This window comes from Rhinatrema bivittatum, chromosome 5 (genome assembly GCF_901001135.1).
Source record: "Rhinatrema bivittatum chromosome 5, aRhiBiv1.1, whole genome shotgun sequence".
Lineage (NCBI taxonomy): Eukaryota > Metazoa > Chordata > Amphibia > Gymnophiona > Rhinatrematidae > Rhinatrema > Rhinatrema bivittatum.
The window spans coordinates 69,441,501-69,729,858 of record NC_042619.1 but is presented as its reverse complement, the minus strand read 5'-3'; positions in this window follow the sequence as shown (position 1 = coordinate 69,729,858).

The following is a 288,358-nucleotide window of genomic DNA, read 5'->3' as shown; positions in this document are numbered from 1 at the left end:
CCCTAGTGTGTAATCATGCACGTTTCCTCTTCCTAGATACAGCCTGAGCCCTAATGTCTGGTAATGGGCAGCATGCAAGGCACAGATAGCTGGGACCAGCTTTAATTAGCTCACATAGCACTTCCTTATCGTCCACATCTGTAAGTCCTTCAAGCCTCTGTCTTATCCCCAGAGTGAGTGAGATGGGGAGAGCATGTATTGATCATGGGATGGGACTCTCTTTGTGTGATGGCAGTAGCAACAGCAGTGAAGAAGCCCTGGCCAGCTGCAAGTGACAACCAAGATAGATAACTGATCTGGCTGCACCACACTGACTTCTCCCTTCTCCTGCAGTTGCATATAGAGGGAACTTGTGCATTGTGATGAGTTCAGGTATCTCTTTTCCACTTCTTCCTTGGTTTTAAAATTTGGAAGTCCTTTCCTAGCTCTTCTTTTGGCATATCAGGTCTCTCCATGTCCACATCACCTGGTCCGTGGAGGTTATTATGTATTTATTATTTTTTTTTTTATATACCAACATTTGATCTGAGATATCACATCAGTTTACATTCAGGTACTGAGGTATTTCCCTATCCCCAAAGGGCTTACAATCTAAGTTTTGTACCTGAGGCAATGGAGGGTAAAGTGACTTGCCCAAGGTCACAAGGAGAGACAGCGGATTCAAACACTACTCTAACCACTAGGCTATTCCTCCTCCCTTACATGTAGGTGTATTTTTGTTAATGTAGGTGTGCCTTGGAAATGAAAAGGTTGGGAAATACTGTGTTAAGAAATGCCATGTTGGGTCAAAACAAGATCCATCAAGCCCAGCATACTTTCTTTGATGGTGACAAGTCTGGAATACAAGTACCCAGCAGATATGAAAAAGTAGGATCAATTTCTTGGTACTCACTCCCAGGGATAGCAACGGCTTTTCCTAGACTACCTGGCAAAGAATGTTTTATGGATTTTTCCTCCAGGAACTTGTCCAGACCTCTTTTAAACTATTCTATGCTTGTCACCTTCATCATGTCCTCTGGAAACAGATTCCACAGTTTGAATATGCGTTGAGTAAATGTATACTTTCTACGATTTGTTTTAAATCTGCTGATTGTTAGTTTCTTGGAGTGTCCCCTTGCTTTAGTAACATTTTAAAGGGCAAATTACTGTCCTTTATTTATCCACTCCACCCAATCATGATTTCGTAAACTTCTATGATGTCTCCTCTCAGCCTTCTTTTTTCAAAGATAAAGAGCCCTAACCTGTGTAGCTTCTCTTCATAGAGGAGCAATTCCATTCCCTTTATCACATTTTTTCCCTTCCTCTGTATTTTATCTAGTTATACCTTGTCTTTTTTTGTGATGTGTATTCACCAGGAATCAGTACAGAGGTAATATAATTTTTTCCATTTTATTTTCCATTCCTTTTCAGATCATTCCTCACATTCTATTTGCTTTTTTGACTGCTGTTGCACCCTCAGTTAGGACTACAATGCATTGTCCACAAAGTCTCCAATGTTCTTTCCTGGCTGATGACTCCTAGATACAGAGCCCAGCACTGTGTACCTGTAACCATGATTATTTTTCTTCTGTGCATCACTATGCGCTTTTCCACATTAGATTTCATCTGATGCCCAGTCTCCAAGTCTCGCAAGGCCCTTCTGCAGCTCCTCACAATCTGCTGCTGTTTTAACACATTTGAATAACTTTGTGTCGTCTGCAAATTTCATCACCTCACTCATTGTTTCCTTTTTCCGATCATTTATGAAAATGTTAGACAGAACAGATCCCTGTGATGCTCCACTAATGACTTTTTACCATTTACAAACCTGGCCATTTAGTCCTACCCTGTTTTCTGTCTTTCAATCAGTTACTGATTCACAATAGGATACTGCCTCCTATCACATGATTTTCAAAATTTCCTACTCCTGTAGCCTGACAACTCTCTCAAGGGGGACTTTGTCAAACACCTTAAGAAAATGCAGGTACATCATAATCAACCAGCTCACCTTTATCTACATGCTTGTTTACAGCTCAAAAAAATCGAATATTTTATTAAGGTAATGTTCCAGGCACTTTTGAGGGTGAAGAGAGGGTGGAGGAGGAGTATAGGCAGGAGTGGATTTTGAGCCCACTATTTGTCACTTTGGGATGTGGGGGGATCACCCATTCCACTGTGAATATATTATTTGAAAGATAGGAGGATCACATGCTTGGCCCCACAATTTTTTTTTCAACTTCAGGTTTGTCTGGCAAAGACAAAAACTTAGCCAGGCACACCTTTTTGATAATTGAGTTCTTTTGGAGTTGACAACAATATAAATACCACAGAAATTTAAAAAAACCCCTAATCAGCAATGTCAAAACATTTTCCTTTTCATTCTGAAAATACAATATTACTGAAAAAAAGAGATAAATAAAATTAGTAATAAACAATAAAACAAGAACTATCGGAGACAGTCAGATCATTACCCAACCTTGATATGCCAAACAAAACTTAAAAAAAATAAATCCGTGAAATCAACTTATTACAGTCTCAAACTAAAATGAATACATTTCCATAAATCATCAGATACGTCTCAGGCCACAGTGGTTATGGTTGGAGCATGGCATGCTGCAACTGGAAGTGTCAGGCCATGGTGTTTATGGCTGGAGCATTGCCATGCAGAGATTTTTTGCCTTGGTGTTCTTAACTTCTTTCTGCTACTGTTCCTTCCTGTCATATTCCAGCTCTTACACCTTAAGGTCTTCATGCAAATCTGGGATGCTGCTGTGCACCTCTCCTGTGCTTTTGAAATCTTAATACCAATCTTTCTGATTTTTGGTCCCTTTATCTGTACCTTGGGATATTCCTGTCACATTTTCTGCTTCGTTCTCCCTTCATGGTACCTTAGGACAGTGGCTCTCAACCTTTTTTCTGTCGGGACACACCTGACAGATGTTTCTCACATGCGTGACACACTGAACACATGATTGTCATGGGGCTGAATGTAAACAAATACTCTGTATTTACAGGATTTGCCCTGACACCCCCTCCATGGTGCGGGGCGGAGTCCAAGATTGCGACCGAATGAGATGCTGAAGAAAGCAGCTCTGCTGAAGCAGCATACATTTTCCTTGAATTTAGATTCCTAATTCTTGAATGCCACATACGAAACGTAAGGCCCGGCTCTGTGAGAGCCAGGCAGTTACAGAATCACTGGAACGACAAACTACTATACCTGCCTTCTTCGCAACGAGGCCGAATCAGCTGGGAGCGAGTGCCACGATGGATCAGGGAGTGGAGCGAACATTCCCCGCCCAGGCAGAAGAAATCTCGTTGAGTCCTGGCGCACCTGAGATGCCATCCCCACCTCTGCGAGAGAGCGAGTATCGGAAGTCAACACCTAGAAGTCCGCCGCCAAGCCAGGAAGGAGAAGGAGGTCAGAGTCTGGCAGAAGCGTGAGGAACAACTCAGCTTGGAGGAGATATACCTTCTATTCTGAGAGATATCCCGAAACATCGCCTCAGAGTATTTCACGGGACACTGTATTTGCAGCAGCAAGAAAGGGTGAGTCAAGTTTAGAATTAACCCCTTTCCTAGTGAAACCCGGAGTAATAACAATGGAGATCCTGTGGGAAGCAATGGCTGCTATTGAGTTAGCCATTGTGAATTTGTCAAAAGTATGTACAGACTCTAATAAAAGAAGTGTTGAGAATGAGAAAACACTGGAAACTCAAGATAATAAACTAAGAGATATTTATTTTTATTTTATTTAAAAACTTTTCTATACCGTTGCTAAGTTAAATACCATCGCAACGGTTTACATGTAGGCACATATTTAATGTAGGTAAAAATGTACTATAGTACATTCTAACAGGTGCCGTCAAAGGTTCGGTTACAATATATCACTAAACATAGACATTTAGTGAAGTAGTTCATGACCAATTGTACCAAGGTACTTACACCGGTAGTTTTGTCACATATAGTATTATCGTTATGCTTTATTGTGGTGTGGAGTTCGTAGACTAATCTAATGTACAGTCCTCGGACTGTGTGTCGGTGCCTTTCTGTCTTTTCCTGAATAATTTCTCTCTATTTTCCTGTCTCTTTATAAAATGCTTGTTTAAAAAGCCATGTTTTTAAACTTTTCTTAAATGTCTTGAGATCACTTTGTAGTCTGATCTCTGGAGGCATTGTGTTCCAGATTATGGGTTCTGCTAGTGATAGGGCTCTTTCTCTCACTTGGGTTAGTTTTGCTGTTTTAACTGATGGAATGGTTAGGAGTGCTTTATTTGCTGATTGGAGGTTCCTGTGTGGAATGTGTACCCGTAATGTTGTGTTCAACCAGTCTGATTTCTCATCATAAATTAGTTTGTGAATGATACATAGGCTTTTATATTTAATTCTGTGTTCAATTGGTAGCCAATGTAACTCTGCTAGGGTTTCAGTTATATGGTCCCTCCTTCTTTTTCCGGTTAGTATTCTAGCTGCTGTGTTTTGAAGTATTTGCAGTGGTCTTAATGTTGTATTAGGTAGTCCTAACATTAGGGCATTGCAGTAATCTGTGCTGGAGAAAATTAGTGCCTGTAGTATTGTTCGGAAGTCATTTTGAGTTAGTAGTGGTTTAAGTTTTCTGAGTACCATGAGTTTTGCATAACCTTCCTTTACTTTTAGTGATATGTGTTGTTTCAGATTGATTTCAGGGTCCATTATTATTCCCAGGTTACGTACTTTTCCCGCTAATTCAATTTTCTGGTTGTCTTTGAGTATTGAGCTTTGACCGATTTCAGAATTTTTTCGTTCTAAGTGTAGAAATTCTGTCTTATCAATATTAATTACAAGTTCCATTTGTGTCAGTAGTTGTTTTATAATGCTTAGGTACATGTTGGCTAGGTTTAATGTTTTCTCTAGGGGTAGAATTAGTTGAATATCGTTGGCATAAATGTAGTGTATAATTCCTAGCCCTGCAAGTAAGTGGCATAATGGCAGCATGTATATGTTAAAAAGGGTCGCAAATAGGGCTGATCCCTGTGGAACTCCTGTTTTGAGATTAATTTTTTCTGACAATGTATTGGATAATAAGATCAAGAATATTGAGAAGCAACAACTAAATATGATTCAGTATGAGACTGTGATTAATAAAAAAGTTGAAAATATTGAGAACTCTCTTCGAACTTTAAATGTGAGGGCCCTTAACTTCCCGGTCATACCTCAATTGACCCCACTTGATTTGTTCAAGAAATATTTAATGGAAGTGCTGAAAATACCAACGGAGGCATTGCCATTAATTCTAAAGGCCTACTATTTACCTCAAAAGAGGCAGCCTGACCAGGAGAAGGAAGAGTCTCAAGCGCAAATTAATATTTCTGATTTGTTAGAATTATCAATAGAGGATTCAGTCACTACTAGAGCTGTGTTATTTGTGACGTTTGCGTTTTCCACAGAAAAAAACAATGTGATGAAGATGTTCTTTCGTAAAAGATCTGAAAAATCTTTTGGTCAAAAAATCTGGCTATTCCCTGATATTGCTCGGCCGACACAGAAGAGGAGGAAAATGTTTATTGAATTAAGGATGGAAGCTTTAATGATCTGTTCTAAATTTGTTATTCGCTATCCATGTAAATGTGTAGTAAAATTTCAAAATTCAAATTATGTATTCTTTGAACCTTCCCAATTGTGTTTCTTTATTGACTCACATAAGGTAGCTGCTTGACAATACAGTAGGCAAAAAGTAGGCATCCTCTCGATCATCATAATTTCTTTTTTCCTATTGCTTAGATTCGTTTGCTCAGAGAAGTATGTATTGTATCTTCCCCCTAATTTCTTATTAGTAGGATGATATTAACATAGTACCATTATTCCTTATATAAAGTTTGCCTAATTATTTTTTGCCAGTTGTTAAAATTATCATCTGATTTTTCCAATCACAATGTTATTTTGTGTAAAAAACTTAAAATGCAATAAAGATAAAATTGAAAAAAAAAAACCAAAAAGAAAAGGCCATGGTGCTGCTGCTGACTTCCACGGACACTGCTACCGTTCCTCTCTGTGCTTGAATGTGCTGATAGCCTGGGCAGAAATGGCAGCAGTGTTTGTTGAAGAATTGTGTGCATCTCGCTGGAGTGAAGAGAGGGAGGGAAGAGCAGCGGGAGACCAGGAAGTGCACAACACACCTGCCAGTGCTTGGCGACACAGCCGTGTGCTATGACACACTGGTTTGAAACCACTGCTTTAGGTGATGCTACTTTCATTGCCACTTTGTCTTTCTTGATGCCATCAACTGTTCATGATACTATTGCTGGGCTGCCATCCTCTTTTTGTACTTTGAAGTTTTCTTCCTCCTCTTGCTGCTTCTTTGCTCTTCTCACATTGAGTTCGCTAACTCCTGCCAATAGCCTTAGGCTATTATGCCACTTTTGATGCCACTTTGCCACACTATAAATACATTGCAGTTCTTTCCCTCTTCTGATGATTTCTTTTCACAAGTTTCATTAGAATTGATAATCAAATCATTATTCTGGAGCCCAGAATAGACTGCAATGCTTCCCCCATAGCTTTTAATGGAAAGCAAATAAAATAGATGAAACAAATAAACTATTTTTTTGTATTGAAACTAATGAAACAAATATGGTTACCAATAAAATGAATGAATGAACTGAAATAATTTTTTTTCTTCTGCGCATCCCTATTTAAGAAGAGCCAGAGGCAAGAAGTGATCATATATTATTTAAAATTTTTGTTTGAATATTAGATGTGTCCTGATGTAGCTTATTATCAAAACATTGGCTATATTAACATTCTTTTGAGCATCAGGATGTATGGCTTTTCTTTTTTTAAAGATGTCATTTTCAAAAATATTTTTCAAAAATTGGGAACATTGTTATTGAATAAAAAATGAGGTTTTTAGATCAATGACTAAAGGCCTCATATACTAAGCTGATGGTAGAACATTATTGTTTGAAAATAGCCTTTTCGTGCATAGGGACAGTAACTTTAAAATGTGCACACTCTTGTCCATATAAATGTGTATATGGGCCCACAGCCATATATGCTGGAATTTTATATCCTGCACGCAGGTAAGTGCATATGTTATAAAACTGACCTGGTGCATGCATGTTTGCTCCTAATTTTAAGCGGGTATGGAAACAAGAGGGAAATAGCATGCACACACACAAGAGAGGGAATTTTATAACATGCATGTGTCCAGTAAATGACTAGTTTTAGCAGTTTGTCCCTCAGTTTGCCAATCTATAGCTATGTCCTCAATTCCCCCCTGGTGCTTTAGCCTGCAGCCCCCCTGATAACCTAGACCCCTTCGGAGTTCATATATTAAGGATGCGCACCCATTTAATTCATTTTGGAGGTGGGAGGCACCAGATTCTAGATAGTATCTGTGCTTCCTAACTTGATTTGGGTTGTTTGCTATCTTCAACACCATTACTGACATTTTCTTTTTTGATCTATGTTTCTCTCTTACTGCAGTTTGAAGGCTTCCCCCTCCACCTTCCTTCCTTTAAAATATTTTGGTTTCATGCTAGTAGAAGTAGTTTTAAAATTGTCTTTATTTTATTTTATTTTTATTTTTTATTTCTTATTTATTTATTTATATACTGTCACTCTGTATACAATCATGGTGGTTTACAGCAAAGTGAAAACATAGTTATGTTGCACAGCTTTTAAATAATATAAAATACAAGCAATTATGAATTATTTTCATCAGTGCCTCAGATATCACACAGCTCTTTACCGAATAGTACTCTCTCAGGAGCCTATGACTGCACTACTTCAATTCATTTCTCCCTTATTTCTGCTTTCAAAGGCTAATTTAAATAACCACATCTTAAGGTCTCTTTTAAATAGTTTCAGGTCTTTTCTAATCTAAGTTCTGCCAGTATCAAGTTCCACAATTTCGGCCCTGCAATGGAAATAACTTTCTTGCACACCTGGCTAAAGTGTACGGTGCGAATTGATGGGACGATTAAAAAAAAATGTTATTTATTAAGTACAAATTTCTTTGCGGAATATACAGGTATAAGGATGCACCTAACCAGTGCGAAATATTTGAATTAATAAGTTTGTATATTGTATATAATATTTTCTATTGAATTCTGAATTTGATAGGCAACCAATGTAGATAAATCTGTATTGGAGTGATATGATCATACTTTTTATTACCTGTTAAAACTCGAGCAGTTTCATTTTGTAACAGCTGTAATGGTCTGATTGTATTGGCCAGTAAACTCAGTAACAGAGTGTTACAGTAGTCTTTATTGGTAAATATTAAACTCTGCAGTACTGTGCAGAAGTCTTCATGTTGTAACAGTGGTTTTAATCGCCATAGTATATGTAGTTTATTATATCCATCCTTCAATATCTTATGAATATGCTTCTTCATAGTGAGGTTAGTGTCAATTATAACTCCTAAATTGTGAGCTTTATCAGTTAGCTCTATTTGTATAGAGTCTATCGTAAAATGGTTTGAAGTATTACTAGGAGTTTTCCTATTTAACAATATTATTTCTAGTTTTTGTTTATTGAGCCTCAATTTCATATGGACTAGTTGTCACTGTATTGCTTTAAAGAATACTTCTAATAGCTTTAATGAGTGATCAATTGATATTTCAATGGGTACCAATAACTGTACATCATCAGCGTAAATGAATTAAGTTAAACCAAGCCCAGAAATTAGGGATGTGAATCGTTTTTCTGACAATTGAAAATATCGTACAATATTTTCAAAGTCATCAGAAATCGGGGGCTCCCCAAAACTGATAGGAAAACCCCACGAAATTGTTCGTGGGGTTCTCTTATCATTTTGGGGGAGGGCGGGAAAAACGGCACACAGAAACAACCCCTAAACCCACCCCAACTCTTTAAAACAGATCCCTTAGCTTCCCCCACTCTCCCGATTCCCCCTACCATGTGACAGGGGCCAGCCAATGGCACGGATACCCTGTCACATTGTAAGGGCAAAGGGCCATCGGCGCCATTTTGATTAGTGGCAGCCGACAGCCCAAGAGTGGGAGATCGCTCCCGGGACCCCCACTGGACCACCAGGTACTTTAAAACGTTTTGGGGGGTCAGGAGGAGGGGGAAGCTAATGTATCAGTTTTAAAGGGTCAGGATGGTTTTTTCTTTTAATCGGCTTGGGCGCAGCCGATAAAAAAAACCGATTGGACCGCACGAAAAAAATTTCACGATGTGAATCGGAACCGATTCTGGTTCCAATTCACATCTCTAGTCTGCATAAAGGGAGCATGCCCTTTCTTCTTACATATATAACAAATCATATATCATGTTTCTGCTTTAAAAATATTCTGAGCTTTTTCTGACCTTTTCTGCTTTTGTAGCTGATTGCGTGTTTCAAAATGGGCTACTACCTGTCTCAAACAAATTGTACTCTAAGTAATCCAATCGGGCTTGCATAGTTCTGAGATAGTGAATTGAGCATAAAATCCTGTATGAGCCCATCTGGCAAAGTGACATCATTATTTTTAAGAGTCTTTTGCATTGATATGAACTCTGATACATGTGTAATCAGGTTTCTACTTCTGTTAGCTTTGTGCTTAACAGAATTTAGAAAAATAAATGTATAAATCGTAGATCCTGTGCAAATGTCTCTGAGTTTACCATATCTCTTTCCCTGTAGGCAGATCTGCAATAAGCTTTCAGATGTCATCACCTACATGCAGCATAATTTCTGCATTAAGATTGGCTTCATGCCTTTCCCACTGCTGCTTGGTTTCTCTCTCAGCTGGGCAGCATTTTTTAAGTGCATGCATAATGTCCATTTTGCTGAAGAAGCCTCACATCTTGGTTGACAATACAGGATAGGAATTTCCATCTTCTAGCATCACAAGGTCTTCTACTTTAGCTTGAGCTATGTTGCACCATAAAAAAAATGTTATTGACCTTTCTGGCATGGCTAAAAATGTTCTGTGTTTAAGACCTATTACAGTGCAAAAAAGGTTGTGGTTCAAACTTTGTTTTCAAAGTAAATAGTCCAGCAGAAAGAATGCACATGCCACTTGAAAAGTTCCAAAATACAGTTTAGTGTTTATTTGAGAAACGAAACATCAATGCAAAACAAAAATGCCAGCTCTCTTTAGAGACTGCAGCAGAGTTGCAGGGCAGATCAGAAGTTAAAACCTGAAAATAGAAAACAATGAGAAAGTGTGTCTTATGATATCAGCTCAAGCCTCTTGTCCAACCACAAGCAGGAAGTGCTACACAGAGAAAGAGGGAAAACATATTAACATTATCTTATTTTACATAACTGTGCATTAGTTCAATACACACAAACATGCATAAGAACTTTCCATTTCTCTTATACTATTAGGAGCTGAAGTTCCCAAAAGAGACCCAATAACAGCTCTGTTTGCCTCACACATTGCCTGACTCTAATTTGGTTTTACATCTCTCTTTGTCCTCTCACCCTTCTCCAAATCCCTCGCATAAGAATGTTATGAGATACCTGAATGTAATCCACTTTGAAGTGCTGAAAAAAGTACGAAAAGTGGAATATAAATCTAAATAAATAAATAAATACATGAGATCTGGTTTCATTTTCCTAACCCCTATCATTTAACTAAATCCATTTTCAAGTTGAAAGAGAAACAATGGTATGTGCTCCAACAACTGATGTCTCTATTCAGGAATCTAAAAGTACAACACTTACTTGCAACTGCAAACATATAAATGAATAAAAACTGTCCATAATCTAATTAAACAGACAACTTTAGGAAAAGTTTGCATTGTAAATTCTGTTATGCTATGAAACAGACTCATTTTCAGATGTTGACAAAATACTGCTGATAATTACATTGTTTCTCTTCTTACTGTTCCTATGTCACCAGCATGTTAATTCCACAGTTCACACAATAGCAAATGTACTGTATAATCTTTGCACCATTTGTTTTTACAATTAGTGGCAGATTGCCTTGGCACAGTAATTTTTATTTAGTATTACTTTCCATCTTGCATATAATTAGGCAAACCACATGAAGCCATATTTAGACTTCTCTCAGATTTGTTTTTTCATCATATTTTGATTTGTTTTAAAGATTAAGAAGTGTATTTACTAAAATGTGAAGCCTGCATTACTTAACATGTTAACTTGCTCTTACCACACTTGCTTTAACATTAATGTGCTTGCTTAAACTTTAACAGAAAACAACCAGGTGAGAGGAAGGAGCACTGGGGCTGTGACCATCTGTGATGTCAGCTGTTTCCACTCTTCTTTCTTTCATTCTCTCACTAATTATGAGAGTCCAGACTCTGGATCTTTTTTTATGTTTACAATAATTACATTTATGTCACATATTTAACATTTGATTTTGGTATACTTTTTTCTGTCCTCTGCATGTTTATTTTTTAAATTATAGATGAAAACTAGAAGAGGTCTTTTTCTGCAGAGGGAAATATAATCATCTATGGGACAGTGATACTTCTTGATGTCAGTGCTTCTCCACTATGACATTTATAATAAAGCAACCACTAGCTATGGGCTAGAATTTCCACTTTGCACGCGCTCGTCCATGAGCGCACGCTTCCCGACGCGCACACATGGATGCGCCGATTTTCTGCCATGCGCGCGCCGGCACGCACATGGTGGAAAATACATGGGCCACGTGCACATGCGCGCCAGCTTTTATAATACGCGCGCGTGTGTGCGGGCGGCGTGTGCAAGGGGAGTGGACTTCTGCAGTTTCTGCGTGGCGATGCACTTCGGCCTTCCCCAGTTCCCTCCCAGTCCGCTCCAATTAAGGAGCGGACTGGGAGGGAATTTCCCTACCTCCCTACCCAACCTCCCTTCCCCTTTCGCTCCCCTCCCCTCCCCTCCCCTCCCCACTCCCTAAACCCTACCTTTTTCCCGGCCCGCTCCCCACCCCACCCCTCCCTGCCCCCCAACCCGCCCCTTCGAAGAAGCCTGGAACTTATTCGCATACCGGCATTTACGCACATGGCCAGGCCTCTTCGAAAATGAGCCCAGCGCGTGCAAGGCCCGGCCAAAAGTGTAAAAGCCGGGATTTGCTCACATGGGTGGTTTAACATCTACCCATATATATATATATATATATATATATATATATAGTAGAGATGTGCTTTCATTTGAAATGACATAGATAATTTAACCAATGTATTCTACATCTTTTCATGTCAATTTTTAAACAAAACAAGTAAAAATCATGAAATTTTGCTTTTTTTCTTCTTTTGTTTTTAGCGTGCACTATTTTTGAATAGTGGGCTCTATTTGCAAATAGTGTGCACCATTCAGAAATAGTGCAACAGTTTGCTAATACAAAATAAAAAGACCCAACAAAATGGAATTTTAATAAGAACCTTGCCCTCCAACAAGACAAAACAAAACAAAATGACATGTTTGGCTTACACACCCCTAATATACAGTGGACTTATCCTCCTGCTTTCCTCCTTTGGAAGAAAGTCTGTGACTGTACTTATTTTGCAGAAGACAAACTAAAATCACTTTTCATAAACTCAGCAAGCATTATAAAAATATCCATGCATATTATCTATTATCCTATCTTGCATCTAGTCTATTTATGCATTTTCTATTTTCCACGGTGTCTAAGGATTTCATGATACTGGTAGTGGTTGAGGGAAGGAGGAGTTCAAGAAAAATCAATTACATTATCTATAACAAGATTAAAATTGAAAGTAAGCATGACTCTGACCCCTATTTTTGAAGTACTATTTTCAGAAATCATCATCCTTCAAAATCTTGATATATAATTTTATCCAATTTGGTTAGAAAAGCTTTTTTTTTTTTTTTTTTAATATTAAAGACTCATTTTACCTTTTTTAAGAAAGCACATGCCTACCACAAGAGAGAGACTAGTAGATTTGCACAGGGCCAGAGAAAAACAATCAAAAGGAGATTGGCGGAAGTAGCAGAAGCATGAAAGAGAAAGCCCTGGGCAGAGCATTGGGTGAGGGAGGGACCAAGCTCTGAGCCCTCCTCACACTGGAGTTTTGTAAAGGAAGGTTGAGAAGAAGGGGAAGGAGAAGAAACAGATGGCAAGTTGGTGACTGGAGAAAAAGAGACTAAGAAAACCCAGTGGAGGAGAGATGCTGGGAACAAAGCACATAGTGGCAAATGGTAATCAAGGAGGGAAGCTAGGTAAGAACTGGAAGCATGAACCCAGCAGATGGAGATCCGAGGAACTTGGAAACAGTGAGGTATTAGCGATAGAACTAGTGGCTGCCAAGGATATGCCCTGCCCAAAACAGTGGATGATGAAGAAGGGTCCTTGACACTCTGTCCATTACCTCTCTAGGCAAAGAGCTACCCATCGCATTTCCTTATAATTAAAAAAACTGTATTTTTTTTCCTTTGCTTCCTGTCCCTTCTCTCTTCTCTGTCCTTCCATTGATCTTTCTTCCTTTGCATTAACCCATTGATCCTTGTAGGGTGAATTTTCAAAATGTTATGTGCATAAATTTATCATATATGCACATGAGTAGTCTCTACTCACGTACTTTGTATTTTATAAATATATAGCATCTGGGGTATATATTTCCCAGGAGCATGCTCAGAACTTCAATGGGAAGGAGGTGCTTGTTACGATCCCCCCTGTTGCTGCGCTACAGGAGGTCTCTTACCTTCCTCCAGAGGCCGCTCTGAAGCCTGGGCCTCGCCTGTGTTCCATCCGGGACTTGCTCCAGGGCCTGAGAGGCCTAGCTGTGCCTGTGGCTTGCTTGCCTCTGCGTTTGGACTTCCTGGTTTCCAGCCACGCCCGTTTCCCTAGGGGCTGGCCCGCAGCTCTCTACCCCAGTTATAGGACCAGCGGTGGGCGGTCCTGGCAAGCTCCTCCAAGGGAGTTGCCTTCTACCTCCAGTATTTAAGGACTTTCTGTTCACTTGCAAAGGGCCTTGGATCTGAGCATTACAGTCGCCTGTAACCTAGCTGATCCAGGTCCTCCATGTCTTGATGGCGCCTTGTCCTGTCTCTGCCTGATGTTCCTGATGTCTTCGTGTCTCTGCCTTGACCTTCGTCCCCGTCTGGTTCCTGAGCCTTCTGTCCTGTTGGGCCCTGGAGTGGCCAACAGGAGGGATTCGTCCCACGGGCTCTTGAGCTTCTGCCAGCCGAAGGGGCTTCGGATGTGAGTATCCCAGCATCGGAGTTCCCGCTCGCCTGGACCTTTCCTTCTTGCTTCAGCCCTTGCCCTGATGTCTTCAGTGTCTTGCTTCAGCCTGTCTTGGATGTCTGCTTCAGCCCTCGTCTGACGTCTTCTGTATAAGGACTCTGTCTGCCCTCGCCTCTGTCCGGCCTGCTGCCCATTGCCGTTCCCTGCGGTGGGTCTGAAAGGGCGGGGAACAGTCGGAGGACCGTTCATTAGTCAACTTCCCCGTGTTGGCTACCATGGGCGTGCAGGTCCGGCTGAGGGTCGGACTCCCTGCTTCTGTTCCTGCCTGCCTGGCTCACCATGCCTGCTCAGCTCACCTCCCACGGTGTGGCTTGGGGCTCCTCCTTGAGTCCTGCCGTGGCCCAAGGGCTCACCACCCGCCCGAGACGACCGCGCCCGCGCGCGCTCGTAACAGTGCTGAGAGAGGGTAGAGGGCTGGAGATAGAGATTTCCACAGAATCTCAAGGAAGCAGTGGATAGAAGGTGGTAGTGGAAAGGAGAGTAAGTGATCCCTTCAGGATTTCTACTATCTTGCAGAGCTTTGGATCCCCTCAAGATCTATAAGGAGGAGAGAGGAGATTGGGGATATCTAAAGGGTCTCAAAGGACAATGGCTGAGTACATTTTGGATGGGTCTTTGCTCATCACTTTTTAATTTTGATATTGAAAGACTTTTGGATAAAAGACATTTTGGACTTTGACTTGACAATTTTGAAGGGAAGGGCATAAGCCAGTATCCCAGAGGATTGGGGCAAGTATTTGGTTGCCTGAATGTTCTGAAAAAGCGAGGGTAAGAAGATCTTGATACTTTTAATACATGGATTTAAAGGGCTATTACCCATTGAGACGGTATGATACACTTTTTTTCCAGTTTGAAGAAAAGTTAAAACTTGGACCAATTGAAGTTGGATGTTTTTGTATGTGGGGACAATTGTCCTGCAGTTTTTATGCTTGGGTATTTTCTTCTATTTGGTGATTGATTTTATGCTGGAACCCCATTACAGTTTTTCCACATTGCAAGGGGAGTAGCTTTTTTCCATGGATAATAATGCAAGAGAAGTGAGAAGGGAGGTGACACCTAAGATGGAAAAATTGACAATAATCTTCATTGCTATTACATTTTTTATGCTATTCTTAATTTTTGATATTGAGGCCTAGATTATCCTTTTTAAGTTACAGTAAAAGCAAGTTTGCTTACCGTAAACGGTGTTTCCGTAGATAGCAGGATGAATTAGCCATGCTGTATGGGAACTGTCCATCAGGGCCCAGGAGGCGGAGCTTTGTAGCAGAGTGTAGATCTTTGATCCTCTGCGGCTGCGCGTGGGTTCCCGCGCAGTATCAACGGTTCTCCTCAGTCTGTATTTAAGCTAGCGCGTATCGCGGACCTATCGACTGCCAGGGAGGCGGGTGGGTCAGCATGGCTAATTCATCCTGCTATCTACGGAAACACCGTTTACGGTAAGCAAACTTGCTTTTTCCCGTCGATAGCAGGGCTGAATTAGCCATGCTGTATGGGAGTCCCAAGCCTCCGTACACGCTGTTTCCCTCCGGTAGCGTGAGTTGTTGTGGCAGTCGTAGATCACTTAGTGACTGCTTGTAAAATTGTGTGTCCCAGAATTGCATCTCCTGCTGATTGTTTATCTATGCAGTAGTGAGATGTGAAGGTGTGCAGGGAAGACCACGTGGCTGCTTTGCATATATCTACTGGCTGAACGTTGCGGAGATGTGCTATCGATGTCGCCACGGCTCTTAATTGATGAGCTTTTGGTTGTGCAAGCAGCGGGGTTCCTTTTTTGGAATAGCAAAACTTGATGCATTGTACTATCCAGCTGGCTATGGTGCGTTTAGTTACTGCTAAGCCTGGAGCATTTGGATTAAATGACACAAACAGTTGTGATGTCCTGTTCGTGGAATGTGTCCTCCTTTTATAGTATGCCAATGCTCTTTTACAATCTAAGGTGTGTAACAAGCGTTCCCTGTCGTTAGCGTGTGGTTTTGGAAAAAATATCGGCAAATCTATAGTTTGATTGAGATGGAATGTGGAAATAACCTTTGGTAGGAACGAAGGGTGAGTTCGTAGGACAACTTTGTCATGATGAAATTGTAAATACGGTTCATAGTGTACCAGTGCTTGTAGCTCACTGACCCGTCGTGCTGACGTGATGGCTACCAGAAACACTACCTTCCAGGTGAGAAACTTCAGGTGTGCCGACTCCAAGGGTTCGAATGGCGGCAGGGTTAGTTGTTCCAGGAGTACATTAAGATTCCACGGTATCGGTGGTTTCACGACCGGAGGACGTAAACGTAAAAGACCTTTAAAGAATCTAGATAGTAGCGGGTGTTCCGCCACCGAGTGGTTATTCATTGGTTTATGATATGCCGCTATTGCACTGAGATGTACTCTGATCGACGAGGTTGCCAGTCCAGAGTCATAGAGAGACTGCAGGTAATCCAGTAACGATGCTGGGGAACAGTCCGTAGGTGAAATACTCCTTTCGCTGCACCAGTTGTAGTAGCGTTTCCATTTGAACGAGTAACACCTCCTTGTGGACGGTTTCCGAGATTCGAGAAGAATGGTTTGCACCGTCTGAGATATCCCTTGCTCCGTTAAAGATGCCCGCTCAATCTCCATGCAGTTAGATGGAGGGAGGATAGGAGTGGGTGAATGAGCACTCCGTTGTCTTGCAGGAGAAGGTCTGGCCTGTCCGGAAAGCGGATTGGGGTCGCCACTGAGAGCCGTAACAGATAGCTGTACCACGGTTGTCGAGGCCACGCTGGTGCGATGAGTATGAGTTGACTGTGATCTGCCATACATTTTTGTATGGTTCTCGTTATTAATGGGATTGGCGGAAAGGCGTATAGGAGACTTGCCGACCAAGGAATTAGGAAGGCGTCCTGCGTGAAGCGGGACGGGCTGGGTCGGACTGAGCAGAATTGCGGTAGTTGGGCATTTTCTTCCGTGGCAAAGAGGTCTATGGCTGGTGTTCCCCAGCTGCTGAAGATCCCTTGTAGTACTTCGGGATTCAATTGCCATTCGTGTGGGTAGAAGATGCGGCTCAATCTGTCCGCTCTGGTGTTTACTATCCCCGGAAGATAGGTCGCTTGAAGATGAATGGAATGTCTGTGAGCATGAGAAAAAATCTGAAGCGTCTCCCTGCAAAGGGGCCATGATCCCGACCCCCCTTGTTTGTTTATGTAGAACATCGCCACCTGGTTGTCTGTGTAGACCATCACTCTTCGTCCCCGCAGATAGTTTTGGAACGTGAGTAGGGCATTCCGGATTGCCCGGAGTTCTAGGAGGTTTATCTGCAGCTCCTGTTCTGACGGGGACCAGAGGCCTTGCGTCTCCAGGTGGTCTAAATGCGCCCCCCATCCCTTCCGCGAAGCGTCCGTCGTGAGGACTGCATTGTGAGGTGGGGGGTTGAGCGGTGCTCCTTTCTCGAGAGTGGGTTTCCTGAGCCACCAATCGATATCTTGTCGCATCGGGTTGGTTACCTGAACTCGTTTGTGTAATGGTTGGGAGTGCTGTGTCCATTGCCTCTTGAGACCCCACTGCAGGAGCCGCATGTGGAGTCTGGTATTCGGGACTGTAAATATCGCTGCTGCCATATGCCCTAGAATTTTCAAGATGGACCGGGCTGTGGTACATCCTGTGTGTTGCAGAACCCTGAGTAGTGAGCACATCTGGAATTTCCTGTCCTCTGGTAGGAAAGCCCTGACTCGAATTGTGTCCAGTCGAGCTCCTATGAATTGCAGGATCTGCGAGGGTTGTAAATGTGACTTTGGAAAATTGATCATTAATCCTAGGCGTTGTAAGCATGTTATCGTTATGTTGAGATGCGACTTCAGGACGTCCGGGTCCGATGCTATTATTAACCAGTCGTCGAGGTAAGGAAATATGGTCAGACCTTGTAGACGAAGGTGGGCCACCACCACTACCATGCACTTGGTAAATACCCTGGGGGCTGCTGACAGTCCAAACGGCAGGACCTTGTATTGGTAATGTTTGTTGCGATACTGGAAACATAGGTACTGCCAACAGGATCTGTGGATAGGAATGTGCGTGTACGCATCCTTGAGGTCTATAGAGCACATCCAATCCCTGGGTTGAATTAAAGGTAGGATGGATTTCAGAGATACCATCTTGAACTTCTCTCGTACCAAGCACTTGTTGAGCTCTCTGAGGTCGAGGATGGGTCGATCGCCCCCCGTTTTCTTTGGAATGAGGAAGTATGGAGAATAGAAACCCTGGCCTTTCAGCGCCCGCGGGACTATGCGGATCGCGTTCTGATGGAGAAGATTGATTAACTCCTGGGCCAGTTGTGGATGTGTTAGGTGTCTCTGATTCAGGGGGCAATGAGGTATGACCGGTTGGGATTGGAAATGTAACCGATATCCCTCCTTTACGATGTCGAGTACCCACTGATCTGTCGTGATGGCCTGCCAGTTGGTCAGGGAAGCCGTTAACCTGCCCGGGGGATATTCCGGTAAAGTGGGTGTTGGTGGTGGCCGGGAGTTCAAAAAGACTGTGTGGTCTTTGCCGGAACTGCTGACTGTTGTGGCTGTTGTTGGCGTTGAGCGCGAGGTCGCCCCCTCCTCTGCTGTTGCTGCTGCGGAGGGTTGTTGTTTGGCTGCCGGTTATACGGTAGGTAGTTCTGCTGTCTGAAATTTTGATAGCTCCTGTACTGTTTCCTGGGAAACTGTGGTCGACGCGTCGAGGAGAAATATCGTTTCGCTGGCACTGGGGCAGCGAGGGACTGGACCGCCATCGCTTGATCTTTTAGCTTACTCACGGTATCTTGGAGGCGATCTCCAAAAAGGTTCTCCCCCGTGCATGGCAAATTTGCGAGCTTCTCATGAAGGTCCTCTCTAATAGCACTAGCTTTGAGCCAGGCCAGACGTCTAGCTGCGATCGCCATGGCGGAAGCCCTGGATGAGTTTTCGAATCCCTCGTATACCGCCCTTAGCATATGTCGAGTGCACTCCTCCATGTCCGAAATCACTGCCGGAGTTGACTCCCCTAAGGACGTGAACAGACCCTTAGTGGCTTGCAGGCACTCATACATATATTGGACCATATAAAAATTATGGTGTTGAATTCTCGCTGTCAGCATAGCGTTTTGGTAGACGCGCTTGGCAAAATCGTCCAAGGACTTATTGTCCTTCCCTGGTGGGGCGGATGCATGCGTCTTCGCTTTTTTAGATTTTTGTAAGGCGGATTCCACCACTATGGAGTCATGTGGTAGTTGTGGAGTTGCATACATTGAAGGCTTTTGGAGCTTAAATTTTAAATCAGTCTTTCTGGATACCGACTGTAAATTAAAGGGGGTCTCCCATGATTTTTGCAGGACACCATGGAGTATTGCATGAGGTGGGAGAGCAGCCGGCTCTCCCGGCGCATCAAAAATTTTTAGCAATCCCAAGGTTTCTGCCCTTGGTTCCGGTAGTTTTTGAACCTCTAACTTTAGGATATTTCCCATCTTTGCAATGAACTTGGGATATGTAAGATCCTCCGGAGGGGAATAAGGTTCCGCTGGCTGCTCTGGAGGATCCGACGGGTATCCCGTTGAAGATAGAGGCGAGGAATGCATAGATTCAATAGTCCTCGTCGGAGACGGTGAGTGGGCAGCCGATCCCTGTGGAGAAGGGGATCGGGAAGATGGTAGATCTCTTTGCGCACTCTGTGTGGCCGGGCTAGTAGTGTTTGCCGGGCTCGTAGCCTCCGGTGGTAGGGTGTATGTCGACTGCAATGTCTCAAAAAATCCGGCTAGGGATTGTGTCAAGTCCCAAAAAGCTTTCGATGTGTGGGGCGGCATCGATGGTGGTTTTTCCCCTTGTGTGGAGTGATAGGGTACTTCTACTGGTGGAGGACCATAAGTACCTTCCCTCTCCGAATCTTCACTCCATCCCATTCCTTCTCGAGGAGTGGACTTTATACTCCTCGATTTTCTGGATGATGAGGATGAAATTGGGATAATCCCTTGAGAAATCGAGCCCGATCTCTCAGATGTACTCTTATGTCGTGACGACGAAGAAGAAGAGGATCTCCTTTCTTTACAATGAGAGGCATGATGCCTTTTTGCATGACCCGGCTCCCTAGTGGTGGATCTGGACGAGCCCGAATGATGCCGATGCCTTTTTTGAGTTGAAGGTCGTGTATTGTCTCGGGATTTCCTGTCTGACTGTGTTTGTAAACGCTGTTGACAACCCGGACCTTTTTCCCTATGCGAGTCCGCACTCCGTTGAGGAGGGGATCCCCCTATTAACTGCTTTGAAGTGTGACCTGAGTGTTCATGGTGAGTATGTGTGGTACTCCGCGAGTTCCCCTCTGGATCTGTAAACCGTCGATCTCTCTGGGAATTTTTAACCTTTGTCAGGGATTCTGACCAGGGCTCCCTTTGTTCGGGTGCAAGTGATGATTCGCTGTCTGCTGCAGCGGTGTGTGTAGGCCTTGGTGCAGCCTTTGATTTGGAGCGCGATGTTTTCGGCTCTCCTTGTTGTTGAGGTTGAGGCCCCGATTGAATTGCCGGCGCCGACTTAGGTTCCCGCGCCGACTGAGACTCCGGCGCCGACTGAGATTCCGGCGCCGACTGAGATTTCGGCGCCGACTGAGATTTCGGAGCCGGGTGAGGTTTCAGCGCCGAGTGGGTCTTCGGCGCCGAGTGGGTCTTCGGCGCCGAGTGGGTCTTCGGAGCCGAGAGAGGTTTCGGCGCCGAGAGAGGTTTGGGCTCCGACTGGGTTTTGGAACGCTTCGGCGCCGCCTGTGACGTCTCCGGCATCCTTTCAACCCTCTTTTGAACCTTTCCCGGAGGTTCTGTGCCTCTATTTGGGTCCTCCTTCCGTGATAATAGTAAGGATCGGACCGGGTTGTCTTTAGTATGCGTTAGGGTACTAGGCTCAGTCAACCTGAAAGGCCTCTGTGTCCCTACGTGCAGCGGTTCGGAATTTAGACCAGGGCCCTGGTCTCCCTTGTCCTTGGGCTTCCGCTTTGCGTCTCGGATTTTTGGCGATTGAGGGTCCCACGAAGTTGCTCTCTTACCCGCTTTCGCCGTTTTTGATTTTGGGGCCGGAGAGGAGTGAGTTGTGGACGCCTTGTCCTCCGCAGAGAGCGCCAGCCAACGGTAGCTCCTGTGTCGACGGGCCCTCGGGGACATCTTCGCGCAATGTTCGCAGTCGGACTGGTCATGGTCGCGTCCTAAGCAGCGGTAGCAGCGATCATGTCCGTCCGTGACGGACATGATCTTACCGCACGGACACGGCTTGAACCCCGACTTCTGCGCTGACATTCTTTTATTTATTTATTTATTTTTTTTTTTGAGGAGAAAAGGCTCCGCGTGCGCTCCCGCGCGCGGAAAAAAACAGACTGAGGAGAACCGTTGATACTGCGCGGGAACCCACGCGCAGCCGCAGAGGATCAAAGATCTACACTCTGCTACAAAGCTCCGCCTCCTGGGCCCTGATGGACAGTTCCCATACAGCATGGCTAATTCAGCCCTGCTATCGACGGGAAAAGACTATTTTATTTGAACACCAATCTATTTTTCCTGCTTTTCCTACCCTTTTTAGTGGTTGAAGTGCATAGCTGGACATTGGTTTGAATACCCTTGTTGCTGTTATTGCCTTTATTGCTCCTTCTATGGGCTATTTGGCACCTGTTGGAGGTCCTCTGCCTCCAGTGTGAGCATTGAGAGTGAAGAGTGGATGGACATGCCAGGGGCCCCAGAAGATTATTCGTCCTCTCCATCCAGACTGAACCTGGCCCTGTATCACCCTTTAGTGATGGATAAAGCCAGGACTGGATTTGTCAATAGGCACACTAGGCCTGTGCCTAGGGTGGCAAAAATCGGGGGGGAAGCAGGCTGGCTGAAGACTTATTGCCTTCCATCTGTACTGAATCTTACTCAGCCGAGAATAACCCAGTGCTTCCTGATCCAGTCCCTCCCTTCCCAGGCAGCATGCAGGGAACAAAATGGGAGGGAATGAGCCTGGCACACAGAGAGCAAAGGAGGATCACTTTGGTAAGATTAGGAGGGGCTGAATGGAGATCATTGGTGGTGAGAAGACAGGCTGAGGAATGAGAGTGGATCAAATGGAGGTGTTGCACCCGTCGGTCGCAGACGGCTGCGACCTCTCATGCTCACCTCTTTTTTCCCTGCACCATCAATCATTGGGAGAATGGTGACCTCCATCAACCAACGCCGACTTCCCCGGTGTCCCCGGGACAGTGTGGGCACTGCCGACCACCATCTAACTTCCAGCATCACCTAGGCACACAGGGCCTTCCTTATGTATACGTCATGGCGGGAACCTCTGAGGCATCCCCTCCGATGACATCAGCACCACTAGTGTACTTATACTGACTGGCCCATTGTTAAGACGAGTTAGCAAGGAATTCTTTCGCTTGTTAAATCCACTCTAACTTGGATCTTCTGTTCCAGACTCTCCTCCTGGCATTCGGATGCTCTGAGTACCCGCTCCTCGGGGGCTCTTCCGCGCCTTGGCTATCCACTCCTCACAGGGCCCTCCTGCCTGGGACTTCCTGACCTGCTCCTCGGGTATCTCTGCTGGAACTTCCTTGTGTGAGTACATTCTCCAACTTCTTTCAACTTTGCTGAAGATTCCATAGTATACCCTGTCCCTCGGGCCACTACCGTTCTTCAGTCTGTCTACGCTACTCATCCTGTGCTTCAGGATATTGCTCCAGCTACACAAGGTCTACGGCCTGGTTCCTATATCACAGACCTCTGCCTCTTTGGCATCTATAGTACAGTTTCCTCGGCATACCCCATGCTGCGGGCCACTACCAGATCTGCACTCAGAGGTAATTCCATCAGCCTGCAGGAATCTCCTGGTGTACCCCACGCTGTGGGCCACTAGTGGATCTTCATCTTGACTACTGCATTTGCTCAAGGACTGTGTTTATTACATTTCCCGCTCCTCAGGTTATGTATTATCTTTTCCCCCTAATAAAGTCTCTCTCACAGCTGTGTTCTACGTCGCTGAGACCACGCCCACTGATGGTGAGGCCCAAGGGGCTCCTCCCTGTGGGCGGAGACACCTCTCACTTCAGCCCAGGGGTCACAACTTCATCAAAACCATAACAGTGTTGTGCTCCGGTGGCTGGTAGCGCTAGGGGTGAGATGTGTACCCCTTGCGGTAAGACGGACCTCATCTAGGGTTGAAGTTGACCAGGCCCCTGCCGACCTGCATGTCTGGATGAGGCCAACCACGCAAGGTTGGTCTCTGAGTGGTCCTCCCACTACTCTCAGACCTTTTGGACCTCTGCAGGGAGCAGCACAGGCAGCAGGCCGGACAAGAGACGAGGGCGGACAAGGGCTGAAGCTTGAAGGCTGAGACGAAGGCTTCACAGATGAGGGCTGATGCAAAGACATCACAGATGAGGGGAGAAGCTGGGAAGGTAGACATTGGCACTGTCTCTCAGGGTGCCCTACACAGCCCACCTTCATGGGCGGACCCAATGGGCTGGTTGCAGACCACCCTGTCCCACTGAGCGCCCTACACAGCCTAAGGAGACTGGTCACAGACCACGTGGAGAGCGGGACGAGCGCAGGAAAGGAATCCAGCTGGCAGAGGCTCCAGTGACCGGAAACAGGAACCGGACGGAACGGATTTACCCTCAAGGTGGTCACCTGGAGGACTCGAGGAGCTGGAACATTGCAAGGACAGACATCAGGAAGATCAGGAACAAAAGGACCTCTAGCCATCAAGGACATCAGGCCTTCAGGAACATCCGGAGGGCAGAGACGGAGGACGTCAGGAACATCAGGACATCAGAGACTGGAATCAGGAACAGCAGAAACAAAACAAAGAGGAATCCCTTGGAATAATGGAACACCAAGCAAGAGCAGGAACATGGAGTCCAAAAGGAGGGAAAAGCTCCTCAGACGACTGGCTCAGACTACTGGCTCAGGCTCATTGCAAAAGCAAAGCTGGCTGGAAGTTGAAGTCCATTTATAGGGCTTAAGACAGGCAACTCCCTGGGAGGAGTTTGAATGGGCCACACCTAGCTGGCCCTATAACTGAGGAGAAGTGCTGCGGGCCAGCCCCTAGGAAGAAGGGCGTGGCCCAAACCAGGAAGCCCATGCAGATGCAAGCAAGCCTCAGGCAGGCCCCCAAGGGCATTGAGGCCTCCCAGGCTCTGGAGCAAATCCTGGATAGTTCGTAGGCAAGACCCCGGCTTCGGAGTGGCCTCCAGGAAGAGGTGAGGAGCCTCCCGTAGCAAAGCTACAGGAGGATTCATAACAAACAGGAAGGAAGATGGAAGTATTTATGTGTGTGTGAGAGAGAGATGGGATTGATGCTGGTATGTGTGCACCAGATTAAGAGGTTAGAGAAGAGTTGTAAGAGGGAGCAGGACCAGAGCACAGTAGCTATATTACTTCTTTTCCGTCCCCCTCCCCTACCCACTGAGATTCAGGTTCTCTCTCTCTTGATCTCAGATTCTATCCTCCAGATCCTAGAACCCACCCCCCATCATGTCCTACACCTTTCCCTCTTTCTCAGTCCCAGAGCATTAATCTCCTCTCAGATTCATGATTTCACCCTTTCCTCTACCTTCCCCATCTCCCATCCTACCTATCCCTTTCTACCTCTTCTTCCCTATCCTCAGTCTTTGCTCCTTCACATACTCCTCCCCATTTCTATCCTCTTTCCTTCTAATACTCCTCCCCACCCCTATCCTCTTTCCTTCTCATACTTCTCCCTCCTATCTCCAGTCCTCTCTCCATCTCATACTCCTCCCCCATCCCCAGTCCTCTTTCTTCTCATACTCCTTCCTCCTATTCTCAGTCCTTTCACCTACTCCTTACCCCATTCCTAATCCTCCTCCTTTCCTCTGCCCATCCCCGAGATCTCATCCTTGTACTGATACTCAAGATCCCCTTTCCTCCCCAATAAAAAAATAAAGTATACAGATACAAGAAAGGTTGGAAAATTACTTAATTTTTATAATATGAAAAATGGAAATGTTTGCCAGTGTGGTTCAGATTTTTCCAGTTTTTGCCATAGAACCTATGCCTGAGCTGCTGCAGCAGACTGTGGGACTGTGCCTTCCACCTCCTGCTCACTGACCTTCCCAGGGACAGTTACAAGTAGAAAAGTGGCAGTCTAAGGGCATTCCAAGACAAGACCAACACTTATGCATGTAAGTTGCTATTTTAAAAGACACTCATGCAGGTACATTTTCCAGTTTAATTGTGTATTTTTTATCTGCTGATAATCTGACATAAGTGATATATATTTTTAAAACTATATTTATTCGATTGCATAAGTGATATTACATATGTTTATTGTGTAATACTGATTGGGGAAAGGTGATCTGGGGAGAGTTCAGGTTGAAGAACAAGGAAGGTATTGATGACTTGGAGAAGGACGTGGAAAATTGCTGGACTAATTGGTAAACTGATTGATAATCATTTACAGGTGCATGTTTTAAAATTGGATGACATGCGGGTAAATCAGGACTTATGTGAGAAAGTCCTGCTTTACTTTCATGTGTAAAATATATGCTCATATATTTTTTAAATAGGTAGGAAAAGTAGGTACATTCAATGCATTGATATATAGTACATGGTTTCATTGCACTGTATGTATTTTTGTGTAAACCTACATACACGCATATGTGGCAGGGAAGATATACACATATTTTACAAAATGCAGATATATTACACATATATATACACAGATTATAGAACACTATGCAAAATTATATGCGGCCATATACTCTCATATATGCCATGGCATGCAGTTGTTTGAAATTTATCTTCTCTTTGCTTTAAGCTTCCCTTTGACATTTCAATGACATTGCTTTCTTTCTGCCCTGCTGTCTAATTCAAAATGGTATTGTTGCAGTACTGCAAGAAAAACCAACAGTAGCTGGAGTAGGAAGAAATATTTCTCAGTAATCTGTTGCTTCTCCCACTTCTTGTTACTCATTGGCTCTTCTATGTGCGATACCTTTGTGGGATTTGCCTTTTTCCTGAAGACTCTGGTTGTTGCAGTGTGTTGCATTAATCTTCAGGATATGTAAGGAGAAAGATGCATGCTTGGGAATGTATAAAATTCACCATAGAAGCTCTGGTATGGTGAGCACAAAGCTCAGAGACATTCCGAACACTAATATTCGGCCAAATTTTAAATCCCCCCTGCGCACAGAAAATGGGGGCTATGCATGTGGCTGGGCCTTGCGCGTACCGCACGCATCTTCAAAGGGGCCCAGGCATATTCGTAACCCCCTTTACGCGCTGAATGCCAGACTGAGGTAACAGAGCAGTCTGGGGGGTGGGGAGGAGTGGGGATGAGGCAGCTGGTACAGAGTAGAGATGTGAATCGTGTCCTCGATCGTCTTAACGATCGATTTCGGCTGGGAGGGGGAGGGAATCGTATTGTTGCCGTTTGGGTGTGTAAACTATCGTGAAAAATCGTTAAAATCGTGAGCCGGCACACTAAACCCCCCTAAAACCCACCCCGACCCTTTAAATTAAATCCCCCACCCTCCCGAACCCCCCCCCCCAAATGCTTTAAATTACCTGGGGATCCGGCGGTGGTCCAGAACGGCGGCAGTCCGGAACGGTCCCCTCAATAGAATCGTGTTGTCTTCAGCCAGCGCCATTTTTCAAAATGGCCGCCGCAAAATGGCGGCGGCCATAGACAAAAACGATTCGACGGAGGAGGTCGTTCCGGACCCCCGCTGGACTTTTGGCAAGTCTTGTGGGGGTCAGGAGGCCCCCCCAAGCTGGCCAAAAGTTTCCTGGGAGTCCAGCGGGGTTCCTGGAGCGATTTCTTGCCGCGAATCGTTTTCATACGGAAAATGGCGCCGGCAGGAGATCGACTGCAGGAGGTCGTTCAGCGGGGGTTCCGGACCGCCGCTAAACGACCTCCTGCACTCGATCTCCTGCCGGCGCCATTTTCCGTACGAAAACGATTCGCGGCAAGAAATCGCTCCCGGAACCCCGCTGGACTCCCAGGAAACTTTTGGCCAGCTTGGGGGGGCCTCCTGACCCCCACAAGACTTGCCAAAAGTCCAGCGGGGGTCCGGAACGACCTCCTCCGTCGAATCGTTTTTGTCTATGGCCGCCGCCATTTTGCGGCGGCCATTTTGAAAAATGGCGCCGGCTGAAGACAACACGATTCTATTGAGGGGGCCGTTCCGGACCGCCGCCGTTCTGGACCACCGCCGGATCCCCAGGTAATTTAAAGCATTGGGGGGGGGGGGGTTCGGGAGGGTGGGGGATTTAATTTAAAGGGTCGGGGTGGGTTTTAGGGGGTTTTAGTGTGCCGGTTTTCCTGCCCTCCCCCTTCCCCCGATTTACGATTTTTTAACGATAAATCGGGGGAATTGGTATTGTATCGTGGCCCTAACGATTTTTTGATGATTTAAAATATATCGGACGATATTTTAAATCGTCAAAAAACGATTCACATCCCTAGTACAGAGGCCATTTGCCGCTGTACCGGGGAAGGGCATCCCGGTGCACATAAGTTGTGACCTCTCCGTTGGAGCAGTAAGCAACAAAACAATAAAAGAGAGAGGGTTTAGGAGGTAGGGTGGAGAGGGGAAGAGGAAGGGAGGTTAGGGTAGGGGGTAGGAAAGTTCCTTCCCATTACGCTCCTTAATTGGACTTAATTAGGAGGGAACTGGGGAAGACATGATGTCGCGGCATGGAGATTGCAATTATCTACCCCACTTGTTCGCGCTGCATGCGTGCATAGATTACAAAATCTGCCATGCATGTGCGCACACCGCTCGTATTTTATAATATGCGCACAGCCATGCACAAATGTTGTAAAATACGAGCGTCCATGTGTGCGCGTCGGGTCCCGCGCGCACATGGTCGCACGTGCTTGTTTTTAAAAATCGACCCCATAATTTAGTAAGAAAATCCATTTCTGGTATACCAGTTAGAATATCTTAACTGTGCATACAGTCCCAAAGGCCTGATAACTGATTTACACAAAGAATAAAGAGAAGCCAGTGATCCTTTCTGATTGACAGGGAGGCAAATGTCATGACTGCAATTTGGCATCCAATGGGAAGACTGTTCTGTGCTGTTGAGCTTGGCCATTGTGCTGACATTGGAAAAAAATATTTTCCTGAGAGGACAGTGAGGACAGTGAGTGGTCAGCATCACAGATTGTAGCACTTCTGTGTCTGTACCTTTGATCTACTTCTTCTGGATGTGTAATAATGTGTAATGGTAGCAGTCTTAAAAAATGGCACGGGCCATCCATAGCTCCTACCATGTGATAGGGGCCGGCCAATGGCTCTGATAGCCCCTGTCACATGATAAGGGCAAAGGGCCATCGGCGCCATTTTGATTAGTGGCAGCCGATGGCCTGAAAGCGGGACATCACTCCCGGGACTCCCGCTGGACCACAAGGTACTTTAGGAAAGTTTTGGGGGGTCCAAGTACAGATCACTGAGGCACTCCACTGTTTACCTTTTTCCACTATTAAAACAGACCATTTAATCCTTCTATCTGGTTCCAATCTTTTAACCAGATTGCAATCCACAAAAGGACATTGCCTCCTATCCATTGACTTTTTAGTTTTCTTAGAAGCCTCTCATGTAGGACTTTGTGGAACACCTTCTAAAAATCCAAATACACAACATCTACCAATTCATCTTTGTCCACATGTTTATTCACCCCTTCAAAAAAATGTAGATTTGTAAAGCAAGACTTTCCTTGGGTAAATCCATGTTGGCTGTGTTCCATCAAACCATGCCTACCTAAACGTTTTGTGATTTTATTCTTTATAACAGTTTCCATGATTTTTTTTCTGGCACTGAAGTCAGTATCACCGGTTTATAGTTTTGCAGATCACCCCTGGATCCCTTTTTAAATATAGGGGTTACATTGCCATCTTCCAATCACAGGTACATCAGATGATGTTAATGATAGGTTACAAATTAATTGAAATAGGTCTGAAATTTCATTTTTCAGTTCTTTCAGAACAATGGGGTGTATACCATATGGTCCAGGTGATTTACTACTCTTCAGTTTGTCAATCAGACCTATCACATCTTCCAGGTTCACCATGATTTGGTTCAGTTGATCTGAATTATCACCCATGAAAACCTTCTCTGGAAGAGGTATCTCTCCAACATCCTCTTCAGTAAACACACCAAAGCAAAAAAATCATTAATCTTTCTGCAATGGCCTTATCTTCTCTAAGTGCCCCTTTAACCCCATGAACATCCAGTGGTCCAACCAACTCTTTCACAAGCTTTCTGATTCAGATATATTTTAAAAGGTTTTTACTGTGAGCTTTTGCCTCTATGGCCAACTTCTTTTCAAATTTTCTCTTAGCCTGTCTTATCAATGTCTAACATTTAACTTGCTAACTCTTATGCTTTATTCTATTTTCTTCACAGGTATATAATATATTTTTGAAAGTGGAGGTAGAATTTCTTGTGCTATATTTAAATTTTCTATCTCCCTTTTAAAGGGTAACGCCAGCAGCCCGGTTCCACCCTTGTTAAGGCAGAACCCTATCTCTTCGGAAAAGACTACCCCTTCCCCAAAAGATTCCCCCAATTCCTTACAAATTGAATCCCTCTTCTTTCCACCATCGTCTCATCCACTCATTGAGACTCCGTAGCTCTGCCTAACTTTGGGAACCTGCACGAGGAACAGGGAGCATTTCAGAGAATGCTTCCCTGGAGATTCAGGATTTCAATTTTCTACCTAAGAGCCAAAATTTGGCTTCCAGAACCTCCCTCCCAAACTTTCCTATGTCATTATTGCCCACATGTACCAGGACAGCCGGATCCTCCTGAGCACTCTCTAAAATCCTATGAAGGTGATGCATGAGGTTTGCCACCTTCGCAACAGGTAGGCATGTTACCAGGCGATCCTCATGCCTACCAGCCACCCAGCTGTCTACATTCCTAATAATCGAATCACCAACTTTGACAGCTGACCTATCCCTTCCCTCCTGGGCAGTAGTCCTGGAAGACACATCCTCAGTGGGAGAGGACAATGCACCACCTGGAGAGAGGGCCATGCTACAGGATCAGTTCCTGCTGCTCCAGGTTGATGCTCTCCAATCATGAGACCTTCTTCTTCCAAGGCAGCACCAGGGCTGCCAGACTGGAGTTGGGACTTGTCTACTATGTCCCTGAAGGTCTCATCTATAAATCTCTCTGTCTTCCTCAGCTTCTCTTGGTCTGCCACTCTAGCCTCCAGAGATCGACTTGCTCTCTGATAGCCAAGAACTCTTTGCATTGAATGTACAATTTCTCACCAGCGGGTAAAAAATCATACATGTGACACTCGATTCAAAAAAATGGTAGGCTGGCTCCCCTCTTGATGCTGGACTGCTGCCTTCATCTTAAATTTGTTCAGTTCCTAGTTAAGTTTTAGGTTGCTATGGGAGTAGGAATTAAAGTCCTTTAAATGTATTAGTGTATTCACTATATAACTGGTAGTAACCTACAAGGGAATGATCAAACTCTTGATAAGGTGTGGGGAATTTCTGAGTTTACGTTAAAAGACTGATTTTTAAAAGTTTTTTTTTTAAGTGTGAAAGTAACACTTGCATATAAATTAAATTAAAGGATGAGCTAAGGGTGGGTGGGAAGGTTGGGAAATACAAACACTCAAACTTCTGTTTGTTGCCTGCTTTTCTGACTACCTATTTAAAACAAAAACACAAAACTTTTCTTTGTTGCATGCCTTTCTGACTACCTATTTAAAACAAAGCACATGAACACACTAATAATATGCCCCAATAGTTTACTTTTCCCCAATACTTTTACATTTTAAAAATGTCTCCAAGCAGTACTTACTGATTCTTTCCAGCCACTAACAAGATGATCCTTTCCTCTCAGTGCTCCCACTTTTTTGCAAATTGGAAATAGATATGGTGGAGTGTGGAACTGAGTTGAAGATACCACGTATACACATGCATTTGTATTTTTGAAAGTATGTATGTACATTACCATGTGCAAGACCTTGCTTGGAGCAGGTGTAACTTTATGCATGGACAATTCCACACATACCTGGCTAATTAAAGAAGGATTTTCAAAGTAAACTTATACACATAAGTTTGCTTTGAAAATCCTTAGTAAAGTCTGCAGGTACATTTACTGCTATGTGTGGAGTAATAAAATTACCCTCCCTATATTCAAAATGTACATTGTGCCTCTGCTGTTGCTAGAATACTTTGCCCTCTAGTGTGCAAGAAGTAAAACGTGTCTCTTCTATTGCTATCATGCATTGCCATGTATTGTCCAAGATGTTTATTGCACTATTTGCTATTGCTAGCAAACATGCCATCTACTGTTGAATATATATAACATAACTTGCTATTATTAGCATACATAAGATGTTATGGAGTCTCAGTTTAGTGGACCCTTAGGCCAACCTGCAGGAGACTGGGAAAGGTGGTCAATGTCTCTAGAATGTGGCAGGCCGGGAGGCAGATGTTCAGGCAGGACGTAGAGGTGCTCTTCACCCTGGAAGCTGGTACTCCCCTGGGAGGAACCCGTAGGAGCCCAACCGCTGGGACTTAGGCGGCTTCACCCTTGGAAGACGAAGCCCCCCCCGGGAGGAGCCCATAGGGGCCCGGCCGCTGGAACTTAGGCGGGTAGTAGATCAGGACTGGAAACTGGAACCAGACTAGGACAGTAGATCAGTACTGTAATGGGGCTCAGGTTCTGGAACCAGGCAGGAACTGTAGCAGGACTCAGGTTCTGGAACCAGGCAGGAACTGTAGCAAGACTCGGGTACTGGAACCAGAGAGCGGGGCCCGTCCCAGCTGCATGGGTTCGCAGTTGGGACGGGAAATCTTAGAAGAAGACACAGGTCTCGCAGGCCCGAGAGCAGGACTGTGGCGAGAGGAGCGCTGCTCCTTGGCCCGTTGTAGGCGGCAGTCAATGCGGGCAGCCAACTCTATCAAGGCGTTGAGTTCCTCCAGCAGATCTCGAGCAGCAATCTCATCCTTTATGCATCCGGAGAGACCCTCCAAGAAGATGGCCTTAAGACTACCATTCTGCCAACCTACTTCTTTGGCTAAAGTCTGGAACTCCATAGCATAATCTGCCAAGGAGCAAGCCCCCTGACATGGCTACTTGGGCGGGCTCATCAAAGGCCTGACGGAAGTTCGCGATGAACTGTTGTAAATTCGTTAGCGAAGGATCATTGTTTTCCCAAAGGGGAGAAGCCCATATTAAGGCTTTCCCATCAAGCAGGGACAGAATATACACCACTTTCACCGCATCCGAGAGGAACTGCAGAGATAATTGAGAGAACCATACAAAACATTGGTTCAGAAAGCTGTGGCAGGTCCTTAAATCTCCAGCGTAGCGAGAGGGTGCTGGTAGCTGAGTCACTGAAGAATCTTGACCCTCGGGTACTGGTTCTGGGGCAGACGAGGCCCTGGCATCCAATCGGGCAAATAACTCCCCTACAGAACCAGTAAGGACCTCGAGGTATTGTTGTTGATACTGCAGCTGCTGGGCCAACCCTGGGAGGTCCAAGGGGACAGGCGCATCCGCCAAGTCCATAGCCTTGCAATCTATTATGGAGTCTCAGTTTATTGGACCCTTAGGCCGACCTGCAGGAGACTGAGAAAGGTGGTCAATGTCTCTAGAAGTGGCAGGCCGGGAGGCAGATGTTCAGGCAGGATGTAGAGGTGCTCTTCACCCTGGAAGCTGGTACTCCCCTGGGAGGAGCCCGTAGGAGCCCAACCGCTGGGACTTAGGCAGCTTTACCCTTGGAAGCCGAAGCCCCCCAAGGAGGAACCCGTAGGGGCCCGGCCGCTGGGACTTAGGCGGGTAGTAGATCAGGACTGGAAACTGGAACCAGACTAGGACAGTAGATCAGTACTGTAATGGGGCTCAGGTTCTGGAACCAGGCAGGAACTGTAGCAGGACTCAGGTACTGGAACCAGGCAGGAACTGTAGCAAGACTCGGGTACTGGAACCAGGCAGAAACTGTAGCAAGACTCGGGTAATGGAACCAGGCAGGAACTGTAGCAGGCAAGCAGGAACCAAGCAGGTACTGTAGCAGGCAAGCAGGAACGGAGCAAATAGCAAGGCAGGTCACTCCGGGGCACAACGCAACAGGGAACCGGGAGGTAAACCAGTTGCAAGGCAAAGACTGAATGTCCACGGCCGGCTTATCAAGGCCTCGCCGTCTGATGTCAGGAACTGGGCGGAGTCACCGCTGGCGGGAAATGGCCTAGAAAAGTGTCCAAGTGGCACGCATGCGCACCTAGAAGCAGGGCGTCCATGGGAAGCTTCCCGGCGGCGCAGCCTCCGCAGGGACACTGCCGAACAGGGCACAAACCAGGCCTCCAGAAGCGGGAGTAGGTCCAGGAACACGAAGGTAAGGGTCTGGTTGCGGCACTCGTGTGCAGAACCGCAACATAAGAATATTGGAATTAATTGTCAGTATCTTGAGAGGTTGATATTTGATGAAATTACATTTTTACTTTTTATATAATTTTGTTAATGCTTATTTTTATTTTTACTTAGTTTAATTTTTAGTATATTCATTTTACCATTTAAGTGTTGGTGTTCTAATTTGTCTAATGTTTTGCCCTCACTATGTCGACATAGTGAGGGCAAAAGTAGCGCCGGCCGTATTGTCAATATTCAAAATGGCGCCGGCGCTACTTTTGCCCTCATTATGTCGACATAGTGAGGGCAAAAGTAGCGCCGGCGCCATTTTGAATATTGGTAATACGGCCCGTGTGCAGGAGGTCACTCCCAGACCCCCGCTGGACTTTTGGCAAGTCTTGTGGGGGTCAGGAGGCCCCCCCAAGCTGGCCAAAAGTCCCTGGGGGTCCAGCGGGGGTCCGGGAGCGATCTCCTGCACTCGTGACGTCGGGTGACAGGAACCAAAATGGTGCCGGCGCTACCTTTGCCCTGTCATATGGTAAGGGCAAAGGGCCACCGGCGCCATTTCTTTTAATGCAGCCGTGGCCCGAGAGCAGGAGATCGCGCCGGGACCCCAGGTAATTTAAAACATTTTGGGGGGCTTCGGAAGGGTGGGGGATTTATTTTAAAGGGTCGGGGTGGGTTTTAGGGTGCCGGTTTTCCCGCCCTCCCCCGATTTACGATTTTTTACGATTTAAAAAAAACAAAAACCATGACGATCAGATTTCCCTCCCCCCAGCCAAAATCAATCGTTAAGACGATTGATCACCCGATTCACATCCCTAGAAATTACAGTTCTGAGTCAGTTTCAGGTGATAAACAATCTCTGAAGGCTTGTTGCATCAGAGTTTTTCCTGATCATTGGTAGTATAGGGAGTGAGGGGGGAATCATGGAAACATCAAGGAGTGCCAGATACCTGGGAGTTGTTGGATGAGAATCCTCAAATATGAAAATGATGTCTCAAATGTCTGGGTGGGCGCTTACCTTGGCACCAGTGATCACAAATCAGTATGGTTTGATATCGCAAACAAAACATGGAGAAATCACTCAAAGACCAGAGTGCTAAATTTCAAAATTATGGACTTTGTTGAAATGGGGAACTACCTGGAGATACAAAAAAAGAACTGGGAGGAAAAGGAGGGGTAGAACAACTGTGGGCCAATCTAAAAGGAATAATCAAAAAGAGAACAAATGTATTTGTTAAACAAGTAAGCAAGAGCAAAAGAAGAAAAAACCCAATCTGGTGTACAAAGAAAGTGGCTGATATTGTAAGAGCAAAAAAAAAGCATTCAGGAAATATAAAGGATCCCAAAAAGTGGAACACAGGGAAGAATATTGGAGGAAACTGAGAGAAACAGAAAAGTAATTAGGAAAGCAAAAAAAGTAATTAGGAAAAAATTGCCAAAGAGGTTAAGAGAGATAACAAAACATTTTTCAGATACATCAGTGAAAATAGAAAAGTCCAAAGAGGCATACGGCAACTAAAAGATGACACAGATCATTGTGCAAGGGGAACAAAGAGATGGCATAAATATTAAGCAAATACTTCAGCTCAGTGTTCACCAGGAGAAGGACCTCTGTTGCTTAAAAAGACTGTAGATGGGGGCAAAATAAAAGATATACCTTTCACGGAAGAGAATGTATGGAAAGAGCTATGTAAAATGAAAGTAGACAAAGTCATGGGGCCAGACGAGATTCACCCCAGCATACTGAAAGAACTCAGGGATGTGATGGCAGGTCTGTATGCATCCTGTTCAATAGATCACAAGATACGGGAGTGGTGCCTCGAGATTGGAGATATACAATGGTGGTACTGCTACACAAGAGTGGTAGTAGGGAGGAGGCTGGAAATTACAGGCTGGTTAGCCTCACCTCAGTGGTAGACATACTAATGGAGACACTGTTGTAAGAAAGGATAGCAAACTACCTACAATCTGGAGGGTTGCTTGATCCAAGACAGCATGGATTCAGCAAGGGAAGGCGTGTCAAATGAACTAGAATTGGATCAGGGAAAAGCAGTAGACGTGATCTAATTGGAGTTTAGTAAAGCTTTTGATATGGTCCCGCACAGAAGACTCGGAAACAAAATGAGAAGTTTAAGACTGAGTGACATAAGAAGATAAGAACATGGCATACTGGGTCAGACCAAGGGTCCATCAAGCCCAGCATCCTGTTTCCAACAGTGGCCAATCCAGGCCATAAGAACCTGGCAAGTACCCAAAATCTAAGTCTATTCCATGTTACTGTTGCTAGTAATTGCAACAACTATTTTCAAGTCAACTTAATTAATAACGGGTAATGGACTTCTCCTCCAAGAACTTATCCAATCCTTTTTTAAACACAGCTATACTAACTGCACTAACCACATCCTCTGGCAACAAATTCCAGAGTTTAATTGTGCATTGAGTGAAAAAGAATGTTCTACGATTAGTTTTAAATGTGCCACATGCTAACTTTCTATTATCTGAAAGAGTAAATAACTGATTCACATTTACCCATTCTAGACCTCTCATGATTTAAAACACCTTTACCATATTTCCCTTCAGCCGTCTCTTCTCGAAGCTGAAAAGTACTAACCTCTTTAGTCTTTCCTCATATGGGATCTGTTCCATTCCCTTTATCATTTTGGTCGCCCTTCTCTGTACCTTCCCCATCACAACTATATCTTTTTTGAGATAAGGCGACCAGAATTGTACACAATATTCAAGGTAAGGTCTCACCATGGAGTGATACAGAGGCATTATGACATTTTCCGTTTTATTCACCATTCCCTTTCTAATAATTCCCAACATTCTGTTTGCTTTTTTGACTGCCGCAGCACACTGAATTGATGATTTGAATGTGTTATCCACTATGATACCTAGATCTCTTTCTTGGGTGGTAGCTCCTAATATGGAACCTAACAATGTGTAACTATAGCATGTAGGGATGTGAATCGTTTTAGGACGATTAAAATTATCGTCCGATAATTTTAATATCGTCTTAAACCGTTATGGAACACAATACAATAGAGATTCTAACGATTTATCGTTATAAATCGTTAGAATCGTGAGCCGGCACACTAAAACCCCCTAAAACCCACCCCCGACCCTTTAAATTAAATCCCCCACCCTCCCGAACCCCCCCCCCCAAATGACTTAAATAACCTGCGGGTCCAGCGGCGGTCCGGAACGGCAGCGGTCCGGAACGGGCTCCTGCTACTGAATCTTGTTGTCTTCGGCCGGCGCCATTTTCCAAAATGGCGCCGAAAAATGGCGGCGGCCATAGACGAACAGGATTGGACGGCAGGAGGTCCTTCCGGACCCCTGCTGGACTTTTGGCAAGTCTTGTGGGGGTCAGGAGGCCCCCCCCAAGCTGGCCAAAAGTTCCTGGAGGTCCAGCGGGGGTCAGGGAGCGATTTCCCGCCGCGAATCATTTTCGTACGGAAAATGGCGCTGGCAGGAGATCGACTGCAGGAGGTTGTTCAGCGAGGGTTCCGGCGCCTCGCTGAATGACCTCCTGCAGTCGATCTCCTGCCGGCGCCATTTTCCGTACGAAAACGATTCGCGGCGGGAAATCGCTCCCTGACCCCCGCTGGACCTCCAGGAACTTTTGGCCAGCTTGGGGGGGGCCTCCTGACCCCCACAAGACTTGCCAAAAGTCCAGCGGGTGTCCGGAAGGACCTCCTGCCGTCCAATCGTGTTCGTCTATGGCCGCTGCCATTTTTCGGCGCCATTTTGGAAAATGGCGCCGGCCGAAGACAACAAGATTCAGTAGCAGGAGCCCGTTCCGGACCGCTGCCGTTCCGGACCGCCGCTGGACCCGCAGGTTATTTAAGTCATTTGGGGGGGGGGTTCGGGAGGGTGGGGGATTTAATTTAAAGGGTCGGGGGTGGGTTTTAGGGGGTTTTAATGTGCCGGTTTTGCGATTTTACGTTTTTTTGATTTTTTACGATTTTTCACGATTTTTCACGATATTTTACCCCCCCAAACGGCAACAATACGATTCCCTCCCCCTCCCAGCCGAAATCGATCGTTAAGACGATCGAGGACACGATTCACATCTCTAATAGCATGGGTTATTTTTCCCTATATGCATCACTTTGCACTTATCCACATTAAATTTCATCTGCCATTTCGATGCCCAATTTTCCAGTCTCACAAGGTCTTCCTGCAATTTATCACAATCTGCTTGTGATTTAACTACTCTGAACAATTATCATCTACAAATTTGCTTACTTCACTCGTCGTATTTCTTTCCAGATCATTTATAAATATATTGAAAAGTAAGGGTCTCAATACAGATCCCTGAGGCACTCCACTGCCCACTCCCTTCCACTGAGAAAATTATCCATTTAATCCTACTCTCTGTTTCCTGTCTTTTATTGATTATTTTATTTATTTATTTATTAAACATTTTTTATATACCGAAGTACGTTGTGGACATCACATTGGTAAACCTTTAGCCAGTTTGTAATCCACGAAAGGACATCGCCACCTATCCCATGACTTTTTACTTTTCCTAGAAGCCTCTCATTAGGAACTTTATCAAATGCCTTCTGAAAATTCAAAAATACTACATCTACCGGTTCACCTTTATCCACATGTTTATTAACTCCTTCAAAAAAGTGAAGCAGATTTGTGAGGCAAGACTTGCCTTGGGTAAAGCCATGCTGACTTTGTTCCATTAAACCATGTCTTTCTATATGTTCTGTGATTTAGATATTTAGAACATTTTCTACTATTTTTCCTGGTACTGAAGTCAGGCTAACTGGTCTGTAGTTTCCAGGACTGCCCCTGGAGCCCTTTTTAAATATTGGGGTTACATTAGCCACCGTCCAGTCTTCAGGTACAATGGATGACTTTAATGATAGGTTACAAATTTTTACTAATAGGTCTGAAATTTCATTTTTGAGTTCCTTCAGAACCCTGGGGTGCATACCATCCGGTCCAGGTGATTTGCCACTCTTCAGTTTGTCAATCAGGCCTACCACATCTTCTAGGTTCACCGTGATTTGGTTCAGTCCATCTGAATCATTACTCAAGAAAACCTTCTCTGGGTATGTGTATCTCCCCAACATCCTCTTCAGTAATCACAGAAGCACATAAATCATTTAATCTTTTCGTGATGGCCTAATCTTCTCCAAGTGCCTCTTTAACCCCTCGATCATCTAACGGTCCAACTGACTCCCTCACAGGCTTTCTGCTTCGGATATATTTTTAAAAGTTTTTACTGTGAGTTTTTGCCTCTACGGCTAACTTCTTTTCAAATTCTCTCTTAGCCTGTCTTATCAATGTCTTATCAATTTAACTTGCCAACGCTTATGCATTATCCTATTTTCTTCTTTTGGATCCTTCTTCTAATTTTTAAATGAAGATCTTTTGGCTAACATGGCTTCTTTCACCTCCCCTTTTAACCATGGCGGTAATCATTTTGCCTTCCTTCCACCTTTCTTAATGCATGGAATACATCTGGACTGTGCGTCTAAGATATATTACTTTGATTTGCAAATAAAAATAAAGTCAGTCCCATTTGCTGCTGGTTCTGAAATAGATATGGGACAAAGCAAATATGTTTTCATCTTGTTAATTTAAAGTTTTTTGGTTTTCTTTTTATTTGGCCCAGCTCAATTGGATCTAGTCTTTATTGGGCTGCAGTATATTGAACCTTTATTTTCAAGCTACCTGGATATTCAAATTAGATTGTACTTTATTATAGATTATCTGATCATTTTATTCGATATGTTCCATGTAAACCGCCTCCCCGGCGACAGTTATCTCTGTTATTTGTGAACCGGAGTGATATGTATTGTATACAGGAACTTCCGGTATATAAAAACCAAAAATAAATAAATAAATAAATATGTCTATTTTATGTTTATATCCTCCACACTAGCACAGTCAATATAGCTGCTGCTTTTGTGAAGGGGCAGCAAATCACAGCTCTCTTTAAAAGTCAGTAATACAGACCGCTGTCTGTCCTTTTTAGCAATGACCATGCCTCTTGCACTCTTTTTACCTTTGTAGCTGATCCTTTCAGTTTTTTTCTAACTATTTTTCTCATTTTATCAAAGTTTCCCTTTTGAAAGTTTAGCACGAGAGCCATGGATTTACTTACTGTCCCCCTTCCAGTCATTAATTCAAATTTTATCATATTATGATCACTATTGCCAAGCAGCCCCACGACCATTACCTTTCTCACCAAATCCTGTGATCCACTGAGAATTAGATATAAAATTACTCCCTCTCTTATCGGTTCCTGAACCAATTGCTCCATAAAACTGTCATTTATTCCATCCAGGAATGTGGTGTGGATTACAAACTGGTTGTTGCTTTGTGAGCGACATTGCTGAGGGAATAGAGAGTAAAGTCTGTCTATTTGCAGATGACATTAAGATTTGCAACAGAGTGGACACTCAGGAAAGTGTGTACAGAATGAAAAGAGATTTATGGAAACTCAAAGAGTGGTCTGAAACATGGCAGCTAAAGTTTAATGCCAAGAAGTGCAGAGTCATGCATCTGTGAAGTGGTAACCCAAATGAGCTATACAAGCTGGGGAGAGAAGGGCTGATGTGTATGGAGTAAGAAAGAGACCTAGGGGTGATAGTGCCTGGTGATCTGAAAATGAAAAATTTATGTGACATAGCGATAGCCAAGGCCGGAAGAATGCTGGGCTGTATAGGAAGAGGAGTATCTAGCAAGAAAAAGGAAGTGATAATTCCCTTGTACAGGTCCTTGGTGAGGTCTCACCTGCAGTACTGTGTACAGTTCTGGAGACCGTATCTCAAAGGGGACAGAGATAGAATAGAGGCGGACAAGAGAAAGGCCACCAGAATGGTGGGGGTTCTCCACCAAAAGTCTTATGTGGAGAGGTTGAATGTCCTAACTATGTATACCCTGGAGGAAAGAAGGAATAGGGGATAGAGGTGTGCATCCATTTTCCATGTATTTGTAATCCGCAACTTATTTTTTGCTATCTGTTAAATACGTGGGGAGGCGAAACGCATCGCGACTCCCCACGTATTAAACAGATTTCTGTTTTATTCGGCCTAAATAAAAATTTAAACCCCCCCACCCTCCTGACCCCCCCAAGACTTACCAAAACTCCCTGGTGGTCCAGCGGTGGGGTCCAGGAACTCACTCAGACCCTCGGCGCTAGTTTCATAATGGCGCCGATAGCCTTTGTCACAGGGGCTTTGGTGCCATTGGTCAGCCCCTGTCACATGGCCATCGGCGCCATCTTGTGCTCCTACCAAGGGTCTGAGTGAGTTCCCGGACCCCACCGCTGGACCACCAGGGAGTTTTGGTAAGTCTTGGGGGGGTCAGGAGGGTGGGGGGTTGTAGTTAATTTAGTGGTAACGTATTTACAGATCGACAACTTATTGAATTCTCCATACTTCCGCATGAAACGGAATTGACCCCCCACGAATACGGATCGCGTACGCAACGAAAACTTTTTGCCTGCACATCCCTAATAGGGGAGGCATGATACAGACCTTCAGATACTTAAAAGGCATCATTGTCACAATTTTAATAACAAACCTCTTCTGTTTGCAAGAAATCAGAAGAACTAGAGATCACAAAATGAAGATCCAGGGAGGACATTTCAGATTGAATGTCAGGAAATATTTCTTCACAGAGAGGGTGGTGGACACTTGGAATGCCCTACCAGAGGAAGTGGTGAGGACCAGGACAGTGAAGGAATTCAGAAGGGAATGGGATAAACACTGTGGATCCCTAGAGGCGAGAGAAGTGAAATGAGGAAAGAGGCATGTTAGAGGTAGGATCCTTCATACAATTAAAAATCTGACAGCAGAAAACTAAGACATGAACTATATAATCTGGGGAAAAAAAAGGGGGGGGGGGACAGTCTGGGTAAACAAGCAAACAAAGGGGTGACATACCAGTGTAAATCAGATAGCACAAGAGAAAGTATAGGTATAAAAATAATCAAGGGGGGGGTGACTTACAGATTTTACACATATTACCCTTAAACAATTAACCATGGCACATCTCAAACAAGTACTCTACAAGGACTGGACCCCAACAGTCTGTGTATCATATAAGATGTGAGCTTGCTGGGTAGATGAGATGGGCAATTGTGTCATTTTCTTCTGTAATTTTCTATGTCTATGTCATTTTATCCTATATATTTTGTATAACAAAGGTAAACCAGTCTTCTGGAAGTCATATCTCCATTGAAAGGTGGGTCTTTCTGAGATAAAAGTGTCATATAAAGGGATTTGCAGATGGAAGCTGCGAGCCTTGTGGAAGCAAGCTGGGCCCTACCAGGGAGGTTAGCTAGTGTGAGCAGAGAGAAGTTTAGCTTGGTGCAATAGTAACATTAGACATCTGTATTACTCCAGGTAGGCCTTAATCACTGTGGGCTAAGAATTATTTTGTTACCTTTTTTCTTTCATTGACATCACCAGCATTTGGGAGATAGAAGTGAATGATTAGAACTCACTGCAGACAGTGTCAGTTGATGCTCCTACCTTAACATCTATATGACATCTCTTCTCTGCTGGATGTTATGCTGTTTTTGAAAGGGCTACTTAATGTATGCTCCTTGTCCTCTTGCAGTGTTTTTAGAAGTTTCCCTTTATAGACTATACCTGTGCTTGTGTCTTGGCCTGCACTCACATCTCAGGCACTTTGAGAAGGTAAGAGATAAATGTTGTCTTAAAGCTCTAAAGTGTTGTGTTCATTATAGGAAGGTCATTCAGGGATGATAAATATAGACTGCACTTCTCAAATAATTAGGGGTTACACTTAGTAGCTGTAAGGTTGTAGATGAGTGGAAGAAAGAGATTAGATGACACAGCTCAATGGAAAGCTACATGTATGGCAGTCTGTGAGTGAGAGAGTGATTTCAGTAGACTGTCATGAAAGGGGCTTAACTTGGGGTAGACAAAAAAAGACATTCATAGAATTGAAAATATAAAAAAAACTTTTATAAAAATATGTTAAAGCTGTATAATATTTACAAATAAATAAAACAAAAGAGAAATGGGTGGGAAAAACAGTGACTAAACTATTTAGATAAAAGAATTGGTCCAAGAACCTTGAGATGCAAAGTCATAATTGGTCTAGGGGGCTGGAGGCTGTGGTGATTGCTTCATGCTCATCATCTCAAGAGCTCCTGTAAAAGTCTGTTGAGCTTGGGCGAAGCACTCCAACACCTCCACCAGCCTGCTGAGAGTGGCCCACACCCCTCTCATTTCCTCCTCCATTCTTTGCAGTTATGGTCAATAGCTGGTAGAGACTAGGCCTTTGGGCCTTGAATGGGTGCTCCAGCCATTGAGGCAGCCTCTGCAGCTAAGGGGAGCAATGAAGATTCTAGTAGAAGGTCACCAGTGAACTGGTCTTCTCCCTCAACCAGCAATGGCTGGGCAGTCTCAGGACCTGCATCTAGAGGTCCCAGGGTAGAATGGGGAGGAGACCTTACTGGGAAGGGAAGAGGGATTTCTGGCTCAGTTGGCTCAAGTCTTGCCATGGAGGCGGGGGGCAGGAGTGGCTGCTGTGCTGTTGCAGGGTCAACCAGTAGTAGTATTGGTGGTGCTGGCTGCTGCTCTCCTGTGATGAGCATAGCTGCTGCAGCAGAAGGAGGGGCTGGAATCTCTTCATCCTCCTCCTTCCTCTATGTGTCAAGTCATCAGCTGATATGCCCCAAGGTATTATGTGCAGCATCATACAAACTGTTAGAAGGCATAGCATTTATGGGAGGGGTGGAGGCAATGGGAAGTGCTCCTAGCAGGATGAAACCCCTGTGCTATAGGGGGTGGTAAGGACATAGATGAGTTCCCAGAGATATATATGCTTCTGTACAGCTGACCTTTACAGCATGGTTCCTAGCTAATGATAGGAGCTCGGAGGTAGGCTCAGTGTCTAGGTTTTGTGTTGGAGTGTGACCTAGATTGCAAACAATTAAGGGCCATGATGCAGGCACAAGTACAATGGTCTCTGTTGGATGTGAGGCCTTGACATTTCCAAGTAACAGTTTTAAGAATGGGTTAAAATATTCAAATTCAATAGTTGATCTGTTGAGTACATTACAAGTGGTGATTCATTACAATGCTGTCCATTATCCAGGGAACTGGCAAGGTTGAAGTTAATGTGCTTGAGTGTTTCTTGCAGCTCTAGGTAGAGATAGGTTCTTGTAGAGTGGTAGGGCAATAGTGGAGCCTGTGATGGAAGCAGGAAATAGACAGATGTTGACATCTCTCTGATGAGTATTTCATGATCTTACCTCTGGCCTTTTCCTGACCTAGCAACTCGCCTTCCTTTCTGTGCAACTCCTGGGCCTTCTTCTTGAGGTCTTCAAGCAATACAGAGAAATAGGAATACAAAGCTCTTAGTTAAAGGCTTCCCAAACCTATTCTGGGGACCCCAGAGTCAGTCAGGTTTTCAGGATATCAACAATGAATATGTATGAGATAAGTTTGCATATCATGGAGACTCAGTATATGCAAATTCATGTCATGTATATCCTGAAAACTCAACCGGCTATGGGGGGCTCTGGACAGGTTTGTAAGCCCTGTCGTACTTCAATGTTGCAGGTTCTGTCTCCTCCAGAATAGAATGTTTCCTTGTTTTTATCTAAAGAATTGACTTTGTTTCTTGGCTCCTTACTCTCCCTCTGTGGTGTCCTGACTCCTGACCAGAAAATAAGAGAAGGGAAAATCCTAGAATAGCCAAAATACCCATTTTTGAAAGGGAGATAGCAGGCCAGTCCAGGCTTTTGGACAACCCCATTCTGATGGATTATGGGACCAAAAGCAATGATTTCAAAGAGAGAAATCAGGAACAATAGATAACATACAGCTTTGAATTATAATTTTACAACTAAGACTGGCCCAATTTTCTCCCTCCTTGAACTGGGACCCTGGTCAGTTCTGAAATAGATGCCAGCAACCAAACCAGAATCATGTCCCTGAGGATGTTCTTCCCATTATCTGGAACTTGACTTTACTTATGGCTTTTATTCAGATAAGTCCCTTACAAATACATGTACATAGGTCATGCCAATAATGTATTATGAATCAATATATGCCTATTGCCCTTACCTTAAGCCTCACAACCCTCCCCCACCACAAAATTCCCAACAAAACCACTCTAACACCCCCTACACCCACCCCTACATCAAATGACCCCAAACTTGCCTCTAACAGCATCTACTCCCACCCTACTCTTAATTTCCCCATGTCCCCATACCTAACTCTAACACCCTCTATACCCACACCCCATATATCCCCCCATATCCAACCTAGCCCCTCCTACTCTCACCCATTCTCCTTCTTCCCACAATGTACTTACTCCATGGGAATAGGAAGCTCCTCAATTAAAATTGGCATGCCTCAGTTGCCCCACAGATGGGGGAACAGGAAGAATTAATGCCTCACTACCAGTGCCAGTGGTCTATCTGTGAATGGTCCATCTGTGAATAAACCCACCCAGCAAAAATGGAAATGCCCATGTATGTGCATTTTCAGGTACATGTGAACATTTCATGATACGTTTGTATATAAAAAGTATGCACGTTCGTTTGAAACCATAAATATGCGTACTTTAGAAGCTCTGCAGATGCAACTGTGCAGATTTTAAAATACAATAGTAAATGTGGATGGACCATATAAGCACGTACATGAGGCCATCCGGAGTTGTTTGAATGTATATATCACCAGTACTACTGAAGACAACAACAGTTCCAGCACTTATTCAAAAGAACTCCATTTCCTAGATCCTGAGCACACACGTAGTCATAGACGGCATTTTATCTTAATATAGCAGCATCATGTCAGAAAGTAGAAAACTTGTTTAAATGAATATTCTTGAAATATATAAAACTTGGAACATGATTTATAAAGCATTTTCTTCTATTTGTGACTTTGGGGGGGGGGAAACATTTATAAACAGGCTCTGGGCATGCAACAGTCACCAGAGGTGCCATTGCTTTTTGGCAGCTCCACTTCCTTGTTTATTTTGAATGAATGCTGTCAAAGGCACAAGGCAGACAGATTCAAACTATTTGCACAGCAGATACATGGTCATGCTTTTTAGCCTTTGTTGGAAGTGGCAAAATTGGCCAATTAGATTGGCCAATTTGTCCTTTTCCTGTGCATTAAGTCAGAATGCATGGGCCACATATGAGCTGGACAAATGCTTTGAATTGACCCCAAAGTGAGCAAATTATTTTTTCCTTCATCTCCACTATTATATGCGCAGTTGAAAATTTTGAATGGGGTACCCAAGTTCTATAATTTCTTTATCCACAATGTTAATTGCCTTCAAATCCATCTAACTCTGAGTTTCCCAACTCAGTTAAGAGTCATAAGCAGAATAACCAAAATATGCAAATTATCCTAGTTATTGAACCAAGTATATGCAAATATATCCAATATTCATGTATGCATTCATTGTGGACACCCTGAAAAACCAGGCCTGTTTGCAGCCCTCAAAGATGGAAGTTGTGAAACCTTAGTCCCATGTTACTACTTTTACATGTATTGTCACGTTTCTAAACAATATTCTGAAATTATTTGCTTGATAATGCTATCTGAAGTTGTACCTAAAATCATTCACATTGTCTTCTATTAATTATTTTGAACACAAGTTTACTTATGACATTTGTCATTACTCCACATGGAAAGCATTTTGTTTACTTTGACATAAATATTCAGTAAGCTGGTGAGCAGAGAAGTTATCCGGATAACTTTGCAGCTCAATGGCTTATCTGAATATTAGAAAACAAAACAAAACAGAAAATAAAATTGCGGACATAAAGCATCCCAGTCTTTACTCACTCTCACTCAGCCCCAGGATAAAATATGTAGCATGGGCCAAGTGACTCCCAGCTGCTATCCACCCCACCAAACAAAAATAAATAAAAACAAAGCAGCCAAAGGTGACTGATACTCTCCCCCTACCCACCCCCAAGATAAAATAAAATGTAGTGGCTGAGCAGTGCCAATCCCCTCCATCAACTAGCTTAAAAGCATTTCTGAATGGGGATTAGTTCCTTCATTGACAGCTGTCAGTGAAGGGAACAACCAGTGGTCTATCCATCTGAATGAAGCAAATACATGAATTTTAATTGCTGGGACAGCTAACAGCTGTACTAGAATGCAGTATTCAGCCCTGATGGAGGAGATGAGAATCTCTCCTTTCACTGGGCTTCCTGGGCACTTTGAGGGATCTGGAGGTGGGGTGGGGGTTTGGCAACAATTCATTTTAAGTTAGGGGATGCAGGGGATCAGCACATCTTGGCCATTATAGTTTCTTTTATTTTGGAGGAGGAGATTGAGCACCCTTGGCTAACTACTAATTATTTAATCTTAGAAGGCAGTTGTGGGTTATCAGCTGCTGCTGGGCATGCTAGGTTTCTTTTGTTTTTTGCTTTTTAAATTTTAGCTATTCAGTTAACTTTAGGACAGCAAATTTTCCAATCAGAGTTGGCCAGATAATTTTGTCCAACTAGTGCTGAATATCACTTCTAGCTGGCTAACCTGTAACCATGCCCTGGGAATGTCTCCAGCACTGCATCTTTATATCCAGTCAAATTTTGTGTGGGCATTGCAATGAGTTATCCAGAAAAAATGAAAATGGGAACCGGCAGGATATTTTCAAATCATGGTTTTTGTGTGAGTATCTCAAAAAGTTACTCAAAGTCTTTCAGCATCAACCGCCTTAATCTGTGTAAATGCTCACTATCGACTTCCTTCACCTGGCATTATCTCTCTAGACCTGAGCAAAAAGAAATGTATATGTTGTTTTTTTCCTAAAACACATATAAAAAAATAAATTACTTACATTATGATAAATATTTGCTTTGAACACTTTAACTCATTTTACTTAGTCAAATGGAATTCCATAGACAAGGATACATTTAATGATCTAGTGGATATTAATTTAATCAAAACTTTATGGATTTTTATACAAATTGTGACTGCTGGGCAGAAAACCAAGGATGATAATTTCTTATCAAATAAGGGAAAGATTGAATAAAAGTTATTAACAGTCATCATTCATGCCAAACCAATTTCACATATGCGATAAATAGCATCCTGTTTACTAAAAATTTGGACTCTAAGGGCCTGAATCACTAAGAAATTTCCCCCATTCTGTGTCTATGGGAACATGCCTTGATGAATCAGGCCCTAAGAATGGTAATTCATAATGTCTAGACACATGCTAATGCGCATAGTGAGAAGCCTATGAAAGCATAATAGACTTGCACAAATTAGTAGGGATAGAAACATAGAAATGACGGCAGAAAAAGACCAATCGGCCCATCCAGTCTGCCCAGCAAGCTCCCACACTTATTTTCCCATACGTATCTGTTTCACTGACCATCAAGTTCAGGGCCCTTGTTCGTAACTGTTTGATTCAAATTTCCTGCCATCCCCTGCCATTGATGCAGAGAGTAATGTTGGAGTTGCATCAAAGGTGAAGCATAAGGCTTAATGGTTACGGGTGGTAACCGCCGCATCAAGCAAGTTACCCTGATGCTTGTTTATCCAGACTGCACAGAGCAATACCTTGTTGGATGTTGTCCGAATGTAAATCCTCTTTTCCACATTTCCCCCTGCCGTTGAAGCAGAGAGCAATGCTGTATATGCATTCAAAGTGAAGTATCAGGCTTAATTGGTTTAGGGTAATAACTGTTGCAATAAGCAAGCTACCCCCACGCTTATTTGTTTACCCACTTGGCAACAGTGATCATAACATGATCAAATTTAAACTAATAACTGGAAGGGGGACAATAAGTAAATCTGCAGCTCTAACACTAAATTTTAAAAAGGGAAACTTTGATAAAATGAGAAAAATAGAAAAAACTGAAAGGTGCAGCTGCAAAGGTTAAAAGTGTTCAACAGGCATGGACTTTGTTTAAAAATACAATCCTAGAGGCGCAGTCCATATGTATTCCGTGCATTAAGAAAGGTGGAAGGAAGGTAAAACGATTACCGTCATGGTTAAAAGGTGAGGTGAAAGAGGCTATTATAGCCAAAAAAACATCCTTCAAAAATTGGAAGAAGGATCCATCTGAAGAAAATAGGATAAAACATAAGCATTGTCAAGCTAAGTGTAAAACATTGATAAGACAGGCGAAGAGAGAATTTGAAATGAAATTGGCCATAGAGGCAAAAACTCATAATAAAAACTTTTAAAAATATATCCAAAGCAAGAAACCTGTGAGGGAGTCGGTTGGACCATTAGATGACAGAAGGGTTAAAGGGGCTCTTAGGGAAGATAAGGCCATTGCAGAAAGACTAAATGAATTCTTTGCCTCCGTGTTTACTAATGAGGATGTTGGGGAGATACCAGTTCTGGAGATGGTTTTCAGGGGTGATGAGTCAGACGAACTGAACGAAATTACTGTGAACCTGGAAGATGTAGTAGGCCAGATTGACAAACTAAAGAGTAGCAAATCACCTGGACAGGATGGTATGCATCCTAGGGTTCTGAAGGAACTCAAAAATGAAATTTCTGATCTATTAGTTAAAATTTGTAACCTATCATTAAAATCATCCATTGTACCTGAAGACTGGAGGGTGGCCACTCTTCGCTCCCGGATGACGTAAGGAGTTTCGGCAGCAGGAACTGTGGAGGAAATAGATGGTATATTAGAGTACTCATTCGTGTAGCTTTAATGATGCGATTCCACCAGAATGTAGATATTGGTACAGGCAGTGAGTCAGGGAGAGCAGGCCTTCGAGGAGTGAGTACCTGATCCCTGAAAGGAACCTGTAAGGTAGAAGAGGGCCCCTGAGGAGCGAGTACCCAAGTTAGTAGCAAACCCCGAAGAGTAGAGGTAGAGCTTCCGCAGGCCATGGAAGCTGCAGAGTAGCGCTGACAGGAACAGAAGAAATCCAAGTTCGAGTCTTTGCCAACTCAATGAGCTAGCAATCTAGAGAACAAGATATACCCGGATGGCATGATGTCAGGATGAGGGAACGTCCTCGAGGTTCATGCCGCTGGGCGTATATAGATGCGGGATGCACGCACGCGCCCTAGCAGGACCTGGGAGGAGCAATGGCATATGGCTGCACCATGGCCATTCTGGGGATGCCAGAGAGGTCGGCTGGACAATGCTGTGGTAGCCATCTTGCCCAGGTAAGCGGGAGGAGGCAAGATAGGGGTGCAACAAGTGGGGTGAAGCCGTCAAAGATCGACTGTCACAACAGTTTTTATTTTTATAAAAACATTTTAAAGAAAGAAAAAATGACAATCTAGGGATGGACCTGAAATGACCCACCCCCAATCCGAAAATGAAAACTGTATGAAAAAAACTGTATGAAAAAAACACTATGAAAAACTCTACACATTATCACCTTATTCACTAAACCAGAGGTTTCCAAACCTGTCCTAGAGGATGCTCAGCCAGTCAGGTTTTCAGGATATCCACAATGAATATACATGAAATAAAATATGCATACTATGGAAATAGTGCATTCAAATTTATCTCATGCATATTCATTGTGGATATCCTGAAAACTTGACAGGTTGGCAGCCCCCCAGGATACGTTTGGGAACCTCTGCACTAAACCTAAACCATGCACTAATTAGTGAATGCTTGCTATGGTCAAAATGCATTAACCACTCAAGATCACACATTAAGCACTGATTGCACACACAATAAAAGTCACCTGTTGGCTGGAGACAGTTTGTTTTGAAAAATAAAAAAACCTTGGCTTCTGTAGCTGGAAATGCTGCAGCAAAGAAGGAGACTAAACCATATAGCAACACATTTTATACACATTTAAAACAAATTGGAGAAAGTAATTTTCAACTCAATGCATAATTAAACTTTGGAATTTGTTGTCAGAGGATGTGGTGAAAGCAGTTAGTGTACCTGGGTTTAAAATGAGTCTAGACTCTAGACAATTTCCTGGAGGAAATGTCCATAAACCATTATTAGCCATGTAGGCTTGAGAAAGCAACTTCTTATCCTTGGTTATGAATAAAAATAATTGGATCTATTCTTTGGGATCCTACTGGATACTTGTGACCTGGACAGGCCACTGCCAGTGACAGGATGCTGGGCTTGATGAACCTAGTGTGGCATTTCTTATGTTCTTATTTTTTCACAAGATGAATGATATGGAACTGAGGTGTGGGATGGAGCAATCTAAATATGATGCTATTTGTAATACTTTTGATTATGTCAAGTTCACAGAAGACAGGAGTAAAAGTATAGAGGGGCAAAAATTATATTCCAGCCATATAACCTCTAGTTTAGGTTAGTTTTAGGAAATACATCTTGTGGCTAGATTCTTCATTATTCTACTATTGTTGATGCAGGAGAAAAAGACAGTAGGTTTTATAGAATCATAAAGGAACCTGAGATCTAATCTCTCTCGTATTTAAAATCCTTGATTAAATCCTAAGGCATTCAGCCACAACTTATAGTCTTCCCTTTTTCTATAGACAAATTTTGGGAAAAAAGCCATAATGAATCTCTCCCATAATAAAATGGTATATAAATAGCCACAGCTTTATCACACAAGACAGAATTCACCATAACCCTCCTTCAACTAAAGCAAATATATTCCAATTTAATATCCTAAAAATGTTCCCATTGAAAAGGAGTTATGGGAAATATTGCTTTGTGCAAGTAAATTATACTCATCTATACTGCATGCATCAGAGTTATCCCTGTATATAGCTCAAATGCAGATGTCATCATGCAAAAATTATTGCATATTTGACAATAAAAATATCCCATAATTTTTAGTGGGTAAACTAACAGTTCAAAACTGCAGCAATATTTGCACTGGAATGGAATTAGAATGAAATTTGGACAGATCTTCCACTTTACCCCCTATACATAAGAGCACAAGATTCTCAAACAAGCAGCTCGATCTGCATCTATGTGTAATATACCACAACCTTTCTGCTGCTTGTGTTTATGGAGCACTTACGGGGGCCTCTTTGTCCTAAATCTAGGTCTCTCACGCAGAAGCAGATATCTAACATACCATTAACCCCAAAACCATTAAGCTGCTTTCTTGCATTGTAGAGGACACTAAAAAGGTGGAAGAAACATTCAGGCAAGCCAAACTCAGGTAGCTGAATATTTTTATTCCAGGGTTCAGCAAAACAAAACATCACAGCTTGTCTTAATACGGCAGCATGCGGTCAGCAAACACAAAATTTGCTATCTTCAGCAGTGCAATAATTGGCAGCAAACAGAAATAACACATTGGAAATCCTTGAAGCAGCAACTTAAAAGAGGATGGAGACCATCTCCTTTGGCTTTTCTTCAAGCAGCCATCCAGAAATAAATTCATGGATTCTGACTGCAGTTGAGCTGAAAGTGAGTGTTTTACCTTTCTAAATATAGAGAAGCTACTTTAGGACAGCATGGACTCAGCTTAACCACTTTTTTTTTTTTAGCATAGTACAGGCATGGCCAAGTCTGATCCTCGAGAGCTAAAACAGGCCAGGTTTTCAGGATATCCACAATCAATATGCACGAGATAGAACTGCATGCACCTCCTCTATTGTTTGCAAATCTATCTCATGACTATTCATTATGGATATCCTGAAAACCTGGCCTGTTTGTGGTCCTTGAGGACCAGAGTTAGCCACTAGGGATGTGAATCGGGCTTCTGACAATTGAAAATATCATACGATATTTTCAAAATCGTCAGACATCGGGGGCTCCCCCAAAACGATAGGAAAACCCCACAAAATTGTTCGTGGGGGTTCTCTTATCGTTTTGGGGGAGGGCAGGAAAAATGGCACACAAAAATAACCCCTAAACCCACCCCGCCCCTTTAAAACTAATCCCTTAGCTTCCCCCACCCTCCCAACCCCCAAAAAACTTTTTACAGGTACCTGGTGGTCCAGTGGGGGTCCCGGGAGCGATCTCCCGCTCCCGGGCCGTCAGCTGCCACCAATTAAAATGGCACTGATGGCCCTTTGCCCTTACCATGTGACAGGGTATCCGTGCCATTGGCCGGCCCCTGTCACATGGTAGGAGCACTGGATGGCCCGCGCCATTTTTAAAGATGGCGCCGGCCATCCAGTGCTCCCTCCATGTGACAGGGGCCGGTCAATGGCATGGATACCCTGTCACATGGTAAGGGCAAAGGCCATCGGCACTATTTTTATTTGTGGCAGCCTACGGCCCGAGAGCGGGAGATCGCTCCCGGGACCCCCAATGGACCACCAGGTACCTGTAAAAAATTTTGGGGGGGGGGGGGGTCGGGAGGGTGGGGGAAGCTAAGGGATTAGTTTTAAAAGGTCAGGGTGGGTTTTTTGTTTATCGGCTCGGGTGCAGCCGATAAAAAAAAAACCTGATCGGGCCGGACTAAAAAGAAATCACGATGTGAATCGGAACCGGAATCGGAACCAATTCCGGTTCCGATTCACATCTCTAGAGAGCAATGTTGGAGTTGTATCAAGAGTTTCAGGCATATTGGTTAAGGGTGGTAGCAGCCACATCAGAAGTTACCCCTATGCTTATTTGTTTTCCCAGATCGCAAAATTCATTGTCCTTGTTTATTACTGTCTGAATCTAATTTCCTTTCCCCCCTGCTGTTGAAGCAGAGAGCAATGATGGAGTTGCATCAACAGTATGAAGGCTTATTAGTTAAGATTAGTAACTACCACACCAGCAAGTTACCCCATGCACTTATTTCTTCATTTCAGTTCTCTAGGCTTTAGAGCTCCAGTGTTTATCCTGTGCCCTGCTGAAATCTTTCACTGCTTTTATCTTCACCACCTCCTCCAGAAGGGTATTCCAGATATCTACCATGAAGAAATATTTCCTGATGTTGGTTTTCAGTCACCCTTCCTGGAGTTTCATTATGTGACCGTTAGTTTTACTGATTTCTTTCCAATGGAAAAGGTTTGTTGTTGATTGTGCATCATTAAAACCTTACAGGTATCTGAAGGTCTGTATCATATCTCCCCAGCACCTCCTCTCCTCCAGGGAATACATATTTACCTCCTTCAACCTCGCCTCATAAGTCATTTGATGGAGTCCACCCACCATTTTGGTCCCCCTTCTCTAGACTGCCTCCATTTTGTCTCTGTTCCTTTTGAGATACGGTCTCAAGAACTGAACACAGTATTCCAGGTGAGGCCTTACCAAGTACCAGTACAAGGGGATTATCATCTCTTTTTTTTCTTACTAGTGATTCCTCTCTCTATGCGGCCCAGAATTCTTCTGGCTTTAGCTATCTCCTTGTCAACCAGTTTGTAATCCATGCCACCGCCTTAGTGCTCACTCCCAAGCTTCTCATTTTATCACAAGCCTCCTATGCAGGACCATATCAAAAGATTTGCTGAAATGTAAATAGATCCATCAAGCGCTCTTCCTCGATACAATTCTTTATACACCCAATTAAAAAAAAAACAATCAGCTTTATCTGACAGATCCTTCCCTAGTGAATCCATATTGCCTTGTGTCCAGCAATCCTCCTGACTGTAGATTTCTCACTATCCTTTCCTTCAACAGAGTCTCCATTAATTGTCCCACCACTGAAGTGAGGCTAACTGGCTTGTAGTTTCCAGCTTCCTCTCTCCTACCACTTTTGTGAAGCGGGACCACCACCGCTCTTCTCCAATCACTCGGCACCATTCCCGTTTCCAGGGATCTATTGAACAGATCATGCAGCGGACCCGCCAGCACATCTCTGAGCTCTCAGTATCCTGGGATGAACCTTATCCGGCCCTATGGCCTTGTCCACTTTCAATTTTCCTAGCTCTTCCCAAAGATTCTCTTCTGTAAACAGTTTCTCCTACCCCATCTCCATCTATGGTCTTGTCAACCAGCAATGGTCCTTCTCCAGAGTCTTCTTTAGTGAACACCAAACTGAAGAATTTGTTTAATATTTCTGTCATTTCTTCATCTCTCTCCACACATTGATCAATGTCACCATTCAGTTCATCTATACCACTCCGGACCTTTCTCTTTCTCTGATATACCTGAAAAATGTTTTGTCACCTCTCTATTTACAATGGAATTGTTGAATATGAATTACAGAAAAGCAAAAACATAAATCAGACAAACAGATGATGAACAACAGGGGTCATCATTACAATGAAATTTCAGTTAAAAGTAGCAAAAGCCTAGATGAATAAATCCTTTAAACACTTTCTAAATATTAATAAGTACATTTCCTGTCTAAACGTCAGTAGAATAGAGTTCCATAACAATAAAACAAGGTCCTGGATGACAAAGTAAAAATCATCTTTTTTAAAATAAACTTAAATTATCTAACTAGTTGGATATTATAAAAGTCTCGTTTTAATATTGCTTTAATCTGCAGTTTAAATGAAAGGTTTGAGTCAATAATTACGCTGAGATCACACGTCTCATTCTAGAAAGGGATCATATAATACTTAACACATAAGTGTAAGGAAAGTGGACACTTGTGCTATGGTGTGATTGGTGCAGCCTAGTGGGAGAACCCCCTAGGCCCATACCAATAGCTGGCAAACATGCCATGGGATGGGACTGTGCTGGAGCTTAACCTTTACAACCCCTTTCCCTGCAGATTGAGCCCTTAGGTTCTGGGGTGATGGTCACATAGGACAAAGAGTAAGAGAGAGTCTGGGGCTCAGCTGAGGTCAGAGGAGGCTGCAATCAGAGAGTCACAGGGTTTAGGCAAAAGGGTAAGAACAGGCAGCAAGGAAAGCATAGTCTGAGTCCGAAGCAAGGGTCAGTGGCAGGGAGCAGGCAAGTGAGTAGTCCTGGTTCGGGACAAAGGTCAATCCATGAACTCAGGATGATATAAGGAAAGGAGCAAGGCAAATAGGTCTGGACAAGGCAAGGCAGGATGGATAAGGCAAGGATGAAGCGGGGCAGGTGAGACTGGATGAAGCATGGATGAGGCTGGGCAAGGCAAAGGCGAGACAAGCTGGACAAGGCAGGAAGCAAGAACACTGCACCAATGTGTAGTGCATGAGAAGGCAGGAGATCCATTGCTGAGGTAAGGACTGAGAGCGCAGCTGGGGTTTAAATGCCTAGCTCATGGTGACGTCATTCTACTGCGCCGATGCTGGTTTCCCAATCATGGAGCCTATTAAGGCTGGACAGTGGCATGTGCACCTACCCTAGGAACTGGCACGATGAATGGCAGGAGGCAGAGGCAGCAGAGTCCTTGCCGTGGGAAGGTTGGGTTGGCACCGGGCAGGCAGTGTCCAGAGTATGTGCTTGTTACAATACGTTTCCTTGATTGGAAGGGACTGGAGTTTGACATACCCAATAATACCTCAGTTTTGGATAAATTAAGAACAAGCTTGTTAGTAGACATCAGCTTCAACAGTGTGTATATATTTAGTCAAAGAGCTAAGTGAGACTTGAGGAGAAAAACAGCTGCAAGGTAAACAGCTGCAAGGTAAATTTAAACATTATCCATATAGAACACGTAACAAACACCATAGGAGGTGATATATTTTCCAATTGGAGTCAAATAAGGTTAAAAAGCATAGCAGGCAATGCTGAGTCCTGAGGAACTCCAGGGCAATATGTAATAATTAATGGCAGAATAAGTACCTCTAGACTTAGCCTATGTACATGAAATTAAAAATGATTAAAACAGAATAACAGTGCCACTCACTTCCAGACTCTGCTAGTCTACTCAGTAGGATAGAATGACAAAGGGTTTTGAAGGCAGAGGAAATGTTTAAATGTGCCTGTTTAAATATCACTGAAGCCCCTCTCCCTCATCCATTTCATGAAGAAAGAGGTCAGCCATTGAGGTTAAAAGGATCTTGGTGCCATAACTTGGCTGAAAACCACTTTGATGGGGATCTAAACATTAAATTAATCAATAAAACTTTCTGTTTTAATGCACATTGTTATATAAGCTTTCCAAGTATTGGGAGGTTTGAAATTGAATGAAAGTTACTAGGTTTAATGCTTGGCCGATGGCGGTAGCCGTACCATGGCTGGCCTGCACTTACCCCTGGACACCATCGTTCCACCAGCCTGTTCTCCTTAGGTGTTCGCATGCACACATTCTATAATTATGGGCTTCACACGTAGGAAACCTTCTCCAAAACTCGATGATGCCGTGTGGCCTGCCAGGGGATTTAAACACCAGTGCCACTCCACTCAGACACCTCACCAAAAGGTCATTGTGCATTCGGCTACTGTTCATTACTAGTTCCAGTCTCTGCCTTGCCTTCATTCCTGCCTTGTTCCAGCTTCTTGTCTTATTCCAATTCCTGCCTTGCTTTGTTCCAGTTCTACCTTGTCTTATTCCTCTCCCTGCCTCTCAATCCTGCTTGTCCTCCTCTCTATCCTTGCCTTCCAGTTCCTTGCCTCCTGCTTCTTCCTTGTTGCCGACTTGAACCTCCTGACTAGATATTGACCTTGCCTGACCACCAGCTGCCTTTACCGCTTTGCCTTGATACCAACACTGCATGACTGCCACCTGCATTGACCCTCTACCTGGATACTGACCGTTGCCAGTCCTGACCCTTGGACTGCTCTTCTAGTGCTGGACGTTCTCCTAAGTCCTGCCGGCCTCAGAGCCCAAACTGCAACCTGTGGGGAAGAGGTTGTTATAGGCAAAGCCTCCTTCACCATCCCAGCTAGGGGCATACCCTGCCTGCTGCCAGTGTGGACCCAGGCTGTACCTCATAAGCTGAACAGTAACATCTTTGCCACAGCCCAAGGACTCACACTCCATGATACCAGAGTCAGAAGGCATCAACAAGGGATTTCTTAAAATAAGTGTAGACAGCATTTGGCTTCCTGCATTACAAAAATGTACATGGACTGATAAATATGCCCATAATTTCAGTGCAGAGATATGCAATATTTTACAAACTATGCAGCTCCCAAAACACCGTTCATAAAATACATAACTTTAGACATCCCAACTTATCTGCATATCTCCTGAATTACACACATTATTGTAAATTACTCTTAAAATGTATTGGTGTTTCAAAAATTAACAATGAGGCTATTCCGGACATTTAGCACCCTCTTGTTAAATAATTCTCTCCATTTAATATCGTAATATTTGTTTTCTTGATTGATTTATGGAATGTACCCGCTTCTTGTATTTGATTAAAGTCTGTTAGATATTTGTCTGCTCCTATCAAATCACCTTCAAAAATTATAATAATGAAGAGTCCAGGCCTGGATTCCTTTTGTCAAATGAGGTACATATTTTTGCTTTCCAATGTGGCAATAATTTAGAATTGTCTATAATAAAAGTAATTTTGTTTTGCTTTTTGTGCATATTTCTTACTTTGGATTTTATATTTGCGGGATATAGGGAAGTTGGAGGGGCCCAGGGAGACCTTGGCTAGACTTGACTCAACCCAGTGGTAGGCCCCAGCCCCAGATTATTTGCAGGAGGGCTTGGGGAGGCCAAGGAAGTCCCTAAGATAGTGGTCAGGGCCTAGGGAAGCCCCTTCATTTTTGTAAATTTTGTTTTTAAAATGACCTGATATTTTGGGAATGTCTATTTCTGGTTCATTCTATTCTGAACAAACAAAAAAAACGACCTTTTCATTGCAAAATGAATGCATATCCCTATCTGCCAATGAGCCCTGGATTTGTCAATAGGCACTCATTATGTCTGTGCCTAGGGTGGCAAACATTTAAGGGCTGCAGGCTGACTGAGATTTGCTGCCTTCCAGTTCTTCTGAGTTTCATTCAGTAGAGAACAGTCCTCTGCTACCCTGTTACAGAACCATATGGAAGATGGGGGGGGGGGGGGGGGGGAGGGGGAGGGGGAAGGGGGAGGGATGTGTGAAAACTTTAAAAGTGCCTAGGGGGTAGCAAAATCCTAAATCCATCCCTGCTGCAATAAATGACATCAGACATTCAGCCTCTGAGACTGATGTACTAATCACAATCAGCGATATTTACTATGGGTTAGCAGACATTTGAGAAATTTTGCTGCATCCATGACATAACTTTGCACAGAATGTTCTACTCATTGCTATGATAATAGAAAAAACGCCTTAATGGGTAATACGAATAAACAATTGCACACAAAAAACGTATCCACCACAATTTATAATAATATTTTAAGGGACCTTCATATCATCCCTTCACTTTGACATCTTTTAGAGCCTTACGTAATGCTCTATCGATGAAACAAAGGGGTATTCCTTTTAATCGTTGGTCCAACATTTTAAACAATTTTTTAAAATTATTTTTGCAAAAACTTTTAAATATTTAAAAAGTGCACTATTTCCCCGTTTCGTTGAAATTAATTCATGCCCAACACGGTACCATGTTTCACAATCTGCTGCTTCAGGGGCTAGAATCAGCGTGTACTTGAAAAATTTAAAGAGTTCATTTTGGCGCCATAGTTGAAGACGCCGAACCTGTGGCGGGTGAAAATGAGAGAAAAAGAGACGATCAGCTTTTTCAGTCAATAAGAGTAAATTGGGACTGAATACGGAGAAGTATCCTGGATTGAGTACACGCTGATTCTAGCCCCTGAAGCAGCAGATTGTGAAACATGGTACCGTGTTGGGCATGAATTAATTTCAACGAAACGGAGAAGTAGTGCACTTTTTAAATATTTAAAAGTTTTTTGCAAAAATAATTCAAAAAAATTGTTAAAAATGTTGGACCAATGATTTAAAGGAATACCCCTTTGATTCATCGATAGAGCATTACGTAAGGCTCTAAAAGATGTCAAAGTGAGGGGATGATATGAAGGTCCCTTAAAATATTATTATAAACTGTGGTGGATACGTTTTTTGTGTGCTGCTCATTGCTATGGCCAGGAGCTTTGCTCTTTCCCACTGTGACAACATGTGGTACATTTGCCTACAAATGCCCCCATTAAAGGAAGATTAAAGGGGCTGCAGAGCCTTAAAGCAAGGCTTACACAAAGGATAGAGCTGTTTGTTCAGAAGCATTTGTTTACCTGTGTTCAGCATTTCACATTATGCTTTAAATATCAAGGCAGTACTGCTCATTCTTCTAAATAAAACATCCTGCCATTTTTTATGAGGCCTCAATAATGTTTGCAAATTATTGTGAGTCAGCGTCTTACTTTCTTCCAGGCCATTATATCACGAGAGACAGTATGTGTGTTTGTATGTTAGATATTTCTTCAGATAAATCGACTGGGATCATTCCCTTGAAAGCTTTGTTTCTTTTATGGGTACCTGTACCTGTAGGTCAATTATCACAGCTGCAGTATCCCTATAATTCAACCAGCACATAAAGTGATACTTTAAATCAATTTTTTGTGTAACATCATGTTCTTGTTTCTTTTTCTTCTTTTCCCGTTTTAGGCTAATATGCTTTGAATTCACTGCTATTCATCTATTGCGCAATGTGTACTTCAGAATATGTTATTCAGTACTTAGGGATGAATTGTCTGAACCAAAGCATTGTTTTGCTATTTGTTTTACCTGTGTATGGTGTTTCCTATCATGCATTAAAATTCATGGCAGCGCTGCTCATTCCTCTAAAACATTCTGACATTTTTTATGAGGTTCCATCAATGACAGCAAATTAGAATCATGAGCCAGTGCTGATTTCATGGGAAACAGTATCTGTGTTTGTGCATTATATATTACATTAGATAGATCTACAGGGATCATTCAGAGTAAATCTTCATTTTCTTTTACGGGTATGAATAACTGGTAACTGCAGGATGATAATCACAGCTGCATTATCACTGTAAAGCAGCCAGCAGTGAGCAGAGAGGCTACCAGTGACTGAAAGCTCTTCAGGGTATAGCATGCCTTAGCGCAATGAAAGGTCACAGCAGCCAGAAGCAAGCAGCGCTGGAACCATCTGCAGTGACAGTGTAATATTACCAAAGCTTATTATTGTCCCATTTGTTTTAAACTGCCCCATTTTGCAATGGAAGACTTGAATGGCCCCATTGTCAGTCACCTCATCTGCCAGAAGAAAAAAGAAAAGAAAGATAACACATAAATAGCGCATCACAGCTTCAGTTTAAACCACTTAATATATTCTATTATAGGAATTCATATAATGCAGGGTAGAAAAAATTATTCACAATCAATACAAAAACTGATTTTTTAAGTCACCTTGAGCTGGTTTTCAGTCACAATTGATTCAATGGATTGGAAGGTGAAAAATATTAGGCTGCATGTTATGGACAGGGCTGCCATTTGTAGATGATTATAATGCATAAATGTAAGTGTTTATTTTTTTTAACTAGTTTAGAATTTTACGTAGATATATTACATCAGTGTTTTCCCAAGTTTTCACTCTCATCAGCCCATCCCCATCACATACTCCAATCACTAAATTCCCCCCCTACCCCACCACCACACAACATACCCTTGCTTATTCTGTCCTCTCACTCCCAGCTGCAACACTGGGGCCTGGAACAGCTGTGTATCAGAGTTGGGAGGAGGAATAGATTGGAGGTCAGTCAGCTGAAAAGAACTTGTGCATCTGAGGAGCTGTGAGCACTTAAAATGTGCAAACCCAGATCAGGAGGCAAAGAAGCAGATTAAAAGCACTTGAGTGGCGGGGGGGGGGGGGGGAGTGAACAGCCACAAATGTTATTTTATTTTTCACCAGAGGTGTTTTATCAGTGTTTTTTGATTAATTTAAGAGGACAATATTCAAAGGGATTTCTACCAGTATAAAGTATTTTTCTTGAGTAAATCAATCGTCTGAAAATTGTCCGCACCGCATGTGGGTAAAAGTAGGCTCATGGTCCCATAAGGGGCATACTTTTACCTGCACTATAGTGGAGGCATTCCCAAGGCAGAGTTAGGTTTGGGAAGAGAGTATATGTGACTTGTTTTAGTCAGAAAAAATATTCATAGGAAAAGGAGGTGCACATTTTTGCAGGTCCTTTTTCCTTGGGTGGCTTTCAAAGGAAAATTACATACACAGCATTCCTTTGAAAACTGTATAAAGAGTATGGGTAAAAGAAAAGTACTCACAGACTGCGCATGTTGCGATCCTGCTCACGGGCCAAGCCATGAGTAGTCTCACCTTTGCAGCCCAGAGGCCACCAATGCCATTGCCCTGTGAGGCCAAGCATTGATGCCGTCCTTGCTCTGCGGAAGGCAGAGCCGCTGCTGCTGCCGTGCTTCCTTGCGGCAGGAAGCCGCCACTGACCTGCTTCTGTTTCATAGCTTAATGCCGCCTCCAGCCGTGATCTTCACAGCATGGACACCATTGCCGCTGTCCCCGGTCCTGGCCTCTCTCTAGGCATGTGGCTGTGCCTCTCCCGATTATTTAAAGGGCCCACGGTGGGAAAAGCCCCATGGCCCCACCTGATGCCCTCCTCTGGGTGTCTCCTCTTCAGCCCTATAAAAGGGCTCCTCGCCAGTCTCTCATTGCCTTTGCAAGGAGCCAGTCCACTCCTGGATTCCTCATCTGTTCCAGTTCTTCACTCCAGGAGGCTCCGAGGTCCATCTTTACTTCTTCAAGGCCCTCTGTTCGTGGGAGCTCCATGGTTTCTGGTCTCTTGTCAGATCCTGCATCCTCATCCGTCCTTGTCTTCAGATGTTCCTGTCTTCAGATATTCCTCTCTCCAGATGTTCCCATCTCCAGATGTCCTAGTTCTCTCCAGTTCCTCTCTTCAGATGTGTTTGTCCTCGGATGTTCCAGCCCTTCAGTTCCTGTCTTCAGTTATTCCAGTACTTCTGTTCCTGGGTCCAGTGGTCCCTGATCATTTAATTCTTGTCTCTAGGTTTTAAACCTAGCCTCTCTCGCTGGACTCTGCCTCCAGATGACCATTCTATGAGTAAATCTGTATCTGATCCAGTGTCCATTCCCGGTCATTGGAGCCCTATTCCGGCTGGATCCTTCTTTGAGTGCTGCCCGGATCCCTCCTTCATTCTGAGCTTCAGTCCTGCGCATGTTCCACTTTCCACATGGTCCATGAGCAGCCTCGCCAGGTTGTGTAGGGCATGCAGTGTCCAGCCCAAGAGGGGCTGTGTAGGGCACCCTGAGGGGCACTGCCATCCAAGTCTCCAAGTGTCTTCTCCCATCCAAGTCTCCAAGTGCCTACGTCTCATCCAAGTCTCCAGGTGCCTACATCTCGTCTAAATCTTCAAGTGCCTTTGTCTCATCCAAGTCTCCTAGTGCCTATGTTTCATCCTTGTTCCAGTGGCATCGCCTGTCCTTGACCACTGTTTATCCTGTCGCACCTGCCGTTCCCAGGCAGCAGGTCTGAAAGGGCTGTCAAGTGTCTGGAGGGCTACCCCAGAGACCAGCATTGCATTGCTGGGTCTCTTCTGGTGCGTTTGTGTTCGGCAGAGGTCAGGGTTTTGTTTGATATGTTTTCCAAACTCCAGTGAATAAATTAGGGTTGCATAGTGAGTCTCTTTGAATAAAACCAGCAGATGAATGAAATTATTGAGTAGGGATGTGAATCGTGTGATCGATCATCTTAACGATCGATTTTGGCTGGGGGGGGGGGAATCTGATCGTCTTAGTTTTTTAGGTTAAAAAATCGTTTTATCAGGGGAGGGGGAGGGCGGGAAAACCGGCACACCAAAACAACCCTAAAACCCACCCCGACCCTATTAAATAAATCCTCCACCCTCCCGAACCCCCCCAAAATGTTTTAAATTACCTAGGGTCCAGTGGGGGGGGGGAGGGCCCGGCATGATCTCCCACTCTCTGGCCATGGCTGCGTTAAGAGAAATGGCACCGGCGCCATTTTGCCCTCACTATGTCGACATAGTGAGGGCAAAGGTAGCGCCGGCGCCATTTTGAAAATTGGCAAATCGGACCGAGTGCAGAAGGTCGCTCCCGGACCCCCGCTGGACTTTTGGCAAGTCTTGTGAGTGTCAGGAGGCCCCCCCCCCCCCAAGCTGGCCAAAAGTCCCTGGGGGTCCAACGGGGATCCGGGAGCGATTTCTTTCACTCGTGACGTTGGGTCACAGGAACCAAAATGGCGCCAGCGCTACCTTTGCCCTGTCATATGGTAAGGGCAAAGGGCCACTGGCGGCATTTCTCTTAATGCAGCCATGGCCGAGAGCGGGAGATCATGCCGGGACCCACCCACTGGACCCCAGGTAATTTAAAACATTTTGGGGGGCTTCGGGAGGGAGGGGGATTTCTTTTAAAGGGTCGGGGTGGGTTTTAGGGTTGTTTTGATGTGCCGGTTTCCCGCCCTCCCCCCCCCCCCCAACTTATGATTTTTGACGATAAATCGGGGGAATTGTTATTATATCGCGGCTCTAACTATTTTTGACGATTTAAAATATATCTGACGATTGTTTTAAATTGTCAAAAAATGATTCACATCCCTATTATTGAGTGCATGATATCTGACACTGTTTGCAGTCCATTGCATGGCAAGAGATGGTAGATTGAACTTTGGCACTAGTGAATGATTTTATGCTGTGTTTCATGAGGTATTGATAACAATTAATGCTTTTATTTTAATTAAAGATGGAGGATATAGTATTCTGAACCTGTTATTCCTCTGAGTAATTTCAAAATGAAGCACATCACTAAAAATCAGAAACCCTTATTACAGAATGATATGTATCTTACCTACATTTTTTCATTCATTTTCAAATAATAAAAAATGTGTATATATTTGTTTTTTGATGAGGTGTCTAAACAAATAAGGGTTGCTTTTTTTAGTCTTTCCCCTACTAGTAGATGTAGTGTCACGGCAGCTGCAGGAACCTTCACTGACCTGAGGGCTGCAGGGGTACATCCTCTGAGGCATGACCTTGACACCACTTACTGCCTGGTAAGGACTATCACTGTAGCAGCAGTTGACCTAAGTCCTTTCATACTGTGCATCCAGACTTGACTGGTCCTAACAGATGAGAGATCTAAACCTGAATCTTCCATACCACAGCTCTCATTCCTGCAGCAAAAGCAATGTGACTGGCCACTTGGCCAGCCCTATGCAATTTGTTTAATGTCTTAATCAAAAGGTGGCAGGTTTGGCAAAATAGTGTCCTTAAGCGTGGCAGATGTAGTTGTCTGAAGCAGGCAATCATGCTGAGTATCTCATTTCAGTGATTCAGCACTGCTGGCTGGACAGCAAACTTATCACATGCAGTTTCACAAGGCTGTGTGATCCCTGGGAGTCTCGTTTGAATATAAGAATTATTTTGTGCAAAGCTCTCTAGTGAGCAAAGCATTTTGGCGAAAGGATGGATGCCTATTCTTGCCACCACCAGTTCGGGATGGTAGGATGCTAATGTTAAGTTGATGTACATACTGTTACAGTAAATAAACAATTATTAAAGGGACTCTGCATTCAATGTAAGTCTGCTCAGTAAGATAGCTATGAGACCCTTGTTCTCCACATTAAGGAAGCAATTTTTATACTGTCTGCACTGGGAAAAAGTCTGCAGATACTTTTTATCTAAGGACTTTGCACAAATTCTCAAAGAGACTGGGCACATGTTCTTTCGTTTTGAAAACTGCTGTGAGTCACAAATTCATGCACCAACTTTTTGTATGAAAAGATTTTCTTCAAAAAATAATGCACATATAATTAAAAGTACAAGCTGTGAATTTCAAAAGAGGTTTCATGTGTAAAAATGTCTTGTAAGCACATATCTTCAACATACACATGTACAAACAATACTCAGAGCAAGGTAAGTATGCTCGTATTCAAGCAATCACGCAAAACAGTGAGCATGTACAAAGTGCGTATGTTTTTCAACAGATGGTACAAAACGCCGCAGCCAGAATCCTAACTAACACTAATAAGAGAGACCATATTACCCCCATCTTGAGCTACCTCCACTGGCTACCCATCAAACAGAGAATCATATACAAAACCTTAACCATTATCCATAAAACAATTCATAACGTCGCACCTATATCTCTACAAACCCAACTTCGCCTACAATCATCGGCCAGACCCATCAGAAGTGCCTACAAAGGCACATTAGTCGCAGTTCCCGCCAAATCAACGTTAAGAAAAAGAGCACTATCCACTGCGGGACCACATCAATGGAATGCGCTCCCACCAGACATAAGACTCGAACCCAATCTACCAGAGTTCAAAAAAAGGTTAAAAACCTGGCTCTTCAGGCAAGCATTCCAACTCCCAGAGTGAAACTAGGCACCTCCTCCTGTCTTTCAGATCCAACCATTGCAAGGTGTCACAAACACATTGACACTCAATTTCATACACGGACTTGATTATTCACAATATCTATTTATTTAAGTCATACTTTTCATATTATATTATTTAACCGATTACTTGCAGACTATTTACGCTACCAAAGTTCCTTGTAAAATGTGAACACGAATAATGTTATAATATTATTATATGTTTGTTAAATACTATTGTTACTTTCACTGTTCCTTGTAATAATGTTCAATAGTTGATTGTTATTGTTCTATGTTCTATGTAAAAAACCCCAGTCTAATCTACCAGACCAGGGCAACCTTTTCGTTACTTGTAAACCGGACTGATTTGTATTGCATACAGGAATTCCGGTATATAAAAATTAAAAATAAATAAAATAAATGTTTGGAGCATTTTAGATTGTGGTTTAGATGTTTGAGCATTCTTCATATTTTACAACAAATGTACATGTTTATGTCATCCAGGTGTTTTATGCACCAAATCCAAGCCATCATTGTCTTTTTGGACCTGGTGTTTGGTATTCTGGCTTCCGGTGCTGAGTAGAAAGAACAGTTTGGTAGGAGTGTAGGGATATTGTGAGGGGTGCTAAATGTGAAATCATTGTCCTTGCCCATTGTTTTTTTGGTGTGTCATGTTATTTTATGTTTGGGTCTGTCCTTGTGTCTAATCCAAGGTTTGCTTCCATTGTGTAATGATTGTGAGCCCTTGTGCTGTGGCAAGGTTGATGCAGCCAAGTAGGCATACCTACTAGGATCTTGCTGAAAGCTGGCAAATATGTCCTAGTCTGAGACAAGCTGGCGCTTTGTCTAAACCAGCCCCATTGAGTCCTTGGATTTCAGAGGCAGGCAGGAATTATGTGGGTCCTGAAGTCAAACCTAAAAGAGAGTCCAGGGATGGGCCAAGAATCAGGGCCGGCAGCAGACAGGGTGTAGATAGATACAAGGCAAGGACAGGTCCAGGTGGCAAGCAAGGAAGTAGTCCAAGTCCAAGGCATAATCAGTGAATCAGGTCAAATCAGACAAGACACAGAGGGACAAAACGGGACAAGACAAAACAAGACTCTGAGGACAGGGACAAGGCAGGCAGACAGGAAGAGGTATCAGAGTGGGTAAAGACAGGAGCAGGGCAAGGCTGGACAAGGTAAGGTTTGGATGATGTGAGGCTGCATGAGGCAAGGCTGATTGAAAGAGGGACTGACTGGGAATGATTGGGGTAGGTGGGTATGTCACTGGGACTGACTGGAGCTGATTGTGGTGGTGAGTGTTGGTGATGAACCAAGAGACAAAATGAGTAGTGTAGATACTCAGAGGAGGGAAAGAGAACAAAGGAGGAGGAGGAAGAGAAGTTAATCCTTAGAGAGATTATACAGGACCAGGACACAGTTGTTGGATCTGTCTGGAGAGCAAGTATTGCATGGATTCAGGTTCAATAAGGAAACTATACTATATCTATGTCAGCAGTTAGAGGAGGGCCTGTACCCTTCCATGCCTTGCCAGTACACCTCAAGGCAACTGGAAGCAGAGAGTAGAATTAAATGGCCAGTTTCTCAGTTGAAAAAGGTAAACAGTGGATGCCTCAAAGATCTGTACTTAGACCGGTGCTTTTCAATATATTTATAAATGATCTTTAAAGGGATACAAAAAGTGAGGTGATCAAATTAGCAGTTGATACAAAATTATTCAGATTAGTTAAATCACATGCAGATTGTAATAAAATTGCAGGAGGAACTTGCAAAACTAGAAACTGGACATCCAACTGGCAGATTAAATTTAATGTGGTCAATTGCAAGGTGATACATAGAGGGAAAAATAACTCATGCTGTAGTTACACGATATTAGGTTCCATATTAGGAGTTACCATTCAGGAAAAAGATTTAGGCATCATAGTGGATAATACATTGAAATTGTCAACTCAGTGTACTGTGATGGATGTTAAATAGCGCCAGAACACCAGGCGTCGCGCGCTGAAGGGGCGCAACAAAGGGGCACTCCCTTTGTGCACCCCTTCGTGCATCCCGTAGTGTTAGCCATTCCCCATGTTCTTTTATATCCCTTATTAACAATCCCCATATTTAAATGTTTAATGTATTTGACAAAGGTAACGCATGAGTTCCTGCAAATTTTGTTTAAATGTAAACCGATGTGATATGTAAAATCAAACACCGGTATATAAAATAAATAAATAAATAGGGGTCAAAAAAGCAAATGGAACATTAGGAATTATTAGGATGGGAATAGTGAATAAAACAGAGAATGTCATAATCCCTCTGTATTGCTCTGAATCAATCCTAGATAATGCACCGGATCTAAAAAAAGATATAGTTGCATTGGAAAAGGTACAGAGAAGATGCACCAAAATGATAAAGGGGATGGAACAGCTCCCCTATGAGGAAAGACTAAAGAGGTTAGGGCTGGAGCTAGAGCTTGGAGAAGAGATGGCTAAGAGGGGATAAGATAGAGGTCTATAAAATCATGAGAGGACTAGAACAGGTAAATGTGAATCAGTTATTTACTCTTTCAGATAATAGAAGGACTAGGGGACACTCCATGAAGTTAGCAAATAGCATATTTAAAACAAATTGGATAACATTCTTTTTCACTCTGCGCACAATTAAGCTCTGGAATTTGTTGCCGAAGGATGTGGTTAGGGCAGTTAGTGTAGCTAGGTTTAAAAAAGGTTTGAATATATTTCTGGAGAAGTCCATAAACTTCAATTAATCAAGTTGACTTAGGATATAGCCACTGTTATTACTGGCATTAGTAGCATGGGATGCATTTTATGTTTTGGTACTTTCCAGGTACTTGTAACCTGGATTGGCCAGTGGCCACTGTTAGCAATAGGATGCTGGGCTTGATAGATCCTTGGACTGAACCAGTATGGCAATTTCTTATGTTATGTTCTTAATTATTCTGGCCTTTATTGCCTCTGGCACCTTTCAGACACCTTTAAGGATCATAGCTGGAATAAGCCTGTCTGCCACCTCCCTAGATCTGTTGCTGGCAGCATTTCTCAGTAAAATTTACCAGTGTATATATTTCTCACCTAGTAGACAGCAATACTAACAAGTTATGACTGATTTCTATAAAATTGCACATTTCTCCTCAGTTTTGGGGGGCTATCAATTGCATACAAGTGGTTATAGGGCTACCTTCTGGCAACAAGGCCACATTCTACAGCTGCAAGTGTTTCTGCTCCCTCAATATGCAGGTGGTCTGCAATGCCAGAGGGATCATCATGGATATAGTGCCCAGGTTTCCATAGTCCTGTCACAATACCTGCATTATTTCACAGTCAGTGTTTCATGACCACTTGCAAGCTGGCCACATCACTGGGGTATGTTGCTTCCACAAGAATGACTCTGCAAATTAACTATGCCCTTTTTTCTCCCTCTGTCTCAAGGTGGCCTTACTGCTTTGCCCCAGGACGCCCTCTCCAGCCTCTGCCATGAGCCTGCCACACAGCAAACCAACTTGGACTAACTCACTCTCCATTTTTCTGTCTTTCCCCTCATGTCATAGAGATCAGGATATACACTCAAACCCTGGCTCATGAACCCCCTTCATCACTGAGAGACTGCAGCAGACGAATGCTACAACTGGGCCCACAGGCAGATCAAAGCAGTCATAGAGAGAATTTTTGGCCTATTCAAAACACGTTTCCGCTGTCTGGACAGATCAGAAGGATGTCATCAATGTCACAATATGGCACCGGTCTTAGGGCTGACAGAAGCACCAGTGTCATATTGTGATGTACAATGGTGCTTTCTCAGGGCCGGCCAGGACCATTTTCTTGTATGGCCACATCTTTATACAGCCATACAAGAAAATGTGCTGGCCAACTCTGGGAATGCACCATTTTGCATCACAAAATGAGAATGGTCTTGAGGGCCAACCAGCATTATTGAAATTTAGAAGATCCAGGGGCGGGAAGTAAGTGGGCATCCCTCCTGCCTCTCTGAAACAGTAGTCTCCTACAGATGAGATAAATGGGGGCTGGGGTGGTTCCTGGCCCTGAAACGTTTTGTGGGAAGGGGAGACCTTGTTTGGGTTTTATTGTGGCTTTTACATTTTTAATATTTATTTCAGTTCTGTAAGAGACAGAAAAAAATAAACATTAAACAAAACAATAATTGTAGAAAAAATCCCCAAAACAATAGAACTAAAATACAAAACAAAATTATCCCATACAGTATATATCTATATCTATATTTATGTCCATAGATATAGATTTATATGTTGGGTTTGATCAAACATATGACTGTACAAGGAAATGGCACTGACTGGCCCCGAGACCAGTGCCATTTTGAAAGTACTATGACAATGGGCTTAGGACCGACTGGCACCAATATGAAGACTACACAGATGGGGCAGGAAGCAAATGGGTATCACTCCTGTCCCTTTTAATTTGCAAATGACCTCAGGGGTGGAGGGGCTGGGGTGGCTTTCAGGTACCGGATCATTTTGGAAAGGGGGAAGGGAGGGCTCAGAGGGCCATAAGTTAGTCTGGGAGTCAGCAGAGCAGGCTGCAGGATAGGCCATGGGTTAAGCCATGGGCCTACGGGGTAGATTATGGGTCTGCGAGCATGGAGGTTTTTTAATTTTGTTTTATTTTTTCTAAAAAAAAATGAAGAAAATGAACAAAATTTTCATTTTTTTTGTTCTGTTTTGAAAACATAATGAAATCAAATAGGAAATGTCATTGATATTTCTTGTTTTGTTTCAAATGAAAGTACATCAATAGTTTATGATCAATGCTGACAGTGCCCTCGGAGGGCATGGAAACTTGAAGCATTGGCAAGGATTGATAGCAGCTGGAGGGGCATGGAGGGCTGCATTACTATACAGTGAAGGGATGTTAGGCTGCAAAGACTGGGAGTAGTGGTGGGCCTCTCCTCTTTAGCAAGTACACTAGGTAAGGCCATCCCCCTCACAGCAGGTGGTGAGGATCCCATCTGTGCTCTTGGAGAGGGAGTGGCTTCTCTATGCAATGGTAGTGGTGTTGCTGGAAGTAGCATTGGTGCAGGTGCTGTTTGCAGGCGTGGAAGCAGAACCATCATGAGTGGCAGTGGAACAAGAGGGGGAGCTTCCAACAGAGAAGGTGGAACTCTGTCATGGGAAAGCCTCATTCAGGGTTGTGGTACAGCAAAGGCTGGTAGGGGCTGCATCTAGGGAGCCATCAGATACTAAGGAGCATTCCAGGATGGTAGCGGCTGGCAAGGTAGCATCTGATGCAGCATTTTTCTCAACACTGAAGTTTGGGCTTGCATTTCTTCATGCATGCCCCTCAGCTCCTGCTGCCAACTCTGCATCTTCTCCTAGACCACATTATTCAGTAGAGATGTGAATCGGAATGGGAATCGGTTTGGATTCCAGTTCTGATTCACATGTGGGTTTTTTTCCATCGGGCCCGATCACGGTTTTGTTTATCGGCTGTGCCCGAGCCGATAAACAAAAAACCCACCCGACCCTTTAAAACTAATCCCTTTGCTTCCCCCACCCTCCCGACCCCCCAAAAAACATTTTACAGGTACCTGGTGGTCCAGTGGGGTCCCGGGAGCGATCTCCCACTCTCGGGCTGTTGGCTGCCACTAATCAAAATGGCGCCAATGGCCTTTGCCCTTACCATGTGACAGGGTATCCATGCCATTGGCCGGCCCCTGTCACATGGAGGAAGCACTGGATGGCCGGCACCATCTTTAAAAATGGCGCGGGCCATCCCTATTCTTCAGGCCCTGAATGTTCTGCCTGAGGCCAGCTATCTCTTCCATCACTCTCTCATTGAGTTGCAGCATGCAGTTCTCTACTGATGGAATGGACTGCATCTCCTTTTCTCTACCTGTGAAGATGTCTTCCTCCTCTTGGCATTCTTCCCCCTTGTCAATTGTATGTCACCAAATGTCCAGTGTGCATGACAGGATATGAATTGGCTGGGTCTCCTCCTTTTTTTCCTTCTCCTCCTCCTCTTCTTCCTCCATAAGAGAGTGGCAATCCTCTGCAGATATGACTCAAATTTTGCTCCCCTCTTCCTCTTCACTGTCCTTTTCAGAGCTTGTAAGCAGCACCTGTGAACACAGCTTTACTTGCTGGAGGCCACTGGGTCCTGTAGCATCAGAATCCTTGCCCGTCTCCTCCCCTGCCAAAAGGAAAGGTGTACATACTTTCAATGTACATGCTTTGTGGACTTTTCTCTTCACATTCACTGGACTTTCCTTTTTGGATAACAGAACAGCTCCATAAGTCCTTTTTCAGCATTTCCCTGCTACTCCACAAAATGTTTGTCAAGCATTTTCGTGAATAAAAAAGTTACCGTGAAGCACTAGTAAAGCACCAGCAGGCATAGACAGAGTGTGTGTTTCTAGTGCTGGCCCTATCAGTCTCGTGTTCCATTTCATATTTCAAAAAGGTACATATCTCTTAGGGATGTGCATCATTTTTTTATGGATGAAAATATCGTATGATATTTTCTAATCCGTCAAGTAATGGGGGTCCACAAAACGATAGGAAAACCCCATGAAAATTGTGTGGTTTTATTATCATTTTGGGGGGGGAGGGGGGAAGAAAGGGCACACAGAAAAAAACCCCTCAAACTCACCCCGACCCTTTAGATCTAACTATTTACAATCCCCCACCCTCCCGACCCCCCCCCCCCCCCAAACTTTCCTAAAGTACCTGGTGGTCCAGCGGGGATCCCGGGAGCGATCTCCCACTCTCGGGCTGTCAGCTGCCACTAATCAAAATGGTGCCGATGGCCCTTTGCCCTTACCATGTGACAGGGGCTATCAGTGCCATTGGCCGGATTAAGTCCAGGCAGCCTCCCTTCTGCCTAGATATGTATTTATTTATTTTTAATTTTTATATACCGACATTCTTGTATAATATACAAATCATACTGGTTTACATTAAAACAGGAGATGCAGGAAAAAAAGTTACCTTTGTCAAATACATTTAACATTAATAACAATGAAAATTGTTAACAAGGGATAACAACTATGAAAAAAGAGAAAGGTAAACAAAAGTGGAAGAAACATAGAAGTTAAAAAGAAAAAAAACGAAAAAAGGTAGCACCAAGGGTTGCACAAAGGGGTGCACAAAGGGGAGTGCCCTTTTGTCGCGCCCCTTTGGCGCGCGACGCCAGGTGGAATGGCTCCATTTACCGGCTCGACGCTGGGCTGGATGACATCACAGGGGGCGGGTCTCATGCTCACTGTTTTTCTTCATAGCGATCTCCATTCACATTTTAAAGCTGATTTTTTTCATTTTTTTTTTAGCTTTTCTCTTCAGTGAAGCATCTCAAAAGTACCCGGTCCTGGTGGGCAGCCCTCTCCGCCTCGGTATATCAATATCTCCTGTTATTTCTTGGAACAGATTCAATAAAATCAGAAAAAAAGTTCAGTTTTGTAACCCTTTCTCACCTCTTTTAAGGAGGCAATACCATGCTCTTATATTAAACCACATTGTGTGATCTAGCTATCTATCTAATAAAATTAACTGTATATTTTGTCTTCCCCTGTAGTAGACACAAAAGGGTTCAAAAAAGGTAAAATTACATATACAATATCAATTACAATAATACTATATACAGCTATAATACAGATAAAATCCAATACGAAAAAATGCAACAACAGATCCTATCGCATCCCACTTTCACTAAGAAGGAGCTGAATTGCCTCACAAAACTCAAACAAGAAACCTCCTTTCCAAATATTCTATATAATCTCATTCACTCATAATCCGAATACTGCTTCCATTTGCTGGAGCTTAGATGACCACCTACTTAGATGCTGGAAACATTTTCTCTGTTTCTTAATGCCCTACCCTTCCAATTGGAATCTGATGCAGCACTTATGTCCCTCGTCAAGCGGTCTGTGCAATGAAAATAAATTGTTCTGATTTATTTTTGTTTAGCTAAACACCTGATTCCTTGCTGACTCAGGTGGTTTATGTAAGCTGCAGACTCCAGGCTTAACATGGTGCAATAGCTGTGTATACCATTATTGAATAGAGATTTATGGACTAATCTCAGCTGTGTAGAGTTCCTCAGCTAAATCTAAAATAGTATAAATGAAAATTGTTCAGAGAATACATATATTCTTTACAGAACATAAGCAGACCCAGCAATGGTACTTTGTTTCTTGTTAGAAGCCTAACATTATAAAACATCTTAAAATAATCATCTATAATTGTGTTCCTAGAGTACAAACAGTAGGAATGTACAGTAGGAATGTGTCTTTTATTTTGATGTAAATTTAATAAATAATGAATCTTTTCATACACTAATTTATCACAACTATTTAAATGAAATAAATAGTAAACATAATTCACAATACATAACCTTTTCAATTCTTACTCAAATGTTATTACACTTACCACATAATGCATATGTCCTGATCAAATGGGATAATTTGCACACTAACAGGTGAATTTTCAAAGAAGTAACCCACGTAAATGTAACATACTACCATAGCAATTTTCAAAAGCCAATTATGTGCGTAAAGTGCATTTACCCAGGTAAATCCTATGGACAATTCAAAGGCATATATTGTAGCAATTTTCAAAAGCCTACTTACTCGAGTAGGGTGCATTAACATGCGTAAAACCAAATTTTAAGCATGCAAATGCTTCTTAAAATCAGGCCCTGTGGGGGCAATTTTTAAATGTCTATGGGTAGTTGTATAGTCTGCAGGTGCATGTACCCCATGACTTTTTGCCAGTTCCACAAAGGGAAAGTATGAACACAGTTTCAACTTAAAAACTGCTAGGGTGAAAAGCACCTGCAGACATTTGCACCTACTTTTTCTGCAGGCACATTTTTTCTTCAAAGCAATGAGTGCAGTTTTGAAAACAGAAAATGATCTGCATTGTTGCCTCCCTTCACCATACTCTACTGTGGGCCTAACCCCTCCAAACAATGCAAGCAAAACTGTGTTCATTGTAGAACATTATGCATAAATTTACCCACACTGAGGGTGTGCAATTTTCAAAAAAACAATGTATCCAGGTAAATACATTTTGCAAGTGGAAATTGGCTTTGGAAATGTTCCTCTTTTGCCCGCTTTTACATGTACTACAAGTCATTGGATATAATCCCCCCAGTTTACTTGACCCAAGTTTAATCTCCTGTTCGATGTAATTGCACTGCTTTTGGTCATGCCTGTTTAATGTTATAATGTAAACCGAATTGATATGTAACTTTGCTACATGAATTCCGGTATATAAAAATGTTAAATAAATAAATAAATAAATAAATAATGGCCATAAGCCAAAATGATTCTTATTTTACTCAGGCTGTTGCACATATTAGCCCCCCCAAAAATCATTCTTTTTTTCTTGAAGGGTGGGGAGGGCAGGATTCTGGCAGTTTCCTCTTGCTTCCTTGGAATTCCAGTTCAATGAGAACAAGGGCTAGGACCCGGCACCAGGAGCCTCATTTCCAACTAACTTGGGTTTCCCCCCCTATTTTATATTCTTCCCATTGCACATTTCCTGGTCAATAAAGTGATGGATCTTGGCTGGTGGTTCCTTCTGGAATGTTGTGATCATGGTCCCTTCAGTCTGGTCACTAATAGTTGCAAAGAGTAGTGGACCCCCCCCCCCCCTCCTCCCAAGGAGCTGTGAATACTGTCTTTGCAGGATCCCCAGCCCTGGCTAGCCTAGGATGTGGCAAAGCTGACCTTGGACCAGTCTGGTGGCTCAGTAGTAGTGCTGCATGCTGCTAAGTGGAGAACCAGGACTTGATTCCATAGTTGCTCTGGAATAAGGATGTGCAAAGGAAAAACATTGTTTTCATTTTCGGTTCATTTTTGGGAGATTTTTTTCCCACAAAGTTTGGTTTGCAGATTTCTTGATTCGTTTCATTCATTAAAAAAAATGAATCAAACAATAAAAAAAAATGGCCAAAAAAGCAAAAACAAGGCCTCCCACAATCCCACTGGCCCCCACTTACCTGGTCTGTTGGGGATCCACCAGCAAGGCATAGGCCTTGGCCTAATCCAGAGCTCAGTCATTGGCCCAGGCCTGATGCTGTGACCCAACCGAAAGGCCTGGTCCTGATTCTGGGGCCTTGGCCCGGATGCAGGTCAGACATTGCAACCCAACTTGCCTCAACCCCGGCCCTAAGCTGCGACCCAACACGAGGCCAGATCCAGATGCCGGGGCCTCAGGCCCAACACTGGGTCCAAAGAGTTTATTAATGGCACCATCTTCTGGAGTGAAAGCACTGGAGTTAATTAACTCTGGCATGATCTCAGCAGACAGCGTCATTTGGCTTTCAAGCACTGAAGAAAGTAGATGATAAAAAGAGGAGCTCCCAGGCCTGAGCTCTGAGGTCTGGGCTTGATTCTGGGCTGAGACCCAGGCATTAGGACTCGACCTCCAGGCCAAGTCCCTGGCATAGGTACCTGACCTTCAGGTCAGGTCACGGTGTCAGGCCTGGGTCTGGGCTGAGGCCCCAGAGATGGAATCTGACTTCCAGATTGGGTCATGGTGTCTGGCCAAGGCCCCAGCATCAGGACCCGACATCTGGGTGGGTCACAGTATTAGGTCTGGTACTAGGTCGAGTCCCTGCATCAGGACCCAGCCTTTGAATTGAGTCGTGGTATTGGTCCTGGGCCCAGGATCTGGTCTAGACTGAGGCCCAAGCTTCGGTACCTAACCTCCAGGTTGGGTCACAGTGTCAGGCTTGCATCTGGGCTGAAGCCCCAACATCAGGACCCAGCCTTCAGATAAGGGTGAGGTGTCAGGCCTGGGCCCAAGCTCCAGCCTAGGTTGAGGTCCAGGTGTTGAGACCCAGCCTTCATCGGATACCTGACGGATCTGGTAAGTTTTGTTTAAACTTTTCAGGGGTCTCGGCCAAGGCCACCACATTGGACCATGCCTACGCTGAGCCCTGGTGTCATGCTCAGAGCTATGCCATGGCCTAGTGCTTTGGGCCTCAGCTTATAGCTTAGGCGAGGCCCCAGCTTTGGGCCTAGACCTAGGCCAGATGCATTATGTTTTGCATTTTAATTTGAAAAGAATGTACATCCCTACTATGGAATAAAACTCGTGACTTTGTGGCTCCATGGTAGTGCTGGGCCAATCAGCACTACCATGGAGCCACCAACCTGACCTCCAAAAAAAGTAAATCTTTGCTGAAATTGTATCTTAGGCCACTTTGTTATGAAACTGGAATTAGTAAAAAAAAAAATGTTATATTATAGTAAGTGAGCATTTATCCAAGTCCTTTGAGTAATTCTAGTATATACTGCTAGAATTCAATTAATTCAATAGCTATGTCATTTCACTTATTAAAGCTTGCTTGGAAAATGTTTTCACTTCAATGTAATGTCACATTATCAATGCCCCATACTTACTTCAAGATGTCCCTGCTAATATACAATTTATCATACCACAAAAAGGGTAATTTTCAAAGTGATTTAACTGCGTGAGTAGTGACTTGCCTGGGTAAATGGGCCTGTCTGAAAATGTCCCTCTTTTGCCCATCTGAAAGTACGAGTGGCCTTCCACAATAGGTGCACTTTTAGGTGGGTTAAAAATGGTGCTCCTATGAGTATGTTTAGAACAAGGGAGTAAAAACAGGATGAATACATTTGATTTTCAAATATACAGTACATGCACTATTTTACCCTAAACAACTACCCGTACAAATGGCAGGTGCAAAGTATGTGGGTACTGTTGGTGTGTGTACTTTGCAGCTACTTATATTCAAAGACAAACAATGTGGGAGGTATCCCTTTAAACACTGATTGCAATCTACATGAGGTAAAAATGCATGCATACTTTGCAAACAATACAAGGTATTCAATGTTGCCCCCTAAGCCCAAGAGAGTTGGAAAATGCTTTAAATTCACAGTATTTTTTATCTTCACTTATCTAATTCCCAGACTTGACTATACTCCAAATTATCTGGATAACATTTGAATTTTTCTTTTTACTTTTGATGCCTTTCAGATATTATTCAAATGCTTAGGATATTGAAGGAATACTTCATTATTGTGCAGACTGACCACCCAGCTGATGTTTGTGCACTGTATATTAATGAGCATTAAAGGTCTCTCCCACTGTCTATGAAGGATTCATCAATTAAGTGATTTTAAATTTGTAAGAAATTTTTGTAGAGATGCAAGAGGAAATGTTCAAATATCCTGCATACTTATAAAGTATGCACATGCATTTATCACATGTACTTCATGCTAATTTTAAAACGGAAATAATGTGGGTGCAATTTTTTTTTTAATTAATATGAAAAATGCTGTCTAAAATCACCTGTGTTCAGATCTGATTAGAGAGCTAAGCCCACAGTGTCATCTCCTTCTTCCCACTTGCATGGGTATGGGCAAGGCAGTGGTTTTGCATAGGTCCATGTAAGCAAAAAGAAGGAGAAGTAATTGCTGTGACCAGAAGAATCAAGAGCAAGGTGCAGCACTGGCTTGAGTGGCCAGAAGACAGACGAGTAGGCCCACATGACTGAAGAAAGGAGCGGGAGTAGTGATAGCCTGCTCAGCCTGAAGAAAGAGGAGCTAATTGGCTACATAAGCAGAAGGAGGAAAATGCTGCAGCTGCTGCCATTTGAGTGTTCCAGAGGGGGATAAGAGGGAATGAGAGAGAGAGAGCGAGAGAGAGAGAGAGAGAGAGAGAGAGGGTACATGAGAAAGACAGCATATATGTACATGAGAGAGAGCATGTATGTGTGTGCGAGATGGCAACTGTGTGTGTAAGTGAGAGAGGGAGTATGTTTGTGAATGTGACAATGTATGAGAGTGAGAGGGAGTATGTGAATGAGAAAGCATGTATGTGAGCAAGGCAGAATGAGTGTGTGATTGACTACATGTGTTATTGAGAGGGAAAGAGAGCATGTCCGTGAGAGAGAACATGTGTGTGTGTGTGTGTGTGTATGTGTGTGTGTGTGCGCGTATTTATTATTATTATTTAACATTTTTCTATACCGACCTTCATGGTTAAATACCATATCAGGACGGTTTACATCGAACGGGGTAAAAAATAACTAGGTAAAGGAAGAAACAAAGTTACATTAAACGAGGACCGTGAACTTGGAAGCTTAGGTAGCTGGAAGAAAAAGATAAAGTTAAGTTAAAAGGAGAAATAACAAATTCCGGACTAGAGATAGTTCGGATTAGAGTTAGTCGACATGTTGGAGTTGGTATCCATGCTGTCCAGGTAATCAGAGGAGTAGATAACGTCTAATGTGTATCCCAGGGTTCTGGGAAGGCTAGGCGAAACAGCCACGTTTTGAGTTTTGTATGGGTGTGTAAGTGTGTGTAAGTGTATAAGTGTATAAGTGTATAAGTGTGTAAGTGCAAGGGCAAGTATGTTGAGTGAGAGGTGGTGTGTGATTGAGAGAAAGTGTGAGTGACAGATGGAGTGTGAGTGACCATGAGTTAGTGAGAGAGAAAGGGACTGTGTCTGTATGAGAGAGTACATATGTAAGATATCTTACAATTTCAATGTATTATCCACTATGTTGCCTAGATCTCTTTCCTGGGTGGTAACTCCTAAAATAAAACCTAACATTGTGTAACTACAGAAAGAGTTATTTTTGCCTATATGTATCTCCTTGCACTGCCACTTATCTACATTAAATTTCATCTGCCATTTGGAAGCCTAAACTTCCAGTCTCACAAGGTCCTATTGCAATATATCACAATCTGCTTGAGATTTAACTACTCTGAACAATTTTGTATCATCTGCAAATTTGATTACCAACTCATCGTATTTCTTTCCAGATTATTTATAAATATATTGAAAAGTAAGAGTCCCAATACAGATCCCTAAGGCACTCCACTGCCCACTCCCTTCCACTCTGCATAATTTTGTGTCATCCACAAATCTGATCATCTCACTTGTATCTCTTTCCAGTTCATTTATAAATATATTAAAGAGCACCGGTCCAACTACAGAACACTGAGGCACTCGACTGTTAACCTTTTTCCATAGTGAAAACAGACCATTTCATCCTACTCTCTGTTTCCTGTCTTTTAACCAACTTGCAATCCACAAACGGACATTACCTACTATCCCATGACTTTTTAGCTTTCTTAGAAGCCACTCATGAGGGACTTTGTCGAACACCTTCTGAGAATCCAAATACACCACATCTACTGGTACACCTTTGTCCACATGTTTATTTACCCCTTCAAAAAAAAGTAGAAAATGTGTGAAGCAAGACTTTTCTTGGGTAAATCCATGCTGGCTGTGTCCCATTAAACCATGCCTATCTAAATGTTTTGTGATTGTATTCTTTATAACAGTTTGTATGATGTTTCCCAGCACTGAAGTCAGGCTCATTGGTCTATAGTTTTTGGATCACTCCTGGAGCCCTCTTTAAATATCGGGCTTACATTGGCCACCTTCCAGTCTTCAGGTACAATGCATTATTTTAATGATTGTTTACAAATTAATTGAAATAGGTCTGAAATTTCATTTGTTAGTTCTTTCAGAACTCTGGAATGTATACCATCCAGTCCAGGTGATTTACCACTCTTCAGTTTGTCAATCTAACTTATTACATCGTCCAGGTTCACCGCGATTTGGTTCAGTTCATCTGAATCACCACCCTTGAAAACCATTTCCAGAATGCAAATCTCCCCAACACCCTCTTCAGTAAAAACCGAAGAAAATAATTTGTTTATTCTTTCCACGATGGCCTTATCTTCTCTAAGTACCCCTTTAACCCCTCAATCATCTAATGGTCCAACCGACTCCATCGCAAGCTTTCTGCTTTAGATATATTTTTAAAAGTTTTTATTATGAGCTTTGCCTCTACGGCCAACTTCTTTTCAAATTTTCTCTTAGCCTGTCTTATCAATGACTTACATTTAATTTGCCAATGCTTATACTTTATCCTAATTTCTTCTGATGGAGCCTTCTTCCAATTTTTGAATGAAGATCTTTTGGTTAAATAGCCTCTTTCACCTCACTTTTTAGACATGCTGGCAATTGTTTGACCTTCCTTCCACCTTTCTTAGTACATGGATTAAATCTGAACTGCACTTATAAGATGGTTTTTTTTTTTAACAATGTCCATGCCTGTTGCACACTCTTAACCTTTGTAATTGCACCTTTCAGTTCATGTTAACTATTTTTTCTCATTTTCTCAAAGTTTTCCTTTTGAAAGTTTAGCTCTAGAGTCGTGGATTTACTTACTGTCCCCCTTCTAGTCATTAATTCAAATATAATCATATTATGATTACTATTTCCAAGCAGCCCCAACACCATTACCTCTCTCACCAAATCCTGTACTCTACTGAGCATTAGATCTAAAATTGTTCCCTCTCTCTTTGGTTCCTGAACGAATTGCTCCATAAAACTGTCATAAAACTTTATCTCTCTAGCATGCCCTGATGTTTCACTTACCCAGTCAATATTGGGGTAATTGTAATCTCCCGTTACTACTGACTACTAGTTTGGTTAGCTTCCCTAATTTCTCTTAACATTTCATTGTCCATCTCACCATTTTGGTAAGGTGGATGGTAGTATACGATGGCCTGAGTGCAGGAGATCGCTCCCGGACCCCCGCTGGACCACCAGGGACTTTTGGCAAGTCTTGGGGGACCCTCCTGACCCCCACAAGACTTGCCAAAAGTCCAGCGGGGGTCCGGGAGTGACCTCCTGCACTCGGAACGTCGGCTGCCAGTATTCAAAATGGCGCCGATAGCCTTTACTATGTCACGGGGCTACCGTTGCCATTGGTCAGACCCTGTCACATGGTAGGAGCACAAGATGACGCCGACCATCCAGTGCTCCTACCATGTGTCAGGGTCCGGCCAATGGCACGGATACCCTGTCATATGGTAAGGGCAAAGGGCCATCGGTGCCATTTTGATTAGTGGCAGCCAATGGCCCGGGAGCGGGAGATCGCTCCAGGGACCCCCACTGGACCACCAGGTACCTGTAAAAAGTTTTTTTGGGGGGGTCAGGAAGCTAAGGGATTAGTTTTAAAGGGTCGGGATGGGTTTAGGGGTTATTTTTGTGTGCCGTTTTTCCCGCCCTCCCCCAAAACAATGAGAACCCCCCACGATCAATATCGTGGGGTTTTCCTATCGTTTTGGGGGAGCCCCCGATTTCTGACGATTTTGAAAATATCATCCGATATTTTCAATCATCCGAAGCCCGATTCACATCCCTAATGTACATACTTATGTAGAAATGTATATACTTATAGTGGAACCTGTATATATTTGTACATACTGCCAGCCTTGTTCACAGTTCCATTTGTTTTCCTTGGTGAAGGGAGGGAAATCCTACCCACTAACACCTTCTTCCCCAGGTGTAGGTACCAGGCACCAAGAACATGAGGACTGACGGAGTCTGCCCTAGGGGAGCTCCCACCAGGTTGGTCCCAGATCCAGGAATGCCCTATGAGATAAGAGGTCAAGAGGGACTTACTTAAAAGAATGTTTTTCAAAGCTCAAAGTGAATAAATTCTAAGTTATGAAAATATCCAGTTATTTTATTTATTTATTATTTATTTTTAATTTTTATATACCGAGGTTCTTATAGAGACTATAAATCACTCCGGTTTACATATAACGATAAACTGCCCAACAGAGATAAGGGGGCTTTACATAGAACAGTGGTACATATGGAACATTATAACTGGATGACAATTTAACATAATGATAATCAATAATATAGAATAGTTTTACTTGTAATTAATAAAATTATGTAATATAAACTGTATAATTTAAATATTTAACTTGGATATAGTGACATATTAACCATGCCAAATATAAATAATAAGATAAAATGAATTTTGAACTTAGAAATTGTAGTCCAGTTGCAGAGGAAAATATAAATAAGATTAATTTTTATGTTGAAAGCATGATAAATTGAATGTAAGTCTCTAGAATAATTACATTTGGCAGAAGAATACCAGCTAAAACTTCAGTTTTTCAAGCACTTAAATGTGCCAGTGTTTGTAATGCTTTTGTGTTCTCTACTTACTGCCATATTCCATAATGGATTTCTTCTACTCTAATCAGGCCAAAAAGTTATTAATCAATTCTTTTTATACAGCTCCATATCAGCTCCATAGAAAAGCTGCATGTGCCAAAAAGCTTCAGTCAAACAATTTGATGGAGAAATAGATGCTTTGTGTTAGATAATGTGTTTGTTCAATTAATACATGGTTGCTTTAAAATTTAACAATCGTATTCAAAAGATGTATTTGGATGATACTGGGTGATGGTAAACCATCTATTCAACATACCTTGAAAAATATATTAAGTGTTTTGTCCATCGGTCGCAGATGGCTGCGACCACGTGTACTTACTTCCTGTACCACTCTCCTGCCCTCCCCTGATCTGCTCGCGGCTCGGGCCAACCTCCACCGCCGCGTTCCTCGGGACTCCTCGTGGCGGCCTGGACGCCGCCGCCACCCACCTCAACTTCTGGCCTTCCTAGGCGCACATGCATGCCACCGGGCCTTCCTTTGAAGCCTCTTCTGTGGGAACCTCGGGGGCGTCCCTGTTTGATGATGTCATCAGACCTGTGTATTTAAGCTCCACCTTCACCCTCAGCTAGCCGACTTGGCAACAAGTTCCGTATGACTTCGACTACTGCCTTCGTGTTCCTGTGACTATGCTATCGGGCCTGTGGACTTGGACCCTGTCTGGTACCCGCTCCTCGGGGGCCAGTGTGCGTATCGGGGACTCGCTCTCCTAGCCTACTCCACTCCTTGGGCTGGCTCTGCGCCTCCTGGGTCCTCCAAGGCCTCCCGCTCCTCAGGACTACCTCTGGAACACCTCTGCTATCTGTGAGTTCTAAAACAGGGCTTCCCTGCTCCTTGGGGTTGTGCCTGCACCCTGTACAAGACTGTCTGCGCTTCCCCGCTCCTCGGGCCGCGCCTATGTGTTACTCAAGTGACTGCCAAGAGCTTCCCTGCTCCTCGGGGTAGTGTTCTCCTACTTCTCTGTGACTGTCTACACATCCCCGCTCCTTGGGATCGCATCTACGAACTATTTCGAGACTGCCAGCACTCTTCTGCTCTTTGGGGCTGTGCATACATCACCAGTAGAGGCTTGGCTGGGGCTTCCCTGTCCTGTCGTTTGGCCTATGGCATTACATCATCATTCTCTTTGCTGCACAGCTCCTCCCTTCATGGTTACCTCTCCAGAGTACCTCCTGCATGGCCAGTCCCGCACCTCCCACTCTATAGCCTGTCTGGCGCCTTTTCCTTCATGGTCCCTGCCCAGGTATTGCCCCTAGCCTGCCTCTCTAATGGGGTACTCTCCTGGTTCCTCGGGACCTCTCCATAGTGTCACCCAGAGCTCCCTGTTGTGTTTGACCTCACCTCCCGACGGTGCGGACCTGTGGGGTCCCTCCCCACAGGTGGTAACAACTCACATCTCGGGCCAAGGGCCCACATACCCACAAACCATACCAGATTGCCAAGTCGATGGACCCAGCAGAGATGTTGGATCTCCAGGCCATTCCTGGCCTGGCGCAAAGAATCAGTGAACAGCAAACATTCTTGGAGTCTCTGGCCGCTGCCATAGACAACCTGAGCTTTTGTATAGATGCTACTGTGACTGCCACTACCACGTCTATCAAGCTCAATACCTCTACCTCTTTGCTGGCTCCTTGGCTGACTGTGCCCTTGCTGGCACCTCCGTGCTTTTCAGGGAACCCTCTCTTGTGCCGGGGATTCCTGAACCAATGCAATATGCACTTCTGCCTACAACCCGCTTACTTCCCACATGCGATCACCAAGACCACATACATCCTGGCCCTTCTGGATGGTAAGGCCTTGGCCTGGGCGTCACCTCTCTGGGAGTGAGCAGACTTGGTCCTTCGGGATCTTCCAGGTTTCCTGGCCCTGTTTTGGTCCATCTTTGAAGACCCTGGTCGACAAGCCGTGTCCGGATCATCCCTTCTTCATATTCAGCAAGGCTCTTGCTCTTTAACGGACTATGTCATCAAATTCTGAGCTCTTGCTTCGGAATTACATTGGGACTCCGACTGCTTACGTTCCATATTTCTCGATGGGCTGAGTCCTTGGATTAAGCATGAGCTAGCAGCCTGCGAATTGCCCTCCTCCTTGGACTCTCTGATTGACCTTACTGGGCGTATCGACCATTGACTACAAGAACGTTGTCTAGAGTCCAGAGCATCCCGGAAGGTTGCACCAGGACCATCCCGAGCTTGACGTTCGTCCTCTCCTAGACCTAACCCACCTAACCCACCGCAGAATCTGGCAGAGGAGGAACCCATGCAAATGGGTAGGAGTAGATTTTCTCCAAAGGAACATCATCATCGACAGCAGTCTGGCCTCTGCCTGTATTGTGGCCATCCCGGTCATGCCATTACCTCGTGTCCAGTCTGCCCAGGAAACCTCCGGGCCTAGGATCTGATGGAGGACTTCTCCTAGGCCTAACTTCACCATCTCCTCCACTGACCGTTCCCATATCCATAAAGATGGACAATCAGGAGTTACACACCTTGGCATTGGTGGACTCTGGGGCTGGTGGGAATTAATTCTGAAGCAGCTCACAGAACATCTGCAGATTCCTACTATCCATTCTCCGGTACCTCTACTACTTTCCTCAATTCATGGGGAACCTCTTCCTGGTGGGTTACCCACACTACAGCTCCCATCCAGCTACGCACCGGAACCTTGCATGTGGAGACCATATCGTTCCATATCTTAGACAAGGCCATCCAACCTGTAGTATTGGGGCTACCCTGGCTTCAGCAGCACACTCCACATTTTGACTGGGCCACCCTACAGCTCTCTTGTTGGGGCCCTTCTTGTTACAAGAACTACCTGGAACCTGTCTCACCATTGCCTTGTATGGCAACTGCACCCTCTCTTCCCGGCCTTCCGCCGCAATATGCATCCTTCTCCGATGTGATCTCTATGAAGGCCACAATACCTTACCTCCTCATCGCTCATACGACTGCGTGATAAACTTACTACCTAATATGGAGCCCCCACGGGGCAGAATATACCCTCTCTCGCAGACGGAGACCCAAGCCAAGTCAGAATACATTCGTGAAAACCTGGCCAAGGGGTTCATCTGGCCCTCCAAGTCCCCTGCAGGAGCAGGGTTTTTCTTCATAGGGAAAAAGGATGGCTTCCTGCACACCTGCATTGACTACCTAAATGAAATTACCCTCAAGGATTGCTATGCACTGCCTCTCATCTCTGAGCTCTTCAACAGGCTCCAAGATGCAAAGATCTTTTCAAAATTAGACCTCCGCGGGGCCTATAATCTGGTCCGGATCCACGAGGGCAATGAGTGGAAGACTGCCTTTAACAAATGGCATCACTTCGAAAATCTTGTGATGCCATTTGGATTGTGCATTGCACCTATGGTATTTCAAAACTTGATGAACGAGGTTTTCAGAGATATGCTATACCAGTGCATTTGCCAAGCTTGAGAAGTGGTCTTTTGAACAGGAGACCGTCCCTTTCCTAGGCTATGTGGTATCTAGCCAGGGGTTTAGAATGGACTCTCAGAAACTGAAGAGCATCCATGATTGGCCTCAACCTACAGGTCTCAAGGCCCTCTAGAGATTCCTTGGCACCACTAGGTGTGAGTATAGAAGTATGAAGTGTCTGTAAAAATTGGTGAAGCCATGAAAACCTTGCAGTGTATGGAGCCCCAAGGGCTGGGGCCAGTCTTAAATACTGGAGCCCTTCTCCGGGTCCATATGAAAACCGTCGGTAGAGACTATGAAGCCCAGGAAGGGGAGTGATTTCTTCTCAAAGAGACACTTTTCCAATTTAGCAAAAAGTCGGTGTTCCTGTAAGCATTATAGTACATGTTGAACTTCCAGATGGTGCGAGGATAGGTCTTTCAAGTAGATGAGGATGTCATTAAGATAGACTATAACATTGGTATGGAGCATATCATGGAAGACCTCGTTCATGAGGTTTTGGAAGCCACCAGGGCGTTGCATAGGCCGAATGGCATTACTAAATATTCATAGTGCCCATGACGTGTGTTGAAGGTGGTCTTCCACTCATCTCCAGGTTTGATAAGGACCAGATTATAGGCCCCAGTTTGGTAAAAATCTTTGCCCCCTGGAGGCGATGCAGTAGCTCTGGGATGAGTGGGAGTGGATATCTGTCCCTATGGGTGATGGTGTTTAGACCCCAGTAATCTATGCAGGGTCTCAATGTGCCATCGTTATTTGTCACAAAAAAGAGCCCGACTTCAGTTGGTGAGGTTGATGGGTAGATGAAGCCCATCCAGTGGGAACACTGAGAGGAGAGGATCACCTTGCTGGTGGCTAAAATGAATCAGTAAGTGTTTGCTTGGGAAATTTTCGTTTTTTAAAGTATTGGGGTGAAGTTAACTATTTGGGAATATTATTTAGTGTGTTTATATGTTTGTGCTTTTAATAGTCAGTAAGACAGCGAATAAACAGAAGTTAGACTGTATTTTTAAATAGTCAGTAAGGCAGCTAATAAGCAGTAGTTAGTGTGTTTATTTTTAATAGTCTGTAAGGCAGCTAAGAATCAGAAGTTAAGAGTGTTTGAATATTAAAAAAAAAAAAGGGAGCCAGAAGCTAGAATTAAGCTAGGAGCAGTGTATTCCTAAGTAAAAAGGTTGAAAAGTTTAGTTCAGTTACTCACCTTGGAAAGGTGTTAAGGCAGTGTAATTTGGTTTGATTAGGTACCAACATTTGTTAATCAAGAGAGCAGTGAGTCACTCTGGCTGACTAACTGAAGTGTTAAGGTTGTGTGATTCATTTGATTAGATATCATCATTTGTTAATCAGAAAAGCAGTGAGTCACTCAGGACAACTAACTGTAGTGTAAATCTCCAAAGGGATTGCTTTGCACTAATTTACCTTAGAAGCATAATATATATTGCAAGGGAAGAGCTCAGTAACCCACAATCCAGTAGAAGCACTGAGAGGAGAGGATCACCTTGCTGGTGGCTGAAAGGAAGTTACTGTTTGTATTTCCCAACCCTCCCAATCCTCACCTACCCATCCCCTACCCACCCCTAGCTCATCCTTTAATTTATAGGCAGGTGCCACTTTCACAAAAACAAACAAAAAAAACCCCACCTTACTGAGAGTTTGATCATTCCCCTGTAGGCCACTACCAGACATATAGTAAATTCACTAATACATTTAAAGGTCAGTAATTAGACACATTCCTACTCCCATAGCAACATAAACTTAAGTAGGACCTGAAAAAATTTGAGATGAAGGCAGCAATCCAGCAGCAAGAGGGGGGCTTCCCAGTCTTTTGCGTCGAGTGTCACATGTATGATTTTTTACCCGCCGGTGAGAAATTGTACATGTGCATGCAATGCAAAGAACTCCTGGCTCTCAGAGAACAATGATCTCTGGAGGCTAAAGTGGCAGACCTGGAGGAGTTGAGACAGACAGAAAGGTATATAGATGAGACCTTCAAGGACATAGTAGCCAAGTCCCAACTTCAGACTGGCAGCCCTGGTCCTGCCTTGGAGGAAGAAGGTCTCATGATTGGAGAGCATCAACCTGGTGCAGCAGGAAAGGATCCTGAAGCAAGGACCTGCTGTACAGGTGGTGCATTATCCTTTCACACCGAGGATATCTCCCCAAGGTCTATTGCCCAGGAGGGAAGGGTTAGGTTGGCTGTCATAGTTGATGATTCAATTATTAGGAATAGACAGCCAGGTGACTGGTGGGCATAAGGATCGCCTGGTAACATGCCTACCTGGTATGAAGGTGGCGGACCTCACATGTCACCTAGAGAGGATTTTAGACAGTGCTGTCGTGGTACATGTGGGCATTAACGACATAGGAAAATGTGGGAGGGAGGTTCTGGAAGCCAAATTTAGGCTCTTAGGTAGAAAGCTTAAATTCAGAACCTCGAGGGTAGCATTCTCTGAAATGCTCCCTGTTCCATGCACAGGTCCCCAGAGGCAGGCAGTGCTCTGGAGTCTCAATGCATGGATGAGTCGATGGTGCAAGGAAGACGGATTCAGTTTTGTTAGGAACTGGGGAACCTTTTGGGGAAGGGGGAGTCTCTTCCGAAGGGATGGACTCCACCTTAACCAAGGTGGAACCAGACTGCTGGTGCTAACCTTTAAAAAGGAGATAGAGCAGCATTTAAACTAGAACAAAGGGGAAAGCCGACAGTCGCTCAGTAGCGCATGGTTCGGAGGGAGGTATCTTCAAATGCATTAGAATTAGGGCATCCAGACAGTGAGGTTCCAATAATAAGAAAAGTAGTCCAAGTGCCTGTAACTAAAAACTCACCTGAGCTAAAAAATACTAACTTATCTCTATCAATTAAAAAGCAGAATGAAAATACAAACAAAAAACAAACTTTGAAATGTTTGTATGCTAATGCCAGAAGTCTAAGAAGTAAGATGGGATAATTAGAATTGTTAGCAGTGAATGATGACATAGACTTAATTGACATCTCAGAGACATGGTGGAAGGAGGACAACCAATTGAACAGTGCTATACCGGGGTACAAATTATATTGCGATTACAGAGAGGAGCACCTGGGAGGCGGTGTAGTGCTTTATGTCTGGGATGGCATAGATTCCAACAGGATAAACATCTTGCATGAAACTAAATGCACAATTGAATCTTTATGGGTAGAAATCCCTTGAGTGTTGGGGAAGACTATAGTGATAGGAGTATACTACTGTCCACCTGGTCAAGAGGGTGAGGCGGACAGTGAAATGCTAAGAGAAATTAGGGAAGCTAACCAAATTAGTAGTGCGGTAATAATGGGAGATTTCAATTACCTAGCAATATCAAGGTGGAACAAAATGAAATTTAATAATGATAGCCTAAGAAGATGTCAGCAAGCTTGACATTGTGTGACTTATTCAAGACACCAACCGGTCTTCTCAATCATTCACCTTCTATATATTTTATTGAATTAAAAAATATTTTTTGTTAAAGTTTTCTATTTTTACTTAAAACAGTCCTCCATCAATGAAAAATAGACTCTTAACCAATTTTTGCTTTACATATGACAGTCCAACACTGCCAGTGTTTCACTCTTAAGCTTCTTCAGGGGCATGTGAAAAAACGTGCAGATAAGAGTCTTTCTCTCGTTTATCAAGACATAGTGTCTTAGCAATTGTAAGAGTCTCTCTCCTACAAGCATGAAAAATAAAATATCTTTAGAATATTATCACATAGAAGATGAATATACTTATCTTTAGAATGATCAAGCTACCCGTTTATCAGGACATAGCGTCTCAGCAATTATAACTAGAATGAAGAGGAGGGATTGAAGCCGAGTCTCGCGTCTCTTTAAATGTTCAACAGTTTTCTGACGTCATTAAATACATGAAATATTCATGTCGTATCCTCTACGTAGTCCTAGCAATCCTGATAGTCAGTGGTAATAAACAATAATGAATAAAAATTATTGTATGTTCATTCAGCCAAGAAATGAATGTAAATCTAATTCTGCATTAAGTCCCATAGGTGTAACCGTATTTAAATGAAAGATCCAACGCTGTTCAGATTGTAGCAAAAGCCGTTCTCGATCTCCACCACGCCAATGTAAGGGAACATGATCGATTGCACAGAAAGATAAATCAGAGAATGAATGTCCAAATTCTATACAATGTGTCACAAGGGGCTCATCTTCTCTTTTATTATTGATATTAGATTGATGTTCGATCATTCTTGTCTTTAATATCCGTTTGGTCTTTCCGATATAAAGAAGCTGACAAGGGCACTGTATTAGATAGACAACCATGGAAGAAATGCAAGTTGTATTGTGTCTTAAGAAAATTTTATATCCAGAGTTAACAAGCAGACAATGTTGAATGGTCATTGATGACTCACAAACTGAACAATTTATTTTTTTATTTTTATTTATTAAGGCTTTTATATACCGACTTTCTTGATACAAATCAAATCAATTCGGTTTACAATGAACTAAGCAGAATATACAATTAACCAATCAACAAGAGATATGGAGCATACAGTTACATTATAACAATTGTGACATGGTTGATGTGAACCGATAGAATTTTCAGACTGTGTAGGATCAATAGAACTATCAGACTTCACCAAAACATTCTTCAGATTGGTGGCCCGAGACAAGGTGATACGGGGTGGTATTTTAAAGACATCATGTAGCTGAAGAACATGCCAATTCTTTAAAATGGAGTGACGAATTTCCTGAGCAAATGAAGAAAAAGGAAGAACACATGTTTTCCTTGTCTCTCAGGGCACTGGGCCAACATGTGATCCTTACCAGCACAGTAGAGGCATAGGCCTAGGGTCCGACGCCGTTGTCTCTCCTCCGGAGTGAGGTGACTGCAACTGACTTACCTGGTTTCTTCTGCCCGAGTCTGAGCTGATCCTAAGGAAGGAGGTGGAGCCAGGGGTCGGGAGAAGGATGGCACAGAGGGATGGGCTTACAAACCAATTTCAGTTCCCAGAGGTGGTGCTGTAGGTGGCGGTCGATTTGCCCAGTGAGGTAAATTAGAGCATCCAAGTCCTCTGGCAGGTTCCTTGTGGCCAGTTTATCCTTGATTTTTGAGGCCATGCCCTCTAGGAAGATGTTGTGCAGATTGTCCTTGCGCCACTCAAGTTCTGACGCCAGGGTGCTGAACTCCATGGCGTAGTCCACCAGGGAGCGTGACCCCTGATGGAGATGAAGGGGGTCAGAAGCAGTCATAGACTGTCGGCCGGGTTCATCAAAGACTGTACCAAGTGAGTTCAGTGAGTAGGGAATCCCCAAGTTCCCACAAGGGCGATGCCCAAGCAAGGGCTTTGCCATCAAGCAGTGACAAAATTAAAGTAGTCTTGACCTGGTCACTGGTGAACTGTGCTGGTTGCAAAGAGAAATGCATAAAGCAGTGGTTCAGGAAGCCATGGCACTGCTTAGGGTCTCCAGCATAGGGGGAGGTGCCGGAAGGTAAAGAGGTGTGGCATAAACTGGCACTGTTGCAGGCACAGGTGGAGAAGCAGGGGGTATTGGAGCTGAGTCCAGACGATTAGCTAGATGCTCCACCATGACAGCCAAGACATCCAGGGTCTGCTGCTGTTGCCGGAGGCACTGAGCCAGCCCAGGAATGGCTTGAAGACCAGTCAGGTCCGCTGGGCCCATGGCCTTGGCAATCTGTTGCATATGTGGACCCTTGAACCAAGACAAGGATGAAACCACCACCGAGGGCAAGCCCCCAGTGGTCCTCACCATTGGGAGGCAGTACAGGTGGGGAGGACCCAACAGGATCTTTACCTATACCAGCCCACGTTCCCCTCAGGTTGATCCCTTGGGTGCTAAGGCCAGCAGGACTTAGGCATGGGTTTCTCCCGAGGAGGTATTTAGAAGAAGACAAGGTGGTGTCAGGCAGACTAGGTCGAGGCTGGCAGCAGGCAGATGTTACCAGGAATGGACCAGAGGTCAGGACAGGCAGCGATGTGGCAGAACAGAGAGGCAGGCCGAAGGTCAGGACAGGCAGTGAAGTAGTGGAGTCAAGATACCAAGCAGGAATCAAAACCAGGAATTAGTCAGATTGCGGTTGCTGGAGTGGAGCTGTGATGGGAGCACAGGATCAGGAAAACAGACTGGAACGCAGGATCAGGAGGACAAACTGGAACACAGGATCAGGAAAACAAGCTGGAACACAGGATCAGGAACAAGCAACAACGCAGGCAACAAGGAGCCAGACCTGTTGCCAAGGCGAGGTGCTGAGATCTGATCTGGGTTTAAATACCCAAGCTTAGTGATGTCATCTCCCGGGGCCGCAGAGAAGTTTCCCACCGTGTCTCATTTAAGAGGGGGAGAGAGGCACGCGCACATCTAGAGAAACGTATGCAGAGATTGAGTTGGTGGCATCCAGGGCTGCGTGGGCAGGCCGCTGTGGCAGGATTTGGGGCTGGGCCACTCCAAGCCACCAGGAAGGAGGGTTGGAGCGGGCATCTGCTGAGAGAGGTGAGGGGTCCAGCTGTGGTGACCCATGGCCAGGACTCCTAACAGTGACACATATAGTGAAAAATAATCCAAATTGCAGTTACATGATGTTAGGTTCCATAAGGAGTCACTATCCAGGATAAGGATCTAGACATCATCATGAACAATACATTGGAATCCTTGGCACAGTGTGCGGCAGTGGTCAAAAAAGCAAATAGCATATTAGGAATTATTAGGAAGAGAAAAGAGAATAAATTGGACATTATCATAATACCTCTGTATCACTTGATGGTGCAATCACACCTAGAGTATTGTTTGAAATGTTGGTTGTTGCATCTCAAAAAAGATATAATAGAACTAGAAAAGGTACAGAGAAGGGCAACCAAAACGATAAAGACGATGGAATGGCTCCCCTATGAGGAAAGGCTAAAGCGGTTAGAGTTATTCATCTTGAAGAAAAAATAACTTACAGCAGCTTTGTTAAAGGTCTATAAAATCATGAGTGGATTGGAATGATTAATGCAAATCAGTTGTTTACTCTTTCAAAAAATACAAAGATTAAGGTACACTTAATTAAGTTTTTAAGTACTACATTTGAAACAAATCAGAGAAAGTAATTTTTTTCACTCAATTAAGCTCTAGAATTCATTGCCAGAGAATGTGGTAAAGACTGTTAGAATAGTTGGGTTTAAAAAAGGTTTGGATAATGTCTATAAACCATCATTAACCAGGTAGACTTGAGAAAAGCCTCTGTTTATCCCTGGATTTAAGCAGCATGGAATCTACCTGCTATTTAGTATCTTGCCAGGTACTTGTGACCTAAATTTGTGACTATTGGAATCAGAATACTAGCCTTGATGGACCCTTTGCCTGACTCAGTATGGCAGTTCGTATAGTCTTATATTCTGGCTGCACTGAAAAAAAGAAAAGTAAATACCAATGAGAAAGAGGTATGCAGGTATATGTTATGGTGTAGGGAGGGGAGGAAGAGTAGGGGCTAGTAAAGAAGTACATTTTTGAGGTGTTTGCCCTAGGATTGAAGCTAAAATTATAAAAATATAGTAAAAATTGAATATTGCTACTGAACCTGCCATGATCTTCATCTTCTTCCTATATAACATTTCAAGCTTGTTTAATTCTGTTTAGGATTTTGAAATTTTAAATGTAATTACTCCTGAAAATTTAATTGCCAATTGGCAATCTCTTATTCAGTTTATAACAATCTTGGTAATAGATCCGGGGTGTTTGAACAGTGGATCTGCTGGCTGGTAATTTCCCTTTTCAGTTTGTTCTGAGGAATCTTCATATAAAAATCTGGCCATTATGAAATTCTTATCAGGCCCAAACTCATAGTTTTGTATTACACTGTCTGAATTTGTACAAAAATATTTTTCAAAAACAAGAACAGGAAACATATTGCAATCCTACTTCCTTTATTTCTTATCAGATGCATGCACTCTGATAAAAGAGAGGTTATCATCAAAATCAGGAACCTGTTCTGTGCCAGTGTCACAGTTTTAATTCTTACATATGCTGAACAGACCTTGATAATAAGCAATCAAGATCATGATAATAAGTAATCAACAAATCAGCTGGCAGTATTTAATACTCTATTTTAATTTTCATTTTAACTTCCTGTAACTAATATGCATAAGCTTACGTGATGCGGTCAACTTTAAGTATTGCTATATAATGGTAATACCTTGGATACCAAAGACTATATATTTATCCTAGCATGCTCTAGCTATACATCATCTGTGGTTTACTTGCCTTATGTGAGTAAATGAGGAAGTTTCTTTTTCTAACTGCACATCCAGGGCCTTGTCAACCCCAATGCATTAATATAGGCAGGATTCTAACCAGGTAATCCCTCTAGATTACTGGTGTATGATAGCTTGCACTTTAGCCTACTTTGACACATGTCCTGCTTTAAGCTATATTGCCCAGCCAAATGATGCAGTCTCAAACCTAATGACAACTGTTTGCACAACTAATAAATCAATTCAAAACTGGAATTCCTGAAATTTACAACAGTGCCAGTTTGCTAGCCGAAGACCCATTTTTTCAATTGGCACTGTAAGTCTAAATAATTGTTAATATCTTGCAGAAAAGGGGGACCAGACTGGGGAGATGTAGAGAGCTCCAGCGATCTGGTGCGACTCCCCTGAAGGCTATAGGATTGCAAACTGGTTGACAGACAGACTGGATTGCAAACTGGTTGACGGACAGACGACAATCTGTGATGATAAATGGAACTTACTCTGAAGAGAGAGCGGTGTTAAGCAGAGTGCCGCAAGGATCGGTGTTGGGACCGGTCCTGTTCAATATCTATGTGAGCGACATAGCGGATGAGATAGAAGGCAAGGTTTGTCTGTTTGCGGATAACACTAAGAACTGCATCAGAGTGGACACGCCGGAAGGAATGGAGAGAATGAGATGAGATTTAAGGAAGCTGGAAGAGTGGTCGAAGATATGGCAGCTGAGATTCAATGAAAAGAAGTGCAAAGTCGTGCATATGGGGTGTGGAAATCCAAAAGAACTGTATTCGATGGGGGGTGAAGGGCTGATGTGCATGGAGCAGGAGAGAGACCTAGGGGTGATAGTGTCTAATGATCTGAAGTCGGCGAAACAATGTGACAAGGCGTTAGCTAAAGCCAGAAGAATGCTGGGCTGCATAGAGAGAGGAATATCAAGTAAGAAAAGGGAAGTGATTATCCCTTGTACAGGTACTTGGTGAGGCCTCACCTGGAGTACTGTGCTCAGTTTTGGAGACCGAATCTACAAAGGGACAGAGACAGGATGGAGGCGGTCCAGAGAAGGGCGACCAAAAAGGTGGAGGGTCTTCATCAAATGCCTTATGAGGAGAGATTGAAGAATCTAATTTTGTTCACCCTGGAGGAAAGGAGGAGCAGAGGTGATATGATACAGACTTTCAGATACTTGAAAGATTTTAATGACCCAAAGATAATGACAAACCTTTTCCGTCGGAAAGAAATCAGCAGAACCAGGGGTCAAGATTTAAAGCTCTAGGGAGGTAGATTCAGAACCAATATCAGGAAGTATTTCTTCATGGAGAGGGTAGTGGATGCCTGGAATGCCCTTCCGAAGGAAGTGGTGAAGACCAGAACTGTGAAGGACTTCAAAGGGGCGTGGGATAAACACTGTGGATCTATAAAGTCTAGAGGATGTGTATGTGAAGTGTGGGTGGCTCGCGGTAATGATGGCTATTACCTGGAGATAATACCCTTATTCAATAAATATACACACATTTAATGTGACTCCAACATTACTCTAAGCTTCAATGGCAAGAGGTAATGTGGAAAAAAAAAAAAGGATTTCCAGTCACAAAAAATGTGGGGAGTAGCTTGCTGGTTACGGCAGTTAGTTACTACTCCTAACCAAATAAGCCTGATACTCACTTTCAATACCTATCCAGCATAGCTCTCTGCTTCAACGGCAAGGGAGAAAGTCTGATACTTCACGCATATCCAGCACAGCTCTCTGCTTCAACGGCAGGGGACGGCAGGGGAGAAAGTCTGATACTTCACTTTCAATGCAAGTTAGCTCTCTGCTTCAACAGCAAGGGAGGAAGACCGATACTTCACACATATCCAGCATAGCTCTCTGCTTCAATGGCAGGGGGGAAATGAAGTAAAGTCTTGAGAATGTGAATGAAATGAAGAGAAGAGGCATGGGGGTGGCTTGCGGGAAAGATGGCTACTACCCTTATTCAATAAACATACACACGGTTAATGAGACTCCAACATTGCTCTATGCTTCAACGGCAAGAGGAAATGTGGGGAAAAGGATCTGCATTCACAAATAAGCGTGGGAATAGCTTGCTTGTTGCGGCGGTTACTACCCCAACCCAAATTAGCCTGATACTTCACTTTCAATGCATATCCAAGCAGCTCTCTGCTTCAATGTCAGGGGGAATGAAGAAAAGAGGATTTATATTCAAACAACCAACAAGGGCTAAACTGCACAGGCTGGAAAAACAAATAAGCGTGGGAGTAGCTTGCTTGTTGCGGCGGCTACTACACTAAACCAGTCATGCCTGATACTTCACTTTGAATACATATACTGCACAGCTCACTGCTTCAATGGCAGGAGGGAATGAAGAAAAGAGGATGTATATTCAGACAACAACCAACAAGGACTAAATTGCAAAGGATGGGTAAACAAATAAGCGTGGAAGTAGCTTGCTTATTGCGGCGGTTACTACTACTACTACTCCCCCTAACCAATTAGGCTTAATACTTCACATTGATGCAGCTCCAGCACCGCTCTCTACATCAATGGTGGGGGTGGAAGGAAATTAGAACCTAAAAGTTACCAATAAGGGCCCTGACCTCAGTGGTCAGAGTAACAGATAAGTATGAGAAAAATAAGTATGAAGCTTGCTGGGCAGACTGGATGGGCCATTGGTCTTCTTCTGCCGTCATTTCTATGTTTCTATATAGATCTTGTTTCCTTTAATTGTAGTGTTTTAAGAGTTAAGAGCAGTCAGATATTGTTTTTGACTTGATCAAGGATTTCAGGGAGGTGATGAACAGTCATCTTCTGATTGAGGCAAAAGGAATGAGTACCTTTCAGTGCTCTGAAAGTGAGCAACAGGATTTAAAATGTAATGCAAAGAGAGACTGCATTAGAAAAGGCTTGGCATTCTGGCTGCAATTCTTGCAAATATTAGCATAGCAAACTGGGAAGAAGTTACCAGCAATAGATGTAAATGAAGATCTGTGGTGAATGAATTTATTCTGATAGTTGTTGCACAGGGAAGCAGATTATCAACAGCACCATTTTCAGCAGCACAATATCAAGCAATCCAGCAATTTATTTTTCCTAAATTGTCATAGAAACTTTATTTCAAATAGTGAACTTGCTTCTCATTGCTAAGCTAACAAATGTTACATTTCCCTCCCACATAGTCATTGTAATATGTGATGGACAGATGAATATCCATAGCAGAGTATGACATGAATAACCAGGAAGACTGGATCTGCCATTCCTATTTTCTTGTCATTATCTTCATGTATTGTGTTAACTTGAATCTGGATAACAGTCAATCTGGATATCAATCATGAATCTGGATAACAGTCAATCCTACCTTCTTGTTCTATTAGACCTATCCGCAGCTTTTGATACGGTAAAACACATTATTCTTTTAGAACGTCTTGCAAACATTGGCATCAAGGGAGCTGCCCTCAGCTGGTTTAAGTCCTTCTTAGGCAACAGGTTCTTTAAAGTTAAGATAAACAATAAAGACTCTCCTCCCATCCATTCAGACCAAGGAGTCCTCCAAGGATCTTCCCTCTCTCCCACTCTTTTCAATATATACCTTCTCCCACTCTGCCAGTTACTCACTAATCTTAAGCTAACTCACTACCTCTACGCGGACGATGTTCAAATTCTCATCCCAATCACAGATTCCCTTCACAAAACCTTGGCCCATTGAAATGTCTATATGAAATCAATCAAGGACTTACTCGCCAGTCTCAACCTAGTTCTCAATTCCAATAAAACCAAGATGCCCATCATCTCTCATGATGACACTTACATCCAGCTCAACCCTCCAAGCTCCTCCCAACCCACAACCCCTAACCCAATCCTTCCATCCACTGTCAAGGACCTAGGAACCTGGCTAGACAACCAGCTAAACCTAAAAAAATTTATAAATAACACCACTAAGGAATGCTTTTACAAATTGCAAGTCCTCAGAAAGCTTAAACTACTCCTTCACTTCAACGATTTCCGTCTTGTGCTACAATCCATCATCTTATCCAAGATTGATTATTGTAACTCCCTCTTGCTCGGCATCCCTACCAACTCCATCAAACCACTACAGATGGTACAGAACGTCGCTGCCAGAATCCTCACTAACTCCAATAAAAGAGATCACATCACCCCTATCTTACGTACTCTTCACTGGCTGCCCGTCAAATACAGGATTCTATTCAAAGTGCTCACAATCATACATAAAGCAATGCACAACCTCTCACCACTCATTTTAAGCACCCAACTGAGACCTCACATGTCATCCAGACCCGTCAGACGTGCATACAAAGGCACACTTTATGCCCCACCAGCAAAAACCTCAAGAAAAAAGCGGGCTCTATCTACAGCTAGCCGTCACCAATGGAATGCTCTCCCTCCTGACCTACGACTCGAACCATGCCACTTGACATTCAAAAAAAATCTTAAGACTTGGCTCTTCCTCCAAGCTTTCCCTGACACTTAATCTTTGCCCTGGTTTTTAATAACAGTCTCGCCCTTCCCATTTCTTCCCTCCCTTTCCCTTATGTTCTCGATGCTAATCCCTTCCTATTCCATGAAGCATATTTATTTTTCCTGCACTTGTCTCCTGTTTCTTGTTGATTGTACATCAATATATGAGGCGGTCATCCAGACCGGTTTCACAGTCTCATCCTGTACATTACCTCAAACTCCACTGCCTGCTCCCAGCTCCTTTTCCACAAGTTTTATATACCTATTGTATCAGCTCTAGTTTTCTATGTACTATATGCTTGTGATTTAACTACTCTGAACAATTTTGTATCATCTGCAGATTTGATTATCTCACTCGTCGTATTTCTTTCCAGATCATTTATAAATATATTGAAAAGTAAGGGTCACAATACAGATTCCTGAGCACTCCACTGCCCACTCCCCTTCCACTGAGAAAATTGTCCATTTAATCCTACTCTCTGTTTCCTGTCTTTTAGCCAGTTTGCAATCCACGAAAGGACATCACCACCTATCCCATGACTTTTTACTTTTCCTAGAAGCCTCTCATGAGGAACTTTGTCAAATGCCTTCTGAAAATCCAAGTATACTACATCTACCGGTTCACCTTTATCCACATGTTTATTAACTCCTTTAAAAAAGTGAAGCAGATTTGTGAGCCAAGACTTGCCTTGGGTAAAGTCATGCTGACTTTGTTCCATTAAACCATGTCTTTCTATATGTTCTGTGATTTTGATATTTACAACACTTTCCACTATTTTTCCTGGCACTGAAGTCAGGCTAACTGATCTGTAGTTTCCCTTATCATCCCTGGAGCCTTTTTAAATATTGGGGTTACATTATCCACCCTCAAGTCTTTATGTACAATGGATGATTTTAATGATAGGTTACAAATTTTTACTAATAGTTCTGAAATTTCATTTTTTAGTTCCTTCAGAACTCTGGGGTGTATACCATCTGGTCCAGGTGATTTTCTACTCTTCAGTTTGTCAATCAGGTCTACCACATTGTATAGGTTCACCATGATTTGATTCAGTCCATCTGAATCATTACCCATGAAAATCTTCTCTGGTACGGGTACCTCCCCAAATCTTCTTCAGTAAACACCGAAGCAAAGAAATCATTTAATCTTTCCGCGATGGCCTTATCTTCTCTAAGTGCCCCTTTAACCCCTCGATCATCTAACGGTCCAACTGACTCCCTCACAGGCTTTCTGCTTCGGATATATTTAAAAAGGTTTTTACTATGAGTTTTTGCCTCTACGGCCAACTTCTTTTCAAATTCTCTTTTAGCCTGTTGTTACGAATGGGCTCCGGTCAGGAGTCGTGAACACCACCCAGAAGGGTGGCTCCAGGTGGAGAGAGGCAGGAATGGCTAGAAACAGTGTCTGGGTCCAGGCTGGGTCAGGGCAGGCGGCAAGTAGCAGTGTCTGGGTCCAGGCTGGGTCAGGGCAGGCGGCAAGTAGCAGTGTCTGGGTCCAGGCTGGGTCAGGGCAGGCGGCAAGTAGCAGTGTCTGGGTCCAGGCTGGGTCAGGGCAGGCGGCAGATAGCAGTGTCTGGGTTCAGGCTGGGTCAGGGCAAGGCAGGTCAGAAGGCCCGTAGGCCACACACAGACAGAAGGCCCGTAGGCCACACACAGTAAGCAGGGCAAGGCAGGTCAGAAGGCCCGTAGGCCACACACACACAGAAGGCCCGTAGGCCACACACCATAAGCAGGGCAAGGCAGGTCAGAAGGCCCGTAGGCCACACACACACAGAAGGCCCGTAGGCCACACACCGTAAGCAGGGCAAGGCAGGTCAAAAGGCCCATAGGCCACACACACACAGAAGGCCCGTAGGCCACACACCGTAAGCAGGGCAAGGCAGGTCAGAAGGCCCGTAGGCCACACACACACAGAAGGCCCGTAGGCCACACACAGTACAAAGTAGCAGGCCCAAAGGTACACCCAGAGCAAGGCAAGGTAGAAGGCCCGAAGGCCGCGCAAGGCAAGGCAAAGCAAGGAATGAATAAGGCGCGAAGGCCGTGCAAGGCAAGGCAAGGAATAAGGCCCGAAGGCCGCGCAAGGCAAGGCAAGGAATAAGGCCCGAAGGCCACGCAAGGCAAGGCAAGGAATAAGGCCCGAAGGCCACGCAAGGCAAGGCAAGGCAAGGAATAAGGCCCGAAGGCCGCGCAAGGCAAGGCCCTGGGACCAAACGCACAGCAAGCAGGGAAGGAAGGCTAGAGCAGGGAGCCCAGGCGAGCTCGATGCCGAAGCACCGAAGGAACTGTCAGGCAGGGTTATAAGGGACAGCCCAGAACATAGAGTGGACAGGGGAGATGGACTGGGCCTGTGAGGAGAGCCAGCACTAGAGGGACCCCTGGTGGTGAGGTGGTTGCACTGCAGCCATAGCCGTAACACCTGTCTTATCAGTTTCTTACATTTAATTTGCCAACATTTATGTATTATCCTATTTTCTTCTGTTGGATCCTTCTTCCAATTTTTGAATGAAGATCTTTTGGCTAAAATAGCTTCTTTCACCTCCCCTTTTAACCATGCCGGTAATCATTTTGCCTTCTTTCCACCTTTCTTAATGTGTGGAATACATCTGGACTGTGCTTCTAGAATAGAATACATCTGGACTGTGCTTCTAGAATGGTCATTGTTAAAAAATACCATCCTAGAAAAATAGTGGAAGTGCTCTAAATATCAAAATCACAGAACATATAGAAAGACATGGTTTAAAGGAATAAAGTCAGCATGGCTTTATCCAAGGCAAGTCTTGCCTCACAAATCTATATTTTTTTGAAGGAGTTAATAAACATGTAGATAAATGTGAACCGACAGATGTAGTATATTTGGATTTTCAGAAGGCGTTTGACAAAGGTCCTCATGAGAAGCTTCTAGGAAAAGTAAAAAATCATGGGACAGGTGGTGATGTCCTTTTGTGGATTACAAACTGGCTAAAAGACAGGAAACAGAGTAGGATTAAATGGACAACTTTCATAGTGGAAGGGAGTGGGCAGTGGAGTGCCTCAGGGATGTATATTGGGACCCATACTTTTCAATATATTTATAAATGATCTGGAAAGTAATATGACAAGTGAGGTAATCAAATTTGCAGATGATACAACATTGTTCAGAGTAGTTAAATCACAAGCAGATTGTGATAAATTGCAGGAAGACCTTATGAGACTGGAAAATTGGGCATCGAAATGGCAGATGAAATTTAATGTGGAGAAGTGCAAGGTGATGCATATAGGGAAAAATAACTCATGCTCTATTTACACAATGGGCTGGATTTTCCAACAGCGCAAGCCTCTCTGAATTCGACAGTAATGGGGGGTGAAGTGGGGGGGGCGGGCCTGCGAAAGCCGGCAGTGATCGCACCACCTTTGTGGTATCACTACCGGCTTTTGCACCCAACAGCGCTATTGTAAAAGGTGGTGATATTGGGCGTGCTACTAGCGGCGATAAGGGTCCTTACCTTTTCGCTGACAGTGAAGTTTCCACAACATCCGACCCGACGCCACCCTGAATCCTCCTCTTCTGGTGCTGATGCCGCCCTGACTCTGCCCCGATCTAGGATTTGCATGCGATAAGTCCCTTTTCATGTGCGATAGGGTTAGAAAATAGCCCTCAATGTTAGGTTCCATATTAGGAGCTACCACTCAAGAAAGAGATCTAGACATCATAGTGGATAACACATTGAAATCATCGGTTCAGTGTGCTGTGGCAGTCAAAAAAGCAAACATAATGTTAAAAGTTTTCAACAGGCATGGACATTGTTTAAAAATACAATCCTAGAGGAGCAGTTCAGATGCATGCCATGCATTAAGAAAGGTGGAAGGAAGGCAAAACGATTACCGTCATGGTTAAAAGGTGAGGTGAAAAAAACATCCTTCAAAAATTGGAAGAAGAATCCTTCTAAAGAAAATAGGATAAAACATTGTCAAGTTAAGTGTAAAACATTGATAAGACAGGCGAAGAGAGAATTTGAAATGAAGATGGCCATAGCGGCAAAAGCTCATAATAAAAACTTTCTTAAATATATCCGAAGCAAGAAACCTGTGAGGGAGTTGTTTGGACCATTAGATGACCGAGGGGTTAAAGGGGCTCTTAGGGAAGATAAGGCCATTGCAGAAAGATTAAATGAATTCTTTTCTTCCGTGTTTACTAATGAGGATGTTGCGGAGATACCAGTTCCGGAGATGGATTTCAAGTGTGATGAGTCAAACAAACTAAACAAATCACTGTGAACTGGGAAGATGTAGTAGGCCAGACAGACAAACTAAAGAGTAGCAAATCACCTGCACTGGATGGTATGCATCCTAGGATAATAAAGGAACTCAAAAATGAAATTTCTGATCTATTAGTTAATATTTGTAACCTATCATTAAAATCATCCATTGTACCTAACGATTGGAGGGTGGCCAATGTAACCCCAATATTTATAAAGGGCTCCAGGTGTGATACGGGTAACTATAGACCAGTGAGCCTGACTTCAGTGCTGGGAAAACTAGTGGAAACTATTCTAAAGATCAAAATCGTAGAGCATATAGAAAGACATGGTTTAATGGACGCAGTCAACATGGATTTACCCAAGGGAAGTCTTGCCTAACAAATCTGCTTCATTTTTTTGAAGGGGTTAATAAACATGTGGATAAAGGTGAACTGGTAGATGTAGTGTATTTGGATTTTCAGAAGGTGTTTGACAAAGTCCCTCATGAGAGGCTTCTAAGAAAACTAAAAAGTCATGGGATAGGAGGCAATATCCTTTCGTGGATTACAAACTGGTTAAAAGACAGGAAACAGAGAGTAGGATTAAATGGTCAATTTTCTCAGTGGATAAGGGTAAACAGTGGAGTGCCTCAGGGATCTGTACTTGAACCGGTGCTTTTCAAAATATATATAAATGATCTGGAAAGGAATACGACGAGTGAGGTTATCAAATTTGCGGATGATACAAAATTATTCAGAGTAGTTAAATCACAAGCAGACTGTGATACATTACAAGAGGACCTTGCAAGACTGGAAGATTGGGCATACAAATGGCAGATGAAGTTTAATGTGGACAAGTGCAAGGTGTTGCATATAGGGAAAAATAACCCTTGCTGTAGTTACAGGATGTTAGGTTCCATATTATCCATATATCCATATATTATTAGGTTCGATATTTATCGCGAATGCCGGTATAGAAAAACTTAAAATAATAATAATAATAATAATATTAGGAGCTACCACCCAGGAAAAAGATCTAGGCATCATAGTGGATAATACTTTAAAATCGTCGGCTCAGTGTGCTGCAGCAGTCAAAAAAGCAAATAGAATGTTAGTAATTATTAGGAAGGGAATGTTTAATAGAATGGAAAATGTCATAATGCCTCTGTATCGCTCCATGGTGAGACCACACCTTGAATACTGTGTACAATTCTGGTCGCTGCATCTCAAAAAAGATATAATTGCGATGGAGAAGGTATAGAGAATGGCAACCAAAATGATAAAGGGGATGGAATAGCTCCCCTACGAGGAAAGGCTGAAGAGGTTAGGGCTGTTCAGCTTGGAGAAGAGACGGCTGAGGGGGGATATGATAGAGGTCTTTAAGATCATGAGAGGTCTTGAACGAGTAGATGTGACTCGGTTATTTACACTTTCAAATAATAGAAGGACTAGGGGCATTCCATGAAGTTAGCAAGTAGCACATTTAAGACTAATCGGAGAAAATTATTTTTCACTCAATGCACAATAAAGCTCTGGAATTTGTTGCCAGAGGATGTGGTTAGAGCAGTTAGTGTAGCTGGGTTCAAAAAAGGTTTGGATAAGTTCTTGGAGGAGAAGTCCATTAATGGCTATTAATCAATTATACTTAGGGAATAGCCACTGCTATTAATTGCATCAGTAGCATGGGTTCTTCTTAGTGTTTGGGTAATTGCCAGGTTCTTGTGGCCTGGTTTTGGCCTCTGTTGGAAACAGGATGCTGGGCTTGATAGACCCTTGGTCTGACACAGCATGGCAATTTCTTATGTTCTTATGTTCTTAGAAAATAGCCACTGCTATTACTAGCCACATTAACATGGAATAGACTTAGTTTTTGGGTACTTGCCTGGTTCTTATGGCCTGGATTGGCCACTGTTGGAAACAGGATGCTGGGCTTGATGGACCCTTGGTCAGACCCAGCATGGCATGTTCTTATGTTCTTATGGTATTACATTTTCACCGTTTCTACTTATTTCCTTGGTCAAAATATTGAGGAAATGAAAGGGAATGGTTTAGGCTATGAGTTCTGCCCTTACTATGAACACTCCTACGATGTGTATGTCCATTATCTCTAGCACTATTCACACTGCTTCTCAACTGGAGTCTGGTGTAGCACAGAAGGCAGAGGTTTTATCTTCTGGCTCAGGAACAGATCTCTCTCAATCTGTTAGCAATAGGCAGCTGGACCTTTTCAGGTGCTGTTTGCTCTCAGTGCTGTGGCTCTGGTGCCATAGCCAGTTATTCTGGTGCAAGGAACTAGAAGCCTCAGTCCATGAAAGAGGTGGACAACATGGTATCTCAGGGGAGAAGATGCCACAGGAGCTGTGAAGGGAGGGAGAGGAGACTGATAACAATGTTGAGGGAGCTACTGCTGCATAATATCTCACTCTCCTTCCTCTCCCCCAGGACATATATATTTAGGTCCTTCAGTTTCATCTCATAAGTCTTTTGGTACAAACCCCACACCATTTTGTTCGCAGTTCTCTGGACTGCTTCCATCTAGTCTCTATTCTTTTAGAGATACGTTATCTAGAGCTGATCACAGTATTTCAGATGAGGCCTCACCAGGAACCTGTACAGGGGCATTACCAGTGGTAATTTACCACCTCCTTTTCCCTGCTGGTTATGCATCTCTGTATGCAGCTCAGCATCCCTCTGGCCTTAGCCAATGCCTTGTCACATTGCTTCGCTGCCTTCAGGTCATCAGACACTATCACCCCAAGGTCTCTTTCCTGGTCCATGTACATCAATCTTACACCCCCTATTACATCGTGTTCCTTTGGATTTCTGAACCTCAAATGCATGACTCTGCACTTCTTGGCATTGAATCCCAGCTGCTAAACCTTTGACATTCCTCTAGCATTCTTAGATCATTTTTCATTCTCTCTACTCCTTCAGGCTTGTCCACTCTGTTGTAGAGATGTGGTTCGTTTATCATGAATTAGGCAATTTCAATAAAATTGCCTAATTCTTCATGGGTCGGGGGCCCCGAATCCCGACACTGATTTTCCCTGAACTCGAAGAAAATTAGTTTTTTGGGTTTGTACGGGGGGAGGGGCACATTTTATTTTTTTAAATAAAAAACCACCCCAAGCCTTAAAATTTACTGTAATACACACCCCCTCCACCATCCTGATCCTTCCTCAAGACTTATTAACATCCCTGGTGGTCCAGCGGGGTCCCGCGAGGGATTTCTCCCTCCATGCCGTTGGGCTGTCTGGCCTGCCTCGATCAAAATGGCGCCGATAGCCTTTGACCTACTATGTCACAGGGGCTACCGGTGCCATTGGTCAGCCCCTGTCACATGGCCATCGGCACCATCTTGTGCTCCTACCATGTGACAGGGGCTGTCCAATGGCACCGGTAGCCTCTGTGACATAGCAAGGGCAAAGGCTATCGGCACCATTTTGATTACTGGCAGCCGATGGTCTGAGTGCAGGAGGTCGCTCCCGGACCCCCGCTGGACCACCAGGGACTTTTGGCAAGTTTTGGGGGACCCTCCTGACCCCCACAAGACTTGCCAAAAGTCCAGCGGGGGTCCAGGAGTGACCTCCTGCACTCGGACCATCGGCTGCCAGTAATCAAAATGGCGCAGATAGCCTTTGCCTTACTATGTCACAGGGGCTACAGGTGCCATTGGTCAGCCCGTCACATGGTAGGAGCAATGGATGGCCGGCTCCATCTTGGTCTCCTTTTGGCAAGTCTCGTGGGGCTCACCCCGTCAGCTCTACCCTGGGAGTCCCCCAAGTATCATCTCTCTCTCCAACTCTCTTCAACATTTACCTTCTCCCGCTCTGCCATCTTCTCGCAAATTTAAAACTAACTCATTACATCTATGCTGACGACGTGCAGGTACTCATCCCAATCAAGGACTCCCTCCCCAAAACCCTCAGCTTCTGGAACAGTTGCCTTCAGTCAATCAACCACCTTCTTACCAGCCTCAACTTAGTCCTTAACACTAATAAGACAGAGATCGTTATCATCTCCCAAGATGACAATAATGGGTCAACCAACATACCAATCACCTCTCAATTAAATGTCTCCTCCCATGTGAGAGACCTTGGCGTTATTTTGGATAACCATCTAAACCTAAAAAAATTTGTCAATACCACCACAAAGGACTGTTTCTTCAAATTACAAGTCCTCAAAAAGCTGAGACCCCTCCTCCACTTTCATGACTACCGCACGGTGCTTCAATCCATCATTTTTTCAAAACTCGACTACTGCAATTCACTCCTTCTAGGACTCCCAGCAAACCCTTCAGATGGTACCGAACTCTGCCACAAGGATTCTGACCAACACCAACAGAAGAGAGCACATTATGCCCATCCTTCATAACCTGCATTGGCTACCCATCAAATTCAGAATTCTCTTCAAAGTCCTCACGATAATTCACAAAGCCACGCACAATCTAACACCTCTTGATCTTAACATCCCTCTTCGTCTCCACGAGTCTTCCAGACCTGTTGGATCTGCTTACAAAGGCATTCTTTATGCCCCCCCCCCCCCAGCAAAGACTGCTTTAAGGAAACGTGCCCTATCCACTGCTGGTCCCTCACAATGGAATGCTCTCCCCCCGGATCTCCGGCAAGAACCATGCCCATTAACTTTCAAAAAAAAAACCTCAAAGCATGGCTATTCAAACAAGCATTTCCCTAATCGGATGAACGTTTCTCTCACTCAGGAATGATCTATCCTGGCTCTCCAAATGAATCTTTACCCACTAATGGAAGTACGATCTCCCGCCTTAAAGGTCAAACGTTCTTCTCTCTTGACAGGACTGGACGTACTATCTTATATTGGCTTATTATTTTTATATTGGCTTATTATTTTATATTTATTCGCAAATAATTTATTGTGTTTGATATGTTCAATCTAATTTATTGTGTTTGATTTGTTCAATCTAGGTTCCGCTCCTTACGTGATTCACATTTTGAACAGCTTTTAGTTATATTTTTCCTAGATTTATCCTCTGGTTCCCAGTTCAATGTAACCCCTGTTCTATGTAATGCTTTTTGCAATAGACGTTTCATTGTAAACCGATATGATATGTAATTTTCCACATGAATGTTGGTATATAAAAGTTCAAAATAAATCAATAAATGTCAGCAGTGTTTTATGGGTCAGGAAAAGAGGGGAAAAGGAAGGCTATTTAAATAGGGGAATTAGAAAGTCCTATTCCTTACTTGGGTGAACTGGAAACAAAGTGGTTTAACTGATAATTGCATCAGTGTTTTTAATGATCTGTTAAGAAAGCTGGGAGTTAGGAATCTGTTGTTAATCTGATGCTTGATGGGAGGAGCAATCAGATAGGAGTTAGCACTCTGTAGGTATTTGAGGTAGTTGTGGGTGGATATTTGGGCCTGTGGCAGATGACCATGCCACCGGGGTAAGATCCCGAGAGGACCACCGGTCAGGCTTAGAGTATGGAGACAAACACACACTAGTTCTTTTATTAGACAGTTTACTGAACCACCAGAGATGGCAGTAGAGCTGATAAGCCCGGCTGGGCTGTAGTTCCTCAGAGACTGGAACAGCGATCCCTGGAGGCTGAGCTGAGGAGATACTGAGAAGTAGTGAGTAGGCAGGGTATGCAGATGGTAACATTCACACAATGTCCCAATAAAGCCTAGGAGCTGGCAAGTATAGGCCCTTGAGGAGCGAGAACCTGGTTCCAGGGAAAGCTCAGAGAGAACGATGTTAACTCACTGATGTAGCTGATATAGTTGGTAGTGAAGACTTCCAGGCGAAGAGTATACGGAGCAAGTCTGGGAACGAGGGCCCTCGAGGAGCGAGTACCGGTTCCAGACTGTCACCTGAAAAACAAAGGAGAGAGAGTGAGGTCCCCGAGGAGCGGGTACCTCTGGTAAGTCTGAAGGCAGAGTAGCTTAGGTAGCGAAACCCCTGCTAACTCAATCTGTTAGCAATTACTGAGACCTTAAATATCCGTCGCGGGTGACGTCATCTTCGGGGGACACCCCCGAGGTTCACGCCATTGCCGGTACTTCAATCGGGGCCGCGCCGTGCGTGCGCCCCTAGGCCTCCAGGAAACATGGCGGTTACAGCGTCGAGCCGGTCCGGGAACACCCGAGGACTTGCGTCAGGAGAATGCTGCGGCAGTCAATCTTCCCGCGGTCAGAGAGGGAGGCGCCAGAGAGGTAAGGAGGGCAGAGAGAGGGCGTCGGGCAACGACAGACACAACAATCAGTGCACATTTGTATTATAGTTCCCTCACTTATGCAGTAGAAGTGGAATTTGCGCACATATGTGCATGTCCTTATAAAATTGTGTGCATATATACATACGTTCAGCCTATTTTATGTCAAATGTGCGTATGTTATAAAATGGCTATATATCTGAACTTGAGCTGGCATACGCATATACATGTGACATTGCACCAAAATTAAATTTACCGTCAAAGAGGATAACTTTCAAAGAACTCCACATGACCCCATATGCATACATATATAGCTGCATGGAGATCTACTACAGTATTTTATAACCTGGGCATATAAGGTATGCGTAGATGATAAAGTACCCATATGTCTACCCCAACATAAGTTTAAAATATGATACAATGAAAATGAAGTTATTGTAATCTGACATATGCAAAGCATTATAATTTGTTATATTGACTGTTAAAAATTTAATAAGAATTTCTTGCAATCACTATGTTCTGGAGATGTTTTTAATATGTTTTTAGGTGAGTGTGAATGGGTTTGAATGTGGTAGTGAGCATTTTATTGTCTAGATAGAGTAATAAATTAATAAAGTTTGCACATTATTCTAAAAGTGTAGTATTCTTTGTTGAATATAATTGTATACCCCAACATAAGCACATGTGTTTGGTTATGTGTGAATACCTGCAATGCATTGAAAGTGTATACATTCCTACCTATTTTATAAATATATGCATGCATATTTTCGCAAGAAAAAAGATATAACTTGCTCATGTAAAACCTTGATTTATATGCGGAAGTGGGTATATTTTAAAACATGTACATAATTGGAATTACAAGTTTGCTGATACCTTCAGTAAGTCATCTAGGCTTTCTCCAGGACATTAAGAATCTCTTAGTTCTTCACCTTGAATATCTCCAAGTTCACCCAGACTTTCTACCCAACATATCTGGTATCAATTGTGCTAGACAATTAGCAAGTATAAAATTGTGCTAATAAGTTGCCTATTGTATTTGCATAAATCTCTTATAAAATAGCAATTTACACATATACCTTTACCTTTTGGCTCCACCCTGGAACATCCCCATTTTTGTGTAGGTGTGCGTGAAACCAAAAGTAGACACATGGGGGTAGATTTTTAAAAAATGCGCGTTCGCGTACTTTTGTTGGCACACCAGGCGCAAACAAAAGTACGCTGGATTTTATAAGATACGCGCGTAGCCACGCGTATCTTATAAAATCCTGGATCGGCGCGCGCAAGGCTGCCGATTTTGGGCAGCCAGTGCGCGCCGAGCCGCGCAGCCTGCCTCTGTTCCCTCCGAGGCCACTCCGAAATCGGAGCGGCCTCGGAGGGAACTCTCTTTCGCCCTCCCCTCACCTTCCCCTCCCTTCCTCTATCTAACCCACCCCCCCCCGGCCCTATCTAAACCCCCCCTACCTTTGTCCAGGGATTTACGCCTCCCGGAGGGAGAAGTAAATCCACACGCGCCAGCGGGCCGCTGGCGCGCCGAGACGCAACCCGGGGGAGGTTCCGGAGGGCGCGGCCACGCCCCCAGACCACACCGGGCCGAAACCACGCCCCCGGGCCCGCCCCCGAAACGCCACGTCCCGCCCCCAAAACGCCGCGTCGATCGGCCCCGCCCCCGACACGCCCCCGACAAAAAACCCCAGGACTTACGCGAGTCCCGGGGCTCTGCGCGCGCCGGCAGGACTATGGAAAATAGGCGCGCCGGCGCGCAAGGCCCTGCTCGCGTAAATCTGGGCGGATTTACGCGAGCAGGGCTTTTAAAATCCGCCCCATGGGGTAGATTTTATAATGTGCGTGTGCATGTCCATGTGAGCATGTTTCCTGGTGCGCACACATGGACACACCGATTTTTTAACTAGCGCGCACCAATGCACACGTTATAAAATCCGAGGGCCATGCGCACATGCATGCCGGATTTTATAATCCGCACGTGTATGTGCGGACAGAGTGCGCTAGGTTGGTAGAATTAATGCAAACTCTGCACTGTGACACATTCAAGCATTCCCCAGTTCCCTCCCAGTCCTCCCAGTCCGCTTCCTCCCTCTTTCTCTCTCCTCTCCTCCCCACCCTCTAAACCCTATCTATCTTTTGTTTTTGTTTTTTGTTTTATAACTTACTTCAGGTCTCCAGGCTGAAGTAAGTTGTGAGCTCCAACCAGCTGCCAGCCTGCGAGTCTTCAGGACAGCGATCAATGGCGCTGTCCCAGCCTGCCCCCGCCCTGCCCCTCCCTGCCCAGACCCTGCCCCCCCAGCCTGCCCCTTTGAAGAGGCTCAGCAGTTGTGCGCGTACCATGGTTTACGTGCCTGGCCGGGCCACTTTGAAAATTCACCCGGCGTGTGCAAGGCCCGGCCATGCGCGTAAACCCCAGGATTTACGTGCGTAGGCCTCTGAAAATCTACCCGATACTTTTGATGTTTATAAAATAGCATGAGCATGCATAAAAGCTACTTACATATGAATATGCAAATTTTATGCACATAACTCTTCTGAAAATTCACCCCTAAGTAAAAGAAGAAAAATCAAATTAGACAACCATCAATTAACAAATCAGCATATTAAGTGCACAATACTGCAGGATGGAAGGATAATTCAATTAGGAAAAGAAAAACATAGAACCAACTCCCCTAAACAGGATAGTAAAATAATAGTCAAGATGGGCATGCAGTTAATATAGAGAGCAAGGTCTTAAACAAATCCTGAATATTAAAATTGAATGAAGCAAGTTAAGAAAAGAGAAATCCAGAGAGAGTCTAGAAGTCAGTTGCGTGTTTTAAACCATTTTATTTACCTAAATTAAAGCCACATGGTCACCTGATGCCATTATTGCAATCTGTAATTGGTTTATGTAAATCATCAAGCAAACATACATTTTCTCTTTATGAAGACATGCTGCTTATTTTAAATATACATAGTATTATTTTGTATTTCCAATTCTTCTGGGAAAGCAGCACTGTTATCATCTTGTCAGAACTAGATATGAAAAAATCCCCAATGTATCCCTCAGCTCTGCAATCTGCAGATGGAAAGCTTAATTAATGTTCACCTGACTGAACATCTGAATATAGATAGTTTTTCCATAAAACACAAACTATACACCTCTTCTGCACTCTATTCACTGTGCCCAAGCTATCTCTGCTTTATTAGTTAGGGTTTCTATGTGTGACAATTGGCTTATAGCATCCCTTTTTTCCAAATTTGTAGTAGTTCAGCTTTCATCTCAGGGATTTGTTGCAGCATGACATATTGTTTTCTATACAAAGAACATGCTAATAGATAAATCAACAGCAAGATCAGAAAAGCATGCTTCATGACATGTTCCTCTTTTATTTGTGATACTGCAAGGCATATGACAAGATAATATTACCAGCTATCAAATCTAACAGAATTCCAGAACTGAACATACGCCAATGGAGAAAAACAGATTTATCCCAAAGACAAATCTAGGTACAATAGAAATCTTGCATTCATTCATACTATGCCTCTGCTATAATTGTACCCACTTTGCATGTGGAATTATATCAAAGGCTCCAGGATAAAGAGGTCATGGTTATGTATGGGCACAGTATTCAAAAGAGTTTTCATAGTTTTAGTATTTTTGTTTTTGACAAAACAGCTTCCTTTAGCTTTTTTGGTGCTCCAACTCAATCAGAACTAGGGCTTGGATCTGGCGCCAAGAGCCTTTATTTGTAACTACCCACGGATTTTTTGTTCTAATTTATATCTCCTTCCTTTAGACTAGTCCTTGATCTGGGACCAAGCATCAGGGATCTGTTTGTAATAATGGACTCTAAATCCAGCCACTAGATGATGCCATTGCACAATGACTATGACTCCCTCTCTGGCCATGGACAAACCAGGGAGAAGAAGATCTGAGCTGGGAATTGAAGCCAGGTCTCTACACATGGCAATAAGCCACTGAGCCTGTTCACCCTTAATCAAACTTTTCACCAAAGAATTCCCTACTCCAGAGACAACAATAATCTTAGGTGATTTTAATCTTCATGTAAATGAGACCCCAAGATCCATCTCCAGTGACATGTTCCTTGATGCAATGGAAGCTCTAGGATGGACTCAACACATATCTGAAGCCACCCATAAAGCTGGTAATACTCTCTATCTCATCTTTGCCAATCCCAATTATTATAGTATTAAAACTAAACATACAATAATCCCATGATCTGACCACCACATAATTAAGGCTGATCTAATATACAAAAAGGAAATAGCAAAAATATCTGAACAAATATCTACCCATACATTCAGAAGGAAAATAAAAATCAAAACACTAATAATGCATTAGAGACCAAAATATGCAACCTAAATCTTAACAGTTGTAATGAGGCATTTGATTCGTGGGAAAAAAATGATCAAAGAAATTGCAGACAAATATAGCCTATTCCAAACCAATAACACAAACAAAAATAATAATAATCACAGAAAACAAAACCCATGGTATAACACCTAAGAAAACTTGAGAAATATTGGCGAAAAAACCCTTCAGACGAATCACTCAGAAGATACAAATTACAACTATCTTAACACCGAACCCTAACCAATAAATAAAAAAAAAAGACTATTATGCAAAACAGATTCATGGAGTAATTTTCAACTCAAAACTTCTATTCGGGACAGTCAAGAGCCTTATCAAAAACCCCTCTTCACTCCAAACATCGAACAATATATTCACAAAAGCTTCTTGTAATAACTACGCAACAGCTTAAATTGAAAAAATCCAGAGGTTGAAACAACTAATCACCTTCACCTTCTCTCTCTATGCTTCTAAAGACTTATCTACAAATGATAAATGGTCATCCTTTGACACAGTCTTGAAACTGGAAATAAGCAAAATCATAATAAAACTAAAACCAGCTTCTCACCCCCTTGACCATATGCCAGCCTCCTCGCTGAAATAAGTCAAACAAACAATAACCCCTACAATCACAACTCTTGTCAACTTTGCCCTCATAGAAGGATATATGCCCCTAAGTCTAAAACAGGCAGTTATAAAACCAGTTTTGAAGAATAAAGAAGGAAGTTCTGGTGACTGGAATAACTACTGACCAATCTTGAACCTAACCTTCCTTGCAGAAATTCTCAAAAAAGCTGTTCTTTCCCAATAAGAGTTGCATCTTGAAAACAAAAAGACCCTATATCCTAACCAATTTGGATTCTGGAAAAATCACTCAATAGAAACTCTTCTACAGTCCATAATAGACCCTATATATGAGGCTTTGACTCTAATGAATCATACTGCCTAGTGCTGATTGACTTAACTGCAGCCTTTTGACACGGTTGGCCATGATCTACTGTACCACCATCTGAGAAACATAAGGATTGATAAAAATGTACTAAGTTGGTTCATCTCATTCCTTACAGATAGATCTTTCCAGGTAAATTTTGACAATCACATATCTGACACATTCCAATGCACAACAGGTGTTCCGCAGGGTTCAGTGCTATCAGCAACCATATTTAATATTTACATGCTGCCGTTGTGCAAACTACTAACAGACCATAGATTAAACTTTTTCCTATATGCGGTTGATCTGCAATTTTATATCCCTCTATCATTAGCATTACTAATCTCTGAATATATGAACACAATAAAAGAAAAACTTGCACAACTGAAACTCTTGTTGAACCTGAAAAAAACCGAGCAAATTTTGTTAAATCAAAATCCACCAAAATCTATTCCTCCAGGCATTGATCTTGAAAATCACCAATTAATCCCAGCAACTCAAGTAAGAGATCTAGGAGTCCTAATCAATGAAAATTTAACCATGAAAGCCCACATTTGCAAACTGATCAAATCTGGTTTCTTCAAATTGTGAATCCTGAGCCAACTGAAATGTCTACTAAGCACTGTAGATTTCAGAATGGTACTGTAGTCTCTAATATTCTAAAACCTAGATTATTGTAATTCCCTCCTTCTAGGACTTCCAGCTAGCCACCTAAAACCACTACAACTACTGCAAAATGCCACAGCCAGACTACTGACTGGAACAAGGAAATATGACCACATCACACCAACTAGCACTGCACTGGCTCCCTGTTCAGTCAAGAATATTAAAGAAAGTCCTAAAAATAATATTCAGCAGCACTGGTACGAGCAACGACCTGATGGGAATAACATTTAATCCATATATTCCCAAACGAAAGCTTAGATCTCAGAATAAAGGCATACTTGAAATCCCGACCATAAGAGAATCTCATCTCTCTCAAATTAGAGACAGAGCGAAATCAATTGCTGGCCCAAAGCTTTGGAACTCCATGCCAGTTTCCTCGAGCAGACATTAAGAAATTTTAAAAAGACCTGAAAACTTGGCTATTCGAACGTGCCTACTCTCTGACTGGTACATCAAACTTGCCCTGACTTTGATAACCAAAATATGTCCTGAACTTTACCCCCTTCCTCTCATCCCTCCATATAATCTGTTTCACCCATTCCCCTAGAATCCAATGACCAAATATTTCCTGAATCTTAACCCCCTACTCTCAATCCTTCCCATATTCTGGTTAAGCTTGCACAGTATGTTTCTATCTCTAGAGTAATCCCCTATTTCTAGATTGTTTCCCCGGGTTTATCACCAGTGTGTATGCCAACCTCTGTAGTTTTAGATTGTTTTCCCTGCTTACCACCGGTGTGTTTGCCTATCTCTGTAACTCACTTTCTGTGAGTGTCAAACATGTACACTGTTGTGAAGCAGTGATTCTCACATATAATGACAGTACATAAAACACTCATAATAATAACATTTTTACAATGGTAGCACAGTCATACAGTAATATAGTAAATAATAGCAAATAAACCCCCAAATGGCCCATCCAGTTTACAAAGGTATTTCTGTGCACACTGCTAAGAATGTCACAGTTGTCAATCATAGAAGCTTAAGTGCTTTTAGGATATCATTCTTTATCTAAGTCAGTTTTTGAGGCCATAGGCAAGATTTACCAGTATCCCCTCACCTGCAAGTAAAGTGTGATATTCATAGTTATTGTAGACTTTAAATCTCGGGATAAAAGTTTTTCTTGAGCAGCCAAGAATGTCAAAGAATGTGTTTCCAGGATTCAAGAATTAATATTTTTTTCATTCCAATTCCAAGAAAGGTTCTTATTTCTAAAGTTGAATAAAAATGATAAATAAATACTAGCAACTGTGCCCATTCTACGCCCGGGCGGCGAGCCTTTTTATTGGCACATATGCTCTTGTATGGAAGCATTAGCTGAAAAGGAAAAACTAAATTGTTTTCACCCAGGGGTGGAGGGACGTGGAGGCACATTTACTAAAGCCAGGGCTGGCAAAGTTTATTTACCAAGCTGTCTCTCGCACTCCCCCACACCCTCTCTCCTCTCTCACACACACATTCTCTCTCATCGGCATCCCCTCCCCTCATATAGGCTCCCTCTCTCTGAAACCCACACTCAAGCATCCCCCCACCCACCCTCTCTTACCTCCCATGCTCTCTCTCACACCCTCCCCACCCTCCTCTTACCAACCATGCTCTCTGTCACCCCGCTGTCTCACACAGACATTCTCTCTCACCGGCATATCCCCCCCCCCCCAATGCTCTCTCTCACACCCTCCTGCTCTCTCTCACCCTCCCCTCCCCGACACACATTCTCTCTCACCGGCATGCCGCGGGACCCGCACCATTTGTGGCGAAGATGAAGGCCCAGCGCGCGCCGTTCGCGACACATGGGGGCCTTCCATTTTTGCCTTGAGCAGAAAATAGCAGCGGAGACGCTGGCAAGCCGTGAACGGAGCGCGTCCCGCTGCACACGCTTTGTTCACGGTGAAGATGAAGGCCTGGGAGCGCCGATCGCGGCACATGGGGGCCTTCCCTTTTTGCCACAAACGGTGCGCCGGGCCTTCATCTTCGCTGCGAACGGAGCGTGTGCCGCGGGACGCCCTCCATTCGCGGCATGCCAGGGTCTCCTCTGCTATTTTCTGCCTGTCCCGCGATGGCCGCTGTCCTTCCGGTTTCAAATAGTCTTCCGGCATGGGAGGAAATCAGCGAGGTGAGGGAGGAAATCTTTGGGAAGGAGGAATTCTGCGCAAAATCTGCATTCCGCAGTAGCACTGAATTCCCCCAGGAGTACCTCTTGTAGCTGGTGTGACATGGCCGGTGTATGGCGTGTTTGAGCCTCCAAGGCGGCCAGGGAGCGGCCTGCGCCATCTATCGGCGGGCTGGGGAACATGCGCGAGCACTGACAGACACACTACCAAGCCCGAAATATTATGGATATTTTCATCCTTAATGTGCATATTATGATTTATTAACTCTCTTTTGAAGAGATTCACCCAAGGGAATCTACAGCAAGTTAAAATGGTAGTAAGGAAATCAATAGCATTCAGAAAATGCAGTGTCACATTAAGGCTTGCATACACATATAGTCATTGATATCAGTACAGACAAAGCAAACCATAAGTAGATAAAGCAAACAATAGGCAGGCAAATTATAACATATGACAAACAGTACACATTGATATCAATACAACAGTAGCAAATAATAAACAGATATATGAAAGTAATACATTGGAGCATAATATATGAAAATAATACACTACAGTAGATATTGGCATCAATTCCTAACATAAGTGGACACTAAGCAAACTCAAGAGAAATTGTAAGGATGCTGTTTGGAGATAGACCAGCTGGTGGTGCATGCTCCACAAGAATGTACACTGTTGCTTTGAAGCAGGCTCTAACCCTGAGCCTAGTATGTGGAAATTACTGGAAGCTGACTGGAGCTAAGCTTAAATAAGTGTAAAAGGTTGTTTGAGGTAGGAATGAAAGAGGTCTTATTGCATTGGTAAATAAAATAGTAGGTATTGTGAAAAGGAAGGGGAAAGGGGCATATAAAAACTGTTACAGAAGTGGCTCCTAGATGAGCTGTAGACCTCTGCAGTACTGTACACTGCTCCCTATGGGAATTCTCACAGAATTAAAAATGCCCTCTTTCCAACCGCCAGTGCTCAAAATGTATTTAATTAATGAAATAACAGGTGGCAGTGGCAGGGCTCTGGGTGGTGATCCTTGATTGCTAAGTCTGGGATTTTTCCATTCCCTTTGGCAGGGTGATCTTCCATTGCGCTGCCCACACCGAAAGTTAACACATTCAATTTGGGTGTTGCCCTGAGTATGCTGGCAGTGGGTAAGACACATTTTATTTGTTAAATGATTTACCTTGGCTGGGCTAAGAGGAAAGGCAAATCACAGGTACATAGGGCAGGTGGTTGGTTTCCTGAGCAGCGCATGGCTAGTGAACTTCTCCCCCCCCACCGGGTGCTGGGCAGATTCTCCGGGTTGAGCTCAACTAAATAGAAATGGGAATCCTCAGAGTTAGAGCCCCTGGGAAGGAGCACAGCAGGTCCAATTTAAATAGTTAATTCTAATTCATAAACTCAAGTATTTAGATGAGTTCCATTTAAAAGACAGAAAGTGCTATACTCCAATTCATTCTCTCCATTTCGAATTATAAGATTTGGTAATAGTTCCTTGCTTCTATATCTACTGCAAAGCTGACTACACCTGGAGCAAAAGCGTTGTCAATTTTAGGGTTCATTAATGGAATTCTTTGCCATGGGAGTTGCACACTAAAGCAAGTATGATTTAAAGTTCAGAAAAAAGCTGAAAACTATGCGATATTCCGATTCCGATTTTATATCATAATGTGGAATTGTTTGCTGTAATTGTATCAACAATTGATATAGTATCCCCATTTTGGTTTTTGTTTGTACATTTTTAGGGGGGTTCTTTTTGAAGCTATGTTTATTTTTAACTGTATCTACCACCTAAGAACATAAGAACATAAGAAATTGCCATGCTGGGTCAGACCAAGGGTCCATCCAGCCCAGCATCCTGTTTCCAACAAAGGCCAAACCAGGTCACAAGAACCTGGCAAGTACACAAACACCAGGAAGATCCTGTTATGCTTCCCAGCCATGCCAGCACCGCGGCCTGTCCGCTCACCTCGTGCTTCCATCTACCAGCTCCAGCTCCCCCTCATTGGCGTCCGCGGCCAGCTCCCATCGCCCGTGGAGCTCCGAGGAATCCCCAGATCCGTCAGGGCCTTCCAGCTCTCAGCGCTCCTCATGCCGGGGCTCGGCGTCCTCAATGGTGTCGGTCCTGCCCCTAGGCGCGCACGCGCGGGCCACGCTTTCCTTTAAAGGGCCCAGCGCGGGAACTCTGTCCGCTGCACCTAGAGATGACATCACATAGCCCTGTTTTATAAGGCGAGTCTCTTCCCCCAGAGCCTCGCCTTGGCAATCGGGTCAACACCATTGGTGTGATAGTTTGCCTCCATGTTTCCAGTGTCTCCTGTTCCAGTATCTCCTGTTCCAGCATCTCCAGTCCCAGTGACTCCTGTTCCAGTATCTCCTGTTCCAGCATCTCCAGTCCCAGTGTCTTCATGTTCCTGTGTCCTTCCCAGGTAGTACCTATCCGGACTGACCTTTGGTACTGACTTCTGTCTGCCTGACCATTCTCTACTTGCTGCCTGGAACTGACCACTGCCTGCCTGACCATTCTCTTGCCTGCCACCTGGAACTGACCACTGCCTTCCTGACCACTCTATTGTCTGCTGCCTGGAACCGACCCTCGCTTGCCTCAATTTCACATGGACTGATCCTGGTATTGACCCCTGCTTTGGCTGACCTTTCTTGGACTGATACTCTGGATCTGACCCTTGCTCTTCACTCAGACACTCTCTTCTATATTAAATATAGCCCCAGTCCAAGTAGAGATCCCTGAGGCACTCCATTGTTTACTTTTTTCCACTGTGAAAACTTGCCATTTAATCCTACTCTCTGTTTCCTGTCTTTTAACCAACTTGCAATCCACAAAAGGACATCACCTTGTTATGCTTGGCGGTGCACAGGCTATTCCTGTGGACCATCGCTCTCACACCAGCCTGGCTCCATCAAATACACCATATCCCAGCAAGAGGAGGCCCTTCTGCATGACCATGCCGCTGTCCATGGCAGGAACGTGGTCTTTCTGTCCAGCCTCAGCCCACCAGGACTCGCAGCCGAGATGCCGCCGACAGGCTCCAAGCCAGTGCACCCTCCTTAGGTGTGCGAACGTTTGGGCTGGATTTAAAGGGGCTGCAATGGGAAAAATCCCCGTGGCTCCTTCTGATGAGGTCACTGTCCTGGACCTGTTAAAGGCCTCTTAAAACCTTTCACCAATTCCTCGGTAAAGGGTCGACTTCTCAGGAGTGTGCTTTGCCTCAGCATCTTCTTGTGCTCCTGGTTCCTGGCTCCTCCATTGCTGTTGTGCCCTGTGCTTCAGTCTTGTCTTCTTCGTGGTCGGTCTTTGTCCCTTATTCATCTGTCTTCAGTGTTTTCACTCCTGCCTGTGTGGTTCCTTGTCCTCCGTTCTCCACTTTAATCCTTGTTGCCCTCGGATGGATTTCTGACTGGCCACTGACCTTCGTTGAACTTTGCCTGCACCTGACTACTGCTTGGTGGTTGAACTCTACCTGCCACTGACCTTTGCCTACTTTGACTCCACTAGCATTCCTCTGGTACTAGATTTGGGTCTGTGACTCTAACTACTCAACTGATCCTCACTCTTCCAGCAGAGGCCATGCCTAAGTCCAGCCAGCTCCAGCATCCAAGGGATTCACCTAAGGGGAAGGTTGGCTAATAGTGGTGAAACTCCAGTTGGGCCTCTGTTACAGCCAGCTGTACCCGCTGATTGTTGCGTCAACTGCATCTCATCCTAAGGGTCCACTTCTGCAACAATTTTACCTTGAAAATTGGTAGAAAGACCACAGGTACAATATACCTTCAGAATTTACAACTGTAAGGGCAGTATGAAAATTCCCTCAAAAAGTTGTAAAGCCCTAGGGACAATTTTTTAACTGTTGACATTGGGACAAAGGCTACATATATATTTTACATCTGGGATTAGCACCAATTCACAAGATCAGACTGCATGTATTTTTTTTTTCTCTTTGAAAATTGTTATGGATACAAAGTACATGAAGTAACTTACTTTTTATACAGGTAGGGTTTTGCTTAAAAAAGTCTGCATATATATTTAAAATACAATCTATGTGCATTATTTGCTAGGGATACACAGGCCAAAGATTTCATGTTTCTTTTTTGTGTCATGTGGGGGTAAATTTCAATGTGTTTCAGGTTTATTCCCCCAATTTTATTCATTTTTGTAGGTTTCTGGAATAGTGCGTGCTATTCCAAATAGTGCACACTAAAAACACTAGAAGGAAAAACACAAAATGTCATGTTTTTTTCTTTTGTTTTGATTTGAAGATGTTATAAAATGGCATAGGCAATGTCATTGACATTCTCTGGGTCATTTCAAATGAATGCACATCTCTATTTTTTCCTGCCCCTACCTATAGATGCCCTCTGGAACAACCTCCTCTGAAAGAATCTAAAAGTATGGGTGTTGTAGAACAACACACAAACTTTTAGCTGCATTGAGGTTGGGCAATTTTCAGACAGCCTGTTTATATGTTTTTATTTTCCCAAGAAATGGCTTTGAAAATTGGTCTCTCATTTAATGTTTTAAATGCACATCAATAACACAAATTAAAAGCACAAGTAGTGTTTTTTAAGACTTATCTGGCTATCTGAGATGGCCAGATGAGTAGCGTTTTAAGAATTCACCAGCTAAGCAGTGATTAGCTGCATAACTTGGAATTTATCCAGCTAAGGGCCTCATTTTCCAAGCACTTTACCACGTGTGATAAATTCGCAAATTGCATTAACAGCTGTTAACGTGAATGCAAATTAGTCATTTGGTATTCAGGGGGCAGAGCATATGTAAAGTGGGAACCTGTGTATCGTGTGCAGCTGATAATTCCAACTCCAACCTCACGTTATGGACTGTGTTACAGGCAGCCTGTTTCAGGAGGGAGAGAGAGAGAGAGAGAGAGAGAGAGAGAGAGAGAGAGAGAGAGAGAGAGAGAGAGAGAGAGCGAGAGAGAGAGAGAGAGAGAGAGAGAGAGAGAGAGAGAGAGAGAGAGAGAGAGAGAGCACACCTTACTATAGTGCCTATGCCCTACATAGGTATTTTAACCCCTATAGGAGGGCCACCTATTAACTCGGGGTGGGGATTAGGTATGAGCGTCGGGGGTTGGGGGCCACTTTCGCATTCCACATGAGACCTACGGACTGAACAGTGGTCTCTAGTGCAGATTTGCTGGCCGTCGGAGTGAGGACGCTCACTCCAAGCGGAGATTTGGCCAACATTCTCTCCACCTAGCATGTTGTTGCCCAGGGTAGAGTGTCCATCAAGCTAGGTAGAGAGAACGTTGCCCAAACCCACTTCTTGGAGTGAGCGTCCTCACTCCGACAGCCAGCAAATCTGCACTAGAGACCACTGTTCTGTCCGTAGGTCTCATGTGGAATGCGAAAGTGGCCCCCAACCCCCGACGCTCATACCTAATCCCCACCCCGAGTTAATAGGTGGCCCTCCTATAGGGGTTAAAATACCTATGTAGGGCATAGGCACTATAGTAAGGTGTGCTCTCTCTCCTCTCTCTCTTCTCTCTCTCTCTCTCTCCTCTCTCTCTCTCTCTCTCTCTCTCTCTCTCTCCTCTCTCTCTCTCTCTCTCTCTCTCCTCTCTCCTCTCTCTCTCTCTCCCCCTCCTGAAACAGGCTGTCTGGGACTATCGACATATCGTGCACCGCAATAAAAGACTGAATGAATCATTGTGCAGTGGGAAAACATCACGTGCGGCGCTAATGTTTTCGCGAATGGCGAAAACATCGCCGCACACGATGTTTCCCCACTGCACGAAAGAAGCCTCATTTGCATTGGTAACGCCCCCTAATGCGTTACCAATGCGATATTGGAAAATAAGGCCCTAAGTGCAGCAAAGCTGCTACTTAGCATGATAAGTCAGAATTTAGCCAGATAAGTGTGTACAACTGGTAAACCTGCACGTTTTTACTATTAAATTTTAAAGTAATATGTGAGTAGATTTAACATACATAATTTAGAAGCATTTGCCTCCTATAAGTTAACTTTTACATGTGTAAGTCGGGAGGTTTTCTAACATGTGCAGAGCAACAAAATTACAGGTTTTACTTATTAGTCTACCAGTTTGTCCAGTCCATCTTCAGGCCATCGAGACCCTAATGGCTTTTCAGCCTGAAGTACCGCAATTTCACCCAGACCCTCTACCCAGTAACTATTTCACTTTTAAGATGTTTATGATCACGTGCTCCAAATATTGTGCAGGAGTAAATATACACAACTTACTAAAGTACACTGATTTATGTGCCGAAATGGCCTTTTATAAAATTGCCTGCCAGATATGTGGGTAAATTTAAGCACATATATGTCATGTGTAAGTTTACCTGGACTGAGCAAAGGTAATCCTAGGAGTGGAGTTGGGGAAGGATTTGAAATTGCATGCATACTTTTGAATTTTGAAGAGTGTGCATACATTTTACATACATTTCTGAGGGCATTTTATCAAGTGTAACTGGTATAGATAGATTTGTCTGGATGATTTTCAGAGTGGACTTGACTTATACGTGTAAGTCCACTTTCAAAATTTGTGTAACTTAGGAAGATATTTGCCTACTTTTTATGTGTAATGTTAAAAAATTACCCCCAGATTGACTTCAAAATAAAATTTGTATATTTATTAGTAATATGCATTCATTTGAAATGAAATCAGGAATTTTAACAACATTTTCCGCTTCATTTCAATTTGTTTTTAAAGTAAAATGAAAAAAAAAACAAACCAACAAAATTAATAAACCTTTGTTACTTTCAATCTTAGAACCAAAGCTACCAAAATAAAACCACTTCCCAGGCCCTCCTTCTGATTCCTCTATCCTAGAAAACCTAATTTAAAATGTTGCCAGAAGACTGAGGCTGGCACCAGATTTTTTTTTTCAGCAAAAATTAGCAACGGCACTGGCCATGGTCTGCTGGCGCCACTATTAATTTTGCCATTCAAAATTCCAGCAGCCAGGTCCAGGTCCATACTCTATACAGCACCACTTTGAAAAGAGGAAAAAAAAATGTCACCAGCTTCAGTCCACCAGTGTCATTTTAAATCATAGTGCCGTTAGGGCAGGAATGACCCGGGAACATTCCTCTCCCATGAAGATCATCATAAGAATTAGAACATACGAATTGCCATACTGGGTCAAACCAAGGGTCTGTCAAGCCCACTATCCTGTTTTCAACAGTGGCCAAACCAAGTCACAGGTATCTGTCAAAATCCCAAAAAGTAAATAGATCACATGCTACTAACAAGCACGCACATTAATAAGAAATGGCTATTCCCCAAGGGGCGGATTTTAAAAGGACCGCACGCATCCTTCCGGATTTATGCTCGCAGGGCCCTCGCGCGCCGGCGTGCCTATTTTGCATAGGCCGCCAGTGCGCGTAAAGCCCGGGACGCGCGTAAGTCCCGGGGCTTTCGAAAAGGGGCGGGAGGGGGCGTGTCCGGGGCGTTCCCGAAACGACATGGCATTTTGGGGGCGGGCCCGGGGGCGTGGCACTGGCCGGGGGCGTGGTCGAGGCCTCCGGACCAGCCCCCGGGACTGGAGGACGGAGCGGGGCTGCCGGCGATGCGCGCAAAGTTAAGGGGGGGTTTAGATAGGGCCGGGGGTGTGGGTTAGGTAGGGGAAGGGAGGGGAAGGTGGGGGGAGGGCGAAGAAAAGTTCCCTCCAAGGCCGCTCCGAAATCGGAGCGGCCTCGGAGGGAACATGCAGCTCGCGCTGGGCTCGGCACGCGCAGGTTGCACAAATATGCACCCCCTTGCGCGCGCCGACCCTGGATTTTATAAGATAAAATACAGCGTACTTTTGTTCGCGCCTGGTGCACGAACAAAAGTACGCACTCGCGTATTTTTTAAAAATCTGCCCCCAAGTCTACTTGGTTAGTAATAATTTATGGACTTCTCTACCATTAACTTGTGTAAACCCTTTTTAATCCCAGCTACATAAACTGGCTTAGCATATCCTCCAGCAATGAATTCCAGAGCTTAATTGTGCTTTCAGTGAAAAAGAATTGTCTTCAATTTGTTTTAAATGTGTTACCTAATAACTTCATGGAGTGGAGCGTGTAGATCAACCAGTGAAGGTCTCAGCGATTTACTTGGAAGCATGCTTACAAGTATTTTCATAAGTGAGATATGCACATATATCAGTCAACTTTATAAAAATACCTGCCTCTGTGTGTGAAGGCTTTATGTAAACATATTACAATTATTTAATGCATTAAATATATGCACTTTTTTTTTTTATAAAATATTTGTAAAATCTATACCCACTTGTGTGTGTACTGACAATATAATAATATAATAACACATAAGCATACACTTCCAGGGTGAAGGTATTTTATAAACTGTGTGGCTCCTGCTGCACAGTTTATAAACTACAAGCATAACTTTAGGTGCACTTACTTAAGTGTGCATGTGCTGAGTTATACACACTATTGAAAATTACCTTCTTAAATTACTACTGTATGCCACATTTCCCTGCATTATAATGTCATAAAATCCTTCTGAGTTATTTAGGCAATAAAAAATGTTCTCAGAAGATTGTGGATACAAAGCAATTTGTGTAGACGTTTGTCTAAATGTATGGCATCAACTTCTCCATTTCTTGTCCTTAATACAGCAACAAATTAATAAACTGTTCCTTTTTTTCTACTCTAGAAGGCGTGATGCATTGCTGTAAATGTTTTGAATTCCATAACCATTTTTATAGCCTTGTTGTACTACTTACTGTCACATTTTTTCTTTTCAGATTCAGACATTTTAAAAGCAATTCTCAGAGGGGTCATCTACACCCCCATCTCCTTCTTACACTTGAACGACATTGCTTCTACTACAGAAAGTTTGATGAAGGGGACCCATTCTCAGGATTCTCTTGTTACATTATTTTATAGAAATAAAGTGAAGCAGGGCTAGTGAAAGTTTCATGATAAGACATGCACAAATGTAAGCAATTCATGATAAAAGGAGAAGTTGGAATGGGTCACCTTCTTCTCCTCTCCAACTTTCCACCCATAAATATACAGGCAGCAAGCTATTGAAAAGATATAGGCTGTAGCTTTATTAACAAACATAATGTAAATGTAGTCCCTAAAATTAGTACCTGAGCCAATTTCAACCAAACAACCACTCACCATATTACTTGCTGAGGTGCTCCTTACAAGTCTAGCCCAGTGTTGGTATTTTAAATCCCTGCCCTGCTCAGTGGGTTGGTATTTTAAAACAGCGCTGACCAACACATATGATAAGCCAGTTCCTCACAGATCACCCTGCCTTCCTCTTTGAAGCCTCCATGTCTCTTTTATTCCACTTGCCCTCACTAGGAATCCTCCCAAACAATCCATCTCTATCTTCTCCCCTGCCCAACCAATTGCTCTCCCATTGTTCCCTTTTCACTCCTGCCGTCCATTCATCCCCATGTCAGTATTTCCCACCCAGAGTGCTGTAGCACATTTGTGTGCCATAGCTATGTCTCTGGTGTACCATGGAAATATTCAGTTTTTCTTTCCCCTACAGCAGCTGGCCTGCAGGATATCCTCCCACCAGCAGGGGGAATCAGAGAACAGTGCTTATCTGCAGCTGCCTCTGCTTTCCCCTCTGCTGGCTCTCCTCTACAATTAAAACTGCTCTGGAAGGGGCAGCCGTATTTGCTAAGAAGTTTGGGGTGATTGGGGATAGGAAAGGGAAGGTGATGGGGTGGGGAGGTGGAGGTGGAGAGAGGGAAGGAAAGAGAACGTGTTGATGCCAAGGAGGGGAGAGGGAAAGAAAACAGAAGGTGATGGAAGGAAGTGGTGGAATGAAAGGGTGGGAGAGAGAAGGTGATAGAGATGATATCAGGGGTGGAGGGAGAGACTAGATAGCTGATGATGCCAGGAGGGTGAAGGGAAAGAGCAGGGAGGGGAAGGTGAGGGTGATGATGCAGGGGGGGGGGGGAGAGTATAGAGAGACATGGGAAGGGAAGGTGATGATGAAAGAGGGTAGGGGATAGAAAAGGGAAGAAAAGGTAATGATGCATGGGATAGAAGGGAGAGTAAAGGGAAGAGAAGGGAGAGTAAAGGGAAGAGAAGGTGATGATGCCATGGTGTAGATAGAAGAGAAGATGATGCTGGGGGATAGGGGAAAGGGATGGGAGGAGAAGGTGATGATACCAGGGGTGGTGGGGGGGGGGAGAGGGAAGGGAAGAGAAAGTAATGATGCCAAGGGTGCTGGAGAGAAGATGAGGATTATAGTGGAGTGAAAGGAGAGGGAAGAGAGGGGGAAAAGATGGTGATGATATGAAGGGTGGGAGATGGGGGGAGAGGGAAGGGGGAAGATTGAAGGGAAGGTGATAATGCCCAGAGGTTTGGGGAAGGAGAAGAAAGAAAAGAGAGATGATGATGGCAGGGAACCGAGGGGTAGAAAAGATGATGTTTGTGACATGATGAAGTGAGCCTAGTGCTACCGTGTGCCACTGATACATAAAGGTTGGAAGCAGTGTGTCCTTTACTAAAGCCTCCTATTGACACCAGGGCCCCGAGGCCCCTCAGGATTCAGCATCTGCATAGCCCCCTCCTCCAATTGTCACTTCCTCTCAGGCTTCTGTGGAGGATCTGTGGCCACTCCCCAAAACTGTGTACTCACACTGAGGCTTCTGCATTTCCAGGCCCCCCTACTCTTCACTTCTGTTGATGGACTCATCATGATCCTCGGCCCAGCATCTCGTTGACAATTCTCCAGCGAGGACAACAAGCCCATTGCCCTGCAGCCCAATGCTCATCCATTCACCCCTGCTGCCTTCCCATTATGGCAATGGGTAGCATAGCCACTGTTAGTACTGATGATTACCTGTGACTTTTTTAATTGTATCTCAGAATAAGATCTTAGTGTCCAATCTAATAAGTATCTTTAGAGTTCTGTTCTTATTTGTTTTTTTTTTTTAATTCTAAAGAAGATGTCCTGTATTAGCTGAACTATGTAAATAATTCTAACAGGTTTCAAAATTATAAAGATATTAATGAGAATAATGATATAGTTTTTACTATCAATAAGATTAATTGAAAGAGGGATTTTATTTGAGGCTGAATAGGAATTGTTTTGTCACAGTTGTAGAATGGATTTTAGATACACATGACTGCAAACCACGCCCTTTCGGCCATTTCACCCACCTCTGAGCTTATCCCATACTTTTCTCCCTTCCCCTTTCCCCTTTCCCCTTTCCTCTCCCCACCCAACTACCAGAATATGCTGCACTGCGTACACAGCAAATGCTATCTACAGCCTCTTACCACATTTTTTTTCCAGGGGACAAGTGGGCAGTGCCAACTAAATTTTCTGATTGGCTGCTGTCACCTTGCTGCCTTTATCTTCCAAGGTTGTTGTGGGCAGCACCATTTGAAATCTCTGACTGAATCTGAACAGCATAGGCAGATTTTGTTATGCCTGGGCTTTTTTCTGCTGCGGTGATTATGGAAAACTGCTTTCTTCCACTTTCCTTTTTTTTTTTCTTTCTTTTTTTAAAGCCTTCAGGTTAGTTAGAGCTCTATACATTGTGTTCTGGCTTTTTTCTCAGACGTTCAGAAGAACAGAATTAAAATGCAATTTAAAAATTATATTAAATTTTGTCCATGGGGAGAGGACAATTTTCCAAGCCATTTATGTGAGCCATTTAGTTGTTTAAAATTGGCCATTTGAAAACCGCTCTTCCTCCATGCAGCCAAAAACATGTTTCTTATTCCACAACACAAGCACGTTTTTGCCGCTTTGAGGTGTTTCTAGGGAGGGAAACAACACGAGGTGATTGCACTTGTCAAACTCTGCGTGGCTTATTTTACATGCAAAAAGTAGTTGCATGAAAAGGAAGTGCAAAACTCTGTGGATACTTTCCATTAGCAGCCAAACTTTTATAGCGCTCACACTTTCTCCCTTTGAAACTTGGTATACTTTCTCCAAATATTGACAATTTGAAAACTGGCTGCCCCCTAAAAGGAGATACAAAGCAATGAACGCATTATAAGGCTGATTTTCAAAATTATTTAGCTGGCCGAAAATGGCCCTTCTCTATCCTCTAAAAGAATGTGGTGTGAACTTCCCCATTATGCACACTGTTAGGAGGGTTCAAAAATGGCACCCCTGTGGGCAAGCTTAGGTCAGGGAAGGAAAAGCAGCATGTTGTGGGCCCCCCTTCGCCAGTCTCAACCACCTGAACATATAGCAAGTTCAAAGTGCATGGGTGATTTTCGAGTGCATACTCTGCACAAGCTAATTTTCAAAGGGAAACCATGCAGGTGGTTTTCTTTTGAAAATTGACTGCAATATACAGTACCTAGGCTAAAACTGCCCACATGCACCTCATCAATGTAAGATATTTAGCATTGCCCCTATACAAACTATGGAGATATGTAACGGATAGGACACAGTGCTAAATGTTCAGGGGGGTAAAGCTTTCTTTATCTTTATCTTTATATGCCATATGTTAAAAATAGTCTGAGGTACATTCCAAAAAATGCAATACAATCCATCATACGTCATAAAGCTCATGCAATAATAACCAGCCAAAGCCCCCTTAACCTCGCTTCCCCACTAACCCCCCCCCCCCAACAAATCTTTCAAGCCTACTTGAAACATATGTGTGTATATGTTGAGCCCATGGTAAGAGACAGTGGAGCACTAGCCTGGTGGTTAGAGCAATGGCCTATGGCCATTTAAACTAGGGTTTAAATTATGCTGCTGCTCCTTATGACCCTGGGCAAGTCACTTTTTCCTCCATTGCCTCAGGCACAAACTTACAGACCAATGCAGGAGCCTGTGTGCTGAAATTCAACCCAGTGCAGTAAGCTAATGCATCAGGAGTTAAAATGTGCAATTAGCACAGACTAAATGCATATTTTAACTTGGGAGGACTGAATGGGACAGAGCCTATAGGAGCATATATTTGGGTGTGCTCCTAATTTAGATGCTTATCTTTTCTTGTGCTCCTAAGGTAGGAGCATAACTCTTGTTGTACGTCTAATTTAGGAACATATTTTTTGTTGTGCATGTCTAATATAGGAGCATATCTCTTGTTGTGCTCCTAATTTAGGAGCTTATCTCTTTTTGCATGTCTAATTTAGGAGCATAACTTGGCCATGGTTAGACTTAAAAAATAAATGCACCATCGAGCCTCTGTCAAGTATGGGGAAACCCCGACAGCAGATCCAGCATTAGAAACTTTACTCCACCTTTGACCAGGAGTAAACAGCCAAATTTTAAATTGGCCACGTGCATACAAATCAGTACTTATGTGCGTGGTCAGGGCCTGCGCGCGTTGCGCGGATTTTCAAAAGGGCCCAGCCATGCATGTAAGTGCCGATATGCACACAAGTGCAGGGCTCTGAGATAGGGGCGGGCCAGGAGGCATGTTCTGGGCGGGAAGGGGCGGGGCGGAAAGGGGCAGGGCGGACAGGACAGAGGCCAACCGGGACAGCAGCCATTAGCTATTGTCTCAGGGAAGCATGCGCCAGTAGTTGGCCAGTGCGCGCAAACTACTTCTGCTCCAGGGGAGCAGTAAGTAGTAAAACAAAAAAAAAATGTAAGTTGCTAGGACGGGTTTTAAGGGGTGGGGGAATGAGAGGGGAAGAGGGAGGGGGGTTTCGGTAGGGGGGTAGGGAAGTAAATTTTACTCCTACATTGGGAGTAAAATTTACCTACACAAAATGTACATGTAAGTGTGGGTAAAACTGTGCGTTCAGCTGAACTCACTTTATTGCAAGGGCCTGTCAGATTGTGAGCCCTCAGGGGACAGGGCAATAGCTACAATACCTGAAAGTAATCTGCTTTGAAGTACCTTAAAATGAGGAATATAAATAAAATAAATGAAAACAAAGAAAAGGGATTAAATTAGCACAAGTTTGAAACTTGTAAGCCATGGTGCCAGTCTTCAAGGGCTTAATTTGCACTTAAATAGAAACATAGAAATGATGGCAGAAAAGGACCAAATGGTCCATCCAGTCTGCCCAGCAAGCTTATGGTAGTATCTGCTGCACCATGCAGGTTACTCCCATGCTTATTAGTTTCCTAGACCGTCAAAGTCAGGGTACTTGTTGGTTGCTGTTTGAGTCCAGTTCCCTGTTACCTCTTGCTGTTGAAGCAGAGAGTAATGAGCAATGTTGGAGTTGCATCAAAAGTATCAGGCTTATTGGTTAAGGGTAGTAAGTATCAGGCTTATTGGTTAAGGGTAGTAAGAGCCATATCAGCAAGTTACCTTCATGCTTATTTGTTTTCCCAAACTGTAAAATTCAATGTCCTTGTTGGTTGCTGTCTGAATCTAATTCCCCTTTTCCTCTTTCCCCCCTGCTTTGAAGCAGAGAGGCAATGATGGAGTTGCATCAACAGCATGAAGGCTTATTGGGTTAAGAGTAGTAACTACCAAACCAGCAAGTTACCCCCATACAAACGTTTTCTTCATTTCCATCCTCTAGTCTTTAGGAATCCACAGTGTTTATCTCATGCACCTTTGAAATCTTTCACTGTTTTTGTCTTCACTACCTCCTCCAGAAAGGCATTACAGGCATCCATCATCCTCCCTGTGAAGAAATATTTCCTGATATTGGTTCTGAGTCATATCTTTGAAGTTTCATTTGTGATCCCTAGTTCTACTGATTTCTTTCCAGTGGAAAGGTTTTTGTTGATGATTGTGCATCATTAAAAACTTTCAGGTTTCTGAAGGTCTGTATCATATCTCCCCTGCAACTCTTCTCTTCCAGGGTATACATATTTAGGTCCTTCAACCTCTCCTCATAAGTGATTTTATGGAGACCCCCCCATCATTTTGGTCGCCCTTCTCTGGATTACCTCCATCCTGTCTCTGTCCCTTTTGAGATATGGTCTCCAGAACTGAACACAATATTCCAGATGAGGCTTCCCCAAGGACCTGTACAAGGGGAATATCATCTCCTTTTTCTTACTGATTATTCATCTCTCTATGGAGCCCAGCATTCTTTTGGCTTTAACTATCATTTAGTCACATTGCCTCACTGACTTCAGATCGCTAGATAGATACTATCACCCCAAGGTCCTTCTCTTGCTTTATGCACAACAGCCTTTCACCCCCATCACATACAGCTCTTTTTGATTACCACGCTCCAGATGCATGACTCTGCACTTCTTGGCATTGAATCCCAGCTGCCATATCTTCGACCACTGTTCAAGCTTCCTTAAATCACGTCTCATTCTCTCTATTCCTTCAGGAGTGTCCACTCTGTTGCAGCTCCTGCAGATAGCAAGCACCCCCTTTGTTCTGTAAATTACATACCCAGTTATTTCAATACACTAGCCAGGAGTCTAAAACACTAGTTAGCATCAATAGAGATTTCAAAACATGCACCTATAGGAAATATAGAAGAAAAGAGAACAATGTCAGCAATAAATTAGTCTTTATTTTGGCTACAAAATTAAAAATTACCGTAAACTTCTCTGGTCACAAGCACAGTTATGTGTGTTTTTGGAAAGGCACCTGAAAAATTCCTTCTCTTCTATTTAAATTGCTTCTTAATCAACCCCTGCATAGCCCTGTGAGTCACAAGACCCAAGGTTAATACTCCTTTTTTCTTAAAACTTTAATGACAGGTATTTCAATACACTAGCCTGGAGTCCTAAAACACTAGCTAGAATCAATAGATAGAGATTTCAAAACATGCAACCACAAGAAATATAGGAGAAAGAGAATTATGTCAGCAAAAAATCTGTCTATATTATGGCTAACAAATTAAAAATTAAACTTCTCTGGTCACAAGCATGCTAACTTCAGACTGCTCGAGTATCATTTCGCATCATGCTATTTATGACACTCAAGAATTTTTCAGAACAGATGCCTATTGAAACCAATGTATAAAAATGATACTGAGTTCCTTTCTGAAGGCAGTCTTCCTAGGACTTAACTACTTTATTTAGGAAGGCCCATCTTTCAATATTTGAATGATTTAAAGCACTATACAAAATTTCTATAATTATGTAATTGAACGGGACAAACAAGAATAGCCATAATATAGAAATTCTGTCCACTAAATTATGTGATTATTTTAATTAAGCTGTTACTATAAGTGAGAACATCTATGAGGAATTCCCTGCTTAAGTATTTAACCACTTTCTTGTTTTAGCTCATACTGAAATTATTTTAAGTAAAAGTGACTGGTGAATATTTTGAATATATATATTATCTCTGAAGGGTCTATCTACCAAAGCATGTTACTGTTAGTTTTCATTAAAACACATTTAATATTCATGTTCCTTAACAGACATCTGCTAATGCAGCTTTAGTATTCCTAACATGGCCTCATTTAAACTAAATTTGAATGCAGCCAGTAATTTAAATATGCAAATACCACGGTAATGAACTAATCATTGAGATATATTTAAAGGTTCCATAAATGTACTTCGGTTGTGTTACTGAGGAAAATGTAACTGTAGCTTTGGATGTGTAGTTATTAGTTAAACTGCTAGCATGCTCACCGAGTCACCATGGTAGCAGTTAACTAGTTGGGGAAGGCAATGTACTGGAGCTCCCCACAGCAGACATCTCTTCCCCTGAGTGAATTTCAACCCCCCCCCCCTCCCTCAACTCATGAAAGTGTAGGACACTTACCCAACCCCATAGTAGTGAATACTCCATTATCTCTCTATTCACCACATCTTAAGGACCAGAAAGTGACCAGCGAAGAAGAACAACTTGTTTGATCCTGTCAGTCCTTGTGTGAATGGTGGCTTTGGCACCTCATAGTGTACCTGCATGCAAAGCCAGACAATTTTAATGCATCTCAGTAGATATTCCTGTGTTTGGGGTTGGGGTTGTGGAAACTTGGGCAGTCATGGCTTGGGAAACAGCCAGTGTGATAACAGAGGCAGACTACGGCTAGTTCTTTATATACTATTTTGTTTTCAAAAACAGAAAAATAAACCAGCTTCCCAAAACTGCTTACCTCAGCAGTTCTTACTTGCAGTTGCAAAAGCATCAAACATAAGTTATCTGGTGATCACTGACTTCCTACCTGTTCCCTGGGGCCTTTCTAATCCTTCTGGGCCTTCATCCTTCACCCAGAATCCCTTGAGGAGTTGATCCTTAAAGAGGACCGGGCTAGATAGATATGGCTGGTCCCTTAAGGTGGTTGGAGAGAGTTTCCTGTACACACGATCACAGGGGGACAATAATGAAAAGGGCAGTGGGACTTTAGTACTGCAAGTACAAAAGTCCCAAGGACTGTAAGCTCATTTTCAGTAGGAAACTCCTGAAGGGTTTCCCTGTAAATATATGGCTAGAACATACAACACAACTTTAGAGTATCTATGCACTTTGAATCTGAACTGAAGCAAGTACAAAGTATGTTATACATTTTCAGACAAAAGTTTATTTATACAATTTCATGCATAATTTTCCTCCCCTGTCCCGTCTATGGGTGTGTTCACTGGGAATGTGCTGCATATTTTGATGCTCAGACAATGGGGGAGAAGGCAATAATCTGCCTGTGATTTTACATGGGTAAATATGTTTACCCGCATAGATTTTTTTTGATTATGTTCACCTAAATCAGATCATTATCAACTCTCCATGAAAATAGCACATAGGCATCCAGTATCCCAATGTAGTAGATGCTAAAGTCTTGAATTCGATCACATAGTCTGTGAGCGGCTTATTACCTTGCTGGAGATTAAGCAAAGCAGATCCAGTGATGGTCTGGCGAGCCGGGTCATCAAAGACAGACTTGAAAAGTTTTAGAAATCCTGGTAGGTCGTTCAGGATAGGATCTTCATGTTCCCATAGTGGTGAAGCCCAAGCCAAGGCTCGTCCTTCTAGAAAAGATAGGATGTAAGTGGTCTTGGATGCTTCTGTGGGAAAGAGGGTAGGCTGTAGCGAAAAATGCATGCTGCATTGATTAACAAACCCTCTACACCTCTTTGCTTCACCCGTGAAGCGGGTAGGTGTGGATAAAGGTACAGTGGTCTTGATGGTCACCATTGGAGACAGTGATTCTTTCACTGGAGTTGCTGAAATATTCAGTTGAGTATGCAACTGATTGAAGGCAGTAGCTAGACTTTCCAAAGACTTTTGTTGCTCCGTGATCCACTGAGCTAGGCCAGGAAATGGCCTGCAAGGCCGCGAGTTGAGCTGAGTCCATGGAGTTAGCAATCTGTTGGGTTTTGTGGCATAGTGTGGACTCTTAGTCGCTGTCGTGATGACTCCTCCCACGGGGAGGGGCCCCGTGGGGAAACCACAGCGATAGGCTAGACTCAGAGAGCAGACACTGGAGATGAAAAGCTTTATTGTACAGGTGTAGATAGATGGTAATTATGTAGGAAAGAATTGGCACTGAAGTCCAGCAAGGTGCCAATATGCTCAAACCAGTCTAAGATGTAGAAGTCTCACCCAAGATGTTCAAGGATGGTAGGGTTGCACAGAACGGGATAAGGTGAACCTGGTGGGGGGTAATGGAGAGCTGGATCATAAAGGTACTCACTGAAGAGTAGTGCAGGAATCCTCCTAGTTGATGGTGAAGGCAAACCTGAGGTCCTGGTGGCAGGATACGCTGAGCTGGATAGGCCCTCTTGGAGCGAGTACCTGGGAGCGCAGATAATCCTGAAAGAGAAGAGAGACCCCACCAAGGAGCGGTTGTCTTAGTTAGTAGAGGGCCCCGAAGGGTAGTTGAAAGTGAGAGGCACCCGAGGAGCGGGCGCGCCAGAGCTGTCTTCAGGAGCGTGATACCCCAGAGGTAGCAAGAGTCTAAGTGTGCAGCTTAGAAGCGGTCAGAGTAGCTAAACCGAAGACCTTGCTAACTCATTTGTTGGAAGCGGAACAGAGGCTTAAATATCCGGAAGTATTGATGTCATGTGGTGGGGACGCCCCCGAGGTTCCCTCCATGACGTGTAGATTAAGCGTAGGCAACGTGTGTGCACGTGCCCTATGAGGCCACAGGAAGAAGCATGGCAGAAGGGGATGCCCATGCTGAGTTGGAGACACCGAGGGTTACGGCACCGGAGGCAGCCATCTTACTCATGGAGGAGGAGAAAGGCAAAAAAGAGGTGAGGCAGAGCGGCCGCAGCCATCTGTGACTGACAGACGCAACACCAGCCTCCTTAAAGTGGCCTCCACTCAGTGTCCAGCTGCTGCCTCTTGTCATGACATCTCATCTCCTAGTCAATGCTGGTGTTTCATCTCATCTCAGCTGTTGCAATTGCTGCCTCCATGATGCTGGGACTCCGCCTGGTCCTCCTCCCTCCATCCTGCTGGGTCTCCTCCTGGATCTACTGCCTCCATGCTGCTGGATCTCTTCCTAGGCCTCCTGCCTCCATGCTCTTGGGTCTTCTGCTACTCCTGCTGCATAGATGCTGCACTCTCTAGTCCTGGTCCTGCTGCCTTCATGGTGAACTTTGCTGTCGTGGCTCTCAGGCTGTCCCCTTGAGTGCACTCTTTCAACATGGAGTATCTGAGGCCTTTACTTGAACAATGAGCAAACAGCCAGTAGCATGAAGGCAGAACTCGGAGCTATTATCTACACATACTCCATTCCTTAAGATAAGTTCTTTAAGGTGAATTTTAAAAGCCTGACCCTTGCATTAATTAGGGGATGCGTGAATATGTCAGGCTGTCATGCACAGTGTATTTTAAAAACTGCCTGGATACATGCACAAGTGCCACAGCATGCACATCTTAGAATTTTTCAAAAAGGGCGTGGCATGGATGTTTCAGAGTATGAAACTGAGATGTGTGCATCAATAATTGCACGATCCGGGTGTGTGCCCGAGGCTCTCAGCCATGTTATTTACTTCTGCTATGTCTGCCCTATAAGTTGGTAAAATAAAGATAAATAGGAAGATCTGTGGGGATTTAAGGGTCAGGGATAACTGGGTGGAGTGAAGGCTATTAAACCACAGAGGGTTTGAAAAGGCCTATCTCTTAAACTGGGCCAAACTGAGGATGAACTGATTAAACTGGAAATGGTGTCAGTGTGCTCCCATTTTAAAATCCCCCAATTTATGCTGTAGATGAAGCATTTGAACACACTTGCATGTGCCCAACTTACACGTCATCTGTAGCAGAAGTTACGCGGCAGGGGACACCGGTTGTGTGTAGTCAGTGCATGTAAGTATTTATGCACAAATTTTCAGTTTGACTCCAGGAATGCCCATTCCCTGCCCAGACCACTCGCAAGCCCCACCCCTTTTTTGAACTTTTCATTAATGCACTTAGAGCAGTACACATTTGTCCAGCCAGTTTTCAAAAATCTGTTTCACATGTGCCAGCCTGACATATTTCTTGCATCCTCTAATTTTCAGCATGGCATAAGGCTTTTAAAATTCACCTTTCTGTAGGCAAAGAAGAGAGAGGGTCCTAATTCTTGATAGGGTGTGAATCGTGTCCTCGATAGCTTAACGATCGATTTCGCTGGCTGGGAGGGGAGGGAATCGTTATGTTGCCGTTGGGGGGGGGTAAAATAGCGTGAAAAATCGTGAAAAATCGAAAAAAAATCGCAAAACCGGCACTTAAACCCACCTAAACCCACCCCCCGACCCTTTAAATTAAATCCCCCACCCTCCCGAACCCCCCCCAAATGACTTAAATAACCTGCGGGTCCAGCGGCGGTCCGGAACGGCAGCGGTCCGGAACGGGCTCCTGCTCCTGAATCTTGTTGTCTTCAGCCGGCGCCATTTTCCAAAATGGTTCCAAAATGGTTCCAAAATGGTTCCGGCGCCTCGCTGAACAACCTCCTGCAGTCGATCTCCTGCCGGCGCCATTTTCCGTACGAAAACGATTCGCGGCGGGAAATCGCTCCCTGACCCCCGCTGGACCTCCAGGAACTTTTGGCCAGCTTGTGGGGGGCCTCCTGACCCCCACGAGACTTGCCAAAAGTCCAGCGGGGGTCCGGAAGGACCTCCTGCCGTCCAATCGTGTTCGTCTATGGCCGCCGCCATTTTTCGGTGCCATTTTGGAAAATGGCGCCGGCTGAAGACAACAAGATTCAGGAGCAGGAGCCCGTTCCGGACCGCTGCCGTTCCGGACCGCCGCTGGACCCGCAGGTTATTTAAGTCATTTGGGGGGGGTTCGGGAGGGTGGGGGATTTAATTTAAAGGGTCGGGGGTGGGTTTTAGGGGGTTTTAGTGTGCCGGCTCACGATTCTAACGATTTATAACGATAAATCGTTAGAATCTCTATTGTATTGTGTTCCATAACGGTTTAAGACGATATTAAAATTATCGGACGATAATTTTAATCGTCCTAAAACGATTCACATCCCTAAATCTTGATGAGACATGTGGCCAATTATATCACATATGTACAACATATGGTTATTATATCTTTTGATTGAGGACATTGGGGACACTTAGATTTAAAAATATGACACTGGATTTTTCATTGTAATCTTCTACTTTATATTAAAATGGACCTTTAAATTTTCACATGAGCCTCTAAGTATTTAACCCATAGGCTTAGTACATGATGGTCCTACAAATATTTTTTGTTGTTTATGACTAAAATTCATTAGTTTGTATTTAGGGATCTAGTTAATATTTTTCCCTAATACTTGAAATTGAGTTGGGCTAAATTCTTGTAGCTCCTTCTCTTGAGATGCCTTCTTATCCTGAGGTTGATCTCCATATTTTTAATAATACTATTCAAGGGATGTTAGCATGACTACTTACAAAGCATGATCACAGAAGTTGCTATTGCAAGAGACTCAGTTAAGTGAAGTGGGTATTCATTTAGGCTAAACAATAAGAAATGAGGCATGGATGGGTGAGGAGGGGGTCCTTATACAAACAATGTTGGCTAATGTCCTGCCTCTTTTATCACTAGAGAGTTGACAGTAAATGATAAAGGAAGAGGCAATCTGACCATTCCTTGAATTCTATGGCAGGAATGGGGCCCTTCCTTGCTGGAACTGAGGTAACAATAAGGAGGTCTAGGCAGTATTGAACTTATATGCATGGGCTGGAGCCTTCACCAAGTATGACTAAATTTCACTGAAAAGAGGGATGATGAAGGAGAAACAGAGGGGAGTAGATATGCTGAATTGTGTGACTGACTGCACATTTGATTTGCATCCTCTGATTTTTTTTATTTGAAATGATCTGATACATCAGATTACGACACTTACCTGCTTTATGAATGCCAGTATATTACTTCCACATTGTGGTGTACTCCTTGCACTTGCATTAAATCATACCTATTATATTCTTGACTATTTCTCAAGCTTTTTAGATTTTCCTCATTTGCTTGAATCTCTGTAGAGTATGCATCCCGTTGTAGATAGTAGGGTCAATGCACCAATCTTAGCAATTTCACTTATGGGATACCCAATAGGTCCAGTCCCTAGACTGATATCCATGACATTCTGGAAACAACTTCCTCTTCTTTCAGTGAATTCCACCAAAAAATCTTTAAATGAGGACTTTCTAACAATTAAAATGAACATATATAAAGCTGTGAACCAAGGAAAAGCAAGAAATTACTTCTATAAAGTATTTTGCTATTTAAAACACAGATTTATAACAATTATTGGATAAGTGAAAAAAAAATCAAATTAAGTAGCTAATTGTACTCCTTGTTTAATAGATTGCTCTTTTTACTTTTGAAAAACAATCCTGTCACTAGTCTGATGGATGAATTAATTTATTCTGAGAAAATAGCCTAGATATGTGAAAGAAATGAAGAATAACTTGATTGGAGTTTATGGTCCTTCACTGTACATTTCGCATGATATGGCAGGACCAATATTATCGTGCATTTTAAAGTCAAGGTCCTCAGAATGTGTCTGCTTCATCAAAAATTATATATGGTCAAATATTTTCAAAGCAAACACAACTTGTAAATGATTCTGTATCTGTAGATAATAGTTTTTTGTTTGTTGATGTTGCTATTTATTTCTAATTGTACTTTATGTTTTATATGTAATCCACTATGGATGATTTACCTTGGATTAGCAAACAATAAATGTGCCATATAAATATATAAACTGTAATTATTAAGTTGGTTAATGTTAGCTATTTTAAATTTAAAAAATGGCAAATATGATTCCAAGCAATCTAATTACTGTGCAGGACATTAAATTCCTATTTCACAATCTATATTACTCAGGCCAAACATGTTTTCTACTTTATTTTAAGAAGTCATGAAAAAACACTATAACATAGCTTAGCTCCAGGATCATATGACTACTAGAGATATGAATCGGAACCGGAATCTGATCGGTCCGGTTCCGATCCAAATCTTAAAATTTTTGGCGCCGGCCATTTTAAAGATGGTCAGCGCCATCTTTAAAGATGGCGCCAGCCATCCAGTGCTCCTACCATGTGACAGGGGCCGGCCAATGACACGGATACCCTGTCACATGGTAAGGGCAAAGGGCCATCAGCGCCTTTTCTATTAGTGGCAGCCGATGGCCCGAGAGCAGGAGATCGCTCCCCGCGCCCCCACTGGACCACCAGGTAATTTTAAAAGGTTTTGGGGAGGGTCACTTTAAAGAGGCGGGTGGGTTTTTTTTTTATCGGGCCATCGGCGCCATTTATATTAGTGGCAGCCAAAATGGCGCCAATGGTCCGAGAGCAGGAAATCGCGCCGGGACCCGCCCGCTGGACCACCAGGTAATTTAAATTTGGGGGGGTTCGGGAGGGTGGGGGATTCGATTTAAAGGGTCAGGGTGGGTTTAGGGGTTGTTCTGGTATGCCGGTTTTTCCGCCCTCCCCCCTCCCCCGATTTACGATTTTTCACGATAAATCAGGGGAATTTATATTGTATCGCGACTTTAATGATTTTTGACGATTTAAAAAATATCTGATGAATTTTTTGTGTTCTATTGTGTACCAAGGTTTCTTTTTTGTGTTGAAGGAGGTTTTTAGAACCTTTGTGGTTTGCGGGCAGAGGGAATCAGCTATGTTAATGGTGATCTCATGCCAAGATGATAGAGCTGTTTCAGTGTCCGTGAGATCAAGTTTTTCCAGGGTGTTGGAGAGGAGGGTGATTAGTTCATCTCTGCTGCATGGTTTTCTGAATTGTATAGTTTTTGTGTTAGTATGATGGGGAGGTGGTTTGTTTATTATAGATAGGGTAGTTGCTATAAGGGAGTGGTCAGACCAGGGGACAGGGGTGCAGGAGGGGGCATAGGTGGAGTGGATGTGTGAGTTTACAAATAATAGGTCAAGGGTATGGCCAGCTTTATGGGTGGGTTTGATTATAATTTGATTGAAATCCATGGCTTTAAGAGAAGCTAGGATGGAGTTGCATGTGGGGGTGAGGGGGATGGAATGAACGTGGAGGTTAAAGTCCCCGAGAATGATGGCAGGTCTACCCAATTCTAGGTTTTCAGCTAATAGTTCGATGAGTGGGGAGGGGTTGTTTTCAAGGAGGCCTGGGGGGCGTAGAATAAGCAGATTTGTAGATGTGTTGATTTGAAGAAGCCAAATTCAAGCTTGGGTACTGTATTAGCAGGGTGGGCTGAGAATCTGAGCTCTTTCTTGGCTGCTAGCAGGAGACCTCCTCTTCTTCTTTTTGGACGAGGTAGTAAAAATATGTCGTATCTGTGTGAGGGCAGTTGGTTCAGGAGGACAGAGTCCATGCCCTTGAGCCAGGTTTCAGTTAAGGCGCAGATGTCAGGGTTGGAGTCTAGCAGAATATCATTGAGAATGGGCATCTTTTTGGTGATAGATTGTGAGTTGAAGAGTAGGAGGGAAAAGGCAGTGAGACCAAGAAGCTGAGTGAATGGGGATATCATGATGGGTAGCAGGGATCTGGGGCTTGGGGTGGGAGTGTTTAATAAAGGCTTCCTGAGGTTGTGAGAGTGATATTTGAGGATGGGAATTGGGTGTGTCTGCATGTTGAGCAGCTGGGTGGGGGGGGGGGGATTTGAGGGGTATCTGAAAGTGTGGAAGGAGTCTTTGCTGTGTGAGGGGGGGGGAGAGATGGAGAGATAAGGGCATATAGGGCAGGGGAGGGTAAGGCGGTGAGGGCAGGCTGCATGGTAGGATAGATAGAGCAAAGAGGGGGAATAGTGTTTTCTATGGCGGTGCTTGAGTGGGGGGGACAAGGGGGTGGCAGAGAGTGGGGTAAGAGTATGGTGATGGCGATAAGGGTCGGCGCTAAGGGGCGCACGATAAGGGGCAACGATAAAGGTCACAATAAGGGGCGTGTGATGCCTGGGAGGACAGCCGGTCTCTTAAAGGGCCGTCGGATCACTGATTCATGACATCGCAGTGGGGGGCGGTGCTCGGTGGTGGTCTGACTGCGCTTATGTGTGCTCGTGCCTGTGCATGCAAATGCTGCTTTTACCTTGTAAGTGGGGGTATTTTAAAAGACATATTTGTCGACACCATTACCAGTTTTGCCAGTTCGTTCCCAGTTAGCTCAAGTAAGGACTAGGTCTTCTAACCTCCCTAGTTCAATAGCCTCTCTTCTCTTTTAGCTCCGACCCTTAAAACACCACTGATCTATTTATCTTTATTACTTACACATCCTCCATAGCAGAAGTACAGTTATGCAGCAGGGGACTCTGGCATGTGTGTGAACCCATAAATATGTATGTGCTAATTTGAAATTGAAATACAGGAACGTCCATGCTCCGCCCTGACCTTGCCCATGTACTAGCTTGATGCACTCTCTACCTGGGTGCTATCAAGCTAGGGAGAGAGTAGGGATGTGAATCGTTTTTCAACGATTAAAATTATCGTCCGATAATGTTAATATCGTCTTAAATCGTTATAGAACACGATACAATAGAAATTCTAACGATTTATCGTTAAAAATCGTTAAATCGTGTTAGTGCGCACTAACTCCCCGTTAGTGCGCACTAACACTTTCCAGGTCACTGAAGGTCAGTTAGGAATGAATATGTGTTCCTATTGGCTGGCTGCCCTCTTATCTATTGATGTTACCAAGGTTACCACTGAGGTGATGGTTGGGGGGGATAAGAAATGGAACTGGAAACTAACGAACACCAACAGAAAATGAAACAAAGTGTTCACACTTCCCAGGTCAGTAAAGGTCACTTAGGAATGAATATGTATGTATGTATTCCTATTGGCTGGCTGTGCTCTTATCTATTGATGTTACCAAGGCTAACACTGAGGTAATGGTTGGGGGGATGTGAAATGGAAACAGTTGGAAGCTTGACAAAAAAAGTAATGTAATGATCAGCACTCACGTGACTAGAACTTGTTTGTTTATTATTTTGTTAGCAGGCACCTGAAATGCTAGTGCATGTTGAATTTGCCAATCACTGTGCATTTTAGAAAGGTGGTCCTGGCTGGAACTGTACACAGTTCAAATATATGTAATTGATTGTTGGTAAGTGTATTTTTTAAGTAGCCACACTGGCACAAGTATGTTTACTTTTCCTCCTACTTAACTCACTAGCTCAGCTTTGTAAGAAGGGCTTCTCTGCTTGTGTGTTGTTTTTGTTTGGTGTGAGGAGAGCAGAAACATCAGATCTTTATTCAATCTACTACAGTCATCTCTTACAGTGCCCTATCCCTATTAATACCAGGAGTGTTGTGATCTTCCTGCACACAGTGCCCTAACCCTGATACCAGTCTGAGACAGCTCCCTCCCTGCATTACTAGTGAGAGGCTGGCTTCACAGACAGGGGGGAGCTGCCTGACCCTCACTCCTGACTTCCCCCATGTCCCAGCTAGTGAATGGTGTGTGGGTGAGGGGGGGGGAGGATGGTGAAGTCTGAGACAGCTCCCTCCCTGCATTACTAGTGAGAGGCTGGCTTCACAGACAGGGGGGAGCTGCCTGACCCTCACTCCTGACTTCCCCCATGTCCCAGCTAGTGAATGGTGTGTGGGTGAGGGGGGGGGGGGAGGAGGATGGTGAAGTCTGAGACAGCTCCCTCCCTGCATTACTAGTGAGAGGCTGGCTTCACAGACAGGGGGGAGCTGCCTGACCCTCACTCCTGACTTCCCCCATGTCCCAGCTAGTGAATGGTGTGTGGGTGAGGGGGGGGGGGGAGGATGGTGAAGTCTGAGACAGCTCCCTCCCTGCATTACTAGTGAGAGGCTGGCTTCACAGACAGGGGGGAGCTGCCTGACCCTCACTTCTGACTTCCCCCATGTCCCAGCTAGTGAATGGTGTGTGGGTGAGGGGGGGGGGGGAGGAGGATGGTGAAGTCTGAGACAGCTCCCTCCCTGCATTACTAGTGAGAGGCTGGCTTCACAGACAGGGGGAGCTGCCTGACCCTCACTCCTGACTTCCCCCATGTCCCAGCTAGTGAATGGTGTGTGGGTGAGGGGGGGGGGGGAGGATGGTGAAGTCTGAGACAGCTCCCTCCCTGCATTACTAGTGAGAGGCTGGCTTCACAGACAGGGGGGAGCTGCCTGACCCTCACTCCTGACTTCCCCCATGTCCCAGCTAGTGAATGGTGTGTGGGTGAGGGGGGGGGGGGGAGGATGGTGAAGTCTGAGACAGCTCCCTCCCTGCATTACTAGTGAGAGGCTGGCTTCACAGACAGGGGGGAGCTGCCTGACCCTCACTCCTGACTTCCCCCATGTCCCAGCTAGTGAATGGTGTGTGGGGTGAGGGGGGGGGGGGGAGGAGGATGGTGAAGTCTGAGACAGCTCCCTCCCTGCATTACTAGTGAGAGGCTGGCTTCACAGACAGGGGGGAGCTGCCTGACCCTCACTCCTGACTTCCCCCATGTCCCAGCTAGTGAATGGTGTGTGGGTGAGGGGGGGGGAGGATGGTGAAGTCTGAGACAGCTCCCTCCCTGCATTACTAGTGAGAGGCTGGCTTCACAGACAGGGGGGAGCTGCCTGACCCTCACTCCTGACTTCCCCCATGTCCCAGCTAGTGAATGGTGTGTGGGTGAGGGGGGGGGGGGGGGAGGATGGTGAAGTCTGAGACAGCTCCCTCCCTGCATTACTAGTGAGAGGCTGGCTTCACAGACAGGGGGGAGCTGCCTGACCCTCACTCCTGACTTCCCCCATGTCCCAGCTAGTGAATGGTGTGTGGGTGAGGGGGGGGGGAGGATGGTGAAGTCTGAGACAGCTCCCTCCCTGCATTACTAGTGAGAGGCTGGCTTCACAGACAGGGGGGAGCTGCCTGACCCTCACTCAAGCAGAGAAGCCCTTCTTACAAAGCTGAGCTAGTGAGTTAAGTAGGAGGAAAAGTAAACATACTTGTGCCAGTGTGGCTACTTAAAAAATACACTTACCAACAATCAATTACATATATTTGAACTGTGTACAGTTCCAGCCAGGACCATCTTTCTAAAATGCACAGTGATTGGCAAATTCAACATGCACGTGTCTGCTAACAAAAATAATAAACAAAGAAGTTCTAGTCACGTGAGTGCTGATCATCACATGTCAAGCTTCCAACTGTTTCCATTTCACATCCCCCAACCATTACCTCAGTGGTAACCTTGGTAACATCAATAGATAAGAGCACAGCCAGCCAATAGGAATACATATTCATTCCTAAGTGACCTTTACTGACCTGGGAAGTGTGAACACTTTGTTTCATTTTCTGCTGGTGTTCATGAGTTTCCAGTTCCATTTCCCATCCCCCCAACCATCACCTCAGTGGTAACCTTGGTAACATCAATAGATAAGAGGGCTGCCAGCCAATAGGAACACATATTCATTCCTAACTGACCTTCAGTGACCTGGAAAGTGTCTATTTGTATCATTTTGAGTTAGTGCGCACTAACTCGAGTTAGTGCGCACTAACGGGGAGTTAGTGCGCACTAATCGGAAAAAACGATTTTTAACGATTTTTCAACGAAATAATCGTGCCAAACACGATTTTCTTCTCCTGCCACACGATTTCTATCGTTAAGACGATATGGAAAACGATTCACATCTCTAGGAGAGAGTATATTGTAGAAATATCATCTTTGTGTATCTTTCCTCATTCCAAATCACATCAAATCTTCACTGATGAGAACTGTGCTGTTCGTACGTCTGATTGTGCATGTAAAATGCACCCAAAACCTAGACCACCACCAAATCTCACCTCGAGTTACTGGATGACCTTCCTACAGTGGTATAAATAGTTGACTAAAATGTGTGCCACCCCAGAGGCTCTCTCACTCTCTCTCTCTCTCTCTCCCCTCCACTCCACTCCATTCCACTCCCCTTTCCTCCACTGTCTGAAACAAGATTTGTGATATTTATTACAAATTCCATTTCGGACATATCATACAGCTTAATGCCAGGAAAAAAGATACAGTTATTTCCAGTGTTAAAATGTGCGATTACATGCTTTATGCTGTTGCACGCAACGTTAAACACCCCTCATTTTCATAAACCCCGCCCAAACTCCTCCCCTTTGAATAAAATTTCAAAATTTGCATTTGCATTGCGCGATGTGAAAAATAACTCATGTGTTAGGGCATTATCGTGGGCATAGGGGCTCTAAAGCACGTGATAATGCCTTAACACATTTTGATGAATGACCCTATAAAATTGTAAAATGCTGTAGAGAAGCCCCTTGCATCACAGTAACCCTTATTAAACATGCATTTATGTGGGGCTTTAGAATGTTCCCACTCTGACATGTACCACATTATCTGCATCTTTACAATGTACATGAGGCTCATCATTTATTTATTTTATTTATTTAAAAGCTTTCATATACTGGTATTTGTAGGTAGGTATATCATATCGGTTTACATGAAACATAACGTATCACATCGAATGTTGCAGTGTGAACAAGGGTAATAAAACAAAAGGGAAACAGGATAAAGGAGAGAAATTTGAATTGGGACTGAGAGGGTAAGGAATTAAATTGGGATAATTAAAGGGATTAACAGTCAACTAAAACAAATATAATGGAAAAGTACAGTGACAGTATAACTTAAGTTGGTGTGAAAGCCAACTGATACAAAATATAATGGACAGTACAATAGCAGTAAAACGTAATGTGGATTTTAGGGAGCAAGCCTAAAATCCACATTGAAAGGAAGGGTGTTAGAGAGAGGATTGCTATTTGGGGAATGCCTGTTTATCCCACCTTGGACTTGGAAAATCACTTTTTTTTTTTAAAATAATATTTTATTAATCATTTTTAAAACAAATCATAATAGGAAACAATAGCAAACAGCCACAACAATCTTTTATACTTTACTGATCTTCCCTTCCGATTCCCTGAACCCCTGAAGCAGATTTATTGAGCAAGTCCACAGCAAAACTGTAGTATACAAATAATATGTTCATAATTACAAATTGCAAATAGTAATATTCACTTTTGAACTAAATCTCAGCTATGACAGATCTTGTCTTAAGCAGATTCTATCTTATAACATCAGCATGCAAAGTATGCTCACGGAATGATGTCAGCATGATCTAAGGGCAAGAAAACAAGAATTCTTGCCTATAGAAAGGTGAATTTTAAAAGCCTAATGCATACCGATATTAGAGGATGCAAGAATATGTTAGGCCAGCACACGCCAAGCAGATTTTGAAAGCCGGCTGGATATGTGTGTACTTGCCTCTATGCGCATTAATGAAAAGTTCAAAAAAGGGGTGGGGCATGCGAGTGGTCTGGGTGGGGAATAGGCACTGACACACACCTGTGTCTCCTACTGCGTAACTTCTGCTATGGATGATGTATAAATTGTAAAAAAAAAATAATTCTATGCAGATCAGCGGGGCTAACAGAGGAAAAGGGAGGTTATTAAACTAGAGGGGGTTTAGAAGTCCTATACCTTACCTGGATGAACTGGAAAAACTGGTAATGGAGACAGCGCACATGTCTTTTAAAATTCCCCCCAGTTTTGCAGTAGAAGCAGCATTTGCGCTCATAGGTGCGCGTCCACTTAAAATTGTGTACACATGCACGTGCAGTCAAGCTATTTTATAACCTGCATACATGTACTTGAATATGTTATAAAATGGCCACGTCCCTGGGCGCAGGCCACCGAACGCACACAAATGTGTGTCCACACGCTGGTTTAAAAGTTACCGTCAGAGGTCTCAATTCACTGCCTCATTTTAATATCATCTTAAATATGTATCAGGATGATGCCATAGGAAACACTAGGGAATAAAACATCACATGAGACACATAGAAACCAAATTATTAGAGGTAAATGAAAGCCACTGGCTTAGGAAGGCATGAAGCTTTAATTGCATTCATGAAAGTCAAGCATGTTACTGAGCATCTCCTTGCTGCCTTCCCAAAAAAAACCTGTACATTTTCCATGCGTTTACTTTACTTTGTTAATGAACAGCTCTCCTGCCTTAAAGACAATGCTGAATACTCATATGTTGAAGCACACATCCTTGCTTACTCAACATTCAATAATTAGTCCTCCTTATATTGCTTGATAGCTCACAGAACCTTCAATTCATCAACATAGGATGGCTAGTGTAGAGCCTATAGAAAATGGTGCTTCACTTTTCTCACATATGTCAACTCCTCACCAGCTCTCCTGCAGGACTTTAAAGGGCATATACACCAAACCTATACTCATAAGGAGCTCCTGTTTTCTTATACCACATGTGGCAGGATGATGCTTACAAATACTTACCACATTGGGAAAGGAAACGAGAAAGCCTTTCTCACATTTGAAATCAAAAGAGTGATTGTTTTTAGTTGAGAAAACAGAGGATCTAGAAGTGAGTCTTGGGAGACCCCAGCAGACAAAGTAACTGAGCATAAGGAGGACCCAGCAAAAGATATAGTAGAGTTGCAGAAAGTTATGAAGAGAAAAAAAAAGAGTAGAGTTATGGAGCTCAAGATAGTGAAGGATATATAAAAGTAGGAAGTTGATGACAAGAAATCAAAAAAGAGGGAGGTAAATAAGTGACTTTAGTCAAAAGATGCTACTGAATACTTTAGTTAAAGATACAGCCAGATCAAAGAGAAAAAGTGAGAAAATTCCGGGAAAGCAAACAGAGAGTTTGGAGACATAAGAAGATAGATAATGGAGTGAATTTTCAAAACATTACGGGCCAGATTTTAATACCTACGCGCGGGCGTAGATTTTATAACATGCGTGCACAGCCGTGCGCATGTTATAAAATCCGGGGACAGCGCACGCAAGGGGATGCACACTTGTGCACCTTGCGTGTGCCGAGCTCTAGGGGAGCCCCGAAGGCTTTCCCTGTTCCCTCCGAGTCCGCTGTGAAATCAGGGCGGCCTTGGAGGGAACTTTCCTTCCACCCCCCACCTTCCCTCCCTTCCCCTACCTAACCCACCCCCAGCCCAACCTAAACTCCCCCCGACCTTTATTTTTCAAGTTGCACCTGCCTCTGGGCAAGCGTAGGTTGTGTGTGCCAGCCGAGTGCCGGCACACGATTCCCCGGCCCTAGAGGCCCTACGGAGGCCTTTGACCACGTCCCCGCCCAGGACCACTCCCGCCCCACCCCATTTTTCAAGCCCCGGGACATACACACGTCCCGGGGCTTGCACGCGTCGACAGGCCTATGCAAAATAGGCTCGGCACGCATAACCTCCCTGCGTGCATAAATCTAGCTGAATTTACATGCGTAGGACTTTTAAAATTTGCCCCAATGCTGACAATTTTTTAATTTTTGTTGTAGTCTCAGTCAAGATCAAATTTGATTTATGACCACACAAAAATCGTAATAGCTCAGAATATTTTTATTGTGACAATCAATGAATAAAGAGCTAGGAATCTCCACTTAAGCAATCGTAATAGCTCTGAATGTTTTTATTGTGACAATCAATGAATAAAGAGCTAGGAATCTCCACTTAAGCAATATTCACATCTATTCTGAGCTATTAGAATTTTTGAGTGGTCATAAATCAAATTTTGATCTCGACTGAGAGTACAAAAAGATAATTTACACTTGTCAACCAAAATGGAATAAGTTCCTTCATTTTATAAATTTTCCTAAATTACCACTGATTTCTTCTATTGAGATTTTTAAACATTATTTGCTGATAATACTAAAAGTGCCTGAGTAAGCTTTACCTCCAGTGTCTAAAATTTATTATGTTCCTCCCTTTAAGAAGAGGGAGTAGAAATGGGGACTCAATTATTATCTTCAGCGGAAGAGGCCAATTTAGATGTCTTAGCTTTATTTGAGATCTAGGATAGTGATATGTCCAAACCAATAACTTTGATAGTTGCACTAGTATTGGAAATGGACAGAGACTGGATACTAATACATTACTTTATACATACATTGCACCCAGATCTTTTTGAATTGTAAGGTTAAGGTGTTTCCTGATGTTGCCAGGCAAACCCAGAAGAGAAAGAAACAATTTCTACGGATGTGTCCAAGGGTTTTGCAGCTGGGGGCACTGTTGTTTTTAAAATGTCCTTATAAATGTTATATCAGATATAAAGATGTTTCCTAGATTTTTTTTGAACCTAGTTAGTTGACTAGATTTCTTGGTGATAGGTCTATGCAGGATGATTCTTTTTCAATACGCTTGCTTATTGCATTGTAATGTATACTCCAGGATAGCTAGCTTGTCCTCTAGAATAAGCTGACTTTTTCCTTTTTCTTTTTTACATTGGGTTGTGGTATTGAATCCTCTCTTTTTTGAGGATTGGAAGATATATTGAACATTTTTTATTTCTTTATATATAAATCTCCTGAATTCTTGTTATATTGTTTAATTCTAGTTTACCTGTTCAAGATTGTCTTGGATATTGTAGCTTGAAATTTATAAAGAAAAAGGTAAAAATTGGCCGACTTAAGCATGTAATTTCTATTTTACTTTTGTGTGTAACATATACACTTGTATAGTCTTAAAACAGGTAAAGAAAGTGCACACATTCAATGCATTGACATATGTGGCTTCAATGCTTGCATGCATTTGTGTACTTTATGGTAGATATGATTTTTGAGGAAAATGAATTAAAAGATGTGAAAGAATATGTAAGAGATGGACAGGAAGCAGACTACAACTTCTGTTTAAATGAGCTATTTTATCCACAGAGCCTATATGCATTGCACAGTCCCTTAATCTGCTCTATACCCTACGTGTTTGGCATCTATAATACCAATTTTTGTAATAGCTGCAGGATTACTTATGTTTCTACAGGATAAGACCTGAACACAATGTTTCCACTATAATTTGTTGATCCTGAAGGGAGGTGGCTGTCAATAACCGTTTTTCAGACAATTAACAGAAAATGCTTTTAAAGGACACCTTTAAAGCCTCCTAAGTGAACTCAAAATTAACTAAGTTAACTTGCAATTTAAAACCTATGTAGCTTTACAGATCTCTGTAATATTTGGAACAATAAACTATTTCTGTGTTATATGTCTTTGCATACATTGTCATTGAGAGGATATAAAACACTGGTAATTGTATTCAAGGAGTCAAAGTCATCAAAAAGAGAAGCAGCAAAGTTTCTTCTAACAAATTAGCAAAAGCTATCAAGCACAATGGGCCGTATCAAATCTAAGAAGCAGCAAGATAAAATAAATACTGTAATCAATATAAACTTCAAGTTAAGAATGTAATATATAAAATAGCAGAGCTCAGGCACAAGATTCTTTTCTCTTTTTTCATTCATTTATTCATTTAATGTGTTTATATGTCGCTATATAATCCAGGCCCTAAGCAGCTTACATCACTACATACATAGTAACATTTAAAGAAACACAAGAAGGTATTACAATTCAATAAAACACCTAAAAGAAAGTTAAAAAGGAACAATATTAACAAGTCTGCTAAAAAAAAAAAAAAAACCAACAAAAAACACCTCAAGAAAAAGCCTGCTTAAACAAAAATATTTTCAACAATGCCTTGACAAGGAATTCCAGAGTACCAGAGTAGCAGCTGATGATCTCTCTCATCTCAGCTAATCATGCCTGACACACTGAAGGATCAACAAGCAAGCCTCATTGAGATGACCCCAGTGGTCTAGTAAGATTGTAAACATGTAGCATAGTGTTGGCTCAAGCGAATGAGATCAAAGAAAATACATTGTGGACTAGCAAGATGGTCTTGTACTTGATTTGCCACTTGACTGGCTGCTAATGAAAATCAAACAATATTGGGATGAAGACATTGTAATGACGTAAATGTAAATTTTGGTAGTCATAAGTAGACTACTGCATTACAATAGTCAAGTAGTGGGAAAATCAGGGACTAGACTACATAATGGGGTAGATTTTCAGAGCCCTGCTCGCCTAAATCCGCCCAAAACCGGGCGGATTTAGGCGAGCAGGGCCCTGCGCGCCGGGAAGCCTATTTTACATAGGCCTCCCGGCGCGCGCAGAGCCCCGGGACTCGCGTAAGTCCCGGGGTTCTCGGAGGGGGGCGTGTCGGGGGCGTGTCGGGGGGCGGGCCCGGTCGCCGCGGCGTTCCGGGGGCGTGTCGGCAGCGTTTTGGGGGCGGGTACGGGGCGTGGCTACGGCCCGGGGGCGTGGCCGCGCCCTCCGTACCCGCCCCCAGGTCGCGGCCCGGCGCGCAGCAGGCCCGCTGGCGCGCGGGGATTTACGTCTCCCTCCGGGAGGCGTAAATCCCCCGACAAAGGTAAGGGGGGGGTGTAGACAGGGCCGGGCGGGTGGGTTAGGTAGGGGAAGGGAGGGGAAGGTGAGGGGAGGGCAAAGGAAAGTTCCCTCCAAGGCCGCTCCGATTTCGGAGCGGCCTTGGAGGGAACGGGGGGAGGCAGCGCGGCTCGGCGCGCGCAGGCTATACAAAATCGATAGCCTTGCGCGCGCCGATCCAGGATTTTAGTAGATACGCGCGACTACGCGCGTATCTACTAAAATCCAGCGTACTTTTGTTTGCGCCTGGAGCGCAAACAAAAGTAGGCTGTTCGCGCTCGTCTGAAAATCTACCCCAATATTCTTGTGTTTTGAAGCTAAAACCTTACAGATATGTCATGGTGCATATGATTTGAGTTATCAGTTCAAGAAAGTAATATTCAAGAAGAATGAATAATGAAGAGGGCAATTTTCAAAGCCAGGAGCAGTGGAACACCTTTTTGGTTGTAGGAGGCAACAAATCTCCACCTAAGGCCTCCAATTCTTCCCCAAGCTCCACCCTCACTCTCACTGCCAATTTTGTACGCTACATTTCAAATTAATGTTATTCAATTTTACATACATTCTTTGCTTAAATCATGCAATATAATTATTCATACCCAGCCAACCAATAAAATGCTTGATCTACAAAAACAGACATAGTGGTAAAGGAGAAAAATATAAAAATAGCATTATTAATAAAAGTGTCAGTACTAAGCGGCTATTCTAGACTGTTTATAGAGAGAGAGAAGGATATTGAATACCAAGAGATGTAAACAAAGACAAGGAAAATGTGGTCTAAATCTACAGAAACAGTCATAATTGTTTGGCACCACTCACCTGATTAAAAAACTTCTAACTTTCCCTCGACGTGTTGCCTGTATATATTTCAACATACAAGCTTCAGAAAGAAGCTGCTTGGCATAATGCAGTTATTAAAAAGAACACTAGCAGTAAATTTGAGAGATTAAGATCATACCCAATGTTAGGATTCGTGGATTTCGTGGACCCTTAGCCCGAGGTGAGGGTTGATACCACCTGTGGGGAGGAGCCCCACAGATCCTCACTGATGGGAGGCGAGGTCAGCTGCAGCAGGAGATGCAGTAGTGCAGGGGTCGAGAACCCATGGCTCGTGAGCCAGATATGGCTCTTTTGATGGCTGCATCTGGCTCGCAGACAAATCTACTAAATCAGTGTGTCGCCACACTTTGCAGTCCCCCGCTGACCCAGCTGCTCCCCGGTCCTCCTCCGCCCGGGCTTAAAATGCTGTCAGCCCGGGCGGAACGCGGCAGAATAGCTAGAATTGGCGGCACCGGCGTGCTCTCTTCTTCCCCCCCCCCTCCCCGGGCCCAGAAGAGGAAGTGGTGAGCATCGGGTGCGTGCGCGGGAAGAAGAGACCACGCTAGTGTGGTCAGCGTCAGTCCGACGAAAAGAAGACTGTGCAGTGCGGCTCGGAGGAAAATAAAGAAGAGCTTCAACCGCGGCCAATGGGACTCCTCCTCCGTGAGGGCTGAAAATGAAGGAGGTTAGCGTTGGGAGGAGGCTGCTGCTGCCGCGGGTTCCCGGGGTGGGGGTGGGGGTGGGGGAGAGAGAGAGTGAATGAGCGCGAGCAAGCATGTGTGTTTGAGATCCTGTGTGTGTGAGTGAGAGATTGCATGTGTGTGAATGATTGAGAGCCTGTACATGTGAAAGAGAGTATGTCTGTGATTGAGAGCCTGCCTGTGAGAGAGAGAGAGCATGAATGTAAGTTTACAATTGGGAAACCTGTATGTGTAAGTTTGTGATTGAAAACCTGTTTGTGTGAAAGAGTATGTGTGTATGATTGAGATCCTTTGTGTGTGAGAGAAATCATGTGTATGTATGATTAAGAGCCTGTGTGTATAAATAAGAGAGAGCATGTGTGTCTGTGTGTGATTGAGAGCTGGTTTAGGTGATGGAGCATGTGAGTATGTGATTGAGAGCCTGTGTGTAAATGAGAGAAAGAGAGGACATGTTTGTAAGCATGTGAATGAGAGTCTGTGTGTGAGAGAAAAAGACAGCATGTATTTATGTGATTGAAAGCCTGTGTGTGTGTGTAAGTGTGAAAAGATAGACCGCATGTGTGTAAATGTGTAATTAAGAGCCTATATAAGTGAGAGAGAAAAAGCATGTGTATATGTGAGTGACTGAGAGCATGTGTGTATAGGTATGTAATTGAGAGCCAGTGTGAGAGAGAGCGCTGGTATGTGACTGAGAGAGGAGAAAGTTCCAAGCAAACCACCCCTCCTTCTGCTAATTCAGAACAATCTCAGGACACCTGGATATCAAACATTCCCAGGTATGCAGAGCAAAAAAATTTTTGTATCCTTATTATTTTTCATTACTGGGTCTTTGTGTCTGCTATTTTGAAATATTTTGTCGGTATCTGGAAATTTTTTATATGAGTTTTTAATTATTGGATATTCCACTCATCAGCTGTTTCAAAATATGTTCTTTTTGTTAGTACAGTTTTACTGCTGATGATTTTATATTTCTTGATTTGTTTTATAAGGATGGGTGATGTTTCTTTTTTCCTTTGTTACACTGCATACAGAGACTCTGGCTTGTTGCGGTTTCCAATTCAGTTTTTTCTGCATGCTTCTAGTTATGCGTTTTGGTCTCTTTATTCTATGTTAGGTGAGGGTCAGCACGTGATTCAGGTGAGGTTTTCTGCTGGCGTGTAGTTTCTGTGTAGGGCTCTATAGCAGCCTGACTTGGTCCGTTTTCCTAATAGGAGATGTATTGGTGTCTTAAGGCCTGGTGTAATATTTTCAGAGACTTATTGTACTTTAAAAGTGTGATCTTACATAAAATACACACATTTACTTGTATTTAGTTTTAAACATATTGTATGGCTTTCATGGAATTACATTTTAAAATATGTGGCATTCATGGCTCTCTCTGCCAAAAAGGTTCCTGACCCCTGCAGTAGTGCGTAGAGGAACAGGGCGTCCTGAGTCACAATCACATGATCGCAGGAGCTAGTAGAGAAAGTATTGTGGGGGATCCCGAGGAATGGGGTAAGAGACACAGTTCAGAGAGAACCCACAGTATACAGGTGTAACTGGAGATGCAAGTACCAGATCAGGAACCTCCGAGAGAGAAGCCCTGAGGAGTGGTGAGCGCGAGTCAGGAACTTCTGGAGGTCTGCAGCAGAGACTGTCCTGAGGGGCAGGGCTGGGTAGTGAAAGAGTCTCTGAAGTGATGACGTAGGCTGTCCCACGGAGCGGGGAAGCCCAAGTCGAATCTCAGACAAAGTGACGTAAGCAACCCTGAGGAGCGGGGCTGTGCTCAATGGAATCTCTGGTAGAGAAACAAAGGCCCTACCCCGTGGGTGGGGGAAGGTGCAGATTATCGTCACTTGATGTAGAACGTAGGCCCTGCCCCGAGGAACGGGGAAGTGCCGATATAGTCACTGGTGTAGGCACAGCGCCGAGGAGCGAGGGAGCACAAAATCGAGCCTCTAAGGTAATAAGGCAGTTCCAAGGGGCAACCCCAAGGAGCAGGGAGGCCGGTAGGCAGGAAATCTGAAAAGCACAGGGTTAGACCGAGGAGCGGGGAAAACCCGAAGGTGAGGTCTCCAACTGGAGCACAAGCAGGCCCCCGAGGAGACGGTACCCGAGCCAGAGCCCAGAGTAGTTGGTAGGTTCGATACAGGAACCACGGGTCTGAGGAGACAGGAGCAAGCACCAGTAGCGAAGGAACTCATTGCCAAGTCAGCTAGCAAGGGGTGAAGGCAGTGCTTAAGAATTCCAACCTTGTGGTGTCATCAGTCGGGGATGCCCCTAAGGTTCCCGCCATTGGACCTTCAAAGGAAGGCTCGGTGGCGCGCGCGCGTGCCTAGGAAGGCCCAGAGTCAGCGTGGGTGGCGGCGGCGTCCCGTCCACCATGAGGAGCCCTGGGAACTCGGAGGAATGCGGCGGCAGCAGCTAGCCCCAGCTGTGAGTAGGCCTGGAGAGGAGAGCTGAGCAGCACATGAAATGAGTTGAATCAGTTGCAGCCTTCTGCGACCAACGGTCATAACACCCAACATATTGTACCCTGGGTTAAGAGAGATTCATTTTTGTCCTTGTATGTGCAAAAGAAACCCAATAGAAATCCTGTACCCCCAAGAAACAAATACACACACACACACACACACACACACACACACACACACATATTCTCCTCTAACAATGAGGGCAGAGTGGGATATTTTCCCATAATTTCACCTTTAAAAAGTTCTGACCTCTTTTAAGTAACAGAAACACAAATTTCCTCCACTACCATGCATAATGTAAATAATATGAAATCCTGTGAAAAAAAAGCACACTCAGCCTTTATGTAGCAAACCTGACATAAAACAGCAGCACTAACTCACTTGATGCCAAAAGTAAATCCCCAGCTATGATAAGGGGCCTAGAACATCATTACACCACCTATTGGGAAAACTCAATGAATAAAACTGCTACAGCTACCTACACTCTAGTAGAATACCTCAGCTCAGTCACACTTGCAAAACATAGACAGCATCTCACCAAATACAGAATAGTTGACTACTAATTATAAATATGTAGACAAAAATGGAATTGGAAAGCCCAAGAAGCCAAACTCTGTATGAAGTACAAAACTGGAAAAATGATTTCCTCTCTTTCCCCTGTGCATAGTAGCTTCTCCCATTGCCCATTGCCCAGTCCCCTAATCTCTCTTTCTTTCTCTCCCTCCTCCTGCCCTCACCAGAAGACCAAGTATGGGGAGAGGTCCAGGAGTGGAAAGGGCAGAGAAGAGTAGAGGGAGGGTGGGTGGGAGAATAGGGAAAATCTGGGATTGCAAGCTGGTGGGTACAGGGAAGGGGGCTGTGTGTATAAGACAGCATGTGGGATTGGGGTTGAGAGAGAAAAAGAAGTTGGAGAGAGGGTGGGAATGTGAAAGGGAGCAAGACCAGAATAGAGATAGAGACATTTCTCTCTTCCTTTTCCCCCATCCTGTAAGAATGTAAGAAATTCCAGGCTTGATCAGAATAAGGTCCAAGGAACCCAGCATCCTGTCTCTGACAATGGTCTATCCAGGTTGCAAGTATCTGGCAGTTCTCATAAGGTAGATCTATTTTCTGTTATTCACTCTCAGGGATAGCAATAGCCTTTCACAGCCAGCCAATTAGCCTCTACCACTCAGCCATTCTAAGTCATCCTCCAGCCAATCTCATACCCCTCCCTCACCAGTCTCCAATCTTCCCAACCAGTCTCCAGCTTCAGCATCCCTTCCTCCCAAGCCTGTTTCCAGACTTAGAATACCAAGCCCCCAGCCAAAAACCTCAGAGGCCACACACCCAGCAGCTTACTCCATGCAGTATCTCCTGCCCCCGAAGTGCTGGCTTCCAGCCTGACGCTGCAAGGATCTCTCCATGGTTTCATGACAGTGTGCAAGCTTTTGCACTGATCTGCATTCTCGAGAGACCAGTGCAAGCATACAGACAGCCTCATGGAGTCCAGTTGGCAGTTAGTACTTCTGGAATGGCTTGCCCGGGACAAAAAGTTGGATGGGCCAAGGACCGGGTGATCCACCCCATACTGATGTCTATGTTCAAAGCCATTTTCATGGGTAAATAGTGATTTACAGGTGTAAATTGGCTGTCTGAAAATTGCCCTGCCTTGACCCAGCATGGCATTTCTTATGTTCCTATATTCAATAAGGCTAAAAAAGTACACATGTTTTTGCACAATACATGTAGTTTTGACCACATTTGAGGCATTCCCAGGAGCATATTTAGATTGCAGAGGGAAAAGCACGTGTAGCTTGAATTTTCAAATTTGCATGTGCTACTTACCACAAAAAAGCATCTATTAAAAAAGGAAGTGTAAATGCAAGCGTCCATGGATACTTTTTACTGGCAGAAAGTTTCAACGTGAAAGCAAGTAAGTGCTTTTGCTTTGAAAATTGGTGGAAAGCATGCAGGAAAAAAGGAACTGCAGGTTTTGTCCCAAACCAGACAGTTTTAAAATTGTCCCCAGAATGCTTTCAAAGGAAATAATACATATGCAATGGTTAAGTCACCGCATAGAATGATCTTGAAAATTAGACTCTGAAAGCCTGACTACCATCAAAGGCTAATAACTCAGGCTGTGTATAAAAATTGCATGTGTTTGTATCCCTTTAGGAAAATTGTTACTTTCCTTCAACTTCATTTAACAACTAATCAGAACCTGTCAACCCAAATTGCTAACTTCTTGAAAACATGTTTAATACAATTTTTATTAAGCTAACCAATCAAGTAGTAACATTACAACATCATGCATGGCTTTTTGAAGTCTCACGGATGACTAATTTGAGTAAACAATTTATGTAGCTAAACAACAACTTGCCTATCATATCAGATTTGTTGCTTATTTCTCAGGTTTCTACAAATGCAATGTATGCCAATTTTTAGCATTAATATAGTTTTATATTTTGCATGTAGTGCAGTATTTCTTTTGTTGACAGTATGAGTACATGAGGCAGTCCTTATTATGATACTAGAAGATAGTGTGTAGTTCTTTTGAAAAAGTAATGGCAAACATGAAATTTCATAGATATTTCAGGATCCATCCATACCCATTCCAGTAATGTGGTTCAGAAGCCAATTCTGAGTTATAAATGTTTGTGTGGGGTATGTTCAGCCCTCCCCTCTGATTTCCCGTTTTGCTTTTCCTGTCCTCGCAACTTGAATCAGAGAGAAGTCAACAAAGTTTACTGTTTCTTCTGATCAGAGAAAAGGCTCTGATTTTGGTTGTTTTGCTTTGTTTTTTTTATCTGCAAGGCAGTAAAAATTTAAGATGGACAGTAAAACAACATGGAATGTACTGTGAAAAAAGTTATTCGTTATGAATGTACCAGTTAGCTTAGTGGATATCCTTCACCATCCCTGAAGGAAGCCTAAATTGCACTCCTTCCCCTTCCGCCAGGAGCAACCATAAAGGGCCACCAATGGCCCATCTGTCCTCCCCCCCTCAACCCACAGCAACAGTAGGGAGCCCAGTTCTCCCTCCCTCTGGAACCATAGTAAGGGATATCAACATTTCCTTTTAGATGGCCGCCCTCTACTCCTATGTTTGAGGTACGATACCGGATGTTTGGGATAGAAAAATAACTGGTTGCCCTCCCAACCCGCAGTGCTTTCGAAAATGGCACTGACTGACTCTCTAACCTCTCAAATGGCAAAGTACTGCAAGAGATCAGCTGTTGCCATTTTGAAAAGTTCTAGCTGGAGAGCGGTAATGTATGGCCCTTTAACATAGTGGTACCAGCTGGCCTGGAGGCAGGCACCAACATGAGGTCATTTTCACGCTGGCCTCAGGGCTGCTGTCATCATTTTGTAAAGCATCTTGTCAGGCAAAAGTGAGTTGAGAATGCTTCTGCCCTTTTCTTTCTGCTGGTACCCCACAGAAGGGGTAATTGGGGATAAAGGAGAAGCCATCCTCATCACATTTTTTCAGGGGTGGAAAGTAAGGGGGTCAGAGGGGCCTGGAGAGGTGGCAGCTGGGGCTCAGCTCAGCCCCAGCTGCTTTTCCTGAAATCCAGGAAGTTCTTTGCAGGGTGGGACATGCATTGGGGTGTCCAGTGAAGCCTTAGCTGGGCTCAGCTCAGCCCAGTTGGGTAGGACCAAGCCCCATAGTTTTTTGGTGGGACAAGAAGAGAGTTGGAATGCCTTAGGGAACCCTGTTTTCTCATTTTTTAAAAATCAGAGTTAGATAGTGAAAGATCAACATTTAAGAAATTTGGCTGGATAAGATTTATCTGGCTAAATTACAAGAAATATTCAGTAGCACACCTATGCTGCTGAATATCTCATAAAATCGTTAGCTGGATAAGTCTTATTCGCCTAACTTCTGACCTGCTATTGAGCAGGTCTAAATTATCTGGTTAAATTAGCCAGCCAGATAAGTCTGAATATCAGCACTTTTTCAGCTAAGGTAACTGGATAAGTAACTTCTCTCCAAAATGCCCATTTGCTGCCCATCAATTAGCCAGATAAGTAGTTATCTGGCTAAGTACTTATCTGGCTAAGTCAGCAGATATTCAGCTGTCCCCACTTAGCCGGATAATTCCTTACTTCGGCTAAGTGGCACTGAACCTTGATCTCAATGTTTATTTCAGTTTAGGAAAAAGATCAAACTTAAACATTAAATGATGCAAAAAATGAAAAAACAAACAAACCCTGAAATACTTTATGGCCTGTATATATATCCCTACTTTTAACCCACAGACTTTTGGTCCAAACCTTCAAAGCAAACTTCGGTTCCTAAATCTGCTTTGAAAATTCACAGACGTGCGTGGAAAAAGTGCCAGCATACATGCACAAAGTTACACCTGCTCAGGAGTAGATGTAACTTTATGTGTGTACATTTACACTCTTAAGTTTGAAAATTGAAGGCATGTGCATAAGTCATCTCCCTGCCCCAGCTCTGCCCCATGGAATACCTTTTCACAGTGTGTATCAAAGTATGCACAAAAATCACTTTGCACTTTTATACTTACAGCTATTATCTCATCTCCCTCTGGGTAATTTTTAAAAGGCCATACATGCATCCATATTGGGCTCTATGGATGTAAATCCTTCTGAAAATTATCCCCTAACAGTTTAACGCCTGACTCTTAATGCCATTACTTGCTAGCATGAATACTATCTAATATATTGTATATGTTAGTGCAGTGGCATGCATTGTCTCCATAGCATGCAAATTCCATCTCATGCATATTCATTGTGGATATTCTGAAAACCTGAGTGGCTGGGGGTTCTCCAGGACAGGTTTGGGAACCACGGTGCTAGTGAGGGCACAAGGTGATTGCAGTAGTACTTACATCACTTTACAGCTCTAGGTTACAGCTCTTTCTGGAAAGCTTGAAAGACTGCCTCCTTCTCATTCTCAGTGCTGTCAGGCTGGTGAAAGCTCTGGAGCAAAGTGGGGCGGCAATTTATTATGAGGAGAGGAGAGTTAAAGGTAATTTTGTGTGATTACTGAGTGCTGCCTTGTTTTCTGTGTATTTTCTTCCATTTTTCCCATCTTATTTTCTCTGTGAGTCTTTCAGGCTGCTTAACTGTAAGCAAGCACTTATGAGTTTGTTCATGTTGGTCTGTATTGTCCCTTCTTTGTTCTAGAGTGCATAAGAGAAGAGAAACATTGCATGAGACGAGGAAAGAAGGATGGTGTGTGCCAGGATTTTCAGAAGGCGCTTGACAAAGTCCCTCATGAGAGGTTTCTAAGAAAACTAAAAAGTCATGGGATAGGAGGCGATGTCCTTTCGTGGATAACAAACTGGTTAAAAGACAGGAAACAGAGAGTAGGATTAAATAGTCAATTTTCTCAGTGGATAAGGGTAAACAGTGGAGTGCCTCTGTACTTGGACCGGTGCTTTTCAATATATTTAAAATGATCTGGAGAGGAATACGACGAGTAAGGTTATCAGATTTGCGAATGATACAAAATTATTCAGAGTAGTTAAATCACAGGCAGATTGTGAAACATCACTGGAGGACCTTGCGAGACTGGAATATTGGGCATCCAAATGGCAGATGAAATTTAATGTGGACAAGTGCAAGGTGTTGCATGTAGGGAAAAGTAACCCTTGCTGTAGTTACACAATGTTAGGTTCCATATTAGGAGCTACCACCCAGGAAAAAGATCTAGGCATCATAGTGGATAATACTTTGAAATCGTCAGCTCAGTGTGCTGCAGCAGTCAAAAAAGCAAACAGAAAATGTCATAATGCCTCAGTATCACTCCATGGTGAGACCATACTTTGAATACTGGGTACAATTCTGGTCGCTGCATCTCAAAAAAGATATAGTTGCGATGAAGAAGGTACAGAGAAGGCCAACCAAAATGATAAAGGGGATGGAACAGCTCTCATATGAGGAAAGGCGGAAGAGGTTAGTGCTGTTTAGCTTGGAGAAGAGACAGCTGAGGGGGGATATGATAGAGGTCTTTAAGATCACGAGAGGTCTTGAATGAGAAGATGTGAATTGGTTATTTACACTTTCGGATAATAGAAGGACTAGGGGCATTCCATGAAGTTAGCAAGTAGCACATTTAAGACTAATCGAAGAAATTATTTTTCTCTCAACGTACAGTTAAGCTCTGGAATTTGTTGCCAGAGGATGTGGTTAGTGCAGTTAGTGTAGCTGGGTTCAAAAAAGGTTTGGTTAATTTATTGGAGAAGTCCATTAACTGCTATTAATCAAGTTGACTTAAGGAATAGCCACTGCTATTAATTGAATCAGTAGAATGGGATCTTCTTAGTGTTTGGGTACTTGGCAGGTTATTATGGCCTGGTTTGGCCTCTGTTGGAAACAGGATACTGGGCTTGATGTACCCTTGATCTGACCCAGCATGGCAATGCCTTATATTCTTATGTTCTTAGGATGTGGATGAAGTAAGATGAAGGGTGAGGGGCTACAAAGTGAAGATGGAGCAGAGGAGGGGGAAGATGCTGGTGTAGGAAAAGCTGGAAAGGAGTGTAAAGGTGGTGGAGGATCAGCCTAAGGGTGTCTGATATTTTTGTTGTTTAATTTTATCCATGTTGGACCATACACTACCTACAACTGCCAAAAATGTCTGTATAGGAGGTATATAAATAAATACATAAAAGGAATCGCGTGGGAGGAGCAGGAGGAAGGAGGGGCACAAACGTAGTTAGGAGGAAGAGTTGGATGAATAGATATAAATAAATAAATAAATATAGAACAACAACAAATAAAAAGAAAAAATTAAAATAGATGGAGGGCAGGAGCAAACAAGAGAAAGGATGATAGGTGGGGACTGCAAAGGGGAGGAGTCATGAGAAAAGGAGGACCCAATGAAGCTGGCAGAGGAGTCTGGATATAGCAACAGACACTTGACATAAAATTAATGCATTTGAGAATTGTTTCCAGCTCTATGAGAAAGACCTGCTAATGGAGAAGTTCATTGTTATAATGTATAATATTATACATGTAATTATAATTATAATGTATAATGTATAATATTGTTATAATGTAAAATAGGGCGGACTACACCCTATTCTCTTGGTTATCTGGAAACCGATGTGATATCTCGATTGAATGTCGGTATATAAAAGAAATAAATAATAATAATAATAATTGATAACTATAGTATCAAGCATGGGAAATCAACAACACAGAAGTCCTTGGATGCCAAGTACAAGATCTGGGAGAGTATTGTAATAGATTTAAGCAGCCTGGGGGTTTCATGGTGGTGAAACAAACAGTACTTCCTTGACGAAGACTCCTCCATTCTGCCAACTACAACCACAGTGTTGTGAAAAGAGCCAAAGACTGCAAAATATAGTAAGATGAATGTCTTGATAAGCCCAGGTATGCCATGAAACCTGGCAATCAGAGGATCAGGGTCAGCTTTAATATCTTTAAATAAGGCCACAATGACCACAAAGCTCAGGTTGTAAATGAAAAACCTCTCTTTCCAGTTCACCCAATGAAATGGTCCTGGACCAAAAAATGCAAATCTACCACTGCCCGCATGTGCTTCTGTGGGCTGCTTTGCAAGCTCACCCCATCTACAGCAACAGCACCTCTCTGATTTTCCTCTGTCTTCCCCTGCACTCACCTAGGCCTAGTATCAACCACCAGTGCTCTTCCAAGTACGTCATCTTCCATCAAAAAGCCTGCTGAGACAGTTTGCCTTTTAAGGGTACTGCAATCAACTTTTCATTAGTGGCCTACATCTAGCGTTCAAACTTCAGAATTACCACACAGTTTATTTATGTATTGATTTAAAAACTTATTTTATTTATTTATTTATTTATTTAACGAGTTTTATATACCGTCATGCGGAATCGTCAAAATAACGCCATCATAACGGTTTACAAAATACAAGGTTACAGGGATAAGGGGGGTTAAACAGGGTTTCCAAAGGTACAAACTGTTATTAAGCAGGGGATATCATATGCAAGGTTATAGTTCAGTTTTATGTTTCACTTCTTATTTATAAAACATGGTTGTGATAAATTTCATTTATTCTTAAGGATGGATTGGAGGGTGATGTTGTTGTGTTGTTCATTGAGTGAGTTGGTATGCTTTGTTAAACAACCACGTTTTTAGATCCTTTTTGAAGATTTTTAGGCTTTCTTGAGTTCTGAGCTCAGTCACATCTTCCAAATAAAACATTTGTCCAGGGTGGATTACAACAGCACAGAATAAAACAAACAAGCAATTCATACCTTAAAATTACTGATACATATCACTCTTCATTCAATGATATGCATTCTGAAAAAGATATGTTTTGAAACACCACCTAAACTCCTTTAAATCCTGCACTTTGCTCAGCTGCCCAGGTAAAGTATTCCAAACTACTGGCACTACACAAAAAACACCCTCCTGTGCATCTGAGCCATTCTACTTCTACTCAATGATAGCTCATTTAATAAGCGAACTGACTGGGACCACAGTGTCCTGTTGGGTACATAGTAAGACAATTTATGCTTTAGTGCACAAAATTCCTTAGGTACAGCAAGAGAGGTGAAAAGATGAAACTTAGTTCACCATTTCACTGGGAGCCATGATGATACATCATGAAACTTTGATAATCCCAAAAGGACTCAGACTATAGCATTCTACATTAGCTGTAGAAATCAAATTTTCCGGTAGTCCTACCAGTAATGTTGCACAATAATCTATGTGCCCCATCACTAAAGACAGTGATGGGGCACATAGGCTTCACTGATCTCATCAATTTCAATTTATAAAATACAGTGCATGCTAACTGACTAATGTGAGGTTTTAGTGTAAGAACCGAATCCAATATAACTCCAAGGCATCGTAATTCTGTGAGAAGATGGAGCTGTTTTCCTTCAATCAGTAAATCAGTTGATTGTGGCTGAAAGGTTTCTTGCCTATCCATAGAATTTTCATTTTTTTTCAATGTTCAGTAATAGGCCATTCTTAAGCATCTAATCCTTAATAAATAATCACATAATTAATAAAGGATTTTGCTGGGAGTTCTCCTATGTGATCGCTAGGCAAAGATATTTGACGTCATCCACATATATACGAAATTTTACATCCAGCTCCTCCAATGCAAAAGCCAGAGGTTCTAGGTATACTTTGAACAATGTGGATGATAGCGATGAGCCCTAGGGAACTCCACAGCTCACCAATCACCATGTGGAGTGACTAGAGCCCTTCCTGACCCTGTACTCCCTTCTATCCAAAAAAAGAACGAAACCAGAGTGATACTTTTCCAGAGATTCCGATGTTCTCTAAACAATGCAAGAGAATGCTGTGTCTGACCATATCAAATGCTAATGCCACATCAAATTGTACTAAAATCTCTGTTTTTTTCCTTTTCCAAGCCACACATCAGTGTATCCATCAGTGATAATAACAACTTTTCAGTATAGTTTCCTTTCCGGAAACCATACTGATCTTCATGTAGGATACTAACAGAAGTGATTTGCTCTTCTAGCTGATTAAGTACACAGCTTTTCAGAATCTTTGTGAGTGTCAGCAAGTTGGAAACTGGTCAGTAGTTTGTAAAATCATTTATCAGCTTACTACTATCCTTCACTATAGGTCTCACTGTTGCTCTCTTTAGTTGGTTTGGCACAAAACCTTCTTGCAATGACTTATTCACAAATGTCTGAATTATAGGGATGTGAATCGAGCTTCGGACGATTGAAAATATTGGACGATATTTTCAAAATCGTCAGAAATCAGGGGCTCCCAATAAGAGAACCCCACGATTTTGTTCCTGGGGTTCTCGTATCGTTTTGGGGGAGGGTGGGAAAAACGGCACACCAAAACAATCCCTAAACCCACCCCGACCCTTTAAAACTGTTCCCTTAGCTTCCCCCACCCTCCTGAAACCCCCCCCCCCCAAAACGTTTTACAAGTACCTGGTGGTCAAGTGGGGGTCCCGGGAGCCATCTCCCGCTCTCGGGCCGTCGGCTGCCACTAATCAAAATGGTGCCGATGGCCCTTTGCCCTTACCATGTGACAGGGTATCTGGGCCGGCCATTTTTATTAGTGGCAGCCGACGGCCCCGAGAGCGGGAGATCGCTCCCGGGACTTCCACTTGACCACCAGATACTTGTAAAAAGGTTTTGGGGGAGTTCAGGAGGGTGGGGAAAGCTAAGGGAACAGTTTTAAAGGGTCGGGTGGGTTTTTTTGTTTATTGGCTCGGGCGCAGCTGATAAAACCGCGATCGGGCCGCACAAAAAAAAATTAACGATGTGAATCGGAACCGGAATCGGAACCGATTCCGGTTCCGATTCACATCTCTACTGAATTATTTTAAAAACATGCTCCCTTGTTGCTTTAATAAAATGGACATGGGTCCAATGAAGATGAAGTTGTCTTTAATCTGTTAATCTGTCTTATCGCTAAACACACTAATGGCTACATTTTTAAAGCCCGTCGCACGCAAAAACTGGGAGGTATGCACATGGCCGGGCCGAGAACATTTTCAAAACTGCAAAGCATGCGCGTATCTCCTGGTATGTGTGGAAGTGACGGGTCTTCGAAAAGGGGCAGGCCGGAGCATGGTCTGGGAGGGGCAGGGCAGGTCAGCATGCAGGTATCGTATTTTATAACATGTGTGCAGCGATGCGCACATGTCATAAAATTGGCACGTCTTTTAAAATCTACCTCTTAGTCTCCTACAAGATAAGAAACTGGATTTACATCAAATATTATTTGAATTTTAGCAACCTTGTTCTCAAAAGCAACTGCTAAAGACTAACAGTCTGGAAACTCCTCAGTCATGACTGTTGATTCCCTCGTTAGATATCTTACTGTTGCGATCCCGGGCCGTCCCCGGGATCGCCACTCACCCCGATGCGGTCCTTCTCCTGCCCCGACCCGGTTCCAGGCTCCCCCGAGCCGCGGTCAGGCCGTGCAGGCCCCGAGAACGACGCTCCCACGCCGTGCTGGCGGTCCTTCTCCTGCCCCGACCCGGTTCCAGGCTCTTCCGAGCCGCGGTCGGGCCGTGCAGGCCCCGAGAACGGCGCTCCCACGCCGTACTGGCTGCCGGAGTTCTCTCACGGCTGGCCCCGCCCCCTAGCCGCGCGCGCGCGGCAGGTCCCGGCTCTTAAAGGGGCCAGCGTGGGAAACTGCAGCACTGCCCCAGGATGACATCAAACGCCCTCAGGGTATTTAAACCCTGCAACGAGATCTTCTCCTTGCCTTGCAACGAGGTTCCCAGATTTTCCTGACTCCAGTTGCTGCGTTCCTGTATCGTCTTGGTCTCTACCTGGCTTTTGACCCCGGACTGGCTTACGTTGATTCTTTGGCTTCTGACCCCGGACTGGCTCACGGTGATTCTCTGGCTTCTGACCCCGGACTGGCTTACGGTGATCCCTTGGTTCCTGACTCTGGCCTGGCAAGCGACGATTCTCTGGTACACGACTCTGGACTGGCGGACGACGACCCTCCGGCACTCGATCTTGGACCCCGTCTGACTCGGCCCCCGCGGGCCCTCCTAAGTTCCAGCGGCCAGGTCCCTACGGGCTCCTCCTGGGGGTACTCCGGCTTCCAGGGTGAATCTCCTAAGTCCCAGCGGCCGAACTCCTACGAGCTCCTCTCGGGGGAGGATTGGCTTCCAGGGCGAAGATCTTCTCACCTCTACGCCAGCTCCACCGTCTCCTTCTTCCTCGCCAAAGCACTTGGTCGCATAGGGCTTCCTTGGTTCTTCCTCCGGCCATCCACAACTCCGTCCTTGCCGCCTCCCGGTCGGGACCACTGCTGCCACCTCGCTCAGCAGTTCATCCTTTGGTTCCGATCGGCCCAAGGGTCCACGAAACCAACATCTTACAACAGAAAATAACTGTTGTGGCTTTTTTACTGCTGTCTCTATTCTCCTAACAGAATATGCCTGCTTTATTTTCCTTTAGCAGGTTCGATGCCCCTGCAGACAGTTCTTATAAATCACTCTGTGCTCATTATTGCTACTCTTTCACCAGCGTCACTCTGCTTTTCGAAGTTGCTGGTGATATATGACCAGCTCAAAATTAAATCATTCAACGCATGTATTCTTATCCCAAGTCCAAGCTTCACGCGTAGGAGCTAAATTTGCATACATTTTTGTAACTCATTGGACCAAGTATTAGCTAATTGCTCACTCATCATTGCATCCCAATTCTGCTCCCCAGTCACTTTTGACCCGTTTTCCTGAAATTGGTCAATTTCCATTTGGGGGAGATTAATAGATTTCGTTCTTTTTGCAGCTATACTTTCATAACTGGAGCTGGTTAAACGAAAACATATAGAGCAATGATGAGTCCATACTGCCCTCTCAACTGATGATTAATACATTCAGGATACATGTGTAGTCTGTGTAATTAACTGAACCAGCTGCGCTCTTAACAATACTGCTGCCAATTGCTGCGTTTCACATTACCACACAGTTTCAGCAGACCACAGCAAATAACTACAGCGAAGGAGGTGGACTTAAGTTTTGGGCATTAATGTACATGTGCTAACTCTTGTATATTTTGTTGGCATTTATTAGTACATGATACATAATGTGCTAATGAGCACGCTAAGTTTCATTTGTATGGACATAAATACTTTCCCAATCATGTGTGAAGTAAAAGTTAATGTATGCAGAAAAGCTCTTCATGTGCACTTTGGTGCATACTACATGCTCTGTACATTATAGGTAGGTGAGGACATTTGCTAATACTAGCACACATTTGGTGGTATATAGGACTGGTTTGATTTATTCAGCAGTACTACTATTATTTTGTTATTATTTCTACTGGGGTAGATTTTAAAAAGGTATGCGCGCTACCCAGCACGTGCACATGAACACCCGATTTTATAACATGTGCGTGCAGGCACGCGCACATGTTATAAAATCAGGGGTCGGCGCGCAATGGGGTGCACAATTGTGCACCTTGTGCGCGCTGAGCCGTGCTGCCTTCCCCCATTCCCTCCCAAGCCAAAAATGGAGCGCCCTGGAAGGGAACTTCCCTTACCCGTAACCTGACCTTCCCAGACCTTCCCCTAACCTTCCCCCCTCTAGTCCTACTCTAACCCCCCCCCCCTGTCCTTTGTCTTACCTTTTGAGCCTGCCTCCGGGCAGGCTGCCAGCATGCAATCTTCTGACACAGCGGCAATAGCCGCTGTGGTGGAGGCCTCTGGCCCCACCCTGCCCCACCCCCAGACCGCTCCACCCGCACCTGCCCCGGACCGCCCCTTTTGTAAAGCCCCGGGACTTACACGTGTCCTGGGGCTTTACGTGCGTCGCCTGGCCTTTTTAAAATAGGCCCGGCGCACATAAGACAGGTTACGTGCGAAAATCCTCCGGATTTACCCGCATAACCTTTTTAAAATCCGGCCCACTATTAGTACAACTACTACTACTACTATTTATGCATTTATTTAATGTGATTTCTTGCCCATCCTTCCCAAGGAGGTTTACAAATTCACAAAAAAATTGTTGCAATTGGGCCATAATGGAGCAGGACAAATTATTAATGGTGCAAAATAGCATGGTCAAATGACACCTGTGCACAGGGCCTTAAATTAGCTACCTATTTCAGAAAGGATAGATTTTAAAGTACTTACATTGGTACATAGATCTTTGAGAGAGGAAAAGTTTACATTATCGGTCTTGCTTAAGCCATATTTTCTGGCTCAACCTCTCCACTCTAATCAACAACACTTTTTGGCAGTTCTTCAGTTAAAGAGTTTCTGTAACCAGGAAACACGGAAAAAAAAAGCATTTTCACAAATTGCTCTGGTGCTACGAACTCACTTGACTTAGAGCTTAGAACACAAGAAGATTATACATTTTTTCATAAACTTCTCAAGTCTAAAAAGTTTAAACAGGTGTATACAGATGAAATGATGTGTTGATCTAGTTTTATTGTATTAAGAAAGGTGATGAGATAACTGTTTTAATTATGTGTTAAATGATATTACTGTTTGTATTATATGTGGTTTATTTATTGTTTTTTATTTTATGGATATTTTCTTGTACTCTGCACCGATCAATTTGTATTGTATGTAATAGAAAATAAGTGCAATAAAACATAATTAAATAAAAATGTCATCAACCACAATAATAAAAAGAATTTACGTAACCCTCTTTCCATATGCAAATAATCACTCTCCCAGAAAACAATTCACAATAACAAAAATAGCCCATACAAATATGACAGAATAAAACCAAAACAAATAAATAACAATATTAATGAATACTATAAAAATATATCTAACAAATAAAAGGCCTAATCCCAACCGAATTCTGTTGGATGTATCAAGCCTACTAAAAAAATCCAGGGGAGAGGATTTTCAATCCTCACCACCTCCCATCATAAGACTTAGTAGGAAGCAGTAAGTAACCAATTGAGATAAGTCAAATTGAGGTTTTCTGTATAATTAGGTTCCTTCGTTTTCGGTTTAAACCAATTTTCAGCCTAAATTTAGATTGATTAAAGAGTTAACGCCAGAACTTCAGGCAGATTGTCCAGCAACTGCTGGAAACCAGTGTGGGCCAAAGCACCTGCAGCACTTAAAGTCCAACCCCCCCACCAGCGGAAGCTCTCACTCTCCAGTGTCGCTGAGGTGGTACTGGAGAGGGAGCACCTGCCTCCCTCTCCCCCAAGCTGCTTGGTGCCACCAATGCAGCATTTGAAATGGGCTATGCCTGCCACAAGCACTTCCGGGCAGGGTCCCTGGCCTTGCGCAAAAGCAGATGTGCAGTGCTGCAGAGCCCAGGAGCATCAGTATGCTGCTGCTGCTGAAGGAGAGAAGAGAAGCCTGGAGTCACCACTAGTAAGGAGCAATGCTGCTGTGCATGGGTAGTGGGTGGGAGTGAAAGGGAAGAGGGAGAATCTCAGGGGTGTGTGGAGAGAAAGGGACATGCTAGGGGGATGGGAGTAGATGTAGGGATGCTGCTGAGTGGGGGAGCGGGAAAATCTGTTTAATATTGTTTCATTGTCCTGGCTTCTGTCCACCAAAAGAAACTTCGATATTTCCCCAGAAAAACGAGTCACATTTTCCCACTGATTTTCTCCTGTTTTTTGTTCTTGTCATCATAAACCCTGATAAATTCCTGTGAAAACTGAAAGAAAAACCTAAAAACCGAAAAGGAAGATTCCCTACCCATAATGTGTAACAGATCCACAATTGCATAAAATAATAGGCACGCTGCACTTTCTCAAAATGTGCTGTCAGTGTTTTGGCAGCACAATCTGTGCAAGAGCTTAGAATGTTGTGATTTCTCTCAATGAATTGTAAACACATTCCTCCATTTGTAGCCACTTGACATCTGCAGCATCGTGCATGAAAGAAAATGCCAAGGAGAATACGGTGGGGAGAAAAAAATGAATAACAAATTTGCATTAGTCATGTAAAATATTTTGCAAGTCAGGAATTTAAAGCATTTGCTGAGCCAGAGTCTTTCCTGAACTGCTTTCTCTGTGGCTGAAAACACTGCCTGGCGTTGGGAATCCGAGGGAACAATAGGTTTACCTTTTGTTCAGAGCTGAATAAAACTGTACTGGCAGCACTGAACTTTCTGTGATAACGTTTCCTTTATTCTATCTACGGGCCCTGGAAAGGGTTTTTGGCCATGTGTTCTTTTGGAGATATTATTGGGGATTTCTTTTCCATAGAGACATGCACATATCTAAATGTGTCATTCAGTGTCTACTATTAAAATTCCACCATTAATGTAGTGAGTGGAAGGCTGCAAAAGTGCTTTTCATTTATACTTATGCCCAGCTGTTTGCTGTAAAGATGATAATGAGCACTATGAGGTCAATATTCAGTAAGCCAGCAAGCACTGATATAGCCAGTTAAATAGGAACAGGGGTTTCCAAACACCCTGGAAATGAACTGGCTAAATCTAACTATCCAGGTTTATCTGGATAGAAAGGTAGAACAGAATTAACCATGCATCAAGGCACTTCTGGGTTAGAGCACCATCTATCTGCTATAATAACATTCAAATAAAAGGCACCCTGCAGCTGCAAGACAAATTTTTTCTCAGGATGAAAAGATACTCCTTGCCAAGTTGGTCTTATTGGGAAAAAGGCCAAGACCACTTCCTGGGCCAAAACTTGACAGATATTTAACAGATAAGATTCTAGTTCATTCAGGGGTACTTATATTCAGTACTGGGGGAAGACTGGGTGGTAGATGTAGGCAACAGCAGTACAGGGCTTCCTGTACTGTGGGTCTTCATCCAATAAGCTTGCAAAATCCCCAGGTGGCATTCCCTGAAAGTAGGGATATGCAGGAGAAAAAAAAATAGTTTTATTTCAAAATTCATTTCATGGGGACCCCAATTTGTTTCAAAACAAAAAAATGTGTTTTTAGTTTGATTCAATTTTCGTTTGCCATTAAAGTCAATATTGGGCTCCAAAAGTGGGGGTTTCTAATGAATTATCTTAAAGCTTGTGGGAAGAAATAAAAAGAAGGGGGAAAGAACTCCAAGGTACCTAGAAAGACTATGGATACTAGATAGTGGCACCAAAATTGGCATGAATAGCCTAAGACTCCGTAAAGGGTCAAAGGGATACCAGCAATGGCAGGAGTTCTCTAAATCATTGGGAGAGGAGCCTAAAAGCAGCAAAAGTGGGAAGAACACCTCAAGGCTCCAAAGAAGACATCAACAGCAGTGACCTAAACCCTTGATGGCAGACTGTAGAGATGCTTGCAGTACTATTACTGATTTTGTATCTGCCTGGGTCATGGGCAGTGGGCACAAGGTGAGTTCTGAGGGCAGGGCAGAGACCGAAGCATACCAGGCTATGTTATGAAACCTATCACTAAGTCTCCTAACCGTCTAAATGTCGAGAATAACTTCCAAGTATCCCAGTATCCCTTTTGAATACTCTAGGGACTAATCGGGATTCTCAGGGGCTGAGACACACACCAGCCTATCTGCACTCTAAATATCTGTACTCAGAGCCATTCTGTGGCCTGAACAGAGCCCAGTTCAAGGCCAGCTACCACAATGTTTACCCTAACACACTGGGCCATATGACTGGGGCAAGGTCAGGCCAGCACCATTTTCCAGGCCAGGTGCGAGGGTGTGCCCCGGTCCCATCGCGGGACCCACTACTTGATTTTAAGGTTTGGGGTGGGGGAAGGGGGTCAGCAGGGGGAGCCGGAACTCTGGGGCTTACTTTTTTATATTTGACCTTTCAGGGGGAGAGGAGGTGTAGGGTGTCGGGGGCCCTGGACCTTCTTTTTTTGGTAACACCTTTGGGGGGAAAAAGGTGTTGGGACCAGGGCAGGGACCTTCCACTTTATCACTGGAGTTTCGGGGATGGGGGTGGCTGGGGCTGTCACTGCATGGCCAAGTTTTCTATAGCTTTTTAGTTTGGGGGAGTTGGGGCCACTTCAAATGGCCTCCCTGGGTTGAGATGGTGATCAGCTCAACTTCCTCATTTTAGAGAGAGGCCAGCAACCCTTTAAGGTGATGGCAGTTCCTTGAGGTTGGAGCTGCCATCACATTAAAGGGCCGCTCACCATGTTCTTTTGTCCTGCGGTGTTTGGCCATGAGACAAAAGAATGCGCCACAGAGCCAGAAAGTTTTTTTGGGGGAGGGACCCCACTATCATGGTAACACTCCCCCACAATAGTGGGACCTCTGCCACGATAAAACTTTGCAGCTTAGTGGCTCTAGACCAGGGGTGGGCAAGTCCGGTCCTCGAGGGCTGCAAACCAGTTGGGTTTTCAGGATACCCCTAATGAATATGCATGAAATAGATTTGCATATAACTGAGGCAGTGTGTATGCAGGTCTCTCTCATGCATATTCATTAAGGATATCCTGAAAACCCGACTGGTTTGCAGCCCTCGAGGACCGGAATTGCCCACCCCTGCTCTAGACCTTAGTTAGACAAATATTCTAAATATACATATATATATATATATATATATATATATATATAGACCTCAATTGTGTCTACCAGCTGAAATGCAGCAGGAATCATTAAACCAGATAAAGTTGTGTGTGGAATTTGAAAGGCTAGCTGCTTCAGCCACATAAATAGCAGCCCTAAGTTTAGCTGGATATAAATTTCAGGCTGTGCACCTTGGTGGGGCTGAAAGCTTGGACATTTTTGGGTAAATGCCTGTAAATGTCTTCTTTAATAGGTTTATAAATGTCATAGCACATCAACTATAGCTGATTCACTCACTTGCTCTGAAAATCCAGATTACTAGATATGTCTGAGCTAGCCAGCTATATTCCTTTTTTAATCAAATAAATGTTGCCAAAGCCTTTGAATATTGATGTTTTGTAAGTCATGTCACCACCATAACATTGACAAAGGTCGTAACTCACTGTTTTACCTTTTTTTTTTTTCAATCCACTACAGTTCTTTCAGTCTTTATGAGAGAGTAGAAAAAAACGGTGAAGTTCTTTGTGGTTACCAATTTTTCCATCTATCTGCACAGTTTATATTTGTGGTCCTGCAATTGCTGCTCAATAAAGTGAAAAATGTAAAGTGAACAAGACCTCTCGATGGCTTTTAAAGAGTAGTTGCAGTAGCCTGCATTAGAAAATTCTGCTGCAAAGTATTCAAAATTGTCCAACATCATTCTGATGTTTTTGCATTCATTTACATACAGTTTCCAATATTTTCTTTAAAATATTATTCCAGCCTTTTTTGAATGTGTCTAGATGATCTATTTTGATTTGTTTTTTCATTCTTTGTATCTTTTCTCCATTTGTTTTACTTCTTTTCTTTTTACTTTACATTGCAACATTTCTTTACTCTTGTCTGCTTCCTTTCCACGTTCAATACCTTTTCTGCTACATCTTGTCTTTCTCCCTCCCATCTGACTCCACAGTCATCCTAGCTCTCCTTCCTTGTAGTCTGACCTCTCATCTTTCTTGTTTTCTTCCCTCTCTCAATATTTTCTCCTGCAGTCTCTCTACCCTAATTTCCTCTCCACATTTATCTCTCAGTTCTCCCTTCCCCAGTCTCACCGTTTCAAACTCCCGTCCCTTCTGCTTTTTCTCCTTTAAACTCTCATCCATTCTACCCTCTTCCCCAATTTCTATCCCTCCCTCTTTCCAAACTGCTTCATCTTCAATCTCCCCAAAAGCCTCACTCTTCATTCACTTTGTATCTAGGGCTCCCCCTTCCCCAGCCAAAACTGCTTTTGCCCACTGCTATATATCTGACTGGGAAAGTAGTCAGGAATGCAAAAACTCAAATGGAAGAAGAAATAGAAAATATGGTGTAACCCTATCCCCAGGTGTGCCGTGGGCACTGCACACCAATGAGGCCATAAAAGAATTTAATATCTCTTCGAGGCTAGAGCTACTCTTGGCTAGCTGATACAACCAATTTCTTTTCCCCAGGTTCAGGATCTTTTGTTGTTGTGAGGGGGGTGAAGACTTAATTTTCAGGGCCCAGAGTGATAGGCATGACTCTTATGTTACTGTGGGTGCTGTATGTACCAAACAACAACACTACAGACTTTGGCTGAAGTATCCAAACAATAGGTTTTACTGATGATACTTCAGATTGGTATATAGCACAACAAACTTAGGGCCAGATTTTATAACCTGCGCGTGGGCGTAGACTTGTTCGCGCAACCCGGCGCGAACAAATCTATGCCCGATTTTATAACATGCGCGCGCCACTGAGCCTATGCAAGATAGGCTCGGCGCATGCAGGGGGAAGCAGGGGTAGGTTTTCGAGGGTTGCACACGTATATTACGCACGCAACCCTTTGAAAATCTACCCCTTAGTCCTCAGCACCACAATGGCTTTTTAATTAAAGTTTATTCCCTCAATTTGCGATGGGTCTCTAATACCAAGGCAAAGGAAACTTCTAGCCTCAAGGGCTTGGATAAGTAGAGCTCCCAGGTGGGCAGGGTATTTTTAACTGGGCAGGAAAAACCCCATTGGAAGTTGCTAAAACTCTCTCTTTCCCCAGGGGATGAAAACTCTGGATGGGTGTCCTCAATGGTGTTATACTTGGTTATTACTCACAATTAGTAGATATTTCTTCTGTTATCTTACTCTGTCTGGCAAATCCCTGATGGGAGGGATCCTCTCAGGAACACTAGATGTCAATGTCCTTGGCTCCAGGCAGGAAAGGGGCAAAATTCTTCCTCTCATTGTTCCCAACTCAAATCCAAACATCAGAAGTCACTGTAGCGGGTCACCATTATTCCTCTGCTTTCTGGTCAGGTCACAGTGGGGCATGTCTTTCCTACCCAGGGCCCTCCAAAGAATGGCTTCCCAAAGTCTTCTCCCTGAGCAAACAGCCTAGGTTCTCATGGTCCTCTTACACCAAAAGGTAAAACTTTCCCCAAAACAACTCAAGAGAACCACCCTGCATCTAAGAAGTAGGCTGCAGGAGTAGAGCTCCCGACCTAACCCAAAGGTCCCGGGCTAGATGGAGCCTCAACCACCAGGTAGGCCAAAAACTCTAACGTAGAGGAAAAACTCTTCAACTTCCTTCAAAGCTCCAAACTTATACTCTGCCCTAGGGGTGTGCATCCGTTTTCCACGTATTTGTAATCCGCAACTTATTTTTTGCAATCTGAAAAATACGTGGGGAGGCGAAACGCATCGCGACTCCCCACGTATTCAACAGATTTCTGTTTAATTCGGCCTAAATAAAAGTTTTTAACCCCCCCCCCCCACCCTCCTGACCCCCCCAAGACTCACCAAAACTCCCTGGTGGTCCAGCGGTGGGGTCCGGGAACTCACTCACACCCTCGGTGCTAGTTTCATTATGGCGCCGATAGCCTTTGTCACAGGGGCTACCGGTGCCATTGGTCAGCCCCTGTCACATGGCCATCGGCGCCATCTTGTGCTCCTACCATGTGACAGGGGCTGACCAATGGCACCGGTAGCCCCTGTGACATAGTATGGGCAAAGGCTATTGGCGCCATTTTGAGTCCTGGCCTGGCGTCGGACGGCAGGTCGCTCCAGGACCCCCGTTGGACCCACAGGGACTTTTGGCCAGCTTGGGGGGGGCCTCCTGACCCCCACAAGACTTGCCAAAAGTCCAGCGGAGGTCCGGGAGCGACCTCCTTTCACGCCGGCCGCTCGATCCCAATACTCAAAATGGCGCCGATCGCCGCCATTTTGAGACTCAAAATCGCCGTCCCGCCAATACTCAAAATGGCGCCGATCGCCATCATAGTGAGGGCAAAGGCGATCGGCGCCATTTTGAGTCCTGGCCTGGCGTCGAACAGCAGGTTGCTCCGGGACCCCCGTTGGACCCACAGGGACTTTTGGCCAGCTTGGGGGGGGCCTCCTGACCCCCACAAGACTTGCCAAAGTCCAGCGGGGGTCCGGGAGCGACCTCCTTTCACGCCGTCTGCCAGATCCCTATACTCAAAATGGTGCCGATCGCCGCCATTTTGAGACTCAAAATCGCCGTCCCGCCAATACTCAAAATGGCGCCGATCGCCGTCATAGTGAGGGCAAAGGCGATCGGCGCCATTTTGAGTATTGGCGGGACGGCGCCATTTTGAAGATTGGCAATACGGCCCGCGTGCAGGAGGTCGCTCCCGGACCCCCGCTGAACTTTTGGCAAGTCTTGTGGGGGTCAGGAGGCCCCCCCCCAAACTGGCCAAAAGTCCCTGGGGGTCCAGCGGGGGTCCGGGGGCGATCTCCCGCACGCGTGATGTCGGGAGCCAGGAAACAAAATGGCGCCAGCGCTACCTTTGCCCTGTCACATGACAAGGGCAAAGGGCCACCGGCACCATTTCTCAATGCAGCGGTGACCAGAGAGTGGGAGGAGATCACGTCGGGACCCCCCCACCGGACCCCAGGTAATTTAAAACATTTTGGGGGGGTTCGGGAGGGTGGGGGATTTGTTTTAAAGGTTCGGGTGGGTTTTAGGGTTTTTTTGGTGTGCCGGTTTTCCCGCCCTCCCCGATTTACGATTTTTAACGATTTTTAGGGAAAAAAAACTCGGCGATCAGATTTCCCTCCCCCCCAGCCAAAATCGATCATTAAGACGATCGATTACACGATTCACACCTCTACTACCTACCCTCTTCACAACTTTTCATGTTCAACCGCTGTTAGGTGTGTCTCCTGCAGCAACATAATATCTACTTTATTTCTATTGGCAAATTGAAGTACACATCATTGCTTAATTGGTGAGGAGACACCCCACACATTCAGAAACAGATACCTAACCTTGGTACTCATAGTTAGTAAATACCATAGTACTGAGCACAAAATATTGACAATGCATTAAACAGTAAAGAAGCAAAATTCAATCATATACACTTCCCTCAGACCTGTAAGTATCCATTGTATGCCACTTTCTCTACTCTCTCCAAAACAACTTCAACACTACACCCCTAATCAACCACTGACCTCTCCAAACCCTACTTCATATCAAATAAGAACCATACCAACCCTCTTCCCATTTTCTCATCCCCCTAAGGATTAGGACAAACTTGAACACTCTCTTGTGGGAAAAATATTGAGATCAGATGAGTGAGCTCTTCCCCAACCCAAACCCTTTAATCCTCCATCTGCCTCCTTCTCCCTATAAACCATATACACCCCCAAATATCAACATCATTTATTGATCCCATTAAATTTTAAGCACAACTCATTATTTTTAGTATCACCTCCTGTAACCCACATCCTCTCAAACATGATCCCTGAGGGGGTCCCAAAAACTCAGTATCCACATAGGGCCTTCAACCCCCTTCAGCACCCCTTCCTCCCTACACTTTTCCCAAACACCTTCCCATTAGCATGTACTTTCATACTCAACCATGAAATCAACAAAAGGAAAAACAAACAGAAAAATAGAAGCACAGATATGAAGGTCTTGTCTGTGTAAAAACCACTGAGCCATCTAAGCCAAAAAATAGTCTGATAAATCAAAAATATACAAAAAAGGATGGCAAAATCATCCAGTCGCAGAGATCACAACTCTCAGAATTCCATCACTTGACAGTTCTCATGCAGACCAACACAAGAAGAAACAAAAGTAAAAATAATAATAAAGAAATAAAAGTGAACATGTGCTGTACCAATAGACCTCAAGTCCTCAGTCTCCATGGAAGCATCTTGCAGTCAAATGTAGTGATCACTCACCAAATTTCACCCAGACGTTAAACAAATAGGAGCACCCCTTGCCCCCATGGCTTATAAAAATCAGCTTCTGGGGACCAAAAGCATATAATACTGAACATGAGTAATGAGCAACCACATATTTGGTGACCCAGACCAAAATTTCCAAAATGTACCTGCCTCCCTTTTCTAGTTGTTGTTGAAATACAACCATGTTAGTCTGTAGTACATACGACGTGGGACCATCATATTTTAGCAGCTGGAAATGAGAGCAAAAAAGATGAAATCCCAAAATAAAAACAAAAACAAAATCCCAATACAACATTTCCGATGAGTGATTAGCCACCAGCTGGTAGCTAATTCAGGGTCCTCCTCTGGTATGTTGCCTCCTGTGTAGGCCACTCCCATCAGCACATGTAAGCCACTTTCACATTTCTTGCAGCATTACTGGGACACAGGGTCCAGAGACTGTATATTCAGGGCTCCCAGAAGTTTCTCTGCCTCATACTTTTAAACACACCGTGGGTTTGTTTTTCACTGTGTCCCGGAGCCAGGCCTCCTATGCCATCTCAAAGCACACCCCACACTTCTGCACATCCTTGAAGGCCTGCCGTTGCTTTTGTAGTTCCAGCAAAAACCTGGAAAGATCATTATCCTGTGTTCCTTGAATGAAAGAGTGGCTGCCGAACGAGCCGCAGTCAAGATCTGTTGTTTGTCCAGGAAGTGGTGAAGTCTCACTATCAGGGCACGAGGTGGACCTCCCTTTGCCGGCACTGGAGCAAGAGAACAATGGGTGTAATCAATCTTTAAGGCACCATGTTTTCAATCTAAAACCAGCAGCTTAGGGTGCTATTTAGAGAGGTACAAAACTGGGTACAAAACTGGTTCTTTCTGGTAAGCTGACAATCCTTATATTGCTTCTTCAGGACCGGTTTTCAAGGTCATCAATTTTTGCTGATCCAGTTTCTCTTATTTAGATCTCATGCCAGTCAGCACGTCCTTGAGGTCTGATACATGGGTTTCAACTTCGTCCAGCTATGCCAAATTATCTTTAACAGCATCCACCAGCTTGGCTATCTTTTTAACAACTATCCCCATTCTCGTGTTTAGCTGTTTCGTGATTTTTTTCTGCAAATATCTCCAGCAAACTAGCCATGGCAACCAATCCACCAACCACAGCAATCAATATATCTTCACCTTCATCATCAGAATTCCTGGCATCCACAATTTCTTCACGGGTCAAGGCTCGAGTTTTAAGCATTTTTCTCATCTTCAAGCTACATTGTGACCATAACTCCAGGATAGAACTCTGTCCTGATACCTTACCGATTGGCCTAATGCTAATCCATGGTTAAAATGTACTTTCCAGATATAATTCACAAGTAGGCCTGGCGGGAACTCAGCAATCTATGATCCATTGCTGATCAGAGCATAACTGGAAGTCGTAATACCATGTGTAATGTTGCATTATTTCAATTGTGAAATTTTGGCATATATTTTCAGTTTCATTTGTTATTACATTATTTTCATACTCAGGGCCACTGAAAACTATTTTTTAAGACCCTAAACTGGTCAAAAACACCCATTTCTCTGGATCCACCTCATCTTTCAGTTATAGCTAGACTCCAGTTACACCCATTGTTTGTATATACCTTTGCCTCATAAGGTACATAAAACTGAAATGTGAAAATAAAGCACTTATTGTACTGCCTCAACAGCAGTATACAGTATATTTTCTGTTAATGTGATTCAATAGGAAGATATAAAAAACAAAGAGAGTGCACTGAGTTCTCATTTATTGTTGTGAAATCTCTTAAACCATCCACTTAACAGTACAAATGATAGCCTACACTCTGCTCTCTCCTTTACTCGATACTTAGCTCTAAAAACAACTCAGGAAATCAAGGTTGTTTTTTTTGTTTTCTTTTGTATTTTTACTGAAAACATTGAACTGTGAATCAGGAGATATCCTAGGATGGAACTCTAATCCTAGGCAAGATATTTTATCACCCTATATCTCTGAAATACCCTTTTACTGATCCTATATAAGAGTTTGAACTCTTAGTGGGAGAGATCACTACAAAATCAATCAAACCTTCCCTTGCAAGTGCCCCAGTGATGCTATTATGGTAGGGGTGGCAGTGTTTTTCTTTTCATTTCATGTCATTTTTGCTTGACTTCATTTTGAAAATGGTCCATTGGGGTTTAATGGAATTTAGTGCATACTAACTTCCATTAGTGTACACTATGATCATGTACATTGATATCTATAATAAACGGTGATGTACTACTCGCTTCCCTTCAGACTTTTTTTTTTAATTGAGTAATTTGTTTTAATCACCCCAACCTATCTGTCTTTCTCTCACTAATCACCCCCAATCAGTCTCTCTCATTCTCACTAGTCACCGCACACACGTTTCTAACTCACTAGTCACCCCACTTCAGGCTCTCTCTCTCTTATAAGTCACTCTCCAACCAGTCTCTCTCACTATCACCAGCATCCCTTATACCAATCTCTCACTCTTTCTCCAGTCACCCCCATACCAGTCCCTCTCTCATTAGTCACCCCAACCAGTCTCTCTCTCTCTCTCTCTCTCATCTATCACCCCACTCACTCTCTCACCAGTCATACCCCCATACCTGTTCCTTTCTCTCAACAGTCACCCCCACTTGTCTCTTTCTCTCACCTCATACCAGTCCCTCTCATTCTAACCAGTCAACCAGTCCCTCTCATTCTAACCAGTCAATCAGTCCAGAAGAAGCAATATAAGGATTGTCAGCATATACCAGTCCTTCTCATTCTAACCAGTCAATTTCACACCAGTATCTCTTACTCTCCATTCACTCCTCACACCAGTCTCTCTCTCTCTCTTTTTTTTTTTTTTTTTTACCAGACTACATGATGGAGGACAAGCACACACCTTAACTAGCAAATATAGTGTGATACTCCCTCCAATAAGCAATCAATGACAGAAAATTATGCACCAAGAAAATTTAATATTCAGTGCTGACTGCCTGCCTGCCCAGTGCCATAAGTTCACCACTGCTACATTATCTAGTATATATAGAAGGAGTGATGCACTTAAATTTATAATTTAGAAAAGAGAACTAGCACTGTGCAGTATGTGGAAGGATGGGTGCATCCACCAGCAGATATTAATACAAACTGGAACACTCATTAAGGTCAGTGGGCCACAGACCAGAGGGTAGAAACCAGTTCACAAGATGAAGGACAAACAGAAATCTATAATATTAAAATCTCATAATAAGGGCAAACAGATAATAATACATTGCCAGATTAATAACAAAGCACTGCAGCAGTTAGTGTTAGACCATACTGCTACTATGTTGCATACTACAGAGCAAATGCACTAATACCCTCTCTTGCAGGCCTAGTGCCTCCCAAGACTGACTCTAACTAAATCAAATCAATCACCAATTAACAATACAATAATGATTAATTTGAAATCTCAAAAAAGTATTAACTACTATCTCTCTGAAAAGAACAAATAGCTATTGTGTCTCCTCAATTCACCCAAAGCAAAGTAGCAGTCAGCCACAGCCTCCCTTAATATATCTGCACTGAAGAGTCAAATTAGTAAAAAAAAAAAATAATATCGCATAACTGGCAGAATCAAAATACACTTTTACCAATTACCATGTATTTTTAAAGAAATGAAGAAGGATTGGGTGATTCAAAAGTATGCATATCCCAAAATGCCAGAGCCCTTTTCCCAAAATGAACATGAATTGGAAAATTCAAAATATGCACTTGCACTGCATGCTTATGTTAACTAGAGCTTTATGCTATTATTACTTGTTTGTTTATACTTGTAACCACCCAGGTGGCAACTTCCCCCCATACACTACTTTGTAACCTTGGCAACACACAAAAGTAACTAAAAAGACAGCTAATGCCATTTTTTTTCCAATCTTGGTAATGAACAATAATATGTTCTTCTTTATTACTAAAAATATATCTTAAGGATTATTAAGAGAAAAGTATATATTCTGATACTATCAGTTTAATAAAATGCATATTGGAGGACTATGATAATAGTAACAATTTTAAATACTAAAATTATATAACAAGAAAATATTAAAATCTATATATTGTCAATAAGATCTTTTGATAATCTTTGTGAAATTGTGTGGGAAGGAAATAGTTATGTGTGCTATAAGATAGTAAAAGTGACATTAAATAAAACAAAGAATTAATTCAAATAATAAGTAGACTTAATTTGGTCAAAATTTAGCTGAGGGAAGACATCAATAACTTTCTCTTGGATACAGCCTACAAAACATTCAGTTTTCTTTTTCTTTTCAAAATGAGCTCAGCTCTGTTAATATTCACCTTTGGCATAAACCTTTTTTTTTCAGCTCCTTAGTGGGGTTTTTTTTCTGTAACTAACTTTAGCTATCTCAACTCATGGACAGTATAGAACACACAGTTGAAGTTTCTGCTTCTTTGCTTGAAAAACTCCCTTAAAAGTATTAATGAAATAAACAAAATAAACAATGAAAGTTCAAAAATAAAGTATAAATTTATAAAAGCTATCAGTTAAACTTTGTGAGTAAAATCATTTGTTCAAAAGCTTATAAAATAATGTATGCAAGTTATCTTTCCTTCTACAGTAAAAGTAAGAAGACTAAGGGCCTCATTTTCCAATATTGCAGTGGTAATGCATGAGGGGGTGTGTCCTATGCAAATAAGGCATTTTTTGTGCAGTGGGGAAACATTGCTGCACATGATGTTTTTGCCATTTGCAGAACTGGAGTCACAAATCCATTGTCCACCACGATGATTCATTGGTTGTTTTATTGCGGTGCATGATGTTTTTGTGAAAGTGTCCAGCCCATTTCAGTATCAGAGGGGAGGGGGAGAGAGAGAGACTTCCTATAATGCCTATGCCCTAGACAGGTATTTGTATCCCTATGGGAGGGCCACCTAGTAACTCGAGGTGGGGATTAGGTATGAGCGTAGGGGGTTGTGGGCCACTTTCACATTCAACATGAGACCTACGGAAAGAACAGTGGTCTCTAGTGAAGATTTGCTGGCCGTCGGAGTGAGGAAACTCACTCCAAGAAGAGATTTGGGCAACGTTCTCTCCACCTAGCTTGTTGTTGCCCAGGTAGAGTGTCCATCAAGCTAGGTGGAGAGAACGTTGCCCAAATCTCATCTTGGAGTGAGTTTCCCCACTCCGAAGGCCATCAAATCTTCACAAGAGACCACTGCTCTGTTCGTACGTCTCACGTGGAATGTGAAAGTGGCCCCAACCCCCTACATTCTTACCTAATCCCCACCTTGAGTTACTAGGTGGGCCTCTCATAGGGATACAAATACCTGTCTAGGGCATAGACATTATAGCAAGTCTCTCTCTCTCTCTCTCTCTCTCTCTCTCTCTCTCTCTCTCTCTCTCTCTCTCTCTCTCTCTCTCTCTCTCTCTCTCTCTCTCTCTCTCTCTCTCTCTCTCTCTCTCTCTCTCTCTCTCTCTCTCCCCCCCCCCCCCCCCATATGCTGGAGCCTGAAATAGGCTGTCCGGAAATATTGTGCACTGCAATACACCTTTAGTGCAGTATGTAACATGATAACTGTTTCTCACTTTACATATGCTCCACCCCCTGAATTACAAATTTGCAATTGCGTTAATGGCTGTTAGTGTGATTTGCAAATTTATCGTGTGTGGTAACTCCCTTTGAAAATGAGGCCCTAAGTATTTCAGAGAAAGTGAAAGCTTCTTTCTCTACTACAGGTTCTGCAAGAAGTGAGGCAAGACAAATTCCTTAGGGGGGGGGGGGCATAGATTTCCTTAGGGCACCATCTTGGCTTCATTATGAAGGGATGAGCTATGAGGAAGTTTGTGACTACAGTCTCTGAAATGCTGTGACCATTACAAGAAGGTTTTTCAGGGGAGCTAAATATATATTGCATACCATCATAACCAGAAATTACATGCAGCTGTAAGGGAAGATGAGAGAAGGACAGAGATAACCATATAGTCCTGCATGGCTAGCTACATGCATGGCAATGTGTGGGTGATAGAGTGATTACAAGAGGCAGCCTTGAAAGGGACATTAGTGGGGGTGGAGGAAGACAAATGCATGCATATAGCAAATAATAGCAATTTTTTGAACTTTTAAAACTTTTAACAAAAACTTAAAAAAAATAAAAATATATTTGGTGGTGGAAAATCTAGGGATTTAACTAGCTACAAAAAAGAAAAGAAAGCCTCTCAGGCCTGATGGCTGTGGTGATTGCCTCATTCCCATCAGCTCAAGAGCTGCTATGAAGCTCTCTTGAGCTTGAGTAAAATACCCAACGACATCCACGATCTTCCTCACATCAGTTCAGAGGCCACAGAGGTCCTTCTCCAACCTCTCAACAGATTCACCTATGACATTTATAATCCACTGTTGCCCAGGAGTAGGAGCTCGTGCATCAACAACAGCATCTTCTGCTAAGGTGCATTGCAAAGGATCTTGGAAAAGGTCTTCAAGGATCTGCGTACCATCATGAGCCAGCAAGGGCTGGTAACCTCAAGACCTCCATCCTGATGTCTCAGGCCCACAGGGGAAAGAGGCCTTATGGGGAAGGGGGAGAGGGACTCAATCAAGAGAGGGCCAGGGATTCACAGTCATCTATGCCTTTTTTCTCCTCCTGCTCTTCTGAGCTGGTGACTTCTGCGAAGAGAAAAAAATGTCTGTGTCATTTCGTCTTCTCATATGCTCTAGCGTGTGATGTTCATGATCATACAAGCATTTAAATGGATTCCTTTTCTGAGAGGTGTAGGTAAAAGAAAGTGATCCTAGCTGAGAGGTGCTTCAGTACAGCAGTATTTCACTACATAGTGCCTAGCTAGTGATAGGGGGGCTCAGTTGCCTCAATGTCTGGATAGTTAGCTTTGGGGTGAGGTCTCAAGCAAGGTATCAAGGGCCAGGATGTAGCACCTAGTGAACTGGTGTTTCTAGGATAGGGAGCATAGACTATCCATGGTAATAGTTTTAGGAATGGGTGCAACACCCTCAAGAGCTTCCATAATCCCATTAGAGTCATTTTGAAAATTATTTTTCAGGCATGGAATCCTACCCCCCATAGAATAATCCTGCCAGTCATTGGTTCATTCACTCAGATCCCAGTATAACCCAGTATGTCCCAGTTAAGTGCCAGCCTAGCCAGTCTGTCTCAGGTGCATTTACTGCCACCTTCCAGTATAGCTCAGTAATACCCAGTAACACTCCAGTATAGCACAGACTTTCCCAGGGACACTCACTCCCACCCCCAGCCTGCTGCCATGTCCATGCATCTGCAGAAGCTAGCCCACTAAACACCAAGGGGGTAATTTTCAAAGGAGTTACGCATGTAAATGTGACATACTATCGTAGTAATTTTCAAAAGCTATTTACTCGAGTAAAGTGCACTTACTTGAGTAAATCCTATGGACAATTCAATGGCATATATTGTAGCAATTTTGAAAAGCCCACTTACTTGAGTAAAGTGTATTTACTCGAGCAAAAACCAGTTTTGCTCGAGTAAATGCTTTTTAAAATCAAACCCCAAGATGCAAAACAGCAAGAAAGTTTGGGGTTCTGAGATAGATTTTCAAAAGATGTGTACACATAAAAGAGCCCATGCGCACGTGACATGGCACACACATCAGTATATATGATTTTAAAAATAGCAACATACAATGGTACATCAATGACCAGGAGTAAAATTGCACTATTGAAAAAAAGGGCAGGCCAGGGGCATTCTGGGGAAGGGCCAACATGTACATGCATAAGTTGCTATTTTAAAATCAGTCAAAAGGACAATCATAAGTCTTTGTGTATATTTACTTCTGCTCAATACCATGTGTAAGTGATCATAAACATCATAAAAGTGAAAAAAAAAATGACAGGGTAGAGGGTCTGGCTGCAATGGGAGGACTTCAGACTGAGCTGGAGGGTGGCAAATGTAACCCCAATATTTAAAAAGGGCTCCAGGGGTGATCCGGGTAACTATAGACCAGTGAGCCTGACTTCATTGCCAGGAAAAACAATGGAAACAATTCTAAAGATCAAAATCGTAGATCATATAGAAAGACATGGTTTAATGGAACCCAGTCAACATGGATTTACTCATGGGAAGTCTTGACTAACAAATCTCCTTCATTTTTTTTAAGGGGTTAATAAACATGTGGATAAAAGTGAACCAGTAGATGTAGAGTATTTGGATTTTCAGAAAGCATTTGACAAAGTCCCTCATGAGAGGCTTCTAAGAAAACTAAAAAGTCAAGGGAAAGGAGGCAATGTCCTTTTGTGGATTATAAATTGGTTAAAAGACTAGAAACAGAGAGTACGATTAAATGGTCAATTTTCTTAGTGGAAAAGGGTAAACAGTGGAGTGCCTCAGGGATCTGTACTTGGCCCGGTGCTTTTCAAATTATATATAAATGATCTGGAAAGGAATACAATGTGTGAGGTTATCAAATTTGCGGATGATACAAAATTATTCAGAGTAGTTAAATCACAAGCGGATTGTGATATATTACAGGAGGACCTTGCAAGACTGAAAGATTGGGCATCCAAATGGCAGATGAAATTTAATGTGGACAAGTGCAAGGTCTTGCATATAGGGAAAAATAATCCTTGCTATAGTTCCGGCGCCTCGCTGAACAACCTCCTGCAGTCGATCTCCTGCCGGCGCCATTTTCCGTACGAAAACGATTCGCGGCGGGAAATCGCTCCCTGACCCCCGCTGGACCTCCAGGAACTTTTGGCCAGCTTGTGGGGGGCCTCCTGACCCCCACGAGACTTGCCAAAAGTCCAGCGGGGGTCCGGAAGGACCTCCTGCCGTCCAATCGTGTTCGTCTATGGCCGCCGCCATTTTTCGGCGCCATTTTGGAAAATGGCGCCGGCTGAAGACAACAAGATTCAGGAGCAGGAGCCCGTTCCGGACCGCTGCCGTTCCGGACCGCCGCTGGACCCGCAGGTTATTTAAGTCATGGGGGGGGGGGTTCGGGAGGGTGGGGGATTTAATTTAAAGGGGCGGGGGGGGGGTTTAGGGGGTTTTAGTGTGCCGGCTCACGATTCTAACGATTTATAACGATAAATCGTTAGAATCTCTATTGTATTGTGTTCCATAACGGTTTAAGACGATATTAAAATTATCGGACGATAATTTTAATCGTCCTAAAACGATTCACATCCCTACTTTATACTGTATTTTACTTAATGCCAAAGCATTCTCTGAACTTAATGCCTTGGACTGCTCTTAGATTACATTATCTTTGAACATCTTATGTAAGTATAATTTTCTTCCTGTAATTCTGTTATGTATTTCTTTTGTTTTTGAGTGAATGTCTGGCCAGACCTAGGCTGTTGTGAGAGTGAAAACTTAGCTGTAGGATGCAGGGTGCATTGTCTCTGATGCTCCAAATAGGTGCTTTTAGTACTAATTGAGAGTGAAGCACTCCTGGTTTTGTGGCTCTGGTCCTCTTCTCTTTGGTCACCTTCCAGGAACCACAGGAACAATCTATTGGCCTGACTTTAAGAAAATCAAAAAGAAAAGCTATTTGCCACTCACCATATATCTTCCGGCAATCTAACAATGTGGCCCTATTATGTATGCAGCAGGAAGCTACCATGTACTGAAATTCTAAGTAATAAAATAAAAGGATAAACAATTGTCCTTAACTACTGGTCATTTCTCTTCCTGTGGGAACAAAAAATATTTTAATTATTTTTCCAGTCACTCTTTGAAAATGTCCCACTCCTTCCTTGTGCAGAGAGGAGTTTGTCTGAATTTGGAACCTCCTTTAGAAGTCTGGCTTTTTGCCTGGATTGGTAAAAATAATCAGTTTAATTGTCCCACTTAATATCTTTTGACTGCTTACCAAACAGTAACACTGGCTCAAAACATTGATTTTTCTTCAGTGGAATTAAATCTCAGTATATAGAAGGCAAAATGGGGTAAAGTCACTTCTCACTGATTCAGTCCTGCTTTTTCCCCTTTGTCTCTTCCGGCAGAAAAGTTTCACCCTGGGACTAACTGGATTCAGCGCTATGCCACAATCATGCACTTCATTTACCTCTTCTGCTTGGAATCTTGACTTTACATTTTTCCCAGTAACATTTTAACTGGTATATCACTCCGGAATAGAACAGGTAAATTCTGTGTTCCAGTTCATTTAATTATTTTTTAACTTTGTCTGTATTTCTTCTGTACCCTCACAGTGGATTTTCTTATTTTTACAATCTCCTCCACTCTTTGACTTGCTCGGGCTTTAACAATGATAGATTTTCTCTCTGTGTTTCCAATGTTTCTGCTCAAACAAAAAGGGTTTTCTCCTTTTTCCCTGATTCCAAGGCAGAGCTCCAGCTGTAAGCCCCTGCCTCTGCACGAGATCAGTCTGTTTCTACAGGTGGCTTTTTTCTCCACAAGGAGGATTACTGCCCTGGATTAGGGCACAAACCAGAAAATAGTTCCTCACATACGGGCCGATACAGTAAAGTGCGCTCCGATGGAGCGCACAGTTAACCCGCCATTGGACGCGCGTTTTCCCTTACCCCTTATTCAGTAAGGGCCAAAAACGCGCGTCCAACCCGACGAACCTAATAGCGCCCTCAACATGCAAATGCATGTTGATGGCCCCATTAGGTATTTCCGCGCGATTCAGAAAACAAAATGTGCAGCCAAGCCGCACATTTTGCTTTCAGAAATTAGCGCATACCCAAAGGTAGGTGCTAATTTCTTCGGGCACCGGGAAAGTGCACAGAAAAGCAGTAAAAACTGCTTTTCTGTGCACCCTCTGACTTAATATCATGGTGATATTAAGTCGGAGGTCCCGAAGGGTAAAAAAAGTAAAAAAAAAAAAAAAATTTGAAGTCGGCCCGCGGCTGTCAGGTCGAAAACTGGTTGCTCAATTTTGCCGGCGTCCGGTTTCTGAGTCCATGGCTGTCAGCGGGCTCGAGAACCGATGCCGGCAAAATTGAGAGTCGGCTGTCAAACCCGCTGACAGCAGCAGCTCCGGGCCAAAAGGAGGCGCTAGGGACGCGCTAGTATCCCTAGTGCCTCCTTTTGCCTGTTTCTACCGCCGGGCCTCATTTAAATACTGAATCGCACGCACAGGCGAGTGGCATGTGCGCGCGCCGGGAGAGCGGGCGTTTGCCCACTCTCCTGCGGACTTTACTGAATCTGCCCGATAGTGCTAATATATTCTTAAATACTTCTTACTGGACTCCTTTATATCCTCCTTAAGATGGCAGATGTCTGACAATTAATATCATCCAGTTAGAACTTTGGTTAAACACAATACTAAACTTTTATGAAACATAGTCAACTCACAGCTCCTTGATTCCTCCACAGCCTTTAAAAAAAAAAAACAAAAAAAACTAGGCACGAGGCTTTCTTGCAGCTAAGGTCAGCATCCACGCAAATCAGCCTGTCACAGGTGAACTATTGACATGTGGAACTTTATGATGCCAAATGAATATTGCAGCTCCTTGACCTCCCATAGATTTCTATTGTCTTTATCTTCTAAAACTTTTTTAAAGCTTTGTTTTGACATAAAAATTATATTAAGTAACAGGTGTGGGCCAATAGTAACAGGTGGGAGAGAGAAAAAGGGAAATGGTCCTCAGAAGATTAAAACCATTACTCACACCTGCCCACTTCAGAACAGTATTGCAAACACTTATCTTTTCTAGCACTGACTACTGCAACGCACTCTTACTAGGACTCCCAAGCACATCGATAAGGCCACTCCAGATACTTCAAAATACTGCAGCCAGAATGCTAACGGGAAAAAAGAGGAGGGACCATATAACCGAAACTCTAGCAGACTTACATTGGTTACCCATCGAATACAGGATAAAATACAAAGCCTTATGCACCATACACAACTAATATATGATAAAGAAGCAGACTGGCTAAACACAGCCTTACGAGTACACGTTCCACAAAGAAACCTCCGCTCAGCAAACAAAGCACTACTAACAATCCCTTCAGTAAAGTCAGCAAAATTAACCCAAGTGAGAGAAAGGGCTTTATCATTGGCTGGGCCCATACTATGGAACACGATGCCACCCGAACTCAGATTACAGAATAATCTCAAAACTTTTAAGAAAAATCTAAAAACATGGCTCTTTAAAAAAGCTTTCACTAAAGAGTGTGGAGGGTAGAGAATGAAAGTACAAGGTAATGCAGATGAGAATGAATTTAATCAATCCTACTTTTAAGAAGTAATATTTCAAAGCGATAGTAACTCAATAATATACCTGGACTTGACCAACATTACTCAAATAATGATTTTATTTATGAAATTGTAACCGAACTTTATTGGCACCTGTTAGAATGTAAGATATCCTACATTTACTTACCTTAGTCTATGTGCCTATTTGTAAACCGTTGCGATGGTATATAACTTAGCGACGGTATAGAAAAGTTTTTAAATAAAATAAATAAATAAAAAAAATGGATAAAGTGCGTAGCTTGCTGGGCAGACTGGATGGGCCGTTTGGTCTTCTTCTGCAGTCATTTCTATGTTTCTATGTTAAGGGATTGCTCAATGCTTGCTCACATCTAGGTTGGCACTAGTTTCAATACTTCTGTTCTGGTTTTCTCAGAGTGATTTACATTACTGGAGATCTGTGCTGATGTCACTTCCTTTTTCCCTTCCCTGCAGACCCGGCTGATTCAGAAGGTACAACTGCAACTTTCTCAGTGCACTCCCTTTATTGTTGTTTGGTTTCTATGAGTCCTGCTTCCTCTGTAGTAACAGGAGCTGAATCATTTCTGTTCTGACTTCTGATGTAGCTGAAGCCTGCTTTTTGCTTTTCTTTCAGAACCATAGAAGATAATCAGGCATGGATGAGATAAAAGCACAGGCTGGCTCTCTCAGCCTGTCTTTCCCTGTTTTTAGCCACTGCAGTGTTTCTGGGATTTCTTTCAAGCAGGAATACATAATGCAAGCATTTTTTCACTTATTTACAATACTGAAACATTCTTTTTACTGAATGATTTAGTTATAAATATCTGTAGGTCACATTAGGATAAACATTCTTATCTCTCTATACTGAAAGATAATTATTTACTCTCCACACTCAGCAGAAGATGTGGCACATTTGTTAAATATTACCAGCTGGAGCAATTTTCTCATTCTGTAAGTCACTTTGAAGCACTCAATAAGCATGCAGGTGCTGTGTATCTTACATAGAAACTCATTAAAACATTACTTTAGAAAAACCCAGAGTCATATTTAGCTTCAGAACAAAAAAAATGCATTTAAAATTAAACCTCAAGGCTGTAAACTGGAAAGGGAAGCATAAATGATTTCCTGCACTGAGAGATAAACAAAAACAACTTGAGAATTGTTCATTTGATGGGTAGGACTGCATGCTCAGTATACTATACACTAGATATTTGGGAGACAATGGCTTATCTGGGTAAAATTCAGCCGAATAAGTGCCAGCAATATTCAGTCACTGGCATTTAACTGGATAACTCAAACGTTATCCAGAAACATACCTTTAAAGATCAACTGCTAAAAATGTTAGTGTGCTCAGCTCATACCAGGGGTCAACAAAGTTTGTCACTATAGTCTGTGCCATATTTATCATCATTGGACCCAAAAGTTATGATTTTTCTTTTTTCCTTTTAATATATATATTAACCATCAAAATGAAGACTCCACTGTATGGGGTGTCAGCAAAATAGAGGCATGCAGCAATTTTGTGTGATGATTTAGGGGTCCATTTTCTCTGAAGGGAAAGAAGGCTTATAATGACATCACTGTGGGGGTAATCTTCAAAAGCAGTTGCACGTGTAAATGTAATTACTATTGTAGCAATTTTCAAAAGCCCACTTACTCAAGCAACGTGCATTGCCATTTACTCGAGTAAATGCTTTTTAAAATCAGGCCCAATGTGTATATGTTTGTGCATGTGTGTGTGTGTGTGTGAGGGAGAGAGAGAAAGAGAGAGAGACACTGCATGTGTTTACTCAATAGTTTCCTTCTGATCCTTTGAGATCCTGCCTCATTCAGAACAAGCCTCTATTGGCCTTTGGCACCATGAACCTTCATTCACAGCAACCTGGGGGTTTCCCCATATTTTTATGTCACCTACCCAACTCAGTCCAGGCCTTGCAGCCACAGATTTTGGCCAGGAGCCATATGTTTTGACTTCCTCTGGAGCCCCTCTAATGTGGACACTATGCCCGACCACTAGGTTTTACCATAAAGGGGTAGCTGAGACAGACACCCCACGGGCTATGAATACTGCCTTCGCAGCATTATATGCACTAGTCAGCCCAGAGGGCAGAAATTGGGACCACAAATCAAACCTGGGTCATCTACATGGTAGTATACTGCTTTTCTCAAGAAACTATTTCACTACAGTACTTCTTTTGCTAATAAATGTCTGCTTTCTGGGTACTACTCCATGAAACTAGCTGATGCAGGATAGGAAGTTATCTAGGGCTGTAATCTTCAAGGGGAAGTAAATACACCCCGTTGATCCTCAGTTGCCATCTCTATTTCAATTTCCACTGCTCCTGGTTTCTCAGCTCCACCCCCTAGTCCCTCCCTCTCTGCCACCCACATCTATAGCACTCACCAGCTCCTCTCTGCTACTCTAGGTGTCCCTGATGAAGATGTTAGAATTCGAAATGCTGCAGCTTGGGTGTTTTCATTGTCAGTGCTACAAAAACTATTCAGCTCCTGTTGTTCCAAAGATTTATTTGTTAAGTCTGGTTACAGGTTCTATTTAACTGGAGCAGCAAGATAAGCTATACTTTATCTACTTATTTTGTTCCTAAAGACAAGATTTTATTTGCAACAAAATATAATACTTTGAAAAACATAATATATACCTGGGACTTAATAATTACTTTACCCCATGCCAATGATTATAAATATATGGGCACTCAAGCACTCTAAGTAATTGTAAAATATAAGACACCAGAGTTGATGGTACAGTCTAAGTGCCTTGTATATGACGTCCATCTTTAACTTTATATTTATATTTGAAACAATCACTGCATTGTTTCTTTGAGTGAATTTTCTATTATTGGTTTAAGCTCTTTTCACTCTCAGGATTCTTTTCTTCATACTGTATTGTCAACTCTAGGTGTCCATTGCATTGTGCTGTGCAAATGCCTGACTGTGAAAATTGTGAGCTACCATTATCTACCCACAGTCCTTGCAGCACTATACCTCTCTATACCCCTCCTCCTAAGTGCATTTTTAAAGGAGAGAGAAGAATAGAGGGCCAAGGTGGTTTTAAAGTCCTCATATTCAGGCATGCCTGATTTTCGGTCACCCCAGCATATAATGAAGAAGCTGAACAGATGTGGGGGCAAGGGGAGGGCAACACATTATTTATTTATTATTTATGTATTAAAAACATTTATAAACCATCTATAATATTGCATTAGTAGTGAGAGGCCCAGTGGGGGGAGTGGGGTGACTGTGACAGTACAAGCTCTGGGAAACAAACTTTTAAAGCCATCTACAGCAGTCAAAGACCTTGCACCAGTCCTGTCTGTGAATTATATTTCTGATAGAAGATTAATATAGTTTTGTAGACAAAACTGAAGAAATTTTCAGACAGACATCTTAATAACCTTTAAAGATCACATGGTGCACTATCCCATAGATATTACAGAAGATGAAAGGAAAAAGACAATGACAACAAAGTAATTTATTCCACCAACTTCTAGCAGACAATTTTGCACCCTCTCCACTTTGACAGTTTACTTTTGAAACTTCATATTTTTGTTTAACACTAAAGGTATTTTGCTCTTCCTCAAAAGTATAGCAACCAAACTATTTCCATTACATTTGATGGGTGTGTTTGGTATGTCAAATGATTGTTATCAGGACACTCTAGATTTCCTTGATGCAGAAAATTATGGTTCTAGATATTTCATTTAGCTCTCTTGTAAATGAAAGATAGGGAATGCTATTTATTTCTCTGACACTTGACTAAAAGAAACACTAATGAATATAGCCACTGGTATTCCGAAGCTAAAGAAGTTGCTGCATTTTCTGTTATGCTTCAGCTCAATGTCACATTTTTGCATATCTGACGATAAACAATAAATTGTGATGATAAATAAGCAGTGGTTTACTGTTTTTCTAATCTTACTTTCACAGAAAAATAGTAATAGTGAAAATACTGCTAGAATCAAAGATGTAATTATTAGAAAGTCTTGCACACTGTGGTTCAAACCAAATGTGAAACAATATCAGAAGAGAAATGATAGGGATATGATGCCAAAATATTTATTTTTTTTTCTGTTTTGTTAGTTTTTTTCGTTTTGTTTCTTTAAGTACAAACTAAATTATTTTAATATACATTAATTTCCATATAGTGTATTTCTTGTCCTGTAAACCGTTATGATGGCAAAACCGAATAAACGGTATACAAAACATGTTAAAATAAATAAATAAATAGTGCACATTAAATAAAAATGAGTGTACACTAAATCAAAATATTAGGGATGTTGTGCAGCAGGGACAGATATGTTTGATTCGGTATTCGTATTCGTTGGGACCCAAATCCGTTACATCCGTTTTCGGGGGACCCCGATTCGTCCATTAGTTACGTATGGTATTCATTTCCCATTAAAGTTAAAAAAAAAACCCCATCCCAATTTAAATTTAATTAACTACAACCCCCCACCCTCCTGACACCCCCAAGACTTGCCAAAAGTCCCTGGTGGTCCAGCGGGGGTCCTGGAGCTTTCTCCTGCACTTGGGCCGTCGGCTGCTGGTATTCAAAATGGCACCGATAGCCTTTGCCCTTACTATGTGCCATTGGTGCCATTGGTCGGCCCTGTCACATGGTAGGAGCAATGGACGGCTGGCACCATCTTGTGCTACTACCATGTGACAGGGGCCGACCAATGGCACCGGTAGCCCCTGTGACATAGTAAGGGCAAAGGTTATCTGTGCCATTTTGAATACCAGCAGCTGACGGCCCGAGTGCAAAAGATCGCTCCAGGATCCCCGCTGGACCACCAAGGACTTTTGGCAAGTCTTGGGGGAGACTCCTTGGGGTCTTTTGGCAAGTCTTGGGGGGGTCAGGAGGGTGGGGGTTTTATTCATTAATGATACGTTGCATTCGTGGGGGTTTGCCATACGTTTTGGAACCCCACGAATGCAACAAATAGGGATCTATATGTTGAAAAATGGCGCCGGCCATATGGCAATATTGCCGTACTGCAAAATGGCGCCATTTTTCATTACGGCAACACGATTCGAGTGCAGGAGGTCGTTCCCGGACCCCCGCTGGACTTTTGGCAAGTCTTGTGGGGGTCAGGAGGCCCCCCCCAAGCTGGCCAAAAGTCCCTGGGGCTCCAGCGGGGGTCCGGGAGCGATCTTCTACGCTCATGATGTCGGGGACAGGAACCAAAATGGCGCCGGCGCTACCTTTGCCCTCTCATATGACTGGGCAAAGGTAGCGCCGGCGCCATTTTCTATCAACGCACTCGTGGCCCGAGAGTGGAAGATCACAACGGGACCCCCCCCACTGAACCCCAGGTAATTTAAGACATTTTGGGGGGGTTCGGGAGGGTGGGAGATTTATTTTAAAGGTTCGGGGTGGGTTTTAGGGATGTTTTAGTGTGCCGGTTTTCCCGCCCTCCCCCTTCCCCTCCCCCTTCCCCCGATTTACGATTTTTTATGATAAATTGGGGGAATTCCTATTAAATATCGCCTCTAACAATTTTTGAAGATTTAAAATATATCGGACGATATTTTAAATCGTCAAAAAACGATTCACATCCCTAATGTCAACTTTGGTGTTCGTACTTCTGACTGTGTATGTAAAACTGCCCACCTCAAAACTTCTCCACCCCCCTAAACCTCATCCTGAGTTAAAAGTGCCCCCTCTAACAGTGGTATAAATAGTAAATTTACAGCTTGGCCTTTAAGGAGTCGGTCTCTCTCTCTCTCTCTCTCCCTTTCTTCTCTCTCTCTCCTGAACTGGCATGTGCAATAAAAACCTTTTGCATTTGACATCAGGAGCTGTTCATTACCATTAACTCTGCCCAAATTCCTCCCACTTGCATAACTAATGTAACATTTGCATATTAGTGTGCATTGTCCTATTTAATGCATGCTTTATGGTCCTAACATGAAATGAAAAATGGCTCAGTTAGTGCACTGGAGTCTTCATCCCACTGTTAGTGCCCTTTACCCCTCTTTTGGAGTCTTGGGGTGCTCTTGTCACTATTGCTGCTGCTTTACTCCTCTTGTGGTGCCTTGGGGCATGGCTGCCTCTGGGCTATTTTCCTCTGTCATGATACCTTGGGCTATTTATGTCACTTATGGTGCCACTTTCACACACTCTTCATGTCTTGGTGTGTTCTTCCCCTTCTGATGTCTACTCACAAGTTTTATCAGCATTCTTTAGAAAACCCAAATTTTGGAACACAAAATAGGATGCATTGCTTCCCCCCATGGACTTTAATTGGAAAACAAATGAAAGAATGGAATAAATAATTTTTTTAATATATTTGAAAAAATGGAACAAAGCTTTTAGGCATACAAAATACATGAATGAATAAAAATGAACATTTTTATTTACACATTTCTTATAAGCACACAAAGATTAACTAATGGAAAAATAGGCTGCAATTCAAAGGTTATTACAAACTATATACAGGAAACAAACATCAGCTCTAACATTCATCTTCAGCCTCTCAGATCAACCAGAATTCCTCTCAGGAATTTCTAGTATATTGAAAGCTATTAGCTGAATTATGCCATCTTAGAGCTACTAGCCCAAAACTAGGTACCCCTGCTGAGCTCGACCACCTCACCAGTTGGTGGTGATCTGATCATAATGAGGTGACTATACTTTGATGATCACCTCCAGTCATACCCACAAACTGTGGTCACAATACAGGTACGCAAAACTTCTGTTGAAAAGTTCTAAGGTCCAGAAAGCCCTAACTCTTCATGGCAGTATCACTCATTGAGCCTTGATTTACCTGGAGTCAGTTCTGGAATAATATGGGACTTGCCTTTAGGCCAATACCTGAGGGGCTAGAATAACATTAATCCCACCATAAGCAAAGACAGTGACTTGCTTGTCCTCACTCACAGCCCACTTACTGTGCCCTGTAAACTCTCACAACCAGCACCAAAATGTGCTGGAAGGTACTCAAAATATATCCATTTCAATGTCGACCAGATGAATTCTCTCAAACTGGTATAAACCCAGATAGTCAGCCTTGATCAATTCATATGATATAACCAACCCCCTAATAACGCCATAAATTTAGACATTTCCCAATTAAGGCTTCTATGAATCTTATCAATAGACTTAACATTCTGGGAATTATGTGTGATCATATCAATTGACTTTTACAAATCAACAAAGTATTTTTCCACATTGAAAATGAGGTCTATACATTTCTGACTGCAAATATCATTCCCTTTGAAATGAACCAACAAGAAACTGGGAGCATAGCATAAACATTTCACCTGCAAAAGCCTAGAAATCAGCTGATCCCAAAGCATACCTTTGATTCTAAGCCACCAGACCCAGAACCTTCATGCCACCAAGTCAAAATGAACACCAAGCTGGGAGTCAGCAGCTATCTTGTGAGCCAAAATCTATAGAAATGCTCAAACATCTATACACTTTTCTTCCTGGCCAACTGGGGAAAAAAAACTATAAAGTACAAAGACTGACCAGGAAACCAAATACTAAAGAATAAACCAAATTAATGCACATAGGGGTAGATTTTATAACATGCGCGCGCAGCGTACATGTGCGCACGCTAACCAGCGCGTATACATGTAAACCCGATTTTATAACTTGTGCGTGCAAGTTATAAAATCAGGGGTCAGCGCACGCAAGGGGGTGCACAATTGTGCACCTTGCATGCACCAAGCCGCGCTGCCTTCTCCCGTTCCCTTCCCCCTAACCTAACCTTCTCACCCCGTCCCCTAACGTTTCCCCCCCTAGCCCTACTCTAACCACCCTCAAAAAATTAGTTTTACCTTTTGCGCCTGCCTCTGTGCAGGCACAAGTTGCACACGCCTTCCAACTGCCAGCGCGCTATCCCCGGCACAGCAGCTAATATGGCCGCTGTGCCGGGAGCCCGGCCCGGCCCCGCCCCAACCAGCCCCCGGACCGCCCATGCACCGCCCCCCTCCCCCCCCCCTTTTTCAAACCCCGGGACTTACATGCTTCCCGGGGCTTTACGCGCGTCGCTGGGCCTTTTTAAAATAGGCTCGGTGCGTGCAAGGCCGGTTACACGCGTAAACCCTTGAAAATCTGGCCCATAACCTTTAAATCTATTAGAATGGCTAGTACCCACAAATGCTTAATAACTTCTGTGAAGAATCCTTATGATGGATTACTGATTATATTATTAGGGATCATATCACCCACAAATTGTTACAAATTGCACTGGAATCTTATAGCACAGTGAATGCATTTGAAATGTATGACTTTAGTGTAAAAAACTGTAAGAGATGAAGGCCAGCTGTGCCAATCTAACTTATTTCAGGACTATATTCCTTAGCCTTTTCTTTATTTCTTTAATACATTTATAACTTGATTTTATTGGCACTGCTATACAAACTGTCTTATAATCACTGAGCATATAACAACAGCAGACGAGACTCAAATATATATTAAAACACAACTAAAATCCATTTGTTTATTTAAACCCCATGTAAAACACAGCATTAATTAAAATAACTAAGAGAAAATGCTTCAAAAACAGTACTGCTTTTAACCTTTGCCCAAAAAATCACAATATCCTTCTCTAGGGTTGCCAACTGGCTCCAGATTTTCAGGACAGGTTGATCCAGTCCTGGTTTACTCCCCTGCACGCATATACTTATAGTCTTGATTTTCTTAGAGAATGCAATAGGTAAATCAGAATAAGCCTCAGCGCGCAATGGGTTAAAACCAGGATTGGATTAACCTGTCCTGAAAATCTGGAACCAGTTGGCAACCCTATCTTTCTCCTGTTGTAAAGTCTGAGGTAACTTATTTTATATCAGTGAGGCCAATTAATGTGAATGCATGGGTTATGTGCAGTTGATAATCTTTAAATAATGGAACAACCAATAAATTATTATCAGAGGATTATTACCTCTGAAAAGGGCATAATGAACTAGTAATTGTTTTAGATATGTGGGCCCATCTTCCTGCATAGCCTTAAAAACCAATTAAACTAATTTAAACTCTGCTCTAGCTGCAATAGACAAGCAGTGTGTTTTCTCTACACTTTTCAGAATGTCAGTTGCTATTGCTACCATTCAGCAAGACAGTCCATCTAGTACAAACCCACCGTTGTTGGTCTCCTTTGTCCCTATGTTGGTGCCTTGGGCAGTTTTATCCCTCGACTGGTACTGTGTTCCCTCTCTCATGGCATCTAGGGATATTCATGCCACTCTTGTTGATGCCCTTTGCCCTTTTTTGATGCCTAGAGCAAACTCTGTTTGGCTCTGCTTTGCCCATTCTCTCAGTGCCTTGGGGTATTCATGTCTCTGTTGGTTTTCTTCCTCCTCTTTTGGTGCTTTAGGGGTACGTTCTACTGTTTGTGCAGTTTTACCCCATTTTTTTGTGCTTTGGGGTGTTTATGCCACTGTTTGTTCCACTTTGTCTCTCTCACAGTGGTTTGGGGTGCTCTTTGTTGCTTTTTTTGTTGCCACGGGATGTTCATGCCACGCTTGGTGTTTTGGAGTGCTGTTGCCTGTGTTGCTGGTGCTTGCCAGCAAGTTTCATAATACTTGGATGGAAAACCCGAACACTGAGAGTCAAAAATAGGGTGCATTGCTTCTCCCATGGGTTTTTTTTTTTTATAATTCTTTCTTTATTGGATTTTCAAGAAAAAGCTTTACAGCAATTCTTACATTATACTTACATAAATCAGGTAAATTGAATATTACAGCAAAAACACAAAATCATATACTTCAAACATAAAAATTTTTGCTTTATTCAAGCCTTATAACTTGGAGGCCTGTTAAAAATTCAAATACATAATTCAAATAACAATTATCTAAGGAGCAGGAACACTAATTATTTGTTGTTGGCTCAACATTGGTGTTAAATTGTTCTCTAGCTTTGCTTGATTTTTATCTGCCAAAAAATTCTCTAAATGTAACGGTTGTGAAAAAATAAATTTTTTGCCCTGGTAGTTAATGCAGCATTTACTGGGGTACTTTAAATAAAAAGTAGCCCCCAGTTCCAATGCTGCATTCTTTAGGGCCAAAAACTTCCTTCTCCTAACCTGTGTTGGTTTGGAGACGTCAGGGAAAATAAAAACTTTTTGTCCACAAAACAATACATCTTTATTTTTAAAGAATTTTTCCATAATTATCTCCTTATCTCTCTCTAAGGCAAAGGAAATGAACAAGGTTGTTCTCTTTGTTATTAAATCCATTGATTCCTCCATGAAGGTGGATACACCTGGAGAATCCTCCACCTCCCTCCCAGGTGCAACATCTAATTGGCGTGGAAAATAATAGATTTTGGAAATAGCTGGGATCTCGTCACATAATAAAATTTCTTTTACATATTTTGAAAACATTTCTATAGGTGACAATAATCTGGTGATAGGGAAGTTCACAATACGTAGATTTTTTATCCTCATAAAATTTTCCAAAGTTTCCATGTTTGCATGTAAACTAACATTATCTGCTGTATGTAAATCTTCCATTTTTTTACAGTCTCTACTTCCAATGATAGATTAGACATTGTTGTTTTCAATTCCATTTAACTTCTTCTCCTGTTCCTGTATTGAAATCTTGTTACGATTTACTATTGCTCCTAAAGATACATTCATTTTTTGCATGTTAGAGTCCAGTTTAATCATCATCCTCCAAATGTCCCCCAAAGTCACATTATTTGTGTCAACGGTATCTAACCTTGCACTTTCAATGTTAAAGATTGGAGAGTCCTCACTCATACCCTGTCTGTCTAAATCAGACTGGGGAGTACCTATAGCATTCGGCAATTGAGAAAAATTTTCCAAATCACTTACTCTTGCTTGTTCTTGTATGTTGGTTTCTCCAACCGATGTTCCGGGTGGGGGCTGAAGAGGTGTTGGGCCTATGCCGGGACTCAATGAGACCTCATAAGAGTCTCTAATGCAGTCCCTTTGTGGCGAAATCCTCACTACATGGGAGTCCATTGGTCCTTGTCCTTGTAAGGCCGGAGACGACGTGGCGAATTTTGCCTTCCTCTTACGCCCCATAAACGCTTAATAATCTAGGGTTAATCCAGCCACTCCAAGCCGATCAAAGTCGATCTAAGTCGCGCACGCCCCTTAGACGTGCGCGGCTTTGACGATGCGCCGGCGGCTACGATGCGCCGCTGTCCCGCGTGCTTTTCAGCTCGCGGCTCCGGTCGATGACGTCAGGGGGCAGGAGTCCCGCAGGTGCAGGTGATCGTAATCCCTCACCGCTCCTCTGTACCGGGCAGGCTGGGTCGGCTCCCTCCTCCTCTCAGGTCAGGCCCCGAACTCCTCTCTGTCCCGCGGGCTTTTCAGCTCGCGGCTCCGGTCGATGACGTCAGGGGGCAGGAGTCCCGCAGGTGCAGGTGATCGTAATCCCTCACCGCTCCTCTGTACCGGGCAGGCTGGGTCGGCTCCCTCCTCCTCTCAGGTCAGGCCCCGCCTCCCATGGGTTTTAATGGAAACAAATGACCTTCTGATCAGAAACGAGTGAAACCGGAGACTGAACTCAGGAGCAACACCGGGAAATGCTTTTTCACAGAACGGATGATGGATACTTGGAATATCCTCCTGGATGAGGTGGTGAAGACAAGCATGGGAACTGAATTCAAAAGGGAGTGGGATAAACACAGGGTTCCTTAGTGGCTAGAGGATGGAAATGAAGAGCTGAGTTGATCTATGGCAACCACTAGTGAAACATTTCTGCATGGGGATAACCTGCACAAAACAGCAGTTACAACCAGTTAGTGGTGCATTCAAGGGATCCATCTGGGCAAATCTTACAATTAATATATGGTTTAGCTATTTGGCTTTTACATTCAACAAAGGTTGATCAAGGTCACTCGTGATAATGGTAAGGCAGGGGCAGTCCACCCTGGTACTTTTATGGTTGGTGAGGCCCTCTGCGCACTGCAAGAAAGAATGAATAGACCAAGCAGGGAGTGAGCAGTCTGGCCATCACCTTCTTTTATGATTGGGAAGGGGTTTCATTACTCTAGGGGTGTCCTGCACACAGCAGCAGTTACAGCCCTAAAAAGCCTGCTGGGCAGACTGGATGGACCATTTTTCTCTTTTTCAGCCATCATTTTACATGGTGTAACTGAAAGAAAATGAACAAAACTTAATTTTTTTTTTGTCTGTGCACACCCTTACAGAATAGCTCTGCTCACTTATTTTCAAAACAGCATTTACCCTCATGCTTTACAGCGTACAGTAGGACTGGCAATATCTTCATTACAGCATAATTTATCTGACTTTATTGGTAAATTGCCTTTGGCATCGGTGCTGGCAGAATATGCTATTTCACTTTCTGATCATACAATTAAAAAAAAAGCAGAAGAAATACAATGTAACTGGGAGTGTTGCCCCTGGAATCTACAGGGCTAAAATTGCATTCTGCTACTTTTTTTTAAACTTCTTTACTTTTCGCTTTTTCAACATTAACATTCAGCTACTTTAAGTGCATGTGGATCACAAAATCTGTTATTTAACTGCCACTCTAAATATTGCAGCTCCTTTCCTCTTCCCATCTTCTAAGATATAATGTGAAGTGACTGCCACAGCTGAACACAACGTGTCATAACTCTTAATGTGATATGTCACCCAAGAGAATGTGGAAGAAATGTGGTTCTTTGAAATTTTTATTTTTTTATTTTTAAAGAGATTAACATTTTCCAGAAGCTGAAAAAAAGAATTTCAGCACACTGAATTACTTTAGATTAGTGCTCATGATCTGAATCTTAATGGAAGTTAGATAAAATCATCAGGTCAAATGAATGCAGTGAGATCAATAACACAATAGCACTATCTAAATGCATGCTGCAGATGAGAAGTTTATTAAGATATTTCTTTGATAATATTTGCTAGTCCTTCTGATGATAAGAATTACCCATTAGGTTGTTCTTACGGCAACTCACTTTACAGTCCTAGTTTTTCATCAATAAACAGTTTCAGTATATGTTAATTCAAGATACTTAGCACAATAGTTTGGGGCATAAATGCAGATAGAAATCATGATTTACTGTTATGCTTCAGGGATTGGACTCTAGCAAATTCAGTAGTGTGCAAACCCCTCTACCCCCCCCCCACCCTTAACCTCTCAACACATGGATATTATAAAGAGGGGGGTCAGGAAATTTTTAAAAAATGCTATTCTGAGTAGAAAACAAAGGCTAAAGGAGTGCTGAGAGTGCAACTGAGGTTTATTTGGCTAGCAAACATATCTGCTCTCAACAGTGAAATATGGTATTAGGTTAATTTTATTCTCCTCCTCTCCATACTTTTCAGATGTTTCTGACCAGATAATATCATGCACAATATCGAACAAAGTGGAGGGATACTACTGAGCATGCTACAGCTGCTAATCTTACTGTAGTAGAAGGGCATGAAGGCAAATGTATCTTGGGATTTATTTTATATTTCATTTTTTCATTTTGCAACTCAGATGTGTTCTAAAGCAAGCTTCTCCAGCTTCCTACACACACACACACACACACACACACACACACGCATGCACACACACACTGTACTTAAGGTCACCAGTCATACATCTTGTTTTTTAAGACTGCTGCCAGAAATCTAACAGACTTAAAAAAAAATAAAGTCTTTTTGATTCTATTCTAGGTACAATATGCTTGTGAATTTTACAAATAACAACTCTGTTAGTTTATTTCATAATGTATTTTCCATCCTCTTTCAGGATTCCTCTCTTAATTCTTTCATCTTAAGTATATCCTTTGAATGTGTTCTATAGCAGCATTTCTGTGAAGGGCTACATTAGAAAAGCTTTTCTAGCCTACAAACACTCTTAATTGACAATAGACAAGAACAAAACTCTTACATTGCCTGTGCATACTCTGTACTCCCATCAAACAACATTATTTCCAACTCTTCTACTACAGCAGACATCTACCACATCACATATGGCACCAATTACATATGATCCTTCCATTCCAACAAAACATCAGTTTCTCTTCTTCCTTTTCTATCCTGCTAGCAGTATATATAGTCTTTTTCTGCAAATAGTTTCAGGGCCAAGACTGACAGTCAAAAGGGGAACAGGGAATCTTTTTTTCAGATTAGGAAAATATTTAGTCTGCAGTCTTTCTTCTTCTAAGCTCTTAGACAAAAGCATGACAAAGAGATAGGATCAGGATAAGGATTATAGAAGGAAGCTCCACTAGGGATGTACATTCATTTGACATGAATGGGTAAAGCACTACAAATGAGTCATTATTTGTTTCATTTGTAGACACCCCTGAAATGGATGCAGGCATCCCAGGAATGAAATGAAAAATATTTGTTTCATTCATGTTTTTCATTCAGATCTATGGCTATGCTTTGTGTAAATAAACAGGTAGAGGTAACTATAGCAAGCAACCCTTGGCTGTGAAAACTCACAGCCTTGTCAGAGCTGAGTAAGGGCAAGGTGGCAAGGAAAGAAACAGAGAGAACAAATCACAATGCAGCATCTTTTTACATAGTGTATCAATGCTATCTGGATCAAGTGATGCTGACCCACTCCCACTGAAAAGTTTGAGCTTGTGTAAATCCATCTATATTACTTCTATAGCTGTTTGCAGAGAAAGATGTGTGTATGGAAGTTCTCACAGAATTTTTTTAAAAAGCTTGTAAACTTTTGGATTTGGCACTGATAAAGAAATGCTTTTGATCTTCTTTCTTCTGCAATGGTGTTACCATACCATAAAACAAAGGTAGTGCACTGTTGCTGATTTTGATTTTTCTTTATCAATGGGGGAGGGTCAGGGTAGGAGACAGAGTGGAGATTGTAGCAGTGCTAGTGAATTTTTGTCTCTGGACAGTGAGGTGAGCACAGCAAACTGAAAATGAGTCTTAGGCTGCCAGTATTTTTGGCTCTGTTTAACTAAGAGTTTTTTCCTGGTTAGAGTCAGTCAACAGAGCACACAGTACAGCACAACACACATGCACTATATATGTAAATGTGTATGTGAGTGTGTGTGTGACAGACAATTCTCCATATAATGAGTAGTACTGTGAGTGTAGATGCAGTTACAATAATTCATATGCAATATCCAAATGCCCAGTTAGCAGTGCACTTCAACAAATCCCATCATGCCCAGAAAAGGGAGAGGAGGAAATAGATGGCTTGAAGCTTTAGGAGAGGAAGTAGTGCAGATTCAAACAAGTCTAGTAGCAGTGATAAATAAGGCATTATTCCAGCCTCCACATTGAAAAGAGACTTTATTAGCTGTAGAATGTCAGGAGTACATAGTATTAACACATCAAGGTAGGAGCAGTTGAAATTTGGAACTGTTCCTCTCCCTCTGTTATGACTGTCGCTGCCCGACGTCTCCACTCCACCCACCTTACCTTTTTTACGACTCCTCCCGTGGATGATGGACATCTGGCTGCTGCGGCATCTGCCTGCCGTCTTCTCCGGCATCCCTGGTCTGGCTTGGGCGCTGCATCCTGCCATGTTGTCCAGGTACCATAGGGCGCACGCACCGCGTGGCCCTGCTTCTTATTCTCTCTTTGGCACGAACCTTAGGGGCATTCCCCTGTGATGACGTCATGCATCCTGGATACAAAAGCCTACACCTTTTGCTAGCTAATCAAGTTAGCAAGGGATATCCTTAGGGATGGGATTCGCTCTCCGTACCTAGCTACTCTGCCTCTCCAACTTTTGGACTTTATCCTAATGGGGTACCCGCACCTCTCTCATTTCTTTCAGGTAGCTATCAGGAACAGGTACTCGCTCCTCGAGGGCCCATGTTCCCTGACTCGCTGCCTGAAATCGCTTCTGCTTGGAAGAAACTGCTGCCTATATCATCAGTGAGTTACCAACTTTATTTCCTCAGAGCCATTCCCAGGAACCAGGTACTCGCTCCTCGAGGGCCTGCCTCTATTCCAGCTTCTGTGTCACCTTCCGGGAGAAACCACTGTGTGAGTAACTTTACCAATGAGGCTCTATACCAGAACTCTGTGTATGCTCCACTGTACTCACTATCTCAGTTTTCTCTACTACAGCACAGCCATAGAGGGAATCGCTATTATAGTATCCTGAGGAATCCTAAGCCCAGCCAGGCTTCATCTCTACTCACTACTGCCACCTCTGGTGGCTTCTCAACTCTGTCTAATAAAAGATATAACTCTGTGTTGTGTGTCCCAAAGCTGAGCCTGACCTGTGGCCCCTCATGGGACTTCCGCCTGTGGGCATGGTCAGCTGCCACAGTGTCCAAGGGTCCACCCAAAACCTTACAAACAATAACAGATTGCTAACTCCATGGATCTGACACAGCTCAAATCCCTGCAGGCCATTCCGGGCCTGGCCCTGCGCATTGCGGAACAGCAAGACGCATTGGAGAAACTCACTTCAGCGTTTCATCAGCTGCATGCACAGAAGACCCAAGGCGCTACTTCCAGTAATGAAGGTCAGTTACCTGAAGTAACTTTAAATACTACTGTACCTCTGGCTGCTCCAGTTCGTTTCTCGGGAGAGATTCAGAGAACCAGGGGCTTTCTAAACCAGTGCTGCATGCATTTTGCATTACAACCTTCTCACTTCCCCACAGCTTTTGCCAAGACTACTTACATTCTATCTTATCTTGATGGAAGGGCCTTGTCTTGGGCCTCTACACTGTGGGAACGCAAGGATCCTATTTTTCAGGATATTGACGGATTTTTGGACTTTTTAAATCTGTTTTTGGCGATCCTGCCCGAGTGACCATTGCCGGTTCTTCCAGCCAAAACCTTACAAACAATAACACCCTCTTGTTTTGGAACATGGAAACAAGGTGGGAAAACCATACAAGGCAGGGCAGGGGCATGGACTGGGGAAGCAGAAGTACAACAGCCAAAACCAGCAGCACATTCCTCTACAACAAGGTTTTTCTGAGGTAAAAAGGCAGTATTTTCAACGACTGATTCTAAATAAGAATCTTGTCTGCAATTACCTGAATCAGAACTTGAAAAGCTAGTAAGTGAAGAAAATTTTGGATGATTAGTCAGTTGCATCTTAATCACCAGTGCAGTGATGTGGGAGATAAATGATGATCTTGACACCTAACTCAATATGGTTTTATGAAAGATTGATTTATTACAGATAACTCCCGCCTATTTGTGGATATACTTCACATTTCTAATAATTTGTCTTCCTCTTTAGTAGCCATATCCCTTGATGCTGAAAAAGCATTTGATCATGTTGAATGGGATTTTTTATTTGAAGTCCTTGCTGGTTTGGTTGTGCCCTTCTTTCATTTTTTATATTAATTCTCTTTATTACTCGCCTACCTCCTCTGTTTCAATTGATGGAGAATCTTCTGACTTGTTTCTATTGCACAGAGGTATGAGGCAAGGCTGCCTGCTTTCTCCTTACTTATTTAACCTTTTGTTGGAACCATTATTGCTTGCTTTGTGACAAGACCCACATGTTTTAGGCTTTACTTATAATATCATGAAGTATAAATTATTGGCTTACGCTAATGATGTACTTTTATACATTTTCAACCTGAGATGGTATTACCTCACATTATGTGGCATATTTCCTCATTTTCACTTATTTCTGGCTACCACATTAACTGGAGCAAATCTGAGATGTTGACACTTAATATCCATGTGGCTTCTTTGGCCTCTACTTTTTCTATTTTTCAGTTGGTTACTAGTGGTTTGAAGTATCTTGGAATGTATTGCTATCCTACACTTGATCAAACTATTGCTAAAGCTGCAGATAAAATATGTACAACAGTATCTGACCTGACTAATCAATGCACCCCTTACATCTTTCTTAGTAGGGCCATTTAGATACTATCAAAATAGTCATAACGCCTAAAATTCATTTTTTACTTAGTATGCTTCCTATTTGTTTTGATAAAATATTTGATATTGACTTGGATAGAACACTCTCTTAATTTTTGTGGAAGAATAATTCTCCACAGATTGCTCCATCCATGCTTAAACTACCTAGGGATAGTGGTGGTGTACATTTTCCTGATTTCAGAGTGCATCATTCAGCATTTATTTTATGCCAAGCTACTGCCTGGTTGGCCAGTCATGTTCCTTGTGTTACAAAACCGATTTCGTATGATATTGAAATGGATTTTGTATGTCCTCTCCCTCTTTTTGCACTCCTGAGCCTTCGGTCATTTTTCCATTTCTATAGTCACCCCATCATTTATGCTTCTTGCTCTACATTTCACTATCTAGAATCTACTTTGGCGCATTTTACTATTGTTGCAGTCATACTGGTTGTATGGCGATTCTAAAGCAACTCTTTCTCATATGTTATTTCATTGTTTTCATACTTGTTCTTTTTGGAGTGAGGTGTGGGGCAAGAATTCTCAGATGCTTAATTTACAAATACCCTTATCTTATAATGTTATTATTGTTAAATCCTTAAGCCCTGGTCCTCCGCTTCCCTCTCCACAGGCTAAGTTGTTTAACTTCTTTATTTCCATTGCCAAACAACAAGTCTTATTATCTTGGAAATCATCAGTTCTTCTTAATGCAAAATTTTGGTGGCATTTTGTTTGCTTGTATTACAAATATGAAAAAGTAGCTGTGGTGCGCTACAACAGGGTTTCTAGTTGGGTAACCATGTGGCAATCAGTAGATCATTGCTTTCAAGATGCATTTTCTTTAAATTTTAAGCCACTTGCTTTCTGGTGGATACTATTTTATGTGCTAATGTATTCATCTTTAGTTTATTTCCTCTTTCTGAAGAGGCAGTTTTACCTTTTAGCCTTCTGTGTTGTCTAAAACCTTGTTTTTTCACTTTTTTGCTGTAACCTGTTATTATAAATCAAAAAAAGGATTTGAACAAAACAAAAAAGATGATGATACTGACGGTGTCAAAAGCAACCTCAAGGAAGAGAAGGTAGTGCAGGTAGAAAGCGTGAGTGATGCCCCTGTAATTTTTTCTCAGGGTCCACCCTCAATTTTAATTCCAGTGCCAGCATCGGCCCTCAAAGATATAGAAAAGAGATCATGAAAGATATCCTGATCTGGAGGCACCTTAAAATGAGGGTGGACCAAAATGTTTCTCAATGTATTCACTACATTAATATACCCATTGAGGGAAGAAAGTAGGGCATCTGAAAAAAATCTGGTATGTAGCATTACCTGGATAATAGAAATGTGCAGAGTCAATGGGGGATGTATTTGCAGTAGGGATGTGAATCGTTTTTTGACGATTTAAAATATCGTCCGATATATTTTAAATCGTCAAAAATCGTTAGAGGTGATATATAATAGGAATTCCCCCGATTTATCGTCAAAAATCGTAAATCGGGGGAAGGGGGAGGGGAAGGGGGAGGGCGGGAAAACCGGCACACTAAAACAACCCTAAAACCCACCCCGACCCTTTAAAATAAATCCCCCACCCTCCCGAACCCCCCCAAAATGTCTTAAATTACCTGGGGTCCAGTGGAGGGGTCCCGGTGTGATCTTCCACTCTCGGCCACGGGTGCGTTGATAGAAATGGCGCCGGCGCTACCTTTGCCCTGTCATATGACAGGGCAAAGGTAGCGCCCGCGCCATTTTGGTTCCTGTCCCCCGACGTCACGAGCGTAGGAGATGGCTCCCGGACCCCCGCTGGACCCCCAGGGATTTTTGGCCAGCTTGGGGGGGCCTCCGGACCCCCACAAGACTTGCCAAAAGTCCAGTGGGGGTCCGGGAATAACCTCCTGCACTCGAATCGTGTTGCCGTATTGCAAAATGGCGCCGGCCATACGGCCATATGGCCGGCACCATTTTGCAATACGGCAATATGGCCATACGGCCGGTGCCATTTTGCAATACTATTGCACAATGGCGCATGGCTATATTGCCATATTGCAAAATGGCGCCGGCCGTATGGCCATATTGCCATATGGCCATATTGCCGTATTGCAAAATGGCGCCGGCCATATGGCCGTATGGCCGGCGCCATTTTGCAATACGGCAACACGATTCGAGTGCAGGAGGTCATTCCAGGACCCCCGCTGGACTTTTGGCAAGTCTTGTGGGGGTCAGGAGGCCCCCCCCAAGCTGGCCAAAAGTTCCTGGGGGTCCAGCGGGGGTCCGGGAGTGATCTCCTACGCTCGTGACGTCAGGGGACAGGAACCAAAATGGCGCCGGCGCTACCTTTGCCCTGTCATATGACAGCTCAAAACCATACGCTACCAGGCGCTCCCTTTGTCCTGTCATATGACAGGGCAAAGGTAGCGCAGGCACCATTTCTAACGCACCCGTGGCCCGAGAGTGGAAGATCACACCGGGACCCCCCCACTGGACCCCAGGTAATTTAAGACATTTTGGGGGGGTTCGGGAGGGTGGGGGATTTATTTTAAAGGGTCGGGGTGGGTTTTAGGGTTGTTTTAGTGTGCCAGTTTTCCCGCCCTCCCCCGATTTACGATTTACACGATCAGATCCCTCCCCCCTCCCCCTGGGGGGGGAGGGATCTGATTCCCTCCCCCCCCAGCCAAAATCGATCATTAAGACGATCGATCACACGATTCACATATCTAATTTGCAGCCTATTCTTGGCTGCAGATTGGGGTTTTATTATCAATTTTGATGAAACTTCTGGGGAGCAATCATCAGAACAACAAAAGAGCTCCAAGGTACTTAGACTGTGGCAAAATGGCACCAAAGTGGCATGAATAGTCTAAGGTAATTTAAAGGGGCAAAGGGGTACCAGGAGTGGCAAGAAGAGTGCTTTAATAGAGGTACAAAGCAGCAGCGAGAGTGTCAGAAACACACCACAGCTTCAAAAGAGAGCACCGATAACAGATGCATGAACCATCGAAGGCAGCACGACAGGCAAAGTGGCAAGACAAGTGGCATCAACATCCTACAGCACAATGAAGGGGGAACATAGTAAGCATAAAGACTAGCACCAACACAATGAGCAACTATGATAGTGGCCAGAACACCACAAGGAGTTGAGTGAGTCATCTGGTGTATGGAATCTGGTGTATGGCAGCAAGGCACAGAGGGTAGATACAGGCTGGCTACACCCGGGGAGAGATCCCTTTCCTTTGTGCAGGAAAGGGCTCCCTAGAATGGGTTCGCCCCTAAAGTGGAGTGTTTCCATTGGCATCTAGTGAGCTCTCGCTGGTCTTTTACAATCTGGTGGACGTAGCAGATAAAGAAACAAGAATTTTCAAGGCCGAGGCAGAGGAGGGTGCATGTGAACAGCGGTTCAACATGGGTCAGAGGGTAGATACAGGCTATCTACTATCTACTAGTCTGTCACATGGTAGAAGCACAAGAAGCACCAGCCATCCATTGCTCCTACCATGTGACAGGGGCCAACCAATGGCACCGGTAGCCCCTGTGACATAGTAAGGTCAAAGGCTATCGGCGCCATTTTGAATACCGGCAGCCGAGGGCGTGAGTGCAGGAGATGGCTTCCGGATCCCCCGCTGGACCACCAGGGAGTTTTGGTAAGTCTTGGGAGGGTCAGGAATGTGGGGGTTTTGTTTAAATTCGCTCCTTTAGATGGCCGTATAATTTGGCGAAGATTCATTGTATTCGTGAGGAATCACGATACTTTTCGCTTCTCCACAAATACAACGAATATGGCCCTATACATTGCGGATTACCAATACATTAGAAACGAATGCACACCTCTAGTTACTTGTGACCTGATTTTTATTTTCTTGGTTATTTTATCAGTATTTGCTTATTTTATTATTTATGTTATTGATTGTTTTAGTTTCTGTCCTCATTTTATTATGTATGTTTTTAGTTTGTAACACTCCCCGCACTTTGGAGTATGCGGGAAATAAATACCTTTAAGTTAATAAATAAATTGAATTAAATAACAATTAATGATGAGATAGACATAACTGGCATCTCAGAGACATGGTAGAAGAAATCAATCAATGGGACTGTGTATTACCAGGGTACAAATTATATTGTAATTATGGGGAGGATCAACTTGGTGTGGGTGGTGCTTTATGTCTGGGATGGCATAGAGTCCAACAGGATAAAGATCCTGTAAGAAACTAAATGCCCAGTAGAATCTTTATAGATAGAAATCCCATGTGTGTTGGGGAAGAGTATAACAATAGATTGTATTACCATCTACCTGGCCAAAATGATAAGATGGATGATGAAATGTTAAGCGAAATTAGGGAAGCTAACCAAATTGGTAGTGCAGTAATAATGGGAGATTTCAATTACCCAATAATGACTGGGTAAATTTAATATCGGGACATACAAGAGAATTAAATTTCCTGGATGGAATAAATGACTGTTTCATGGAACAATAGGTTCATGAACCGATGAGAGAGATATTTTAGATCTAATTCTTAGTGGAACACAGGATTTGGTGAGAGAGCTAATGATGGTGGGGCCACTTGGCAATAGTGATCATTTCATGATTAAATTTGAATTAATGACTGGAAGGGGGACAATAAGTAAATTCAGAGTCTAGCACTGAACTTTCAAAAAGGAAACTTTGATAGAATGAGGAAAATAGTTAGAAAAAACTGATCTGTGCAACTACAAAGGTTAAGAGTGTACAACTGGCATGGAATTTTTTTTTAATTCCCACAACGCAAAAAGGACCAAAAATAACTATTAAAATAGGAAAAGTATCAAAATTAACAGTGCTCACAAAACATAATCCACAGGCTCTTGCCCATAATGGGCTTCAACTGGCATAATTTAGTGTAGCACATGGTTTACCTCCTATACTTTTCCATTTATTAAAACCTTTCATAACTTTATTATACACAATACATTTTGGTATAAACTTTAAAGAAAGTCTCCCTATGGTTCAGAAAAACATGATATACTTTTAATCCCTAACTATGCCTTCTTTCTACTTTAGAAAACATAAATTTCAACTTATCTCATAAATGCCACTCTTTTTATCCTCCAAATACCATCTGACATCTAACATGCTCAAATTACTGGCATCAGTATCATGAGATCTATTTAATATTTGAGCATCTTCTAGGTACTTGTAATATGGATTGGCCACTGTTGAAACAGGATGCTGGGCTTGATGGACCTTCAGTTTGACCCAGTAAGGCAACTTCTTATATTTTTATGTTCTTATGGGAGTTTGTTCCCAGAAAAATATGTTTTAAAACAATACACGTTTCTTCTTTCACTTCACCTCTGTTATGATTTTCCATCCTGCTTTCAAGATATGGCTAGGCCTTTATGCTGTTTGCAATGGACCACATTATATCCCTTTTTGATTTAGACAACTTTATGTGGTTTGTGATGGACCACACTCCATATCTTGCAGTTTGAACATCTTTTTTCTGTTTGTGATGTCTACACTCCATGCCTTGTGAGTTCAGACACTTTTATGCTGTTTGTAATCCACTGTACTTTGATGCATTTGTGTTGTTTGCAATTCCATGTACTGTATATCTTGGGGCTTTGGCTCATTTGTGCTTTATGTGATTCTTTCGATTGTAAACCTTAGGGGGCTTGGCAACTTTATGCTGTTTGCGATTCTCTGCACTATGTCTTGTGGGATAATGCTCATTGGCATGTATTAGCTTTACACTGAATCACCAGAATTTTATAGATAACAGATGGAACTATAACTGATTTAATGAGCTATTCACAGTTTCACTGTACTGGCCAATTTTACATAACTCATGCATGGCTCAGTATTTACGGTTTGACATAAGCATAAGCCTGTCTACTGCTAGAATCAACTACATTCTTCACACTGAGTCAGGCATCCCCACTCCTGCTCTCTTTGAACTTCTATACAAATCCCCTTTCCTTATGGTATTTGTTGACTCTTGTTCTTTTCCTCACCATCTGTTGCTTTGCACACCTACTGCACCATTCCTCAGCTACTTCATGTCACTCCAGGTACTGCTCAATCTTTACAATTTAACAGAAGCTACTGGAAGGATCAACCACATTCTTCCTACTGCATCTACATTAGGACTGTCTTCAATCTTCTGTCCAAATCTCCTTTCCTTATGGTACTTTATGACTTTTGGTTTTGTTCTGGCCTTCAATTGCTTTGCATACCCGCAGCACCAATCCTCGGGTTTTTGATACCATTCTTCATCTGCTTCATTCCTCAAGGTACATTTTGGAGATTTTATGGTTACTCATCTCATGGCATCACTCTGGTTGCTACTGTTTCATTTTTTAATAATCACTAGTGCCACTGCTGCTGCTGCTACTCCTAGCTAGTCTTGGTACCTTGGAGTGCTTCTTCCACTGTTACAGATGCCTACATGCTTGCTTCCATATCCCCTTCTCTTAAGGTACTTACCAACTCTTGGTTTTGCCATGACCATCCAATGCTTTGTATACCTGCTGAACCACTCCTTGGGCTTTTGATACCATTCTTCTTCCACCGCAGCCCTTAAGGCACACTTTGGGGATTTTATGACTACTCTTCTCACTGCATGTCCCTGTTCCTACCACTTCAGTTTTTAATAATCACCAGTACCACTGCTGCTGCCACTGCTCCAAGCCATTCCTAGTACCTTAGGATACTTCCTCCACTGCTCCAACTATCTACAAGTTTCATTCCAAATCCCCTTCCCCTGTGACACTTACTAAATCTTACCCTTGCCATGGTCATCCATAGCTTTCATGCCTACTGCAACACTCCTCAGGCTTCTGATACCATTCTACGTCTGCTTCAGACCTCGAAGTACATCTTGGGTTTTTATGGCTACTGTTCTCGATGCATTGCTGTGCTCCTACCATTTTAGTTTATTATAATTGCCAGTGCCACTGCTGCCTCCACTGCTGCAAGACAAGACAGTCTCAATACCAGGGTGCTTCCTCTGCTGTGCCAAATGTCTATGAGGTTCTTTCCAAATCCCCTTACCCTGTAGTATTTATAAATAGGGAAGTACAATTGTTTTTTGACAATTAGGAAATTCATACGATATTTCCTAAATCGTCATGGTTCGGGAAACCGATAAAACGATTGCACTTTTCCCAAATTTTCATAAAAAATTGTTTTTCGGCGTAGTGCGTGCTAATGGGAGTTAGCATGCACTAATGGGAGTTAGTGCGTACTAAGTCGAAAAACAATTTTTTGCGAAAAAAAAATGCTGATCCACGGGAATATGAGATTTTCCCGTGGATACATGAACCCGAAAGCGGAAACGATCAGACACCCGATGCACATCTCTACTTAAAAACTCTTGCCCTTGCCATGGCCATCTGATGGAAAAAAACCACAGGCCTTACCCACCCAATTATTTTTAACATTTCATGCTTTCTGGGAAATTTTCTTCAAACTCTGTTCTTTTACAGTTATTGTGCTCATTGGTCTGATCTTGTATTTAGCCTTTGATGAATTATTCTATGACAAAAGGCAAGGGCTGCAGAAGTGCAACACCCAGAAACTCCAGAACTCTGCTCCTTCATTATTCCTTTTCTCAGGTAAAGGAGGAAGTATTTGTAAAATTGATTGAGAAGAACCATGACCTGGATTCCCTGAATTACAAAATATTAAACAACTAGTTGCTAAAGAGCATTGGGTGCCTTTACTTATTAGCATCTTACCCTCCAGTAGAAACCAACTCCAACTTTGAACAGCCAACTTCTTTTAAAATGACATAGGGGCGGATTTTAAAAGGAACGCGAATAGCCTACTTTTGTTTGCGCTCCAGGCGCAAACAAAAGTACGCTGGATTTTAGTAGATACGCGCGGAGCCGCGTGTATCTGCTAAAAACCTGGATTGGCGCGTGCAAGGCTATGGATTTTGTATAGCCGGTGCGCGCCGAGCCACGCAGCCTACCCCCGTTCCCTCCAAGGCCGCTCCGAAATCGGAGCGGCCTTGGAGGGAATCCTCTAACGCCCTCCTCTCACCTTCCCCTCCCTTCCCCTACCTAACCCACCCGCCCGGCCCTGTCTAAACCCCCCCCTTACCTTTGTCGGGGGATTTACGCCTCCCGGAGGGAGGCGTAAATCCCCGCGCGCCAGCGGGCCTCTTGCGCGCCGGGCCGCGACCTGGGGGCGGGTACGGAGGGCGCGGCCACGCCCCCGGACCGCCCCGGGCCGTAGCCACGCCCCCGTACCGCCCCGGGCCGTAGCCACGCCCCCGTACCCGCCCCCAAAACGCTGCCGACACGCCCCCGAAACGCCGCGACGACCGGGCCCGCCCCCCGACACGCCCCCGACACGCCCCCCTCGGAGAACCCCGGGACTTACGCGAGTCCCGGGGCTCTGCGCGCGCCGGTAGGCCTATGTAAAATAGGCTTCCCGGCGCGCAGGGCCCTGCTCGCCTAAATCCGCCTGGTTTTGGGCGGATTTAGGCGAGCAGGGCTCTGAAAATCCGCCCCATAATGCTTCTTCCAGGAATTTCATTTGGTTTCTCCCTGCCTAGGGCTTTCTACAATAAGAACATAATAAAATAAGATTTGCCAAGTTAGTTCAGACCTGAGACCAAAGTTCCATCAAGCTGAGTATACTGTTTCCAACAGTGGCCAATCCAGATAACAAGTATCTGGCAGGATCCCAAAGGGTAGATAGATTCCATGCTGCTTATTCTAAGGATAAGCAGTGGATTTCTGCAACTCCTCCTTAATAAAGGTTTATAGACTCTTCCTCCAGGAACTTGTTAAAGCCTTTACAAAAAGCAGCTACACTAACAGCTTTTACCAAATCCTCTGACAACAAATTCCAGACCTTATGTGTTAAGTAAAAAAATGTTTTCTCTTATTAGCTTTAAATGTACAACTTAGTAACTTCATTGTTTCCCCTAGTCTTTGTAGATAAGAAACAACTGATTAATCTTTACTCATTCCACTCCACTTATTATTTTGTAGACCTCAATCATATCTCCCCTCAGGGCTCACTTCTCATGCTGAAGAGTCCCAATCTCTTTAGCCTTTCCACATTGGGAAATTGTTCCATTTCCTTTATTATTTTGGTCACCCTTCTCTGTATCTTTTCTAATTCTGCTATATCTGTTTAGAGATGTGGTGACCAGAACTGTACACATTAATAAGATGAGGTCACACCATGGGGTGAGACAGAGGCATTATGATATTCTATGTTTTATTCTACATTTTTTTCCTAATAAATCCTAGCATTCTATTTAATTTCTTAGCTTCTTCTGTACACTGAGCAAAAGATGTCAGTATATTATCAATGATGATGACTACAACCTTTTTCTGAATGGTGACTCCTAATATGGAACCTTGCATTGTGTAGATATAATTTGGGTTACTTTGCACTTGACTACATTAAATTTCTGTTGCCATTTGCATGCCTAATCTACCAGTTTTGTAATTTCTCACAGTCTTCTTGTGATTTTACAGCTTTGAATAATTTTGTATCATTGGCATATTTGATCATCTCACTTGTTCCAATTTCCAGGTTGTTTATAAATATGTTAAAAGCAGTGATCTCAGAACAGAACTTGGGGCAATCTCCTAGTCACCTTTCTCCATTGAGAAAATTTACTATTTAGCCCTACTTTCTATTTTCTAACTTTTACCCAGTTCTCTTCGCAATCCACAATAGAATATTGCCCATATCCGATGACTTTTAATTTCGTAAGTCTCTTATGAGGAGCTTAGTCAAATGATTTATGTAAATCCAGAAACATTATAGCAACTGGCTCACCTTTATCAACATATTTATTTAGGCCTTTTTTTGAAGGAGTTAATAAACATCTATTTATTTATTTATTTTGAATTTTTATATACCGATATTCCTATAAAGAATATAGATCACACCGGTTTACAATGGAACAGAACTTTCTCTGGGAAGGCGATACATTGAACAATGAACATTAACCAATGAACATTTAACATTTAAACAGTTGGAATCAAGGAACAATAGAAAACAGAGAGCAATAAATAAAAATATGAAAAAATAATAAGATAAAATAAAATAAATAAAATGAATAAAGTGACAATACATATAGTACATTATTTAAAACTAAAATGTGTCCTTAAAGGGCAGTGAAGAGAAAGTTCAGAGAGTCCACTAAATGATAGTCATAGGACTTGCATTCATGTTTTGGGACCTGCATCAAGGAGAACCAGGGTTTTCAGGGAAAGTTTGATTGAACAGCCAAGTTTTTAAGTCTTTCTTGAAGGTTAGGAGACACTGTTCTTGATGGAGGTCAGGAGGGAGAGTGTTCCAAAGAGTCAGCCCAGATGTAGATAACGCTCTTTTGCTTAGAGAGGATTTAGTAGAGGGAACTTTCAGAGAGCCTTTGTAAGCTCTTCTGATTGGTCTTTCAGAGGAGTGAGCACGGAATTGATGGCACAGATTGAGAGGGGCGGTGTTATGAATGTCTTTATGTATCATCATGAGTACTTTGAACAAAATCCTGGCTTTGATAGGTAACCAATGCAGAGACTGCAGTATGGGAGAGATATGATCTCTTTTGTTTGAATTGGTAGGAGCATGTGACAGGGGCTGACCAATGGCACCGGTTGCCCCTGTGACATCATAAGGGCAAGGCTATCGGTGCCATTTTGAGTCATAGCAGGCCCAACAGCCCGACGGCATGGAGGGAGAGATCACTCGCGGGTCCCCGTTGGACTACCAGGGACTTTTAGTAAGTTTTGGGGGGGGGGGGGATCGGGATGGTGGGGGTGTGTAAGAAAGTAAAATTGAAGGGTTGGGGTGGTTTGTTTTTTTTTAATAAATGTGCCCCTCCCCCCACACTACCTGAAAAACAAATTTTCCCTGAAGCTCGGGTAAAATCCATTTCGTGGTTCAGGTCCCCCCGAACCACAACAAATTTGGCAATTTTGTTGAAATTGCCTAATTCGCTATAAACGAATGCACATATCTAGTATTCACCCTTCTGTGTTGCATGTCCCAGCCATGGCAGGCCTGGGACCAGGCCTACTCACCTCTGGTGCCTGGCTCCCAGACCTGGTCCAACCTCATAGGCGGCGGTGGGCAGCCACCTACGCTCCCACACCCCCTCTGCCTCCTCGGGAACTCCAAGTCCTTGTGCGGACCTCTCCAGTTCCCGGCGGGTCTCCCCACATGTGCCACGCCTCATCGGCCTTTAAAGGGGCGGCAGCAGGAAACTAACCCGCAGCCCCGGATGATGACATCATTGGGTCCTGCTACTTAAGGCAGTGCCCGGTACTCATTCCATGCCTTGGCAACAGGTCTCCATGCTAGTCGTGTGCTTCGTTGCTCATCCTTGTTCCTGACTTCGTTCCTGGTTCCTGTTCCTGACTTCGTTCCTGGTTCCTACTTAGCCTTTGCCTTGGACTGATTACTGGCTTTGACCCTTGCTTCATTGGACCACGCTCAGGACTGGTTACTGGCTTTGACCCTTGCTTAGTTGGACTACGTTCAGGACTGATTACTGGCTTGACACTTGCTTCGTTGGACTACACTGAGGACTGTGATCTGGCTTTGACCCTTGCTCTGCTGTACCTTGCTTAGCTCCACCGCCTGCCCCGACTCCAGTCTTTCCTGACCTCGCCTCTGGTATCTCCTTGGACTTGGCCTTGTTAGGCTTCAGCCTTCTACTGCCCGGGCATCACCTACTCTTGATTCTGGCCCATCCTTGCCACCCGGGCCTCTGGAACCCTGCCTTGTCTGGACCTGCCTCAGTCCCTCTGATACCTCTGCTGATCCCTGGCTACCTGCTACATCATCCACTGGGAGTCGTCTAAGACCAGCTGGCCCCAGTACCCAAGGGCTCAACCTGCGGGGAATGAGGGCTGGAATTGTCGAAGCTCCAGTTGGCCTCTGTCTCCCGGTCTGCTGTGCCTCCTGATGGTGGGGACCCGTGGGGCCTTCCCTATGGGTAGCATCAACCCCACCTCAGGCCAAGGGTCCACCACCAGTGCAACATTCTGATGATGTCTAGGGACCATGTTCATTATAAATTATTTGAGAATCACAATTTAGGAGCCTAAAATAGGCTGCATTGATTCCCCACTGACTATATTGATAAATGAATGAACAAATAAAACAAACAAATTACTTTTTTTTTTCATTTGAAACTAATGAAATGAATGGAGGTGCCTTGTGAAAAGAGTGAATGAACCAAAACAATTTTTTCTCTGCACATCCCTAAGCTTCACTTGCTCTCCATAAATATTGTGCCTGCACAAACATTAAGGTATGACAACAACTCCAAATATTTCACTGAAATACAGATTTAACAGATGATGTCTCCTGTTCATGCCTGCCCAAGATGATTTCTCACTTTCTATATATTGCTTCTCAATTTCAACAGCACTTCATCCGTAACTTGGTCTTCAGATGAAGATAAATGATGACTCATTGCCACATTATGCATTACAGCTCATACAGACATTCTGAGACATTATAGACCATTCAGACATTCTGAGGCATCAAGCTTTCACGTGGTTGAAAAGGGTTCCTCGTCTCCAAAAAGTTAAAAGTTTACTTTATAATAAATTGACTTGACAGACTACATTATAATATTTAGCATCAACATGGTGGCCACTGGGGCTACTTCAAGGAGTCGTGGGGAAGCAGGGGGTTTCTTCAGACCCCCAGGGGAATTAATGGCACTGTGGGTAAGGTGATTAATTGGGTTGTGTGGGCCCTTTAAGATGATGATGGACCTGGGCTATGAGGCCTCCATCATGCACTATTGACCAGAGGCACTTTGCTGCTGCATTTTTCCTGGCAGTATTTTACCAAATGGGAAAACAGGATTTACAAAGCTGAGGTATCCAATGATGTGTTTTAGTAAATATACCACATAGATTGGAAAAATCAAATCTACATTTAAGGCCAGATTTTGAATGGCCCGCACGTGTGAAAGATAGGGATTACGTGTGTGGCCAGGCCTTGTGCGCACTGCGCACGTTTTAAAAGGGGCCTGGATGTGTGCATAACCCCTGTTATGCGCAGAAGCGGCGGGCCTCGGCAGTGGGGCGGTCCGGGGGGTGGGGCTGGGCTAGAGGCGCCCTGTACAGTGGCCATTTGCATGTTATAAAATTGCATATCCTTTTTAAATATCTACCTCCTATTGTTTCCCAACATCACCAAAAACATGACCTTTGGTGTGTCTCCACTAAAAGCACCTAAATGAACCAAGGTTGTAAACACTGTGCGTAATTTATTCACACTGAGAAGGGCAAGTTAAATTCAGAGCAATCTTTTTAATACATCTAGAGGCCAATGTACTAAAGTGCTCCATAATTGCACTGGTGACTTTGCATGCAAAAATCTGTTAATGTGTGTTAAATGGGCTAGTGTGCGCCTATTAGCTCATTTAGCATGCAAAGTTTTCATTTTTTGCCAATAGATATTTTAACATATTTTTGTTTGTACTTTTTTTTCACAAATTCAATCCTAATGAGTGACTGGGATACAAAATTATACAAAGCAGATGATAGCATGAATGTATAGTTAAACTACATATAAAAATACCTCAAAAACATGATTTTGCAAAAAAAAAAAAAAAAAAAAAACAAATAAATAAATACACCTTCAGGAAGTGTAGTTAAACATTTTGCAGTAAATTCTGTAGAGAAACTATGAGGTAAATTTTCAAAAGGTTACACACATAAAATTGGCATATACGCATTTAAGTAGTATGTACATGCATATATGCTATTTTGGAAACATTGCGAGTGCATGTGGCATCGTGTATATATGTTACAGGAAGAAAAGGTTTAGAAGTGGAGTTCAGAAGTATGCGCACAACCTGCTATTTTTTAAGCTGTAGACATGAATACATTTCTAAACTTGTCCATATACTTTTATACCTGCTAATTAAGTTGCTGAAGTGAAATTATACTTGCCTTTTTGTCTGCAGTTTTTGGATGGAAAGTCTGGGTTAAGTGCTAGGGGGATCAGAAGGAAGTGCTGGACGGTGTGGGTGAACTAGTGAAGGTCTGGGTGAACCGGTGAAGGTGTCAGTAAACTGATGATTGCAAGAACATGCACAAGTATTTTCAGAAGCGCAGTACGTGCATTGTTTATGAAATACTAGCCTCTGGGGCGGATTTTCAGAGCCCTGCTCGCCTAAATCCACCTAAATCCGGGCGGATTTAGGCGAGCAGGGCCCTGCGCGCCGGTGCGCCTATGTTCAATAGGCCTACTGGCACGCGCAGACCCCGGGACTCGCGTAAGTCCCGGGGTTTTCCGAGGGGGGCGTGTCGGGGGCGGGCCCGAGCCGCGCAGCGTTTTGGGGGCGTGTCGGCAGCGTTATGGGGGCGGGCCCGGGGGCGTGACCACGCCCTCCAGACCCGCCCCCAGGTCGCGTCCCGGCGCGCTAGCAGCCCGCTGGCACGCGGGGATTTACGCCTCCCTCCGGGAGGCGTAAATCCCCCGACAAAGGTAAGGAAGGGGTTTAGACAGGGCCGGGCGGGTGGGTTAGGTAGAGGAAGGGAGGGGAAGGTGAGGGGAGGGCGTTAGAGGATTCCCTCCGAGGCCGCTCCGATTTCGGAGCGGCCTCGGAGGGAACGGGGGTAGGCTGCGCGGCTCGGCGCGCGCCGGCTATACAGAATCGATAGCCTTGCGCGCGCCGATCCGGGATTTTAGCGGATATGCGCGGCTACGCGCGTATCTACTAAAATCCCGCGTACTTTTGCTTGCGCCTGATGCGCCAGCAAAAGTCCGCCTATTCGCGCGGTCTGAAAATCTACCCCTCTGTGTATAATTCTGAATTATTATGTGCATATTAGAGTTAATATGCAAATAAAATATACATACATCGTTTTATAAAACAGGAAGAGAAAGTATGCATTTTCCTGCATTATAAATATACTTGTATTAAGCTGTATTTTATAAACTATGCAGCTCCTGGCACATATTTTATAAAATATTAGCATAAATGTCCATGGGTCACTTATGTTTGCAATTAGTGGCTTATGCAGACTATTGAAAAGTAAGCTTCCCATGTGCATATAGCGTCTGATAGCAAAATAGCTTGCACTATTTATTAAATTGCATGTAAGTTTGGTGCACTTTAGTACATTGCTCTCTAGATTGCTTTGAAAATTGTCCTCCCTGATGCTGAGCAAACAAAACCTTCATGATTCTTGGTTTATGTGGTTTGATAAGAACATAAGAACATAAAAAATTGCCATGCTGGGTCAGACCAGGGGTCCATCAAGCGCAGCATACTGTTTCCAACAGAGACCAAACCAGGCTACAAGAACCTGGCAAGTAACCAAATACTAAGAAGATCCCATGCTATTGATGCCAGTCATAGCAGAGGCCATTTCTTAAGTAAACTTGATTAATAGCAGTTAATGGATTTCTCCTCCAAGAACTTATCTAAACCTTTTTTAAACCCAGCTATACTAACTGCACTAACCACATCCTCTGGCAACAAATTCTAGAGCTTAATTGTGCAATGAGTGAAAAAATACTTTTCTCCAATTAATCTTAAATGTGCTACTTGCTATCTTCATGGAATGCCCCCTAGTCCTTCTATTATCCAAAAGTATAAATAACCGATTCACATCTACTCCTTCAAGACCTCTCATGATTTTAAAGACCTCAATCATATCCCCCCTCAGCCGTCTCTTCTCCAAGCTGAATAGCCCTAACCTCTTCAACCTTTCCTCATAGGGGAGCTGTTCCATCCCCTTTATCATTTCGGTTGCCCTTTTCTGTACCTTCTCCATCGCAACTATATGTTTTTTGAGGTGCGGTGACCAGAACTGTGCACAGTACTCAAGGTGCGGTCTCAGCATGGAGTGATACAAAGGCATTATGACATTTTCCATTTTTTTTTTTAAATTTAAGTTTTATTAAACTTGAATACATAATAAAAGAACAATGTGAACCATACAACAACCAAAAGGATTCAAGTCATTTTACATATAACCCCCAGACCCAGAAACCAACCCCCAACCCCCCTCCCTTCTCCCTCCCAAAACGACAGCTGTATTCGAAATTGCACCGTTAATACGACCACTATAACATACAATGTGACAGTGAAATTGGAAATGGCTAGTACTGGGAATAGCAATAGTAATCAGGTAGATACAAATAGTACAGCGCTCCAAGGAGACAATGAGGCAAAAGAAAACAGTTCGCTACTCTCTAGGAACCAGATATATCTGCTAGGGCATATCACAGAGGTCTGGAGATCTCGGAAACAGGATACAAAAGTTAAAGTTGGGAGACATAAGTCAGAAAAGGTTGCCAAACCTTAAGGTATGTAGCATGTCTGTGATGCCTGTCTGCGGTAAGGGTCGCCAAAGTGCAAATGGAATGTAGTCTCGCCGTTACCTCAGAAACCAATGGTAAAATCGGTGATTTCCACCGAAATGCAACAGCTAGGCGGGCCGCAATAAAAAACTGAGAACCAAAAATTTTTTGAAATTTGTTTAGGGTGGGTGGAAGCATATTCAGTAACGCAGCTTCAGCTAACAAGGGCACTTGTACTCCTTGTATATCACCCAACAAGGCAAACATCGCAATCCAGAATGGTTGAATCTGGAGACAGGTCCACCAGACATGCATATAAGTACCTACATCTGACCCACATCTCCAACACAAGGCCGGGACCCTCGAATACATTTTATGGAGTCTAGAGGGAGAGAGGTACCATCGAAAGATCATTTTGTAACAGTTCTCCTGTAACCGAGCCGAGATAGAGCAGGAACGAGCAAGAAGGAGAGCTTCCTCCCACTCCCTCTGGCTAAACCGTTTGCCCAAATCCCTTTCCCAGCGTTGACGATATCCACAAGGAGCCTGCGCAGGGGGAAAGAAAAGTTGATATAATTTAGAGATCGCCCCAGTTAGTGCGCCTCCTTGAAGAATATAAGCTTCCATTAATGATCTGCCCGGTCTAAGGGATCCGTCACGCATGATGCCTCGAATAAAATGGGAAAGTTGTTCATAAAGAAGGAAGTCACGATGGTCCATAGTGTGCAAAGCAAAGAAGCGGTCCCGTGGTATAAGAGCACCCTGTTGGAGGAAGTGACCCACTGTAGTGATTCCTTGCTCCAGCCAATAGGCCATTCGAGGAGACTGAAATCCAGCTGTCAACTGTGTGTTATGACATAACGATGTTAGATAAAAGAATTGATGATTGCCGACTACCTTTGCCTTAATTTGGGCCCATAGTCGTAAGGTGACCCCCAATGAGGAAGGGATGTGGGCCAACGGTCGCCAGGTAGCTCTAGGCTGCCAGAACAATGTCGCAATTGCCACGGGACCCAACAATCCCTGCTCCACCTGTACCCATTGCTTTGGGGTCCCCCTTTGAGAAAGATCAAACAGCGCCCGTAATTGAGCGGCATAGTAATACCAAGTGAAATTGGGGACCACTAAACCCCCCTGAATCTTTGGCAAGAACAAGACCGACCTGGCCACCCGCGGAGGCCTGCGCCGCCAGATAAAATCAAAGACTTTCTTTTGCCAGCTTCTGAGTGCGGTGGACGAAATAAACACAGGTAGGGACGCAAAAAAATATAAAAATTTTGGCAGAACGTTCATCTTAATAACGGCTATCCTTCCCAACCAAGAGAAGGAAGATTTATTCCACCGACTTAAATCAATGGTTACCTTATTAACTAATGGTGTGTAGTTGAGAGAGAATAAATCGGAGAGGGTGGGAGAGATTAGAATGCCCAAATATTTAATATAGGATTTGGCCCAACGAAAGGGAAATTGTGATTGAATGGAGTCCTGGGCTGAAGCAGAGAGATTGATGTTTAGTAATTCAGATTTCTCTAAATTGACCCGCAGGCCGGCCACCCTACCAAAGGCAGCAAGCTCCCTCATGACGCCCTTAAGAGAGGTAAGAGGGTGAGTGAGAGTCATCAGTATATCGTCCGCAAAAAGAGACAACTTAAAATGTGTGTCTCCCACCACAACCCCCCTCACATCTGTAGCATTGCGGATATAAGTGGTGAGGGGTTCCAAATAGAGAGCGAAAAGCAGGGGGGATAATGGACATCCCTGTCTTGTGCCTCTACCAATGGCAAAAGGATCCCCGTATCCATTGTTAACTTTAACCCGTGCCTGAGGATGATCGTAAAGCCGGTGTATCCAGTTAATAAAATAGGGACCAAAATTCAATTTTTGTAATGTAGAAAATAAAAAGGGCCAATGAACTAAATCAAAGGCTTTCTCCGCATCGATGGATAGCAGAACAGCCGGCTCCCCAGAGGCTTGTACCCACCACATAAGGTCTAAGACCTTCCTAATATTGTCGGCTGCCATCCTTCGGGGGACAAAACCGACCTGGTCAGAATGTACTAACTGTGGCAGGCTTCTATTAAGCCTAAGGGCCAGGATACGGGCTAAAATCTTTAAATCCACATTTATGAGTGAGATGGGTCGAAAGGAGCTACATTGCAGAGGGTCCCTGCCTGGTTTGGCAAGGACCGTAATGCCAGCAGCATTAGCCTGCGAGTCAATAACTCCCCCTTCTCGGAGTGTGTTAAAGTATTTGGTTAAGGGTGCTACTAAAGTAGGTAAACACTTTTTATAATAGGCCCCGGTAAGGCCATCTAGCCCTGGAGACTTGCCCGACTTCAGGGATTTAATTACCTCCTCCACCTCCACCTCGGAAATAGGCAAATCTAAGAGTTGTTGGGACTCATCTGTTAAGCCAGGGAGCAGGATTTCTTCTAAGTAGCGGGCAATATCATCAGAAGAAATGGCCGCATCAGTACTATACAGCCCTTCATAAAAGCGAGAGAAAGCCTCCCTAATCCCCGCATTATCTGTTTGAAAAGTGCCATCCAGAGCGGCAATCCTTGAAATGTGATTCTGGGTCACCTTAGCTTTCAACTGTCTTGCTAAAAGTTTGCCCGCTTTATCCCCGCCTTCATAGTAGGATTGTTTGGTGAGATCCAGAACATGCAATATTTGCTTATTATCCAATTGCTGGAGCTTAGATTTAAGTCCCAATAATTTCTGATAACATGATTGGGATTGTGTACGCATATGTTCCTTGGACAGGCTGCTAATCCGTGCCATAAGATCCTCCCTTTCACATAAGCGCTGTCGTTTGCACTCAACAGCTCGAGCGATAAAGAGGCCTCGGGCCACCGCCTTAGAGCAGTCCCACAAGACCCCGGGTGAAATTTCAGGGGTTGCGTTAGTGGTAAAATACTCTTGCAGCTGCGAGTCTAAGGACTTAACAAAGGTAGCATCCGACAGCAATGATTCATTTAGTTTCCAGAAGCGGGTTCCAGGATCTCTCTGACCTAAGTCCACAATTAAGGTAATAGGGGCATGATCCGACCAGGTGATTGGCTCTATGTCAGCGCTACGTACTTGAGTACTCACTCCCCTGCCCACCAAAAAATAATCAATGCGGGAGTAGCTGTTATGCGGGTGGGAGTAAAATGTATATGTTCGGGAATGCGGGAATCTATCCCTCCAAACATCCAATAATTGCCAATCCTCCCGAAGCCCCTGAAGTTGTGCCTTGGTGGACCTCGGAAGTCTATGTTGGGGTAGAGAGTTATCTAGTGCTCCATTTAAAGTGAAATTAAAATCCCCCCCCAGGATTAACTCTCCATCCGCATGAGACAAAAGCAAAGCCCTTAAAGACTGAAAAAATATAGATTGATCTGTATTTGGGGCATATAGGGAGAGCAGAGTATAGATCTGATTTTTTATGCGGATTTTCAGGAGAACATAGCGTCCCCCAGGATCTTCAACTTTGGCAAGTAAGTCAAATACCAATCGGGAGGAAATTAAAATACCCGTCCCTGTATATTTGTGTTGAGGGCTACTAGCAGCAGCATACACACAAGGGAACTCCCTACTGCCCAGGAGATGGGTATACCTGTGTTTTAGATGGGTTTCCTGTATGAAGGCCACGTCCGCCTTCAAGCGGAGCAATTCTTTCCTAAGTAAAAAACGTTTCCTATACGTATTTAGGCCCTTCACATTTAGCGAGACTATGACCGCCATATTAATGGTAAAGTAAAAACCCCAAGAGAGAGGCCAAGAACCCGGTCACCTAAGATCCAAGCACACAGGACAGTCCGAAAGACCCCTCTAATATAGGTAAGTGCCCCATTGCCCACATGCCTACGAATGTCAGTATGTGCTGCAGCAATCAGCGAGAAGTGGTCAGAGTACTGCTGTCGAAAAACCCCCTGACTATTAAAGAGATTCGCCATAACAATACGAATCCCAAGACGAGGTAACCAGAGGTTCAGCTCATGGGCCCAACCCTACCCCCCCCCCCCAACAAGCAAATAGAACCACAATGATAGCATTATAACGGTAAGTAATCAAACAGTGTAATAAAGATAGAACGCAAACCAGAGTCCCCAGCATTCTCGAGAGACCAAAGGGATCATTTAGAACTTCTGAAGCCCAACAGTGTTGCATGTCCTCTCAACCCAGTCCCTCAGGCGCAGAAGTTGTTTGAGAGCGCTGTCTGCGCAGTCTACCTTTGCCCGGCCCGGGACGTTGCCATCTTGGAACTGGCGCTGACTTCGAGCTAGGAGAACGAGGTTTGGGTACAGAAAATGGCGTCGCTAGGCCCGCTTGCTGAAAACAGTCTACAGCATCATCCAACGACTTTATCCGGTAGGAGACGCCTTTCCTCTGAAAGATAAGGGCAAAAGGAAATGCCCATCGATATCGTATTTCCTCGGAGCGTAAAGCTGCGGTAACATCTCTCAGCTGGAATCGCTTTTGCAACGTGGATGGGGCTAAATCATTATAAATGCTGAAGTCTATGTTCTGCCATTTCAGCTGCGGCTGCTCCCGAGCCGCCTTAAGAATATCTTCTTTGACCCGGTAATGATGGAACTTAACTATGATGTCCCGGCTTTGGCTGTCTTTGCGTGGGCCTAGGGCTCTATGCGCCCTTTCAAGGTCGATGGCCGCTGGAGGTCCATTATCCCTCTCCAGAGGGCTAGTCGAGGAGGCCAAAATATGCTGGCAGAGAGCTTTGGTGGTAGCCATACAGTCCTGAAAAGCTTCCGTTTCCGGAATACCGCGGATGCGGAGGTTCGCTCGTCTCGAGCGATTTTCTAGATCCTCTAATTTGTCGGAGAGGGTCTCTACATCCGTGGATAGTTGGTCCTGGTGTTTAGAAAGCGCGTCAACCTGGATACTCTGCCCCTCCACTCTAATATCGAGGTCGTCAACTCGGTTGCCAAGGGAGTTTAAGTCTTCCCTCACGTTGGTAATAGATTCTAAGATTTCAGCCTTATGTGCTTTAAGGTCTTCCCGGAGCGCGATAAACCAATTTCGCATCTCAGAACGTGTTGCTAAGTCCGGCTGCCCCGTGTCTCCCGGAGTGTCTTCGGAGCGCATGGCCGACTCCGGCTCCATCAAAATGGCCGCTGACTCCGGCGCGGGCCCGGCCGGAACGTCACTGCCAGGCAGCAATTCCTCGGCAACTTTGCTGAACGCAAACTGCTTTAAGTCCAAAGTTTTCTTGCGAGTTGTCATCCTAGGGTATTCCCACACCGGAATCGCCAACAATTGCTCTTACAGGGGCTGGTTTGCAGCTTAATTTGCCGTATCAAGCTTGCTGGGAGGGAGAGCAAGGCGATCAGGCGACCATTACGCTGCGCTGCTCTCTAGCGCCCCCGACATTTTCCATTTTATTAACCATTCCCTTCCTAATAATTCCTAACATTCAGTTTGCTTTTTTGACTGCTGCAGCACACTGAGCCAATGATTTCAATGTATTATCCACTATGATGCATAGATCCTTTTCCTGGGTGGTAGCTCCTAATATGGAACCTAACATCATGTAACTACAGCAAGGGTTATTTTTCGCAATATGCAACAACTTGTAATTGTCCACATTAAATTCAACTTCCATTTGGATGCCCAATCTTCCAGTCTCATAAGGTGCTCCTGCAATGTATCACAACCCGCTTGTGATTTAACTACTCTGAATAATTTTGTATCATTTGGAAATTTGATAACCTCACTCGTCGTATTCCTTTCCAGATCATTTATAAATATATTGAAAAGCACCAGTCCAAGTACAGATACCTGTACCGGTACAGATACCGATTTTCATCAGATGGATCCTTCTTTCACCTGAGAAAATTGACCATTTAATCCTATTCTCTGTTTCTTGTCTTTTAACCAGTTTGTAATCCATGAAAGAACATCACCTCCTATCCCATGACATTTTAGTTTTCTTAGAATCCTCTCATGAGGGACTTTGTCAAATACCTTCTGAAAATCCAAATATTCTACATCTACCATTTCATCTTTATCCACATGTTTATCCACATGTTCCCTTGGGTAAATTCAGGTTGCCTGTGTTCCAGAAGCAAAGAATTAATTTAGTCTTTCTTCAATGGTCTTATCTTCCCTAAGAGCCCCTTTAACCCCTCGGTCATCTAACGGTCCAACCGACTCCCTCACAGGTTTCTTGCTTCAGATTTATTTTTTTAAATTTTTATTGTGAGTTTTTTGCCTCTACGGCCTACTTAATTTCAAATTCTCTCTTAGCCTGCCATTTTATACTTAATTTGACAATGCTTATTAGGGATGTGCATTCATTTTGAATGAATGCGCAATCCACAATGTATTGGTCCCTATTCATTGCATTCGTGGGGTTCCGAAACGTATGGCAAACCCCCACGAATGCAACGTATCACTAATGAATAAAACCCTCACCCTTCTGACCCCCCAAGACTTGCTAAAAGTCCCTCGTGGTCCAGCAGGGATCCTCTAGCGATCACCTGCACTCGGGCCATCAGCTGCCGGTATTCAAAATGGCACCAATAGCCTTTGCCCTTACTATCAGCTCGATCCAGTATCGTCCGCTCGAGGATTGCCCGTCTGTAACGTGCTCGTAGCGCACAATTCGGGCGCGCAAGGCAGTTCGGTGATACAGTGTCCAGTTTCACGCGTCCGTATCGCTTCTGAAAACAGACGCATAACCCTTTCCGCACCCGGCATGTAAATGAACGAAAAAGCTGTATAATGAAGGAATTAGCTATTCCCCTGCGATACTGTAACGGGCACTGATATTATCTCCTCCGTAACCCGCTGTTCTGCCGCGGCCTTAACCTGCTAGTTTACCGCCTCCCCCTAGTAGGAGTTAGTGTAGTGTAGTGTAGGGTAAAAACATTGCTTACCCGCCCTGGTCCCGTCCGGTCTCCTGCAGCCCCGTCCGGACCGGACGGGGCTGCAGGAGACCGGACGGGACCAGGGCAAAAAAAAACAAACGAAAAAGTAGCAAGGCTCGGGCCTGCTATGGTAAGTGTAAAAAGTGTAAAAAACAAAAAACCTGTGTGTTATATAAAAAAATAAAACAATTTTAAATACCTGTCGGAGGGCCGTGGGTCCAGGCGGCCGGTGGGCGGCGGGCAGCCATCAGCGGCATCCGGTAGTCCCTTCTCCCTTCCTCCCTCCCTCCCCTGCCTGGATGAGCGCCAAAATCGCACGGGCGGGTCGGCAGCGGGGGGGGGGGGGGCAGCAGCAGGATCCGGGAGCGGCGGGTAGGCAGCAGCGGGGTCCGGGGGGTCCGGGGCAGCGGGGGGGGGGGGGGGGGGGGGGGCGGGGGGGGGGGGGCGGCAGCAGGATCCGGGAGCGGCGGGTAGGCAGCAGCGGGGTCCGGGGGTGGCAGCGAGATCCGGGGAGCCAGCAGCGGCAGCATGTTCGATCGCGCAGGCAGGTAGGTGGCAAAGTAAAGATGGCCGCCTGCACGGGAAAATCGTGCAATTGGCCGCTGAAGACATGACGTCACGACGTTTGGCGTCACGGGGTGTGACGTCACGTCTTCAGCGGCCAATTGCACGATTTTCCCGTGCTGGCGGCCATCTTTACTTTGCCACCTACCTGCCTGCGCGCTCGAACATGCTGCCGCTGCTGGCTCCCCGGATCTCGCTGCCACCCCCGGACCCCGCTGCTGCCTACCCGCCGCTCCCGGATCCTGCTGCCGCCCCCCCGCTGCCGCTGCCCCGGACCCCCCGGACCCCCCGGACCCCGCTGCTGCCTACCCGCCGCTCCCGGATCCTGCTGCCGCCCCCCCCCCCCCGCTGCCGACCCGCCCGTGCGATTTTGGCGCTCATCCAGGCAGGGGAGGGAGGGAGGAAGGGAGAAGGGACTACCGGATGCCGCTGATGGCTGCCCGCCGCCCACCGGCCGCCTGGACCCACGGCCCTCCGACAGGTATTTAAAATTGTTTTATTTTTTTATATAACACACAGGTTTTTTGTTTTTTACACTTTTTAAACTTTTTTACACTTCCTGGTGCCTGTCATTTCAAATGTCATTTGAAATGACAGGTACCAGCGCACCCAGGTTACTGTATAGGCGCTGTTACAGCGCCTATACAGTAAAATGGGTTGCGCGGGCATAACCCTTCCCTAACGCTTCACAGCCGCAGCATGCATTTGCATGCGATTAGAGGAGAGTATCGGGGAGTTAGTGAAGAGAACTGTGCGTGCGGGGAGGAAGGGTGCGCCTGACACTACCTCACTGTTTTTACCGCGGCCTTACTGGATCGAGCCGTATGTCACAGGGGCTAGCGGTGCCATTGGTCGGCTCCTGTCACATGGTAGGAGCAATGGATGGCTGGCACCATCTTGTGCTCCTACCATGTGACAGGGGCCGACCAATGGCACCGGTATACCCTGTGACATAGTAAGAGCAAAGGCTATCGGTGCCATTTTGAATACCAGCAACCGATGGCCCGAGTACAGAAGAATGCTCCAGGACCCCCGCTTGACCACCAGGGACTTTTGGCAAGTCTTGGGGGGGTCAGGAGGGTGGGAGGTTGTAGTTAATTAAATTTAAATGGTTGGGATGTTTTTTTTTTTTTAACTTTAATGGGAAACGAATACCATACATAACTAATGGACGAATTGGAGTCCCCCGAAAATGGATTTAATGGATTTGGGTCCCGACGAATACGAATACCGAATCGAACATATCCGTCCCTGCTGCACATCCCTAATGCTTATGCTTTTTCCGATTTTCTTCAGATGGATCCTTCTTCCAGTTTTTGAAGGATGTTTTGTTGGCTAAAATAGCCTCTTTCACCTCACCTTTTAACCATGCCGGTAATCATTTTGCCTTCCTTCCACCTTTCTTAATGCATGGAATCCATCTGGACTGCGCGTCTAAGATGTATTACTTTGATTTGTAAATAAAAATAAATTCTGTCCAATTTGCTGCTGGTTCTGAAATAGATATGGGACAAAGCAAATATGTTTTCATCTTGTTAACTTAATGTTTTTTGGTTTTTCTTTTTATTTGGCCTAGCTCAATTGTAGCTAGTCTTTATTGGGCTGCAGTATGCTGAGCCTTTATTTTCAAGCTACCTGGAGATGTCTATTGTATGTTTATATCCTTCACACTAGCACAGTCAATATAGCTGCTGTCTTTGTGAAGGGGCAGCAAATCAAGGCTCTCTTTAAAGGTCAGTTAATACAGACCGCTGTTTGTCCACGGCATTTCACTATTTGGCCACAACTGAGTTGCTCCCCCTGGGATTTGTGAGTACTGTTTCCACAGTACTCTCAGCCTTGGTTAGCCCAGTGCGCAGAACCCTGACCTAGGAAACCCTGGTGGCAGTGCACAGCACGTGCCACTGAGCTACTCTGCCATTCCTGCCTTTGAGTCATCAGGCTAGCCCTTGTTAATTGAATGTTTAAATCTTTCAATTTGTTATGAAATAGGCACAGATTTGTTTGAGGGAAATATTTACAGGATTTGCACAGTTTGGCATGAAGTCTTTGCAGTCTGGAATAACTTTCTCTGTATGCTGTGCTGCAGACTCATCTGGCTCTCATGTTCATGGGCTTCACTTGTGCATCTTGTACAACATTGAAGAAGTTAAATAAAATAACTGAGTTCTGTTTAGAAATTCTTTAATTCTAGGTTCGAATTGGCAAAACTGCAGTTCTCATGTCTGTACTCTGAAACATAATTTATGTTCATTGCTTAGCTTTTTTACAGTTACAAATTCAAAGTGACTCCTATTCTGTCCTTCTCAAAATGAATCATAGAAATGTAAGTTTTATAGTCCTTGGTTTTCCCCCCACACAGTTAAGCACTAGCAAATGGGAATCATTATTAATCCCATGGAGATTGACGGCAATGGAACTGATAACCGTGTCAAAACATTGTGAGTCTATGATTCAGTTTAGCATTGGCAAATGACCTTGAGACTCTTACTAATTCACTTCTCCTATACTTAACCTTGTGGGGGATGCCATGAAAGACAAAATAACCAACAGGAATAAAAAAAAATACAAGCATTTTTCTATTTATTAGCATACAGTTCTAAATAAGCCTGGCTTATTGGGCAGCTTATATGTGCATCTGCTTCCTGCCTTTATTATTTGCTCTTCCTGTTATTACATACTATATTTGAGGCTTTTAGTTTTCCACAAGAACTGAAAATTAGACTAAGTAACATATCCTGTAGCATAGTTTTGTAAATTCTGTATTCCATTTACATAAATTATCATAGTGTGTGTGTGTGTATATATATATATATATATATATATATATATATATATATATTGCATATATTACTATGCAATTAAAGCATTTTAGCATTTTTCATGTTTTACATAGTGACATAGTAAATGATGGTACAATAGACCAAATTAATCCATCCGGACTGCCGTGATTCTTCCCTTTGAGTAGATGATCTATGCATTCCCATATAAACCCAATACTAGTATCCCTTGTCTTTTATCCAAATTTTCAACACTTTTCTTACCATTGCCCTCCATGTCAAGTTCAAGCATACCCAGAATCTATTAAACTACTAGCCTCAACCATTTCTACTTCTGGGCCTTTTTTAGGCCTTGTCATCTTCTTCTATGATTCTTACAAGGCCAGCTATAAATCAAATACCCCGCTCCCTTTTCATGTCTTATGTCCAAGTTTTCTTATAGTCCATACAGCTACCAAAACTAATGAAGCCATTGATAAAATACCCAGCCTCACCATGCTCATTGATATTTGGGTTTTAGCCTTGTTTACTCCATACAGGTTACCCCTATGCCTTCTTGAAAGTGATAGTTTGTATTTTAAATATAAAATTAAGCAGTTTATCAACCTTCACTGCATCTCAATAATTTTATCTTTCTTTCTTTCAGTTCCCTTTTTAACTCTTAATTTATTTTACTACTTCCTTTCTTTTTTTTTCCCTTCAATCTCTGTTTTACTCTCTCTCATAAAAGCATTTCTATCCTATTAGTTCTTCTTTCCCTTTCAATGGCTTTCACTAACCAAACTGATCTTCTTCCTTCCATCTAGTTTCTATTTCCTTCCTGTCTATTCTTCTTTTCTTGCCTCTCTCTTTTCCTTAGAACTACAGGGCGTCCATATTAGGAGCATAGATATTTAGGAACAATAGTCTGATTGTGTATATAAGAACTTCAGATATCACCCATCTACCCTTTGAATCTGATTCTTGGGAAAGAACGCTGACAATGCCAAGAAGTGCAAAGTCATGCATATGGGGAGTGGAAATCCGAATGAACTGTATTCGATGGGGGGGAAGGCTGATGTGCACGGAGCAGGAGAGGGACCTAGGGGTTATAGTGTCTAATGATATGAAGTCTGCGAAACAATGCGACAAGGCGATAGCAAAAACCAGAAGAATGCTGGGCTGCATAGAGAGAGGAATATCGAGTAAGAAAAGGGAAGTGATTATCCCATTGTACAGGTCCTTGGTGAGGCCTCACCTGGAGTACTGTGTTCAGTTCTGGAGACCGTATCTACAAAGAGACAGAGACAAGATGGAAGCGGTACAGAGAAGAGCGACCAAAAAGGTGGAGGGTCTTCATCGGATATCATATGAAGAGAGATTGAAGAATCTAAATATGTAAACCCTGGAGGAAAGGAGGAACAGGGGTGATATGATTCAGACCTTCAGATACTTGAAAAACTTTAATGATCCAAAGACAACGACAAACCTTTTCCATCAGAAAAAAATCAGCAGAACCAGAGGTCACGAGCTGAGGCTCCAGGGAGGAAGACTAAGAACCAATGTCAGGAAATATTTCTTCACGGAGAGAGTGGTGGATGCCTGGAATGCCCTTCCGGAGGAAGTGGTGAAGTCCAAAACTGTGAAGGACTTCAAAGGGGCGTGGGATAAACACTGTGGATCCATCAGGTCTAGAGGAAGTGTATAAAGAGGAGGCAGCAAAACACTACATGGAGCGGCAGTAGCCACAGAGGCATTCACGGAGCGGGATGCCAGTGGCCAGTGGTTGGTGTTCCACCTTCACGGAGCGGAAGGATGGAGGCCTGCCATCTCCATATTTAAAAAAAAAAAAACAGGGGTGGGCAAGAGTATGTAAAATTAACGAAGAGTTCATAAGCTATAGGTATTACCAATTATTAGGCTTATTCAATATTTGTTGATAGATAATGTGGCTTTCAATGCATACTTCACTTTCAATACATATCCAACATAGCTCTCTGCTTCAATAACAGGGGAGAAGAAAAACTAATACTTCACGCTTATCCAGCATAGCTCTCTGCTACAATGGCAGGGGAGAAGAAAAACAACCAATAAGGGCTGAATAACATAGTCTGGGTAAATAAATAAGTATGTGTGTAGCTTGCTTATTGCGGCGGTTACTACCCCTAACTAATCAAGCTTGATATTTCACTTGGATGCAACTCCATCACTGCTCTCTGCATTAATGGTGGGGGTGAAAGGGAAATAGAACCAAAGGTTACTAGGAGCCAAGAGAAACAGATAAGTATGAGAAAAAAAGAAGTGTGAGGCTTGCTGGGCAGACTGGATGGACCAATTGGTCTTCTTCTGCCGTCGTTTCTATGTTTCTATGTTTCTATGTTTCTGACATTTAGAGGCTTTTGGAAAAGTGTCTCAACTCCATTCTTTTTCTTGTAGGAAGCATAGAAGCAATACTCTGATCCACTTCACTTTAAGTTTTTGTAACTTATTTCCAGCCAAATGTGATTCCTGAAGCATTATCATGTTAGCTTTTGATTTTTTTGGTGTATTCAAGTATCTTTTACCTCTTGATTGACTGGTTAAGGCCATTAACATTGAGGCTGAAAATATTCAGGGATGATGGAATTCCAGCCATCATGAGGACCTAAAACAATGAGAAAAGAGATATAAAGCAATAGCAATACAGCTATTGCTTTGAATTTCCAGTGGGAACACTGAGCAGAGAGGATCAACTTGCTGGTGGCTGAAAAGAATTGATTAGTACTGCTTGGGAAATTTTATAACTTAAATGCTTTGGGGAGAAGTAAACTATTGGGGTATATTCTTCAGTGTGTTTGTGTGTCTGTATTAAAAAAACTAGTTAGAGGACAGCAAAAACTAGGAGTTTGTGTGTTTTGTATTAAACAGCTAGTCAGAAGGCAGGCAAAAAACAGGAGTTTCTGTATTTATTTTTCCCTCCCTCCCACCCCTCTGCCATCCACCCCAGATCATCCTTTTATTTATAGGCAGGTGACACTTTCACACTAAAAAAAAAAAAGAAAAATAATCAGCCTTTTAACTTAAATTCAGATATTCCCCATGCCTCTTCAAGAGTTTAATCATTCTCTTGTAGGTCACTACCAGATAAATAGTGAATAGACTAATACATTTAAAGGACCCTAATTGTACACATTCCTATTCCAATAGCAATTAGGGATGTGCATTCTTTTTCAATGAATGTGCAATCTGCAACATATAAGTCCCTGTTCGTTTGATTCATGGGTTCGTGAAACGCATGGCGATCCCCCACAAATAGACCATATCATATTAGTTTTATTCTTTTGGTTCGCAGTGATTTCTTAGCGGCCATTTGAAATAGGAGAAGGCCATGTGGGAGTATCCATAGCAAAAACCAGCCCTTTCCTGTGAGTCATAAGTGACCTCACAGACCTATTATAGAGTGGGTCAGACAGGTTGGCAAGGAGTCAAGAATGCAACCTATCAGAGCTAAGCATTTTTCTAATGCAGCCAATCGCCGCTCTCACTCAGTGCTCTGTGACGCTGTTCCTGATGACGCTGTAATATTTATACCTTAAGCAAGCGGCATGCCACGCTCTTTCTTTTCGGGTGTTGTCCGGGGAGGTGGCTTTACTCAGAGCTAGTCTGTGTCTCAAATCTCAATTCAATTGCTAGCTACTTTGATAGAATTTTCTATTGAAAAAGATATTTGTTCGTTTTTGCTGCTGTGCCAGCCAGGCTTATTTTGCCCATACTTTTTTTTTATTTAACTCAGACTGTCTCTCACACTGAGACAAGCTGCCAGCAGTGGCATTTTGCTGCTTATCTTACCCCCCTGAAGTAGGTTGGTGCAGGCACAGGCAGGGTGTGGGTGGGAGATAGTGTGAGTTGGTATTTTCAAATAAGAAGCAGCATCACTAGGAATTGTGCTTGCTCAGGCTTCCAGTCAAGTCTTTTCTTAGCTGTTTCATTTTTTTGTGCACACAGAGCAGTCTCAGTTGTAGTGTACATCAAGGCACTGCACTGCGTCTGTGGGCAGCTTTCCAGACTTACATATATTGGTACAGCAGTGCTCTTTTAAGCCAAATCCCCAGTAGGCCTCTTTTGGAGTTAAAAGTTTGTTGTGTGCACATACAGTGGTCTCAATTGTAGTGTACATCTGTGGGCAGTTTTCCAGATTCACATACAGGCCAATACAGAACGGTGCGCTCAGCTGAGCGCACTGTTAGCCCCCGTCTGGACACGTGTTTTGACGCACAATTATTACCCCTTATACAGTAAGGGGTAATAGCGTGAGGAAAACGCGTGTCCAACCCCCCAAAAATTAATAGTGCCCACAACATGCAAATGCATGTTGATGAGCCTATTAGTTATTCCCGTGCCATACAGAAAGTAAAATGTGCAGCCAAGCCGCACATTTTACTCTCAGAAATTAACGCCTGCCCAAAGGCAGGAGTTAATTTTGGCCAGCACAGGGAAAGTGTACAGAAAAGCAGAAAAAACTGATTTTCTGTACACCCTTCGACTTAATATCATAGTGATATTAAGTCAGAGGCCCCAAAAATAAAAAACAATTAAAAATCATTAAAAAAAAAAAAAATCAGCCCGCAGCTCGTGGGTTGGAAGATGGACGCTCAATTTTGCCAGCGTCCTTTTTCCAAACCCGTGGCTGTCAGTAGGTTTGACAACCGACGCCAATAAAATTAAGCATCGGCTGTCAAAAACGCTGACAGCCGCCACTTCTGCCAATAAGGAAGCACTAGGGACGCGCTAGTGTCTCTAGTGCCTCCTTATTACCGGGGGACCTCGTTTGAATACTAAACCGCGTGTCCGGGAGAGCGGACTCTCGCCTTGGAGCACTGGCTCTCTCGCGCATTTTACTATATTGGCCCGATACATTGGTACAGCAGTGCTCTTTTAAGCCAAATCCCCAGTAGGCCTCTTTTGGAGTTAAAAGTTTGTTGTGTGCACATACAGAGGTCTCAGTTGTAGTGTACATCAAGGCACTATACTGTGCATCTGTGGGCAGTTTTCCAGACTCATAGATATTGGTCCAGCAGTGCTCTTTTAAGCCAAATCCCTAGTAGGCCTCTTTTGGAGTTAAAAGTTTGTTGTGTGCACATACAGCGGTGTCAGTTGTAGTGTACATCAAGGCACTGCACTGTGCATCTGTGGACAGTATCCCAGACTCACATATATTGGTACAGAGGTGTTCATTCACCAATAAAGAAATAATTCTTTTAATTGAAATCCCTAGTAGGCAGTGACATTAAATCCATGATGTCAGGTAAAGGTAGATGAGTGATTGGGACTGGCAGAGGAGGTACTTCAAAAGGCAGTGCTAGTCCCCCATTAAAGTTAAAAAGGGAGCTGTTCCAATCTAAAATCTATGGAAGGGCAGGCAGTTCTATCCGGAAATAATTGATGCACTGCCACCACCTGTTTCTGACCCTGTAGTTTTGGAGGTGAGGGAAGGGGAGGCTGAGTCATGCAAGACAAAAGGGCGAGACCCAAAAGCAGCAGTGCATCAGCAGACTTGACTTAGCATTGAAAATGTAGCGCAGGCACTGTTTGCTTCTGATTCTGATGAAGAATCATCTTGTGTGGGATTCTCATCATCAGAAATGGAAGAAGTAATAGCTGAAGCAGGTTTAGGAGGATTAGTTAGTTCTGTCTTAGTCTCCACTTCAGTGCTGCAGGGCAGAGATGAAACTGATGATGATGAGGAGGAACAGCAGTCAGCGCAGGCACAGAGTGTGACTGATGCCCCTGACATTTCTTCTCAGGGTGCACCCACTACTTCAGCTCCAGTGCCAGCATCCACCCCAAAAGCAATAGAGAAAGGATCACGAAAAAAATCTTCGATCTGGAGCCACTTTAAAGTAATGGAGGACCCGCGTTTTGCTCAGTATAATTACTGTTCCAGGGCTATTAGCAGAGATAAGCAAATGGGACATCTAACTAATTTTGGCATGATGCATCATATGCAGAAGAAACACCCAACAGTACTGCCATCTGGGGATGGTGGCAACACCTGTCAGGGGACCCCTTTTTCCAGGCAGCATAAAGTGGTTGAAAAGGAGCAGAGTCTGGTGGCAGGCCAGCAGCCCACTGCCATGTGGCAGAAGTGACAACCCGATATGGTAATCACAATTTGAGAGAGTACGGACTCCCTGTTGCAGTCTGGGAAGCTGCTGTTCGAGAGTGGACCCTTGAGCCGAACCACCCTGGGTAGAGTAGCTCAGGAGGCGGAGCCACAGGCACAGATCTTCACCCGGGAACCAGGAACCCCCCAGGAGGAGCCCATAGGGTTCTGGAGCCTTGGGACTTAGGAGACTCACGTATGGATCTTCACCCGGGAACTGGGGACCCCTCAGGAGGAGCCCGTAGGGTCCCAGAACCTTGGGACTTGAGAGTGCTGATAAGCTCTTCACCCGGGAACCGGGAACCCCCCAGGAGGAGCCCGTAGGGTCCCAGTCCCTTGGGACTTATGCACAGTGTCAGTCTCTATAGAAAGGCCCGGGCAAGGAGTAGGCACAGAGTCCAGCAGCAAAGGCCAATAGGCCAGGGAGCACAGAGCAAGCGGGAGCAGGGTCAGAGTCAGTAATGTCTTGACTGGAACTTGCAGGGTGCAATGTGGAAGCCAGCAGCGAGTAGGCCTGCGCCTGGCAGGAAGTAGAAGGTATCAAGGCCCAAGATAGTCTGGCAGGAGTTCCAGCCCAGACCTGCGTAGGACGCTGCCCGGAGGACAGGAGCACAGCAGCTGCGGCAGAGAAGCCGCGGACTGAGGCAGGCGGCAGGCAACCGCAGAGAGTCAGGAACAAGCAGAGGTCGGTGGCTGGCGGCAGGCAGAAGCAGAGTCAGGAACAAGCAGAGGTCGGTGGCTGGCGGCAGGCAGAAGCAGAGTCAGGAACAAGCAGAGGTCGGTTCGGTTTGCTGGCGGCAGGCAGAAGCAGAGTCAGGAACGAGCAGAGGTCGGTGGCTGGCGGCAGGCAGAAGCAGAGTCAGGAACAAGCAGAGGTCGGTGGCTGAAGCAGTACAACGGAAGTGCAACTAAGAACTACACACTGTAGCGACCCTCGTTGCAAGGCAATGAGAGGACTGAAGAACGCCGGTTATATCGGGCTTGGGGCGTGGCGTAGCCAGCTCAGGCGGGGTCAGGCTTCCAGTGAGCGTACGTCCATAACGCGCGTCCCCGCGTGCGCGCGGGGCGGCAGCGAGACGGCCCAGCAATGGCGGACGCCCCGAATACTCAGCAGAGCCGCGGAGGCGGCGTTCCCGGCCACGGAGGTGAGCCCTGATTACAGCCAGTAAGGGGAGAGCGGTGGAGACCGCAACACTCCCTACTCTTCACAACACAACGTACATAGGGAACCCTATGAAATTATTTTTTGTATATAGCATTAACACTCACACTTTACTGTAATCTTATAACAATTTAGTTGTCAATATTACTACTTATTAACAGCTATTAACATAATGCATACAAGTCATTTTTTATCATTTTATTAATTACATCCATTGATGTTTATAATAGCCATACAGTAATACAAAGACATGTGCAACTTGATGTACATAAATATCCAAACTTATTTAGCAGCAGTATATTCACATCTAAAACCATATACCCACTACATTCATTCATCCACATACACTCCCCACCCATTAAAACCCATCTATTTCCTTTTATTAGTTCACCACACGTTATTAACTTAAAGTGCTTAACATGAATTATTATTGAATCCTAAAAAAATCTTCCACGGGAGCAGTTGTGAACTGCTCCCGTGGAAGATTTTTTTTTACAAGGGCCTGACCTCAAACGCTGTGCCAGTCTGCAGTGTCCACTGCCCAGCCTTTATGACACTACAAGGGCCTGACCTGAAACGCTGTGCCTGCCGATCCAGCCCTTACGTCACTACAAGGGCCTGACCTGAAATGCTGTGCCTACCTGTCCAGCCCTTACATCACTACAAGGGCCTGACCTCAATCGCTGTGCTTGTCTGCAGTGTCCACTGTCCAGCCCTTACGTCACTACAAGGGCCTGACATGAAATGCTGTGCCTGTCTGTCCAGCCATTATGTCACTACAAGGGCCTGACCTCAAACGCTGTGCCTGTGTCCAGCCCTTACATCACTACAAGGTCCTGACCTCAAATGCTGTGCCTGCCCATCCATCCCTTACGTCACTGCAAGGGCCTGTCCTGAAATGCTGTACCTGCCCATCCAGCCCTTACGTCACTACAAGGGCCTGACCTCAAATGCTGTGCCTGTCTGCAGTGTCTCCTGTCCAGCCCTTACGACACTACAAGGGCCTGACCTCAAACGCTGTGCCTGCCCATCCAGCCCTTACATCACTACATGGGCCTAACTTCAAACGCTCTGCCTGCCTGCAGTGTCCACTGTCCATCCCTTATGTCACTGCAAGGGCCTGACCTCAAATGCTGTGCCTGTCTGCAGTGTCCACTGTCTAGCCCTTATGACACTACAAGGGCCTGACCTCAAATGCTGTGACTATCCAGCCCTTACATCACTACAAGGGCCTGACCTCAAACGCAGTGCCTGTCCGTCCAGCCCTTACGTCACTACAAGGGCCAGACCTGAAACATTGTGCCTGTCCTTCCAGCCCTTCGTCACTACAAGGGCCTAACCTGAAACGCTCTGCCTGTCTGTCTAGCCCTTATGACACTACAAGGGTCTGACCTCAAACGCTCTGCCTGTCCGTCCACTGTCCAGCCCTTATAACACTACAAGGGCCTGACCTCAAAATTTAATATTTCTAGTACTAAAGAAAACTGGTGGTAGTTGCACTCTAGTTCATCCTCTGTGTTCCCATAGTTTACAGAGGCACTGTGTAGGGTACAAAGTCAACATAGGCTGATATTGTAGATTTGGGCGAGAGATGACATCAGCACTTCTTTTGGTCCTAACGGCTGAACACGTGTTGCAAAGGGAACCCTCAGACTCTGGCAATTCAAACTACTAATCCATCACAGCATCGATCCTTAATTAAAACAAACAATTTTATTTTAGTTTCAGGGCAAAGCAGAGAACTTCCTCCATCTAGCTCAGGAAGTCATAAGAACAAAAGAACATGCCATACTGGGAGAGACCAAGGGTCCATCAAGCCCAGCATCCTGTTTCCAACAGTGGCCAATCCAGGGCATAAGATCCTGGCAAGTACCCAAAAATTAAGTTTTTTCCGTGTTACCATTGTTAGTAATAGCAGTCACTAATTTCTAAGTCAACTTAATAGCAGGTAATGGACTTCTCCTCCAAGAACTTATCCAATCCTTTTTTAAACACAGCTATACTAACTTCACTAGCCACATCCTCTGGCAACAAATTCCAATATTTAATTGTGCGTTGAGTGAAAATAGCTTTCTCCAATTAGTTTTAAATGGGCCAAATGCTAACTTCATGGAGTGCCCCTGAGTCTTTCTATTATCTGAAAGCATCAATAACTGATTCACATCTACCCATTCTAGACCTCTCATGATTTTAAACACCTCTATCATATCCCCCCTCAGCCATCTCTTCTCCAAGCTGAAAAGTCCTAATCTCTTTAGTCTTTCCTCATAGGGGAGCTGTTCCATTTCCCTTATCATTTTGGTAGCCCTTCTCTGTACCTTCTCCATCGCAATTATATCTTTTTTGAGATGCTGCCACCAGAATTGTACACAGTATTCAAGGTGCGGTCTCACCATGGAGCAATACAGAGGCATTATGACAGTTTCCGTTTTATTCACCTTTCCCTTTCTAATAATTCCCAACTTTCTGTTTGCTTTTTTGACTGCCGCAGCACACTGAACTGACAATTTCAATGTGTTATCCACTATGATGCCTAGATCTCTTTCTTGGGTAGTAGCACCTAATATGGAACCTAACATTGTGTAACTATGGCATGGGCTATTTTTCCCTGTATGCATCACCTTGCACTTATCCACATTAAATTTCATCTGCCATTTTGATGCCCAATTTTCCAGTCTCACAAGGTCTTCCTTCAATTTATCACAATCTGCTTGTGATTTAACTACTCTGAACAATTTTGTATCATCTGCAAATTTGTTTACCTCACTCATTGTATTTCTTTCCAGATCATTTATAAATATATTGAAAAGTAAGGGTCCCAATACAGATTCCTGAGGCACTCCACTGTCCACTCTCTTCCATTGAGAAAATTGTCCATTTAATCCTACTCTCTGTTTCCTGTCTTTTAGCCAGTTTGTAATCCACGAAAGGACATCACCACCAATCCCATGACTTTTTACTATTCCTAGAAGCCTCTCATGAGGAACTTTGTCAAATGCCTTCTGAAAATCCAAGTAGACTACATCTACCAGTTCACCTTTATCCACATGTTTATTAACTCCTTCAAAAAAATGAAGCAGATTTGTGAGGCAAGACTTGTCTTGGGTAAAGCCATGCTGACTTTGTTCCACTAAACCATGTCTTTCTATATGTTCTGTGATTTTGATGTTTAGAACACTTTCCACTATTTTTCCTGGCACTGAAGTCAAGCTAACCGGTCTGTAGTTTCCCGGATCGCCCCTGGAGCCCTTTTTAAATTTTGGGGTTACATTAGCTATCCTCCAGTCTTCAGGTACAATGGATGATTTTAATGATAGGTTACAAATTTTTACTAATAGTTCTGAAATTTCATTTTTTTTGTTGCTTCAGAACTCTGGGGTGTATACCATCCGGTCCAGGTGATTTACTACTCTTCAGTTTGTCAATCAGGCCTACCACATCTTCTAGGTTCACTGTGATTTGGTTCAGTCCATCTGAATCATTACCCATGAAAACCTTCTCCAGTACGGGTACCTCCCCAACATCCTCTTCAGTAAACACCGAAGCAAAGAAATCATTTAATCTTTCCACGATGACCTTATCTTCTCTAAGTTTCCCTTTAACCCCTCGATCATCTAATGGTCCAACTGACCCCCTTACAGGCTTGCTGCTTCGGATATATTTAAAAAGGTTTTTACTGTGAGTTTTTGCCTCTATGGCCAACTTCTTTTCAAATTCTCTCTTAGCCTGTCTTATCAATGTCTTACATTTAACTTGCCAACATTTATGCATTATCCTATTTTATTTATTTATTTATTTATTTATTTATTTATTTAAATATTTTTGATATACCGATGCTCAAGACTAGGTCTTATTGTGCCCGTTTACAGTGTAACCAGGGGTAACACTGTTTTCTTCTGTTGGATCCTTCTTCCAATTTTTGAATGAAGATCTTTTGGCTAAAATAGCTTCTTTCACCTCCCCTTTTAACCATGCCGGTAATCGTTTTGCCTTCTTTCCTTCTTTCTTAATGTGTGAAATACATCTGGACTGTGCTTCTAAAATGGTATTTTTTAATAATGACCACGCCTCTTGCATACTTTTTACTTTTGTAGCTGCTCCTTTCAGTTTTTTTCTAACTATTTTTCTCATTTTATCAAAGTTTCCCTTTTGAAAGTTTAGCACGAGAGCCATGGATTTGCTTACTGTCCCCCTTCCAGTCATTAATTCAAATTTGATCATATTATGATCACTATTGCCAAGTGGCCCCACCACCATTACCTCTCTCACCAAATACTGTGCTCCACTGTTCCGGTCCGGGGCCATGCCCCAGGACCTCCTCTTACCTTGCTGCCAGCCATGTCTGCTGGAAGCCTCTTTCAGCCAGCTAGGCCCGACCTTGCTCCTGCTGCAGTTCTCCCTTTGTGAGGGAGACGCCGCTGACCCGACATGCTTGACTCCGCCCCCTAGGCATGCGTGTGCGTGGGGGTTTGAACTTTTAACGGCGCCAGTGCGTGAAGAGGGAAGACAGCTCTCGGATGATGTCAGACACTGCAGGGTATTTAAACCCTACAGCTTGGCCTAAACCTCGCCTTGCAACAAGGTTCACTCAGTTTGAGTTTCTAGTTGCTGCATCTGGATCTCTGATCATCTTCAGCTTCAGACTTTTGGCTTCCGATCCTGCTTCGTCTACTGACTCCGGCTTCAGCTTCCATCCTTAGCTTTGTCTTCGGCTTCTGACTTCCGACCCTGCTTCATCCACTGACGCCGGCTTCAGCTTCCATTCCTGGCTTTTTCTTCAGCATTTGACTCCCGGCTTCCGACCTTGGCTCATTCCTGTACTCCGGCTTTAGCCCTCTCCTCTTCCTCAGGTATCCTGTTTTTCACTTGCCTGGAGGTTTCACCTAAGTCCCAGCAGCTCGGGCCCTCACGGGCTCCTCCTGGGGGGACCGCAGGCTTCCAAGTGTGAAACCTCTTCAGGAGAACCTGGACCGAAGGTTCATTAGGGTTCATTAGGCCGTCCGACTCCCCAGCTGGAGTTGGGTTCTTCTTCGTAGCAAAGAAGGACGGGTCTCTCCGACCATGTATAGATTATCGCATTCTGAACAATATTACATAACGCGACCGATACCCGCTACCGTTGATTCTGGAGCTACTGTATCGACTACGCGGAGCCAAGGTGTTCACAAAGTTGGACCTCCGTGGGGCATACAACCTGTTGAGGATTCGGCCAGGCAACGAGTGGAAGACTGTGTTCAACATGAGGGATGGCCACTATGCATTCCTGGTAATGCCTCTCGGCCTCTGCACCGCTCCTGCGGTTTTCCAGAACCTCATGAACGAGGTACTAAGGGACATGTTACATACGTCCATCATCATCTACCTGGAAGACGTGCTGATATACTCGAAAGACCTGGACACGCACCACTGAGATGTCCGCAGGGTACTACAGAATAGGGATGTGAATCGTGTCCTCAATCGTCTTAACGATCGATTTTGGCTGGGAGGGGGAGGGAATTGTATTGTTGCCGTTTGGGGGGGTAAAATATCGTGAAAAATCGTGAAAAATCGTTAAAAATCGAAAAATCAAAAAACCGGCACATTAAAACCCCCTAAAACCCACCCCCGACCCTTTAAATTAAATCCCCCACCCTCCCGAACCCCCCCCCAAATAACTTAAATAACCTGCGGGTCCAGCGGCGGTCCGGAACGGCAGCGGTCCGGAACGGGCTCCTGCTCCTGAATCTTGTCGTCTTCAGCCGGCGCCATTTTCCAAAATGGCGCCGAAAAATGGCGGCGGCCATAGACGAAAAAGATTGGACGGCAGGAGGTCCTTCCGGACCCCCGCTGGACTTTTGGCAAGTCTCGTGGGGGTCAGGAGGCCCCCCACAAGCTGGCCAAAAGTTCCTGGAGGTCCAGCGGGGGTCAGGGAGCGATTTCCCGCCGCGAATCGTTTTCGTACGGAAAATGGCGCCGGCAGGAGATCGACTGCAGGAGGTCGTTCAGCGAGGTGCCGGAACCCTCGCTGAACGACCTCCTGCAGTCGATCTCCTGCCGGCGCCATTTCCGTACGAAAACGATTCGCGGCGGGAAATCGCTCCCTGACCCCCGCTGGACCTCCAGGAACTTTTGGCCAGCTTGTGGGGGGCCTCCTGACCCCCACGAGACTTGCCAAAAGTCCAGCAGGGGTCCGGAAGGACCTCCTGCCGTCCAATCTTTTTCGTCTATGGCCGCCGCCATTTTTCGGCGCCATTTTGGAAAATGGCGCCGGCTGAAGACGACAAGATTCAGGAGCAGGAGCCCGTTCCGGACCGCTGCCGTTCCGGACCGCCGCTGGACCCGCAGGTTATTTAAGTTATTTGGGGGGGGGTTCGGGAGGGTGGGGGATTTAATTTAAAGGGTCGGGGGTGGGTTTTAGGGGGTTTTAGTGTGCCGGCTCACGATTCTAACGATTTATAACGATAAATCGTTAGAATCTGTATTGTATTGTGTTCCATAACGGTTTAAGACGATATTAAAATTATCGGACGATAATTTTAATCGTCCTAAAACGATTCACATCCCTACTACAGAAGCTTCGGGATAACTGGCTCTTTGCCAAAATGGAGAAGTGTGAATTTGAGCAAGAGTCCTTACCCTTTCTCAGGCATATTGTGTCCTCCACGGGGTTCCATATGGACCCTGAGAAAGTGACAGCCATCAAGGATTGGCCTCAACCTGTGGGGGTCAAGGCGCTTCAATGCTTCCTTGGCTTTGCCAATTTCTACCGAAAATTTATACCCCACTACTCCAGGATGGTGGCCTCGCTTACAGCCCTCACCAAGAAGGGGGCCGATGCAAGAAACTGGCCTGCAGTGGTGCTATGAGTATTCCAAGAGCTGAAGACAGCCTTGCTTCAGGACACATGTCGCCATCACCCGGGCCCCCAATGTCAGTTTATTGTGGAGGTTGACGCCTCCGACATGGTGGTTGGAGCCATCTTGAGTCAAATAGCCAGCAACGGCAGATCCCTGCCGTGTTCCTACTTTTCCCGGAAATTCTCTCCTGCAGAAAAAAATTATGGCATAGGAGACAAAGAACTTCTGGCCATCAAAATGGCCTTCGAGGAATGGCGCCAGTGGTTGGAGGGAGCCCAGCACCCAGTGATCGTTTATACGGATCACAAGAACCTGGAATATCTATGCCGCGCCCAGCATCTCAACTCCCGACAGGCTCGGTGGTCCCTCTTTTTTAGCCGCTTCGACTTCCTCCTCCGCTACAGGCCAGCAGCCAAAAACATCTGGGTGGACGCCCTTTCCCGGATGGCAGAGACAGAGGACACCCCTAATCCACCACAATACATACTCGACCCGGCCAAGGTGCTCCTCGCAGCATCCGATGTGGTTCCTATGGGGAAGACGGTACTACCAGTTCGCCTCCGGAAGAAGGTACTAACTTGGGCCCATGACTCGCATGGTTTGGGGAGAGGTATCTTCAAAGGATACTAATTATGCATTAGAATTAGGGCATCCCGACAGTGAGGTTCTAATAATAGGAAAAGTAGTCCAAGTGCCAGTAACTAAAAACTCCCCTGAGCTAAAAAAATTCTAACTTATCCCTATCAATTAAAAAGCAGAATGAAAATACAAACAAAAAACAAACTTTGAAATGTTTGTATGCTAATGCCAGAAGTCTAAGAAGTAAGAAGGGAGAATTAGAATGTATAGCAGTGAATGATGACATAGACTTAATTGGCATCTCAGAGACATAGTGGAAGGAGGACAACCAATGGGACAGTGCTATACCGGGGTACAAATTATATCGCAATGACAGAGAGGAGCATCCAGGAGGTGGTGTGGCGCTTTATGACCGGGATGGCATAGAGTCCAATAGGATAAACATCCTTGAATTTAATCTTTATGGGTAGAAATCCCTTGTGTGTTGGGGAATAGTACAGCAATAGGAGTATACTACCGTCCACCTGGCCAAAATGATGAAATGACAGTGAAATGCTAAGAGAATTTAGGGAAGCTAACTAATCAAATTGGTAGTGCAGTAATAATGGGAGATTTCAATTACCACAATATTGACTGGTAAGTGAAACATCAGGACATACTAGAGAGATAAATTTCATGAATGGAATAAAAGACAGTTTTAAGGAGCAATTGGTTCTGCAACTGATAAGAGAGGGAGGAATTTTAGATCTAATTTTCAGTGGAGTGCAAAATTTGGTGAGAGATGTAATAGAGGTGGGGCGTCTTGTCAATAATCATCATAATATGATCACATTTGAATTAATGACTGGAAGGGGGACATTAAGTAAATCCACAGCTCTAGCACTAAACTTTCAAAAAGAAAACTTTGAAAAATGAGAAAAATAGTTTAAAAAAATTGAAAGATGCAGCTACAATAGTTAAGAGTATGCAACATGTGTGGTCATCATTAAAAAAATACCATCTTAGAAGTGCAGTCCAGATATATTCCATGCATTAAGAAAGGTGGAAGGAAGGTCAAACTATTTCCAGCATGGCTAAAAAGTGAGGTGAAAAAGGCTATTTCAGCCAAAAGATCTTCATTCAAAAATTGGAAGAAGGATCCATCAGAAGAAAATAGGATAAAGTATAAGCATTGGCAAGACATTGATAAGAGAGGCTATGAGAGAATTTGAAAAGTAGTTGGCCACAGAGGCAAAACCTCATAATAAAACCTTTAAAAAATATATCTGAAGCAGAAAGCCTGCACGGGAATTGGTTGGACTGTTATATGATCGAAGGATTAAAGGTGCATTTAGGGAAGTCTAAACAAATTCTTTACTTTGGTGTTTACTGCTGAGGATGTTGGAGAGATACCTGTTCCAAAGAAGGTTTCCATGGGTGATGATTCAGATGAATTGAACCAAATCATGTTGAGCCTGGAAGATATAGTAGGCCATTTTAACAAAATGAAAAGTATTAAATCACCTGGACTGGATGGTATACACCCCAGGGTTCTGAAAGAACTAAAAAAATGAAATTTCAGACCTATTTCAATTAATTTGTAACCTATCATTAAAATCATCCATTGTACCTGAAGACTGGAAGGTGGCCAATGTAACCCAGATATTTAAAAAGGGTTCCAGGGGTAATCCGGGAAACTAGAGATCTTGACTTCAGTGCCAGGAAAAATCATGGAAACTGTTATAAAGAATAAAATCACAAAACATTTAGACAGACATGGTTTAATGGAAGTATTTTCTCACATATTTCCTACATTATTTTTGCAGGGGTGAATAAACATGTGGGCAAAGATGAACCAGTAATGTGTATTTGAATTTTCAGAAGGCATTGGACAAAGTCCCTAATAAGAGTCTTCTAAGAAAACTAAAACATCAAGAGATAGGAGGTGATGTCCTTTTGTGGATTGCAAACTGGTTAAAGGTCAGGAAACAGAGAGTAGGATTAAATGATTTGTTTTCACAGTGGAAAAAGGTAAACAATGGAGTGCCTCAGGGATCTGTACTTGGACTGGTGCTTTTTAATATATTTATAAATAATCTGGAAAGGGATACGACAATTGAGGTGATCAAATTTGCGGATGACACAAATTATGCAGAGTAGTTAAATCTCAAACAGATTGTAATAAATTGCAAGAGGGCCTTGTGAAACTGGAAGATTGGGCTTCCAAATGGCAGATGAAATTTAATGTGGACAAGTGCAAGGTGATGCATACAGGGCCGGATTTTAAATGCCCTGCGCGAGTAAATCTGGCTCGATTTATGCGCGCAGGGCCCTCGCATGCTGGCGCGCCTATTTTGCATAGGCCGCCGGCACGCGCACAGCCCTGGGACGCGCGTAAGTCCCAGGGGCTTCGTAAAAGGGGCGGGGAGGGGGCATGTCCGGGGGCGGGACCGGGGTCAGGGGGCGGTTCGTGGCGGGACCGGGGGGCATGGCGTCGGCCCGGGGGCCTCCAGACCAGCCCCCGGGTCAGGTGATGGCGCGCCAGCAGCCTGCTGGCGCGCGCAGATTTACGCCTGCTTTCAGGAGGCATAAATCTGGCAACAAAGGTGGGGGGGGGGGTTTAGATAGGGCCGGGGGGTGGGTTAGGTAGGGGAAGGGAGGAGAAGGTGGGGGGGAGGGCGAAGGAAAGTTCCCTCCGAGGCCGCTCCGATTTCGGAGCGGCCTCGGAGGGAACAGGCAATGTGCGCCGGGCTCGGCGCGCGCACAAATGTGCACCCCCTTGCGTACGCCAACCCCGGATTTTATAAGATATGTGCGGCTACGCGCGTATCTTATAAAATCCAGCGTACTTTTGTTCGCGCCTGGTGCGCGAACAAAAGTGCGCCCTCACGCAAATTTATAAAATCTACTCCATAGTGAAAAATAACCCTTGCTGTAGTTATACAATGTTCGGTTCTATTTTGGGGGTTATCACCAAGGAAAGTTATCTAGGCATCATAGTGGATAAGACATTGAAATTGTCAGTTCAGTGTGCTGTAGCAGTGAAAAAAGAAAACAGATTGTTATGAATTATTAGGAAAGTAGTGGCAAATAAAACAGTGGATGTTATAATGCCTCTGTATCACTCCATGGTTAGAAGGCACCTTGAATACTATGTGCAATTCTAGTGACATCTCAAAAAAGATATAGTTATACTGGAGAAAGTGCAGAAAAGGGCGACCAAAATGACAAGGGACATGGAATGGCTCCCCTATGAGGAAAGGCTAAAGAAGATAGTGCTGTTCAGTTTGTAAAAGAGATGAATGAGGTGGGATATGATAAAGGTCTACAAAAGGACTTGAACAGATTAATGCAAATCAGTTATTACTCTCTCAGATAATAGAAGGACTAGGGGGCACTCCATGAATTTAACAAGTAGCTCATTTACAACAAATCAAAGAAAATTATTTTTCACTCAGTGTACAGTTAAGCTCTGGAATTCATTGCTAGAGGATGTAGTTACTGCTACGCTCAGAGGTGGACCCTTGTCCTGGGGCAGTGGAGAAAAACCTCTTGATAGGGATGAGGAGGGAACTGCCCCCAAGTGGCGGAGCACTGGAGGAGACAGAGGCTAGGATGAGCTTCACCACTGGAAGCCCGAGGTCCCCCCGGGAGAGGCACATAGGGACCTGGGCCGCTTGGACTAGGTGGGCCTCACAGGGTCTCCTGGGAGAGTAGAAGTCCAGCGTGCCCACAGACAGAAGGGCACCGCGGTCAGGTTCGAGACTGGAGTTCAGATGGAAGAATAATATTTATTTAATATATACCGAAGAAAGCAGACCAGACTAGTGTAGGTGATGACAAGGCTAGGAACAGAGCCAGAATCTAGAGACGAGGTCAGGCGAGCAAAGGTCAGAGTCCAGAGATCAGTCCGTGGGATGGTCAACAAGGCAGAGGTCAGGTACCAGAGATCAGATGAGGTCACAGGCAGGCTGAAGTCAGGAGGCAGGCAACAGGCAGGGGGACAGGTCGAGGAACAAGCTGAGATCGTGAGGCAGGCAGCAGGCAGGCAGGTCACGGAACAAGGTGAGGTCTTGAGGCAGGCGGCAGACAGACAGGCAGATCAAGGAACTGTTAGGGTTTTGAGGTGTTTGGGTGGATTCTTAGGTACTGTGCCAGATGACCATGCCCACGGGGAGGAGCCCCGTGGGGAGCCACAGTACTGGGCTAGACTCAGGATGCACAAACACTGAATTGTCTTTTATTAAACAGCAGATGTAAGCCACCAGAGGTGGCAGTAGTGAGCAGGTTCTGAAGTAGCAGTCCAGGGTCCCTCAGCAGAGGGACCCTTCTCCCCGAGTTGGTATAGGAAGGTTCCGGTGTAGGGTTCCCAGCACGGCAAAGCTGTAGATGAGATAGACTGAGAATTAGATTACTCACTAGATGGTAGCTGTGATGTAGAAGGTTTCCACCAGGCAGAAGTAGATGGTTCCAGGCACCGAGGCAGGGAGAGCAGGCCCTAGAGGAGCGAGTACCTGATCCCAGTAAGGCACCTGAAAGAAGAAGAAGGGCCCCCGAGGAGCGGGTACCCAGGTTAGTAGTTACCCCGAAGGGCAGAGGGAAAGCTTCCAGCGTCTACACGGAAGCGGCAGAGCAGCGTAGACCGGAGGAGTCCAATCCAAAATCCAGTCCTTGCTAACTCGATTAGCTAGCAAATGCGGGCAAACTAAATACCTGGATGTTGTGACGTCACTCGAGGGGGATGCCCCCGAGGTTCGCACCAATGCTCGAATAAAGAAGTGGGTAGTACACGCGCGCGCACCCTAGTAGGACCTTGGGAGGAACATGGTGGGAGGCAACGCCATAGCCGTTCCGGGGATGCCGGAGAGGGTGGCTTACAGATGCGGCGGTAGCCATTTTCCCAAAGTAAGCGGGAGGAGCCGAGAACAAGGTGAGGCATATGGGGCAAAGTCGTCTGAGACCGACAGACGCAACAGTACCCCCCTTCAAAGGGCACCCTCCAGGCTTCCTACCTGGTCTTTGTTTCTGAGGATGCATTCTGTGGAACTGTTGAAGCATCTCTATATCCATGATATTTGCTTGAGGATCCCAATAGTTATTTTCCGGTCCATAACCCTCCCATGACAGGAGGTATTCCCATACTCTGCCTCGTTTCCTGACATCAAGGATAGCATATACCATGTATTCGATGTCATCTTCTGCATCAATAGGTGTAGGTTCAGGTGTCTTAGTTGAAAACTCACTAAGAATTAATGGTTTCAATAGTGAGACATGGAACGCATTATGAATCTTCAATGCTGGTGGTAGTTTTAGACTATAGGTAAGAGTACCAAGTCATCGGAGAATGGGGAAGGGTCCGACAAAGCGAGGAGCAAAACGAGCTGAAGGTAGCTTGAGTCTTAGGTGTTTAGTAGACAGGCTTACTTTGTTACCAGGCTGAAATTCTGGAGCCTTGACGTGATGAATATCATAGCTATTCTTTGCTCTTTGTCCTGCTTTGTGAAGCATTTCTTGAGTATTAGTCCAAAGTTGTTTAATATTTGTGCTAGTGGATTGAGCTGCCGGGGACGACACTGAAAGTGGAAGTGGCAAAGGTGGAGCTGGTAGTCATCCATAGACCACTTCAAATGGTGTTGATCCAGTAGATGTTGCTGGATGAGAGGTGATGGCGAATTCAGCCCAGGGCAACAGTTCAGCCCAATCTTTTTGATGTGAACCAACATAGGCCCAAATGAACTGTTTGAGGGTTCTATTCATTCTCTCTGTTTGCCCATTTGACTGAGGATGGTATGCAGAGGTGAAGTTGAGAGAGATATCAAACTTCTTGCACAATGCCTTCCAGAACTTGGCTGTGAATTGAGTTCCTCTGTCTGAGATGATGTGCTTAGGCACCCCGTGTAGGCGAAAGATGTGAGCTATAAAAAGTCTTGCTAGTTCTATCGCTGAAGGCAAGCCAGGGAGAGCCACAAAGTGAGCCATCTTTGAGAAACGATCCACTGTTACCCAGATGGTGTTGTTTCCTCCTGAAAGTGGTAAGTCTACCACAAAGTCTGTAGCAATGTGGTTCCAGGGCTCGTCTGGCACTGGCAGCGGTTGGAGAAGGTCCCAAGGATGGCCGGTTGGCAGTTTCTGTCTAGCACAATTGGTACATGAGGCAATGTAGGAGAACGTGTCTTCCTTCATGGTGTGCCACCAGTAGTACCTCTGTAATTTTGCTAGGGTTCTGCATTGACCAGGGTGTCCAGCCAGTTTAGAGTCATGGACCCAAGCTAATAGCTTTTTCCTTTGGTTCTTGGGTACAATGGTCTTACTCACAGGTACAGAGTGAGTAGCTGACAAGGTAACCTTCTTCGGGTCAATGATGTGTTGAGGTTCCTCTGGTATGTCCTCGGAGAGGAATGAGCGAGATAGGGCATCTGCTCTGACGTTCTTATCTCCAGGGCGGTATTTCAGCACAAAGTCAAACCTGTTAAAGAACAGGGACTATCTCACTTGCCTATGGTTTAGGCGTTGAGCGTGGCAGAGGTACTCCAGATTCTTGTGATCCGTGAAGACTGTGATCTAATGTTGTGCACCTTCAAGCCAGGGTCACCATTCTTCGAATGCCATCTTTATTGCCAGTAATTCTTTGTCCCCTATGCTGTAGTTCTCCGCTGGTGAGAAGCGACGGGAGAAAAATGAGCATGGGTGTAGAGTCTTGGAATCACCGGACTGGCTTAACACGGCCCCTACGCCCACGTCAGAGGCATTGACTTCTACGATGAAGGGCCAGTTCGGATCCGGATGTTCGAGGCATGGCTTGCTTGAAAAGGCGTCTTTCAATTTCTGGAATGCTGTTACTGCCTCTGGAGACCAATTGTTGATGTTGGCACCTTTCTTGGTCATCGCTGTCAGCGGGACAGTTAGTGAGTTAGTAGTTCTTGATGAAAGTTCTGTAATAATTCGTAAATCCCAGAACACATCTGAGATTGTCCATTTCTGAATGTCCATTTTTGATAGTCCATTTCTGATAGCTCTCCAGCTTCTGTGAGTCCATTTGAAAGCCTTGATTGGAAACAATGTACCCTAAGAAAGGCACTGATTCCTTGTGGAACTCACATTTTGAAAGCTTGGCGTATAAGTGGTTCTCACGGAGTCTTTGCAATACCCTTTTTACATCTTCCAGATGAGTGTTCCTGTCTTGGGAAAAGATCAAGATGTCATCCAAGTACACAATAACACGTTTATAGAGTAGATCATGTAGGATATCATTCATTAAGTTTTGGAAGACAGCCGGGGCATTGCACAGTCCAAAGGGCATCACTAGATACTCAAAGTGTCCATCCCGGGTATTGAAGGCGGTCTTCCATTCATCGCCAGAGCAAATGTGAACTAGGTTGTAGGCTCCCTTGAGATCAAGCTTGGAGAATATCTTGGCTCCCTGTAGTCTGTCAAATAGCTCTGAGATGAGTGGTAAGGGATAGCGGTCTTTCACAGTGATCTCGTTTAGACCTCTGAGGTCAATGCATGGACGCAATGTTCTGTCCTTCATCCTCACAAAGAAGAAGCCTGCACCAGCAGGAGACTTGGAGGGCCGTATGAAACCTTTCTGGAGATTCTCCTGTATGTATTCAGACATAGCCTTGATCTCTGCCATGGAGAGAGGGTAAACTCTTCCTTTGGATGGTTCAGTGTTAGGCTTCAAATTGATGGCACAGTCATAGGCTCTGTATGGAGGAAGTATGTCTGCAGCTTCTTTGGAAAACTCATCTTGAAAAGATGCATACTGAGGCAGAAACCAGGGCATCAATGGGGTAGTATGCATGCAGGGTATAGGAGAGACCTCCATCAGACATCTACCCTGGTACTCTGGATCCCATGTGAAAGCTCCAGAGTAGCCCAATTGAATTGAGGCATATGCTGCTGCAGCCATGGTAGCTCCAGTACTATAGGGTGCATAGCCTTCTCTAGTACAAAGAAGGAGATAGTCTCTGAGTGAGGAGCACCGGTCCATAAGCTCACTGGTTCGGTGAGCTGAGTTACTTCGCCCAGTAACGGCTCCCCATGGATTGAAGATAGGAGTAGTGGAGTCATCATGGTGGAAGTGGAAATCCACAAGTGCTCCACTAATCATTTCAAAATGAAGTTGCCTCCTGCCCCTGAATCCACTAGGGAAAGAGTCTGGTATTCTAAAGGTCCGAAGATTAAGGATACAGGAAGAGAGAGTGGAGGAGAGGGTGCAGTTAAGAAGAGTCCTCCCGCAGAACTTAGGTCTGCCAGTTTCCCAGACATATAGGGCATGTTTGTATAGCATTGCCAGCCCGGCCACAGTACATGCATAGTCCCAACCTTTTCCGTGTTCTTCTCTCTTTTGACGTCAGGTGACTGTGGCCTAGTTGCATTGGTTCTTCTTCGCCAGCAACTGGACCCAAGGAAACAGGCATGGGAGTAGACTTAACTCGAATCTCACACTGAAGGACTCTTTTGGGGGGCTTGACTTCTTGAACCTTGTCATGAAGCCAGCGATCAAATCCCTTGTGACATAGTAAGGGCAAAGGCTATCGGCGCCGTTTTGATTACTGGCAGCCGATGGCCCGAGTGCAGGAGATCACTCCCGGACCCCTGCTGGACCACCAGGGACTTTTGGAAAGTCTTGGGGGACCCTCCTGACCCCCACAAGACTTGCCAAAAGTCCAGCGGGGGTCTGGGAGCGACCTCCTGCACTCCGGCTGTCGGCTGCTAGTATTCAAAATGGCGCAGATAGCCTTTGCCCTTACTATGTCACAGGGGCTACCGGTGCCATTGGTCAGTCCCTGTCACATGGTAGGAGCACAAGATGGCACCGATGGCCATGTGACAGGGGCTGACCAATGGCACCGGTAGCCCCTGTGACATAGTAGGTCAAAGGCTATCGGCGCCATTTTGAAACTGGCAACCGATGGTGTGAGTGCAGGGGATGGCTCCCGGACCCCCCGCTGGACCACCAGGGAGTTTTGGTAAGTCTTGGGGGGGGGTCAGGAGGGTGGGTGGTTGTAGTTAATTTAATGTTAGCGGGGAAATGAATAAGATTTAACGTATAAATATATCTGGGGGCCCCCTTGCCAAATGCAACGTATCTGCCTCCCGACGAATACGAATCCCGAATGCAACGTATGGCGTCCCTCTGCACATCCCTATTTGCCATCTATTTGCTGAAGCTGCCTCTTTCTCTAACCCCATTAAGCATTTGCTTTCCAAAAAATAAAAATTTGTTGAGTTGTAATATGAATGCAATCATACCTACGCCCTCATAAAACTTCAAACAACATATGTCAGATGAATATGATGCTTTATGGAACACAATCAAAATGAAGACTGTGCAAATGATTGACTTGACATTGGCTTCTTTTACAATTCTGGACTCAGCTTCATTACATTCTGACAGTTTAAATTAGGGATATGCATTTGCTTCAACACTAAATGAAAACTGTGATAATTTTTTTATTTATGTAATTTCATTGTCGATGAAACAAAATAGCACTGCAAAGAAAACCTTCATTCCACTTTCATTTATTTAGTTTTGTTGCAATTCAAGTCTATGGGGGAAGCAGTAAGCAAAGCATCTTTGTGTTATTTATTCTCAAGCAGCCTGAAGACAGTGGGGAATGGGGAAAGGAATAGGAGCAATCACTTAAAAGAGTTTTTCAACCAGTCTATCCCAGTTTGTCTCTCTTTTTTTTGTTTTTATTAATTGAAAGTGAAGGAAAAAGTTAAGCTTGAACAGACACCATTTTCATTTAGTTTTGTGATTTATTTCAGAGAGTCCATGCACAGATTTAGTAGCTCATTATTTCAGAGATGAGAGTTACAGAAAAAGTTGTAAAAATGAATTAAGAGAAAACATTCTGCCAATCATTGATTCAGTTTACAGCTGCTTGTGCTAAGCTTACACTCTGCATTGAACTGTTACTAGTAGAAGAAATGTGTAAGATCTTACTTTTAGACTGATATATCTGCAGAACTAAGAGCAGACACAGTGTGTGTCTTTAGAAAAGGTGAACTGTCTCACAGAGATTGTCTCTCTGTTTTCAGCATGTGCAGAGATAGAATGCTGTCTGTCTATTTAAAGGTGATAGTCTATTGTATGAAACACAAAGCAGTTAGAGAAGTGCAGCCCCAAAATGTTTGGTTCGGGTTTTTTTTTTTTTATTTTGGGGCAGTGTCAGCTGTTAGTGACAAGACCAATCCTCTTTCAGAAGGCTAAATTTTCAGAATTCTGAAGGGGGATTGGTCCTGTCACTGACATGCCCTGCCAGAGGAGGTAATCTCTTCTCCAGTTGGGGTTCTGGGTAGGGTTAGAAGGAGGTTACCAATGTGGGAGCTCTGCAGGGCCCACTTTTTAAGTTTTTTTAGGTGAGTGGGAGGGGACTGGGAGATGAGGACCTATACAAGCCAGACGCAGACCTGGACCCATCAACCCAACCCTACCTTAACTGGCCCTCTGGCCAAATTCTTTTCAAGGTGAGGGAGGCTTGGGCCTGCTGTGGAGAGGTGGCAGGGAGGACTTGTTGGCCGACCCACCTGCTCCTCCCTGGTCCAGTGGGGTTTGATGTCCTCCTCTCTTCCATGGGAATCTTAATGCCTGCCTCTGACTAGATTCAATTTCCTCTGGTAAAAGGAGATTCACTAGGCAGCATTCCCCTTAGCACAACTCCTTGCATTGCAGGGTAATAGCTAATAAGGCTTATTACCTTGCAATTCACATGAGGTGTACTAACCTTGCCGCAATTTTTATAATGTGGATTTTCTTGGCACTAAAACCCTATAACTTAATGAGGTTAGGTAAGCACTGAAAAACCTGCACTGGAATAGGAGTTATAACCTATGGTTAGGTCAGCACAGCTTATTACATCTGCCCCTATGTGAGACTAACTCACATATAAGAAGCTGAGCGATATTAAGGGCAAATTAGTCAGAATGAGGTGGGCTGCCTCAGGTCCCAGCAGCTTAAAGAAGAAGGAAGTCTACTCAGGCCACTGGGCAGGAAGGAAGAGATGGTCTGTCTCAGGGCTCAGCAGCCTGAAGAGGGAGTCAGTTATAGAAAGCAACTGAATAGGTAGAAGAGTTAGAGGAACAAGGGAGTCTATTGGGCGAGTAGATGAAGGGGGAAAATGTTGAAGTGGATGGGGGAGGCATGGAAAGGGATAAGAGAGAGCTGGGGTTGGGGGAAGCATGGGGAAGGGGAAGAGACATGGAGAAAAAAGGGAAATTACAGGGGTTGGGTATGGGAAGGAAGTCAATGGGGTCAGAGGTGAGAGAGAGAGGCGACAGAAAGTTTTTCCAATCTTACCCAAACCCCCCTCCCTCACCCATCTCAGGGTGGACAGAACTGAAATGTTCCCAGGTATGGATGTCAGGCTCATAGCAGGAAGGGCCATGGGTACTCAGAACATGTGTTATGCTACTCAACCCCAGAGCACTTTCCTCCCTCTACAAGTGCATTTCCTGTTTCAAAGTTGAAGTGTGAGGGTAAAAGGAAGCAGGAGCTGCAGGGATTGGCAGCACTGTGTACATGCTGAGGACTTCTGCTTACTCTGCAGGAATACAAGAAAGGAGGGGGCAAGAATGCGAGGAGAGCTTTCATGGAGGAAGGAGAATGCAGAGTGAAACCTCCAGGACTAAAAGTGATATGGGGAGAGCTTTCAGGGATGGGGAGAATACAGGGTGACTCTTCCAAGAGTGGAAGGAGGATGTGGTGAGAGTTTTCTTTGGGTTGGTGGAAGAGGATGTGGAGAGAGCTATCTGGGACTGAGGAGAAGGAAGATTGCACTTGAGATGGGGTCAGAGAAAAAGAAGGAGAATGTTGCACTCAGCGGTCCACAGGGCAGACCCATGGACCGCCACCCTTGCCTCCATCCCTGAGCCACCTGCAGATGCCTCTGACACTGGGGCAGGCCCCCAAATGAGCATGCAGCAGACCACCAGACTTGCATGGCCCAACACAGTGAACTAGCAGGAAGACGCAGATGCCGATAAGGGACTGCTTCTAGGCGCGTACAAAATCATGAAAGGACTTGAACAAGTCTATTTTATTTTTATTTATTTAAAATCTTTTCTATACCGTCATTAAGCGGGTGCCATCACAACGGTTCACAATAGGGCACAAAAACTATGTTGTATAAAGTGTCTAGAATTCTAACTCTTAAACAGATGCCATCAAAAATACTGTAACATATCATAATAAATACTATTTGGTGAGTGTTATAAGTCATGTCCAGTTTTTCTTACTCGGCTATAAGATTGGTGTTACTTAACTCTAGTTCTTTGTTGTTTAAAATAAAAAGAAGAATTTAGCATATAAAAGAGAAGACACATTTTAAGAAGAAAGGTGTGTGTGTGTGGGGTGGGGGGGGGATTTTGCCTGACCGCAACTAACATTTCCCTGGGTTTTACTCTCGTTTCTCTTTGTGGTATGCTTGCTTAAATAGCCATGTTTTTATTTATTTATTTATTTATTTAACAGTTTTATATACCGACCTTCATAGTAAATAACCATATCGGATCGGTTTACAATTAACAAGAATAAAACTGGGGTAACTATTCAAGTAAACGAAAGATAAACAGTAGGTAGGAATGAGTCAAAGTTACAATCAACAGGGAAGAATGTTTTGATGTCTCTTTCCAATCTGATTTCCACTGGCATGGTGTTCCATATTATAGGTCCTGCTAGGGATAGGGCCCTGTCCCTTACTTGTGTTAATCTGGCCGTCTTGACTGACGGAATAGTTAGCAGTGCTTTGTTTGCTGATCTTAGATTTCTGTGGGAGGGCTGTGTTAATGTAAATCGGTTATTTACTCTCTCAGATAATAGAAGAACCAGGGGTCACTCCATGAAATTAGCAAGTAGTTTATTTAAAACAAATCAAAGACATTTATTTTCACTCGGCACATAGTTAAGAGCTGGAATTCATTGCCAGAGGATGTGGTTACAGCAGCTAGTGTAACTGGGTTTAAAAAAAAGGTTTGGATAAATTCCTAGAGGAAAAATCCATAAACTGCTATTACGGTAATTAATAAGAAATAGTAGCTTGGGATTTATCTAATGTTTAATTACTTGCCAGCTACTTGTAACTTGGATTGGCCACTGTTGGAAACAGGATACTGGGCTTGATGGACCCTTGGTCTGACCCAGTATGGCATATCTTATGTTCTTTTGTTCAGGCTTGAGCTGTTTAAGAGCCAGTACCCCCTTTTGTAAAATGGCTCTCTTGCACTCTTCTCAATTTGGTAGTATACATTCTTCTCTCAGGGGATGTGTTATTTTGTTTTATATATAGGTCTACTTGTTTTGTTTCTGCTTTCTAATGAGAACCATACCACCTCTGAGTAACAGCTTTAGCACTGATGATGTTTATCAGGGATTATTCTAGTGTACCAGCTACTTTCACTGCCTGTCTCAAGGTACTTTCCACAGCAGTGAGCACTACTAATACTTCCCCTCTCCAAGGGGGCTTTAGGTATACATTCTTATCAGACTAACTATTATGCACTAGAAATGGGTCTCCCAGAGTATTCACATAAAAAAAAATACAATGCTCTTAAGGGATACTTAAATACTCTTTCAATCAGAGAAAATGGGATTGAGAATAATTTTCCCTTGGTGAATCTGAATTCTCTCTTATAACTGAGAGTTCCTTTTTTCGCTTATAGTGTTACTTCTGTGTTAATTTCTCTCTCTCTCTGAGCAAAATCCTTTCCTGACTTGCTGAATGTTTTTGCCTGAGTCTTTAGCATAGATTTCTGCTCTCTAACCTTGACCCTATCCCTTATCTTTTATCAGGAAATTATTTGACAATTACTATAGAAAACCCGTTCATTCAGTCTCATTCATTCTGTTGCAAGTCTCCATTTTTAGTGGTTGAAGTTTTTAGAGGCTTTTGGCAGACCCTGTGACAGAAGAGGCTCACAGCATTTCTGCCCTTCTCAAAGCTTTCTGCAGTTCCTCCCAGATTCTTGTTATGCTGTAGAAAAAAAAAATGTTTCAATATCCCTCCCTGGTGATGTCTCTGGATTGATAGCACCCAAGCCATCTTGGATCCCAAGGTTACAGATTCCCTTCTGTGAATTCTGAGCTGTTTTGAATTTTGGGCAGCACTACTAACCTCTTACTGCTAATGGCAGCTTAACTTGCAGCAGCTGTTGGAGGAGTCCGGTGTCTGAATAGAAACAGCTGTCTGCCTCTCCCTTCTAGCTGTAGAAGGTCAGTGCGACCTTTGTGTCTGTTCATCATGCCCTTCCCTGACAGGTAAAACCATTTGTTTTTCTTAACTTTTGGTACCCTGTCTGCATTGGGGAGTAGGGAATTGATGGCAGAGAACAAAAGGGGTAAACCCTTTAAAACAAAACTACAAACATGTGAGCAGAGATCACAGATTATACATAAAACCTTGGGTACTTGAGGTAAAAAATCATGCATTCTTAATCAGAAGTGTATAGATTAAACTTTCATTGAGAATCATGCAGTCTCACTCACAGAAACGCAGACAAAAATATATGGAGGTAGATATTCAAAAGCCATTTATGAAGGTAACTCACAAGTTATCCATCTTGTTAGAGACCAGCTCCCCAAAGGGGAGGAGTTAGCAATCTGATAGAAGCCAGCTCCCCAGAAGGGAGGAGTTAGCAATCTGTTATAGATCTGCTCCCCCAGAGGGGAGGAGTTAGTAATCTGTTATGAATCTGGATGCTGGATACTTCTGTGGAAGGAGGAGTTAACAAGCTATAAGCGATCACCCCGCCAAGGGGCGAAGTAGCACTCTGTACGAATCTTGCTAAGGAATAGCAATCTGTTAGTGCTCTGCTCTTCCATAGGGAAGGAGTAGCAACGGTTATGCTTTGTTCCTGTAGAAGATGAACCAGCAACCTGTATGATTCTCACGGGGAGATAGCTATCTGATATGGATCAGCTTCCGCAGAGAGAGGCATGATGGTCTAATGTGGGTTGGCTCCCACAGAGTGGTAGATGATGATACCGCTCTTATTAGTGTAAGAATAACACTTAGTAGAAATGGTGAATCCCTGGGCTGAATGCAGATGACAGCGCCCTCAAGTGGAGATCCTGAGAGGGACCACCGACTAGGCTGGAGTATTGAGATAAACACAGATAGTTCTTTATTAGACTGGAAGTAGAACCACCAGAGGTGGCAGTAGTGAGTAGATATGCCCAGCAGGGCTGAAGTCCCTCTGATACTGGAACCATGATCTCTGAGTTGTTGAGCTGAAAGGAGAGACTATAGGTAGTGAGTAGACAGGATATGCAGGGCATAACCAATGATAGATGATACACTCACAATTGTAGATTTCTGTAGTGACTTCTATATGCAACAGAGAGTCTTCAGTATTCAGGAACAGGAGCCGCAGGCAAATACTGGTTCTTGTAAGCAGTCTGAAATAGAACTTACAATAACTGTGTGTGGGATGGCTTCTGGAATAGAAGAGAGGCTAGGAGAGATTTAGGAACGTAGGTCCTCGTGGAGCGAGTACCGGTTCCTATCTGTTAATCTGTAATAATAATCCATAAGATATAGGTATGCGATATCTTCTGAGGAAGAAGAGAGTATGAGAAAGGAATTAGGAACATAGGCCCTCTTGGAGCGAGTACTGATTCCTATCCACAATCTGCAATGGTAACTCACGATCTCCGTACCTGTGATAAAGTCTTAGACTGAAGGGAGCCTTAGCGATTAGGAACAATGGCCCTCGTGGAGCGAGTATCGGTTCCTGTCTGTAATAGGACTCACTGGGTTCACGCCTGCAATTGCCTCCAGGCAGTAGGAGTCTTCTGAGTCTTCAGGAACGTAGGCCCTCGAGGAGCGAGTTCCAGATCCCGTCCAACAATCTGAAATCAAGAATAGAGAGAGCAGAGCCCCCGAGGAGCGGGTACTCCTGGTAAGTTTGAAAAGGCCGAGTAGTGGAGAAGAATTCCCCTTGCTGACTCGGAGCGTAGTTGCAAGTAGCGTGGACTGCCGAAGCAAGTCCCGTTGGAGTTCCTTGCTAACTCGTCTGTAGTTAGCAAATGACCTTTTAAATTGAAAACGGATGACGTCAGTACAGGGGGACGCCCTCGAGGTTCGCGCCCTTGCTGATACAAAGTCTGGAGCGCACGCGCCCTTACGTCATCAGGAACATGGCGGATCCATAGCATCAAGCCAGCCCGGGGACACTGGGACCAAGAGGCGGAGAGAAGCCGCGGTTGCATCTGTCCATCTGAGCCGAAGGGAGTCGCCACAAAGGTAGAGAGGGTGGAGCGAGGGCAAGAATAGGCATGAGTGCAACACATCTAAATGGCAAATGTGGCATATTCAGTCACTTATCCAGCTAGCTTATAAGTAGTTTTCTGGATATAAAAGGGGTGTTTCAGGGGCATTCCAGGGAGAGGTTGAATTATCCGGCTAACCTAACTGAATATCGGGTTATCTGGCTAGCTTAGCTGGATAATTTTAGATCTGCTTCTGAGGGGTGAGGATGACCTAGGTTAGGAAGAAGCTGAGTTGAAAAGTAGAGGGGTTAATTACTAAAAGGAAGCAGAGCAAGAGCCAATGATAGTACCAGAGGAAGAGGCTTCCAGGATGAGTGGCAGAGAGGAGGAGGCAGGAGATTTGCCTGGTGAAATAGAGGAACTGATGGATACATCAGCGTAAGCTAAAGGAAGGTAGATCCCCAAAGGGGGTTTTATTTGGACAGTACCTAGAGCTGAGGAATCTAGCACTTGGAATCAGCACTCTGAAGAGGTTTCTGTGGGTGGTGTGGGAGGTAGAAACCCCAGCAGTTGCACACTGTTAGTGGAAGTGACTGGGTTGCCAGGGAATGAACTAAATGTTAAAAGCCTGCAGCTTTGCTGAAGTTTTCCCAGAGATTGCTACAAAGGATTGGTGCTGGGGAAAAGGGTTTTTTTCTTCCTCTTTTTGTACAAGTGGAAGATCCTATGCTGCCAGTGGGTAGATTAAGGAATACCAGGTTCTTGTGGCCTGGTTTTGGCCTCTGTTGGAAACAGGATGCTGGGCTTGATGGGCCCTTGGTCTGACCCAGCATGGCAATTTCTTATGTTCTTATGTTCTTAACCTGTGGCTGTGCTAATTATTCCTTTTTGTTGGCCCCAAAGAGGGGCAGTGGCTGGGATAATTTACTTTTTACCTCCTAAGTTCTGGCTTCCTCTCTCCCACAGGAAGTTGGGCACCCCTGATAAAGAAGGAGAGAGAGAGAGAGACAAGATAATGGTGGCCATAATGGCCAATTTCACCCTCAAGGTCAACCTAGTTACTCAGAGCTTGTTTGATATGCTCTTCACTTCTTTAGAGAGTAAGTCTGCTGAAGGGTAGTCCCATGTGATGTGGCCCTAGGGGCCTATGGAAGAATGCCCCTGAAGGTCGGTCTGGCTCACTATTCAGATAGGGAAGATGAAAGGGAAGCACCCAGTTCTGATTACCAAGAGCCCCACAGAAGAAATCTTAATTGGAAATTAACTCCTCATGAGGCTGTCTGCCTTCTTGATTATGTAAATGAAGTCCTGTGGACTCAGGACAGACACCCTTTCCTGTACAGAAGAGTGGTTCAAAAGAGGAAGGAGACCCATAGTTCCTGCTCCATAGAGCAGAAAGATACTACTCTCAGAATAAATTTCCAGAAGTCAGCAGACCCCTCTGTACTACTACTTTGGTACAGTCAGGCCGAAGAAGAAGGAGATAATAATGACAATGTTAACCTCTTGAAAGGAGGTCATACTCAGCATTGTCCTAGATACTGACTGAATGGAGATTTGCCTTGACAGAGCTCCATCTCTGACTGACCAGAGCAGGGCTGACTCAGGAGCTCAAGAGGTAAATCCACCTGTAATCAAAAACACACACCTGATACATCCCAGGAAGCTGACAGACATACAACGGAATGGAAATGCCATTTCAGTGTATGTCCAGCTAGTAGACATACAAAAAATAAAAGTACTCCTGATGCTCAGTAGTGAAGACTCCTTCATTAATGAGTCCCTCTTTCACAAGATGAAAGGTAAGATAGAACTGGATGCAATAAAACACCATAATACCGTGGTAGAGATACCTGGACAAGAAACTAAGTTGAAAACTGGAGGGTGGCCAATGTAACCCCAATATTTAAAAAGGACTCCAGGGGTGATCCGGGTAACTATAGACCAGTGAGCCTTACTTCAGTGCCTGGAAAAATAGTGGAAACTATTCTAAAGATCAAAATCGTAGAGCATATAGAAAGACATGGTTTAATGGAACACAGTCAACATGGATTTACCCAAGGGAAGTCTTGCCTAGCAAATCTGCTTCATTTTTTAAGGGGTTAATAAACATGTGGATAAAGGTGAACCGGTAGGTGTATTTGGATTTTCAGAAGGCATTTGACAAAGTCCCTCATGAGAGGCTTCTAAGAAAACTAAAAAGTCTTTGGATAGGTGGCGATCTCCTTTCGTGGATTACAAACTGGCTAAAAGGTAGGAAACAGAGAGTAGGATTAAATGGTCAATTTTCTCAGTGGAAAAGGGTAAACAGTGGAGTGCCTCAGGGATCTGTACTTGGACCGGTGCTTTTCAATATATATATAAATGATCTAGAAAGGAATATGACGAGTGAGGTTATCAAATTTGCGGACAATACAAAATTATTCAGAGTAGTTAAATCACAAGCAGATTGTGATACATTACAGGAGGACCTTGCAAGACTGGAAGATTGGGCATCCAAATGGCAGATGAAATTTACTGTGGACAAGTGCAAGGTGTTGTACATAGGGAAAAATAATCCTTGCTGTAGTTAGACGATGTTAGGTTCCATTTTAAAAATTCCTACCCAGGAAAAAGATCTAGGCATCATAGTGGATAATACTTTAAAATCGTCTGCTCAGTGTGCTGCAGCAGTCAAAAAAGCAAACAGAATGTTAGGAATTATTAGGAAGGGAATGGTTAATAAAATGGAAAATGTCATAATGCCTCTGTATCACTCCATGGTGAGACCGCACCTTGAATAATGTGTACAATTCTGGTCGCTGCAGCTCAAAAAAGATATAGTTGCGATGGAGAAGGTACTGTTGCATTCGTGCCCTCGCTCCACCCTCTCTACCTTTGGTGACTCCCTTCAGGTCTGATGGACAGTTGTCTGCCACGGCTTCCTCTCGCCGTACTTCCTGGAATCCCCGGGCTGGCCTGGCGCTGTGGATCCGCCATGTTCATGATGATGTAAGGGCGCACGCGCGCGCGCACGCTCCAGAGTTTGTACCAGCAAGGGCGCGAATCTCGGGGGCGTCCCCCCGTAGTGACGTCATCCGCTTCCACTTTAAAAAGTCTTTGCTTGCTACTTCGAATCAAGTTAGCAAGGGGAATTCTTTTTCCGCTGCTCTGCCTCTACCACCTTACACAGGGGTACCCGCTCCTCGGGGGCCCCGCTCTCTCTCTTCTTGATTTCAGATTGCTAAGACGGGATCCGGTACTCGCTCCACGAGGGCCTACGTCCCTGAAAGCTCAGAAGACTCCTTACCACCTGGAAGCGATCGCAGATGTGAACACAGTGAGTTCTGTTACAGATAAGAACCCGTACTCATTCCACGAGGGCCTATGTTCCTAATCTCCGAAGACTCCCTTCTGTCTAAGACATTATCGCAGATACAGAGATCATGAATCATTATTGTAAATTGCAGATAGGAACCGGTACTCGCTCCACCAGGGCCCATGTTCCTAAATCCCTTCTCAACTCTCTTCTATATCAGAAGCTATTATAAACCTTTATCTGGTACATTACTATTATAGATTGCAGATAGAAACCGGTACTCGCTCCACGAGGGCCTATGTTCCTAAAACCCTCAAAAAACTCTCTTCTATTCTACAAGCCATCTCATACACAGATATTGTGAGTTCTCATTTCAGACTGCATATAGGAACCAGCACTCGTTTACGGCTCCTGTTCCTGAAAATACTGAAGACTCTTTTGCATAGAAGCCATTACAGATATCTACAATTGTGCGTGTATCATCTACTACTGGTTATGTATCCAGCATACCCTGTCTACTCATTACTTATAGTCTCTCTCTACAGCTCAGCAACCCAGAGACCGCAATTCTAGTATCGAAGGGACTTCAGCCCTGACGGGCACATCAGCTCACTACTGCCACCTCTAGTGGTTCTACTTCCTGTCTAATAAAGAACTATGTGTTTGTCTCCATACTCCAGTCTAGCCGGTGGTCCCTCTCAGGATATCCTCCTGGGGGTGCTGTCATCTGCCATCAGCCCAGGGATTCACAATTCACCTCAGTGTCATCCCATACACTACTAGAGCGGTATTATACAACTGCTACTATGTGGGAAGCCAATCCAGAACAGATCATTAACTCCACCTACGGAGTATTACAATTGTTAGCTCTTCCCCTTGGTAGGGTGATCCATAACAGATTGCTAACCCTCTGGTGGACTTATAGCAGATTGCCACTCTTAGTAGCAGGGATTGATAACAGATTGTAAACTCCTCCCTCTCCAGGAGGAGATCCATAACAGACTGCTAACTCCTCCTCCTACTGGAGGAGCTCGATAACAGATTGCTAACTCCGAGCAGCAGAATTATAACAGACTGCCAACTCCTCCCCTCTGGAGGAGCAGATCTACATCAGATTGCTAACTCCTCCCCTCTGGGGAGCAGATCTCCAACAGGTACAGAGAAGGGCAACCAAAATGATAAAGGGGATGGAACAGCTCCCCTATGAGGAAAGGCTGAAGAGGTTAGGGCTGTTCAGCTTGGAGAAGAGATGGCTGAGAGGGGATACGATAGAGGTCTTTAAGATCATGAGAGGTCTTGAACGAGTAGATGTGAATTGGTTATTTACACTTTAGGATAATAGAAGGACTAGGGGGCATTCCATGAAGTTAGCAAGTAGCACATTTAAGACTAATTAGAGAAAATTATTTTTCACTCAACGCACAATTAAGATCTGGAATTTGTTGCCAGAAGATGTGGTTAGTGCAGTTAGTGTAGCTGGGTTCAAAAAAGGTTTGGATAATTTCTTGGAGGAGAAGTCCATTAACTGCTATTAATCAAGTTTACTTAGGGAATAGCCACTGCTATTAATTGAATCAGTGGCATGGAATCTTCTTAGTGTTTGGGCAATTGCCAGGTTCTTGTGGCCTGGTTTGGCCTCTGTTGGAAACAGGATGCTGAACTTGTTGGACCCTTGGTAACCCAGCATGGAAATTTCTTATCTTCTTATGTTCTTAACAAAGAAGAACAATTCTGATCCATTATCCAGCCCCTCTCATCCTGTCTTTTCCCAACAGATGATGCAGAGGGAAATAAATGTGCTGTTACTAAGTGCAGTCAAATACTGGCAGAAAATTAAAAAAAGCCTTGTTAGAGTAAGTCTACATTACTGTAATCAGCACGTAGATAACTGTGTATAGTGAACTTTATATCTATCAAAAGTGGTTGCGGTTGGTGTGTTTTTCTATCTGGATTGTCCACACTAGAACTGGGTGTACAGTACACCTCAATGTAACACTAAAACCCTCTGGCCATTACCAATGATCTGAGGGTTTCAATATCTGTCATGCTACTGGTATCAAAGGGTTGATGTCACAAAAACAGTGAAAGAGGAAGAGGAGAAAAGGTTTTTCCTGCAAAGAACTTTGTAGAGCCAGCACCAGCAGGATTTCTGATGATTGTAGTGAAAGAACCAGGTGTCCCTTGACCAATTTAAGGAGAGATTTCTTTTTTTGAAAGGATAATCAGCTACAGAAGCTTGGTTGAGTAAGAAGTTTGATGGGGAGCTACCTGTTCCCATCACCACTGTTAGTAAAGTGCCAGGGGCAGAAGAAGGCAAAAATCAGTGGATGGTAGCATCAGCAGTGGGAGGTCACTAGGAGTGGAGCACTCAAAACTAGCACAGTGCTCCCATAGTTTCCTACTGAACAGGCTCTGTAGCCGATATTTAAAGAAACTACTGATTCAGATGAATCATGTGACATATTTTTCCAGATTCAAAAAATATTGAACTTCTAGTAGCTCAGGATGGTTTAGAGATTCTCATTACTAGTGTGCTACCCAGGAAGCAACTGCAGGAGGCTGCAAGTGGTACTGTTGGGCAAAAAGCATTCCCCAGAAAGATCATGAAGTGGAGAGCCTGAGAGATGCCCTTGGTCTTTTTCTTCTGGTCCACCTTCAACCGCAATACCTGCACCAGCACCCAAGGATCCAGAGGGAGCGAGAGAATCATGTAAGCCATCAGAGTTAAGGAAGCACTTTACAATTCTAGAGGATCAGCGTTTTGCAGAAAACATTCACTGTCGGAAGGCCAACAGTAAAGGGAAAGTAATGGGTCATCATTCAAACAGTGGAATATGGCATTATTTGCAAAACCAACACCCATTAGAATTAGTTTCAGGGGAGACTATGGGTACTAGTCTGTGGATCTCACCTCCATTCAAAACAGCAGCACCACTAGCAGCAAAGTCACGGATAAAGGGAAGTTTGTTTCCTATGCCAAACCTTATGTCAGTAATTAACCACTATGGACCAGATGGGGTGGTGTTCCACATTACTGTCCCTGGATAAGAGATAGGCATATCCAATAGAGTGAACAGTACATCAGGGAAATGATTGATCTGGATAACCAGCCCCTGCAGGTGGTAAAAAAAATATGGGATTTAAGTGACTGCTGCACCACCTAGCCCCCAATTACAGCTGCAGCTTGCCAAGGTGGAGGGGAGTACCATCCATTTCATCAGCAACATATGGACCAACCAGTTAGAACATTATGCATGGCAATAATCTCTTCAGGCACTTATCCTAATGGTGATAAGGGGATGAAGGAGAACAGGCTACAAAAACATGAACATTACTGGGTTTTATTGCTATAAATGGTGGCAGGAACATAACAAGGATAATGCAAGATGAGCACTGTCAGAGAATCCAAGACTTTGCACACTTACTGCACCTGACAATAGTGGACACCTTAAGGCTGGAGGACAAGGAAGTAGATTAGTGTTGAAGGAATGGTTCATGAGGTGCAAGAAATTAAGGGACATTTTCACTGGAGAGCAGCAGCTCTGTGAGAAGCAAGAAACATTGGGGGTACCTCTAAACTGGCTGATTCAGGATGTAGGCACCATGTGTAATTCCACCTGGCTGATGCTGTAGATGTTAATAGAGCAAAAGACAACCCTTCATGCCTTGTCTCTGGCAACCAAGATGGGTGCGGATACACCTGACTCAGATGGCACAAATACTGAAGCCCTTCCAGGATTCCAAGAAAACAAAGAGGTAGGCGATCTATGATAGCCGTCAGGAGAACAAAAACACAATAGATGCCTCAGTCTTATTTCAGTATTTATTAGAACAGAGATGTGCTCAATAAATGCCCGACTCAGGCCAAGTTTCGCAGCTCGTTGGCCGCTGCCTCAGGGGCTTGAACACTTCAAATTCTAGGTGGAACTTCACACAATAAGTTTTCATCAGACGTACAGCAAATGTATGATCAATGTTTCAGAAACATATCAGAATCAAAAGAGGGCATTCTCTGCTCACTGATATAATGAAACAGACAGGAGGGTCAAATCAACCTGTTGGTTTTGGGTTCAGTATCAGCCAAATACCCAGAATTTTTCAAATATCAACTTTTATGACAGAAAAGTGGCTCCTCTCTACTCCTTTCCAGAAACCTATACAAGCCTCTCTCACATTCTCATTACTTTTCAGTGCTTTAAAAACAGGGAGGAAGCTCTGCACTAGGTAAGGAAGTTTGATTTTTGGTGGAAAAAGGAGGTGTGAGGCGTGGATTATTAGATTTATATTCTTAGATGCAATGTCAAGTGTCTTCATCATTTTCTTTGATTAGTTTTCCTTCCTATTTTCTGTCTGCCTTGGACAATCTATAAAGAATTAAACAAGCTTTGAAATGTATATAGAAAGAGGATGAGAATCATGACAGGATCAGTGATAAAAGTGAGATTCTTTCTATGTTTTTTTTTTGTGTATTTAGCTTTATTCTCCAGAACTGCATCCCAGAACTGCTTTTTTTTTTTTTTAATGTGCTTCTCCTCTATCCCTCTTCCTGGCCAATCATATCAACTTACAAACTGTTCATCTATTGATATTTAAAATTCCCAAGGCAATTCCTTAAACAATCCTGCTAGTCAACACCATATTCTAAATGCTGCTCAGCCTTTACAGATCCAAGTATGAGGTAAGTAAATATGAGATACTGTATTCTTCTCGTCACTTTATATAGATTGTAAAAAATGATTGAATTATCAATATATCTGAAAGATGCATGAATGAAGCCAAGACTGAAACCTTGATAATTGGCACCACTGTGCACTAGTTTCAAATGGGCTAATTCACATCCTTTGTGTTTCTGTCTCTCTGAGTGGAAGCTTAAATCAAACTCTTTGCTGGTTTGTCCTGTTGGTCTTGGTTCAGTCTCTATGTTTAAAGTGTGATCAATTTAGTATAGTAGGTGGCAGAGGAGAGAACAAGCATGGTAGGTGTGTGCCTGGGGTGAGAGGATAGGGATGTGGTGATAAGGGTAATGTAAGGAGGGTAAGGAGGTACTGGAGAGGGAGGAGGTAGGCTAGAGCAGTAGAGTGGATGGGACAGTATAATGAGTGGGGAGAGAGGAACAGGGAGCATGGAAGTACCAGTGGGTAGGAGGTAGTGTGAGGCAGTAGGCAGGCCATGGGGGTGAGGGGGGAGGAGCAGAGAGGAGCTAGTCAGAAGATAAAGCAAAAGGTGTACAAAAGACAAAGGGGGAAGAATATGGGAGAGGGAAGACAGGAGTGAGTATCAGAAGCATCAGGCAGAGAGAGGGAGCCTCAGCAGGTGACTGGATAGCACAAGCACCACAGAAAGGAATCAGCTCATATGAGACCAGCCTGTGCATACAGGAATTCAGGTTTGTGCTTTAGGAAAATAAGCTTATGATTCTGAAATTCCTGGCCAGTTACAATACTCTTCATGGGATTGGATGGGTTGCTAGAGGAAGACACAAGCAGCCAAAGACAGTAGCTGGAGAGCCATTTCATGAGCAATCGGTAGATCAGGTTTCTTGATGAGAATCACAAAGCAGTGTTGTGAAGGAGTGACCCTACTTTTCCTCCTTGACCTAGGCAGGACCAGGATAGATGCTTAGTCCACCTTAAAACCCATATAGGGAGAGAGCTCTGTGGGCGGGACCCTGCTTGGCAGGAAGAGTCTTGTGGTGGGACAGAGCTGGGGACGTTAAGAGGCAGAGTCCAGTTGGGATCACCAAACTATGCCCAGGTCTCCAGGGGCAGGCAGTTCCTGTGCAATATTACTGTCCTAAGGTGAAGTCTACTTGAATGCTGTTGGTACCAGCACTGTTTACTGCTGAAGGTAAGCAGTTTTCTGTAACTTTAATGTACACTGTAAATAAAAATCACTGAACACAAACCTGACTGCTGATTTACAGTGCCACAAGTGCATGAACTGCTAGAGGGACATCAAGACAAATCTGAAAATAAAAATAATCAGCATTAACCCACAATAATGAGGAGCTGCAAAAGATGGCCATGCCCAATCATCCTTACTCATATGAAACAGTGCTTGTGGGATGCCTTTGAACCTAAGGTCTTCAAGTGTCTGCCCAAGGACCTGCACATGGTTAAGGAGGTAGCAGTTAAGCATTGCCCCACACATAGATCCACTTTTTTTGGAGGGAACATAACAGATCTCAGTCCAAAGAAAAATGAGGCAGTGAAGTGAAAAAATGACATCAAAAGCATACTTGTTACTCAATACCATATTCCGCATTATTACAACCAGGTTGTGCAGTGATGGATGGACTGTTGTGGTGTAAATTCTGTCAGAAAATGCTGGGACACCATGACTTCCTGAGAAACATCCAGCCTTCCCAACATCTGGTGATTGAAAGATCTGTCTTTATAAAGCAGCCATCCCTAAACATTCCAATTGCATGTGGAATTCCTGTCCACAGAGTGATTTGGTGAAGGACATATGAAAATAAGATATACTATGATGTGTCTGATCAAAGGTCCATATCCCCATCTGTCTCTGACAGAGGCTAATCAATATCTCTTTGCTCTGTATCCTTCCCCCCATCTCCATATATTTTACTTACCACCTGTACTACATTTCATGCATATGATGAAGTTGACTCTAACTTAAAAGCTCATGCCTTAATAAATTGGTTAGTCTATAAATTGCCACCCGTCGCGTGTCATTTTTTCTACCCCAGATTAACATAGCTATCCCTCTGAACATCTTATGTTAAATGTTTCTAAAATGGAAGCTGTATGTTTTACAAGGAATTGTGACCATCTCAATAGAATGTAACTGGTATTCCCACAATGGATACTAATATTCAGTTTAAAAAATCCATATGAAATTTAGGTTTCCTATTTGACACTCGCCTTTCTTTTAAACCTCAACTCCAGTATATTTTTCATACTATTCATATAAGCAGCAATTACTCTGTCGTTTAAAATTAATCTTAAACCATATTGATTTTTGCAAAATTGTTCTGACTACTGCAGTTCCCTTTGGGGACGATGTAATATGCTAAGTGCAATCTTAACGAGCAGTTAGACGTGGGTAAAATAGGCGCTAATCAATCCCCTAATGCAAAAAGGGGATTAGCACCTATTGTACCCGCTTCTAATGCGGAGTGAATGAGATAATGCTCATCACATGCAAAATGCATGTGAATGAGCCTATTACTCATTCACTCCCAATGCAAAAAGATAAACGTGCGTCTCAGATGCACATTTATCGCTCAGATATTAACGCCTGCCTGGAGAAGGTATTAATAGCTGAGCGCATTAAAAAGAAGTACAGAAAAGCAGAAAAAACTGCTTTTCTGTACTTCTTTTTTAAAGTAAAAAAAAAACAAAACTCGGCAGACCGCCGAGTTATGAAGACAGATGCCGGTAAACGCATCGGTTTTCATAACCGGCCATCTGCCAGTAATGAAAACGACCGCTGATAAACTCAGCGGCCGTTTTCATTACCGGCGTCATTCTTCATAACTCGGTTATCTCCCAGTAATGAAAATGGCCGCCGATAAACTCAGGCAGACAGGCAGCCGCGACCCCCTAATTTAAATATTGCATGGGGCCCCCCCTTTAGTTTTGGTTTTTAAGGTTTTCAAAGCTGATGGTCTTCTTTATGTTTCCCACTTATTGTACTATTATACAACTTCCTGCTCTCTGCAGTCTTCGGGGTAAATCATTGTTGGCACTCCTTTTGAAAAAATCTGCCTAATAGAAACCAGTAGGGATGTGTAATCAAGTTCAATGAAATTGCCTAATTTGAAATGGTTCGGGAGAACCATAAAACAATTGAACTTTTTCCGAAATTTCGGAAAAAATTAATTTTCAGTTTAGTGCACACTAACCTGAAAATTGGGCCCCCCCCCCAAAGAAAAAACCCCGAACCGCAGGAAAAATGAAATTCCCGCAGGGGGGCTCCAAAATGAAGCCCGACACAAATTTTAAACCCGAAGTACATCTCTAGAAACCAGATGGCAGGTCTTATATTTTGTTGATCCAACTCTGTGGAATGCCCTGCCTGAACCTTTGGGGGGCTCTTAGGGAAGATAAGGCCATTACAGAAAGACTAAATGAATTATTTGCCTCCGTGTTTACTAATGAGGATGTTGGGGAGAAACCAGTTCCAGAGATGGTTTTCAGGGGTGATGACTCAGATGAACTGAACGAAATCACGGTGAACCTGGAAGATGTAATAGGCCAGATTGACAAACTAAAGAGTAGCAAATCACCTGGACCGGATGGTATGATCCTAGGGTTCTGAAGGAACTCAAAAATGAAATTTCTGATGTATTAGTTAAAATTTTTAACCTATCATTAAAATCATCCATTGTACCTGAAGACTGGAGGGTGGCCAATGTAATCCCAATATTTAAAAAAGGCTCCAGGGGCGATCGTCCAAAATCATTAGAGTGCACGATACAATACAAATGCCCCCGATTTATCGTCAGGGGCATTTGTATTGTATCATTAAATAGGGCGCAGGAAAACCGGCACACCAAAACAACCCTAAAACCCACCCCCGACCCTTTAAAATAAATCCCCCACCCTCCCGAACCCCCCCAAAAATGTTTTAAATTACCTGGGGTCCAGTGGGGGGGGGGGGGTCCCGGCGCGATCTCCCACTCTCTGGCCACGGCTGCGTTGAGAAATGGCACCGGTGGCCCTTTGCCCTTATCATGTGACAGGGCAAAGGTAGCGCCGGCGCCATTTTGGTTCCTGGCTCCCGACGTCACGCGTGCAGGAGATTGCTCCCGGACCTCCGCTGGACCCCAAAGGACTTTTGGCCAGCTTGGGGGGGCCTCCTGACCCCCACAAGACTTGCCAAAAGTCCAGCGGGGGTCCGGGAGCGACCTCCTGCACGCGGGCCGTATTGCCAATATTCAAAATGGTGCCGGCGCTACCTTTGCCCTCACTATGTCATACGGCGACGCCCAAGTGGTGCACGCGCGCACCTAGAGACAGGGCGTCCATGGGAGGTTTCCCGGCGGCGTGGCCCTTGCGGGGACACCGCCGAACAGGCCACAAACTAGGCCAAGTGAAGCGGGAACAGGTCCAGAAACACGGAGGTAAGGGACTGGTCGCACTGCTCACGGCCAGAACCGTAACAGTAAGGTTAATATTTATATCTGTCGCAATCTGCTTTGAAGAGACCTAAGGGTCATGGAAGGCAGAATATAAATCTGTATATATTAAATTAAATTAGATGTATAGTATCTAGAAACTTAACCACCCTAACATCCCTGATGAGACACATACCCAAGCAATACTGGGGTAATTGAAATCTCTCATTATTATTGTCTTTCCAAAGTTAGTTGCATTTCAAAATATGTTTTTACCATCCTGGTTGAATGGATTGTAGCAAACCCCTACTGCTATAATCTTCCTTGTCATGAATGGAATTTCTATTCATGCAGATTCCAGAGTGCAGTTAATTTCCTAGTGAATCTGTATCCTGCTTGACTCTAGGGATTTCTTAACATTTAGAGCCATGCCACCATCATTTCAATCTGCTGTGCCATTTCAGTATGTTTTGTGCACTGGTATCAGTGTGTGGTCCTGAGATGCTTATTATGTCAATATCTTCATCAAGTGAACTCTAACTCTCCCATCTTAATTTTTAGACTTGATGCATTTGTATATATATGCCTACATGAACAGTGCTCCATATCTAGAACACTGCTAAAATGTCAGGTCTTCTGTTTTAACATCACTAAAATCCATCTCTTCCTTTCTGAGCATACTACCAAAATACTCATTAAGTCTTTTATCACCACTTGCTTAGCCTAATACAGCTTGCTCTTTGCTGACCTACTGAACTGTCTTTCTCAACTGCAATCTATTCAAAATTCAGCAGCACAACTTATCTTTCTTCAGCATTGTTATGACCATGTAACCCTTCTTCTCAAGTTGCTACATTGGCTCCCTGTCCACTTCACATACAGTTCAAGCTTCTCTTACTCTCCTATAAATGCATTCACTCTGCATGCTTTGTCAGTTTGGTTAATACTGTAAGATCCTCCTATTCTGATGAAAAGGAACATTGAGAGTATCGTATATTTGAATACCATAGAAGCAGTGCATGCAAATATATTTCATATTTATTCACTGTGCAAAGAAGACCAAAAAATCCTTATACAGTTGGCCGAATTTTTAATCGGCCACGCGCGTAAAAAACAGGGGTTACGCGCGTGGCCAGGCCTTGCACGCACTGCGTGCATTTTCAAAGGGGCCCAGCCACGTGTGTAAATCCCGTTACGCACAGAAGTGCCAGGCCGAAGGAAAGAGGAGGTCTGGGGGAGGGGAGGGGCGGGGCTGGAGGCCGCTGGTACAGCGGCCATTTGTCACTGTGCCAGGGAAGGAACTGCGGGATCGCGCAAGTTGCTACTGCTCCAATGGAGCAGTGAGCAACAAAATAAAAAAAAATGGTAAGAGAAAGGGTTTAGGGGGTGGGGAAGAGAGGGGAAGGGGAAGGGGAGTTAGGTAGGGGGGTAGGGAAGTTCCCTCCCAGTCCGCTTCTTAATTGGAGCTAGAAGGGAACTGGGGAAGGCCGGAATGCATTGCTGCGTGAAAATTGCGGAAGTTTCCCCCCTTGCGTGTTCCACCTGCTTCCAGCAGGCGTAACTTTGCCGACAAAGGTAGGGGGGGGTTTAGATAGGGCCGGGGGGGGGGGGGGGGGGTTAGGTAGGGGAAGGGAAGGGAAGGTGCGGGGGGGTGGAAGGAAAGTTCTGTCTGAGGCCGCTCAGATTTCGGAGCGGCCTCGGAGGGAAAGGAGGCAGGCTGTGCGGCTCGGCGCACGCAGGCTGCCGATTTTGGGCAGCCTTGCACGCGCCGACCCCAGATTTTAATGGATACGCACGTATCCATTAAAATCCCGCATACTCTTGTTCGCGCCTGGTGCGCGAACAAAAGTACGCGTGTGCGCAGATTTATAAAATCTGCCCCACTGTGCCCAAAATGTAAACAGCACATTATCTAAGGTTTTAGAAAACTCGGATTTTATGTCATATATTTGTGATTATATTTATATACATTTTTTTGACAATTTGTCATGTTTTGGAACAGAAATATTGTTGTTTGTTTTGGTATGGTTAAATATTATAAACTTTTGAAATATCAATAAAATGAATTTAGAAAAATGATCCACTAGAGATTGAGAACACTTGGGAAAAAGTCCTACAATGTTATTTGCACAAATTTTTGCTTACACACATATTTCTGTGAAATACTTTTCCTTTGATGAGTTTGCAGAACATAAAAGCCTCGACAAAAGCTGTGCTATTTCAAAATTTCTCAAGCAAACTGTGTTAGGATTTGTTTCACTTCTTTTTTTTAGCCTACTTTTTTTCCCAATCCATACATCTATCCTAAAGTATTACTTCTAACGGGCTTTCATCGTTTCCTTGAATTTCACTGATTCTCTGTTCTTTTTCATGGCACTCTAGTCCACTCTTGATTTATATCTTTTGTATTATGGAAACTAACACATAACTTAATTAACTTCATTTTATCTCATAACTCCACTGATATTCAAAACATGGCTCAGTATTTGCTCTCAAATGTTATTGATGCGAAAAGAGCCCTTCAGTATCAATGCAAGTTTATTATACATGGCCGACCATGCACTGTCCACTATACCCTATAATTTTACAGGAAACAATTACCTAGTGTGAGCATTCTGAATGATTTCCTACAGACACTTTAATAAGTTGTAATTTTAGAATGGATAACAGGAAGAAAATTACAAATCTAAAGTGGTATGATCAGTCTGCTGCAGCATATACTGCAGTCTTAATGGCTAGCAACCTGACATTAATCTGTAAATAGAGCTAAAAACCAATGACCAACTCTGCATTCTAACAATCATTTACAATAGCAATAACATGGACTCCAAGTCAGGTATTCCTTGTTTGACTATGCCTTGTCAGATTAATAGCCTTTTGGCCCTCAACATGTGTTACAGCTTATAACAGGGCTTTAACTACCCGAAAAAAAACTCTTTGTAAATTTTTTTTTTGCTTTTGTAGTGACCTTTTCCCCAGTAAGTGTAAAAAGGGATTTCTGCTAACACATTGTACAGCTTTACAGAAATGACTTTAGATGAAGGCCCTTTTATGTAAAAGGAAATAGTTTTGAAGGTGAAAAATACAAATCAATATGAGAAGGGCTAAAGGACAGACAATCAGAACGACTGTGGTTCTAGTGAGGCTATAAATTAATAAGCCAGGGATCAAATTGGACCTAATCCAACATGACTTTGTTCCAGGAAACCTCTGATGCTATGGCAGGTAAAATCAGGTAAATGTATTACAAGCACGTCTAGATCAACGCCCTCCAAGAAAAAAGTGTGGTCAAGTCAGAAACGAAGTAACATATTGAAAAATGTTGACAGAACAAAAAAACACCCCCAACCAACATTCTCCAGGCCCTGAGATAACACAGAATGAAAATAGAAATAGGAAAGTACTATACAGGCATAAGTGAACAAATCAACCAAAAACATGTCTTTCATGGATGTTATGACCGAAATGAAATACTAAACTCAGTGCAAAATCGATCTAATTACCAGGAAAATTTTTCCAAAATAAATTCAGCCCTGTCAAAGCAGGATAATTTTTGTCATTTTGTTTAAGCAAATTTCTAGTTATTGGTAGTTATTGGAAAGGGGGCAATATAGTAAAAAGCCATTTCAACTGTCAATGAAATTGTTCTTAATACTAGGAAGGGAAAATCCTCAGAATCACAAAACCTACAAGGGGTTAATTTCTTCTATAGTTAAGTTTGCTGGATGCATGGTAATAATTACACTATGAGGAAAACTTAAAATTCATTTTCCATATTTCTGATATACATTCATAAATAGATTACTTACAGAGCAAATTATTTTTACAAGTACTACAGTTGAGAATGGGATATTATTTGGACTATATTAGAAAGGAGATACAAGGATGCCCCTGGTATTGATTGGGATATAGGAGGCCAACAAAGTAAGGAAGAGACAGTGGTTAGCCTTGGGTATATTTCAGCGGCAAACAGCAGAGCTGATATAATCTGATATTTTTTTTTTAATTTGGGTGTGGGTGCAACCGGAGGGACTTTTTAAAAATGTTTCACGTGATTTTTCTAAAACAGATTTGCTATCTGGGTTTGAGTTTTTTAAAAAAAAAAATATGTGACCGAGATCTTACAATTTACCAATGATAAAGTATTTTATTGTACAAAATCAATTATTTGCCTGATAAGAAGAAGATTTTCAATGCTGAGGAAGGAGCTTCTGATATTTTTGCCCCTATTTTGAGCCCAGATATTTCATTATTTCTTCAGTCTTCAAATAATAATATTTCTTCTAGGCCTATATTGTTAATTACATTTGTCATAGAATCAGATAAACTATTGCTGAAGGACTAGAGCTCTAAGTTTAAAAAAGTACAGGTTTTCCCCAGATGTATCTCAAGGAATGCAGGTTAGAAGAAAGACCTTTCTTCAGTTAAAGCAAAGAGTTATAGCTATGGGAGTTTCTTTCTTCTTAAAATTTCCTTGTAAATGTTTAGACTATAACTCTTTAAAGGGCATGATTGTGCACATATACCTGTATGTGACGGCGGGTGGCAAGATACATGGCAATTTTATATCCTATGGGGCAGATTTTTAAAACCCTACGTGTGTAAATCCATAGGGGGGGTTACGGGCGCCGGGCCTATTTTATAAAAGCCCGGCCGCCCGTAACCCCCATTTGCCGCTGTGTTGGAGGATCGTGTGCCGGCAGGCTGCTGGTGCGCGCAACTTGCCCAGAGGCAGGTGCAAGAGGTAAGTTAAAGAAATGGGAGGGTTAAAATAGGGCTAGTGGTAGGAAGTTTAGGGGAAGGGATGGGAAGGATAGAGTAGGGGGAAGGGAAGCTCCCTCACAGGCCGCTCTTAAATTGGAGTGGCCTGGGAGGGAACAAGTGAAGGCTGCGGGCGTCGGCGCGCTGCAAGATGCACTAGTGTGCATCCCTTGCGCTCGCTGACCCCCAATTTTGCGTGCACCTGCGCACACATGTTATAAAAGCGGGTGTCCATGTGCGTGCACTGCTTAGCGTGTGCCCATGGACTCCCGCGTAATTTACCCCTATGCGCACATATGCATGTATGTAATGAAATATCCCCGGCATGCGTATGTGTTTTCCTCATATTATGTGTGCGTGCACAGCTGCGTAATATCGCCTTTGAGCTGTGCAAGTGAGGGAATTTTATGAAAGGAGTGCATCCATTCCATGGCCAGGTTAACCACTTCATCCACCAGTTTTCCCTGTCTAGAGCTAGGTCCTCCAAACTCTCCTTGTTCTTTAGACTGCACTCCCCCCAGATAACCTAGATCTCTCAAACACTTCCTAGATGCCTGGAAATAGTTTTATTGAGACTTGCAGCTCTTCCATAACAGAAGTAACTGTACACTTAAATATACCTGGGCAAGTAGGTACTTGTGGACACATCTCTTGGCCATACCCCGGAATACCCACACCCCACCCATGTCTCACCCACATTCTACCCCATTTTTTACCCAATGGGATATATTTGTGCACTGGGACATGTGCACACATGTGGGTGGCTTATAAAGCTGGGTGGGTATGGACATGTGCTAAACGCATGTGCATCTTCCAATTTTGGTGCATACCCAGCTTTTAAAATTCACCATTTAGTTGGTTATTAAAGGGAAAGATATATTTTTCTTTATCAGCCTCATTTGGAGACTTTCCTGGTTAATAAGTCAGCATAAATTTTTATACTAATGCAGGATGGATACTCAGTTAATATTATGTGATGCTAAATTTTTCTTTATCTAACTCCACCATTATAACCTGGACTTGATATGAATTTTCTTTGGAGATTCATTGTTTATTCTTTTTTCTTGTGCTTTTCTATATCTTGGATGATGTCGCATACATCATGTAAAAAACCTAATAAAGATTAAATCTTAAAAATGTTTCATGTAAGTTTAATAAGTGGAACTGGATTCCAGCTTTCAGGGTGAGCTGCCAATGGCATGCTCTATAACTCCTCAAAAAGATAGGAAAAAAATGAGAGAAATAAAACAAAACAAAAATCCCATCAATGAAACCAAACCAAAAACAAAAAGAAATCCTTGCACACTTCTTTTTGGAAGCTCGGCTGGAACTTGTTTCCGGGCGGGCTGGGTAATGTGGGCCCGTGCCGCGGCGAGTAGGGAACAGGGGAAAGGGGGGGGGTAAGCGGGGGGCCCCTCAAGGTAGGGTCAGCGCGCAGTCAGATAAGGAGGGGGGGGGTTAGGAAAGGACGCCTAGGAGGGGCCGGCGATTGGGCAGTGGGGGGGTTACCAGGGGAACGAGGGGCTGGGTTGGCAGGGGGGGGTGGAGTCGCGGGAGGGGACGAGCTGGGGGGTCAGGAGGGCGTGCGCGCGACGAGCAGACTCGTGCGGCGGCGCAGCGGAGAGCGGCTGGGGAATTTTGTTCCCTCCCTCCCGCCCTTTATGTTCAACTGTTTGGGCAAGTTGTCGTGTTGTCGCAGCGGGGGCGGTTGGCCCGAGCCGTAATGTTGTTGTTGTCAGACTATGGGGTTTCAGCTGGTACGGGACGGAGGTTGACAACGGGGGGCTGTTGTCAACGATGGGGGCTCCTTGCTAGCAAGGTGGCGGGAGACCCCGGGGGGCCTGGCTCCTTGCAAGTGGGCGGCGGGAGCCCACCCGGGTTCGGCTCCTTGCAAGCAAGTGGCGGGAGTGCGAACCGGGGGTGTGAGGCCGGATCAGTGAGCCGGACGGCTGGTAATGACCATCCTGCCGGGAGCGGCGGATGGTCGGGGTGCGGGGATGCTGAAACCTGGATGTAATGTATATTGTTAAATGACGGCTCGGGCCGGTGTATCAATAAAGCTGCGGCCTAGCTGCGGCCTTATTTAACCCGACTATGTCTATTGGAAATTATTGAGAAGTGAATGAAGGGAGACGAGCGAGTGTGGTCACGAGTGCCCATATTATGTTGTTGTAAGGAATGGGACCAGACCATTTTATATTGTGATATTGTATTACTGCTGTACATCACTTCAGGCAATATCTTTTAATCAGTGAAGCAATTCATAAGTATTATTGAATAAATTAGTAAATATATCCTCACAGTGGAACAAAGATCTTTTTCAGAAGTGCTTCTTCCTCAGTATTGCTTCACCACTTGTCTCTTAGTATACTTCAATCACTTTAGCTCTGTCTAATAAAATTAGTTTATTTCTGGCCAGAAATAAAACCTTTGATACTCTAAAATTTCCTGTTGTATAATATTTACTTTATTTCAAGATGTATGCATTCCCAACTCACAGCAGTTTCACAAAGCAGAGTGGAAATTAAAAATATGAATGTAAAGAAGACAAAAAAAATCCATACTTACCTATAAAATGTGAGTGAGAAAGAGAAGTCAATATTTACCTGCAGGCTGTCTGGGAAAGTTATTCAGATAAACTTACCTGGGTAACTTATACCTTATGTTTGTTCAGTGGAGTAGCTATATATCATTGAATATTAGGGATGTGAATCGTTTTTCAACGATTAACATTATCGTCCGATAATGTTAATATCGTCTTAAATCGTTATAGAACACAATACAATAGAAATTCTAACGATTTATTGTTAAAAATCGTTAAATCGTGTTAGTGCGCACTAACTTCCGTTAGTGCACACTAACAGAAAATGATACAAATTGACACTTTCCAGGTCAGTAAAGGTCAGTTAGGAATGAATATGTGTTCCTATTGGCTGGCTGCCCTCTTATCTATTGATGTTACCAAGGTTCCCACTGAGGTGATGGTTGGGGGGATGGGAAATGGAACTGGAAACTCACGAACACCAACAGAAAATGAAACAAAGTGTTGACACTTCCCAGGTCAGTAAAGGTCACTTAGGAATGAATATGTATTCCTATTGGCTGGCTGTGCTCTTATCTATTGATGTTACCAAGGTTCCCACTGAGGTAATGGTTGGGGGGATGTGAAATGGAAACAGTTGGAAGCTTGACAAAAAAAGTAACGTGATGATCATCACTCATGTGACTAGAACTTGTTCGTTTATTATTTTTGTTATTTTTGTCAGGAAGCTCCCCCCTGTCTGTGAAGCCAGCCTCTCACTAGTAATGCAGGGAGGGAGCTGTCTCAGCCTTCACCATCCTCCCCCGCCCCCCTCACCCACACACCATTCATTGGCTGGGACATGGGGAGGGGAGGAGTGAGGGTCAGGAAGCTCCCCCCTGTCTGTGAAGCCAGCCTCTCACTAGTAATGCAGGGAAGGAGCTGTCTCACCATTCACCATCCTCCCCCCCCCTCACCCACACACCATTCACTGGCTGGGACATGGGGAGGGGAGGAGTGAGGGTCAGGCAGCTCCCCCCTGTCTGTGAAGCCAGCCTCTCACTAGTAATGCAGGGAAGGAGCTGTCTCACCCTTCACCATCCTCCCCCCCCCCCCCCTCACCCAAACACCATTCACTGGCTGGGACATGGGGAGGGGAGGAGTGAGGGCAGGCAGCTCCCTCCTGTCTGTGAAGCCAGCCTCTCACTAGTAATGCAGGGAAGGAGCTGTCTCACCCTTCACCATCCTCCCCCCCCCCCCTCACCCACACACCATTCACTGGCTGGGACATGGGGAGGGGAGGAGTGAGGGTCAGGAAGCTCTCCCCTGTCTGTGAAGCCAGCCTCTCACTAGTAATGCAGGGAAGGAGGTGTCTCACCCTTCACCATCCCCCCCCCCCCTCACCCACACACCATTCACTGGCTGGGACATGGGGAGGGGAGGAGTGAGGGTCAGGAAGCTCCCCCCTGTCTGTGAAGCCAGCCTCTCACTAGTAATGCAGGCGGGATAGGGCACTGCATGCAGGAAGATCACAACACCCCTGGTATTAATAGGGATAGGGCACTGTGTGCAGGAAGATCCCAACACCCCTGGTGTCAGGGTTAGGGCACTGTGTGCAGGAAGATCACAACACTCCTGGTATTAATAGGGATAGGGCACTGTGTGCAGGAAGATCACAACACCCCTGGTGTCAGGGTTAGGGCACTGTGTCCAGGAAGATCACAACACTCCTGGTATAGGATAGGGCACTTTGTGCAGGAAGATCACAACACCCCTGGTGTCAGGGTTAGGGCACTGTGTGCAGGAAGATCACAACACTCCTGGTATTAATAGGGATAGGGCACTGTGTGTACATGAAGATCACAACACCCCTGG